At 46.5% G+C, this 288,358-nt stretch overlaps 2 protein-coding genes and 1 long non-coding RNA gene across 4 annotated transcripts; 2 read left to right on the forward strand and 1 right to left on the reverse strand.

The window, feature by feature from the left end:
* Positions 1 to 39,528: 39,528 nt before the first annotated feature.
* On the forward strand, positions 39,529 to 111,576 carry LOC121836654. Its single transcript, XM_042291613.1, has 2 exons — positions 39,529 to 39,696; positions 110,785 to 111,576. The coding sequence occupies exons 1-2, from the start codon at positions 39,529 to 39,531 to the stop codon at positions 111,574 to 111,576; spliced, it is 960 nt and encodes a 319-aa protein (XP_042147547.1).
* Positions 103,911 to 215,128, forward strand: LOC8023923 (diacylglycerol O-acyltransferase 1). 2 transcript variants are annotated; one of them, XM_042292111.1, is made up of 12 exons: positions 103,911 to 103,940; positions 107,145 to 107,230; positions 132,718 to 132,820; positions 138,771 to 138,908; positions 150,544 to 150,630; positions 160,603 to 160,706; positions 163,733 to 163,813; positions 163,863 to 163,955; positions 179,732 to 179,844; positions 196,416 to 196,569; positions 205,707 to 205,769; positions 214,785 to 215,128. In XM_042292111.1, exons 4-12 carry the CDS (start codon positions 138,788 to 138,790, stop codon positions 214,947 to 214,949), a joined length of 981 nt encoding a protein of 326 aa, XP_042148045.1. In that variant the 5' UTR covers positions 103,911 to 103,940; positions 107,145 to 107,230; positions 132,718 to 132,820; positions 138,771 to 138,787; the 3' UTR covers positions 214,950 to 215,128. The 2 variants fall into 2 exon arrangements, with proteins under 2 accessions (XP_042148045.1, XP_042148046.1); XM_042292112.1 differs by lacking the exon at positions 163,733 to 163,813.
* Positions 215,129 to 285,556: 70,428 nt separating this feature from the next.
* Positions 285,557 to 286,484, reverse strand: LOC115318493. The gene is made up of 3 exons (XR_003918266.3): positions 286,340 to 286,484; positions 285,745 to 285,847; positions 285,557 to 285,637 (listed from the first exon to the last, which is right to left on the reverse strand). It is a non-coding gene; the product is annotated as an uncharacterized LOC115318493 (long non-coding RNA).
* Positions 286,485 to 288,358: the final 1,874 nt, after the last annotated feature.

Here is a 288,358-nt window from a genome sequence, read left to right on the forward strand (position 1 = left end):
CCAGTCGGACTTCAAATGCCTTTCCCGTTCCCAGTTCACACGGGGCAACAATTTTGACAAGTTGGGGTGTGTTGACCTTTGCTAATAAAGAAAACTAAAAACACTTACATTTTTAGATTTATACAAATAGGGAAATTTTTAATTACTGGGTATGTTTATATATTAATAAAAATAATAGAAAAATTTTAATTAACTAAATAATTATTTTGAGTTAAAAAATATAATTAGTGACAAAATGTGTTCACCTATATGAATATTTAGTGCATTATTAAAATATATTAAAACATTTATTTAAATACCTACAGTATTTTTTTTCTTTTAATAAATAAATTTATCTTTTAGCCAATCAGAGCTAGCCGGCCGCCGTGGCACGCGGGTGCGTATTAGTGGTACGCACTGTCGACAGATGGCGCTGCCTATGCTGACGCCGGAGTCGGACGGACGCGGCCGAGCCCAAGTTGGCGTCGTTCTGTGTCAAAACTACAGCTGCACTTCTTTGGACTTAAAGGGCAACTCCGCTCAATTCCAAAAAAATTAGGCTTACATGTGATTCAAATTCACAAGGCACTACTAAACAACTCTACGTCTTCGGATTCGAGAAATGTGGAATATTATTTGTGTAATCCTAATTTAAACATCAGCTGATACCGAAACCGAAACTTCGGTTGTGTCAGGCAACATTGGTCTCGGGTCGTCAGAGTCATGGCCACGTCACGTCGACCACGTGGTCTTGTGACGTTCGGGAGGGAGCGAGAAACAGGACACGCGACTCGGGCAGGTTGCTTCGCGTGGCGTGGACGGTGATGGCCCGGAGGAGAGGGGGAAGGGGAGAAGGCGAAAGAGGAGGAGGGGAGCGGAGAAACAGACCGATAAGTGCACAGGGCAGCGCAAACTAGCGCATCCGTGTTACGGTGATCACGTGAACGCCCGGTCAGCCAACACCGGGAGGAGAAACTCATGACGTCATTGTTCAATTTTGCTCTGAGAAGTAAAAACAAGCAAAACGGGAGAATGACGTAGTCATGCTTCTGACGTAGTGGCTCAGTGTCGGCTGCTCCAACTCCGTGGCATTGACTGCGCTGACGATTGCGCCTCGCGCCGCACGGTAGAGTTAGCAGATTTCGGCGACTTGGCTCGCTTGAAGGTTTGCTGGCCAGTTTATTAGATATATAGACGGAATTAGATCGTAATATTTGACACAGGGTCTTCCTATATGATACTGAAGAGGGCTGCATAGTTTTCTAAATATCAAAAATGAAGCGGAGTTGCCCTTTAACTGTACACACCACGGTGGCGGCGGAAAACTTTTAGGATGGAAAGATGCAGTTCAGCGATCGGAGGGCACTCAGGAAAGACCGGACGCACATAGGCCGGACGGAAGAGAAAACGCCGCGGAGAGCACAAAGGCGAAAATGGTGGGAAGTCTACCTCGAAAATGTTCAACTGTTGTGACAGAGATTGCGAGGTGGAAGCGCTACTGCATCCTATCAAGACTTCACCTGCGCAACGCAGGATCATGGGTGAGCACCTTTCTTCATGCGATGGGGAGAGAAGCTGAGGACGCCTCCACTAACGGACGCCAGTGGCCGATCTTCCTTCATCTCATGAATATACCGCCTCTGAAAAAGCGATTCAACCGTCGCAAGCAACTGGCTAAACCCGGAGCGTTTACGTCACCGAACCTATTGTTTAGTTTCATTCTCCAAGTTTTTGACAATAAAGCCTTGTCAACCTTCCATTTTGTGCCGTGTTTCATTGTTGCTGGAGTTGGTACCAGCGGTAACTGGGACCAACTCCAACTGGGACCAGTTGGACAACTCCAACTGGGACCAGTTGCAACTGGGAATTGTTCCATAAACCAGTTGCAACTGGGACCAATTGGTCCCAGTTGAAAATTTTCGCCTGGGTGGATATTCCAACCGACTAGTTTTAAGCAATACCCTTTCAGTGGTTCACGCATAATACCATGCTCGAACGGATCAAGCTTCTGCTCGGACAGCATCACCAGTTTTCTTCAGTGTAAACGGTTATAAGAATTGAAAGATCGCAGCCAGCTGCTTTGTAGACAGCTGGATGCGGTAATTTACGCCGTGTGTAACTAACTCTCTTTACGGCAGCCGAATTGCTTCAAGTCATCGCAACTATAAACCACAGCTTGCAGCGTTCAACGTTTGTAGATAAACGTTGGTAGTGACTGCACTCCAGCATTACCACCCACCACTCCAAACAGAAAAGCCCTAGTTTCGGTTTGAGGTCGGTACTCTTCCTGCAACATAGATGGCGGCAGCATCAGTCTTTTGCACTCGGTGCATTGGGCGAGTTCGTTTGAGTCCAGTTTTTCGTGCAACACTCTGTGAGTGCGATGCATTCTGGGAGAGAACTCGAACGGTGCCAGTGCGTGTGAAACGAACTCCCTATAAGTGTCCTAGGGTAGGACAAAAAACCTGAGAGTTGTATCAGTCGCACTTTTGGGACCTTGAGGAAAAGGGCTCTCGAAAGTGGTCGAGCGTCTTGCCTTGTTTCTGAGTGAAGATGTCCGCCGCAATGCCTGACACACTGCATTCCGTGCTGCTTAGGGAAATGGGACAGCTCTGACCTGGTAAAAGTGCAAAGCGCTTCATTGTTACAGCCGGAGTTTGTTTCTGTTAGAATCGCCGCTATAAAAATTTTAATTCGGATAAAGATCGAATAAAATCAAAGTGTATGAATATAATAAATAAATATATTTCGGCCGCAAATATCGCCAAACGGTTGTACAGAAAAATAGCGAGACACTGTAATTACATGTAATTAAATTATAATTGTTTTACAGCGAAGCTGTTGTGCGCTAGGATCTGTAAAAAAAAAGCCTTTGCAGATGTTGACAGAAAACTCCCCATTGGTCGTGGCAAGTATAAATAAATAAAAAGGGGCAATCAAGCGTGAGTCGGCCTTCCTTGGCATTATTAGATAGGTCCTGATCCCCTGTTATCTCCAGGCGTCGTCCTAGAGGTTGTCCTTGAGATCGTTTTAGGCGTCATTCTTGAGGTCGTCCTTGAGGCTGTCCTAGAAGTCAGAGAGGTCGTCCTGGACGTCCTAAAAGTCGTCCTAGACATCGTCCTCTAGGCGATATCCCCGAAGTAGTCCTAGAAGTAGTCCTTGAGGTCGGCTTCTAGGCGTCGTCCTCAAGGTCGTCCTATACGTCGTCCTTTAGGTATCGTCCTAGACGTAAAAATAACAGCTTGCTGATCCTCCATCTTCACATAAAGACGTCGGTGGATAAGAGGGTGGAGATTTTTAGATATATAACCAGCGAAAACATAAAAAAAATCCCCCAGAAAAAAAATGTGGATCGAAATGGAAATTTAAACGCAAGTATGCCATGCCTACAGTTTCTTGATGTCCAAAACGCGTGTAGCAGGGGTCGGTCGTACCACAGCTCAGTGTTCAGCTAAATGTCAGGTGAGGTCAGCGATTCTAATTTTGTGAAAGGCGAGCTATGTAAGAGTTGCACCTCATACTTCCACGTCTGCAAGGTGTAAGCAAGCGCATTTATTCTGAAGCCAATCATACATAAGCTAGGTTGCGCGATTCTCGCACCGCAATACCACCAGCGTTGAAAGATGCCATATTATATATTACTACTGTAATATTACCAACAACGTGTCTAGGTATTGTAAAAAAAATAATGAGATGTTTACAAATCTGTAATGTGAAATTGGAGTGCAACTCTTGAAGAGGAGAGGAGGGTATGCCCCTCCACTTACATGCTCTCCCCTCATCCCAGAAAAATTAATATATAAAAACATCAGTTTGGTGCAAGTTGCTTCGTAATTTATAATATGAACCCGCCTTTTAAGATAATTAATCTCAATCACCAACATAAAGAAAAAAAATCTTGTGTAGATTTAGCGAAGAAATTTTTCCGCTAAATTTAGCGGGGAAATTTTTCCGCTAGATTTAAAATTTTTCTGCTAGATTTAGCGGGGAAATTTTTCCGCTAAATTTAGCGGGGAAATTTTTCCGCTAGATTTAGCGGGAAATTTTTTCGCTAGATTTAGCGGGGAAATTTTTCTGCTAGATTTAAAATTTTTCCGCTAGATTTAGCAGGAAAATTTTTCCGCTAAATTTATCAGGGAAATTTTTTGTGCTAGATTTAGCGGGGAAATTTTTCTGCTAGATTTAGCGGGGAAACTTTTCCGCAAGATTTAGTGGGGAAATGTTTCCGCTACATTTAGCGGGGAAATTTTTCCGCTGAATTTAGCGAAGAAATTTACCCATAATGCACCGCGCGGTTACGCCGACGGCGATGCCGCTCAAGCCGGAAACGGGCGCCTAAGAGCTGCGCTCTAAATGTAACCATGTTAGAGTTACAGTTACAAAATTGAAAGTAACTTGTTACAGTTACTTCGCTAAAGTAACATCGTTACTTTGTAATTTCTTTACCAAAATATTATAACATTTTCAAAACGAACCTTCCTTAATACGCTTATACATAAGCTTTTCTAGAGTGCAGCTCTTAGGGTCCCGTTTCCGGCTTGAGCGGCGTCGACGCCGACGGCGTAACCGCGAGGTCACGTGACCCCCTAGGTCACGTGACCTCGCGGTTACGTCTGGAGGGACGTGACCCCCTAGGTCACGTGACCCCCCTGACGTCACACAACCCCCCAGGTCACGTGACCACACCCTGAGGTCACGTGACCCCACCCCGAGGTCACGTGACCTCAGGGGGGCTTGTGACCTCGGGGTGGGGTCACGTGAACCCCCTGACGTCACATGACGGGCGCCTAAGAGCGCAGCTCTTAAGCGCCTGTTTCCGGCTTGAACGGCGCCGCCGTCGCCGTTAACGTAACCGCGAGCCCCCCCCCCCCCCCCCCCTCCCCCCTTAAAAGGACCTCGGGTTCCTTTTGGAGGACCTCGGGAGGACCTCGGGTTCCTTCGGGAGGACCTTGGGTTCCTTCGGGAGGACCCCGGGTTCCTTCAGGAGGACCTGGGTACCTTCGGTGACCTCGGGGAGGGGGGTGACGTGACCACCCCTCCCCGAGGTCGCGTGACCCCCCCCTCAGTACCCTTCCCTCCCCGTCCTCAAGAGCTGCACTCTAATCCGGCGTTACAGGGAATTGTAAACGGCTTTCATTTTTTTAATAAAACATCGTGTTCACGGTAGTGAATATGAATATTTTAAGAACCTAAGATTTTCTTAACAACCGATATTAACAGGTTTGGTTCTTCCTATTTCAATTGTTGCCATGAATAGCTCCTTGAACAAGACCTTAATTTAAGACAGTATCCGAGTAAATCCATTTTATGATAAAGATTTTATAGTTCTTTTTGTGGCTAAATTATAGGCGACTTTAGTTTTTTCGGAATTGTAACATAGCAGATAACTGCTGATGATCCATGAAGAACTTTAAGATAAGCGCTACCACCATAAGGTATACACAAAAAACAACAGCGCGCGTCTAGACCTCGGGTGTACCCAATCATGGGGCAAGTTTACAATCGCTCAATTTTAATTTTGGATTTCTTTGGGGAGGGGAAATGGGACCGAAGCAATACAAATCGTGCAAATGTGAAGTCTATAATAAAATAAGTAATACCTCGCAATCAGCGTTGTAGGTGTTTTCTTACGCCACACGAATCCACTCGTCGGTCGAATCGGGTTCTACTGCGTGCTCTTTGATGAAACACGAAGTTTCTCTTGAAAACTTGGAGAGCAATGTTGTGGCAACATTCCTCCGTCAAACCCAACGACAGCGGTGCAAAATAAGCAATGATCTAGGTACAAACGACGTGCATAGAATTCTAAACTGCCGTTGCGATACCTTTTTCCGCCAGTTCCTAACCAGATTACGCACGCTTGTTCTCCTCCATCTCACCACCCGAAATAAAAGAAACCACCCAGAAAGCCCACGACGTGAATATCTATAAATCAACTGATGCCAAGTGTCCCTGGTCCCGGCTAAGGGCGCGGTCTTTCAATTTCAAGAAAACACACCAACAAGCAGAACGACAGAAACGTTTCGAGCGAATACTCTTTCCAGGTGACGGAACCCAAGAAAGAACAACTGGGTGACGGGAGGCAAAACCGGAAATTGGTTTGCATGAAAAAAAAAAAAAAAAGTAAGGGAGAGAAAATGGTCCTAAAGTCGAGACCCCGCGAGAGCTCATCTGGGAGTTGAAAACGTATGCTTGGCGACAAAAAGACGAGGTTCGGAAAATCTGTGGTGCCGTAAGCCTGCTATCACCAAAAACTGTCCTCTGCAGAAAGCACTCGCTCCCTCCACCGGACGAAGAAAAAAACGCTTCATAGATGCCGCGCTTTGTTACATCTGCGTGCGCTGTGGGCAGTGTACCATACACGGCGGGTACGGACACAAACGTCCCCATCTTCCCAGTTGGCGGAACCAGCTTGGACGAGCAGGGTCGCTAAAAATTTAGTTTATTTTTATTTAATTTTTCCCCTCGTACTCCGGACGGTTTCTGCAGCAGGTTTTGCTGTGCCCTTCCCTTACCAGGACTTGAGACTCTTACGAGGAGCGAGACGAGTTGGTGATCGTGTTTGCAATATTTTTGCACACAAATCTGAAAAGTACCTGTGAAAACGTTAAGCTTTACAGTTACTTACGAAAAATAGTAGCCCTGTTACAGCAACGAGTTATTTTCACTAAGCAGTAACGAGTTTTACAAATTACTAAAAAGTAACTAGTTACCGGTAACGCGTTACTAGTAACTACAGGTTTTCCCACTTATTTTAATCCAAGCGACGGCCAATTTAATTCAAGTGCCACCAAATTTAATTCAAGCGCTACATAATTTAATCCTTCCGCTACCCAATTTAATCCCGGGGTCAGTCTACTTAATCCGCAATATATATACAGGGTGTTTTTTTTTTTTATTCTTACACATTTGTTTAAAAAAAAAAACATGAAAGCTACACTAATGCGGTTTGTGCAGGTGGGTTATACGGCCAGGCGGACATTATGTGGGTGGCTAATCTTTGCGATAAGTCGGCTAATTAATTAAAGTTTGTTAATTAACTTTTTAATTACTGAAAATAAACATATGGTTTCAATTAGAAACTTGCTGAGCATCATCGAAAACCCCTAAATCAACTATTTTTAGAAGGATATAACGCGGGGCAGCATTTTACGGCGTTTTGTAAAAACGCCCTATTTGGACGCGTTTCTAGATTTCGGTTTCTTATCGGAGCGCAACTACGCGCCCGCAGTCCTGCTCCCTGGTGGTCGCGGCGTGAAGCCACCTCCTCGCCTCCCTCGTAGAATGGAGGGAAGTACGGCGCACGTGTGTTGCGCGTCTCAGCCACCGGGGAGCAGGACCGCGGGCGCGGTGATGCGCTCCGATAAGAAACCGAAGTCTAGAAACGCGTCCAAATGGGGCGTTTTTAGAAAACGCCGTAAAATGCTTTCCCGGCGTTATATCCTTCCAAAGAGGGTTGCTTTAGCGGTTTTCGATGATGCCCTACAAGTTTCTAATTGAAACCATATGTCTATTTCCACTAATTAAAAAGTTAATTACCGAATTTTAATTAGTTAGCCGACTTATCCCAAAGATTAGCCACCCATATAATGTCCGCCTGGCCGTATAACCTACCTGCACAAACCGCATTAGTGTAGCTTTCACGGTTTTTTTAAACGAATGTGTAATAAAAAAAACACCCTGTATATATATATATATATATATATACAAGGTGTTTTTTAAGCTTAACAGATTTGTTTAAAAAAAGCCGTGAAAGTTAATATTATGCCGCTTGTGGAGGTGAGTTATACGGCCAGGGGGACATATTATAGAGGGAAAATTGTAACGATCAGTCGTCTAATTATTGAAATTTGTTAATTAACTTTTTAATGAATAAAAATAGACATATGATTCCAATTAGAAACTTGCTCAGCGTCATCGAAAACTACTAAACCAGTCATTTTCAGAAAAACTTTCGGCGCGTGAGAAGCGTACTATTGTACTAAGGTTACCACTCGTGGAGCAGGTACAAGGCTGGAGCTAGATAAGAGACGGAAAAATCGCGCGGGTGCCTTATCACAACCGCTAGCTTTGTACCTGCTCCACGAGTGGTAACTTCAGCCCACTACTCTCCACGAGTGGTGTGTTTGCTCACACATTTAGTAACATAATGATTGTTTATACAATTAGATTTTGGGGGGACAACTGATCATTTGATCCCTATTGGGATTACTTGGAGTTAGCAGTACCACTATTGACGAGGCTTAGTTGATATGTTGATTACTCTTTTTGTAATATTGAGTTATTGTGGCGCGCTCGAATTTATTTTAGCTGAATGGGCGTTTTGTTTAACCTTTCTTATTACTCGACTTAACATTGCTACAGTTCAGATGATACAAGTACAATTGCAAATTATGATTACTCTTTTGATTACTTCGTGTTATTATTGTTTCAATTGATCTGTAATGAACTCAGTTGACATTATTATTCCTCTTTTGATTACTTCGGGTTACTTTTGACCCATTGGCCGTAAATTCGAATTAAATGTCATTGTGATGACTCTTCATTACTTTTAGCTGATCTTCAACGAATTGAATTTTTATGTGATGATTTTGACATTATGATTACTCTTTTGATTACTTTGAGTTACTCTCAATTTAATTGACTTTAATTCGGCCTAAGTGACATTTGGCAACTCTTGTTTACTTTGTGTAATTATAGTGCCAATTTATCGGTTATGAGCTCAATCATACATTAATATTAGTCTTGATTACTTCGGATTACTTTCAATCCAAAGGACTTTAATTCGGCCTCATCGATATTGCGATGACTGTTTTGATTTTTTTGGCTAATATTGAACAGAAGTATTTATTATTAGCTCAATTGACATCACAATTACTTGTGTGATTATTTTGAGTTACTATTGACCGAATGGACTTTAATTCTGCCTAATTTACATTTTGGCTACCCTTTTGATTACTTCGTGTTATACTTCCAACTAATCTGTAATGAACTCGGCTGACATTATTGTTAATCTTTGAATTACTTCGAGTTACTTTTAACCCAGTATTCAGCCGAAATGACATTGGGATGACTCGTTTGATTACTATGAACTTATCTTCAGAGAAACTTATTTCTTATGAGCCTAATGTATATTATGATTACTCTTCTGATTAATTTCAGTTACCTTGACCCAATGAATTTATCCCGTTTCACAATTTGGTATTTCTTGATTACTTTGAGGTCACATTCAACCAATTGGTTTTTTAAAAGCTCGATTCATATTTTTATTAATCTTTTGTCTCAATTAGTCCTAATTCGGCTTAATTGACATTGGGATGAGACTTGATTATTTCCTGCTAATTTTCAACCAATTGATTTATTGCGGGCATAATTGACAAGATGATTATTTTTTATTTACTATTAACCCAATGGCTTTAAATCCGCCCAATTAACATATTGGTGACAATTTTAAGTATTGCGCCACCAATTTATCCATTATGAGCTCAATTTTCATTGCAATTACTCTTGATTATTTTGAGTTACTATTGACCCAACGAACACTAATTCGGCTTAATTGACAGTTTGATGATTCTTGATTACTTTGAGCTAATATCGAACCAATTGCGTTCTTATGAGCTAGATTTGCATTATGATTACCCTTTAAAATGGTTTGAGCTGCTATTGTCCTAGTATTTTGATTACTCTGGGTACAACCAATTCAATAATTATTAGCTATATTGATGATTCGATTACTTTTTCGATTACTTCTAGTTCCTTTTGACTTACTTTATACTCCACTTCATTTACCCCGGACACCAGAGGACAGCGTCGGACCGGAAGTCCTTCCAGTGAGCCCTTCTCCTCGTCCGACGGCTCCCTTTGGTGTCCGCGATACTTCCGAGGTAAACGATCTTTGATTCCGACATTAATAGAAAAAAATGTAGAGCCCTTTCAGAGGACGACGTCTAGGACGACCTCAAGAACGACCTCGCCGACGACGCCTATGACGATTTCAAAAACGACGTCTAGGATGACCTTAAGGACAACCTTGAGTACGACGTTTAGGACTGGTGATTGATTTGATTGATTTGAGCTTTATGGCGCGAGAGCTACCAGGACCAAAATGCGCCAAGTGCATAAACTATTGCTGAAACAAGAATTGAAGAAACAGAGCTATAGTAGCTGATGATCTAATAAGACTATGAACATGAGTCGTGTATCCCATAAACATGAGTTCTGTGTATAAAAATTACTATGTCTATGAATTTTAAGATTACATACTGACCATAATCTACAACATTTTAAAATATCTACAATGGGAGTGATATATTGTATGAATAAAAGTTACAACCGGTGTATGTAGCCAGTTACTTCAAAAAATTCTAAAACGCGTCGAAAAGGGACTAGAGGTTGATCGCCAAGAAGGAAGGCAGGGTGAAACGGGAGATGATATCCAAAAAGTTCTGGAAAACATGCCCGTCGCTGTTCATGTAGGTGCCTGCAATTCCACAAGATGTGTAATACAGTCACTACTTTGCCGCAGTGCTCACACAGTGGAGCATCTTCACCACAAAGCAAATGCAGATGTGTCAAGCGCGAGTGGCCAATCCTCAATCGGGACATCAAAACTTCATGGGAACGATTCTTGTGATGGGAACTCTCCCACACCTCCAAACAAGGTACGATAACGTGTAGTTTATCGTCAATTTCCCTATCCCATTCTGACTGCCATACCTTAGTAATTGCTCTTCTGAAAGCTGGCTGAAAATCTTCATATGGCAGTTTAAGGCATATTTTAATCTTATCCTTGATAGAGGCGGCCAGATTATCTGCCGCTTCATTACCGATAATTCCTACATGGCTCGGTACCCAGCAGAGTTTAATATCAAGTTCAAGTAGGAGAGCACGGTGCAGCTTTACACGCGCTTGTTGTTAAGCCAGTTCTTTGTGTCGGTAAAGAGCAAAGTGAGAGCAGGGCACTCTGAGAGTCAACAAACAAAATAGCTTTCATCACATAATTCTCTAAGATGTGTTCAAGGGCCATCATTATACCATAAAGCTCAGCAGTAAAAATACTTGCAATGCTATCGATACGTCTTGCTTTCTTGTACTGTGGTGAAAATACTGCAGTACCTACGTAGGATGGGGTTTTGGCACCATCATTATAAAATTGTATGTAATCTTGATATTTCTTCAACAATGCTAAAAACTCCTGCTGAATCACGAGAGGTTCGACTGATTTCTTATAAAATTTGGCCAGTGACCAGTTGCATGAATCTTTTACTGCACTCCAGGGAGGAATGCTCTCGGCCCTTGTAATCATGCTATTCTCAGGGATTGTAAGCTGCAGGGAGGTCGAAATACTTTGAAGCCGAAAGCTTAATGGTCGCACAATGCTTGGCTTGCTTTGAAAAAGTAGTAAGAGAGAAGAAGTCTGTACACAGCTAAAGGCGCGATGTGCACGGTCAGATTTAACTTTGTATCCGTAACAAAGGCTAAGATATTGTCTCCTTTTTCCTAAATAAATTTGATAAGCATCTGCATACAAACTCATTACAGGCGATGTCCGAAAAGCTCCTGTAGCAAGTCGAAGACCAAGTTGACGGACAGGATCTAGCATTTTTAAAACAGATGCCCGTGCTGATCCATACACAATTGCACCGTAGTCCAGACGGGAACGAACCAGGGCATTGTATAATCGGATGAGACATCGCCTGCCAGACCCCCAAGACATGTGGGAAAGTACTTTGAAGATATTAGACGCTTGCAGGCACTTCTTCTTTAGTTCCTTGATATGGGCCAAAAACGTAAGTTTTTTGTCAAAAACAACTCCTAAAAATCTGTGCTCTTGCTTTACAGGTACAGATATACTATTGAGTTGTAAACTGGGCTCAAGTGAGAGGCCACGCCGCAGTGAAAAGGGCACGCATACTGTCTTTTCAGGAGAAAATCTAAACCCATTTTCATCGGCCCATTTACTCATTTTATTTATAGAGACTTGCAGTTGGCGCTCGCAACTCGAGAGGTTGCAGGAAAAAAAGGAAATCTGCACATAGTCTACATATAACGAATAGGAGACAGATGGTGGTATCGCTGCAGCCAGGCTGTTTATCTTCACTGCAAACAGAGTAACGCTCAATACACCACCTTGGGGGACCCCATTTTCTTCAAGAAAAAACATCAGAGAGTTTGGAGCCAAACCTAACCTGAAACGTTCGGTTAGTAAGAAAATCTTGTGTGCAAAGCAGCATTCGGCCACGGATGCCATACATGTGCAAGTCCTTGAGAATTCCATAACGCCAAGTAGCGTCGTAAGCCTTCTCTAGGTCGAAGAATACCGACACACAGTGCTGTCGATGTACAAAAGCTTCACGTATGGAAGTTTCCAGGCGAACAAGATGATCTAAGGTTGAGCGACCCATTCTAAATCCACAAGCTAAAATTTTTCTAAAATTTTATCTAAAATTTTTCCAGCCTCCAAAAAGGGCACTAGTCGCCTATTTATCAGCCTCTCGTATGTTTTCCCGAGACAACTGGTCAGCGCAATGGGACGATAACTCGTAGGCCGTGAAGAATCTTTACCGGGTTTCAGCGAGGGAATTATATGCGCACGTTTCCAGCACTGAGGAAAAACAAAAGCTTCCCACAAATGGTTAAAAAAAAGTCAACAGATGTCCTAGGGATTCACGGGACAAGTGCCGCAACATTTCATATTTAATTCTGTCAGGTCCAGGTGCAGATTCCTTTTTTGTTGCAAGGACCACCTCAAGTTCACACAATGTGAAAGGCTGGTTATATTTTTGAGCATCTGATCCAGACATACCAATTGGCTGCTTTTCCGCTATAGCCCTGAATTTCTGAAATTTGGCAGTGCAACTGGATGAACTAGAAATAATTTGCGAGGCAATTTGCCTGGCCCTTTAATGTTGGCACAGCTGAGGGTAAAAGAGGCATCCTAAAAGAAAGATAATTGCCCCGAATTTTTCTCACTCGGTCCCACACCTCTTTTGAAGTAACAAAACTGTTTACTTTGGAAACATACTTCATCCACGAACTCCTCTTGGCTTGCCTCCTTGCCCAACGAGCTTTTGCTTTACTTTTTTTAATTTGATCTTGTTCCTAGTACTTGGTAAGCGATAAAAAGTTCCCCAGGCCTTGTTCTGAGACCTACATGTTGCAGTACACTCCTTGGTCCACCAAGGTTTGCACCGCTTCGGAAGATTCCCTGATGTTTGTGGAATAGAAATAGATGCTGCGTTTATGATTCGGTCAGTAATGTACAAGGTTGCATTCTCAGGCGACATAGATAAAAAATCGGTAGACTCAAGTACCGCTTCCAACGCAAAAAGGGCCCAGTCCGCCTCATCCAACTTCCACCTGGGGATGCTGGTTCGAAGAGAAGGGAGTGATGCCATACTTCCTAAAATCACAGGAAAATGGTCACTTCCAAAGGGATTGTTTAAAACGTTCCATGAAAAGCATGGAAGTAAGGATGGTGATGAAAGAGACAAATCTATGGAGGTGAAAGCATTATGAGATGCACTAAAAAAGTTGGATCACTTCCATTTAAAAGGGAAAGGTCAGATGATAACAAAAATCGTTCAATGACCCCACCACGGGAGTCCTGGCGGGCACTGCCCCACATGGGGTGGTGCGCATTAAAATCTCCTAAAATTAAAAAAAATGTTGGGAAAGCTGGCTAACGAGTCCTTGAAGGTCCTGTAGATGCAGTGAAATATTTGGTGGTAGGTAGATTGAAACCAATGTAATAAGGTGGTCAAGAAGAACACGGACTGCCACTACCTCCAGCGAGGTCGTGAGGGGAACTGGAGCACGGGCTAGACCGCTCTGGACAACAACAGCCACTCCACCAGACGAGTTGCTAGATGATGCGCGGTCCTTTCTGAAAACTTGATGGCGGCGTAAAACTTTGGCATGCGTGTCCCTAAGATGAGTCTCCTGCAGGCATATGGCCACAGTTCGAAGCTCATCGAGAAAAAAAAAATTATGTCATCAACATTAGAAAAAAGGCCGCGACAATTCCACTGCATGATACTATACTTTGCCATCTAGAGAGGAAAAATGTTTATATACGAAAAGCGATTTAAAAAAGAGATTTTAAGGCTTAAAATCTATCTTAACACGTGGCGTGCTCTGTGTTTAGGAGGGTCTTTCTGCCTCCAAGTGGGCTCACTGGCGTCAGAAAGAAAGGACTCTGATCCTGAAAGGGGAGCATCCTCCTCGGACCTGGGCCCACTTTCGTCCATGGGCTCGTCTGTTGCCGCCGACAGCTGACCCTTGAAGGTCGACTGCTTCGGCAGCTGCCCGGGCTTCCTCTGGGGAGCAGAGGTGCGAGGGGGTAGCCCTAGCTCGGCCCTTAGGGGTCGAAGTGGGAGGCGGAGCGGGGGGGGGGGGGTCAGCCCCTGCCCTGAGGTGGATGCTGAGGAGGCAGCATCCACCTTACGATTTGGAAGCGTTGCCACTGGTAACGCTCCCGAGGACGAAGGAGACCTCGACGGGAGGCGCAGATCGTCCGTAGACGTCTGCGTTCCAGTCAAAACCATTGGCCGTACCGGTCCCCTGCGTACGGCCTCGGCATAAAAACCTTTGGAAACAAAGGCGAAGCGCTTCTTTGCATCAGCGTATGAAATATTTTAGGTAACCTTCCAAGGTGAGGATTTCTTTTTCTTGTTTCCATAATGGGCAAGATCGGGAGTACGCTGGGTGCTTACCGCTACAGTTAGCACAGTGGGGCTCATTCTCGCACACATCAGCCACGTGCTCCTTGCTAGAACACTTGGCACAAGTGTCACTTCCTCGGCAGTTCCGTGACCCATGGCCAAACCACTGGCACTTAAAACACCGCTGAGGGTTTGACACATAGGGGCGGACGCGGCACTGGAGATATCCTGCCTTCACAACTTCAGGAAGTGTGGTTGACTCAAATGTTAGGATGATGTGTTTGGTATTGCGTTCAACACCATCGCGGCGAAGGGTAATACGCCGAGCAGCAATTACTCCCTGTGTAGAAAGGCCCTCAACTACTTCGGTTTCTGTACTCTCGAGCAGGTCGTCTTCTGAGATCACCCCTTGAATTGTATTAAGTGTTCTGTGAGGTGTGACAGTGACTTTGTAATCAGTCACGCAGTTTAGTGCTAATAGTGAATCACTTTGTTGCTTACTGTGTATCTCCACTAGGAGATCACCAGATGCCATCTTTTTTGCATTGTAGTTCTTCCCAATCACTCCTTCGAGAACTTTCGAGATGAGGAAAGGGTACAACATGCCAAGCGGTTTTTCATCTACACTCTGTAGATGAAAAACCTCTTGGCATGTTGTACCCGTGGTGTTCAAAGTTCCCTAAGTTGGGGAACTTTGAAAATGTATAAGTTGGTTTTTCTATGCGTAGTGCTTCGGTGCGGACCCTTTCCGGGGCCCGATCAAAAGGTTTTTTGCTTGAGAGCCCATATAAATGGGAGAAAGATTCAGTGCCCGGGTGCACCGCCCATTACGGAGCCCAACAAGGGGGTACGTAATGTGCCATAGCAAGATGGGCTTGGCTGACACAATTACTCTACCAGTGCTGCCCGGGCACTATACCCTAGTGCGGTTGCAGGGACAGGGCCTGTTTCCACTCAAGGTTGGCCCTTGCCGCCTAAGGAGGTGAAAAAGGAAGGAAGGGAGTGTAGAAGAAAAGAGAAAGAGGTGGGAGGAAAAGTGAAAGAAGGAAGAAGAGGGTAAAAGAGGAGTCTGACTGAATCATCCTGGTCGGGCCAAGCCAGGATACCCGTCTACAAGAAGCAGGGGCCGAAGCGGTGTGTTGCCTCGCCCGGGGGGCCCCGAAGGGTCCAGACATACCCCGGGCTGAACTCAACCACCAGGGTTTCCTTTTCCCCGGACACTGGTACGCCACGCACAGTCAGCCGTGGGTGGGCGTACCCACATAGCTCGGGGTTCGTAGTGACGCCACTCACCAAGCACCTAGCACACAAGGTGCAGGCGCCCCTTGCGGGGCTCGGGGTCCGTGGAGACGCCACTCTCCAAACACCTGCTTTCACAGGTGCCCCCTGCGGGGACGACGTTTAGGCCAACCTCAGGGACGACGTCCAGGACGACTTCAAGAACTACCTCAAGGACGACGCCTAGGACGACGTCAAGGACAATTTTAAGGACGACATGAAGGACGACGCCTAGGACAACTTCAGGGAAGACGTCTAGGACGACCTCAAGGACAACGTGTAGGACGACCTCAAGAACGGCCTCGGTAGTGATGCAAAACTATCGATAAATCGACTATCGATACTATCGATAGTTTTTCCAAAACTATCGATAGTGTCTCAGAACTATCGATAGTCGACTATCGATAGTACTATCGATAGTTTTTCGATAGTTTTTCGATAGTCGACTATCGATAGTACTATCGATAGTTTTTCGATAGTCGACTATCGATAGTACTATCGATAGTTTTTCGATAGTAGACTATCGATAATACTATCGATAGTTTTTCGATAGTCGACTATCGATAGTTTTTACTATACTGTCGGCTAACGATACTATCGATAGTGCTATCGATAGTCTTGCACCACTATAGTCCGTTACAACTCAAGAAGGTAGGGCGAAGGTAAGACGGGCCGGGGAGGAGGAAGCAGACGGAACGCTAAAGAGAGAAGGAGGTTTCCCCATCTCTTCTCCAGCGTTCCGTCTGCTTCGTCCTCCCCGGCCCGCCTTACCCTCGCCCTACCGCTCGCCTCCCCCTTCTCCTCTCCTCGCCCAAACTCCCGTCTTCGTCATCACTGAAAGCTGAACGAAAGTTGGGATGGTAGGTGCCTGGCCTAATTGGTGTCCCATTTGAAAAAAAATAATGATAATAAATAAAGCGATAAAAAGAGAAGAGGGAGCGACGCAAACTACTAGTGTCGCAAAACTATCGATAGTAAATCGTCGACAGTACCATCAATAGGTTTACGATAGTCGACTATCGATAGTCTTCTGATATTTGATGAACGATAGTTTTCCGATAGTCGACTATCGATAGTTTTTCGATAGTCGACTATCGATAGTACTATCGATAGTTTTCCGATAGTACTATCGATAGTTTTCCGATAGTACTATCGATAGTTTTTCGATAGTCGACTATCGATAGTACTATCGATAGTTTTTCGATAGTCGACTATCGATAGTACTATCGATAGTTTTTCGATAGTCGACTATCGATAGTACTATCGATAGTTTTTTTCACTATCGATAGTCAGATTTCTGGCGACTATCGATACTGTCGATAGTACTATCGATAGTTTTGCACCACTACCTCGAAGACGACGCCTAGGAGGACGTATAGGACAACCTCTAGGGCGACCTCACGGTCGACGTCTAGGACGACCTCAATAATGACCTTGAGGACAACGCCTAAGACGACCTCAGGGACGACGTCTAGGACGACTTCTAAAACAACCTTGACAACACCTAGAGGACGCCGTCCTCTAGGTGTCGTCCTCGAGGTTGATTTAGAAGTTGCCCTTGAGGTCGTCTCAGACGTCGTCCTTGAGGTCGTCCTAGACGTCGTTCTTGAGGTTGTCCGAAAGATTGTCCTTGAGGTCGTCCTAGACGCATCCTTGAGGTCGTCCTAGACGCATCCTTGAGGTCGTCTTACACGTCGTCCTCAAGGTCGTCTTCCCGGTCGTCCTTGAGGTCGTCCTAGACGTCGTTCTTGAGGTTGTCCGAAAGATTGTCCTTGAGGTCGTCCTAGACGCATCCTTGAGGTCGTCCTAGACGCATCCTTGAGGTCGTCTTACACGTCGTCCTCAAGGTCGTCTTCCCGGTCGTCCTTGAGGTCGTCCTAGACGTCGTTCTTGAGGTTGTCCGAAAGATTGTCCTTGAGGTCGTCCTAGACGCATCCTTGAGGTCGTCCTAGACGCATCCTTGAGGTCGTCTTACACGTCGTCCTCAAGGTCGTCTTCCCGGTCGTCCTTGAGGTCGTCCTAGACGTCGTGCTTGAGGTTGTCTGAAAGATTGTCCTTGAGGTCGTCCTAGACGCATCCTTGAGGTCGTCCTAGACGCATCCTTGAGGTCGTCTTACACGTCGTCCTCAAGGTCGTCTTCCCGGTCGTTCTTGAGGTCGTCCTAGACGTCATTCTTGAGGTTGTCCGAAAGATTGTCCTTGAGGTCGTCCTAGACGCATCCTTGAGGTCGTCCTAGACGCATCCTTGAGGTCGTCTTACACGTCGTCCTCAAGGTCGTCTTCCCGGTCGTCCTTGAGGTTGTCCTAGACGTCGTTCTTGAGGTTGTCCGAAAGATTGTCCTTGAGGTCGTCATAAACGCATCCTTGAGGTCGTCCTAGACGCATCCTTGAGGTCGTCCTAGACGCATCCTTGAGGTCGTCTTACACGTCGTCCTCAAGGTCGTCTTCCCGGTCGTCCTTGAGGTCGTCCTAGACGTCGTTCTTGAGGTTGTCCGATTGTCCTTGAGGTCGTCCTAGACGCATCCTTGAGGTCGTCCTAGACGCATCCTTGAGGTCGTCTTACACGTCGTCCTCAAGGTCGTCTTCCCGGTCGTCCTTGAGGTCGTCCTAGACGTCGTTCTTGAGGTTGTCCGAAAGATTGTCCTTGAGGTCGTCCTAAACGCATCCTTGAGGTCGTCCTAGACGCATCCTTGAGGTCGTCCTAGACGCATCCTTGAGGTCGTCTTACACGTCGTCCTCAAGGTCGTCTTCCCGGTCGTCCTTGAGGTCGTCCTAGACGTCGTTCTTGAGGTTGTCCGAAAGATTGTCCTTGAGGTCGTCCTAGACGCATCCTTGAGGTCGTCTTACACGTCGTCCTCAAGGTCATCTTCCCGGTCGTCCTTGAGGTCGTCCTAGACGTCGTTCTTGAGGTTGTCCGAAAGATTGTCCTTGAGGTCGTCCTAGACGCATCCTTGAGGTCGTCTTACACGTCGTCCTCAAGGTCGTCTTCCCGGTCGTCCTTGAGGTCGTCCTAGACGTCGTTCTTGAGGTTGTCCGATTGTCCTTGAGGTCGTCCTAGACGCATCCTTGAGGTCGTCCTAGACGCATCCTTGAGGTCGTCTTACACGTCCTCCTCAAGGTCGTCTTCCCGGTCGTCCTTGAGGTCGTCCTAGACGTCGTTCTTGAGGTTGTCCGAAAGATTGTCCTTGAGGTCGTCCTAGACGCATCCTTGAGGTCGTCTTACACGTCGTCCTCAAGGTCGTCTTCCCGGTCGTCCTTGAGGTCGTCCTAGACGTCGTTCTTGAGGTTGTCCGAAAGATTGTCCTTGAGGTCGTCCTAGACGCATCCTTGAGGTCGTCCTAGACGCATCCTTGAGGTCGTCCTAGACGCATCCTTGAGGTCGTCTTACACGTCGTCCTCAAGGTCGTCTTCCCGGTCGTCCTTGAGGTCGTCCCAGCCATTGTCCACGAGGTCGTCCTAGACGTCGTCCCTGAGGTCGTCTTTGAATTCGTCCTCTAGACGTCGTCCTTGAGGTCTTCCTAGAAGTCGTCCTTGAGGTCGTCCTAGACGTCGTCCTTCAAGCATCCTTGATGTCGTCCCAGAAGACAATAAGTGCATATACATATTGTGGATTAAATTGACTGACCTCGGGATTAAATTGGGTAGGGCAAGGAATAAATAATGTAGCACTTGGATTAAATTGGGTGGCACTTGGATTAAATTTTCCGTCGCTTGGAGTAAAATAAGCGGGAAAACCTGTAGTTACTGCCCAAGACTGCTAAACAGAGAGATACACGCCCAGGTAACAATTTATGTTGTGGAGACAGTCGGCGCAACAAAGCCGCGCAACATGAATACAGTTTTCTTGCAATTGCGCAACAATGTTGTAGCAGCAGCCATACCACTGCAGAAGTGTCCGCTCCTAAAGCCCTGCGGCAACTGTGTCCCTCAAACGTTGACTGGTTCATGCTCGCAACAGTTACCGAAGCATTGCTTTTATATAGTAAAATGTGTGCTGTCCTGACGTTGCTAAATATTCCCGAGAAGACCAGCGCAGCTGTAGGCGAAACGTTATCACGCAACACAATCTCCGCCAGCATATCCCACAACCTCACGTTTGCATTTGCGAGAGTGCAGAACTGTTATTTTGCTACTATATTCGACTAATATCGCGGTAGCGTCGGGCCCTTTGATTCCTAAATGTGGCAACGTAACTTTTTTAGCTTTCGGCAAACATAGCTTACACACAGTCATCGCAACGTCCATTTTTAGGCATCAAACTGTTCCCTTGGCAGATTCAGAAACAGTTTGGGTTTAGGCTGCTTGAATGCAGTCGCCAAACATTGCTTTCCAAAAGTGTTCGAACCGTACGACACAACAGTTTTGCGCTAGGTTAGGATAGCTCATAGAAAAATTCGTAAGGGTGCAGGCGAGCTGGTGAATATTAACCATGTTGAAATAACCTGAGACTGGGGTAGAGAAGAAACATCAAATCGTAGAAGGGACAAAAAATAGACAGGACGACGTCTCAAAATCAGCTGATTTTGAGACGTCGTCCTGTCTATTTTCTGTCCCTTCTACGATTTGATGCTTCTTCTCTACCCCAGTCTCAGGTTATTTCAACATGGTTAGGATAGCTGTTTCGTGGGGCTCTACTACACTTCATCCCAAGTCACTTCATCCCGGGACAGTTCATCCCAGACACATCATACCAAAGTTATTTCATCCCAGGATGTTTCACCCCGAGACAGTTCATCCTATGGACAATCACTACATTTGATGACAGAATAGTCCATACGGTTCAGCCGATTGAAGGGTTACTCACTTCATCCCAGGTAATTTCATTCCAGGACTGTTTATCCCGGAAACGTCTTGGGATGAAACAACGCCTTTGTTATAAAGTGTCTGGGATGAAGTGTCCTGGGATGAAGTATCTTGGGATGAACCGAGTGGACCCCGCTTCGTGGAATCGCTGCGGAAACGCTGGACACCATTATTTGTTAACTGTTGCTTAAACCTATCCGGCAGAAGTTGCGCGCCACAACGGGGCTGCAGCTTTACATCAGTTATGGCCAACTGTTGCCGCATGCATCTTCTCACCATTTGAACTTCATGACGAGGCAGCGCTCCTCGCAACAGAGCTTCCCTATGATCGGGGCAACAATATCTTGTTCTTGTTGCTAGAGCCTGTCGCACCACAGCTGCGTGGCATAGTTTTGCGGGTGTTCCTTACTTGTCTCGCAACAATTAGAAAACAGCTGTGCAGCACTTTGGCCACCATTGCGGGCACCTCTACGCGGAAGAGTAGTACAGCTCAGTAGTTCAACTGTTGGAACACTTTCTACGCAGCAGTTATCCACATGCACGGCTGAGTTTACAGAACTGTTTTTCAGGTTGTTGCCTATATGTTGCGGTGCGTTCCGGAATAGATCGCTCGCAAAAGCCCCTAGAAGACCCCGCGCTGCCTCGCCTCGCTCTTTTCTTTTGCTACTACGTGACAAAAGAGAGCAAGCAATCTCCGTCCGTCCGTCGTTTCCGACAGCGTGTTCCATAATGACTCTCAGCGCCGGCTGAGGGTGCTGTGAACTTTTACCAGGGGTCTTTTTGATGTGCAATTATACATATCTTTTTAGCAGTGAATGATCAGACAAAAAATTATTAGTACTTATTGTTTTATCTTAACTATATGCTGCATAATGACTTCTCCGCTTCGATCCGCATCCATGTTGACCGCCCAACAATCAAAAACCCGCAACACAAATCTCGAATAACCCATGAAGACCAATATAGAATTCAACGCTTTGCAAAAGACTAACACAGTTTATTGCTTTAATAAGAAAGTTTTATTTTGACGTAGCAGTAAAAAGATAACAACCCCTTCAAAAGTAGCACTAACTTGGTTTGGGAATATTTACGCAGCGTGATGGCTTGCCAGCCTGGGTTCTGCATGAATTCACGCTAACACGACAAAAAAATTGCTAAGAATCTCACCACCTGCAAGAAGACAATTACCGCTACATCGGCAACACCTCTCCTTCCTTCTGCTTACCACAAAACATAGACTATTTATATTAAAAAAAAGAAATTGTAAAACATTTTATCCCGCGAGAAATTGCTGAAGAACCTCACAACCGCCACAAGTCCCACCACCCATAAACCGACGACGTCTTTCGTGGAGCGACACAAGAACAGCATTTCATTTAATTTTATGACATTTATTATACTCTTAAAGTGCCGGTATGGCTTTACATAAAAGGGGGGGGGGGGCAAGTAAAACATAACCAATTCAAACACAAACATAAAACAAATGTTAACAAAAAGTGATAATACTGCTCCTTCATGCTTTATCCTGGAACTCTTCCGGCCCCGCCCCTCCCCTCGTTCGCACTGCCTTGAGTATCCTCCTGCAAGAGCAAACAACACGAGTCCTCCCGCTTCGATAGACCAAAACAGATTGTCGCGCCGCATTGGCTCCCATGAAGAGGCCCATATGAAGGTCGCAAATATCCTATGGAAACGCTGAAGGTGTCCTCGGGCACAGTGAATAACCTGAAGCACGTGCCGCAGTTTGGCGACTAGGAAAATGTTACATGCACGGCCAAACACCGAAAGATGATTAGGCTTCAGCATGTCCGCTCGGCGTTTAAGTTTTGTGACACTTTATGTCCAGTAGCGTGAGCTATTTCGAACACATTCTAGAGGCGCGCCAAGGTAAGTAGTTGGCACGCCAGACCACGCCATTCCTGCATAATCCGATGGCGTTGTACCCCAAGTCCCATACAAAAGTTCACAGCACTTGGAGGTATTAACCAGCGCTCCAGCTGCCTTACTATGGGTCTGGGTTAATTGTAATGCAGCGTCGATACTTTGCTTATCAACACAGAACAAATCTACATCATCGGCTTAAGCCAAACCTTTCACTTTATGAGATAATAGTTTTTAACCTTTTACGTCTGTACTTTTCAGTATACTTAGACACAGAGGCTCGAAATATAATGCAAACAGAAGGGGAGATTGGGAACATCCTTGTTTTACAGATGAATGAAGGTGAATTGGTGTGGAAAGAGCCCCGTTTACTATTAATCGAGCTATTGCTTCGGAATAACATAGTTTTATACCGTTAAGGAGGACCTTTCCTACGTTTATGTGTTCTAAAAGAGCAAACAAAAAGAAATGGCTAACGCGGTCGAAAGCTTGCACTAGGTCAATTTGAAGCATGGCCACTTGATCTTGTAAACTGTCGCAGCAATGAAGAACAGATCGCGCTACGTGAATGTTTGTCTGGATTGTGCGGTCTTTAATCCCGCATGTTTGATGAGCTCCAACCACTCTTTAAATGGCACATTGTAAGCGTTTAGTAAGAAGTTTAGCAAATATTTTGTAATCGACATTGCAGAGCGCTATTGGGCGACACCCTTCAACAGTCCTCAACTTGTCAGAGTCGGAGCTTTTTGGTATTAACACGGTGTGACTCTGATAAAACGATGGAGGTAACCTGCCATATTGAAGTGAAGCTGTTAACAGTTCAAGGAAAAATGGACATATCATGTCTATGCATGTCTTATAAAATTCTGCTGAAAGGCCATATGGTACAGGTGTCTTCGAGCTAGAAAGGGACCCCACGGCCTGGCATATCTCTTTGAGAAAAAACGGTCTAGTAAATAGTTCGGAGTCCTCGTCACTCAAGCTAGGCAGCAGTGAAACGAGAGGCATATAGACCATTCCATTTAGCGCTCTCTGGGCGGCATAATTTTGTTCGACAGCAGCGCCCTCTCCATACATCCGGGAAATTCAGCGGGCTCGGTGGGGTAAAACGAGAGAGAGGGCACGCGCCCGACTCCGCTAGCAGACGACAAAACGGGAGGTTGCCATTCTCCATCTTTCGGCTGTATCGGCGGGCTGTACAGAACATCGAACTCTCGCTCGTGGCTGCCGTTGTGAAGTGGTTCGCGTTCTTAGAATAGTTATGGCTACTCCAAAATCAGCCTAGAGCTCTCTGTTGTTCTACTTCGGTAAATGATCAACTGACATATCTTTTTTCCGTTACTTAAATAGCGGTTGAGCCAGCCGGCAGTATTACCCTCAACTACGACGTATATTCGGCAGGAGAGCATGTTTTTATTTTGATATTTCAGACATCCACTCATGGTCGCTAAAGGCCTACACCAGTACGAACTTTGTATAGTAAAAATGGTACAGCCACCGGATGTACTTTTCGCCGGAGAGACCGGCCAGTCTGACATAGTTTTCTTTATTTTTTTTTTGTTATTTGCACGCAGATAACAGCGTAATTGGACTCTGTTAGTCTTTTTTTTATCTAGCATAGTAATACACGATAACTGGCATACCAAAATCTGCGCATCTCCGCTTGAAATTCCCAAAATGACGCGTTTTTAAACAGAGTTTGTACGCTAGCCGGATGCTAGGTACTGCCCACTGGGCGGAGCAGACGACATCCGGGCGAGAGGGGGAGGGCATTTCTTTTCTCTTTTTACCCTCTCTGCTATGACCCTAATGGAACGGTCTATACTCTTCGTTTGATGAGGGGGAGACCTGACCAAATAAATTTTGATAGTGTTGTGTGAATGTGGTCATAATGACGTCGGTATTTCTTGAGTAAGCGCCATTACATAGCAACTCCGGAATTTCTTTTGCTAAGGCGTGTCTGCGGTCGTCATCTGAAGTCTTTTTATACTTCGTTTCAGCTTCGGTCCGAGCGCGCGCAGTTGATTGAATTTTTTCGTGATATGTTGCTCTCATTAGATAAAAATCTCCAAACAGACTGCTTGCTTTTTAGATTTCCAGAAAGCTTTTTGACAAAGCAACCCATTCTTTTCTTATGCACAACGTGTCATTTTTGAGGTTATTTGGATATCTTATTGAGTGGCTGAAAGATGATTCAACTTATCGTACCCACTATGTAGTTGTTAATGGTGTTAAACCCCCTATGCAGCGGTTACGTCAGGAGTTCCCCAGGGGTGCGTACTTGGATCTCTTCTTTTTAATGTATACGTTAATGACGTTTCTCAAAATTTAACAGCTAGCAAGCACGTAGCCGGGGTGGGGGGTGCATGGGGCCCGCATATGCGACACCTCCCTGATATGTACAAAAAATTGGGACAACACAACACGTCTCAAAAACTTTGGAGGCAGTGTTGTGTTGTCCAAATTTTGTCCCAACAACGGTTTCTCAAAACTTTGTGAAAGTGCTGTGTTGTCCCAATTTTTTGTCACTAGTCTCGTGGTTTTTTCACCATGCTCTCTTAGCTGCAGTACACCCTTTTGGAAGGGTGCACTACTGCCATCACACACCAAGTAAATGGTGTAATGCAGAATCATACCTCTTTTGAAGGGTGTACTGCTGTCATTACACCCTTATAAAATGCTGTAGAGCAGGATGGGTCAGTTGTGACCCATGCCATTTACACCAGTGTTGGACAAAATCCCCGATAAAAGTATTTAAGTTAAGTTAATAAATACCTGCTAGATAAAGTATTTAAAATACTACTCAAGTTACTTTCACTGTAAAGTATCTTGAGTAGGACACAAATACTTAGAAATGTAATTCAATTACTTTTGAAGAAACTTCCGCATTGCGTAATTCAAATCGACGTCAGTGACAACGACAATTATACAGTTGCGCAAATCTGGTTTACCAGAATGGTTTATTAGCACCCAACAACACAAAACGGCAAAAGAAAAAACATCGTAGGGCTATATAATGCAGTCATACTATAACGAACAGAATATTGTCACAACTGACAAAAGATGAGGCGGCAAATAACGGAAGAAACTAAACGTTTAATGGGGCGAACTTCTGCCCAAAACAAAAAAGAGAAAGGCTAGCGTCGCAGGCGTCGATGTTGGCGAAACAACAGGATCGAGAGCTGGGACGAGTCTGACACCTAACCAAAATAAGAAAAAATTGGCTTGCTTTTGTATGTTTACACAGCCTTGATGATGGTACGCCTCAACGGGTGACTGGTCGCTTAGCTGTAGATGAGAAATGTAGCCAGTGCAGTACAACCGCTAACCTGGGGGTTTTAACGTGCATCACGCAGTAGTGACTACACGAACGCGTGCCGGTGCGAAACTCATCCAGACCGAAAGGGGCGGGGGCGGTGGGGATCGAACCAAAGGGGGTTCCCAGCGCAAGCTTTTAACCGCCGCGCGGAGCATCTATTTTCCCTATATACGAACTTGGGATACGAATATGAGTGAATGGTTAACAAAGAGAACCCATATAAAAGCCATCGGCGGTGGTCGAACCTTCTTCAAGCTGGTTGCATTCAGAAAGGCACACAGCGTTGGGGGGCGCTTTGTTGGGATTTTGATAGGTCATCCAGCTTTTAGTTCGATTCCTGCCCTGTTCTCCGCTATCAATGTTCGCTTACGGACAGTGTTCGCGAGAGTAATAAGTGCCGGACTGACGACAAAAAGAAAATAAACAAAAAGAAGCCTAGGCGTTTTGCCGTAGGGGGTCAAATATACAACAAGCAAAACAACAATGTTATTTTTTTTTCCTGTCCACTTTTCATTTCTTGTATTTGTTATTTTCTTGGCACTCAAGTGTCAAGAAAAGCATTGTTGTCGTAGGTCGTTTCCCGGTCTGCGTCGCGCCTCAGTGTGGCATTCAATCCTAACTTCCGTAAAACCACCCCTTTTGTTTGAGGATTTTTGAGGAAAACTGTAGGAAACAAAAAGCGCCTTTGGGAAGGCGAGGGGGAAAACCTTCATTGTACGAGTTTTGGACTGAAATATCAGTCACAATCGGCAAAAAAGCGATGTTTTTCTTACGAGCTCCACCAAAGGGGTTCCCCAGCCAAAGTCACCTTAGCTAATCGGAGCTAGCAACAGGATTTGGTTGCTCGAAAGAATGTTCACGTTTGCTCGTGCCACGCCCACGCCACTTCACACCGAAAAACTCGGAAAATGGCGGAATGTCGAAATTGTATTTGAGATAATGAGTGCAAGATACTCAGAAATGTATTTAAAATAGAGTATTAAATACTCTCGATCAAAAGTATTTGCAAGATACCAAGATACTTCAAAAGGTATTGGAAATACAGTATCTTGAGTAGAGTATTTCAGATAGGCTAGAGGGTGATTCCACGTCAGTTCGTGCAATGATGGTCTGGGTCATATTTTTGATATTTTTGTAAAAAATATGCATGAAAGCCATGTTCTTGGGAGCAACATTGAGCTATATATGAACGCCGTAACATTTATATTTTTTCGCCGAGATACAAAATCAGAGGAGCTCAAGGCACGGAAATTGAGAAGTTTTCACGATGCTACTTTGCACAGGCGTCATTTTTTCATTGAAGCTTCCACGTCACCATAGCTTTTTTAATGCGTTTTATAAAAGATATACTGCCACGCGCGCGTGGCCTAACGGTTATCGTGCCTGCCTCCCACGTAGAAAGCCAGGGTTCGATTCCTGGCCGCGGAGGCGCATTTTTGTTGACTCCGTAAAGTAATGCTCTGGTAAATTCGAGAACCATGTTGGGCTTGTTCGAGGTCAGAATGTTCTACACGCCGAACCTTCTACGGCGATTATTCCAGAAGCCCACACGTGTACATAGGGCTCCGCGTGGCGAACCGGACTCAGTTTCGCCCCAGCGTTCGACTCTGCTGCTACGCCAGCTTCGACGCCCGCGAAGCTCTGTTATTATCTTTTGTACCCTTCCTGTTTATTTATTCTTTTTTGGTCACCACTCGTGACATTTTGGTGGAGGTGCGGGGTAGACCATTCTATGCCCGTTAATCGTACCCCTTCAAGAACATCCAGGCCAAGCGACGTGCTCAGCCTCGGAAGGCTACCTTTCGCCGAAGACGCCGAAGTCCGAAGAAGTCGTCGTATCAAAGGTCAGTCACCTGAGTTGGGCCTGCTGCCGGACAAGCCGAGGCTCAAAAAGACGACGATGGCCAATCAGTCTCAGACCCCGACCGCTCCTGCCGTCACCTACCTGCCCGTCACACCCCGGACTCCGACGCCTTTCCACGGGGACGCCCACGAGGACATCGAGGACTGGCTGCAACATTACGAACGTGTGGCCCGTCATAACGGGTGGACACCTGAACAGTGCTTGCAGAACATTTACTTCTCGCTGGAAGGTACTGCAAGGTACTGGCTGGAGAACCACGAGGCTCCTTTAACTTCGTGGGAGGTGTGCAAGCAAGAGCTAAAGAAGACGTTTACCAGCCAACACCGACGCGAGAGGGCCGACGACATCCTCCGAACAAGGACCCAAGGCCCAAATGAAAGCATCACCAGCTTCGTCGAGGATGTTTTTCGCCTGAGCGCCCACGCCGATCCTCAGGCTACAGAAGAGAAGAAGCTGCGACTCCTGATGAGGGGTGTGAAAAGCGAGATATTCGTAGGTCTCATTCGGAATCCTCCGACAACTGTCGACGGGTTCGTCACAGAGGCGACGAATATGGAGCGTGCCCTACTAGCACGCGTCAGACACTACGAGCGACACCCTGGCGTGACTACTCTGGCGACATCCGGATACGACCTTGGTACCCACCTCCCAGGCATCCGTGACATCATCCGTGAAGTCGTCCGGGAAGAAATCCGCAAGATGCTCCCCGCTACGGATCGCCCGTCCTCCCTGTCGCTCGCCGAGGTCGTGCAAGAGGAAGTTCACCGGGCCTTCCAACCTGAGGTTCCGATCAACACGACGACGCCAGAGGAACCGGCTTTGAGTTACGCCGCCATGGCCAGACGGCCGCCGCAAGCTAACCACCAGGCCACGGCGCCACCCCGACGAGACCCTCCGATGCCGCAGTCCCGAAGCCAGGAAGATCAGGCGCACGTTCACCCAGAGTAACCTGCGCCGAGGAAGACAGACGTCTGGAGGACGTCCGACCGACGCCCGATGTGTTACCACTGCGGGGAAGCTGACCATGTGTACCGCCGATGCCCATACCGACGACTCGGGCTGCGCAGATTCCACCCAAACGACCCGCGCCCCCAGTATCCGGTATGGTGAACGCGGGAGATCGACGAGTACTTGCGACGACCCCACTCCCCCGAGCCTGCGTCCCGCCGAGAGTTCCGGTCGCCTTCGCCACGACGTCCAGCTTCGCCGATGCACCGATCTCGACGTGAAAGCATTTCGCCTCTCGCTCCACGTCGGGGAAACTAGGCGCGGCAACCCCTGGAGGTGGAGTTGCCGAAGGCGACCGACGCCAAGATCCTCTACGAACGTCGGAGGGCCCCCACTCGAACGCTACCATAGACCGAAACGACGCCGCTGCAGCGGTGTCCAATAACCTAAACGTCGTCATCGACGGCCACGACGCATCAGCACTCGTGGACACCGGAGCAGACTACTCAGTCGTGAGTGGGAGACTCTCCCGCCGCCTTCGAAAAGTCACCACGCCGTGGGATGGACTACAAATACGAACCGCCGGGGGGCACCTCATCACACCAGTTGGGAGATGCACTGCTCGCGTCGAGATCCACGGTGAGACGTGCCCTGTGAAGTTCGCCTTTCTGCAAGACTGTTCGAGGGACGTTATCCTCGGAATGGAATTTCACAGCGAGTATGGCGCCGTCATCGACCTCGGGGCAAACCAGCTGATGCTGCGAAAGCCTGTTTTACCACCGGTGGAGACCAACACGACGTCAACCGCGATCCGAGTTATCGCCGACCATGTAAACTTACCACCGCGGTCGAGTGTTTTCGTCACCGTCATAACCGACGCAGCCATCCACGGCGAAGCTCTTCTGGAAGGCAGCGTCCAACTGCTCCTTGAGAAAGGAATTGGCGTCGCACGAGGCGTAATGGATCTCCAAGAAGGACGTACAACTGTTCTTGTGACAAACTTTCGAGAGGAGCCGCAGCACCTAACGAAGGCCACATCGAGGAGCTTCAGGCGCCAGCCGTGGTCACCGCAATCTCCGAAGAAACCTCGTCGTCACAGCAGAACAGCACGCCGCCGCCGCCGATCGACATCGACCCCGAGCTCCCAGCTCCTAAGCGCCGGCAACTGGTTGATCTCCTCGCCGAATACAGTGACTATTTTTCCATGTCGTCGAAAGTTCGCCAAATACCAATGGCGAAACATCGCATTATTACCGACGACGACGCGTTCCCTGACCACCAGTCGCCGTATCGAGTCTCCTTAAAGAAAAGGAAGGTGATTCAGGATCAAGTCAAAAAAATGCTCGACGACGACATCATTCAACCCTTAAGAAGTCCATGGGCGTCCCCAGTCGTTCCTGTAAAGAACAAGGACGGAACCCTGCGGTTCTGCGTGGACTATCGTCGACTGAATGCTGTGACGAAGAAGGACGTCTCTCGGCTCCCCCGCATCGACGATACTTTAGACCGACTGCGCCACTCCCGATATTTTTCGTCGATGGACCTGAAGGGTGGCTACTGGCAGATCGAAGTCGATGAACGGGACCGAGAGAAGACAGCTTTCGTCACGCCGGATGGGCTGTACGAGTTCAAGGTGATGCCCTTCTGACTGTGCACGGCGCCAGCCACTTTCCAGCGTGTCATGGACACCGTACTGGCAGGGCTGAAGTGACAGAGCTGTCTCGTCTACCTCGAGGACGTCGTGGTATTTTCACGAGATTTCGACGAGCACCTGAAACGACTTCGAGCCGTGCTTCAAGCCATCAAGACCGCCGACCTGTCACTCAAGCCAACAAAGTGTCGATTCGCCTATGGTGAACTTAAGTTCCTTGGCCACGTCGTGAGCAACGGAGGTGTTCTCCCTGACCCCGAGAAGACCCGCGCCGTAGCTGCATTTACGCCGCCGTCTGACAAGAAGGCCTTGAGAAGATTCCTCGGACTTTGTGCCTACTACAGACGATTTGTTCGGGACTTCGCCAAGCTGTCCGCACCGCTGACGCACCTCACGAAGGACGCCGTAAAGTTCGAATGGACAGACGAACACCACCGGTCATTCGATGAGCTGAAACGAAGACTCCAGACGCCCCCGATTCTTGGCCATTTCGGTCAGTTTGCCGATACAGAGATCCACACGGACGCCAGTAACACCGGACTTGGCGCGGTGCTAGTTCAAAGGCAGGACGGGGCAGAGCGAGTCATCGCATACGCGAGTCGGACGCTCTCTAAGGCGGAGAGGAACTACTCTACAACTGAAAAGGAGTGCCTTGCTGTCGTCTGGGCAATAACAAAATTCCGCCCATATCTGTATGGAAGTCTTTTTCGCGTGGTCACGGACCACCACTCGCTCTGCTGGCTCGCGAATCTGAAAGACCCCTCCGGACGCCTCGCCCGGTGGAGCCTACGACTGCAGGAGTTCGACATGACCGTTGAGTACAAGTCCGGCCGGAAGCACACTGACGCCGACTGCCTGTCAAGAGCTCCTGTCGAGGCCGGTCCTGCCTGTATCGAAGACGACGACAATGAGTGTTTCCTTGGCGCTTTGGACGTCAGTGACATGGCAGCACTCCAACGAGACGACCCTGAACTGCGAGCGCTCATCGAGCACTTAGAGGGACAACCGAGTTCGGTTCCCCGTGCTTACTCAAGAATCCTGCATACATTCTCCATGCGGCAAGAAGTGCTGTACAAGGAGAACTTCGTCAACAACAACACAGCATGGCTGTTGGTTGTTCCTGACAGCATTCGAGACGAAATATTCTAAGGATGCCATGACGACCCAAAGGCTGGACACCTTGGCTACAGCAGGACGCTCGCCAGGATTCGAGAAAAGTACCACTGGCCGAGGCTACCGAAGACCGTTCACCTATACATTCGATCGTGCCACGAGTGTCAGCGACGCAAGAGGCCGCCGACGAAGCCGTCAGGACTTCTGCATCCGATTGCTTTCCCGTCTATGCCGTTTTAGCAGATCGGAATGGATTTAGTTGGCCCTTTCCCGCCGTCAACGTCGGGAAACCGCTGGATTATCGTCACCACCGATTATCTCACACGGTACGCCGAGACGAAAGCCCTGCCAGCAGGCAGGGCTGTTGAAGTCGCCAAGTTTTTCATCGAGTTCATTGTCCTCCGGCACGGCGCCAGCGTTGCCGAATCGTGGGAAATTTCCCATATCGTGGGAAAAAGCATGACAGCTAGAGAAAAAGGGAAACCAGAATTTAAACACATGTAAAACGTGGGAAATATGTTTGAATAAACAAACTAATCCGAAATTTCGTAATTTTCCTATTTACATCGAACAAGAGAAAGGGAGTGGCCCTAGCTACTCAGACAGCTTGCTGTTTTGAAGAGCCAATCTAATTCATCACGACTTACGTCACGTGAATGCTTCAAGCCTGCCGGTACAGTACTGCCGCTTCGCGCGTTTTCCGCGCCACTAGCTACGCACACACGTCCTCTGTCAGTGCGATACATCGTGGATTGCACAGTGGGTCTGGTCCCTTTCACATCACGAAAACGAGCAGGCGATTTCAGTTTAGTTTAGTTAATGAGTTTCTCGCCTTCATTCAATTCCCCAGGTTCATTCAACCAAAGTATTGGGCGAAATAGAAGGGGAGGGGAGACCAGCTTGCCGAATGTCAACATCTATATTTCGTAATTTATGCGATGCAAACTTCTACAAAACAAAAACATAGCGAGGCGTTGCTGCATTTAAATATACTTGGCGTCATGCGTATCTTAAAACGACTTCTGTCACCAAAATGGTGTTGTGGGAATAAAAGGGAATTTTCGCCGCTCGGCGAGGGAAAAACCGAAGCGGCAGTGCGGCAACACTGCACGGCGCCCCTGAGGTCCTCATCACAGACCGTGGATCTTCGTTCATGGCCCAGAGCCGTGTATTGAGAGAGTTTGGTCAATGGCAGGCGCGGGCAGAGTCAGGGCGTGCGGCAGAGTCGGAAAGAGTGTTTGGCATGCTCTCTTGACCAACCAGACACCGAAAAGAATCCCCTAGCGGTGGTAGCGAGAAACAGTTCTGAGCCGATCGATCACCGAAGGTCTATGTTCGTATATGGTTTTAATAAGTGGGTAAGAGTGAAGTGTAGTAACTCTTTGTGGTTAAAAATAGGGTGCACGTGTTGTTTCATCATGATCACGCAGAAAGATGTAAGAAACGAATGCGCCGCTCAACTCTGTTTTGCGCGGACAGAGTGTGACCGCTCTGACGGCAGATTCCCGGCGCTCGGCGTTCGGCGTAAGGATTATGTCGATCTTTCCGCTAGTCGCACTCTTCCACCATCATTTTAGATGAGTGTGATTGAAACATCACGTGTACCATATTTTCAGCCATCAAGAGTTACTCCAATGCAGTTATCAGGTTTGTTTCTCGCGACCACCGCCAGGGTATTATTTCCGGCTTCTGGTTGGTCACATTCGAATTTCTGAAGACGCCCTGGAACACGCCCAGCCCGCTTTCCGCCAATGGCGCCGCTTCATTTGTCTACTATACTTCCCAACGAATGGCCAAACTCTCTACATATACGGCTCTGTCATGGCCCAGCTGACGCAAGAGTTCCTTCGTCTCAGTGGCACCGGCCATTGTCGAACCACTGCGTAGAACAAAACTATCGCCGACATGTCTCTATGTACGTCGACGTAGAGCACAAGACGTGGGACGAGGTGTTTCCCTACGTCACGTTCGCCTACAATACGGCGGTGCAAGAGACCACTGGATTCACACCTTTCTAGCTGGTACATGGTCGGAAGGTAACGACCATGCTGGACGCGATGCTGCCCCACGAACCAGCTGACGATGGGAGCGACGACGCCCAGGTGGTGGCTCAACGAGCTGAAGAAGTTCGCCAGCTCGCCCGACTTCAGATTCAAGGTCAACAACGTGTCGACGCCACCCGGTACAACCTTCGTCGTCGGGACGACCACTTCCGGCCCGGAGACAAGGTGTGGGTGTGGACACCGATCCGCCGCCGTGGTCTTAGCGAGAAACTCCTGAAGCGCTACTTCGGACCCTACAAAGTGCTTCGTCGACTCGGGGATCTGCACTACGAGGTGATGCCTGACGGAGCAAGAACATCATCACGCCGCCCATCACGACCTGAAGTCGCCCACGTCGTTCGTCTAAAGCCGTACTACGCTCGACAGGACTGTGGACCTTATGTATACCAAGAGACTCCTTAGTTTGCCGTTTCTTTTTATGTGCTTTTCGTTTTGCGTTGCATCGGAGCGATGCACTTTTTAAAGGGGGGAGTAATGCCGCGCGCGCATGTGGCCAAGCAGGCAGCGCGCGCGTGGCCTAACGGTTATCGTGCCTGCCTCCACGTACAAAGCCAGGGTTCGATTCCTGGCCGCGGAGGCGCATTTTTGTTGACTCTGTAAAGGAACGTTCTAGTAAATTCGAGAACCATGTTGCTTGTTCGAGGTCAGAATGTTCTACACGCCGAACCTTCTACGCCGATTATTCCAGAAGCCCACACGTGTACATAAGGGGCACCGCGTGGCGAACCGGACTCAGTTTCGCCCCAGCGTTCGACTCTGCTGCTACGCCGACTTCGACGCCCGCGACGCTCTGTTATTATCTTTTGTACCTTTTTATTTTTTGGCACAAGTTCGCACATTAAACGTTTATTTCTTTCCGTTTATTTATTGTTTTTTAGTCACCACCCGTGACAATACAACGCAAACACAAAAAATTAGAAATATCAATAAAATATTTTTATGCAAATAAAATGATCAAACATGGCATAAAAACGCGTTTGAGAGACATATTCACAATTTTTTTTTTTTTTTGCAAAACACCAACTTTCATAATATTTCACAAAACATATCAACATGCGCGTCTTTAGATATTCTTCACGAAGATATAGATATAATATGCCCATCCTTAATTGTCTTCTTGTTATTAACGCGGAAATGCAGCTGATTTCTCAAAATGTGCCAAGATTAGGAGACGATACTTAAGAAACTCCATCTTTTATTTTCTTTAAACTCCCCTTGGCACTTTGCAGTGACTTGAAGTAACTTGTGGTGGCAAAACATTGAGTAACGTATGACCTCCAAACGGGAAAAGCTACTACAAACCTTCACTCGGAGCGAGCCAACGTCTTCGTCATAATGGCTTTGCCGCACAGCACCAAACATTTTGAGCGTTAGGTATGGCATATATTTTATATTTTCCGAATATTTTTTTTTTCATAAGGGGTGAGTATCACTTACGCGAAACGGGACTTTGAGCTGGAAACCCATTAATTAGCTTACAATTCACAAAAACGAAACGGCCCCACTCTGCAAATTCGCTAACTATGCATTCTCAGTTGCGCAAGCGGCCATGTATACATCCGGCCTCTCGGCATATGATTACTTCCATAGATTAGATGCCTGGATTCCTCTCACAGGTTTTACGGTGGTCCTCTCTGCTTGCTTCACCGCACGAAACTCTCGAACCTGTTCCGCAGACAAGTGGAACGCGCAGACATTTGTTTCTTTTTCACGTAGCACTTCCACAAAGTCCTTAGCGGTGACAATCGTTGAGTTGAGCGAAGATCTCAAGTTGGTGAGCGTTGCGTGGTGTTTGAGAACACCATCTACTCCATCACAAGCGCTTTTTCCGTGTTCAGAGACTGAAAAGATCCATCTTGCCGAAGAGTACGACTTCCGAGACAGTTTGTGCAATTGGAAGCGATCCTTGAAATACGCCGCCGCTCCGTCTGATACAAAAATTATTTCAGAAAAGACTGAGCAATGTTCATCACCATTATCTTCTATAACCTCTATGTCTAGAAGAGCGTGAGCTGTGTCATGTGTCATGTCATCGCTGACAACGGCAAAGCTTTACGTGCCTTGCGTGGACGTAACCACACGTGTGAAGAGAGACACTCAAGATTTTTTGCAATAAAAACTCTGCACTTCGGTTGGGAAGATTACTGCCGAAATTTCCGAAAAATCGAAGTGGAACATCACTGCCTTGGTTGGTAAGTCGGTTCTTGTGCCCCGTATCAGGCTTCGTCGAAGGTCACGGTTGTAAGAATGCCTCATATACTTTTCGCTCCATGACTCCAATTCTGGCAAAAAGGCGGAAGCGTCCATAACCTTTGCGACGAGTTGGCCGGCGTCCCATAAAGCGAAACAGATCTCTTCGTCTTCGTCGAGATGGAGCGACTGCAGCGAGATGATGTGCATTTTTGGGCACTTTTCGCAACGGCGCAGGAAGCAATCGTTCTGTGGAGCGCTGCAGAGGTAGATGCGCTTGAGGTCGTTTCAAGTAAATGTCTTCTTTGAGGCATTTGTTATTGCCGTTAAAAGCAACTGAAAATAGACGCAAGGTATGCATACGCACACCTCGTGCTCGGGACTTTTTTTTTTTTTACCCATTTTGGTCGTAGACAGTAAAATTTGGAGATGCCTAGTTCTTGATGGGGATGGTCCTTCCTAAACAGCTGGTAAACTTCTTTAATAGAGTGGGCCATAACCCTTTACGACTTTCGTCTAGGTATCGTTGATTATGGCTTTGACGATGTCCCTTTCGTAGGGGCTTTGAACAGAGCATGTGAGCTCGTCGCGTGTGTAGCACTCAAGTGCAACCCTTACATCTTAGGCATTCGCCTTTTTCGCCATGTAGGGATCAGGGGTTGCCCATACACCACTTTTACGCTTCCGTTTTTTTGTTTTATCAATCATGTTGGCAGTCACTTCCGGCACCAGAGGCAATATTTCTTTCTTCGAGATGCTTGGTGACAGAAGCGTGTGCAATCGCTTGTGTTTTTGGTGGGAAGTGCATGCCTTCAGAGTTCGCGGAACGAGTCAAACCACTCTGTGCAGTGCTCACAAGCGTCTTCGCCGCTTTTCACGTCTTAAAGGCTCGGCAGCTTTCTTCTAATCGAAGAACTCACTTAAACTTTTTTTTTTCTTCAAATACGCTTCCCGGCATTTTTCTTTAATGGTTTTACATGGTTTCAATAAGGTTACCGACGGACTAGCAGCAGACAAGTCTTGACTCACTGCAGCCGGAATTTCACCAGAGTCCCGGAAAAGAGAGTTTGATGTACTCACGTTGTGAGGAGAAGCAATCTCAGTCTTGAGGTATTTGTTGCAATGCTTGCATAAAAGGTCACATTCGTTCACTGTTCGTGAAGCCAGTAGCTTTTCCAACCTAACTTAGTTGAGTGCGGTCGGGAAAGCTGGATGTATACATGGCCGCTTGCGCAACTGTGAGTTTTAGGCTTATGTATGCATAGCTAGCGAATTCGCATAGTGGGGCCGTTTTGTTTTTGTGACTTGTAAGCAAATTAATGGTATTCCAGCTCAAAGACCTTCTCCTTCTGAAAAAGAAAAAAAGAATTTGAAAAATATAAAATACATGCCATAACTAACGCTCAAAATGATTGGTGCTGTGCGGCAAAGTCGCTATGACGAAGACGTCGGCTCGCTCCGAGTGAAGGTTTGCCGTAGCTTTTCTCGTTCGGAGGTCATATGTTACTCAATGTTTTGCCATCACAAGTTAGTTCAAGTCAGTGCAAAGTGCCAAGGGAAGTTTAAAAAAAATAAAAGAAGGAGTTTTTTTAAGTATCGACGCCCAATCTTGCCACATTTAAAAAAAATCAGCTGCATTTCCGCGTTAATAACAAAAAAACAATTAAGCGTGGGCATATAATTTTTACATATTCGTAAAAAATATTTAAAGACGCAACTTCTGATATTTTTTTGTGAACTATTATATTAAATGTTTTTTTTGTTTTTGTTTTTTTTTGCAAAAAAAAAAATTGTGAATATGTCTCTAAAACGCGTTTTTATGCCATGTTTGATTTTTTGTTTGCATAAAAATATTTTATTGATATTTTTCATTTTTTTGTGTATGTGTTGTATATCTTGTGTAAAATGCTTTAAAAAAGGTATGGTGACGTCAAAGCTTCAACGAGGAAATTACAACTGTGCAAAGTAGCACCTTGAAATCTTCTCAATTTCCACGCCTCGAGCTTCTCTATTTTTTATCTATAGCAAAAAAATTGTTACGGCGTTCATATATAGCTGAATGTTCCTCCCAAGAACATGGCTTTCGTATATATTTTTAACAAACAGATCTGAATTATGACCCGGACCATCATTGCATGAATTGACGTGGAATTACCCACAAGTCTGATTTACACCATTAAGGGTGTGAAAGTGTTTAGTGTGCACACTGACGTTTGACTACGACCGACTGAGACAAGGCCGGTTCTTAAGGCTCCTGTGAAGGCTTACGCCCGGCTCCGCAGAAGCGTATCCGGTCGTAAGAGGCTTTGAAACCGGTCTTGTCTCAGTCGGTCGCAGTCAAACGTCAGTGTGGGGAACGGGCCTTTATTCTTTTTATTTTTCTTATGCTATTTTTTTTTATTCAAATGATGATTCAGGAATATATTTATTTATTTACTTATTTACGCTCCGGCCCTCGAGACAGCGGCAGATCCCCGATTCGGCCCCTTCGCCAAAACGTTTGCAGACCTCTGGTATAGAATATACTACTAATACTCACTAATTAGTTGCATTTTGTTGTAGCTTATGACGTCACAAAAAAGAACGCACGGGTTGAGGTGCGTTCGGTTGCGTAGCATAACAAATATCACTGGTAAGCTTTACCTTTTAATAGAGTTGGGGGAAACAAAGGTCATAAGCTTCCAATTTCAGCTCGGGGACACTGCATCGTATATTCGTGTTTGCATCAAACTGAACTATCAGTGTTTTCTTTCTCTCTCGGGTTCCAACCGAACCGTACATCCATCATAACACGTGCCGTTATGATAGCTTTATGGACAAGTCAGGCCATCGCATGGTTTCGGCGACATCCGCTACGTGACGTCCGCCATGTGACGACACCCTGTGATTATGGATTGCCGAGGCAGGAACACTTAGTTCTTTCCGCCAAGACACGACGCTGTTCGAAAAGCTCCACGATCTCAGAATATTTGGGAGCAGATTGCGGGTAATCGCTGTTCACCACTTCATCTTACGTTGCCACGCAGAACAGGTGACAGTATTTTCGATGGCGTGCTTCCGGTTCGCACCGGAATGTGGGAGTCTAAATTTCGTTCCAACGGTTCGTTGAAGCTTTCTCGTCGATTCTTCGAGAGGCCTCGGTGGAAGCTTGGTTCGGTATTTCCTTAACGCGGCAGCCCCCGTTTCCGCGTAACCGATGGACAGATTACGTGAAGCCTCGTGCACGTCAACGAGGGCGAGAGTGAAGCCGCCTAAATTACTTACCGTTTTTTCGAAAGTCGATTAAGTCGGCCACCGATGTCGACCTTGGCGTCGCGGATTCTCGTCGCCATAAGTGACCATTTCTCTCGAGTGGTCTTTTTCCTCATGCAAATGCTCAGGCGAGATTTCGCTTGTTGTTGCACCTGCGCGAAAGAAGCAGGCATTACGGCAGTGCAGCCGGAACGCGCAGAAACCGAGAAAAGTAACCGCCGCTGGCACAGCCTTCTTGACTCTGGCGTTCTTCGGGGAAGGTGATACCAAATGAGGCTGGCATAACGAGTTCGTTCTCGTACAAAGTTATCTAAAGATACGTTTTCGAGGCTCGTTATCTCGGCCTTGTAAGGCGGAGAACTTGCGCGTTGCGAAGTCCGTTGAAGTTTCGGCGGTTCGGACCGAAAGGGGCATCTGTACAAGGTCCAGTCACCGCTTTTTTGACTAAATACGAGTCTGGTCATCGCGTCGCGCACGAGCGAGTTGTTCCGAAGCCGAAGAAACGCCACACCAACTCGAGCCGACATGGTGTGCGACCAGAACCCCGTGGCGAAATGTGCCGCCGAAAGTGATCGCGGTGAGAAGAAGTCATCTCCACTGCACGTGATACACAAGCCACGTGAGTCGTTGCTCAGCAGTCCGGAGCCGACGACCAACTACAAGGGCTTCGTCAGCTTCTGCGTCGTCATTCTGGTGAGTGGAGCAATAGCTCGACACGCGACCAAGTCCGGTCGATGGGACGTCGGCTCAAAGAGGCGTGACTTCAGAGAATCAACCAGAGTTAGTTTCCCATTCGAGCCCTTTTTGTACACACGTCGGCTTCTGGAACAATCGGCGTAGAAGGCTCGGTGCGTAAAACATTCTATCCTCGAATCAGCAACACGGTTCTCGAATTTAGCAGAACATCACATTACAGAGTCAACAAAAATGTGTACCCGCGGCCAGGCATCGAACCTTGGCTTTTTGCGTGGAAGACAAGCGCGATAACCGTTAGGTCACAAAAGCGCTGCCTACTTGGTCAGCTGCGCGTGCGGCTTTAGTGAGCAAATATTTTGCCTTCGTCGTCACAGTGCCTTTCGTTTTATCACACTTCCTAAAATTTAAATTTTTTTGGTTATTTCTTTTGGAGGAAGGGGGGGGGGGGGGTTAGAATTTCGAAACCATCTTCCCGGGTTTCTTCCTTGAATACCAGCTGAACGTAGAGGAAAAGCGAAGGAGAGGAGAAAACAAAGAACCACAACCACACTGTTGGACTATCAATAGTCCAGTAGTGTGGTTCTTACCTTTCTGCTCTCCTTTGCTTTTTCCTGTACGTTCAGCTGGTATTCAAGGAAGCATGTCAAACCAACCGGCTCAGCTCCAGATCGTCACATCTTCGTGGGTGCGGCCCTGGCCTAGTGGTCTCTAGCTGTCTGTCTTAGAATTATGTAGTAGCTAGGGTGCCTCAATGTCCTTCTGTTTATGGTGATGCCACCCTTTGTAGTACCCGATGCCGACAGCACGCGCTCACAAGTAAAATACAAAGAAATCGACGGAAACAAAATGTCGCCATAGAGCAGTCAGCGCCACAAACGCGTGCAGGGACACGCTCTTTCACGCGCTTCTGAGCAAACAAGAAAAATAAACGTGTGAGACAAAATGGCCAGATGTCTCCACCCTAAGCAAAGCGCACATGAAGGCGCCCTAGTAGCAGCTACAGTATTTCACGTGCAACCAGATTCACGTCATAGAGAGGTAAGTAGGACGTCCATGGGATTGACAATCCCTAGCACAGACACCAGAGTCCTAGAAAGAAATGAGAAAAGTTCCCGTCTTAGGAGCTCTATACAATGTCGATACGTGCTGCTATAGACGTCCTAGGTATAGTTGATGACTGTCACGGTTCGCTCAATACGGTTCGGAAGCGGAATGAAGAGAAGGACAAGCGGCAGAGAAATTGCTACATTCTATTTACAAAGTTCAAACACAATCAAATGGCCTGGCATGAGGTTAATTACAACAAAGATAAATACAAATATACGTATAACTATGCAGTTTCACGACGGACAAAGGGGCGCCCCTCAGTCCCTCACATCGAATACCCCTGAGAGTTTGCTGCGTGGACGAACCTCGAAGAGGTGCAGCTCACCATAGTCAACTCGAATTCTGGGCTTGTGAAGTAAAAAAGTTGACATTGCAGCTTGGGCGTGCCAAGAGTCAGGCAAGTCCTATGCCATAGCCATAGACCTCTTTGCGGAACAGCTCCTCTGACCAAACGTCACATTTCGCTGGCTATTCTCTTTTTCTTCTATCCTCCTGCTCTCTCTTCTGCGGTCAACTTCTTTCTTTTTTTCATCATGGCATGGAGCCGCAGAACCACGACAACGACAAACAGAGAGTGACTACACAGTTTATAAATCGTCTGTAGAAATTCGCGAGTGCCCATACAATCGGCATAGAGGTCGTAGAACGACCTCTATGCCGATTTTTGTGAGGGCGCCATGCTCATTTGACGCTCCTGTCAATCTTTAGGAGGGCACTGGTCCGAAATATGGATGGAACTCAAAGTTTAGCTTCCAGTCTTTAAGCCATGTCAAAAATCGAGCAAAAACGGGGATTTCGGAGACCTCAGTTGTAGCAAATGGCTAGATCAAGTGACGTAGCTCCATTAATAAAGCTTGGACTTGGGTTTGGGCTAGCTGGTTGAACGTAGCTAAATATGCTGCGCTGCGAAGTTTTACAGAACAAACGCGTGACCAGAAGATGAAAGGAAAACAATGAGTTACATTGAGATGCGGAGAAACACAGCGCACATGAACAGGCGCAGACTAACAACTGTTTATTTTGATCATGATGTAAAATACCCGAGACTGTTGTCAAAGCTGGGAAACTTAGTCGAAGAAAAAAGACAGGCGAAAAGAACGTCTCAAACTCAGCGACTGCGTTTATTTCCTTAAGGCCTTACGTACCCACAACCTAATCACCGACCACCGACGTCACAAAGTCCCAACTTTTGTTATAAAATCCTACCCACACTGGTCTTCACCTGAACCGTAAACGGTTACCTCATTCCCAAGCTCAAAACTTGGGTCCTTGAACGAAACAATCACACCGACCCACTTCCTCTTCATCCAGAGTCTGAAAGTGCTGTGCTTTAACAGCCCTAAAATTACAATTTTAGAAAGTGTGATAAAACGAAAGGCACCGTGACGACGAAGGCAAAATATTTGCTCACTATGGCCGCGCGCGCAGCTGACCAAGTAGGCAGCGCTTTTGTGATCTAATGGTTATCGTGCTTAAGACAAGCACTATAACCATTAGATCACAAAGGCATCGAACCTCGCAAAAAGCCAAGGTTCGATGCCTGGCCGTGGGTAGACATTTCTGTTGACTCTGTAATGTAATGTTCTGCTGAATTCGAGAACCGTGTTGCTGACTCGAGGATAAAATGCTTTACGCGCCAAACCTTCTACGACGATTGTTCCAGAAGCCCACGAGTGTACAAAAGGGGCTCCGCGTGGCAAGCCGCAGTCAGTCTCGCCGCAGCGCTCGATCCTGCTGTCACGCCTGGTTCGATTCCCGCGACGCTTTGTTGTTTTCTTCTATTTCTTTTTGTTTTCGGCTCAAGTTCACCCCATTAAACATTTATTTATTTCTGTTTTTTATTGTTCTTTTGGTCACCATCCGTGACACTATTATGATTCCAGGCAATACATAAAACTTACGGAAATAGTGATTGGTTCATCACTTTCTTTTATGTTTATAAAAAATCTTGTTCTTTACAGAAGTACAGAGCTGCGGCACGGGCACGCTTGTTTGACCCGCATGCAGTCTCGAGAAAGCTGTTTTGAATGCGTGCACATATCATCACTGTAGGCAGAGCACCGGCGTAATAGTCGCGACGCAAGAGCCGAATGCGCCCCCATCTGACCGACCACGTTCTTTCTGCTGAAATGTGAGTGTGGGACACTCGAGCACCGTTAGCTTGCTGAAATGGAAGCCGCTGCTTTGTCGTCGCAAATCCTTTGCCCTTCGAACGCCTGCCCTTTGCCCTTCGAGCGCACGGCGTACCCCACGCAGCGCCTTTCAACAACCATTCGCGCAACATCACAACCTTCCGTGGCGGTGTGCTCTTGCGGTTCATTATCGCGGGGATTCATGCTCGCGGAGGTTCATAAAATACTCGCTTTCAAGGACTATAGACCTTTTCTTTAAAGGCGCCGCCATCTTGAGAATTGCGGCGCCAACGACGCCGTTAGCGGCTTAGAAAAAGAGATACCGGCTAGTTTTGGCAGCACAGCTATCTGGGTAGGCAATGGTGTGGGTATGGGGGGAACTTGGCTAGACTTGGCTATGGTGGGCTGCAACAACTTGGTTGGAGCTTGTCCGGTTAAATCCAGCTGGTTACTCACAGGCCATCACCTTGCCGCCTCGAGAGAACGAGGACGAAGACGGTGAGGTGTTTTGATTGAGTTTCCACAGCGAAGTATATATGAGCAATTTAATGTAGTCTATATATATGCAGGTAAGCTCTCGACATTTGATAGCTCCATCTTGAGTGGTGGCATGTAGACGTTTTCATACCTTTCACATACCATGGGGCTTGCAGTGATAACCTAATTGGACCACCTGCACCTTGAATTAAAATCTGTCCTCTTGCAGTAGACGAAGTGGTCGTGAGCTTAAACGTGACGTTCAGTCTGATATGAATCTCTCGCGATTCAATCTCGCAATCGACTGATTTCATAGATAAGGATTCTTGGGGAAAATGCGAAACTTGATAACATTGCAGCCACACTCGCGCTGCAACTTCTTGGACTCATGGCACACTTTCTGCTATTGTTCTTATGTTTTTGAAATTATTTATCCATCCGACGACCACGCAGTGGAAGCCAGACAGCCATAGATTTTCGGAAATTGCAGCACGGTAAAAGGGAGCACTCGGAACTAACTGATGCACGACGTCCGGTTTTAAGCCTTTTCGCCCATACCCTTGGCGGTTGCATACCCTGTGTCAGCGGGCAATCTAAAAATGCACCAGGTCGAGGGTACGTCAGTTACTGGCTGGTTTGAGGTTATGCGGAAAAGGTCTAGAAACTGCCGGCGCTCGCAGACTGTCAACAGGCGCCAGAAAGGTGGAATGCTCCGACGGCGGTGCGGCGAGCACTGAAACGCCTTCGCAGGCGTCCACGAGGCAAAATATTCTCAACGACAAAGCAGCGTCCTGCAACACCAGCAAGCTAGCGGTGGTCGAGAGTCCCACGTTCCCATTTCAGAAGAGTGAACGCAGTCGGCCAGATCGAGCCGCAGTCAGCTCTCGTGTCGCGATTGCTACGCCGTAGTAGGGTCTGTTGTTCAGTTAAGGACGGTCATGGTGGTGTCACGCCCATTTTTTTTTCAATATTATTTTTATGTGAGGTAGCAAAACCTGTCCACATAGCGTGACAGATCTTACTTTTGCAAGATCTTCCTTGTTTTCGTAAAAAAAATCACAATCCAGAGAAGGTTGAAAAAAGGATTTTCCCAACTGCGCGATGACGCAACTTTGAAGGCCGGAGAAATAAAGAATAAAGCTTTTGACACCGTCAAAGGTTTTTAAGTTCAATAGACGCATATTTTTATGCCAGAATTAATTAAAATTAACTTATATGCGCATATATTTCAAGCGAAATAAAATGCCAAACTTAGCTTCTGGAGCAAACCTTACATAATGAGGCATTTTCTGGCGAATTTTTAAGTCGCTTTAAATTTTTATTCTAAAGCTGAAACTCTTTGTGTCAAGTTTTCATGCTTTGTGAACTTCTAACAAATTAATTAGCGTTGTAATGTTGAAACTGTTTTCTGCATTGCGCCCGGAAATTTCGTCAAAACCGAAAAAAGATTAAATTTGGCCATTTTTGTGTGGCAATTAAAAAAAAATAGTCATTCTCGATTTTCTTTATATTTTACCCAATAGGCCCTTGATGACCGGTGATTACTAATCTGCAAATATATGTTGCGTTGTTTTGTTTAAAAAAAATGTGTAACCAGGTCGTGATCGCATCAATTACCGCTGGGGCGTTTCCTGTCTTAACGATTAGTGGTACACGAGCGACGCATGCCACAGTATCCATACTTGGTCATATTAATGCCCAGGTGCCATGTAGCACTCTAAAAATAACACGTGAACTTGGTTTCATCGATGATGTGGCTGATATTGCCAATGAATACTGAACTTTACGGCGCGTCCGATACTTATTAGGGTGTTACACTTGGCTCGCTAGATATGCATTGCGCTACCATTCAAAGGTAGTACTTTAATATTAGTACCTGGCCGACAAAATAATTTATTCCTATTTCTTGGCACCGCCCAAAAGTTTGCTGACAAAAAATTTCTCTAGTCATCGCTTGGAACGAGCGACATTGCGCAGGCTTCTGTCCCGACCGATGGCGGGCGTGGCTACGGTGGAACGACAACAGGTTATGTCCCGAGAAACAATGGCGAATGAGTGGAAATCAAGGTTGAGTTGGAGAGGATTTAAGTAGCGTAAGCGGTTCAGCGTCGAAAGCAACAACCAAGGTTGCGCTCGGGCACTACTAAGTTGCTCCAACAGAATCTCTTGCTACGCCTTATCCGCGATCAGAAGAACTATGATCTGTGACTGGGTCGAGGGGGGCAATAGAGTTATCGACCTGGGGAAATATTTTGATGAAATTCCAAGAGGGTCATGGCGTGCCAAAACCTTCAGATGTTTATTGGCAATTAGAACGCTCTTGGTGAGAATCAGGCATCGCCGCCACCGAATGCCGTAAGTTGCCACACACGCAAAGGATCGTGGCTCACTATGTTCAGAAAAGAAAGAAATTTGCTGACCAGACGACCGGCCTACACCGCGGTGAGGTCTTGCCAATAAAGGGGATGTAACACAAGTTTTGAAACAATGTGAGTTTAATTAAAACGATGATTTAAAGAAAAACAGAAATAATATAACGAGGTTCACAAGTACCGAAAGACATGACGCCAACTATTTCTCTTCTATTGATACGCATTCAAGATATTGGCAAATCAGCGTAGACAAAAAGATAATAAAAAAAAAGTTCTCGTTGCTCCGGACGGTCTTTATGAATTCCGGGTAATATTTTTTTGGGGGGTTATGTAACGCCCCTGCTACATTTGAGAGGATGATGAACTCTTTGTTACGAGGGTTGCGATGAACAACTTGTTTATGCTATTTAAACGATGTTATAATCTTTTCACCCACTTTTGATCAACACTTGTCTCACCTCGCAGTTGTGTTGGAAATTTTTCGTGTCGCAGGACTTCAACTGAATTCCAAAAAAGTGCGTATTGGGGAACACCCAAATTAAGATCCTCGGTCACGTAGTCAGCCGTCATGGCATATCCCCTAATCCAGAAAACCTAGTCGCAGCCTCCCAGTTTCCGGCTCCAACCAATCAAAAGTCTTTGCGTTTTTTACTCGGGACGTGATCCTACTTCCGACGCTTCATTCGTGGATTCGCTGAAATACCAGCCCCTTTGCACCACCTCCTCAAAAAGGATGTTCCTTTCTACTTTTTCTCAACTCACGAACGTGCCTTTTATACTTTCAAGACTGCTTTTAAAACAAAACCTGGTTTGGCTCACTTTAATTCTTAACTTGAAGTGGAAATGCACACCGATGTCAGTGGCGACGGTTTTGAGGCTGCCCCGATACAGAAACACACAGGCAAAGACATGTTGTGCTTTGTCTCAACCTGAACTAAATTACGCATTCAAAGAAAATGAATGCCTTGCTATATATTCGGACAATAGGTAAATTTAGACCGTACATCTTTGGACGTTCATTTAAGGTTATTCCGGATCACCACGCATCATGCTGGTTATCGAGCCTTAAAGATCCTTCGGGAAGGCTAGGACGCCGGGGTCTTGAACGTCAGGATTACAAAGTATCCATATTTTATATGTCTGGCAAAAAAACAAGACGCCTGATTGTCTCTCTCGAAGTCCCGTGTATACCATCAAGACCTATCTGTCCGCCGTAAGCATGCCCGTCTGTCATTATTTCACAAAATCTATCAGCATGCGTCGCTTCACGATTTTTTTTTACACACTCCATTGTCGTTTCACGCCGCGATCGTTCATTTAAATTAGCGCGGATCACAAGCCACTCATCTAGTTATACACGATCGGTCATACCACGAACCATAATCGACTGGAACAACCTACTGGCTGACATTGCAACTGAACTAGATATGCCTAACTTCAAAGAACTCGTGCGCAGTTATACTAATACTTAACATTCTCTTTATTCCTTGTTTTTATATTGCCTTTGTATGCTTTTTTGGTTTTCTGTGTGTACTGTAATATACTTGCTTCCCCTTCCCTTTATGTCAAACCTTTCTACAGAGGGCCTTTAGGTATAGTTGGAATAAATAAATAAATAAATAAATATCCCAATCTCCCAATTTTTTCCCCGTGAATGTAATTTCTTTTACATCAACCAACGGAGCAGACCAACGAAAAGACAAGCCCTTTAATGTCTCCAAAAGCATTACAAGACACGTGAAAAAAGGCGCCTCGCCACTACCTTCACATTACAAAACGGGATATTATATCGTCGTAACTATGACCCGCACGATCCGGCCCTTCTGCTTGCCGTCCCTAAACACCTCCACACCAATTTATTGCGTTCCTTGCATGACGATTCTACATCGGGGTACATTAAATTGTTAAAAACATACATGCGTATCCGAAACAATGTTTACTGGCAGAGTATGTACCGCGATATTTTCAAATGTGTCACATCATGTCTTCAGTGTCAACGCCGAAAACGACCCACAACCGCTCCGCAGGACTCTTGCGTCCGCTTGAATCTCCTCATTACCCATTTGACCATGTGGGAAATGATCTCCTTGGTCCCCTTCCTGTCACCCACTCAGGCAACCTATAGATCGTTGTCGTGAGGGACCACTTATCCCGCTATGTCGAGACTTCACCCCTGTCTACCGTCAGCGCCCACGAGGTCGCCGCCTTCTTTTAAACTGGGTATTTTTGACGCCACGGACCTCCTCGAAAAATAATATGCGACAGAGGCACAGCGTTTCTCTCCCAAGTGATTCAACACCTCCTATTACTTTGTGGCACTGTACGTAGCCCGACCACAGCCTACAATCCCAGTCAAACGGCATGGTAGAGCGCTTTAATCGAACCATAGTAAACATGATACCTATCAGTGTACGTTTAGTCGGATCGTCCGCATTGGGACACCGTCCTTCCCTTTGTCACTTATGCATACAACACTGCCATCCAAGACACATCTACACTCCAGGTTTTTATTCTTCACCGTCAATCGCCAACAACACTTTTTGACACCCTACTTCATTATAACCATCACAATGATCACCTGGAGGACACCGTAGCACACCTCGCCTGCCGTGCCGAAGAGGCTCGACAACTCGCCCGCTTACGAACAATTTCTTTACAAAAACAGGTCTCAACATTCTTTTTAATATTTTGAGATTCCTTATTGACTTTCCGCGATCCTACGGAATTCCTTTATAAACGCACTTTGTTTTGATTATTGTCAAAAAACTTTCAAAAGAAAAAATATAAATGTTTATTGTAGAATTATTTATAAAAAAAATTAAAAAGAAGTTCTAAAGACGTTTTTCCGTAGGTTATTTTCAAAAAAAAAATTCAAAAGGAAAAACAGTAGATTTTGTTTTGTAGACTTATTTATAAAAAAATTAAAAGAAGTTGTAACGACGTTTTTTTTCTAGGTTATTTTCTAAAAAAAAATAAAAATAAAACTTATTGACATTTTTCTTTATATTATTTTATAAAAAGAGAAATGTTTTATTATTTTATTTGGTCCGCGGTCGTGTGCGGGGTCCGACATGACGGATGTTTTTTTTTTTTTTTTTTTACTTTTTATTGAAAATGTGTTGACTTCTTGTTCACTCTGATTACTTGCTTTCGACTGACTTCCTGTTGACATGGTCAACAGAAAGTTTGTTGAGTTTGTGTTGAAACTTTTTTTATGATTTTTTTCTGCCTGAGTCAAAAGAAAAGACACTATTTCTTAGAAATTTCAAAACAATATATTTAATAAATTGAGTGTTTTTTTAACGTTAATTTGCCGTTCCGTCAAAAGGAATTCAACAAAATTTATGTAAGAAGGAATTAAAAAAGTGTATGTAAGAAGGAATTCTAAAAAGTTTAAGTGGCCAATTTTAACTAGGAGTTAAATAAGTTGTCAAAACAAAGTCTAAAGAACATAAAAAAGTTTAAAAAGAAATTCAATACGATTCCAGAAAATTTTCAACAAAAATTCAAAAGAACTTAACTAGAGATTTTTGTAAGGAAAGGGCCTCACAACAGTGCCAATGCCAGCGGTACAACGAAACGCATCGAACTGTGTCCTACTCCGTTGGTGATCTTCTGTGACTGTGGACGCCACGACGGCAGCGGGCAAAGGCCACTTTCTCCATCGCCATCGTTAAATCGGCCCACACCGCATCACCGCCAAATTATCGGACCTCACCTATCAAGTGCAGCTACTACACCCTCCAGCTCACCGACACTCAACTTTAACCGACATCGTCCATGTAACAAGCTCCACCAACGCCCATCCACTCCATCTGACGGAGCTACGTGACTTTTCCAATTCACCATTCACCCATGCGGTCGAGACGAGCGTAAAACAGCCGGGGGGGGGGGGGGGGGGGGGGGAAACGAGAAGAGAGAAGAGCTCGACGGCCCGTGGCCCCATGGCCGCAGTGCGTTCTGGCTCGCGCTCTGTCTGGCGGTCAGATTAAAACCCAACGTTGAAAACCACCCCGTTGGCTTCTCTCCTTAGTGCAAGGATATCAACGCCACAATATTTCAGTTTCGATTCGTTATCCCTTTCGACCGCAGCCGACATACGAAGCAATGGAGCTGTTCAAGCAACTCGAAAATTGCATCATCACGGCGACCATCGTCCTTGTACGTTTGCCATCAGCTACCTGGCGCGAATAGTGCCACAACTGTTTAATTGATTGACGCGGCACCCAAGCTTCTGTTCGGACCGGAACTTGGTCAGCAGTGTCTGAGACATGCCTGACGCTTATTACAATCGTCAAATAAAATTTCGAAACTGACTTCATCGTTCCTTTTAACTGATGGCTGTATTTCTCGTACTAAGTGTAAGATTTTGAGGAGCGGTTCAAAATTAGCCATCGAAGAGCGCGGTTCGTCTCGGGGTATCCATCGCGTCCACGACGATTTTGCGACATTCCTTCTCACATGGGCTAAAACTAAACGACCGAAGGGAGGGCATCGCCGTAAAGAAAGCTCGGGCTGATCTTGGCGGGCGAGGCTTACGCGGTTGTCCAAGCGGGGGCACAGAGCACAAAGAACACGACAGAACAATTCTCACATCGTGACTATTTTGCAACCCGACTTGTCTCAGTAGCGAACACGAAACGAATGAAAAAAAGCCATTGGCACCGCTTTCATTGGTCGATCGCTGAATTCTCGCATAGTATCGCAGGAACTACCGGCTACAAAAGCGGACACCGGCGCAGATCTGCGCCGCAATCCCGGGTCACTTCGAGAGGTCAGCGTCCCTCAGCGAAAACAACGTTGAAAGCAGCAAGCGCCATCTTGAAAAAAAAAGTTTATCAAGCTTTGACGACAGTCCTGACGTCAGGAAAGTCACAGAATGAGTGCAAGTGATTGGCTGGCGCATTTTAATTCAAGGTGTCCAACTGTGCGTTGGCTTTCCTTACCAAACTTTCGGTTTTACGTTTTGGCCTAGGTAATCTGTACTAGTGAGCGTACTTCTCATATAGACATTCTATCGAAGCAGACATTCGCCAGGTGGATTCATGGCCAGCTTTTTGAGACACGCTGTTTTAGTTCCCGATTCTCACGAAACGTGGCGTGTCAACCTTGAGCAAGATAGAGTGCCTTCATACACACGCGCGCTTTTGCTTGAGTGGTGACATCTCAACCATTTTTCCGTCCAATCGTTTTTTTTTATGCATTTAGAAGCGCGCGCAATCTGGTGTCACACAGCTCGAGCGCGTAGCTTTGGCTAATGCATAGACGCCATTTTACCGCCCAAGTCACGCACCGAGTGCGCGAGAGCGTCACGCGCTGGCACATTCAGGGCAACAATGGATGTCTTCACCCTCAGACAGACAGCCATGTAGGCACCCTATACTCTGTTTCATACTTAGCGTGCAACGCTGAGAAAGCTACTGGCGCGAGCGCGTGGCTTCATCTATGGTTGTTTTTGCGCGAGAAGGCGTGTAAATAATCAACGAGATCAAGCCCCATGCTCGTGCCAGTAGCTTTGACAGCGTTGCAAACTAAGCATGAAACAGAGTATAGAGCATAAAACAGAGTATAGAGCAAGATAAACGGAGAATTCGAAGCGCGCGACCGCTCTCTGAACCTCCTCTTCTGAGCGTGCTTTTCTCCGGCCTCCCACCCTTTTTTCACCGTTTGCGTCTGGCCGAATACTTTACCAGAGGGAATACATTCCACTCCGATCATATGCATTAGACAAAACGCCTACAGTCTTTTTTTTTTTTTTTTGGAAAATAAGCTATTATTATTATCAGTCGAAGACATTTCACGACTACGCGCTATCGGCGGTCGGTGCGCCAGTGCAAGCCAGTGTCTCGAGGTGTGAAACAACGTCAAATGTGTTGCGTGGTGTTTTTGTTTGATACTTTTTCGAAACGATGCACACGATGTACCCCGAGTTTCAGCAAACATTAGTTTACTTTAGGTTTCTAAATTTGGCTTTTAGAAACAAAAAAAATTCCCCAATTATGTATTTTGTCGTTTTGCGTTCAAGAGACAATCTGTTATTTTCTGTATTGCGTATGTTATTTCAATAATTTGCGCCACTATAGTATGGTGTAGTTTTGAAATTTGTATCCTCTAAACGAGGAAACACTATTGTTCTTTCTTGTAAGGCGCTACCGGCTGTTGGTCAGCAAAGCATTTTGTCTTTAGTCCTTAGTTTTTAGTCTTTATTTATTGGGCTCTGGAGAGCCGCGGCACCGCGGAAAGGCAGCAACCCGTAGCATGGAGGCCCGCGGTGCCGCGTCTAGTGAACCTGATAATGTGATGAGTATGTACATGCATGATGACGACGACATGGATCTTGTAATTGGGGAGAATGGCAGACCGATTCGCAGAAGTCCAGACTTCGTGGAGGTGGGTTGGGCGGGTCAGCAGCGAGCCATGGAGATCTGGCACGCCGTTCGACCGGTGCATGAAGGAGCTCCATGAACATGATGGCGCTGCTGCTCACTGGGGTCCACTGGGGTCCAAGCATCAGGCTCCAAGGAGGTAGCCCAGTCAAAGTATAAGCTGCCGCTTCCGAGGAACCAGGGCTCAGATTAAGGCGCCGCCGTCGCTAGGTGCGTCGTCCTCTCAACTTCGTCGTCGTTGTGTTCTTTATTTATACGTGCATATATGTATAAATAAAATAAGATAGGATAAAAAGACACACAATGGAACGGCCAGCGGCGCGCCGTTCTAGTTATATTTTCAATTATTTCTAGGTATACACGCCTGAAAGACTTTTGTTCAGTTTGTGCCTGTAACCGAGCTAAAAGTTTACGTACACAGGCAAATTTAAAGCAAAATATATACAATGCAAGTGTTTCTGAACCTACATAACAATTGCTTATATTTGAAATCCACGGCACAAATTGTGATTGTAAACATCTCATTATTATATAGTCATATTATAACCACCACATTCTCAGTCAATATGCCGTCACAAACGCATCGTACAAATCTTTTTTTTTTTCGGTAAGCCTAATTAAATTTAGCTTGGCCCCAAGCTTTTTGGTGCACGGCGGAGTGCTAACTTCACAGGGGTAAAAAGCGGGCCGAATTCGAAAGTCTCGAGGAATAAAAAGTATTAATTAAAAAAACGAAATTTTAACTGCGGTATGTGCTATGAGTCGGCACTATTATATTCCTCGGAAACTTTAGGATCCTTCATTTCAGGGAGAAGAAATTTAAAATTTTGTCAAAGTGGCTCTTAGGACCCATTGTAACAATATTATATCGGGCCCAGGAATAAAAGGTAAACAATCCTGAGGTTTAAGTAGGTACTAAATAAGAGTGCATTAGTGCCCTCTATAGATATCCCGGGGAACATAAGGATTTATGCAGCAGTTTGGCTGAAATTATAATTTTACTGCGTTTTGCTGAGAATAGCCAAGAGAGGGCGCAAAGAGACCGTGTCCAGGAATGCTGAGGATGTGGCTATCGCTTCATTCAGTGTAAAATATGCTTTCTTGCGTTTTCCCACAAAATATTGGTGTTTCTGAGGTTCTATTTTACATCATGTTGAAGCAAATAAATTACCTCTGTAGAATTTGGTTTCTGTGCTTCTTAAATCGTACCGTAGCGACTGCTGCGTTCTGACTTAAAGTGAAACGAGTATACAGTGTAGGTTACGTTTTTATTTCATAGTAGTTATGCTTGCACTTTAGTTATACAAGGTGTTTCACAAGACGCGGGTCAGATCGCTCTCGCGAGAAGTACGCATCGCACAGAAAAAGAATTGATGCCATATTGATGTCTGTCCAATGGTTTATTTTGTTAAATGAATAACTAACTTTTTACTATCTCATCTAAAACGTGCGGTTTCAATTATAAACGTTCTATGCATCATCAAAAAAAACTTCAATTAGCTCAATCTAAAAAAAAATATGTAAGGCACTCGCAAAATCCTACGGCGTTTTGAAAAGAAAATAAAAACGCTCAAATTGGAAGCGTTTTGAAGTTTCGGTTTCCTTTTAAAACGCATATCCGAGCCTGCAGTCCTGATACCCAGTGGCCTAGGCGCGCAACGATCGAATGTCCGCCGCCAAGCACTCCTCGGGCTCTAGACTCGTCAAACACAAAGTTGGGGCCGACGTTCAAGGAGCGCACCGATTAAACTTTTCCGACGATGAGCTGGCGCTTTTTGCTCCAGCCGGGCGTCCAATGGGCGCGCTCCGCGAACTTTCGACTTCAACTTTGTGTGTGACGAATTTCGGGCCCTCGGACTGACGGAGGTGAATGCAGTTCTCCTTGCAGGGTCATTCAAAGAGTGTTTCATTCCATTGACCCCAGTCACACTGCCTTCCCTCCTATTGGAGGCGACGTGGGGGTTGCGCTTCTCGGCCACGGTGGAGCAGGACCGCTGGCGCGCTCTTTCATCGGGAAGCCAAACTTGAAAACGGTTTTAAGCGTTGTCTGCGAAGCGCCGTAAATTGCCGGGCACTCCCTTTAAGCGAAAACACGTCGGCGACACGTAAGCTACCAAAACGTTTACGTGACCACTCAGGCGAATTAAAGGCAATGAAGTTAACAAGGTTGACAAAGCGAATTAAGAGGAATCAAAGTTAATTAACATAAATTAAAGCGAATTAAGAATAATTACAGAGAAGTAAGAGTAGTAAATGGGAATTTGGAAGGACTATGAAGTGAATTGAAGAATCAAAGTCAATTAAGCGGAATTAAAGTGAAGTAAGATTAATCAAAGCTAATTAAGAAGGCCGACGAAACTAATTAAGATTTATTAGAGTGGATTAAGAAGAATTCTACAGATTTAAAAGGAATTAAAGCGAGTTAAGTGGATTACTAAGCGAATTAAGATGATAACTCAGCACATTGAGTAGGACGACTCAGCACATTAAAAATAATGACTCAGCACATTAAGAGGAATCACCTGGCGAGTAAATCATGTCTGTCATGAATGCATCGGCGCTTGAGCTTTCGCCCTCAAGTCGACATAACATAAGAAACTATGCAAATTGTTTTTAAGTGCCCGCATATCGTGGTTTTTATGAGGCCCAGAATGTTTCTAATTGAAACTATACCTCTTATCGTTCAAAAATATAATTAATCAAGAGTCATTAAGAGCCTGGTTACACCAAACATTATTAATTTTCTTAGAAAGTACCTTCATCAAAGACCTATACTGCAACCTTATTTCTGCGCAATGCGTACTTTCAACAGGAGTGACTTGCTGAACGTTTCGTGAAACGCCCTGCATTAATGTTTATTGAAACAAGAGTGAGTTTTAGAGCACCGTCGACACTCTTGCATGCGCACAACGCAAATATTTCGAAGAACGCTGCATTGTGTGTCACGATAACTTCCAGCACACGGAAATATAAACGGTGCGTAAGCGCAATCAAACTACCACTGCGCAGCAGCGAGCGGCAACGAAGCGTAATTCACGTACGCGCGCCCCGATAATGGTATAACGTACTTAGGTCGCGTACGTACGCTCTCCTGTGGCGCATACACAGTGGCAAGCACGGTCGTTTCTTTCGTACGTAAAACGTTTCGGGTTTTTCCCACGTTATTTTGAAACTCACTAACAGGAAACTAACACACTTGTTTCGAACCACATCCATTGAGTGCGTTCAGTCGTCTTAGCTGGGATCTCACAGCGAAACGGCGGACTCGAGTTTTGAACGAATTAGTACCTTGTATAGAAGTAGTTCCACAGATATGTGTGACTCTGCTGAATTGTGTCCACGTGCAATGAACATTCTTACTTGAGTATGAGGTGTGAACGGTCCAAACAAGATTTTATGTAATCGGAATACGACGGTATTTATACGAGAGACGGCTTCTAAGGACATACTATTAAGATAGCATGCGGGTCGTTGTAAAGTCTTAACACATGCAGATTTAATATATCTTGACGTTTAGTTTCATATCTGTTACTGAAAAAAAAAATGCAGGAACATATACGAGGTGTTGGGACCGAGCGGTGTCCGTCTGGTTCGTTTGCTGGGCAGGCGTGCTTCCGAAGCGACGATGACGCCAGGCTCGCTGAGTCAGATGACCTTAACCCGCGAGTGGCGCTCGACGAAAACAAACGGCCAGGTGCAGACATTGCAGAAAATGGTCAGGGGGGGGGGGGGGGGCGCACTCATAACGGCGTTTAACCCTGCCGCGGGCCATACGCAACAGAGGACACAAATGTGTCGTCTTGTCCCTCTCTGTGTTTATTGCTTTAGTAACGTAAAGTTCAACCAACGTGTTTACCCTCTAAACTGAATTTAGTTGCATGCAGCACGTATTGCACCATACAGAGATAGGGTTAAGATCGAATGGGAATATTTTTATGTCGTTATGGCAAGTTATTTCCCGGAAAATTAGTCATCAGCGAACATAACTGTGGTAAACAAACAAATGACTTCCAGAAGAAACACAAAAAGGTGGATCATTAATGTAGACAAGGAAATGGAGATGCCTAAGCACAGAGCGACGTAGCCCTACGAAGTGGACGCTGCGTTGTTGATATGCTGTCAGCTGCAACGAATTATGAACGGTTAACAAGAAAACATTGAAGCCATTTATGAGCTCTGGGATCAAGATTGAGTTCATGTAATTTATGAAGTAATAGTTGCTACATACCTTGTCCAAAGCGTATGAAAGAATCTAGAGTCGCTTATTGACGATTGGTCAGGAACGACGTTTAATTTTCCTGCGACAGATACGTGTGGTGTTTTGCAGGAATCTGCTTTTTGGAAGTCCTGTGAAAATGTAGAGTACAGATTAGATCCAAAAACTGTGACAAGGTTAGAAAACAGATTATGCTTTATGGCTTTTTGAGGCATTCTAGTGAGCGAGGTCAATAGCTAATCAAGTGGACAATGCTTGCTACGTGATTTATGGAGCGGAATCATATGTGCGATATTCCACTCAGCAGGCAGAAGACCAATAACGAGCAACTAGTAAAATGTGTTCGATAGCAGAACGGGATGATAAAAGCTTTTATTTAACGAATAACTTAAGGTGAAATAAATTTCAGCTAGGGGTGAAAGAAGGTGTAAGGGATCAAACTATGATTTCTAGGCCACCTGGATCAATAACCGCGCAAAACATAGCTGGGTGTAGAGGTCATTCAGATATCTGTAGTTACGAAGACACTGCTTTTAAGTATTTTTTTAAAAGCGATTGCACATTGGTGAGTGAAGGTAAAACTACCAGATCTAATAACGAGGGTGATATTTTCATCATATTTTGGGTTTACAACGCGCCTGAATTTTGTCAGTCGTTAGCAGGAACGGCAAAGTGTTTTGAAGGTATTAGACTGACTTTTCTTAGAGCCGTTACGTATTCATTGAATGCAAGCTGATAAGCAATTTGCTTGGCTTTATTAGGGACACTTGGTTATCCACTCTATTAACAGTATCCCCAAACCATGGGGATGTCACTTCAGTGTCTAAGCAAAAGAAAGTAGTGTGCAATTTGTGCTAGGCCACCAAATGCAGATCTGTACTTCTTTATTTATTTCGCAGGTTCATCACGTAGGGAGCAGCGATAACAAACCTTTCGCCCCCTAAGGTTTAGCGGCTCAAGATAATTACATAATGACACAAAAATCTACAAAACATAACACAACTCTACAAAGCAAATCAAAGCAAAAGAAAAGAGCAAATAGCAGCATATTCATTTGGTAGCAGGCACTCTAAATAATCGGCAGTAAATATTAGTCGTCTTACAACTAAAACAGAACAATACATCAAAAACAATAAATTATATATAGAGCTGCAACGATATTCGGTTGGAATGTTTTTCACTTTACACGAGCTTACTGGTACTAGTGGAACCCAAGTGCACTTGCACGCAATGCCACTGACCAGTAAACTCCTTTGTCGCGGTGTTATTTAAGGGACAAAAGCGAGCGTCTTTCAATTTCTCCTTCGCAAACATTTATGACGTAGCGGTGGAGGGGGGGGGGGGGGGGGGGCGCAGCACTGGCGCACCCAAAATGTTCGCCTAGGGGGGGAAGGGGTTGTGAAATTTTGACAACCGATCGGTGGGCGGGCCGGGAGGGGTGGGCGGGAATTTTGCCCTTTTTTTATGTCCGTTTTTTTTTTTTTCGTTCGCACGCGCCATTGCGACATTTTATTTCCACTGCGCGAATTCATTTTAATCGCATCGACACGATTGCATTCTTCGGTACGTGCATTTATTTATCAAGAACTGTTGTTTTCCATTCATAGAGTGCAGTAACCTTTTTTGAATTTTTCCACCATCGCACCCGCGTATAATCAGGCCCGGCACTGAATGGGGCAGCCTAGTCTTTAAATCGTAGACCGTTGGGGACGAGTCGTTTTGGAGAAAATGTATTTTCCCATATTTAGACATACCCACCCAGCTCTGCACAAATTAGTATTGCTCTGTCTGATTTCCAAATAATGAAAAAAATAAAGTCTTAATTTTCTATGAACATTTGAAGGTAAACGTTCGGCAGCCCTCTGCCTGGTTAGGAACAGACATGAAGCGAAAGATAGGAACTCTAGCCAAAACTTAAATTTTTTGGTTAGAATCTTTATTTTTCGCTTTATGTCTATGAAAATTTAGTAGAAATGCACATACTTCAAGTGTTTGTTTTTCTTTTTCTCTTCACACTTCCTTCACAAGTGAGCGTTAGCGTGACTGAGGATGTCTCGTCTGCAAAACTTTGTTGTTCAACGTTGCACCAGTGGAACGAGGTTACCTGTCATGCAAATAAGGCCCGACCTGTGTGCAAGCCATCCGAACAGCGGCAACGCATAGGGACCAGTCACGGGACAACGGGGGGAAAAAACGTGGCCGAAAGATTCTCATTAGATTACATGATTACCTGACACGAAATATAATCGAACGTTTACCCAAAAGAAACCATTAATTTTCATTTTCTCTTTGTGTAACGTGATTATTGCGGCCCATCGTTTGATTTAGTGTGCCAATTTTTACAAACACAACACAGTGGTTCTCAGCACTAGTCTGAGTAAATACACGTAAATATAAGAAATAATAAATTCAAATTCAAATTCTTTATTGATCCCTGAATCAGAGCAAGGAGGCAGAAAAAAAAGCAACTGACACGCTGTTTGACTAGCCTCTGCCCCCATAGCAGCCCAGGGAGGAACAAACATAAACGTAAAGACACTAGCGTTTGACAAAAGACAACATCATCTATATTGCTAAAAAGAAGCATGTAAACAAAAGGGAGAGAAAAAAGAAACGAAAAGTATGTCAAAAATAGCAACACGCGCAAAACGCATACAATCGTGTTGCACTAAGCTTTTTTTTACATGGGAGTAATTATTAGACAAAAAAGTGAACATATTTGTTTGGCCGACGTATTGAAAATATCTATACCGAGTTCATAAAAACGATTCAGAAGATGGGGGAAGTCACATTTTAGCATTGATTCCCATAGTTTGTTCTTGAATGTGGCAGTATCCATATCTCAGCATTACGAGTTGGATAATTTGCTTGTCTAAGTTCAAGTTGGCAAATTGATAGATACATATTTTCGTTCTGTCTAAATGACCTTTTGTAGGAAAGTGCAAGTTTATAAACGTAGTGATTTGGAATTTGTACTATATTAAATTTATGAAATAATGGCTTGGTATGACTATTGTATGCTGCATGACATAAACTTCGAATTGCTTTTATTTAAGATTATGTATTGTTTTAAGATTTGTAGCAGTCGTGTTACCCCACACTAAAAAGCAATAGCTGTAGTATGTGTAAAAAAGGGACTTTTATATAAGTAGCATAACAGAGAGGGGAATCATATTGTGGTATTTACATATAACCCCAACAACTTTCGATAGCTTATTACTTATCTGTTGCACAGTTTAGCCCCAACACAGGTATTCATTAAATATTATTCCTAGTACTTTTACATTTTCTACTATATCGATTTCATTTCCACCAATTAAAGGGATAGTCATGTTGGTACATTTTGCATTACGTGATCTGAATAGAACAGTTTTATTTACATTTATTTTTAAGGAATTTATTATTGTCCAAGCATTTAGCTTATCAAGATATTGATTTGCCTTTTCTATAACTTGGTCAGCGTCGTTCCCTGAGAAAAAGAGAAAGGTGTCATCTGCATATATGATGTAACTAACGGTATCATCAATATTTACTATATCATTGATATATAACTCAAAAAGAAGTGGCCCCAGTATACTGCCTTGAGGCACGCCTGCTGTTAATTTCCTGAGATCAGATCTATTTTTACTGAGTTCTACACACGAATAGCGGTTTTCAAAGTAACTTTTAATCATCTCGAGAGCGACACCGCGAACACCTAGCATGTATAACTTTTGAATTAACGTTACGTGTTTGAGGCGATCGAATGCTTTCGAAAAATCTATAAACACTCCAAGTGTAAACAGTTTGTTTTCAATATTATTTAAAATTAATTATTTTTGCTCTAAAGGCCCGTTCACACTCTTGCGACTGCTTGCGACCTCTTAAACCTGGGTTCCTTAAAACTTCTTAAACCAGAGAACACACTGGCGCCATCTATTGGGAAGCAGTGTAAACTCGGCGGTCCGGCATATTTTTTTTTTATTTCTCGCGCAATATCCTTTCTTTTTTGGCTCGAAAAGCTTTTGTCAATGTTATAAACGAGCCTTTCTATGGGTATTACGCACATTTGACCTCGGAAATCCCGCAAAACCTTCGCTTTTGTGAAATGCAGTTCTAGGGTCACCACATAGATGGCGCCACAATGTCAGTGTGTTCCCTCATTCTAGAAACATTTAAGAAGCTGTAAAGGCCCGTTCACACTCTTGCTACCGAGTACGACTGAAGGCCCGTTCACACTCTTGCGACCGAGTACGACTGAGAGAGACGAGATCTCTTACAACTTCTTAAATGTTTCTAGAATGAGGGAACACACTGACATTGTGGCGCCATCTATGCGGTGACCCTAGAACTGCATTTCACAAAAGCGAAGGTTTTGCGGGATTTCCGAGGTCAAATGTGCGTAATACCCATAGAAAGGCTCGTTTATAACATTGACAAAAGCTTTTTGAGCCAAAAAAGAAAGGATATTGCGCGAGAAATAAAAAAAAAAATATGCCGGACCGCCGAGTTTACACTGCTTCCCAATAGATGGCGCCAGTGTGTTCTCTGGTTTAAGAAGTTTTAAGGAAGCCAGGTTTAAGAGGTCGCAAGCAGTCGCAAGAGTGTGAACGGGCCTTGAGAGAGACGAGATCTCTTACAACTTCTTAAATGTTTCTAGAATGAGGGAACACACTGACATTGTGGCGCCATCTATGCGGTGACCCTAGAACTGCATTTCACAAAAGCGAAGGTTTTGCGGGATTTCCGAGGTCAAATGTGCGTAATACCCATAGAAAGGCTCGTTTATAACATTGACAAAAGTTTTTCGAGCCAAAAAAGAAAAGATATTGCGCGAGAAATAAAAAAAAATATGCCGGACCGCCGAGTTTACACTGCTTCCCAATAGATGGCGCCAGTGTGTTTTCTGGTTTAAGAAGTTTTAAGGAACTCAGGTTTAAGAGGTCGCAAGCAGTCGCAAGAGTGTGAACGGGCCTTAACAGTGCGAGTTCAGTAGAACGACCTTTTCTAAACCCATACTTACAGGGTGTCAGGATTGAAAATTTTTCACAAAAACAGTATAATCGATAATGTAAATTTTTTTCTACATCTTTCGAAACTATCGGTAATACGGAAATAGGCCTATAATTTCCTAAATTATTTTTATCCCCAGCTTTATGTAAAACTGAAACTTTTGCCACCTGAATTTTCTTAGGAAAAACCCCTGTTTGCAACGCTAGATTAAAAATATGTGTCAAACACGGAACAATACATGCTTAATAGGTTTAATTTGAAGTTGATAAAAATCACTGCTCCTGCTATTTTTTAAGTCTTGAAAAACTGAGTATAATTCATCTTCATCAGTTGGATGAAGAAACAAACTGTCATGTACGCTGAGCATGCATTTGGAAGCATGCTTACTGTGTGTACTATGAAGGAGTTTGACAAAGTATTCATTAAATTTTTCTGGTAAAGCAACACCACTTAAGTCAATACCATCAATTTTAAATGTTGTTATCTTATCTAGATGCAATCCATTTTTCATTAAATTATTCCACTTCTTCCAGACCACATCTGACCGCATATCCCCATTGAACAAATTGTTGAAATATGTGTGTTTAGCTTGCCTTCGGGCTGTAATTACCACGTTCCGTTTTTTTCTGAAGGCAGACAAAATTGCAACATCTTTGCAAAGTACAAATTTATGATAAAAAACATTTTTCTTTTTAATAATTTTTAATACTTCAGACGTAACCCAAGGTTTACGGGATTTATGGTGAACTTTAAGCAATTGATATGGAAAGCAACGATCATTAATATACTAAATTAAAAAATAGTTAAGGGCTTAATCAGCCGAAACACTAGACAGAACCACTCTCAGTCCTCAGAGTTCAGTTGTTCAAAATTTTCAAGGTTTTTGCGCTTACGTTTCTGAAATAGACATCTTGTGAACTAATTTCCTTCCTTTTAAAGGCTATGCCAGCAAGCATATAAATTGGCAGATGGTCACTAATGGTTTCTCCCACTACTCCCGAGATTACATCGGACTCGCACACATTTGTTAAGAACAGATCGAGCAATGATTCGTAATTAGGTGTAATACGAGCAGGCTGTACAATAACATTAAGCAAACCGTGCGACTGAAATAAAGAAAGGAACTCTAGTTGACGTGAAGAAGACGTAAGCATATCTGTGTTGAAATCACCACCACAAAAAACCATTAACTCATTTTCACAAATAAACCTCAAAAATACATCAATAAATTCAAGAAAATCAGTAATATTTCCACTTGGCGGTCGATAAAAAACACAACATACAGATTTATGGTGTTTTAACGTCAGCATATCGTAGTCATTTGTGATAATCATAAAATCATCAATCACGACACACTCAAAACTTTTTTTAAATACATGCATACACCACCACCTTGTTTAACATTACGACATAAATTGAAATGTTCATAATTTTCTAGCGCGTCAACTTCATTCCTTGACCTGTACCATGTTTCGGTCAACATAATTACATCGTACATAAAATCAAAACTCCCCAAAAATATGCCTAGTTCCTCGATTTTATTTCTTACCGATTGTACATGAAGGTGAAACAGACTAAACGGTACATTATGTCGGTGTTTAAAAATAAGCCCAACTTCCGCGACGACAAATATGGCTTGTCATTCATGTTTAGAAAAAAAATATTAGAGTAACCAACTGAAAGAGCAACGAAATTAGTCTAGTTTTGACAAGTCATCCTTCGTTGCTATTATATAGGACCGAGCACCATCCTTCTCTCTTACAAAGACCTTTTCATTCTTATATCAGACAAACTGATACCCCTCCGCCTTTGCCCGTTCTTTTGTTTCCCAGAGAAGCGATTTTTCCTACAACGTCAGGTTTTCCGAAATAAAAATCTTGCTTCGAGCACGTTTCAAGCTTGACCGTTTATATAGCCACAGGTCTCGCGTTGCCTGGCTAGGAAAGCGAACAATGATTCCGGGTGTTTTATCTGGACGTGAAGCAAGTCTGTGCGTTACGACAACCTGATCTGTGGTGAAGTCGGGAACATCAAGTTGCCTTGCCAGCTCATTTAGTTTGGCCATGAGGTCTTGATTTTCACTTGTGGGGATCCCGTGTATTTCTAAGTTTTGTTTGCGGTTCCTCCGTTCCAGGTCGTGAACTTTCTGCTTTAGTTGACCAATGTCTGCTCCGGACCCTGATTTCTCTAAGTTTGTAACCATTTTCTTCAAGTTTTTAATTTCCTCGTGATGCTCACCAGCACGTTTTAACAGATCGCCGTAATTCTCCGACATATGGTGAAGGAAGTGTTCCATACCATCCACCGTCGCCTTTAAGTTTAGGAGCGTGTCCAGCTTTGCATTCATAGCCATTAACATGTTTGCTGCATTCATTTCGGTGTTTTGTGTTCGGTTTTTGGCCAACCGCAATTGCAGCTGCAGACACCGATGATTTAGCTGTCTGGACGTGCGAGGTCAGAGGACCCTCACGTACAGACTGAGACACTAGCGAAGAAGTAGACGAACGTCGAGCGTGCAATTTGCAAGTGTTGCATACCCAGTGATCGAGACTCTCCTGTGGCATTGACTTAAGAAAAGTTTTTGTAACTCCAGAGCACTTCCCAGTGTGATAACACTGCTCACACTCTGAGCATTTAATGGAGGAACTTTCAGATGCCACCGGTTTCTGGCATGAAATGCAGTCACTCATTTTGAAAAGATGCTAGAAGAGGAAGCAACACAAAGCAACACGATAGCAGACCAGCGGAATGCAAGCAGTCAAACACGCGGTGAAGATCCAGCGAAAACAGTGCTTACCTACAAAATCAGAAGCAGCGTGTCAGATTAAGTTGCTGAGGTAAAGCATTCCGCCGCTCTGCGATGAACCGCTCCGCCTCCAGCGCTTTTGTAGAGCACTGTACTGGACGCTCGATGCCGCTGCCAGTCCTTTGGTCGACTGATCACAAGACTATCAATCACTCATACGTAGTAGTAGTAGTGAGCGCGTGCGGCGACGACAGGATGGCACGGCAGCGATGCACTGGCCGAAAACGTCCCAGCCGAAAACCCGTACAGCACGGCTTGCTCCGAAGTACCGACGATGTCTCCAAAGTCAGAAGCAGCGTGTCAGATTAAGCTGCCGAGGTAAAGCATTCCGCCGGTCTAGGTTCTGGCAATCCAATCAAGTAAAATATGCAAATCATATTCGCTTAAATAGTCTCAAGGAAGTCATAAAACGATCTTTGCTCTCCTTGTTAGTCAACACGTGGAGTAATGGTGAAGTCCCAAAAAGCGAAAAAAGAAGAAAAAAAAAATAAAAGGATGCTCGTTGCGACTAAACTCATTGCGACTTTTCCTTGGCTCGTGCGGTCACGTTTTCTTAAAAACTTGAGACATAGAAACTATGACATAACTTGAACAAGAAAGAAAAACCAAGCAAGAAAGACATCCAAAAATAGGGGCCATTTCTAAAAACCGCTAAAAGTTAAAATATATCAATCGCGAACTTAACGTTGATAATTTCAACTTTCAGGTAATTTTATTAGCTAGATGTAGTGTTGGGTAAAGTACACCTAAAAGGTACTTCGAGTAAAGTACAAAGCAAAGTAGGCGTGGTGTACTTCAAGTAAAGTAGTAAGTACACTGGGTGCAATGCACTTGAAGTAAAGTACAATAAATACAATGTACTTTAAAAATAAAGTACAAGTATTTTAACACAATCATTCATGATGCCCTCTAATTTTCCTATACAGCGATTTTTTAACTGGTATGCATTGCCTAGGGGATTATCAGGGCTGCACGGCCTATTTTCAAAAACAGCGGCGAATATTTGATAAGGTGGCCACAGAGTACTTATTTTCAGGAATTGAGCCAAGTTCCTGAAAATCACTGTATAGTGATTTTCTTGCACTGGATTGTTGCACCCAAGGGGGTTGCATTTACTAGGAGAGAGCATGACGTCAGCCCTGTAGCTTCCTCAAGCAATCCTCTCATAGTGGAGTGCCCTCACCTTAATTTTAAAAAAAGCAGCGAGTGTGCAAGCGAGCTGGTGATAATTATTCATAATGTCACATCTGAGATTGGGGTGCGAAAAAATTAAGGAGCTTTCAAGTCGAAGGAAGAGACGAAAGAGAATATTTCAAAACATGTTCCCAACGTTCTCCCCTGTTGTCTTTTCCTTCGACTCGAAAGTTTAATTTTTCCGCACCGGTGCTACATTATGATTAATTTTGTTCGCTTTAAATTTTAAACCTCCTCGCTCGCACTGACCGACCAAGAAGTAGCGAGAGTTCAGAAAGCTACGGGAAAGCCGCCCCCAGGACAAACGGAGCGATACGTCGCCTACTCACGTTTCTGGTAAAAGTAAAATATCCCTCTCAGTAGCTCTTTGGAGTTAACAAAGTGTAATTTCGTAATACTAATTTAACGAAACCAAATTTGGGCATGTACTTTGCAGTCTGGAATTGTACTTTTTCCGGAAAGTACCAGAAAAAAATACTTTTAAGTAAATTACAAGTACACTCTCAGAGAATGTACTTCAAGTAACGTACAAGTTTCCTAAACCTACTTGAAGCAGTACTTTAAGTATTTCCCAACACTGGTTAGATGCAGCATACAATTTTGGACGTTATGTATATTAAAAAAAAATGAGCGACAAAGATTCGAGAAAAAAAATCTAGTCACACTTACTGACTTTCCAGCGTAGATCCCCAAGTCATTTGGGTGAGTCGCTGCAGAAACTGGAAGATGCTGGGCAGAGACGGATCGGTCACAGGAATCCGATGAGGATGATGGCGTCTGTTGGATGATCGACTTCTCGATGCTGGGAGTCATACATTCCAATGGTGATGCATCCGTTAGCTCCAAATCGCGATTTTTTATAAGGGAAGTAGTAGGTTAGCACAGAATTGGGCCGGCGCTTCAATGAGGCGGCCTTGGTGATGTAAGTCGTCGCGGACTCTTGAGTTGTTAGTTGTTAGACTTAGATTATAATGCAATTGAATGCAAAGGTGCAAGCGAGCTGGACAAGAATGACTAAAATATTCCCTGGAGACATGGGCGTACCAACCGGGGGGGCAAGGGGGGCGCTGGCCCCCCAGTTCTCAGAGTGGGGGGGCAAGGCATGTCTTTTGCCCGCCCCCTGAAACAGGCACCACTGGGCAGGGCAAACACTGGCCGGCGGCGCCCAAGGAATACCAAGGGCACTGCCCCCGGACCCGCGGGGGCATATTTTTAACACGCAGGCGATACAAGCCCTAGCAACGGCGCTCACGCCGGTTTGGCTGGTTCGTGGAGATAGGCGCTGCCGCCGTCAATCTAGGCATCAATGCGAGTTTCCGAAGCGGTAGCGTAACTTAATTGTAAGAGATCTGCCTCATACGTAGGGAGACTTGGGTTCTATCCACGGTGTATGCTTCTTTTTTTTTTTTTTCTCGTACATTTTGTTTTGTCGAGACATTTGGCGATATTTACGACATTTCTTTTTTACGATTAACACTAAAAAAAAACGTTGTCGACGAAACCGTCGCTGAACTAAATCGTATGGGACTCTATTTACGGATGTGCATGGCGGACGGCGGGGCTTGGGTTGCCGGCTGTAAAGCGGCGTGTACGGGGTTTGAGGGGGGGGGGGGGGGGGGGGGGGCTAAGTGGGTTAATAGTTTTGTCTGTTTTTACATACATACATACAGGCGAGTGGAGGAAGTGTCACGAGAATGTTGCTCTCAGGGGCGCTTCGAGCGGGCATGTGCCTAATTGGAAAGCACGGGATTCACTGATTCCCATGGGAGGCTGCCGGATGTGGTCTCGAGTCGTAAACCGTACCAACATATCGGTTTTGCGTTCGTTGTGTGAGCGGGCCGGGTTCGCGGGAGCGCCCATCTTCATGGCACTTTCTTGTGATGTCCTTCGAGGAGAGCGTGGGGTCTTTTGTGATTTTATTTTGGTTTTCCGTTTAAGAGGGCGTGTTGTTGTTCTGCTCGTATGCTTTTATGACCGACCGTCTACGAGAAAGAAAATAGCGTGGGGATCTGGGACCTCTTTGGTTTTTGAGTACGGAAAGTGCCGGGCGGCAACGTCTGGTCGCGCTCAACACTGTCAATGTACTATGTTAAATAAATCTATCTAAGTTAAAGTTTAATACCATGCACCCGACTTCACTTCGCAACGCGTTCGTCATCAGCCCCCTTGTTGCAAGTGGCCGAACATCGTCTACATCAACGACCTTCATAACTGTGACACTCCCGCATCTTCGGTATTACAACCGGCCGGAGACTGCTTGGCGCCATGGCCATTCCGTTCATGGCAACTACTTCGCACCTTCGTAGTGTCGCTAGTGCTGCAGTCCGCCGTCTCGACGGCACCCAGCCGAGGCCCCTCGGGAACGTCACAGTAGGTTGGAAGAGGAGGCGCCGGGGACCAGCTATCTCCGAAATCCCAATCCTTCAAACCCCTCACAAAGAAGGCCCGCCGTAGAAAGGACATGACCCCCACGAGGCGCGCGTAAGTCGCGAAGGCCACACTCGCGAAGCGTGCTGAACTGAATTTATCACCTTCAAGAACATTTCTTGCAAAAATACACAGTAAATGTATAACACGATCTTAGATGGTTCGAAATGTGATGGCGCGCACGCAGTCCATGCAGTCAATTCATATGGAATCCTTCTGAAAAACTTTTTTGGAAACAAATCTGAAAGTTTGTGTGTAACGCATATCTCAGCTTTTTTTATATATATATACAACATTAAGACTACTTGCACTACAGAAAAATGAGAAAGCGTTAAGATAACCTGAAGTGTCGAGGATTTTTCTCTAACAGTTGGGGACAGAACGCGATTCAAGAACGACACAACGGTTAACTACTGGATCCCAACGTCCCGCTTCGTCTTTTGGGGGAGTTTATTTCTTCAAATAAGAAACATGTCTGAACATAGAATTAATAATGATTTTATATCTCCTACAGTCGATAGAGAAATTCAAAGAAAATAAACTATACGAATGTACAGACAACGACACCGGCGGTTTTTTCATTTTGCTCAAACAGCGTGTCGAAGGACGGAAAATTTTAACACCTACGTTGGGGCCTGAGATGAGCCCGTTTTACCAGAAAATCAATTGCGAAAATAGAGTAATTTGTCAATGTACTTACGATAAGAAGATCCGTAACCGACTCCTTTGTACTAACTCTGTCACGCCGTGTACATCATCGTTCATGCAACGGGGGGGGGGTTCTGATTGACCGCTACAGAAATCTGGGGGGGGGGGGGGGGGGTTAGGACCCTCAACCGCTCCCCCCCCCCCCCCCCCCCCCCCGCCCCACCACGCTCCCGTGCGTGCGTAACTGCGGGAGACTGTACACACCGCGATACTGTCGGCGTGAATACGATCATCGGCGGTTTGTGCATTTTGCTTGCATAGTGATCGAGGGGCGCAAATGGTAACACCTAGGTTGGTGCAACAGATGAGCAGTTTTCACCACATAGATAAACATAGATAAATTTGGTAATAGTGTGTCATTTGTCAGTGTAAGATTGTATATTACGGAAATTACTTGCTCGTGCCGTGCGCGGCACCAGTGCAACGGCGAGGGGGACAAGGGGGAGAGGAGGAAGGGAGCAGCCGATTAATCTATTTACCCTTAAAGGTCCTTGTTGCGAACATCACATTAAAATAATCGTCAAAATGCGCACAAAAAAATTCTCACGGAGCTCTTGGGGGGCAGGGGGGGGGGGGGGGGGGGGAGGTTATGACGCCCCAAACCCCTCCCCGTGAATGTGCCACTGGGCCGCAGTACCCCTCGGGGACGATATTTGAATGCGGCTCATAGATTGGACCCAAGCATGGCATGAGCACTCAATTTAGGGTCATGATAATCAATAGCTTGACAAGCATAAAGGTAGGGATCCGTGTCCAATCGCTGCAATGACAACAATAGCGGAACCATAACTATGTTTAGAACTCAGCGCATGGCTGTGATCAACATTGGTGGCAATCAGTTGGCTCTAGATCACGTGACCGCTTGTTCTGGCTGCGAGTTGAAGGGGTAAACACTGCTCGTTTTTTTTGTTTTTTTTAATTTTCATTGTGACTTTTTTACGTGTGATGCAAACGAACGCGTGTTTCATAGGTCATTAACGTCAGGGATTCGCTCTAAGCGGTATTTGCGCAAAATACAAAAAAAATATTTCGGCCCTGTAAAGGGGTACGGAAACGAAATTTTAGATCTTATTTCTTTGTTTATACATTAACTACGTTGTTTCAGCACCTTAGAAACGCCAGTATTTTGCTTTTAAATGCAATAAAACAAATCTTTAAAATAACGATTTCTCAATACCACCTGGTAGCTGGTAGACCTATGTAGTACACCGTACCTACATCGTCACGAGGGCATACTGTAGGCGGAGAGAGGGGGGAGGGGTACATGATATTGCCGCGCGCGCAGCTGGCCAAGCAGGCAGCGCGCGCGTGGCCTAACAGGTATCGCGCTTGCTTCCCACGCTGAAAGCCAGGGTTCGATTCCTGGCCGCGGAGGCGCATTTTTGTTGACACTGTAATGTAAGGTTCTGGTGAATTCGAGAACCGTCTTGCTGTTTCGAGGTTAGAATGTTCCACGCGCCGAACCTTCTACGCCGAACGATCCAGAAACCAACGAGGGTACATAAGGGATTCCGCAAGGCGAGCGGAGTCAGTCTCGCCCCAGCGTTCGACTCTGCTGCCACGCCGACTTCGACGCCCGCGACGCTCTATTATTATCTTTTGTACTCCTTTATTTTTGGCACAAGTTCGCCACATTAAACGTTTATTTCTTCCTGTTTATTTGTTATTTTTGGTCACCACCCGTGACAATATAAAAAACGCTTGTTTTGTCACTCAAACATTTTACATGAAAATAGGTGAAGTAAAATTATATTATGCCAATACCACGACACAAACCTGCAGTGCACAAGAAATCGCTGACCACTAATATTAAAGGGTGTATAATAACAAAGAGAAAAACATAACATTGCAAGTTTCACTGACCGCGTGTTGCGGCAGATAATCCCAGTTACTAATTGGTTTTGGAGAAGAAATTATTCTTAAACATTTCTGTTCTGCACCTAATATTTTAGTTTAGTGGATGATCTACTCTTGATGAGATGTGATCAGGAGTATAAAAATAGTCCTCATTCGCAATACCCGTTTGTTCTAAAAAATATTTCTGAAAAGTTATATTCGAAGAAATTTCCTCCGTAAATCAAGGAATTTCCAATCTAGTAGTTGCTTTAAATTCGTAATGCTTGAGCAGAATTCGTAATTATTTCTCGCAAAACGAGCGGCTCTGTTTTATCTTGCGTTCTAGCTTTGATATTTGGTTTGAACACATTTGGGTCTCCCACCGGGCACGCATACTCGAAAATTGGCCTGACATTGATCGTGTATAACAATTCCTTATTGTTTGAAGAGCGTCTTTGAGATTTTGTTTGATGAAGTTCAAAACGCGGATGGCCTTAATTGTTATTGCATATATGTTTTTAGTCAAGGAGAGATCGCTCCTAAAATGAACACCCATACATTTGACATCAGCCACCTCCTTTAGAGTAACACCTTTCAGCTCATTTTTGAATAAATATGGTCGCCCCTTTTCTTGTGAGTCCAGCATAAATAAATTTATTAATATTTTGAAACGTTTCTCATTTGCCACACCATCTCATTACTTTTTCGAGGCCTAACTGAAGAAAAATATAATCATTTTAGTTTTTCCCACGTCTATAAAGAACACAATCATCGGCGGAAGGTGTATACTACATGTCAGGCTTTCTGTTATGTTATTGATGTGTATTAAAAAAAATAGTGGCCCCAGTACGAACCCTAGGGGACATACGAAATGACAGCAGCATGCGGAGACTTTTGAGCACTAATAACTACACATTGTGTTTGATTTGTTAAGTCATCTTTTATGCATGCAAGAAGGTGTTTAGATAGGCCCAGGAGCGACGGTTTGTGCATGAGGAGTGAATCTGGTACCTTATGAAACGCGTTTTGAATATCTAAAAGCAAGCAATTAAACTGAACGTTTTACCTAGTTAGTGTGAGTGGTCACGTAAAACTTCGATCAGCTGGTGCGCGACAAACCAGACCGAAAACCGTGCTGGAACTGGTAAAAGTAACGATTGGACTTAAGATGACTAACCACGATTGTATATATTATGTGTTTAAGTAGTATTTAACAAATGTAAGTTAAGGATATAGGCTTATATTTAGAAATCAGGCTCTTCAAGCCAGCTTTATCAATGGGCAAAATGTTTGCCGTTTTCTATTTCATGGCAGCCTAACTGAAAAGTGCGGGCTGTTAAAAGGAATAACTAGGAAGAGTAATCACTAAATGACACATTTTTAGGACATTGTTTGGCATGCCATCAAGCCCCGTCTAAAGTCCATCCGCTCTCAAAAACATCGGAATGATGTCGATTTACTTTACGTGAAGCAGTTAGGTTTTGTATAACTAAATGCCCCGAAGTGTCGTCAATAAAATTCACATACAAACCTAACATAAAAACTATGCTGACGGGTGATTCCAATCTCCCGTCAAAAAAAGTGAAAGCCGTTTACAACTCCCTGTAACGCCGAATTGGAGCGCAGCTCTTGAGGAGGAGGAGTGAAGGGTACTGAGGGGAGGGTATACCCCTCCTGCTTCTCCTCCTCCTCCCCTCATTTTTTAATATGCTCCGGGGGGGGGGTCACGTGACCTCGGGGGGGGGGGGGGGGATCACGTGACCTCGGGGAGGCGTGACCTGGGGGTCACGTGACCTTGGGGTGACCTTGCGGGGTCACGTGACCTTGGGAGGTCACGTGGGGGTCCCCTTAGGGTCACGTGACCTTGGGATGACCTTGGTTACGCCGACAGCGACGGCGACGGCGACGCCAACGGCGACGCCGCTGAAGCCGGAAACGGGCGCCTAAGAGCTGCGCTCTAAAAACTTTTCGATATTACAGCCTGGCTCAACTGAGGTAAAAAATTGCAACTTACTACTCGAATTGATGCTCAATTTTAATATGACTCAGCTTGTTACTGAAGGTACTCATATTTTTCAAAATAGCAATAACACTGATCTCATTTTTGTTGGAGACTTTCTAGAGGACACTGACGTCAGCGTTCACTGTGAAATGTCTGATTACATGATTGTTTTCCTTAAGACTAATTTTTGCCCAGTAAAAAAGTGTCAAGATAGTAAACGAATCTAACTTTGTTGCTGCAGATGATGCAGCTATTATAGATATACTCTTGATTTGAACTTCACTGACTTTAAGACGGAGGGTTACATTTCAACATTATGGAATGGTTTCAAACATATTACAGCAAACTGCTTTCACAAATGTGTACCAAACAGTAAAAAAGAAACATCAAAACGCCTGGATAACAAGAGATATAATACATCTTCAAAAGACGTTATCTAGAAAACGGTGAGCAAATTCTAAAAATTCTGATCTCTATCTTCTCTCACAGTGACGCGCAAACAAAAAATAAAGACAGCTCGAGATTATTTTTTTTTGAACAACTTTAATAAACTTAATGGCAGAAGCGCCCCAAAGGTTTGGGGGGTACCTGTCGGGCAACGGGAAATCTATTAAACAACTTCATGTTAATGGGAATGTAATTACTTACTTCTACCGAATTCTAATGAGTTGAACAGCACTTTTCACTGTGTTTTAAGTCCGCGATACCCTTCTGAAAAAAACAAAACTATTGAACTACCTATCTTTTCAATAACGCAAGCTATAGACTTGAATATCCGCGGTATACGTCATCTACTTTTAAACCTTGATGTGAAAACATCCTGTGGTTCTGATGGTATACCGGATGCTTTTCTGAAATGTTATGCAGAAATAATTTCACAATATTTATGTCATGTTCAAAACTTCTGTAGATCAGGAATGCCTTCCACCCGACTGGTGTCGTGGAAAAGTTGTACCTGTGGAAACTGCTTGCTGAAAATTACAGACCACTATCATTAATTAGAACCTGCTGTAAGTTGCTACAAAATGTCCTCACCAGTCACATGAGCTTTTTTTTGGATACCCATAGCATATTAGTCAACTTTCAACGTAGATTTAAAACTCAACTACTTTTAGTAGTGCTCGATTTCGGTCATGCGATTAAAAACAAAGAACAAATTGATGCAATATTTTAGACCTATCCGAGGCCTTCGACAGGGTACCGCACTAATAAAATTGCGGCGGGTTGAAATTGGTCTTCTTCTTCTGAAGGCGAAGAACCGATCGCTGCTAATTTAAAAAAAAAAATAGAGTGCAATTTGTTGAAATCATCGGATGTCAATCGGTACATCCTGATGTGCTGTCTGGCGTACCACAACGATCGGTCTTAGGACCACTCTTATTTTTAATTTATGTTAACGACATAGCCGGCAATATTGACACACGTGTGACTGTGAAAATCTTTGCCGTTGACTGCGTTGTTATAAAACTGTCAGAAACACTTTGGATCAAGTATCGCTTCATGAAACCTTTTGCGAAATTGCCGAATGGTGTGAGAGGTGGCAAACGGTTATCAATTCCTCTAAGACATCCGCTCTCACAGTAACACGCAAGAAATCTTCTCTTAGCCTTGCATACCCAGTAAAAGACAAATGCATGCAAACTGTAGACGAGGTAAAGTTTCTGGGCCTAAATCTTAATTCAAAAATAAATTGGGAAACCCATATAGATAACATAACTGCAAAGGCTCACAAAGAGTTGTGTTACCAAAGACAGAAGCTGGGACCAAGGGACTCGTCGGTTTAACTTTCGGCGTATAAAAGTTTAATTCGGCCAGTGCTAGAATATGCGTCCATTGGGCGGGACAAATATATTGAAAAAGTTGAGAGAATTCAGCGCCGCAGAGCACGATTTATTTCTTCTCTTTTTGGGCGCCTATCATCAGTGTCGAACATGATACGTAAATCCGAACTTGAGTCGCTAGAGCCTAAGCGGAATACTGCTAGGCTTTTTTTTAAATAAAGTTTACAATAATAAGTCCGGCCTAGACAAAATCTTATGCGGAGGGCAAGTTCGTCTGCTCCTTGCGCAGGGGGTAGCGGTGACGTCAGAACGCCGAGCCCTGATTGGCTGATCGAGCCCCCCTATCTGAGCGTCGTCTGCTTCTTTGCAACGTCGTCTGCTCGCAACGTCGTCTGCGTCTGTCTTACGTTTCCTGCGACTTTCGGAAGTGCAGAGGCCAGATTCACGAAACGATCTTACGCCAAAAATGTGCGTAAGACAAGACTTAAGAAAAAATTCGTATTCACGAAACGAAATTTTCGTAAGTTTTGCGCAGGTTACGGCGAAATCCTGCGACAGCTCCGAAGCTGTCTTACGCACTTCTTACGATCAAGTCAGCATGGCCGACAGCGTCGCGGTCGCGACGACCCACGGACGTTTATTTTTCTACGTAAGCTTCTCACGCGTCCTGACTTCAAGCAGCAAAAAAAAAGTAAAAATTACTTGAAACAGAGCACGACGAACAAGAACGCTGAATCCACAGACACCGGGGAAAAGCTCCAACGGCGACGATTCCACCGAACGCGACCAAACGAGCTGGGCAGTTAGGCCTAGCAGGCACTCCGCGACTCGGCGACCGTCTGCCCACGACCGGCTGACGTGCTGAATGGAATATGCCCGCGCGACCCTTGTGAACCCTTCCCGTGTTATACTTTGATCGCTGACCTCAATTTTAGATTAAGAGGTCAATTTCTTCCTCTTGTTATCTCTTTGTTTCCCGAGGCAAGGGTGACTCTCGCCGGTGAAAAAGCGGCGAATCTCCGACAGACGCAGGAAAGGTAAAGCAGCCATCGCTTTGACTAGCAGACGTAAAGCAGACGACGTTAACTGCGCCAACCCGCCGGCGCCGTTAAAGAGTGAGGGGCCTCGCCGCACACGAATGGAGGTAAAAAGTATTTGGGAGGGAACTTGCGGACACTAAGCAAACAAACCTCGGCGCCCCGGGACACCTCGCCAGTGAGTCCTTTGACTTCCCTCCTTGATGCGCGTCTGCTAGTTGTTAGACGAAAACAAACTACCGCTCGAGTTATTTCGTCTGCCCTCCCTTAAAGGCGAAGTCGAGTTCGCTCCGAAAGTCGTAGGAAAGGTAAGACAGACGCAGACGATGTTGCGAGCAGACGACGTTGCAAAGGAGCAGACGACGCTCAATAGGGGGTCGCGATCAGCCAATCAGGACTCGGCGTTCTGACGTCACCGCTACTTCCTTTCTCATGCGCAGAAGACGAAAATGAGCCCACTTGCGAGGCGTATACCTTTCGCCAGCTCCCCAACGCTCTGGAAGGTTGAATCACAGACAAAATGTCAGACCATATGCTCCTAAATATAACACGTTTAAGTACTCCCTTTTTTGTGCGTACGATTAATGACTGGAATTCACTGTCCTCCGAGGGTGTGCATGCCCCGAATATTGAATTTTCTGACTGTTCTGTTCGAACCTTTATGTAACCGATTGTGTGCATGCCCCAAATAATGACTGTTCTCTGTGAAACCTTAAGTACACCTCAACTGTCTTGATGGTGAAAACAACATTTACAGTATTTCGTAAATCAAAAACATAAAATAAAAATAAAACGTTTGAGGAAACCATCGAAAATGGGGCAATTCATGTATACGAGGTTTGACGAAAAACTGTGCATATTTAAATATATTTCCTGAGAGTCAGGTAATCGGCATACATAGTAAGTTTGATCCGGCCACAAACACCGAATTTTAGAACACGGACAGACATTCCACATTAAGGTCTAGAGTTCCACCTCTATTTTTTTACTCCGAATAAAAAATTTCACCCTCGTAAAAGGATCTTCTCTGCCTGCACGCTGAGTAGTAAGTAATAATATTTTTCAAATCTAACATTTTTCTCGCGCCTTAAATTACAATCCTCTGTGATTCAGTTTCACATTAAACCTATCTCCTATGTTAAATATCCAAGACGTGCAAAAACAATTTTAAAATAAGGATGATGCAATTAATGGAAGGGTGCAAGCAAGCTGGACAATAATAATGATAATAATCCCTGGAGAAGGGGAACACGGGGGACTAGGACAAACAAAAATCGCCAAACACAACTAGGTGACTGGTGCGCGACTGAAAATATCTGTCTGGTCCTAGCATCGAACCAGCGACCTCTTCATTTTCAGTGGTGCGCCCTACCAATTGAGCTAACCAAGAGTTAGACGTCAGTTGGTAGAGCGCTCCACTGGTAATTAATTGAGAGGTCCCTCGATTAACACCAAGACCAGGCATATTTTTTCAGTGGGGCACCAGTCACCTAGCTGTGTTTGGAGATTTTTGTTTGTCCTTTGTCACCGTGTTTCCCTTCTCCAGGGATTATTATCATTATTATTGTCCAGCTAGCTCGAACCTTCACATTATTTGCAGCATCACCATAAGCTTAAAATGCAGGCCGTTCATCCTTGTTGGTGTTAGGTTGGTGGCAGCTGTTAAAATTTGTTTGATCTACTGACGTCTAACTCCTGACTGGACCAGTTGGGAAGGCGCTGCACTGGGAATGAAGAAGTCACTGGTTTGATACCAGGCAGCAGCGGATTTTTTTCAGTCACTCACCACTCACCTAATTGTGTTTCACGATTTCCGTTCGTCCTTCGTCATCTTTGTTTCTTTTCTCCGGGGAATATTATCGTAATCTTAACCTCAGTGGTAAGTCTCATTTTGGAAATTTCACAGGCAGTGCAAGCTGGGCATGCCCACGCGTTACCCCGTGATGTGCTACGTCTGCTCCCCGTGTAGCCGGAGTGGAACTTATGTGTACATTCTACGGGAGCCCAAGTTGGCCGTGCCCCCGCGGTACCCCCGTGGAGCCCACCTCTGCGCTGACTCTGCCCCCGCAGAGCCGGAGTGGGACCCACGGGGACATTGCAATGGCAGCCAAAGTTGGGCATGCCTACGCAGTGGCCCTGTAGAAGCCACCTTTTTGCTAGCTCTTCTGCCGTTTTCCTTAACGTCCTTAAGTAACGCTATACGAGGTAGCGGCAAGACCTCCTCCCCCACTCCTGTCGTCTGCTAGAGCGCGGTCCGCATTGTTCTTCCTGACTCGCCCACCATGGCTGTGTTTGAAATCTTCCGAGTTACACCGGCGGGTCATGTCACGTGACAATTCAGATAAAACAGCGCTGGACGTGGGTAGGCTTTCGAACGCCAAGGTACAAAACCCTTACTCGAGAGCAAGGTCAAATCAAATCATCCATGTTCTTCCTAACCGGAAACGGAACGCGGGCACGGACCAATAGGAGAGCACGTCGGTACATCAATCGCTGTCGCTACTTAGCAAAGCGTTAATCAAAGGACTTTAGTATTTGAAAATCCAGCCCGCCGCTTGCCCTCTCGCGGAAAAACGAAGAACAAAAGGAGCATGAGACAGCGGCGTAGACGGTGGCAGGGAGTGTCAGCCTTGGTGCTGCCGTTACCGCATGCTTCTGGTCGGCCTGTTCGTACATGGTGCATCTTTAACGAAAAAACGATCGTGTTAAAATAGAAATTGTTCTGTGCCACTTCGCAAGATCTAAAGAGATGCTGAAGCGGTATTGAATTCGAATAAAAACTCTCGGTTCTTTTTACTCCGACTTCAAGCATCACGAATGTCACAAAAACTAGGCATTTCCTGCCCGTATGACCTGAACAGACGCCTTTGACGTTGCGTTGAAACCACGCCCCACCGCGGCTGCGGGAGAGGGAAGTGAAAGGAGACTGCAAAAACACCACGTCACGAAATGCTTTTCACGTGTGCTCCTCGGCTCGCAGAGCCAGCTTCGTGAGTCGTGAATACTGAGCTATTTGGTGATTCATACTTGGGAAAGGTGCCAGTTGAATGTAGGAACATACACGAAAAGAGGAAGAGAAAAAAAAAAGGACAGGCGCACTGCTAGACTAGCAACCATTTACTGAAGATCTTCCACACTCATTAGTTTCATATCTCTGAAGTAATAGGTGTGGAAGAAGACGAGGTTTACTTTCTTTCTGTAAATGGCTGCTAGTCCAGCAGTTCTGTACATCTTTCAACAGAAGAGGCAGGCACCTCCTCATCGAAACCGGGGAGTTTAAGCGAAGCAGAAACGGAACAAGGCAAGAATCGCTGGTTGGTCGTTGTGCGAAAGATGGAATTAGAATCGCGCCTGTAGTCATTTCACGACGACACGGCTTGACCAACCAACGACGTTCGGCTGCGACAAGTGGCTGCATGTTTTCAGTTTTTCTGTATTTTTTAATTTTTTTTTTACGTTTAGTGTTGTTTTGCGGGCAAATGATGGGAATATTTAGATTCTCAAGAAAAAACTACGCCAGAAAAAAGCATTGACCATTTTTTTTTACCATTTCAGCTTTCCATTAAACATCGACATGCAAATTTTTTTTAACGAGCTCGTGCATCCCCGTCACCTGTGATGTGCTCCTGCACTAACCGTCTCGCATCTGCAGCCGAATGAATTAATTTTAGCCACTGACCAGCGTCAGAGATCATGCGCACGGGAAATTTCGGAGAATCTATCCGCGTCTCTTCCGTCATCTTGACACGGCGAATAGTCGAGGTGGGACCGACGGGGGCATTGCACAGGCAGCCCAAGTTGGGCATGCCCGCGCGGTGCACCCGTGGAGCACAGCTATTCGCTCCCGCTGCCCCCGCTTTTTACACAGTTCTGGAGGAATGCCAGGACTGACCCCCCAAAAAAATAATTGAAAAGAAATAGTGTATAGCATATCGGTGGCAAAGCCACCATGTAATACTAGGATCTGATTAAGACACGTGTGTATGAATTTGGCGAGACCAATATTTCACGGCAAAAATGTTATATGGACCGATTTCCCCGAAAGAAGTGCGCAGGCGCGCTCATTCCGCTAGTAGTGCCGCCGTCATGATTATGTAGTCATCGCTTTCCGGCTTCTGGGCTGCATGGGGCTGCGGTACGTGTATACAGTATGGTACAACGTCGTTTAGGACGCCCCGGTGTCGGCTTGGATTCTCTCGTAATGTGTGTACGTCATAAGATGGTGTTGCTTGTGATGCCTTGGTTTGTCAGCAAGCGCACAAATGCAGTTGTAGTCGTCTTTTCGCTTTAGAATCGATTCGTCCTCTGCTGCGACATTCGAAACGTTCAGGCGGTGGTCCCACTGCGGCAGCAGGAAAACCAATGGCGCCACTACTCGAGCGCTCCTGCTGCTCGGACGTCTCAATAAACCTGAAAACAAGTTAACATATAGTTCAATGGCAAAGAACGCAGACATTCGAGGGACCATCGGCTTGGTGTAGCACCGCAGAACACTCTAAAAAAAAAGGGTATCACCTTACACCCTTTTGTCCCATATAATACACCCCAAAACTTCATTTCGACGTACAGCGCCCTATAGTCGAACAGACGGCCCCAAATTTTACGAGGGGCTTGATAACGGTGCGATATAACTTGTTAAATTGCTAAAGTACGTATCAAAGTCCAAAGAAAAAAAACACGGAGCTTTTGCAGTACGGCCAAGAAAACTCAGATAATCTTTTTTTTTTTGTATTCAATAATACGTACATCAGCTATCTTAATAAGTTGTGCCACACGGCTATCAAGCCCCTCGTAAACTTTGGGGCCGCCTGTTCGATTATGGGGCGCTGTACGGTCGAATGGAAATTTTGGGTTGTATTATATGGGACAAGGGGTGTAATAATACACCTTTTTTTTCTGAGAGTGAACAGCATCGGGTGTGTCGGTGGGAAACGAAGCAAGGTAGTGCACAGGCTTATGCATAACCTTCACTCTCAATGAAGCAAGAAAACCTGAATAGGCATTCACTGAGAGCGATATTTTTCTAAAAGTCGTTTCATTCTGGCAGACAGCCCGTGCGACATGTTACAGATGAACTGCGGGGAAAGGCATGCACACAAACAAGAAACGATGTGCAGAAAGCAGACATGTACAAATTACTCAAAAAAGGTAGTTAAGTTAAGTTACTGAGTATTGACGCCAAACGTAATTGAGTAGAGTAGAAATTACGCATTTGTAATAGTAATTGAGTAAACTACTAATTACTGTAAAAAAGTAGTGAGTTACTTTGAAGTTACTTTTGAAGTTACTTCTTATATTTTTTGTAGTAGCAAAATGAACAGCAGTCTTAATCTGTGAAAGCCCCTGCGAGCCTAAAATATATGCAGCCATTTTATGGCTCGTGTTTTCACCAAAATAGTTTATTCCATCGCAGAAGCAATTGAGTTTAAAAGTCTTATCGGAGAGTTTTCCCCTTTTCCTCCTAAAGACGTTCCCAGCCAAGCTAAAAAGACGTTCCACCGACGCGCGGGGGTGAACGGCAGCGTTGAATTTCAGAAACAAGCTGTGCAGGGTCGGGAAACCGAGTGTCAGCATCTTCGGTGTTCATGACGAAATATGCGAGGTTTGCCTCGGCTAAAAAATCTTTTATAAAAAAAAAAAAAAAAAGTCTTTTTTTTTTTTTTTTAGGCAAGTTGAGATGGTTATGTCTGGCCCCTCTTTATTCTCACGACGTTCAAAGAGTACGTTCAGCGAGTGCACCTGGCCTTCAAGGGTTCAAGTCTCGCGCCACGACGATGAGATCATCCGGACGACTGCGCGTTTCAGTGAGAGGTGCTAGTGCTACGCTACTGAAGAAAAAAAATTGTTTTGGTTTAACAAAAGATTAAACAAAGTATACTTCGCCACTGACGCCGGGTCCAACAAAACGATCTCCCAAGGGTGACTCGCAATCCTCTCCGGCGACTACGGTATCGGAAGGACGCGAAGGATTACGTGAACAAGCATCGCCGGTCGTACAGTTACAGCTGGAAGCGGGAACGTGCTCCCATGAACGGATTATCCGTGTCTTCGTTTGTGCGCGGGGGAGTCCGGCTTTGCAAGGGAGTATGCGCTGACGATGAGGCGACCATGGGAACAGGCGCCCAGCTGCGAGGTCATTCCAGTGGCGCCAACCCGTGGAATCCCCAAACCGCTTGAGTCAGAATTCACAAAAGGCAGACAACATGAAAACAACAACAAACCTCGGAGTGTCGCCGTCTTTCACGGTTGCAGCTGGTGTGCCCGCGGCCTGCGTGCATTACCGGATTAGGTCAATACCCGACCAAGGCTTGTTAAGCATCTCTTGCTGCGTTCGTGCGCGCCGGTGTTATGTTTTGGCTGCTCGTCGTCACCTTGGCCTAAGGACACTTGTGATGCAGTTTCTACGGCTGCCGAGTATACACCAACTCATGTTTACAAACAAACCGGAGTGCCCCTAGCGGACGCCACCGGCGCCGCGCATGCGCGATGGATGGTGGGCAAGAAGCCCGCCGTCGCCCATAAACAAACCATTGAATTGCGTTGTTGTCGGCGTCAGTGGGAGTCCCCGTGCTCTTTTTCGCGTTGGAATTGTTAATGCTACGTCCTCCTAACAATGTCTGACTACTTGAGCGGCTTCAGCAAAACTAACGAGGCAAAACTTTGCGTGAATAATGTGACCTGCGGCGATTCATTTCACGTGGACGCCGCAGAATGTAGCCTGACTCCTACGATGAGATTCTGCTCGCTGTTTTCAGACGCGACGTTGCTCGGACTGCAAAAGCGTGGACCGTAGCTGAGATGGTGGACGTCGATACTGAAAACCGCAAGTAGAATCGGGCATTACAAGTCGGTGATGGCCACCGGTAACAATAATGATAAACATCTTCTAGTATCTGTTTACACTTAGCCTACTTACCCCAACCAACCTTCAAAAGTGTGTTGAGGCATGCACTTAGTTCGTATCGCAATTACCGGGTCAACGTTTGGTTTACGGGCCGCTGTCGTTTGAGCGAGCTGACGACAAAAAGCAGCCAAGTTTGAACGAGCAGACGACAGCTCGAACGCATGCGTAATGGGGTACGGGCAAGAGGCACCGCGTCCCGCGTCAACAAACCACTCAAATGTCACGTTGTCGGCGTCTGTGTGAGTCTGCATACTTTTTTTCGCGTTGGAATTGTCGATTCTACGTCCTCATCGCAATGTCTTACCACTTTAATCGCCTAAGCGAAATTATTAAGGCTCGTTACGCCGCTTAACTTTCCGTAAATAATTTGACGTGTAGTGATTCATTCGCGTGAACGCCGCAGAAGGGACGCCAAAACCATGATGAAATTCTTTCAGCTATTTTCGGTAGCGACGTCGCTCGTGTTGCAAAAGTGTAGAAGGTAGCGGCGATGATCGACGTCGATACTGAAAATCGGAAGCGGGAACAGACCAAGCGTAACAAGTCGGTGGTGGCCACCGGTACCAATGATCAACATCTTGTATCTACTGTTTACACCGTGCCTACTTAAGTCTTTTGAGGCCTGCAATTACTTCTTATTGCAATCACCGGGTCAAAGTTTGGTCTACGGGCCGCTTTTGTTTGAACGAGCAGACGACGAAAAGCAGACGTTTGAAAGAGCAGACGAACGTTCAAACGAGCAGGCGGCCGTGTGAAGTTGAAGACGCACTGAACCCGTGGGTGGTTCGGACAACTTGGCGGTTTTCTCTCGTTTATGTTGGAGCAAAGCAAATACATCTGGCGACCACAAAGTGTTGCCCGCGCACGCAATCGTAGTTCGACAGCGTCTGGTTTGCCCTTTTCACGGCTACTATCCACGTTCTCGGACGAACGGAGGGGGCAAAAACACATAAAAACTGATCTTCAAACCTTTCCAGACTCTCTTGGTAAAACCCCGTCGCAGCATTTTGACGAGAAGGCAGGTTTTTTGTCCCGTTTCTTGCAAACGAACACAGAAATGCATGTTTGGCACGGCGACTTCTGCCCACCGCCCCAGACCGGAAGTGCGCTCGACGCGCCACCACCGCGGCGTGACGTAGGAGAGTTGAGTTCGTGTATAATAAGTTCGTTAGAACGAAATGTGAGGGGGCCCTTTGCTCGGAAATATCACTTCATCTGCCGGCGTCTTATTTATTTCTGCGCTCAAAATTTTGTGGTAGCAAAATTAGCACTAGATTTCGAAAGTAGTTAGTAATTTGAGTAGAAGTTATCTGAAAAATGTAGTTGAGTTAAACTACTAATTACCTATATAAAGTTGTAATTGAAAGTTACCAAGTTACTCGGAAAAGTAGATAAACTACAGTAGTTTGAGTAGAGTAGTTGAACTACGTCCAAGTCTGGCAGAAAGACAATGCCTGATGTGCCGTAAAAACTGGCATCTGTGAAAAAGCAACCGCCATGCCAGATGCCTAAACACGTTTTGTAGAGAGACGTTTGAGTCTACAATTTCTATACAATTTTATTTCGCTTGCGCAAGATCCGAACGCTAACAGTTGCCCGACTGTGGAAGCCGTTTTTTTTTTTTTTTTTCTAAGGCCATGACGGATCAGTAACGCCAACCAAAATCAAGTTGTGCAGAAATAGATCATCACAGGGTGGTTGAAGTTCTTTTCCTGCCGTTTGGGCGGTAAGTGTTGCACTTCTAAATTGCATTATGTGGTGTTTACGGGTTTCGTATTAAAAATAAAAATAAATAAAACTACTTTCGAGGACGTACGTTTCATTCCAAGCAGTGCATGTCGGAAATCACAAATTTGTAGTGATTGTTTTGATTTTTTTCAGCACAATTGTGCTTGAAACATGTTTCAATACCAGTTACCACCAGAATACATCGAGCAAGAAGTGTATTGAGAATGGCCGCCGTAAAGCAGCACAGATATCCCGATTGAGATAATCCGTTACGGAGCGAGTGCTCAGGGCAATTCCAACGTACGGAACACCTCGGAATGCTCTACAATGCCTCGTGTCCTGTAATCTTGCACTCTCTAGATAACGTGCAACGAGGTGGATGTAAATTATGATGGAAACTGCTAAATAAATCAAAAAGACGCTTTTTTTTCTGCCGCTCTGTCCGGTTCTATTTACCTTCCTTAGCTCCACTCTTGTCGGAGGCTGCTTTCTTTTCTCAAGATAAAATTCGATGCCTTTGTGTTTGGTACTACAACCGTAGCACCCAGGCCCACAACAGCTGAAACCGCCCATTGAAAATCGTGAGTAACACCCGATTAAAAGTCTCGTGCTGACCCGAAAACGTCTAAGCGCCGACCATACAACGCGCATTGACGCGGCCGGAAAACTGGAGAGAACTACAGGCACCTGGTGGGGCCGGGGGGGGGGGGGCTGGGGCGGGGCGGGCCGGGGGGGACCGCTGCTGCGGAGGCATGGCAAACTTTTGGTGAGATCGATCCATTCGCTCCTGTCCTCTGGCGTCATTCCTAATGGATTAAAATGCATTAAAATAAAGGAAGGTAACATTTAAGTTCCTCGATGGGATACGTATGTAACAAAATTAATTTTCCACAATTAAAACAAAAAATGTTAGCGCCATAATTACGCTGTAAGAGGCACTATAGGTGGAGGTAGCCCCGCTCTTGGATCCGCCCATCAACGAAAGGTGCTTAGTTGTCTAAGCAAAGCTTCCAAGCTCTCATTTGCTGGGGAGATAACTGACGTGTGGAATGTTCGTTCTAATATGTTTTTCGACGTGCCTCGATAGTCCCTTGATTGACATATATTTATGTCGGAAAAACAATAGAGTAGAGTAGATTGTTGGGCTAGTTGGTTTTGGAATTTGGGATACATTTTAGCGCTCAAAAAACAGGGACAAAGAGGCGAGAAACAGACAGCACAGTGCGCTACTAACAACTGATTTTATTACATGAAACGAGACTTTTATACCATCCGACTTTCTGATTTCGCTCCACCACTAGCCAACCCGATGCCAGGCCGCGTCAATGAGGAACGCACGCTCCTTGTTCAGAAGATCAATTGAAGCAAGCTGACGAAATAGTCATTACTGCTCGTAAAATTATGATAAAAGCGCCACCTCCGTTTTTGATGTTTATGGTTGCCGGCGTTTGCGAAGGGCGGTCGCCTAAACCGCGTAGTTCATTGAGCTCCTCTATTTTAATTAGTGAAAGTCGTTTTTAAAAGAATATATTCTTATCATACTCGCTCTCGTAGCGCTTGTCATACGCCTGCTGGACGAGTGCTAACTTTGCGCGCTACTGGACTGCCCACGCGCTTTAAGATTTTTATAAAATACACCGGTGTAGTGACTTTTATTGGCGCTCAGCAAGTTTTCATTAGAATCATATGGTTATTCATATTAAATAAAATGGTAATTGACACATTTCAGTTAATTATTCGACTTATCGCGACGATCAGCCCTCTATATTATGTTCCCCTGGCCGTATAACTCACCTGCACAGACCGCATTAACGTATCTTTCACGGCTTTGTTTTTTTTTAAAAGATCGGTGTGAATTAAATTTCACAGCCTGTTTGTTGAAAAATAGGATCGCAAATATTATAGTTTTAAAAAGAAAATGGAAACGAGAAGGCTTCGTAATCTTGTGAAGGTCATCCATCACCACTGGTGACCAAAACAAGGTGCATTCACATGCCACAGTGCTCCTCTTCACAATACACAAGTTCTGCACTCTCACTTTCTTTTCTAGTATAACTGTAGATCATCTTGTTCTAAAAATAGACAATCGCTTATAAAAATTAAGAAAATTAATAACGTCCATCAAACACTTTCTACGCCATCGTATCTGAATTATCAGCTAAACCTGCTGCCTTTGAATTTTGAAGCATGTTCGCATCGAATCAATACCGGAACACTTTTCACTTTTTCCGCGGCCTTGGAGACCGATCCTCCCCGTGGCACTCTGTTCCGCTTCCTTCGCTGCCCGTCGGGGCTTGGTCGGTGGCCGCAGTGCATCTTCCGTCCTCCCCCGCAGCAGTCCGCCCGCGCACAAAATGGGCGCAGAACCCGCAAGGGGTCACCAAGACCGTGTTCGCAATGGCCCCCCTGAGGCTCTCCGGGCAGTACGACTGGAGGAGGAAGACGGCGACGCCAAGCAGGCGGAAACGGCAGTGACCTTCCCACTAAACGACGCGTTCGGCGAAATCGGCACACGAACAGGAATAAAAAAAACCTCGCGCGACCGTAGGCAAATCATCTTTCTCGTTTTCTTACCTCGACGCGAGCGGGTGAAAGACCATTACTACCTTTATTTATTTATTTATTGATTTGCTTTGGAGACGTCTGCCACGCAGACGTCTCCATGCAGACGTCTGTCATGCAGACGCCAAGCAGGCGGAGACGCGCGGAGACGTCTGCCATGCAGAAGCCATATTCGTGCCATAAGTGGACGTCCTGGATATGACGTCATTCCGCATTTCTAGGGTAGATTTTTATCCGTCCCTTTTCTTCGAACCATACTTCTGTAGCATAAAACTAACACTGTGAACTCAACGATCACGGTAAAACCAATAAAGAACAAGCAAAGTCAACTTGCGTTCGCGCATATTGGGCGATAAAGTAGACTAGTACTCGAATCTGGTGGAATCTGAAACCGTCTTGTTTGGTTATAATTTTCGTCCAGCAACTCTCTACGTCAAGAACTTAAAAAAAAAATCGGAATCGTCTTGGATCGACCGGAAACATCAAAGCCCTTTACTGGGTCCGGCCCGGTTTGATGGAGGGTGCCTCGTATCGAGCCCAAATTGAAGTCGTAGCCGCCTCATGGACAGTGGACAAGACCGCATCTGACTTTATTCCGACATTTTCGTGCGGGCAAGCGCTCTATGTATAATCTATATGTCAAATTTCAAAAATATAAAGAAATCCCGCCCTTTGACTTAAGCATTTTCCCAAGACCATCATATACAGGGTGTTCATGGATTTACTTCAATATAATTGTTCTATAATAGGGGTTCGAGTCACACCGAGGCCGTTATGATCAGTACGCTAATGAACTAAAATCGGTTAATTAACATTTTACTTTTGAGTTTTATGGGTCATGTTGCAATTTCGGTATTAACTGAATCGGACCAAATCTTAAAAAAACAAAATGTTGTGTGTTTTTTTTTAATGAGTCAGTTTGCGTTTTCTTTGCCCGATTTGAAAATCGTGTGCTGAAAGAGCACCACAAGTCGTACTCAATGGCGCTTAGAAGAGTATTCGCTTCAATCATGACGTCACTATCCCGGCAGCCCGGCCTCGGTGAATGCCCCGACGACACACCGCCGAGTAGGAACGACTGGACTACATACGAATGCGCCACTCCTCCAAGCTTAATTGCAGGCAGGGTCTCTGACGCTCTTTCTGCACGCGATTTCTAAATCAAACGAAAAAGCGAGAAAACTACTAAAGAAAACGTTTTAAACCATTACCTGTCTGTATATTTTTTGGATTGATATGGCCTTTTATAGTAGCTGCCACGTAAATACGATAATTGCAATATGACCCATCAAATCAACAATTAATTGTTAATTAGCAGATTTAGTTAATTAGCCAACTTCCCATGGCAATTATTCTCTCATATCATCTCCGTGAAGCCTGTTAAGTGAATGGCGAAGACAATATCCTTTCTTCTAATATGTTTAAATTAAAATCACACACCTTGTATAGTTGTACATCTGCAAATTTGTTTTGAATATCCTACAGCAAGCTGAAGTGCCACCGGAAGATTTACTAAATATAAATTATTTGATTAAGTGTGACGCATAACTCACGATTCTGTGAAGGTATGCTTTAACCTAAATCTACAGCTGCATCGCAGCAAAACAAGCTATGCAAAATCTCGAAGTCTACTTCGCAGGTATCACTTATCTGCAGTCCACCGCGAAAAGCGCACTGATTCGCAATCGAAGAACCTTTACGGGCACCTCTGTTGGATATTTCCCACTGAGGCAGTAATGGGAAGCGTTGGGCACCCCCATAACAGGAACATGAGGCCTTCAAGGCGCCTGGCACCGTCAAGTGTTACAAGTGCAGTCGAAGGTGCTTTATAATGATAAGTTCCTTGTCTGTAAACTGAAGGCTATATTGAACCGAAAATCTAGGTTGCCATCGTGTGTCCTATTAACAACTCTACTATGGCATGCAATGTTTCGTGAATTCTGCAATTTTGAAAACGAATGCCAAGAAAGATATTGAACCAATGAATTCTGAGCTCTCATATTCCCCCTTTTCACCCGCGCATTGCCGCTATGTTGAGTTTTTAGAATATATTAAGATGCTTTTAGTCTAAAACTGAACTGATCAGAGACATTACCTACGTATTTTCTTATTCCCACCATAGCTACAATTGCTTTGAAAGTACAAAGCAATAATTTGGAACCAAATCGCACAGAACGGGAGGCTGTATCTTTTCGAGACTTATTAAATAAATAAAATTATTGTATAACATATAAAGCAACAAACATAGCATCACCGCACGAAGCATGTCTGGGTAAATGCAATTCTGTAAAAAATTTCTGACATATTCTAAAAAAAATTTGCGCTAACAACCCGTAAATATGACCTCATTAGAATTACAAATTTATTGATACCTCAGGTTCTATTAAAGCTATCTTAAAACTAATTGCATATTTGAAATCACCACTGAGAAATAGATCAGTATTCTAAAATCAACACAATAAATGAAAACTACAAAAACATTCAAATTCAAATTCAAATTCTTTATTGATCCCTGAAACAGAGAACCTCGTCCCCCCTTAAGGTAACGGTTGCCCTTATATTTATGAAATCGCTTTCGTGCGATTTAGGTTTCGATATTTCGGTTACTGGTTAAGCGTTTCTCAAATCTGTACATTTTTGCTTTAAAAATAAAATCTAAACAATAACAGGCAAAATTTCCGAGACCATAAAGAACGAGTGACGGCACGGCTCAGAAGTCTTAAACACAGCTAATATTTATTGACAAAACTATAATTATGTAGGCTTCGGGTACCTTCGCAGGCAGAAAAAAATGGAAAGAGACAGTAAACACAAAGGGCACGCAAAAGCAAAAATACCCTTTCTACAAGTGCACCTGTGCGAAACAGTGTAACTTTAACGAAAGCAACCAAAAACTGAAGAACAAAAGAATGTTAAATAAAAGAGAGGCGTGGGAAAGAATGGTTAAACGTTCGAGAAGGATGTTTGTCTTACTCTAAAACGTCTTTACATTCAAGAGTTTGCACTAATTGAAGCTAAGTATTTGTTTTCCATTAAATAGTATAACTACACCCCTTATCAAACAATGCCGCACAATGTAACGTACAGCCACAACTGCCAGTTTGCTTGACCTTGTATTAACCTCCTCACCCGATCTTGTTTCTGAAATTTCTCATCTTCCTGAGCTCAGCGATCATTGTACGTTACACATCACTTTGAATTTACCTGTAGTTACTCCCTCGAAAGGAACCAAATTCATTCGAGATTATAAGAAAGCGGACTTTGACGCCATTAACAATGAACTCGGTCTCTTTGTGGAAATCGATTCTTTTTCACAACGATCAGTTCAAGAAAATTGGAACCTTTTTAAAAATGTTGTTAAATCACTCACGGATACATACATTCCGCTTCGATCAATAACGTCCCACACTAATTCTCCTTGGTTTAATGTCCAACTCAAGCGGCTTTCCAATAAGAAAAAACGTTTGTTTAGGGCCGCTAAGTCCTCTAACAAACAGGATTGCTGGTCAGCCTATCACGACGCTCTTGTGGAGTACAAAACTGCTATTCAAAGCGCCAAACATTTTTTCTTTAATATCACCTTGCCGACATTACTAGACACTAGTCCTAAACAATTTTGGAACACTGTTAACAGTAAAGACAAGTCATCTATTTCCCTTTTTGTTGACGGTTGTGCGATCCCCAGTGATGTTTGTGCAGAGATCCTGAACAATGTTTTTGCTTAGTCATTTTCAAGTTTTGTTAATCCGCCATCTTGCTTACTACAGGAATATAATTTTATACCTATGAGCCCCATCGTAATTGACCCCACTGGTATTGTTAAACTAATAGAAAATTTAAAACTGTCTTCTTCAGCTAGTCCTGATAATATTAACTCAAAGTTCTTGAAAAACTCAATTATGTATTCATCTATTATATTTTCTAAACTATTTTCTCAGTCGCTTGAACTTTGGATTTTACCTGACGACTGGAAGGTAGCCAGGGTGATTCTATTGCACAAAGGAGGTGATAAGCATTCCCCCCTTAACTATCGTCCAATCTCGCTTACCAGCATACCATGTAAATTACTAGAGCATATAATATACTCCCAACCGGTTAATTTCCTGGAATTAAATTCTTTTTTTAGCAAGGGCGAACATGGTTTCCGCAAATTTCATTCCTGTGAGACGCAGCTTTTGTCATTTACTAACGATCTTCATTCTATCCTTGATTGTGGGTCCCAAGTTGACTGTGTTTTCCTAGCTTTTAGCAAGGCTTTTGATAAAGTTCCTCACCAGTTGCTTCTATTAAAACTTAACAAATTAAGTATTGATCCTAACGTAGTTTCCTGGGTAGCCTGTTTTCTAACTAACCGATATCAGTTTGTTACTGCTAATGAGAACACGTCTCCCCTCACTTCGGTCACATCTGGTGTTCCTCAAGGATCCGTATTAGGCCCTCTACTGTTTCTCATTTACATCAATGACCTACCTAATTGCGTCTCATCATTAATTAATCTTTTCGCTGACGACTGTGTAATATATACTAAATCTACTAACGACTCTGATGTTTTAAAGCTCCAGACAGATACCAATGCTGTTTACCACTGGTGTGAACTTTGGAATATGGAACTTAACATTACTAAATGTAAAGTCATGAGAATATCACGTACTAGTCCTAATGTGCCCTTCTACCATATCAACAACGTCCCTTTGGCACCTGTTTCTTCTTATAAATATTTGGGCGTTCACATTACTTGTAACCTGTCATGGAAACTGCATGTTGAATATGTCATCAATAACGCTAACCGCATGCTAGGTTACCTGAAAAGAAACTTTGCTCTCGCACCGTCAGCCTTAAAATTAACACTGTATAAATCTCTCGTTCGCTCCAAATTAGAGTAATCTTCTTCTATCTGGGACCCCAGTCAGTCTAATCTAATTAATGTTCTGGAAGCGGTCAAAAACCGTTCTGCTTGTTTTATTCTAGGTAACTATCACCGCACTGCCAATGTTAGCTCCATGAAAATCACCTTGTCTCTGCCACCTCTCTCTCCGACGAAAAGTTGCTCGTTTGTGTCTTTTTCACAAGATCTATCATGCTAACCCGTACTTAAAGCAACGTCTTTTCATCCCACCGTTCTACATTTCACCTCGCATCGATCATCACCTCAAAGTTGGAATTTGTAAATGTAATACCAGCGCATTTCTACTATCATTCGTCCCTAAAACTTCTTTGGAATGGAATCACCTTCTGACTTCCGTAATTTATATTATTGATACCCCGATGCTTAAAAATGCTATAAACACTCTTTACTGTCCTGAGCCGCCATGATATGTTATGCACTCTGCCCTTTTGTTTCTTTTTGTGTGTTATTTTGTTACTCCCACTCCCCTATTTAATGCCGAATGGCCTTGAGGGTATTTAAATAAATAAATAGATAAATAAATGAGTCGGCGAGGTGACATGTAACAGTTACCAAAATTCAAAAATGGGTCTACGCTGTTTCATTTTGTTAGCTCTCCGTCAAACTGACATTGCATTGGGATTGAAGCTCTCCGTTAAGGCAATTCATGTGCGAGGCAGGTATCTGAATGTACCTTTTTCATATAAAGACGACACCAAGTGGCTAAAACTCCTACTTCGGTTGGGGGATGGAATGGGAGCTTCGATACCATTTCTGCCTTCTCTGCGGCTGAACCGAGTCGCAGAAGAGGCAGGAGAGGTGGTGCAACCATTCATCCGGACGCCAACTGAAGTAAGAGGTTCCGCCGCTGCGAGAGGAAGGCCGGCGCATGTGCAGAACCCTTCTTGAAAAAGGTCCATTGCTTACGATCGAAACCTTGAAGCTGTCGATGCCGATATGTATTACTTCGACTTCAGAGGTCTCTGACCACAGCCGAGCTAGCAGCGAGCTCAGGGTGTATGCGGTGCCCGCATTAACTTGGCAAAAGCCTAAAGCTATGGAGCATGGCCTTATGCAAGCCAGTATGAGTATGCAAGCGAGGCAGGCACCCCAGTCGATTTGCTTCTAGCGAAGTCATGTCCCTCGCTACGCGCGCTCATTGGCGCCAAACGGAGTTGAGTGTAGCTTGCCCCGGCGCCGGCTCCGAAAGACACCACCTCCAGTCAGTGTCCGGCATGCACTTGCGCTCTCACCAGGTTAATTTGGAAAGAATGGCATCACCAAATGACTCCTGACAAGTAGATGAAAGAAACTGACCGAACGTTGTTCGTTTCCTTTACTTATACTGGTTTGAGTCTGTGCACTTATCCTTTCAAGCTATCCCAGCCACACCAGCAAGTCCCATTCACAGGTTACTCTCTCGAAGAACGTTCCATAACTAGTACTAGTGCGATTTTCTTCAAGCAATAAAAAAAAACCAAGTCACTGTCCCTACCACTAACGAGAATTTTTTTTATAAACTTATTTTTGATAAACTTGATTGCGTTTCATTTTATTATGATGGTGTTAATTTTCGTTAGTTTTGTTTGTTTGCCTGATTCAGTTGATACTGAATGCCTGACTAACATTGTTGCGGGGTCCAACAAACCTACAACAAGGTCAGTTTAAATCTCGATCCTTCATACTTCACGTCGAGAACGTTGGAAGTTAAGAGGACAAAGTTACCCTGACATCAGTGGATGTCAGGGTAACTTTGTCCAAGTTACAAGTTCGTTCCTTACCAAGACTGTTACATCCCGTCGGTAACAGGAGATCACTAGTTAAATCGGTTTAATCAATTCGGAGCCCGGCGTTCGTCTGCCTGCGCACCCCGAGCCTCGAGCGCTCAATGGCCACGCTCCTCGCGTGGCCACGAGCTGATAAACGCCAGTCTGTGTGTCAGTACATAAAGACTCTGTTATACTTCGACGTTGAGCGCAGTGAACGTAGCGTAGCGCAGAACGCGGGCCTTTGATTGGCCGGCGAGCACGACCTCGATATCTTCGACCAATCAGTGTCGGTGTCGGCTGCGCTACGCCGCGTTTGCTACGCTCGACGTCACAGTATAACAGAGCCGTAACACCTCCTCCAACTAGTTGTGGTACCCGTAGCGTTGCGGAGGTCGTCGGGTTCTGGTGGCCCGGGGTGTACCCGAAGCGGGATTTGTGTCAACCGTCGAAGACGCTGACACTGGTTCCTGAGGCGAAGTCGTTGGCTTGTCGACGGCTCCCGGATGTGATCTGGTTGGCTGGGCCTGACTGTCAGAGCTGTGTGATGTTGGGTGCGTGTGACCCGAACTGTCCATCTCGATGTCCCAGACAGGAGGCCACGTGTCCGCTTTTTCTCACACCCCGGTGTTTGTCCACCGCTTTCGTATATGGTTGCGATGACGGCGCACCAATCCTTGATCAATGCGGACCATCCATGAGCGTAGGCCCATTCGACGTTCTACAACTCTAGTAATTCAACCTTGACTGCTTGGACACTTCTTCGTCAAAACTGCCTGTCCCACTCTCGGTTCATCTGGGTTCGTGGAACCGGCCGTTATTTCAGGTTCTTCAGAGGGGGTAGAGGAATCGACCGCTCTCAGAGGTTTTTCAAACACAACACATTTTAGTCGCTCCAGAGTTGATGGAAGCTCCATTTTATACATCAGCCAAGTTGGGGTTTCGCCCGTGGCGACTGGAATGGTGCTATGTTGTTTAAACAAAAACCTTGCCAGCGCACACCTTAGTTCTTCCTTTCGTCTCTTGGCGAGAGCAATTTTTAGCTCCTGTACCATGCGTTCCGCCTGTCCATTAGTGGCAGGATGGTACGGTGCACTTGTCACCGCCAGGATGCCGTTGTTCTGGTAAAACGTTATAATTTCCTCGGACACCAGCGCTGCGCTATTGTCCGACACAACTTTCCTTGGCAGGCCGAATGTCGCAAAAATGGCCCTAAGTTCCCTAATGACTTCGATCGAGGTCATATTGCAGACTACCCACACTTCAAGCCATTTGGTAAAAGCGTCCACCACAACCAGGGAGACCTGACCCTTGACCGGACCTGCAAAGTCCACGTGAAGGGTGTCCCATGGCTCTGATGACCTAGTCCAGACAGGAAAAGGTTCTTTGGGCGATCACTTTCGGTGCATCTGACAGGTGCTGTATTCTGCAACTACTGTCTCGATATATGTGCCTATGCCGGGCCACCAAACGTAGCTCCGAGCGCATGCTTTTATTGCCGAAATCTCGCGTTGTCCAGAGTGCACCAGAGCCATCGTGTCTTTTCTTAGTAATGTTGGAATTACGATTCGTGCTCTCCAACTTACACATCCCCTGTGGTTCGACAGCTCTGCCTCTTTGTTTCTGTACGCCGAGTACTCCGGTGTTTGTAACCGGTCAAGGGTACCCTCTAAAATGGCTCGGTATACATTCGCAAGGACGCTGTCCGTTGCGGTCTCTCTCGCCACTTGTTGGGAGGACAATGGTAGACGGGGCAAAGCTTCAAACATCAGGATATCTCCTGGAACCTCCGGCTCATTTTCAATGGTTGACAGCGAAAACCGGCTAAGGGCGCGTCCGCATTTTGATGGCGTTTTTTTGGTGGGTACCTTAGCTCGTAGTCATAAGCTGCCAGTCTGACAGGCACTGGGTCATCCTCGGTGACAGGACTTGTGGAACAGGCTTCTCAGCTCCGAGGATGCCTAGCAGAGGCTGGTGGTCTGTGTAGATGATCACACTCCGTCCTGCGACGTACTGATGGAAATTGTTTACCCCAAACACAATGGCCAGGCCTTCTCGGTCAAGCTGAGAATAGTTTCGCTCGGAGGTTCCTAGCGTCCTGGACGCGAAGGCAATCGGAGCCTCTCGGCCGTCTGAGTCCAACTGTGCCAGCACAACACCCACACCATATGGTGAAGCATCGCATGACAACAGTAATAGTTTCCTTTCATCATAGTGTGTCAGCACAAAGTACTGCACTACTAATTGCTTCTATTTCTGAAAGCCATCGGTGCCTGTCCTTCCATCGCCATTCTACCTTCTCTAATGCTGTCAGCACTAGGTCTAGTCGATAGGCATATGTTCCTTCGCGTTTGCCCCGCTGATGATAACGTCGTCGAGGTATGCAGGGACTCCAGGTATGCCTGCTAATGTCATGTCCATGACTTTTTGGAAGATTGCCGGCGCTGCCGCCACTCCAAAGGGAAGTCTTTTTACTCGGAACAACCCCTTGATGGTGTTCATTTTTTTGCATTCCGGCCGTGGTGTCTGTCACTCGCAGCTGTTGGTACGCCTGAGCGAGGTCCAACGTTGAAAAGACTGTGCCACCCCGGAGGTTACAGGGCGCTTCCGTGGAGGTGTGCAGGGGGTAAGCAGCCGGTTCAGCTGCGATTTTCATTGTACTCCGATAGTCCCCGCAGAGTCTCCCTGAGCCATCAGCCTTTCTGACCACAACTACTGGTGTCGCCCATGTTGAATGTTGGACAGGTTCAAGAATTCCTTGCTTCTGCAGAGCCATTAACTGACACTCTACGACAGGGCGCAAAGCAAAAGGTATGGTGCGTGCCTTGAGGAATCTAGGGGCAGTTGGTTCTTTGAGCTCCAGCTGGATTGGTGGACAGCTGTACTCCGTGATATCGAACTTGAATACCGCCTCGTATGCTTGAAGCACCTTTCGGACCACTAGGCTCGGCGAACGATGGTGTAACCCGCCGACTTGTATCTTCAGCGCTGGGAACCCATTCCTTCCCATCAAATTGCACCCAGTTCCACTTGCTGATTGCAATCTTGCAGTTAAGTACAAATCTGGCAAACAGCAGACAGCAGATGCAGACAGCCTTTTCAGATTCCATCTCTCGAATGACCACCGTCCTCCTAGAATTTCCTGTTAGATTTACACTTCTGCATTTCTATACACTATTGACATTCGTAAAGCGCAACAAACAGACGATAAGCTAGGTAGAATAATTTTTTTGCAAGACTGTGTGATCTCCACGGCGGCATTCTCTACGAACGGAACCACGATGTCCACGGTCGTACATGGCTCCTGGTCATCCCCCGCCAACTGCATATAGAACTCAAACGAGTCAATCACAACGATCCAACCACCGGACACCTTAGATTCTCAAAGACGTACTTTCGAGTTCGAAGTCGCTACATTTGGACAGGTATGACCGGCACTATCAATCGCTATAATCAATCTTTTCATCGTTGCCACACCAAGAAAAGCCATACAACCTTGCCCTCTAATCTACTTCGGCAAATTCCTCAACCTCGTCATCGCTTTCAACGTATCGGCATTGATTTTCTAAGCCCGTTTTCTCTGTCCACAGTGAGTAACAAGTGGATAATAGACCCTTTCCGGAATTCAGTCTGGCCACTTTGATCACTATCATCATCACCTGGACGTTCAACAGGTTCGAGGTGGTGAGGGGTCTATGGAAGATGGCCATCGTTCCGGGACTCACGTACGCAAATGGCGTACTCGTCCTCTCATCGCAAACAAGGGCCTTCCTGGAGAGAAGACAGAGGGATGCGGGAAGAATGGCCTTGGCAGTTTCAAGAACAGCACCCAACGAGGGTGTCCAGGGGGACTTGGGCTGGTCGTCCTTCGAGGCCAGAGAAGCCAGCTCCAAGGCACTGTACGAGAGGAGAGTGCACAGACTCCCGGATGGGAATTGGGCCCACCGCACCCTGCGCTACATGATATACCAGGGAAGAGGCACCAAATGGATGCACCGCCTCCGAAGGCTGCGGGACCGCTATGGTTTCGAACCGATCTGTCTGGAGTCAGCGGGCGAGAGCCGGGAGGGCCCAGCGGCAATCAGAAAGGGCATCCGAGCAGTGGAGACGGAGAGATGGAGAGCGGGAGCGGCGGCGAAGCCGTCCCTCGCGATGTACTACGCGGAGAAGGAGGCCATAGGGAAAGAGCCCTGGTACGACAACTCGACAGGCAGTGGACTCCTCGCAGAGGCCCGCATGGGCACATTACGGACCCGGGTGTGGAGGGCCAGGTTCACGGAGGGACAGGAGAGGACGTGCACACTCTGCGGGCAGACCGACGAGACGATGGAGCACCTAGTGCTGCAGGGCCGGCACATTGTACCGGTCCCAAGTACAAAGGTGCTACCTGTAGCACTCGGTTTCCGAATCGGTGCAGAACAAGGAGAGGAAGAACAAAAGAACGTTCGATCGGCGGTAGACGTGACGAAGAGGCGGCTGGAGGTCTAGTGGAGGGAGACGCCTCGGCGGAGGGAGTGCAACCGATCAGCGGAACATCAAGCGGAAGCGGAAGTCGCGGGAGGCGCGACAGGCTAGATCCAGTATCCGTTACTGTTGATCACCCGATACAAAGGGAAGAGCCGCAGACTCCAATCCAATCCAATCCATTCTGAAAACGGCATATGTGCTATACTAATGGCGGCCTTCTGTTTACTGATGAAGGAAGAAGTTGAAGATGCTCCTAAGCAGATGATTCGAGGCCTACACATTCTCGATGTTAGCGCGGCGTGAAGCAGGAATTGGACGTAAGAGCTGCGTAAGCGTTCGTTCCTAACTCGGTCCCAGTCAGTCTGTTAGTAGCACTCACTCGGCCTCAAAGCCCCTTCGTGTATAGAACTCTATCAAGGCGTCTACGTGGGTTGGCGCTTCGTTCCGACTGGCTGCATTTGTTTCGCCATTGACGCTAAAAGAGATTGAAAATAATTGTAGTGAAGTGCACATTCTCGTTTACCGTTGACATTTAAGTGATGGTGCCCCATTAAATACTGCAGACCACAGGTTCATTGCCGCCATTAGTATAGTAAAAGATTAACCGCCATTTGAGTCACAAGATGGCACTGAATTCCGGAAAGGGTCTAATACCTTACCAGTTATGGCGAACCCAAGTGTGTTCCTGCTGCCACTGTCGAAGAAGTTGCCAACTTCCTACGCACGCCACGCCACGGAGAATCTCAATATATAATCAGTGACCGGGGCACCACCTTCGTTTCGCAACTTCTTCGAGAAACCTTGCGACTGGCTTCAACTATTCACACCGTCACGACCACGTACCACCCGCAAACAAACGGCCTCACCTCATGCCTCAACACGCCTTAACAGAAATTCTGTAAAGGGACCGTGCAATTACCTTTTTACTTTTGACAAATATATATATATATATTTTTTTTTTAAGATTAAACATTCAATGTTCACTCAACGCCGAACATGCATTCGTTTCCGTTTCGGTTTATTAACTTCTGCACGTGGAATTATTGAAATATTGAGTTTTGCTTCTTTTCCAACTCACCGCAAAACAAACCGCGGCGTAATTTTGACGGTCGTGACGTGCTATGGCACCGGGCAGTAGGAGAATAGGAGCGTTAGCGGCGAGCTGGCGGTGTGCCGGTAGGTTTTACCACAGGGTTTTACTGCGCTGATGCCACCGACATATATTTTTAATCAGCGCCTCTCATCAGCACCATAACCATGGACAAATCGCAGCTGAGCGAACTTGAATTAGATATTTTGCGCTTCAGCGACAGAATAGGACTGGCCCCATACGCTGGTACGAAGCGCAGCAGGTCGTCAGCACGACAACCGCTTCTCCGCCGCCGTCAGCCATTTCTGCGGTATCACTAAAAAGGGGACGCGCTGTCACTCACTGGCGTAGCAGAAAATGCAGAGAGTTTTCTACGGGTTCAAGCTTTATTAACTTTTATTTTTTTCAGGACAGGCTCGCACGGCAGAGTGGATGAAAAAAGAAAAGAAAAATATGCACTACGCCGTCTTAGACGATCACGACTATAAAACATGACTTTACTGATAGTACAAATCTTGCCACACACCTTTTCTGAGATTGCAAAAGGCAATGTAATCTTAGCAGAGATATGGCAACGTACAAAATATTATTTCGTGATCAAATAGGCGTTGCGATCGTTCAAGGAATGCCACCACTAATCACTTTTCTCGGGTGATGAAAACGTGTCGAAATTCGCATTCTTCATACGCGCCTTTAAATACAGTACGCACCAGTAATATATTGAACTTCAGCACAGGCATGGAATGCGCAAAATATGAAATCCGGGCGATGTTCGAGGATACAAATGCCAAGAAAGCACCACTGTAGTCGATGTAAACAAAGACGACGGCACGAACATTTCTGCTGTCTAGAGGGTGCCGCCACAACATGACCGCACGAGTAGATGGATCTTCCCTTCTAAGACGTGCTGGGTTATTATCGCGACACGCGACGAGAATTCAGTCAAAGATAGCGCTCTAGGCCGGAACGATGATCTTCCACCACGCCGACCACGTCAACGATCACCACCCACGCCATCTGTTTCAGCAGAGAGCGACAGCGCAGGTGCAGTCTTATCCTTCGCTTGCTTCGTTTACCACACGATAGATGGCGCATAGCTCCGAGCATTATTAGAGTGCCTTCATACACACGCGCTTTTGCTTGAGTGGTGACATCTCAGCCATTTTTCCGCCCTATCGTTTTTTTATGCATTTTGAAGTGCGCGCAATCCGGTGTCACTCAGCTCGAGCGCGTACCTTTGGCTAATGCATAGACGCCATTTTACCGCCCAAGCCACGCACCGAGTGCTCGAGAGCGTAACGCGCTGGCACATTCAGGGCAACAATGGATGTCTTCACCCTGAGACAGACAGACATGTAGGCACCCTAAGCATTATAAAATTCGGCAATTTCGTCACATCGCTAATTATTCAACAAAATGTGGATCAGAATATTCTTGAACAGAACTTTTAAGAAACATTCGCCCGCAATTTATTGTTTATGATCACGGTGCTGGTGAGGTATGTCCCTTATCCAATAGGCGACGTGGATTTGTCTGATAAGCCTTGGCACCGCGGATGCATTGCATTGAAAACGCAGAGAGCTTTTGAAGGAAAGAAGGTATAAAAGAGTCCGCTTTTCTTTTCAAAGTTCTATAACAACAAAAAAATTGCCTCTATTTTTTTCACACCTCTTACGACGTGCGGTGAATGAAATTCGATTTCAAAATCGTTTCATTCTCCCTTTATATACGTGTGGTGGATGAAATCCGATTTCAAAATCGTTTCATTGTCCCTTTATATGCATGTTTTTTAAAACAAACCACCTGGGACATCGCCGTACCGTACATCACATATGCAAATAATACGGCTCGACAATCAACCACCGGCTACCCACCGCACTACTTTCTGTATGCCCCAGGATCTCTCATGCTACTTGACACAGTCCTCCCCTACGTTCTCCCCTATCACGCCGATATTGTATCCCACGCCAAAGACACCGTCAACTCGCTCGCATCCACACGTCTCAGTCGCTGCAACAACAGACATTGCGCCACCATGAATTTCAATGACCAGTGGATTACAGAATTGGTGACGAGGTACTCCTAGGGTCACGTTCTAGTACCGTAAGAAAATGTGAAAAAATTCCAACGGGAGCTCATCGACTCCTTCCGCGTCATCCGTCAACTGCCCGCCTCCAAGTACGAAGTTGTTCTCGTTTCCCAACCACGAGATCGTCGTACCTGCGCGTCAGACATCGTGCATGTCGCCAGATTGCGGCCCTATTACCGCCTGGACGCCTAACCACCGCAACCACCCTTCGTCCCCAGCCGCCAAATGAATGGCTCCCAAGCCACTGCAGCATTAGAGGGAATGACGTCGTTGATATTCTGGCGCTGCAGGCTCACAAAAACCCCAAGTGCCCGCTCTCAACCGTTCCCCACTTCTCAGACGCCAAGCTCCTTGTGAGAAGAGACATCGCTCTACAGCACCCGGATCCGGTAGTGGTGGCGGGTGCCTTTCCAACTCTTATACCGCGCGGCTTCGACCGCCAAACTGTTGCAGTATTTTACAGATTACGGACTGGAAGCGTTTTCACCCCGGCGTGGAAAAGTCGCGTCACACTCAATGTTCACCCTATATGCCAGACCTGCAAGGAAACGACCGCCGCCGAACATCTCCTCCTGCCCTGCACTGATCATGAAAAGGAGTGCACCAACCTCATTGATGCCTTTTCCCGCCTAGGGCTACCTAGTTCAAACTTGGAGGAACTCCTGCGTCCAAGAGCGTCACGCGCTACTACAGACAAGGCACTCAATTGAGTGTAGTCAGGTTCCTGAGGAGCGCGGAACTCCTCAAGATCCTCTAAGACCTCCAAGAGACCTGGGTTGCTTGCGGCTCCTGGAGCTCGTGGAGATCTTACATCCAGAGGTTTTCAGGAGTTCCAGGAATCACGATTCTGTACCAAAAACCGTGAAAAAGTTAACACTCTGAAGAGATTCCCTTCCCCCTTCCCCGCTCCTACTCCTCTGTCTCTTTTTAGAGCGCAGCTCTTAGGCGCCCGTTTCCGGCTTGAGCGGCGTCGTCATCGCCGTCGGCGTAAACGCGCGGTTCATTATGGGTAAATTTTTCCGAAGGGACCTGAGGTCCTCCCGAAGGAACCCGAGGTCGTCCCGAAGGAACCCGAGGTCCTTCGGGAGAACCTCGGGTCCCTTCGGGAGGACCTCGGGAGGACCTCGGGTTTTTTTTGGTAAGACCTCGAAAGGACCTCGGGTTCCTTCGGGAGGACCTCGGGGGGACCTCGGGTTCCTTCGGGAGGACCTCGGGTTCCTTCGGGAGTTGCATAAAACAGGTTGCATGCAACCTGTTGCATGCAGCTGGCGTGCAACCTGGGTTGCCTGCAACCTGTTGCATGCAACTGGAATGCAACGAGTTGTATGCAACCTGTTGCATGCAATCCAGGTTGCAGGCAACCTGGTGACGTCATTGGCATCGGCATTCGCATCGTCATCGTCACTGATGACGTCATTGGCATCCGCATCGTCATCGTCATCATAACTGATGACGTCATCTGTGACGTCGCTGATGACGTCATCGGATCGTCATCGTCAAGGTCACGTGACCGCCCGAGGTCACATGACCCCCCCCCCTTCAATACCCTTCCCTCCTCCTCCTCAAGAGCTGCGCTCTAATTCGGCGTTACAGGGAGTTGTAAACGGCTTTCATTTTTTTTCTCCTATTTCCCTTTCCCATCGACAGTGACATGTGGGCCCAAAGCGCAACGAACAACAACTTCGATTTTCTAATAAACATCGCTTCAACAACAACCGCCAAATGAGCGTCATCTCCGCCGACAGGGAGGGTATTGTTAGGAAGAGAGGAGGACGAAGCGCACGCTTGGTGAAGAAAACGCGCGGAAGGTCGTGACGTTTTGAGCTCGCCTTCCAGAACGGTCGTGCTGTCTGTCACCTTATCTATCTTCACTTTAAATCACATCAACATTGAATCATCGTAATACTAACACACTTATATTATACACATGCATGCATACATCGATACATGCAAGCATACACGCATCCATACATGCATGCATGCATGCATACATACATACAAACGAACATGCATGCATCCATGCATGCATACATAGATACATACATGCATCTATGCATACATGCCTGCATGCTTACATATATACACATACAGATACACACATACATATAGATACACATATACATACATACATGCATATATACATACACCGCTACACACACATACATACATTCAATCATTCATTCATTCATTCATTCGTTCGTTCGTTCAAGCACAATAGAATTCGGGGCACGATGGTTGTCAGTACCGCTCTCCAGTACCAATTACGGCAATTAAATGTTCAGATCCACACTACCGCGTCTTTTAAGTTGTTGTAGTTAGTGAATTGAGCATACACATTTTGAGTGGGAATCGAAACGAGGTGCGTTCTGTTTTTGTTGCGGGCTTTCTTAAGTATTTCTCTTCGTTTTTAGAGCATGAAGTGATTGTACAATTTAGCTCCTTTTTTCCTGGCTATCTTTAATATTATTATTGTTTGTGTGTAATTATGTTAATAATGCTATATATATTATGTGTGTATGTATGTGTGCGTGCTTGTGCTTTTTCCCTCTGCTGCTGTATGGGGTTGAGGCCTGTCAAGCAACACTGAGTTGTTCTTTTCTCGGCCTCCCCTCTCCGAGTGGAAAGAAAATAAATATTTTGAATTTCAAGGTTATTAGATGACTAACCATGATCATCAAACCTCTTGGTGGTCCCATGCCAAATTAAAAAAATTATTAGTCCACTTATTTGGTATCCTCATACTCAGGATGGTATCCATCGTACACGTCGCTCATCTTCGTTGAAGGCTGATCTCGACTACTGAGTGTGAGAAACGTGGACCACGCCCGAGTGTGCGAGTTTGAAGATGTTAAAGGGGCACTAAACCACTTTTGGCGATAGTCCCCTTATGGTCATAAATCAATCTATGGGCATTAAGCATCCTAAAAAGATCAAGCGTTTCATTCGTGCGCGGCCGATTTCTCCCTTAAAATCGGTTTCAAAGATCAATTACTTCGGAACTAGCGCTGACACCAGATGGCTCCAATGAACGAAATGAGGGGCTTCTCTGCTTCTCGTCGCATGGCACAATCTGGTGTCAGCGACAGATAAATGTGATGTTTTTTCTGGTTTTTTATTAATGCTTAAAACCCATAGATTGAGTTATGACCATAAATAAACTATCCCAGAAAGTAGTTTAGTCCCCCCTTTCAGGAACGAATCTTTATCCTTTTCAATAATCGCATTTTTCCTTACAGGTGCTGTCCCACAGCATATCCGTCCTCGATAACATCCTCAGGTAATTCCCGTACACCGCGTTGGCCGCAAAAAGCAGCCGAAGGCCGTTGCCATAGCAGCTCTGCTTCGTCACTTGGAAGTCAACAGGAGCGATGCAAGGTGGCGAGATCGGGCCCGGTTAGAAAATGGCGATTGTGATAGTAGTATTTTGTTAGCTTGGTATAGCAATAAGCATCTAAACATGAAACATGAGGCAGGCGTTACCAGCATGAACGAGGCCCGACATTTGGAGTTGGTTTGTGAACGAAGCAAATATTTTAGTCTAAAACTTATAGGAGACATTTATCAGAATGAACTCGTGATAAGTAGGGATATGTTTTACTGGAACCGTTTTAGATATCAGGAAGAACGGACCACCCGAACAAACTCCGACCGTATTTATGCCACGCGAATTTGTTGTTCTTTTACCGACAACTATTGAAGAGTGGAATAGGCTGCCTAAAAGTGTATTCTTGACATGTTTTTAAAATAGTGTATAAATAGTTCTTCGGCTTGTGTTTCATGGATAGTACTTTGAGTTTCCCAGCTTTTTTTTATTTTTGCCTCTTATATTCCAGTTGTGCTGATGCACTTCTGTTCAATCCAGTGTCTTTAATGCCTTCTGTGCAGTTTTTTTTTTATTCTATAGTCGTTGGCAGGTTAAAAATTTATGGCGAGAGAAAGGAAGGCTGGGGAGGAGGAAGCACGTGGAATGGTGAAGGGAGGAGGGTGTTTTCTTCTCTCCAGCAATCCATCTGCTTCCTAATCCCCAGCCTTTCTTTCCCTCACCCTCTACTCTTAACTTGTCACCGACATCGCACCTTTGTAAGTAGAATCCCGGCTTAACCTCGAACCGCGCGTGAGGTGAGGCGGACCTACTCTCCAGCAAGGACGTTCGCTGCTTGTCGTGCAATGTTGTCAAGCGCCTTACAGTAAGAGCAGAAAGAAATTAAATATATATGTATATTTATAAAACGTACAGGTGTTGCCTGCGACCGGGAAAGGGCACATACAATTAAAGAAAATACCCAAACCAGAAACAAATAGAAAATTTTAAAACTTATTAAAGTCTCAAAACGCTCATCAGAATGTGCCAGAAGCAGCATGGCCATTGGATCAACGATGGCTGCGCTCGCGGCAGCTCTGGGTTCCACGACGCGCTGAAGAGAGGCAGCGATCGTTATGAAGTCAGCACCAACCCTTAAAGAGGCGATGCGACAAGTTTTGTATTTTGCACAAATACCGCTTAGAACGGATCCCTGACGTTAATGACCTATGAAACACGCGTTCGTTTTTCACGCCACGCAATAGAAGTCTTAGAAAAAACTTAAAGAACAACGATCAGCGTTCAACCCCTCAATTCGCAGCCAGAACAAGCGGCCACGTGATCTGGAGCCGATTATATGCCGCCAGTGTTGATCATAGCCACGCGCTGGGGTTGGCAAAGCGCAGGACACGCGCTGAGTTCCAGACATTGTTATGTCTCGGGTATTGTCGTGGTTGAAGCGATTGGACACGGGCCACTACCCGGATTCTTCTCGAGCTGGTAATTAAAACGAGCCTAAATCGAGTGCCCACGCAATGCTCGGGTCCAATCTATGAACCGCATTCAAATATCGTCATTGGGGTGTACTGCGATCCCCACGTTACGTCACCAAGTTTAGCAAATGAGAGATTGAATGAAAATGATCGCTTTTCTCCTTGAAATTACAGCGCAACAAAGGAGTTTCTTGGCCAGTGGCGTTGCGTGCGAGTATCCTTGAGCCCCACTAGTGCCAGTAAGCTCGTGTAAAGTGAAAAACATTCCAATCGAATATAATGCACCGCTCCTTTAAACATGCCCCGTATACAATATTGGATGCTACGATTCTGTGTGGATACCTTCTGCGTTCCGGAAGCGTCGCTAACGCTGGCCGTCGGCAATATACCAGACGCCGGCGTCTTATCATCGCGCACCCCAATGACGTACCCCTTGAGCACCACAGCATGGCGGAAACGTTACGTGGCGCGAGCGTCGCTCAAAATTTTAGCGCACAGGAGCCATTCCTGCAAACATGTAAAGTCGTTTTTTACTTCACAGCAACAACGGACAGTTTATTCTTCGACGTTTCGGCCGGAGTCCGACCGAAACGTCGAAGAATAAACCGTCCGTCGTTGCCGTCTTCACCTAGGGTTTTTTTTTCTTCTCAGTTATATACACACACATATATATATATATATATAGAGAGAGAGAGAGAGAGAGATATTCCTGTTAAATTTTATGGATTTTTGCAATACAAGCTAGCTCTGCTAAAATGTCTCGCTGCAATGCAGGCTTCCTAGTAAAATATATAAAAATATGAGCACGACGAAAGAATGTGAGTAATTGCCTATTTGTTAAACGCTCAAATCACCTTCAAACGTCAGAGGTCAGCATTAGGGACACCATCAGTTTGAAGCATGTTTCATTTTTCGCGGACGCACAAGGATGGGAAAGGTCGGAGAATGGCATCATAAATCTTTAAACTTCCCGTAGAATAAGCGAATTAAACGGATGTAAACACGGGTCCGGGAGCAGTGCTGCATCATTCTTGTATCCTCTTGTTCTTTTTTGTCCTTCCTTCACGAGACCGGGTTATATTTACCTTAGCTACTCTGGTATGAAAAAGATACCGGCAAACTACGCCTTCGCGTGAAATTGTACGACCTGCAATGAGCCGCGACCTAAAACGAGAGGTCCTGTTGTCTGTTTACAAACAACAACGCGTGTTCCCACACCAAGTGTAAGAATTGTGCATGTGCCAGCTTTGCTTGACATGAAGCGTCTGAGCCATCTCAGTCCGCTGCAGCATGCAGAATGTCAGACTCGCGTATTGGTCAACATTTTCTGCTTGATATAAAAAGTTAAGCACACACAAACGACCCACAAAGACAGAACAACGCGAAAAGTAAACGAAAGCAAACATTAACGAACTGTAAACAAGATCCACGAACGGCAGCCGTGTGTTTCTTTCGTCCGTCGCCTCTGCTTCGCGGTCATAGGTCTTTGAATTGTGATGTCCCCGAGAGAACGCACGCTTCGTTGGGCGCACAGAAAACGGTTCAATTTCTCACGTATGTTTCAAAGACATCTGCGCAATATCCGCACGTCCCGCGAACATCTACAGGAGGATGAGCCCGACGCTCCCCATTCATGACGCAAACTTTGTACCTCAGCGTTTTTCGCACGCATTCTTTTATTCTATAGATACGGGATCCTGGTGGATCCGATCAGATGGGTGCGCTACATTCAACAGGATCCGGCTGTTTGGCCTCCCCTATACATCCTGATGGGTAAGTCTGTTTCGTACTTTGTGAAAAAATACGGTGGAAAACAGAAATGACGCGATTTACCTAGACTTGCGCGACGTTCACCTGGAGGCGAAGGTTTGGTTAGAGTCGTGCAGAGTCTGAAGACGCCGTCGAGGGCGCACACCGAAAAAGATCGCTGCTTGGCCCGCAGTTCGTAGTTTTTAGCCGTGGTATTTTATTATTCTGCCCAATTTCCTGTCTAAGCAGTCTTTACACCTTGGTTTACCATATCTGAGTACCACCCGGAAGCCAATATTTTAATGTACAAGTGGAATAACCAAGTTTTATACATTTATCGCGTGGTTATTATCGTCAGATGTTTCGCTGTGATGTGTCCTATCATATTGTCACGTGTTGTGACCAAAAGAACTATAAATAATCAGGAATAAATAAACGTTTAATGTGGCAAACTTGTGCCCAAAACAAAAAAGATGATAGACGATAACAACAGAGCGTTGCGAGCGTTAAAGTCGAACGCTGGGCCGAGACTGACTCCGGCTCGCCACGCGGAGCCCCTTTTGTACACGCGGGGCTTTTGGAGCAATGGGCCTAGAAGATTCGGCACGTAGAACATTCTGACCTACAACAAGCCAACACGGTTCTCGAATTTACCTGGGCCCGTATGCTCGAAGCGCTAACCGCGGCTAAAGTTAGCCGCAGTACCTAGGAGAGGGATTTTGAGATCACGTGACTGGCTCGGTAGGGATGTGGGGAAACATGGCGGTGCCCCAGTGAGTGAGCGCCGCACGCTTTGGAACTAATACGTCGTTTTAGCTGCAATATCGGGCGCGTTAGTCAGCAACGAATAATTCTGGAGGCTTTCGCTTTGCATTACCTCACTTAAACCGCAAAGCATGGGCAATGACATCGCCGCATTTTTTAGATAGTGTTTCGATTGTGGACATTCCTAAGCCTAAATGAACGCGATAATGGTCGGCATGGCAACGTCTTTGGAAAGCGGATTGTTGATAGCACACAAAAGCAGACAGCGTCCCCAGACCTTTTCTAAATTATCCAAGCATCGCGAGGAGAACGCTGGAAGTGTAATTCTACGGTCCACGTGCGCTGGCCTTCCTCTTATAAAAGATTTGAAGTAAATAATCATAATAAGGCTTTAACGAACGCGCGTGCAAGGCAAAATTTGTTTTATACCTTTTCCTTTAGAACGGTTACTACTGCAGACGCCAGCACGTGCGACGCGTGCAACTACAGTCGTAGCATGCACCTCGGTGCTTGGATAATTTAGAAAAAAGGTCTGTTGGGACGCCGTCTGCTTCTGTTTGCTATCAACAATCCGCTTTCCAAAGACGTTGCTATGCCATCAATTATCGCGTTCATTTAGGCTTAGGAGTGCCCAGAATCGAAACACTATCTAAAAAATGCGGCGATGTCATTGCCCATGCTTTGCGGTTTAAGTGAGGTAAGGCAAAGCGAAAGCCTCCGAAAGCAATATCGGGCCTAACGCGCCCGATATTGCAACCACAACGACATATTAGTTCCAAAGCGAGCGGCGCTCACTCACTGGGGCACCGCCATGCTTCCCCACATCCCTACCGAGCCAGTCACGTGATCTGAAAATCCCTCTCCTAGGTACTGCGGCTAACTTTAGCCGCGGTTAGTGGTTCGAGCAAACGGGCCCAGAACATCACATTGCAGAGTCAACAAAAATCCGTACCCGCGGCCGGGCATCGAACTCTGGCTTTTTGCGTGGAAGGCAAGCGCGATAAGCCACGAGCGCGCTTTTTTTTTTTTTTTTTTTCTTTATTCAGCCCGTATTTACAAGCATGTATTAAAAAGCAACTCGCCCGGCACTTTCGGGCAGTTTCACAATTAAAATTCTTTAATTTTCACAAGGCTTTTAAAATATTTGCCCGTTCAAACAAGGACTGGTTGTACTCATACACACTCTTAATTTAAACAATCAACTCAATGAAAAACAGGTGCGCCGATTTTGGGGGCTGCTCAGCATGTCTGACGGACATACGGGACTTCCCCAGATTGAAAAGTGAAATAACCACAATCATGTCGTATGGAACACAACCCTGCGACTCGATAGTAAGGAAGCGTATTGAATACGACGTTATACACAAATCCTTTTTTTTTTAGTTTTTTTCAACACATCCCAATGGAAGATGGCTCCAGCCGTACAGAAAAGAGTGTTCAATCGTTTCAGGTTCTTTACCAAGAGGGCAATTTACACCACCGGGAACTATGATACCTCTTTCTCTAAGCCAGAGTTTCACTGGCAGAGTACCAGTGTGCAAGCAAAAAAAGGAAGACTTTGTTGTTGGAGGTATTGCCATTTTCCTCACTCGGGTCAAGACATCCCGGCCTGGCGCGTTTCCATACGTCACATGATACACTGGTAGTGGAAATACGTTATCAATCAAATCACGGTGCACTTTTCTTCAACTAGCCGAAGCCAGATATAATCAAGAAAGAGCCTGGCACTCACAAATCTAAAAGCTTCAACAACCTCTATTACAAACCCAACCATCCTTGCAAGGGGCCGATGGACTAGCTCACAAGAAAGGTTGGAATATGGCTCGTGAGCCTTTATAAAACATTACCTGCAATAGCGGATGTTTTGGATCTCGTAGATACAAGAAGCATGAAACCACTTGTCGGATCAACAAGTGTAGCAGCCTAGTCCATCTTCGAAGGACTTAAAAACAGATTATCCCGTCGCATGGGTTCACTTGCACAATTCTATATGAACAGAGCAAAAACTCTATGCATCTTTTGGATGCTACTTCGAACGCAGTGCAGCACCCGTAGAATATACCACACCCCAGCATTCTAGAACATTACTCAAACTGTTTTTGTTCCTACAAAAAACGGCAATATCGTCAGCATACGCTAAAACTTTCACTTCCATGCTGCTCATTTTAAACCCCCTTACATGTTCGCTTTTTATGACACTTAAACAAAAAGGCTCAAGGTAGAGACTAAACAACAAGGGTGACAGAGGTCATCCCTGTCGCACGGAGGACCATACATTTATCTTTTCAGACAATTAATTATTTATAACGAGCCGCGAGGTACACCCCTCGTACGCCATTCTAACTTCTCGCAGATAATTTTCTCTACATTAGCTTTAGCCAAAATCTCCCACAGTACTCCATGGCTTACTTTGTCAAACACCTTTTCCAGGTCAATTTGTATCATCGCCACCTGACTACTTCCATCATTTGAGCTTTCAAGAATGTTTCGTGCTATATAAATGTTGGCCTGAATTGTCCTACCTTCGATTCCACATGTCTGGTGGTCCCCCTACTAAATCGCACACTACATGCTGGATTCGTCGTGATAAAATGCTTGCAAATATCTTATAATCAACGTTACTTAATGCTATCACCTTCTGCCTTTGTGTCATAATCGCGTCGCGCCTGGGCCGAACGGCGGATGGCAGCACAGACGTAACAGTGGCGACGAGCTGAACTCACGCAACGGGCACGACAAGCAAGGACAGCCCAAAAATGGCAACTGCGGCCACGGCGTTTCAAGTTCCCTTTTTCCACGACGCAGAAGATAAGTGGGAAACTTATGTTGTTCGAGTTGAAGCCTACTTTGAAGGAAATGCTAGTATCGAAGACAAGAGGAGGCGCGCACTGTTGGTAGCCGCGCTCGGCTCCAGGCCGATTGGAATACTGTGCGGAATATGCGCGCCTCGAAGGGTCAACGAACTGACGTACAAGGAAGTTGTCGACATCCTGGGTCGACACTACGTGCCCAAGCCTAACGAAATAGCGGAAAGCTACAAGTTTTTCAATCGTCAACAGCGGAAAGGCGAGTCGGTGCAAGACTTTATCGTGAAACTGAGGAAAATCGCTGAAAACTGCAATTTCGAAGACAGCTTGGACCGCATGCTGCGGGACCGCATTGTTTGCGGGGTGCGGAACGAGACAGTCAAACGTCAACTACTGGCAAGGCGAGAACTGACTTTGGCAGAGGCAGAAGATTTGGCGACCGCGGCAGAGGTAGCCACAAAGGAGGTAAAAAACATGGAAAGCCAGGAAGTAAAAAACATGGAAAGCCAGGAGGTGAAAAATGAAGCGGAGCTACACAGAATAGCCGGGAAGTCCCGAAAACAGTCAGTCCTGGAAAGGAGGTACAATACAAGAAAAGAAGAATGCGAGCGATGCGGAAACAGTTCACATGCACGAGACGCGTGTCGGCACAGATTCGCCAGATGTTTCCGATGCGGCAGACAAGGCCATTTCGCGAAGGAATGTGGGGCGCATCATGACGTTGCAACTGCAGGACGACCAAGCTCGACGATTGCAGCTGCGACGGCGTCAGAGGGCGAGGACCTGGACTTGGCATAAGTGTACTACATGGTACAACCTCGAACACGGGCAAGTTTTGAACCGCCGGTCCGAAGGCAGATCTCCTGGGGGGGGGGGGGGGGGGGGGGAGGGAATACGACTGACTATGAACTGCTGAACTGAGGTTCATTATTAGAAACGATTGTTCTGGGCAGACCGAACCTGCTGAACAGTTCTCGGAGTTGATTCACCGTCGCCTCTGCCGTCGTTGATCACATGAAGCAAGCTTCAATCCATTTGGAATGGGAATCGACGACTATTTGCAACATCCTTCCCTCAACTGGTCTTGCATAATCGATGTGCACTCTCGACCAGAACGTCATTAAATTTAGGTATCAATACTGTATGCGATTGTAAGAACGACGGTGGTAGTGCCTTGAGCTCGTAAGCTTCACGTATAACTTCGTAATAAAAGTGGAAAATTTGGGCGCGGAATTGCTGATAAAACTCTGCGCAGAGACCGTCAGGACCAGGCGTTTTGTGGGTGGCGAGGCCTTCGATGGCTCTTTCTATCTCCGTCAACGTGATGGGTTCTTCTATCCACTCTTTCACACGTTGCGATACCTCTGGTGTTATCTGGAGTAGTTCTTTGATCGCTGTCATGTCCATAGGCATATCTTTGCCTCTGAACAGCTGGCTATAGTACGTCACAAATGCCCTTTCAATGCCATCTCTGTCATTTATGACAGCGCCGTTCAGTTCCACGGCAGAAATCTCTTTTGCTAGCACAAACTTTCGTTCATCAGTTAGCGCACGTTTCGTGGGCTGTTCCCCAAGAAGAAACCTCTCGGCCCTTTCCCGCACTACTACTCCACGATACTTTTTATCTTGAAAAGCTTGAAGTTTGGCTTTCACTTGATTTACCTCAGTAGCCGTCCCCCTGGCTTATCACTCCCCGACCTTGAGGAGTTCTAGTCAACGCTGCTGGATCATTTTTTTTTCCTTTGCTGCACTGTAGTTCAAAATAGACGACCATTCTATGTAACTTCCTGTTTAAAAAAAGTCCCGTTCTCCATATAACTTATACTACAATCCTCAGTCACTTTCTTTAGAAGGTTTTTAACGCCATCTGTAAACATTTCGTCTTTTAGCAGCGTTACATTAAATTTGCATAGTTTCCAGTTGAACTTTCGTGTCGCCTTTCCTCTTTCACCGTCAATCACAGCTACGAGGCAGTGATCGCTGACAAGATCGTTTTGACAGAGTGTCCCGTGGTGCATGTGCTAATTTCTGTAGAAACAAATCCTGTCTAACCGAGCATGTGATGATAGCTGAAAGTAAGTAAATCTCAAATCGCTTCGCAAACTTTGCATTTCGGTGACGTCCTCCAGCTTACACTCTTCTAACATGGACTTCAAAAATTGCACGCTTCTGTCGTTTCGTGAAATTGCTGATGACCTGTATTCTGGGTTACACACACAGTTAAAGTCTCCTAGTAACACAATATACCAATCACAATTAAAGTAATGTTCTAAATGGCGAAAGAAAGCTTCCCTCTCGTTAACTGCGTTAGGAGCACAAATGCAAAGCACACGCCACAGTTGATTTTGAACCCTGAAATCACCAAGAACAAGTCTTCCTTGGCCATCTGTCGTGGTTTTTAAATCGGTCAGGCTAAATGTTTTCGCGAGAAACAAAAACACCCTGCCGACACTCCAGTGGCTTGAATGACACATATTTCATACCTCTTCAAAAAAGGTTTTAAGGCATATTGAATCTGTTCACTACCGTCAATTTTAGTTTCCTGAAGAGCTGGAATGCCTATAGTTTCGTCACTGAGTAGTCGTTGGAGGTTGATACTGTTTTGTTTGTTTTTTTCTTTTTTTGTGTGTTGGGGGGGGGGGATTTAATTTCGTGACATTTAAGGTGGCACATCGAATAAGCGCGATAGGTTCGAGCGTGATGTTGTGTTGTCAAACTCACCCAAGATTACCTTTTCACGCTGCCCATCACCCCGAAAAGGCTCTGTGAATGACACACACTACGAGTCTTCACGTTTGCGGTCGTCCCGAAGGTCTCGAGGCTTGGTTACGATTCACGACACGGCTTTTCTTGGATCCCTGCATTTGCCCCGGTAGTTCGCCACCGATCGTGTCATCGGGTGAGGCCTTGTGTATTGTCTGGTCTCGTTGTCGCTTCGCCGTCTGGTTGACGTCGATGTTCATGGGTTCTGCAACTTAAGTCTCACTGTCTAGGGTATCCTTATCTTTCACAATGTTCATCCCGAATTTTGCACGCGCATGCAGTGGTTTGGGGGACAAATGAACCTATTTTCCTTGTTACAGGTCGCCTGTTTTGCTTGCTCTGGCTGACTGGGCTGAGAACTCTCCCCAAAGTTGTCCTGGTTCCCAATAGAGGCGTCACCGCCGCCGTCATTGGCGATTGGAAGCGGAGGCCCGGCACCTCCCGTCGCAGCCTCTGCCTCTACTTCATCCATCAGAAATTCGGTCGACTCTTCGTCTTTCCGCTGTTGAGCGATTTACGCGTAAGTACGGACGCAATCGCTGGTTTCGTGACCGAACTGGCGGCACTCCTTAAATTGGGGAATGTGGCAGTCCCTTCTGATGTGTCCTTTGTGTCTACACCTAAGGCATAGGGGGGCCCTACCAGGTATGAAGACGAGGACCTTGCAGCCGTCGACAACAATCTCATGCGGGACGCCGTCCACAGTGACTCCTTTTTTGAGCGTCATTCCGCACTCCGCGTATTCGTTTCCACGGTCTCAAACCTTTTTTTCGCGGAAGTGGTCTCTGCTGATGTCGGACACTTTAGCTAAGCGCCCGGGTTCTTTACGTACTTGGCAGTTGGGGACGTCGTAGGGAACCCAATGCTGTTTAGCCTTGACTTCCGCGTTGGTAGGATCGAGCACGAGGTAACGCTCCCCTTTGATTTGCAGTTCTTTCGCTTCCACTAAACGCTGCTTTGCGGCGAGTAAGTGCAGACGTAGCATCTAAACGTGATTCATTTGGTGGGCGCCCGCCGACGCCAATTCTTGAAGGACATCCAGTCGCTCCAGCTCGTGTTTGAAGTCTTGAATTCGGTACGGGCGGTTGCGTACGTCGCAGTGCGGGAAAACTGCATTAATTACGATGTATCCGGCAGGCAGGGGAGGCAAAATAATCTTGTAATTAGTTGGATCTCCAGAAACAGATATACCGCAGAACGTATCGGCCGTTGCTACCGCTCCAACGGAGCTCAGCATCCTGCGTTCGTCTCGGGCGAGCGGTGGAAGCAGAAAAGGTCACGAGCGCGTTGCCTCCTTGGTCAGGTGCGCGCGCGGCAGTAATCCCCCTTTTTAAAAAATGCATCGTCCCGATGCAGCACAAAACCAAAGAAACAAATCCACAACAAATGGACAGCAGAATCGCGAGTCACAGTTCACAGTTCACTTTTTGACAAGAGTCCAAAGTTCTATCATTCGTAATACGGCTTGAGCCGGACAACACGTCTCGCGGATGGGCGCGTTCCATCGGGAAGAACTTCGTAGTTCAAATCGCCGAGGCGTCGGATGATCCTGTAGGGTCCGAAATAGCGTTTCCGAAGCTTCTCGCTGAGATTGCGGTGCCGTATCGGTGTCTACACCCATACCCGGTCTCCGGGTTGAAAGTGGACCTCCCGGCGACGAAGGTTATACCGGCGTGCATCAACTCGCTGTTGGCCTTGAGTCTTGATTCTTGCCTGTTGACGAGCTTTCTCCGCGCGTTGAGCGATCAGTTGAGCCTCTTCGTTGCAACCGTCGATTAACACGTGAGGCAGCATGGCGTCGAGCATCGCGGTGACCGTTCGGCCGTGTACCAGTTGAAATGGCGTCATTCCCGTGGTTTCTTGAACTGCTGTGTTGTACGCAAACGCAACGTACGGCAACACCTCGTCAAACGTCTTGTGCTCCACGTCGACGTACATGGATATCATGTCGGCGATCGTCTTGTTGAGTCGCTCCGTTAGCCCGTTGGCCTGTGGATGATAAACGGTGGTTCGTCGATGGCTGGTGTGACTGTATCTAAGAACCTCTTGAGTCAGCTGTGCCATGGAAGATGATCCTCGATCTGTGATCAGAACTTCAGGTGCGCCGTGTCGAAGGAGGATGGACTCGACAAAAACTTGGCGACTTCCACCGCTGTTCCCGATGGCAGGGCTTTCGCACTCGTCGTATCGTGTAAGATAATCGGTCGCGACGATAATCCATGTTGGGTCCAAGTAAATTGATTCCTACCCGCTGGAAGAGCGTAGTCGAGGCAGATATCGGCTGCAGGAGTCCTGCTTGCTTCGTCGGAGGCCCTTACGACACGGTTCTCGAATATACCAGAACATCACATTACAGAGTCAACAAAAACGCGTGCCCACGGCCAAGCATCGAAACTTGGCTTTTTGCAAGGCAAGCGCTATAACCGCTAGATCACGAACGCGCTGCTTCCTTGGTCAGGTGCGCGCGCGGCAATAATGACCACTATTAATTCATGAACGTTGCTTGATTCATCCTCTCGTAAATAGTTGTATCAGTCGGAGCTGGTTGATTCCTCCGTAGTTCTTTGTACGCGTATGACGGTTTAACTCCGCGTGGGATACCTCAAATAGCTCTCCCGAACGAGGGACATCGTTTCTCCTCAAGAATGTGTCAGCCGACGCTATGAACCGCTTTGGCCAATCAAACAGCATCAAAAACGCACAATCATGGCGTTCGGGATCTTTTTTTACGTATTTTATAATAAAATAAACCAATCAAGTGGAGCGAACTCCTTATGTCTTGCGCTTTTAGTATGTGTTTTACGGGTAGCGGACATTTCGTCGAACGCCATTTCATCGAACGCCGTTTCACTGAATAAACTGACATTTCATCGAACGCCGTTTCATCTAATGCCGTTTCATCGAATCGCTCTGGGCCGTTTCATCAAATTCTCTGTTATGGCTCTGTACCGAGTTTTGAAGCATAAGAGTGCTTTATAGATGTTTCACTTAGTATTTGTTAAGACTAAGGAAGTCACTGGTGAATTTGTTTTGAAGGTGGTGTCAAATTACTAAAAAAAAAACAATTGGCATAAAAAGAAATAAAAACAATTGGGTATGCGACTTACTGAAAAGCTTTACTCATGTACATGACTGAAACCACGACACTGCAAATAAAGCTCAGACACTTAAAACACTTTTAAGTGTCTGTGCTTTCTGTTTTTTGTCTCATTTTAATTGTTTCATGTGACATGGAGAGGGGAAATTGTTTCATGGAAGCTTTCTTCTAGAAGCAGGATATGTTCACGATGGAACTCATCTCGTCACTGCAACCAGTAATATAAAAACAGGAACAAAGAAAAGAGAATTAGATGAAGTTGTGTATTAAAATTAAAGTAAATTCCAAAATATTACAAATTGTAAAGTTGTTCGATGAAAAGGCGTTCGATGAAACGGCTTTTATTAAACGGCGTTCGATGAAACGGCATTCGATGAAACGGTGTTCGATGAAACGGCTTCGATGAGACGGCATTCGATGGAACGGCGTTCAATGAAATGTCTGGACCCAGTGTTTACCATAGGACTGCAGTCGGACTTAAAATGCAACGAAGTACCGGGAGTTCCCGAGAAAAAAAGAAAGGGGCGTTTACAACTTCCTGTAACGCCGAATGAGAGCGCAGCTCTTGAGGAGAGGGAGGAGGGCAGGGTACTGAGGGGGTATGCCCCTCCTCCTCATCCATACCCCTCCTCCTCCTCTCCCCCTCCTGTTCTCCTCCCCTCGTCTTCTCCTCCTCCCTCCTCTCCTCCTCCTCATCCCTTCTTCCCTTCTCTTCCTCCCCCTCCTCCTCCTCCTCCCCTCCTCCTCCCCGCGCGTTGCATCATGGGACGTTTCCCATATTGCAACGTCACGTGTCCCACGCGTTGCATTATGGGTCATTTCCCATAAAGCACCGCGCGGTTACGCCGTCGGCGAAGGCGGCACCGACGCCTTCGCCGACGGCGCCGACGCCGACGCCGCTCAATCCGGAAACGGGGGCCTAAGAACTGCGCTCTAAAGGCTGGTTCACACTTTCCCGTTTTCTTACGTTACGTTACGAAAAGTTACCGGGAAATCTGTGCTTCGTATTAGGCGTGGCTACCAATTCAAAGAGATAGCCCGGCACGCGACATTCGAGGCACGAATATTTCGGTGATTTATACGTAACGTAAGAAAACGGTGATGTGTGAAAAGTGGAACCGAACTCAACTCCTTACGGTACCTTCCTAGGTTGTCCTGACCGAAACATTCGTGTCTCGAATGTCGCGTGCCAGGCTATCTCCTTGTATTGGTAGCCACGCCTAATACGAAGCACATATTTCACGGTGACTTTTCGTAACGCAACTTAAGAAAACGGGGCAGTGTGAACGAGCCTTTAAAATCGTTCAGCCTTTCCACTCTCGTGAAGAAGGAAGTCCAGCGGAGCTGTACTCGATACATTGTGTGCATCTTCTTCGTCTTCGTCTGTTTTCCGCGTTGTTTCCTACGATGAATTCCCACCAACTCGTCAAACTATTCATTCTTCTATTATAGCTGGAAAGGTCGCCATTACGAACAACGGCGGAAACCATACTGGTTGTGTGCTTGCCGCCGTCGCTTATAGATGGCGGTAGCTGTCCAGATAGGTTTGTTTCGACATACACGGACACGATCCTGGGGAACCTAGCCCTTAACACCTCCGCTGTAAAAAAGAACCGTGTTTTTCGGCCCCGCTAAATAAACTATGCGTAGCATACAGCTCAGACTTTGTGACAATGTGGCGCTATTGCGGTTGGGATAAAACGCGAACGTTTGAGGACGTGGCGTTTCCTGGATCAAAGAATTATTGAGCAAGAACATATTTTTTATGGGCTGCCGCCCACTTAAACCTAATATTCTCAAACAAAAATGAAAGCCGTTTACAACTCCCTGTAACGCCAAATTAGAGCGCAGCTCTTGAGGAGGAGGGGAAGGTACGGAGAGGGGGCTATGCTCCTTCCCTCCTGCTCGCCTCCCATTTAGGAGAAAATTTTCCGCCAAATTTAGCGGAAAAAATTCCCGCTAAATTTAGCGGAAAAATTTCCCCGCTAAATCTAGCGGAATAATTTCCCCGCTAAATCTAGCGGAAAAATTTCCCCGCTAAATCTAGCGGAAAAATTTCCCCGCTAAATCTAGCGGAATAATTTCCCCGCTAAATCTAGCGGAATAATTTCCCCGCTAAATCTAGCGGAAAAATTTCCCCGCTAAATCTAGCGGAAAAATTTCCCCGCTAAATCTAGCGGAAATATTTCCCCGCTAAATCTAGCGGAAAAATTTCCCCGCTAAATCTAGCGGGAAAATTTCCCCGCTAAATTTAGCGGAATAATTTCCCTGCTAAATCTAGCGGAAAAATTTCTCTTGAGGTCAGGTGACCCCCCGAGGTCAGGTGACCCCCGAAGTCACGTGACACCCCCAGGTCACGTGACCCCCACGTGACCTTGGCGAGGGGGTCACGTGACCCCTCCAAGGTCACGTGACCACACCTCCCCCCCCGATAACACGTGAACCTCAGTACCCTTCCCTCCTCCTCCTCAAGAGCTGCGCTCTAATTCGGCATTACAGGGAGTTGTAAACGGCTTTCATTTTTTTCTTTCGCTTTTCCCAATGTTCCTTCTCTCCTTTGGTCTCTCTAAAAACGCTTTGCAGCTGTATTTTCTGCACACTTGAAAAAGGGAAGTTTCTTCCCGAAACGTCGTGTAATAAAGCCTCTACTGATGTTAAAACATTTTTCTACGTTTACGAATTTTTTGGTGAAGACGTGTTCAATAATGCAGTTGGTGTAAACAGTAAGGCCAAGAAACTTGCCAGGGTCTACGTCGGGCAGTGACGCAGACGACAGGGGTCCAGTAGCGGGGAGTGTTTGGTGTTCGTATTGATAGATGGCTCTACCTGCTTATCGCGACGGCTCGTGACCACCGTGGTTTATTAAAATGAACATAATCTTTATGAAATGTAACTTCGGTTAAAAAATAAATGCGGACAATAAAAGCAAAACTCAAAGGAAAAAAAAAACGCCTCTGCATAACGACGGCGCTTTTGCTGCCAACGGATTTCGTCTGCGCGTCGTCTGCTTTCTTTCGCTGGTCGGCTGCACCTTCGGACGCTACTCCCGACGCCATCTATCAATACGAACGCCAAACACACCCCGCTACTCGACTTGGTCGTCTGCGTCGCCGCCCGCCGTAGACCCTGGCAAGTTTCTCGGCCCTTATTTCTTACAGAAAGAGAACTACGCTTTGCAATTTTACAAGAAAAAACCGACCTTTGAAATATACCTTTGATGAAAAGTATAAATTGCTACGTGCAGGCGTGAATTTGTACGGTCCATTTTAGATCGAGCCTGGTGACATGAATTACCCTATAGATACATTTCTTCTTTCTCATTTATTTAAGGAAGAAGAAATGTAACGTCATGTTCTCGAACTTTCGCGTTCTATCCCAACCTCTAGCGTCAAATTCTCACGAAGTTTGAGCTTCCTGCAATGCATAGATTATTTAGCCGATCTGAAAAACACTATTCTTTTTTCGCTGGAACTCTCATTTCTACGCTGACGCACCGATAACAATTCCTTTGTTTTTCTGAAACTGTTAAGGTTCCCAGTGCTCAAGGTTTCACCTTGCTCGCGATTTAACGTGTAGCCGCTCAGCGGGCTCTGGGGAAACACAGGGGATGCGGAGCGCAAGCTCGTCTGCTTCTTTTGCAGGGGTTGTGGTGACGTCAGAACGATGCCGAGCTCTGATTGGCTCTGCTTGAAGGATATTGGGCAGACCTCAAGGCAGCTTGCTTTGAGGTCTACCCACTGTCCTTCCAATCTGAGCCAATCAGAACTTTTTGTCGTTCTGACGTCACTACAACTCCAGCAAAAGAAGCAGACGACTTTCTCTCCACGACGGTGTCGGCCGCACCGAGTCGCTGGCTGCCCTTCTCCCTGGATGTACCCTACAGATCGGAAGGTCGCGTCAAAGTGGCCTCCAGCCAATTCCTGTTCACGTTCCTCGTTTCGTCATGGCATTGGGCTTTGGGCAGTCCTTTAAAGGAGCTGTGCAACAATTTCAGGGCTTTGCTTAAATAATTGTGGAAGTTGATGCCTGACACTTCTGCAGTGAACTACAGAAAACAGATTTTGCCTGGATACCCTAGTTTTTATTTAAAGAAATGAAAAAGATCCAGGTTTTTGCCGCCTCTCAACTCGTACATCGTCTTCCGGGTCACGTGCGCAGTGACGTCACTTGAGTTGGCGCGGGGTTCCGGAAAAGTTCTCTCTTTAGAGCCATCAGCGAGCAGCGAGAACTCCTCCACTCGCGACCGCGTGACCACGTGCTGGCGGGCGCCTCGCGAAATATACGGTGAAAGGAGGAAAGTCTCATCCGGGTCCGGCCATACCCGTCCTCGCCCGCCCGGCACTGTCCCCCTCGCCCTCCGGCTTCTGGGTGCTATTCGCGGTTTTGTGGACCTAGGATAGATGGCGCCACTAAAACTCCGTATAATAAAAGTTTTGTCGATGATACCAGGATTTTGACGCATTTATATATATGTTGGAACGACAAGATTTATAGAAAACTTACCTTTTATCGAGCAGGTATTAGCACAACTTGCTATCTTTTTTACAACTACCCAAGTGACGTCACGCCGCTTGTTTCTCATGGCCGCCGCTCGTGGCTGCAGGTCGGGGAATAATCGAAGTTTTGCCTCGCTATTACGCGGCGGAATCGCAACATTTCGATGAAAGGAGGTGTGTTTTCTGCCATTTGTGACACAGTGAACAATATCAAAAGCAGAAAATGCCAATTCTTTCAACATTAAAATCGTTGCACAGCCTCCTTTAAACTGCATAGCTAATTTCAGTCAAAAATAGACTGAGCTCTCTCACGCCTGCTATTTAAGTCATGGGGTTGGTTGTTGTTGTTTCTTTTTGTTTGTATGTAACAAATGTTGACAAGTTTCTTATGTTGTAAAGGTAGCCTGATGGTAGGGGTCTAGTCGGGCGACTTCTGTTTCCTTTTGCTTCAAAATCGAGGCAATATTGTAATGTCTAAACTTCGACATAAATAAAAATTCAAGCAAAAACAAAAATTCTTCCGGAACTGTCCCTGTCAACAATAATTTAGAACCAAATGGATGTATTCTCCTACTCATTCAGTGTCGAATTGCAATTTGATTTGATGTTCTGTGTATGACGTCGAATTAAAAAAAATTCATTGAATCGATCAACGTAGAACTTTTGTCACAAATTTAAAGGCAAAAATAATGAGGCGTTTTTTTATAGTAAGGAAAATATATCCTACCGAAACAACAGCCAGATATGTGTACCTTTAGTTTAGATATCATAGCAAACCCTTCTCAGTCGACATTTTATAAGTATGAAAAACGCGTGAAAATTGTATTTGGTTACACCTCAAGAAGGTAGGGCGAGGGAAAGGAAAACCGGGGAGGGAGAAGCAGACAGAACGCTGGAGAAGAAAAGGGGAAACCTCCTCCTCTCTCCAGACTTTCATCTGTTTCCTCCTCCCCGGCTTTCCTTTCCCTCGCCCTACCTTCTTGAGGTGTAGCTTCCTGTAAAATTTCATGTTACTCATGCACAAATGCTACTTTATTTCATTTAGCCACAAACTCAAAAGCGACAGTGTGCTATCAATTTTGATACAGTTGTTTCAGAAACATGCATTCCTCCGCGCGCATTCAAGATGACCGTCGTGGACTCGCAGTTTTACAGAAGTGCGCTCTAATTGATTTCGTTTTTCGTCGGTTCGTTTCTTCCTCAGGTCTGAACGTGAACATTCTCTGCTCCCTGATCGTCGAGAAGCTTCTAGCGCAGGTAGGCACACAGCGCGTTCCTGGAGACGACAAGATGAGACCCGCGCATTGCGTGGATCCTCGAAAGTACCTCTGTACGGCAAACAACGAACGGCATTCTGGGCCGAGCGCCGCTCGCCGTCCTAACACGTTCTAGTGCCCCTTTATCTTGAAAATAACTCGACGTATGGTACCAGCTAGGCAAGAAGGCCGCAGTGCTGAATTTCAACGTCACCCCAAGAAAGCGGGGCCCGGACACGAGTGTTGCTTCAGCGTTCAGCCGAGACTTCAGTAGCACTCGTGTTCCGGCCCCGCCCTTTAGGGTAGCGTTCAAACTTCAGGACGACGGTCTAGGTATCGATATTATATATACGAGGCGTTTTTCAGGCTTTACACATTTTTGTTGAAAAAGCCGTGAAATTTACATCAGTGCAGGTGAGCTATACGACCAGGGGGACACGATTTAGGAGTCTAGTCATCACGGTAAGTGCAATAATTTGCGATTATTGCTTAACTATCTTTTTAGTTAATGAAAAAACACGTACCAGATATAAACTTGCTGAGTGTCGTCGAAAATTACTAAATAAGTAAGCTTTATCAATAATTTAGGGCGCGTGGGAAGCGCGTGGTGCCCTAATTTTACCACTCTGGCAACGTTGCGCGAGGCTAAAAATGCAAAAGCACGCTCTGTTTTTTTTTTTTTGTTGTTGTTTTTTGTTTTGTTTTTCTGCGCGGGGGTGTTTGTTGTTTTTGTTTTCGCACCGCCAGCCTTGCGCTCGTTGCCTGATTGGTAACTTTAGAGCGCCATCGCGCTTCCCACGCCCACCAAATCTTGAGGATCTCTGAAATGCAGAGGCTCGATCTAAAACGGGCCGTAAAATCGGCGCCTACATCTCTATGGCGCGTACACGTAGCTATCTGTACCTTTTGTCAAAGGTGTATTCCACAGGTGGGTTTTACCTCGTTATATTACAATGCGTAACTCCCTTTCTGTAAAAAAAAAGAAAAAAAGTGGCGAATAAACTTGCCAGGGTCAACGGCGGACGGCGACGCAGATGACCAAGTCGAGTGGTGGGGCGCGTTTGGTGCACGTATCGATAGATGGCGTGGGGAGCGGCGTCGGAGGGTGTAACCGCCTAGCGACAGAAAGCACACGATATGCCCACCAAATCCTTCGGCAGCGAGAGCGCTGTAGCTATGCAGATAACGCAAATAATGCGAAGGTGCAAGCGAGCTGGACAAGAATAAGGATAATAATCCCCGGGATGGGCAAAGGATAAACACAAATATCCAACATAGCTATGTGACTGGCGCGTGACTGAAAAAACCCGCCTGGTCCTGGTATCAGAACCAGGGACCTCTCCATTTCCAGTGGAGTGCTCTACCCACTGAGCTAACCAGGGTTTGTAGATCAGTATAGCAAAGGGTTTTTTTAACAGCTGTCACTAGTCAAACATCAGCAAGGGTTAACGGCCTGCATTTATTTTCAAACCTAAGATACATCGCTAAAAGATTATGTTCATTTTAATAGACCACGGTCGACGCGGGCACCATCGAAATTTTTTTTCAAAGCAAGCCGTAACAAGGAGGTAGCGCTATCTTCAATACGTGCGCGAGACGTTCCCCGCCACTCGATTCGGTAATCTGCGTCGCCGTCCGCCATTTGACCCTGACAAGATTGTTGGTCCTATGTTTAACACAAAGGAAGCTACGTCTTGTAATTTTACGAGATAAAATCCACCTGTGAAATACATCTTTGACGAAAAGTTTAACTTGCTACGTACCCAGGTAGCGCCGAGTTCTGGGCCAAAACTTGGCTTTTGTTTGGAAGTTTAGAGCATTGAAAAGCCCGAAGAAGCCAAAGTAGAGCCAAACCTGACCTTCTTTGGCAACAGACCGGGTATTTTGGCCCTAATTCGCCAAACAAGTGCCAAACTTAGGCTTCACTTTTTGATAGTTCGGCTGTCATCTGGCATCTTTGGGCCTAAATCGCCTAACAAATGCCAGACTTAGGCTTACTGCCCGGTAGTTCGGCAGATATTTGGCATTTTTGGGCCAAAATCGCCAAACAAATGCCAAAGTTAGGCTTCACTTTTTGATAGTTCTGCTGTCATTCGGCACCTTCGGGACAAAATCGCCACAGATGTGCCAGAATCAGGCTTGCTACCTTGTAGTTCGGTTGACATCTGGCATTTTTGGGCCCAAGTCGCCAAACAAGTGCCAAAGTTAGGCTTCGCTTCCCGATAGTTCGGCTGTCATCTGGCAGCTACGTGCCAAAGTCGCCAAACAAGTGCCAAAGTTAGGCTTAGCTTCCCGATAGTTCGGCTGTCATCTGGCAGCTACGTGCCAAAGTCGCCAAACAAGTGCCAAAGTTAGGCTTCGCTTCCCGATAGTTCGGCTGTCATCTGGCAGCTACGTGCCAAAGTCGCCAAACAAGTGCCAAAGTTAGGCTTAGCTTCCCGATAGTTCGGCTGTCAACTGGCAGCTACGGGCGAAAGTCTGGCCAAACAAGTGCCAAAGTTAGGCTTAGCTTCCCGATAGTCCCCCAGGTAGCACGCCAGAGGAATTCCCAACTTGGGCAAAGGCCTGGCAAACATAAGAACCCAACTTTGGCGCAGTTAGGTTTTGCACCATGGCAATCATCAGTGCCAAAGTACGGTGCCTAACTATAGCCTTCGTTGGGCGATCCTAGGGCATGCCAAAGTTTGGCTCTTCTCTGGTATGCCAGAGGAGTGCCAAAGTTGGTGCCATACTTGAGCCATAACTGCCAAAGCAACGCCGAATCTGGGTATTTCGGACATGCCAAGTTTGGCCTTTCTCTGGTCCGCCACAGTTCTCCCAAAGTAAGTGCCAGACTTGAACCATAATTGCCAGAGTAACGCCTAATTTGGTTATTTCGGCCACACCAGGTTTGGCTTTTCTCTGGTCCGCCACAGTTGTGCCAAAGTAAATGCCATACTTGAGCCATAACTGCCAAAGCGACGCCTAATTTGGGTATTTCGGATGCCAAGTTTGGCCTTTCTCTGGTCTGCCACAGTTGTGCCAAAGTAAGTGCCAGGCGTGAGCCATAACTGCCAAAGCAACGCCTAATTTGGGTATTTCGGACATGCCAAGTTTGGCTTTTCTCTAGTGCGCCACAGTTTCGCCAAAGTAAGTGCCAGACTTGAGCCATAGCGGCCGCAGTAAATCTTAATTTGGCGATTCGGGGCATGCCGAAGTTTGGCTCTTCTCTGGCTACCCACTGAAGTGCCAAATAAGCGCCGGTAAAAAGGCCGAGAGGCCTGCCCAAGTTTGGAATATCTCTGGTGTGTCATAGGATTGCTCTTTCACGCGCCCTAGAAGAGAATTAAATTAAATAAGCGTTGGAAACACGATGGTTAGATGTCATCACCTCCGTTCCCAAGCAGCACGGCAATACTTTGCAGTATCCTGCCAGTATCGGCCGAAAGTCCGTTCCAATATTGCTCAAATGTCCAGTTTTTCACCACCGTTTGATACCCGGGAGGTATTGCCGTACAGCCGTCTCGCCCCGGCCCAGCGTTCGCACAATATTGTGCGAATACTCTAAAATGCGTCTGCTCCGTATTGGCGGAACGTCGTGCCAGTATGTGTACGTTGCATATCATTTGTTGCATATCGAATCACACATACCGACAAACAAATTTTTTTCGATCGCTCCCAGAAGTTTATAAACAGCTATCATTACACACAGTGTATTCTCGACATATTTGCAAGGGTCACACTTCTCTGTAAAACGAAAAGCAAATGATAAAATAGAATTAACAATGTCCTCATGCCAAGCAAACCTCATCACACAGAAAAACGCGGAGACTGAGAGGAAAGAAGGACTACTATCAGAAGCATGCTTGCAGTGTACTTACTAATAAAAGAGCGATATCATGTAATCCTTGATAGATGCAGAATCCAACTCAGGCACCCCACAAACACACTCGAGAAAGAAGGTTGTGCACATTCAACTGACGTCTCGTCGTGGGCGAATATCAGTTTTTGCCGAAGCGTGTCCAACAAACACATCACAAGAATTCTACGAACTCCGGTGAAAAAAATGGCTGTTACCGAAAACTTGGCGTGGACGTATTCCGGCCGTTTACGACGAAAAAACACGGCCGCGTCTGGAACGCACGAAAGGAACAGAACACTGAAGAGCGCATTTTGAAAACCGGACCTACCTGGCCCACCTTTTTCTATAACTAGGTAAACAGCGAAAACAACAGCCCCAGAGATCCCATCAGCGCGGCAGAGAGAGTCACGTGACAAATTTTAGTCCAAACGTTTTTGTCTTACGCGTCCTACGTAGAGAGGTCACGCGTTTCGCTCCACCCTTTTGATTTGCTTAAAGCGGCTGGCGCGCTCGCTGACAGCCACACGAAGACACAAAAGCAGGTGGGGAGGATTTGCAAAAGGCGTGGTCGAAGGGGAATCAACAACGCAGCTAAGCTCCCTCTGCATTTTCGACGCTTTAAGCGCCGTTCACACTCTTGCGACCGAGTAAGACCGAGACAGACCAGACCGGTTTTTAAGCCTTTTGCGACTTCTTAGGACCGGATGCGCTGCAGCGGAGTTTGTCCTAAGAGATCGCAAGAGGCTTAAAAACCGCTCTGGTCTCTCTCGGTCTTACTTGGTCGCAAGAGTGTGAACGGGCCTTTGGTGTAAAAAAACAAAAAACAAAACAAAGACGACTTAAAAAAGAAAAAAACCTGCAGTACAGCCAAATCTACAGGGCAGAGAGTGTATCCCGACCTGTTCAACAGGAGCGAAATAAGGGACAGGGGAATTCCAGCCCTTCTTCTCGTTCACCCTTTCCCTCCTCTTGAACTGTTGGCATACGCTCTCTCCCCTCTAGCTTTACCTGCACTGCGTGGTTAGCCGAGGTTTGAAATGTCACCTTTGGTTAGGTGGGGGGTAACTGAAAGATTGCGACAGAAAGGAGTGCCTGGGTTGCTGCTCTCAAAAGTTTCAAATTAACGTTTAAAACATCGTCGCTTCCGGGATTTCTAAACATTTAGTAAGTGGAGATAGATAATTGACGATACAGGCAGGACAATCTTTCAACTTCAACAACACCTATATTCGGCTTCAAGCTCAAAGCCCTCCCGCTCCGTGGAGTACGTGAAAAGAAAATCTTGGAGGAAGGTTTTTTGTGTTGTTTTTTTTTGCAATTTTTTATTTAAGAATTTAAGTGAGCCGGGAGATAGAAGCTGGTCCAAACCCCCCTTACCCACCACTTTTGGGTGTTCCAAAGCCATCGACAGTGTGCCTTTTGGCAATTCGGTGGGTAAAAGTGACTGCTGGTTGTCTTTATCTTGGATTCCGTTCTTGCTTAAGGTAAAAGTTTATTTGTAAGAAATTTTCTATGCCGTAGTTTTTTTTTTCTTTTTTTTGAGATTCATACCATCCATTCTCAAGTTTGTTTTATACTTTATTTTATTTTTTATTTTTTTAGGTATGTTGTCTGGTATATGTTTAAGTAATGCCTCCAACGTATTTATGTGAATTTTAGAGTTGAGAAGTTTTTGACGAATATTCGAGTTTATGCTTGAAATTGAAAGTTTCCGAATATATGGCCTTGTTAGATGACACGTAGTAAAGTAATGATCCATACTAGTACATGTTTGTCCACAGGGACAAATAGCGTGGTTGTGTATATTAAATCTAAAAATAAAAAGGAAATCTGCCGTGTGCAATAATAATTTGGGTGGTGCTTCTAGAAGGAGGAAAGCTAATGGGTATTTGATTTGTTGATGGTATCCACCAAAATAATTCTGTTTTGCCATTGTTTTTGCCAAGAGTGATCCCATCTCCTACATGCTAATCCCATTATTGTATGTTTTATAATTTTGTGTTGATTTTGGCTGAGAAAAACAGGCCTGTGGAATAAAGTTTAAGAAACCGCCGAAAGACAAAACCTTTGCCGTTCAATAAGTGCGGTTCAATCATCCGCATATTTTCGATTCTTTCCTCTTTAGAGTCATATAACATGATGGAAATGCCTCGCGCTTATGTGTAACATGTATATATATATATATATATACAGAAATGGCGTCGTCTGCCGGGAGGGGAAAGAGGAAAAGCTGGGGCTCCGCGCGGAGAGGAGGTTCGCGTCACTTTTCCGCGTACAGGAGGAGCGATCAGGATGGCGGGCCAGTGCGGAAAGGCAAGAAATAGAAAGAACACTGTGCGGGGCGGAAAATGGACGAGGAAGACCTTCAGAGCGCGGCAGAGGCTACGAACCGAAGGCCCTAATCGAGAAACGCTCATCACGGCTCTCAGCATCTCTCTCTTTTTGTTTGGCTGCGCTCCTCGCGGTTAATATCATGAAACCCAGAAAGTGGGACGTGACAATGTGCTTTTGACTCGTGTGTACGCACTTGCGTGTCTTTTAGCCTCGGGCTGCGCTCTGGTTTTCGATTACACCGAGTAAAGAAATGCCGCCTACTAGCCTCGAAAGACCACGATGGCGAGAAACTGGGAGAAACAAAAAAAAGAAAAAAAAGAGGTGCGCGCCACAGGGCAAGGAAGGTGAATCAGGGGCCTAGACCCGAGGTCGTATCGCTAATGCATCATAGAGAATCCCACCCGCAGACACGGGCGTCGATGTATGGGCAAACATGCTTGGAAGAGGATTGAAACATGTCCGCCGATAGTTACGTCGTCGTGTTTAACATCGAGCAGGATGTATGGGCGGCTTAGGATCCCCGCGCCATCCGACGCTGAAACTCGACGAGAGAAGGTCGCGATGCGGCAGACGGGTGCATACTGCCGTCGCATGGTGCCGATACCATTGTTTTCCATACCATACAACATAAAACGGCACAACGATAAAAAAAAAATGTATCGCTGTGCCATTCTATGTTGTTGCTAAATGGAAGAAGTCCTGTTCCCGTCCTCGTCCTCGCTGTTTTCTACTTTCAAGGTTTCGTAGTCATACTTAGTTCGGAATACTCGTGCGCAGGCGACTGTCGGCGGCAAGTCATACTTAGTCTATAGACTGAGTCCGCCGGTAAACGTTGGCGGTGGTTTATGCTCAGCCCAGGATACCGTATTTTCCGGACTATATTCCGCACCCGGTGCATAGTCGGCACTTGGTGCTTTTGTCATCACGAAAATCTCCTCATACATAGCACACCTTGACAAATGTCTGCTTTCTTGGCTCACAAACAAGTTTGTATTATACACAAATCACCATTCACATACTATTTCATTCCCAAAATCCGTCACGTCTGGTCATAATGAACGATCTTGAAAAACAAAATTCCTGTACAGTCCGCACGCGTAGATAGTCCGCACAGCCTAAAATCCAAACTTTTAAACCAGTCTAGTCCGCAGACTATAGTCTGGAAAATACGGTACTCCTTCCGCGGGTGGCCGTTGGAGGCAAGTTAACTTAGACCAGCAAATTTCGTCCACAGAAGACCGTCGGCGGCGAGTTATACTTAGTCCAGCGTATATAGTTCAACGGCGATCGTCGGCGGTCAGTCATGCATAGTCCAACGCACATAGTATGCAGGCGACCATTAGTGGCGATTCATACTTAATCCTATGTAATCCACGGATGGCCGTCGGATGCGACTTACACTTATTCCGCAGACGATCGTTTGTGGCGGTTCATACTTAGTACATCACCCTTATTCGGCAGGCGACCGTCGCCCGCGTTATACTTAGTCCAGTAAACTTGGTCCGCAGGCTACCGTCGGTGGCGAGTCTTGTAGTTTGTCCAGCATACTGACGTCGTGACAGTAGGCGGCAAGCCACACTTAGTTTCACATAATTATACTTGACTCATGTCGCAGCCGACGGTACGATCCGATCTATCAAGCAGTGCAAAAAGCGTATAATCCGGCGCTCGTTTTCTTTCCGGGTTTGCTTTCGCAGGCAAAACCATTAGTCAAGAAAAAAAAAACGTAGGATGACGGCGCCTTTATTGGCCATAACTGGTTCAAAGACGCGCCGCGACCGTGGATACTGGACGCGCAGCTGGTTCCCGACGGGGCTTCCCACGTGGAATCACAATAATAATAATAATAATAATAATAATAATAATAATGTCTTTATTTTTTCATCACATGATGACGGGGAGGCCGGGGAAGAAAGCTGTGAAAACAGCTTGACGGGTCCCCGACATGACCGGGTCAGTCATAAAAACGTACCAAGGGATTGCGCAGCGGGCGTACGACGCCGCAACTTCAGACAAAAGTTAATTGTAAAAGCGCAAGGCGCGATAAACCTCTAGTCGCGGTTGCTTCAGTTGCAACGAGAGGCCCCTCACAATCAAATGGCACTAAGAATTCGAGGCTCTACAAGCCAAATAGTCAAAACCACCGGAATACGTTTAAGTAAAACATGCTCGTAACACACTGTACTTCCGAAGAAATTTCAACTTGTCTCGAGGATTCTGATGAACCCAGAAATCACAACAGTGCATCGTGCGTGCGCCACATCCGAAACCACCCAAAGCTTTACGCAACACACTCTAGGAAATCATACCGCCCGCACAATACTTCCCCGATTTATTAGAATGATCGAGGCACACTTTGTACTCGTTCCGGTATTTAATTGAAGTCAACGTTACTAGAACAACTCAGTTCAAAAACTGCCATAGAGTCTGCTTTAAAAAGGTGGCTCGGATCCGTACTCGAGAACCGAACTAAAGGCGATCGCAACGCCCCCATTTCTCTCCCAGCGGCCACTCCGGGAACTGCGCGGCTGCACGTATTGGTTCAGGTCGAGTTGCGCAAGGGCTGGTGGCGCCATTTCACAATGCCTTTTCGCAGTAGATATATAAATCAACTTTTATGTTTTCACTAGTCGCTAAAGGGTGGCGCTGTTATCGAATTTAGTATGGTCTCGTCGGACGCCAGCGGTCCGGGTTTCAAGGGCGAGTTTCCCAACTGAGTGTTTTAGTAACGTTGCTTGAAGTTAAGTGAAGAACTGGGGAAAACTTTCATGAAACTGCTAGGGTGACCACCCGTCCTGCGACTTGCGGGACTGTCCCGCCATGAAGGTTCGTGTCCCGCACCCTACGAGAAATTCTCAAATCTTCAAAATGTCCCGCTTTTCACACTGTCGTAAAATTCTTTCTGCAACTCATGGTGCTGCCGAACAACGGGACACGGAAAAGCGCGGAGGTCACTGGTAATCGTGTGAATCGCAAGAGTACGCCATTTTCTTTCCAAGCATTGCGGGAAGCGACCATCGTTCTTGCAGAAAACCCGACGCGCATGCGCCGTAGTGCCCCTCTCCTTAGTGACCAAATATCGTGAGAGAAAATTGTTCGTTTATTGCCATTATTTTCATATCACTGTTTTAACGCGAAAGGGTTGCTGTGGATTTATCTTTTTAATGAACACAGCCATACAAGGCAAAAAGAAAAAGAACATAATGTTAAAACATTCTGTAGGACCATGTTGATAAAAGTAAGCGTTGACAGGAAACAATAACCCGAAAAAGATTCACTGTTCTTTAATTTCATTTGATGCATTGAGTGCTGCTGGAGTTGATTTTTATGCTTTCAACTTCGACACATTTAATAACATTTTTAGCATAAAAAATATATCACTGGGAGTGAAAATTATTTTAAGTTAATTGCTGCTGTACAATTTGCAGGTATATAAGCAGCACAGCATAATTAATGTGTTAACAGAGCCTCGGTTCGTGGTGTACGTGTTCATATATTTCCTCTACCCCCCACCCCTTGCCCCGCGTGTCCCGTATTTCGCTAGCAGATAGGTGGTCACCCTAGAAACTGCCCTAGAGGGCGGTTCCGCGAGAGTCCTTTTCACTTGAGGTAAGCCACATCCCGCCATGCTGATGAACAGCGTCAGCCGCTTTCGCCATTTGCATGGCACGGAGACGCTTAGTTATTGGCGTCTTTTTTTGCATCGGTGAAATGCACAGGCATGGCGACTGGTTTTGTCGACGACCGAACTCGGTAAGTTCGACCGGAGATTTGGGTCACAGGAAGCCGTGCTTGGTCCACTCTGTTTTATTTCTTTTGAGTCGCCCCGGCGGCCATAATGTCCAACATCTTCACCGCCTACCGACGTGTTAACCGACGGGTTCTCGATTACGTGCGCGCCTTAATTACAAACAAAGACCGGTGTATAAAAAATGGAGTTTTATGCTCCCGATTACTCTGGTTGTTGGTCATGACACCAAAGAACTCGAGCCAGCTGAAAAACACTGCCTGCGCGATTAGAACAAACATAAAGTTCATCAGCATAGCGTCCAGTGAGATTTCAAACCGGAAGTACGTCAGGCGAAACCGGCCCTATAGGTGGTATTGTTTGAGGTGGAGAAAGAGCAACGCCGTCCACATCGGTCTTTGCAGGACAATGCGTGGCAAGGCGTGGGCAGGAGCGCTCTGTGCTTCAACTTATCTCTGACTCTGGCGGCTCCATGCCTGGTGGTCTTCGTCTGGGAGTGCAATCCAGGTGGGTCACAAAATAGGAAGAAAATTGTATAGGCGAAATTGAGCTCTAATAGAACCTAACGCAAACAGTCAAGTGAACTGAAATGGGATATTGCCTGTACCTCCAAACCTCGATCCCCCCCCCCCCCCTTTTTTTCTTCCTCCAAACCCAGGACAATAAACGGCCACAGTTCCCCTTAGCTGAGTTATTTTTTGTTCGATTCGATAAAACGCAACTGAAACATCTACCTCAGAAACTGTTCCGCGTTCTTTTAACGGTCAGGCCCATTTCCAAGATAATGGTTTCCTATAGGTTGTCAAACGTTTTTCTCGTGAGAAACCTTTATTTTTTTCAAATCTCTTTTTTCCTTAAGACACCCCCCTCTCCCGCTGCCCTCCGTGTTATGTTAGAACAGACATTGAAGAGGCAAACATACAAGAAAAATCACTACGAAAGAGAAGTTGATCGTAACGTTTGGTCGATGATTAGTACTTGATAAGATGCAAGATGGGCCTGAAAATGACACTTCCCCGCAGAGAGTACATGCGTTTGCAGCTGTTTAATGAGTGGCGCCACAGTACCCCAACTCATGTGAGTTCACCCCTCCACACCTGCTTGTGGGTGGCATGTCCGTGTCCGGGGAAAAGGGTATCCTGGTGGTTGAGCGGAGCCCGGGGTAGGTTTGGACCCTTGGGGGCCCCTGAGTGAGCCAATACACCACTTCGGCGGCAAAGTCCAACCTTGTGTGGAAACTGATTCTGTTCCTGCAATCATACTTAGGTATTGTACCTTGGGCGGCACTGGTAGTGTACTGTTGTCAGCAGAGCCTTTTTAGATAGGGCACAGTGCCCACCCAACCCCCCCTCCCCCCCCCCCCCCCCTCAATTGAGCTCTGTTGCAGGCGGGGCACGCGGGGCTCCGAATTTTTCCTCAATTTGTTATGGGTCCCAAACTTACACTTTTGATTCGGCCCTGAAAAGTGACCGCACTGAATAATTGCCCACTCTCCTAACGCAAATAGCTTAAATGACCATTTTACGAAAATCTTCGTTGTACACTCGACGATACCACAAACATTATGTCTAAACTTTTTCTGTTAATTGTTGCTAAAGTGCTTCAAGGTATTATATTAACTAAATTTCAAGCAAGAAAGCTATTCTCAGGACACGTTGAAGAGATTGTGAGGAGCCAGGCTAAGGCCTTACTCAACCTCTAAACTATCCAAGATCTCAGGGTGGCCGTGTCCGCCCATTGCACCTTATTACACCACACACGCTGTGATGTCGGAGGATGAGCTGTTAAGCAGATCTAAGGATGAAATCGCGGAGGGTCTATGGTCACAAGGGGTTATAGCGGCAAAACGTATTACAATCTGTTGAGATGGTGAGAGACTGCCCACCAAACATGTTGTATTGACTTTAGAAAAGGACGTATTGTTCATTAAGGCAAGCTACATCAACTGCAAGGAGCGGCCTTATGTCCCAAATCCGCTTCGCCGCTCTCGATGCCAGCAGTGCAATCACAGTTCACGCAATTGCTGCGGTGGTGTGACGTGCTCCAGATGTAGTGGCAGTGACCACAACACAAATGACTGTCAAAACGTATACAAATGTGCTAATTGAAACGACAACTATCCAGCCAACCCCAGATCATGCGAACAATGCACAAAGAAGACGAAACAAAGCATTTTACAACCAAGGTTAACAAGAACCCAACCTAACAAAATGCAAAGCGTCGTCTTTCCGCTTTGTAGTAGGACTATTTTACCGTGGCGGGGTCCAGCAGGGGACCTGCGCGTTCAAGGTATCAGTGGCGACCCAGGTGTCCCTTGGAAACTCTGGGAAACCACGCCAGTGCTCTACGCCCAACTTAAAATTTTATCTTCCCAGGCATTCCCTCTCTGCTGTCAAAGCAGTCGAGGCACCTAGTTATGCAAAAGACTCGGGTGCCACAAAGGCAGAGGATGTGACTCCTTTGCCTATACCTCCCAGGTCGTTCTCTGAAGAGAAGGAGCGAGCCCCATCGCCCCTCCTTTAACCTATTGAAAAAAACTAATTTCTATGAGAATTTTTTGTGTCCAATAAACAGATATTAATCATACAAGATATATAAGAACATATAGAACAATGTAACAACTATATAAAAAATATAAGAACCTATAAAAACCATATAAAAACTTGTGAGAAGTTTCTTATAAGTTTTTTAGATGTTTCTTTTATGTTCTTATATATCTTATACATTTCTTATATAGTTCTTACATGATTCTTATAGGTTCTCATATACCCTGTATGATTCATATGTGTTTATTGGACACAAGAAATTCCTCATACAAATGGCTTTGTCACTAGGGTGAAAGGAGGAGCGACGGGACTCCCCCAGGAAGCATCACTTTTACGTCTAGCTGTTGCAGCGTCCACAGAACCAGACAATAAGGACGAAGTAGTGGTTCGACCTGGCTTGTCAACCACTCGCCATACAGCGCCAGGCCGGGGACTTTGTCCCCGAAACGCTGACCATTCAAAGTCTGTCGACAGTCTTCCACGAAGATTTCGAATACGAAAGTGACAGCAGCTAATAACGAACCTTCAGCCTCAAAGACTGACCTGAACAAAATAAAATGGCAAACTATAAAGCAAAAATAAGGCTGCTTTTTTTTATAAAGGCTTTAGAAATTGAAGCTCCCAATATTTCTACACAGCCACTAAGACGTTCATACTGTGGCTCCCCTTAATGACATAGATAACCAAGTGCATATGTTAGCTTAGCTCTCTATTCGCATGAGCTTCACGCAGTGGAATTGTAGGACTACTTTGTGACTATGATGATGCCTACAACTTGTTGGACGAATGCATTGCGAATGCCCATTACTCTGTGTCTTCAGGAAACTCAACTGAAAGAGAGTCAGTTGAACTTTCTCAAACACTTCCAGCTATTCCACAAAGATAGGCCGCACGCATCCCGTGAGTCTGGTGGTGTTGCTACAATAGTTCAAAGGTCAGCTCCTTGCGTTCAGGTTAGCTTGAACACTAACCTGGAAGCAATTATTGCAAGAATTGTAGCTGATCGTGCAATAACTATCTGTGCTTAATATATTGCTTTCAATTATTAATTCAAATTAAAAGAACTTGAAGCCGTCATTGCACACCTTCCTCAATCATTTCTTACCCTCGGCGACCTAAGTGCTCATTATCCTGTGTGGGGATGTAGTGAACGAGACATTCGGGAAGTAAAAATAGGATTCCTACTAACATGGAATTATGCTTGCTCAATAAAGGAGAACCCACCCACTACAACTTTTACCCGAATACGTTTACGTATATCTTCATCTTGCAAGAGCATATCCAAGTATTTTTTTTTTTTTTATCTTTTCCAATCGTGGGGTATACGGGATCCGTACGGAGGCGGAACGAAACGGACTCGTCACAGGCCCAGTCGCCACAGGCCGACTGCTCAAAGGAGTAACTGGTCCGGTAGACCAGCTCGTCACAAGGCATCTTGTACGAGGAATTCTTGTCATGCCGGAATACTCGTATTAGGACTTGATTTTAATATAAACGTGACGAGTGATTTCGGTTTCGTAATAGGGTTAGTCAGTATCTCGAACAGTGAGATCTACAATTTGAGTTGCGAGCAAAATAATTATAATGACACACATTCCCGGAAACCTTACATCGACTTAAAATAAAGCAGAAAATAAATAGACAGGCTCGTGATCATACATTAATTTATATGCTGAAAAACAACCACACGCGTAGAGCTTTGGCAAATAACTCTCGTCGTATGAGCCCTCGAGCAACAAGCGTCTTTTAAGCTGCTCGCTCGCCCCATTTGACTCTCATAGCACGCAAAACAACGTGGGTGTGTGTGCGTGCGTGTGTGTGTGTGCGCGTGCGTGCGTGTATGTGTGTATATACGTGTAATGAGGGTTCGTGCACGCGCGCGCGTTTGTTTGTGTGTGTGTTTTATAAATGATTATTGTATCAACAGTCTTCAGAACTGGCATGCCACATACTGAGGACGTTAAGCTTGACAATATGACATGATAAAAGGTAAAAGACGGAACTAAATCTGTCTTCATAAAACGTAGCAGATTCTACAACTGTCTCGGATTGATAAATGATATTAACGCGATAGCGTTTATCAGCTCGTGCCGCAGAAAATTCAGCATGAGTGTCGGCGTCGGTGGGCACCAAAAACTTTCCTAATGCAACGGGCGGAGCCGCGTGTGACGTCACACGTGGCTGTGACGTCATGACCCTATCGACCCGGTGAATTTGGCGGAAACATTTTTTGATAAATTTAGTGGAAAAGTTTCCTGCCAAAGTTAGCGGGAACTTTTTCCGCCAAGTTTAGCCCAGAAAATGTTTTCCCCAACTTTACCGGAAACTTTTCCCGCCAAATTTAGCGTATCTATAGGGTCATGACATCACAGCCGTGTGTGACGTCACGCGTTGCGTGACATCGACGTCACACGTGACGCTACCGACTAGGCCAGGCGCACACGCTTGCACGACTTGGGAACGATCTCGGGTTTCTATGAGAAGGCGAACGGGGCCCGAAAACGCTATCGCGTTCCACTCTTACTGGCAAGGGTAAAGCGTCCCCATGTTGTTGCTGTTTTTTTCTTAATATATCTCAGAGTGTGCTGACTGCGGAAACGATTTTTAATACCAAGAAATATCTGGCATCAAGTTAAATTTGATACGGAAGGTTGCTTTATTTTCCTTAGTGGAAAAAAGATACAGCACAAAAACTAGCTGAGGAAGCAAGTGGAAAAACGAGAAGTAAACCAAGGGCAGTATCACTTTCCTGCTTAAAAAAAAATCTGACCGTGTGTGCGTCTTTTTTTTTTTTTTTTTACTGTTGTCGTATTTGTACTTCAGTAGAGTGGTCTGCTGGGTTCTCAAAATAAGTATGGGTGCCACGAACAGGCACAATACTCACGGTATCATGAGAAGTTATTGCTTGCTTTGCACCATTCCTTATCGGAACATGCCTAATAAATGACAGAACTGCATCGTCTACTAGCCGTGTGCGAAATTTCTTTGTACAATGGCACGAATATTCCTGGTACGATACACCAGTGAAGTCCCGTACGTTCAGTGTACCTTAGCTTCAAACTTTTTTTCTGAGCGATGTCTTACCGCATATTTCCAAGTCGGGTCCAAATTTATTTGGTTAGTAAAAACATGGTACGATTAATACCGGGCGTTGTGTTTCTCCTGTGAGAACCAAGGTTGACTATGTTCCCACCAAAACAGATGACTTTGTGACCAGTATTCTGGTGATGAACGGACCCCCGTGCCGATCCCTAGCAGCACACTTCCCCGGCTCATACTTGGGCCAGTTGGCTCTTGCTCGCACAACTCTGGCGCAAACCTGGGCCGAGGATGTGTGCTATTTCGGGAGTATTCCCATGGCGAAATGACTTAGGTCCAGAACGCCGGTGCGACCAGTAGTTATGTGACAAGTTTTCCGGTAACGAGTAGGATTATTACGAGTGGGCTGGTTCTCACGGAGGCGACCACTTCCCAGTTGCCCTATAGCAGTGGTCTCAAACACGCGACCCGCCCGCCGCATGCTGCCCGCGTAGCTCCCTCAGTTCCAGCCTATGCACCCTTCCCCCCTCTCCACCTCTATCTTTCCTCAACTGTATCAATCTTTGAATGCTGCCTCTTTGACTATTTTAAGTGACGAGGTAAGTTTTATGAGGAAATCTTAGCGCGTACATATGACGATGGTGTTTGATGAGCAGGAAGAGTGTGGTTTTGTGCGTGTTTTAGTATCTTCGGTTCCCTTCTCGTTTATTTTATTTGCACATCTTGTAAATAATTATTCCGTTCACAAAACAGCGCCTTGTTCCCGTCGTCTTTTAGCGCTGTTTTACCTGCTCCGTGCTCCTGGAATGTTTCAATCAAAGCGCAAAAACAAAGTGTAAAACTATAAAATTATTAACCTTTGTTTTTTTCAGTGGCCGCCGGGTTGGTGATGTGCCTCGTGACTATGACCTTCCTGAAGCTGGTGTCCTACCACATGGTGAACTTCTGGTGCCGGCAGCAAAAAACTTCACGAAAGAACCACAAGCGATGCATTTCTTTGGAAGGAGAGAGTATGCGGCCCTCTTTACACTATACTAGTGTTAATAAGGAGCATCTTTATTTGCGAAGCAAGGTGCATTGGGTTACTCGCCACGCTAGGCAGAAGGGCAAGGGCCCCCGAAGGCGAGCGTCAGCTAGCCAGCCATCCAGAGCAAATGAATGAAGCTGTAGAAGCACCACAGGCCACAACCACACTGGTTGTAGAAAAGGGGGATCGGTGGCCGAGTGGTCTAGCGCACACCAGCTCGGAGCACGTGGAGCGAAAGTTCGCGCTGCAGAACCCAGAGATCCTGGGTTCGAGCCCCACCCCTGCCCGTTTCGATCTGGATGAGCATCCTACCGGCGTGCGGTCGTGTATCACTACTGCGTGGTGCACGTTAAAGACCCCAGGCTAGCGGCTGTACCGCACTGGCTAAATTTCTCATCTATGCAGCTGGGAGACTCGTCGCCTCTGTGAGGCAGACCAAGTTCTAGGCTGTATAAACACACACACAACCCAATTTTTTTTTTTTTTTTTTTGTAGAAAACGCCAGACTCGCTGTGCTTCTCAACCACAACCAAAGTTCCGCTGCGCCGAGATAGGTGAGCGCGCCAGCTCATGCTAGCGCGTGACCACGGGAGCCCCGAGAATAAAGGCACAGTGTAATAGACAGCCAGATGGCGCCCTCTGCGCACCTGGTACATAAACAGCATGTCGCACGAAATTAAAATAGATTACCACTGGGTAAGCTTGCGTGCACTCGTCAATGCCCCGCTGTCCCGAGGACTCGCTGATCCTTACAGTGGCGACGAGGAAGTGAAAGTGTTGAACTGCTGCCGTCCGACCGTGCGCCTGTTCTGGAATGCCGGTGGTCGGCAAATTAGGGCCGTTTGACGCTGAAACGAACTGGAGCGAGTACCGGGAGCGGGTTGAACAGTATACTTCATCGCCAACGATGTCAAGGATGAGAAAAGACGGGCCGTTTTACTTACGTGTTTTAGGACCGGCCACACAGTCGTTGCTTCGAGATCTGCTGGCTCCTGTCAAACCGTCGGAGACCAGCCTAGAAACCATTTTCGAGGTGCTAGGCGAGCATTTCTCACCGAAGCCGTCGGAAATCGTCGCAAGTTTTAAGTTCAATTCACAGATGCGTCATGCCGGTGAAACAGCGGTGGATTTCTTTGCTTGTCTGAACAAGCTCGCGGACGACTGCGGATTCGCCGCGTTCCGAAATAGAATGCTGCGAGACCGCATCGTCGGACGTATTAACGACGAGATGATACAAAGGCGACTCCTAGAGATTCCAGATTTGACCCTCGACCTTACAAAAAAGACGGTCGTTGCAATGGAAGCAGCGAAGAAAGATTCGCAGATGCTATCGACGTCTATCCAGCCAAACCTCGCGTCAGCTAACGCCGTGTCACGCGATGCAGCTGTGAACCCGAAGCGGAAGACTGGCACCATTTCGTGTTTTCGTTGCGGAGGCGAGCATTACGCCACACAGTGCCGTCATGCAAGTGCCACTTGCCAAAACTGTCGGGGCAAGGGACATCTGGCACGAGTGTGCAAGGGGAATGTCACGATCTTTCTGGAACGTGGACGAAGGGGGCCGAAGCACCCGCCGAGAAGAGACGACACGCAGCCTGGTTGTGAGGGTGGACGATGACTGACCGGAGCAGTGTGTGCTCGACGGCGTTTATTGGGGAGGTGAACAATGTTGCCCGCCGAGCCAGGCGGCCGCAGGCGGGCGGACTGGAGGGGGGCGCCACTAACTTGTCACACTCCTCCCCCCCAGTTTGTTTGTTATTAAACAAAACTAAACACAATGCGCACGGCCGACACCATCTCGGCGTCTGGTCGTGCAAAGTCCCGGCCTGTCGACGATGAAGGTCACCCCGGCGAGTAGCGGTCAGGTGGCCTCCGCTGCCGTGCACTCCGCCTGGGTACAGGTGTCGACGGGCCAGGTGTGGCAACGCCGGGCGCTGCCTGAACCGGTCGCGCTCCACCCGGTGGAGCTGCAGGGACCGGATTTGTGAGTGGCACTGGTGCCACAGGAGTGGCGACGCGTGTCGCCTCCGGGGTGGGTGGTGCTCCGCTGGCCGCGACTGGTGCTGTTGGGCCCCCTGCAGGCTGGTCCTCTGAAGCGACGACCGAGGGTGGAAGCCAGGTCCCGAGGCGAGGCCTGACATGGTCGGCGTGCCGGTGCCAGGTGGTCCCGTCGGGCATGCGGACGAGCAGCGATGAGGCGCTCGCTGGTGAAACCACATGTCCGGCAGACCAGGGTGGGCCAGGACGGAAGTTCCTGGCGTACACCGACGCTCCCGGCTCCGGCAAAGGCCCGGGACGGCACCCTCGGTCAGCAGCCAGCTTCTGCTTCAGCTGCTTCAGGAGCGCCGTAGACCGGAGGTCTGGATGCAAGACGTCCAGGGGGGTCTTGACCATCCGGCCCAGCAGAAGCTCGCAGGGGGCACGGCCAGTGACCTCATGCGGTGTGGTCCGGTACTGGAACAGTACCCGAGCCACCTGCGTTCGGAAATCCCCGGGCTGGCTCCTCTTCAGCTTGTTCTTGAGGGTCTGTACCACCCGCTCTGCTGCACCATTGGAAGCGGGGTGGTACGGCGGAACCAGCATCCGGCGGATCCCATTCCTCTGCAGCCAGTCCAGGTACTCGGCGCTGGCGAAAGCGGGACCATTATCAGACACGATAATGTCCGGCAATCCCTGCGCCGCGAAGACCTGCCGCAGAGCCGCAATGGTCGCGCTTGCCGAGGGACTGGTGACTGGCAGTGCCTCCACCCACTTGGAGAAGGCGTCCACTACCACCAGGAAGTAGTGGCCCTTGAAGGGTCCCGCATAGTCCACATGCAAGCGGGACCACGGCCTCTGTGGGAACGGCCAGGGGGTGATTTCCACGTGGCGCGAGGCTCGCTGGTTCTCCTGGCAGACTTGGCAGCCTTGCACCTGGTGCACGATGTCCTGGTCCAAGCCAGGCCACCAAACGTGCGACCGTGCCACCATTTTGGTCTTTTCTATGCCAGGATGCCCCGCGTGCAGCAGCTGCAGCACCTTGGCCCGCAGACTTTGTGGAATCACCACCCTGGAACCCCACAGGAGGCAGCCTTGCTCCAAGCTCAGCTCGGCGGTCTTGTGGCTGAACGCCTGGTGACGCAGCTCCTCCCCTCGGGAAACCGCCTTGACCACCTGAGACAGGACCGGGTCCCGGCTGGTCGCCTGCGCCACCGCAGTCCTGGTCAGCACCCCCGGGTAGGCCCGCTCCAGCAGGAAAACGTCAGCTGGCTCTGGAACGGCAGCAGGCACCTCCGGCAGGGGCAGGCGGCTCAGGGCGTCAGCAGGTCCCAGGTCCTTCCCAGGGCGGTACACCAGCTTGTACCTGTAGGCTGCCAGCGTCAAGGCCCAGCGTACCACACGAGGCGATGCTTGCACTGGGACTGCCTTGTCAGGTCCCAGCAGCCCCAGCAGCGGCTTGTGGTCAGTGACTGCCTCGAACTGCCGGCCCCACAGGTACTGATGGAAGCGCTGGACCCCGAAGATGAGGGCCAAGCCTTCCTTGTCGAGCTGGCTGTAGCGTTGCTCCGCCGCATGTAGTCGACGAGAAGCAAACGCCACAGGGCGTTCCTGACCATCCTGACCCCGGTGCGACAGGACGGCTCCTACCCCGTACGGCGACGCATCCACGGTGAGGACTACAGGCTTGGCCGGATCGAAGTGCGCCAGCACTGGAGCCTTAACAACGAGCTCCTTGCTGCGCTGGAAGGCCAAGTCCTGCTCCTTCTTCCAGGCCCACTGCTGCCCGTCACGAAGCAGGCGATGCAGCGGCTCCAGATGCGTCGACAGGTTGGGCAGGAACCTCCTGTAGAAGTTGATGAGGCCGAGGTAGCTCTGAAGCTCCTTCTTGCTCTTGGGCTTCGGCGCCTTGAGCACGGCCTCAATCTTGCGAGGTGCCGGGGCCAGGCCAGCCTGGGAGATGATGTGTCCCAGGTACTCCACGCTGGGGGTCAGGAACATGCACTTGTCCAGCCTCAGCTTGAGACCGGCGTCCTGTAGTAGTGTCAGGACTTTGCGCAGGTTCTGCAGGTGGTCCCCGTCGTCGGTACCGGTAACCAGGATGTCGTCCAAGTACACCGCCACGTGCCTCATGCCCCTGAAGAGGTTGTCCATCTCTCTCTGGAAGATGGCTGGGGCTGAGGTCACGCCGAACGGTAGGCGCGTGTACTGGAAGAGTCCCATGGTTGTCGAAATGGTGACATACTTCCGGGCGGCATCCTGGAGCACCAGCTGCTGGTAGGCATCTCGAAGGTCGAGCTTGGAGAACTTCTGTCCCCCGGACAGAGCCGACCAGAGATCTTCTACCCGAGGCAGCGGGTACTTTTCGACGGTAGCGACGGGGTTGATGGTGACCTTGAAGTCCCCGCTGATCCTGACGCGGCCGTCTCGCTTGAGGACTGGAACGATTGGTGCAGCCCACTCGGAAGTCTTGACGGGCACCAGGATACCCTCTCGCTGCAGCCGTTGCAGCTCCTGGGTGACCCCGTCCTTCAGGCCAAACGGCAGCGGACGCGGCTTGAAGAATCGAGGCCGGGTTCCCTCGGGTATGTGGATGCCGACCGTCGTGCCGGCGAAGGTGCCCACCCCCGGCTGGAACAGGGACTGGAAGTCGGTCAGGAGGCTCGGGACGTCTTGCACCACGCGCAGCGCAGCTTCTTGGTACTCCGGCAGCCGAACACCCAGCGAGTGAATCCAGTTTCGGCCCAGCAGCGTCGGCGACGACCCCTTGGTTAAGTAAAGGGGAAGGATTGCCTCCCTGTCGCCAAGGCGAACGCTGACTTGGGCCCGACCCTGGACCTGGGAAAGCTGCCCGGAGTAGCTGCGCAGCATGACGTCTGACGCCTCGATGGACACGCCGGGGAAGGTCCGCTTGAACAGCTTCCCGGGCATGACCGACACGCTGGCCCCTGTGTCCAGCTCCATGGTGATGGGGTGACCGCAGATTTCGACTGACACCAAGTAAGGTGGCACAGACGATGGAGGCTTACTCGTCTGCCACACGTCGAAAATCTGCGGGTCCTCGGCCACAACGTGGACCCTGGCTGAAGACGAACCCGGGCCTGGTGCCGCTCGTCCCCGCCGCGTTTTCTTGCGACGACCACCCTGGCCGCGGGCTTGGCTGGAACCCGGGCTTGAACCAGGCTGCTGCTGCTGCTGCTGCTGGCCGCCGCTCGTCCTCCCCCCTCGGCAGACACGTGCGAGGTGCCCAGTTCTCCCGCACGTGAAGCATTGTGCTTGGACGAACTGGCACTGTGAGGGGGAGTGGGCAGCACCGCAGCGGCTGCAGGCACCGCTCCTTGCCGCCATCTTGTTCACCGCCGCTTCCGTCGACGGTGAGCCGGCCGCACGCGCTATCTCGCTGGCGTCTTTCGCTGCTGCTTCCATCGCCAGCGCTGCCTTCACCGCGTCGTCCAGCGAGGGGTCGGGGAGCTCCAGGAGTCGCGTCTGCATGGCAGGGTTGTTGATGCCGCAGACGAACCGGTCCCGGAGTAGCGAGTCCAACTGGTCGCCGAAGGCGCAGGTGCTCGCTAACCCTCGTTGCGCAGCGACGAACTGCCCGAGGGTCTCCCCGTCCTGGCGGCTCCGGTTGTTGAAGCGGAACCGCTCCATAAGCGTGGACGGCGCCGGGCTGAAGTGCGAGCGCAGCGTGGCGAGCAGCTCACCCAGCGTTTTAACGTGCGGCGTGGCCGGCTTGAGGAGGTCGAGCAGGAGGCTGAAGACGCGGGTCCCGCAGCTGGCCAGGAAGATGTCCCGTTGTTTCGCCTCCGGCGTGTCGTTCGCCCGGAAGAACACGTGGACTTGTTCTTCGTAGACTGGCCAGGCGGACCCATCTCCGTCGAACGGCTCGAGCCTCCCGTAGAGCGGCATGGCGACAGGAGCGGGCGGCGGTGTTGCGACTCTCTCGGCGGCGTGGGCCGAACCGTGCACGTTGGTGGCCTCCAGTGCCACGGTTCCTCGTCGCCAGTGTCACGATCTTTCTGGAACGTGGACGAAGGGGGCCGAAGCACCCGCCGAGAAGAGACGACACGCAGCCTGGTTGTGAGGGTGGACGATGACTGACCGGAGCAGTGTGTGCTCGACGGCGTTTATTGGGGAGGTGAACAATGTTGCCCGCCGAGCCAGGCGGCCGCAGGCGGGCGGACTGTAGGGGGGCGCCACTAACTTGTCACAGGGAAGACAGCGGATGCGACCGCCGGCGGCCCGACGACGTCCGCTAGAATATCGAAATCGGTCCACACACTGGACAAAGGGGACCAGTAACAAGATGTCTCACTGCCAGAAGTCTACGAGATGTGGAAAATGACATCATCTGTAGTCGACGGCCAACCTTTCCGAGTGAAAGTTACGGTGAACGGGACACCATTGTTGATGAAACTTGGCACGGGAGCTAGCGAGTGTGTTGTGTCTGAGGAAACATTTCGAAGCGGATTTCCATCAAGGCAGCTGGACCCGTCGCGCGTCATGCTGAAAGCTATTCAGGTGAACTTTCCCCAGTTAAGGGAAGCCTTACTGCAACGGTGAGACTTGGAAACCGCGAGTGTCAGGACATCCCGTATGTCGTCCCTGGCACCTGCCCGTCTCTGCTAGGACGTGGCTGGATGAAAGGCCTAGGCATCGAGCTTTCCAAGGCGAAGGATGTCAATGTGGCGACTTCTGTTGCGAACTTCGTTGCTGAATACTCCAGTATCTTTGATGAAGGTCTAGGAACTTTCAAGGGGGTCGCCGCATAGATAAATTTTCAGGACAACGCCAAACCAAGGTTTTCCAAGCCTCGTGCGGTTCCATTTGCGATGCTTCACAAAGTCAACGAGGAGTTGAAACGCATGGAACGGGGGGAGTCGTACGTCCAGTGAAGATTTCGGAATGGGCTGCCCCTATTGTACCGGTCCTAAAAAAAAATGGGCAGATTCGCATCTGTGGAGACTTCAAAGTCACTGTGAATCCTGTGACTGTACCTAAAAAGTACCCCATCCCGCGAGTGGAGGACCTGTTTGCTAAGCTGAGTGGAGGTGAGAAATTCAGCAAGTTGGACTTAAAAGGTGCATACCTACAAGTTCAACTCGATGAGAAGTGGTCCAAACTGGTTACCATCAACACACCACGAGGTCTGCACCAGTACACTCGCCTGCCGTTCAGTGTGAACTCTGCACCATCGATCTTTCAACGTGAGATGGAGAACCTATTGCAAGGACTTAAGCATGTCGTTGTATATTTCGACGACACTCTAGTGACAGGGCGAAACGATCAAGACCACCTGGAGAACCTGAGTCAAGTGCTGAGTCGGCTGCAGCAAGCAGTACTGAAGCTGAAGTTGTGCAAGTGAGATTTCTTGGTTCCCCAGGTTAAATACTTGGCTCATATCGCTAGCTCTGCGGGATTCTAACCAAACGCGGAAAAGACTGAGGCAGTACTGAAAGCTCCAAGGCCTACGGATGAAAAAACGCTGCAGAGCTACCTGGGACTGGTCAATTTCTATCGTCGGTTCGTTTGCATCTAGAGGTCTTCTGTCGGCTGAGCGCAACTACAGTGAGCTTGACAAGGAAGCCTTGGCTCTGATTTTTGGCGTGACTAAGTTCCGGCAATACCTGTGGGGCCGTAACTTCGAAGCGGGCACATACCATAAGCCCTTGCTGGGTGCTGCTTGCTGCGGACAAGCCTGTACCTGAGATATGTTCGCCACGTGTGCTGCGCTGGGCACTGATGCTGTCGGCGTATCGCTACAAACTGAAGTACAGGCCTGGGTCAAACATAGCAAATGCGGATGCCTTGAGTAGGTTGCCGCTGCCTGTTCCTGCGTGTTCCATCGAGCGGCCAGCCGAGGTATTCATGCTCAAGGGGGCCTATCCTCGAGTACTACTTGCGTCTGTCGTGGCCAAAGCCTCTTTAAAAAACTTGACTCTGGCGAAGCTTCGAGATTCTTTGTGGTCTGGAGTTAAAACCGTACGCTGCTCGAACAACTCAGCTGTGCGTACAAAAGAACTGTATCCTGTTGCGGTCAAGAGTCGTCATCCCAGGATCCTTACAACCAGAGGTTCTACAACTCCTGCACGAAGGTCATTCAGGGATCGCTAAAATGAAGGCCGTGGCGAGAAGCCATGTATGGTGGACATCATTAGATGAAGACATTGCGGCTACAGTGCGGGGATGCCGTGTCTGTCAAGAAAACCAGCGACTCGCACGACCAGCACCAATGATGCCGTGGCCATTCCCAGAAAAGCCATGGTCTCGTCTTCACATCGATTTTGCTGGACCAATGAAGAACAGGTATCTACTCATCGCGGTCCACGCCAACTCAAAATGGATCGAGGCCGTTCCTGTGTCCACGCCGTCGGCAGAAGCCACGATCCTTTGCCTGCGGATGATGTTTGCCTGTCACGGACTACCAGATCTCGTCGTATCCGATAACGGGCCGGCATTTGTAAGCGGTAGCTTTAAGAACTTCCTTCAACAGAATGGAATAAGGCAAATTCTAACGCCACCGTATCACCCAGCGCCAAATAGAGCCGCTGAGCGAGCGGTTCAAACCATAAAGTTGAAGTTGAAGAAGGCAGCTGATGGAAGTTTCCAGTGTCAGCTGGCCCGAATCCTGCTTAACTACAGAACTATACCTCATGAAACCACAGGGTACACTCCGGCGGAGCTACTGATGGGTCGCAAGTTAGAGACTGCTTTGATTCTACTTCACCCTGACCTGAGGTCAAGCATATCGAGAAAACAGCTCATCCAGAAGATGGCGCTAGACAAGGGTGCTCGACTGATACCGACTGTCCAGCCGGGTGATGCGATTATTTGAGAAATTTTCGACAAGGTCCACCATGGGTACCGGCAACTGTGACCGACACTCCAAGGGACCACATCACAGATGTCGCACTACCAGATGGTCGGTGTTAGAGACGTCATGAAGGACATCTGCGTCCTGACCTAGCCCAAGCTAGGGCATCATCGGAGCCGTGACCAGAGCCGGTGGATCAGGCCGCTCCTCCTGATGAGACTGTGCCCGCTCTCGCTGGGGCTGTACCACTAAATGCTTCTGCCCAAGTGGTGCTTCAAACCGTTGCAGCTGGATATCAGCATGAAGATACTCAGCCTGTTCCTGGCATTCCGCTACCGAGGATTCCTGGTACTCCACTACCGAAATGAAGTAATCGAGCACGAAAGCCTCCTGTGCGCTTTTCACCGTGAAGATCGGTGGGACCTTGGCTAATCTTTGTAAGGGGGGGGGGGGGGGGGAGGGGGAGGGGGAGGAGTGGTGATAGACAGCTAGAGAGCGCCCCCTGCACACGTGGTATATAAAGAGAATGTCGCACGAGATTAAAACAGATTACCACTGGGCAGGCTTGCGTGCACTCGTCAATGCCCCGCTGTCCCGGGAACTCGCTGATCACTACAGATGCATTTTGTTTAAGCTCCAAAGCAGATATCTAATTCTTCTCCTGCGCTTTCGAACATACCGCCGACACATTGCTGACCCTGACGTCCTACCATCATGGACTGGAGTGCAGGCAACTCTACCGAAGACGGAGCCATGACCACTACCATCCAGCTCCGACTTGCAGTCTTCCGGGCGAAAAACCCATAGGCCTTGTTTTTCAGAATGGAAGCACAGTTACCCTTGCGGCGCATAACCACCCATACTTTATGCTCCTATCATATCGTGTCTGCCCTTCCCCCAGGACTGGCCGATGAACTGGATGACATACTCACGTTGCCCCCTCCTGACGACGACTACGACCACCTCAAGCGCACGATCCTCGCCAGGAAGACGGAGTTGGAAACGTCGCGGCTACAGCAGCTCTTGATCACCGAAGAGCTGGGAGACCGCAGACCATCCAAGTTGCTTCACCGCATGCGATAGCTACTGGGTGAGCAAGCTTTTGACGCGAACAATCCCATTCTACGGGAATTGTTCCTTCAAAGCTTGCCTCAAGAGATGCGTATGGCCCTCGCTCCAGCTGCATACATACCTCTTGACCGTCTCACGGAGATGGCCGTCCGCGTCGCGAAATACGCTGCACCTACCCTGTCGAGCGTCACAAACACTTCCCACCAGTGCTCCTCCACCAGACCCTTGAAGACCGCATTGACGCTCTAAAAGCAACCGCCGCGGCCCTGAGCACAAGAAGCGAACCGTGTTAACCAGAATGCGAAGCTCCTCTTGACGTAGCAGCCCATTGCAACAACGAAAAGGCGATACCTGTTGGTACCCCCAGACATTCGGCAGTAAGGCACGCAAGTGCGAACAACCAAGCCAATGGCAGAAAAACGCCCCGTCCCGTCACTAGAGGAGGCAAGTGACCAAGTCCCAAGAAGAAGCCATCTGCTTTTCAGCACAAAACGAACTTCAGGCCGCCGCTTCCTGGTCGACTCTAAATGTCTGTCCTTCCTCGCACGCTAGCGGAAAGGCGACACCCACAGCCGTATCCCACTTGCGGCAAATGGCTCTATCATTCCAACATTCGAAATACGTTCGGCTACTCTAGAACATTATGTTACACCAAACATCTAATAGACCGATCGCCCCAGCTAGTTTGAGCACGCCACCGCTGTCGCCGTGCATCGTGGGAACTCGAGTCCCTCTGCACGCGCGACTACACCGCTAGATGTCTGCACGAGCAGAGCAGGAGACGGCACGAGCTATCTCTTGCACGGGCGCCTAACTCTTGCGATCTACAGTTATGGCAGCGTCACGTATGCGTAGAACCAGGGTGCCTTCATGTGCGCTTTGCTTAGGGTGGAGACATCTGGCCATTTTGTCCCACACTTTTATTTTTATTTTTTGTTTAGAAGCGCGTGAAAAAGCGTGTCCCTGCACGCGTCTGTGGAGCTGACTGTGCTATGGCGACATTTTGTTTTCGTCGATTTCTTTGTATTTTCCCCGTGAGCGCGTGCTGTCGGCATCGGGTACTACAAAGGGTGGCATCACCCTTAACAGAAGGACATTGAGGCACCCTACGTAGAACGCTTAGTGAGATCGGTCTATAGACCGATCTCACCAGCCAGTTTGACTCCGCCACCGCTGTCGCAATGCAACGAGGGAGCTTTAGACTTTCTGCTCGTGCGACAACCTCGCTGGAGCTCCCCGCGAGTGGAGCATGAGGCGGCAAGAGCCGTCTTGTGCACTGCTGCCTGCCTCCTGCGAACTAAAGTTATAGCGGCGTCACGCATGCGCCGAACGCTTGGTGAGATCGGTCTATTGGCAAATGCGACGCATTCCTTGCATGGACATATTTTGAAATTGTTGGCAATGCTAAAGTCACTGGGTGCCGCATTGACTCCAAAGAAGGAACCAGGGCCGCCATACGGATACTACTAGACGGGTCAGAATCTTGAAGGCACCGTTCGAGATTTGGATAACTGCTGCGGACGCTGTGACGGGAACCTATGCCGCGCCACCACTTCACAGCGTCCGCGGCGGTTGCTATGGAAACCACCGCGCGGTGCCAGTTCGCGTCGCTCGTGTGTTTGGTGCTCGAGTTTGCAAGCCTCGAAGACGCTCCGCAGCCTCGAGGAGGTGTTTTTGTACATCAACCATGGTATTGACGTAGCCTTTTGCTGTTTGTCTGCTGCGTTTCTCCACCTTTTTCCTTTTGTTTCCACAGCGACACCGGTGATGCCAGCCAATGGTATCTGCGCCGACGGGCCGCGCCGGAACGCCCTGGTCTATCCGGACAACTTGAGAATTGACAGTAAGAACAAACTTTAACGCACGTCTTGCTTCCCGAAGTACAATAGCGAGCAGGAAACAAATTGTCAGCAACCTTTATCTCCAAAGTCCTACAATGCATGAAAAGCTGTAGTAAGGAGCGATCTTTTAAACTTGTTTAGTTTTATTTTTTTGCTTTGATGTTTTAAATTTGTGTAGAAGATATTAAACCGTCGTTTTAGGGTAGCGAAAAACCTATTCGCAGCATTCGGCGGAAGTTGATATCACGAGGGCGCCACAGTGTTTGGTGCCCCAGGAGACTTTTGGTATCGTATTTATTGGTTCTTAAGCAACGCGCAGTGATCGGGTAAGAAGACTTTTCTTAGGATAAGTATTTGTTATACGTTCGTAAAAATCTTCGCACGTTGAAGAAAATATAAATAACAAAAGAATGGGAAAAAAAGCAAACACAAAAGAGAAAAAACGAAAGCGCGCTGGGCTTCGCCGATAGCGGGCGATAACCAGCTTGTTCGCAAACATCGGTGAATGTGTTTACAAACTATCCGCTACATTTAAATTGGGACTTACTTGGCCTGTAAGTCTCGTGACGTCAGGTCACATGACACATTTTTCCGCTAAAGCTAACTGAAAAATTGAATTGGCGTAAAGGTCACGTGACCTTAAATATATAGCGCTAAATTTAGCGGGGTAACTGAAATTGCCTTTAGGTCTCATGACGTCAGGTAAGGTGACATCAATTTTGCAGCTAATAGCGAGGAAACTGAATCGGTGTATAAAGCACGTGACGTCAATTTCCCCGCTAAATTTAACGGGAAATCATGGTGTAAGGCGCAAAAAACAACGGACACAAGAGAGAAAACAGACGAACAGTCGCCACGCACAACTATATTTGAAAAGTGCAGAAAGGAAAGAATACAAACAGCGTCATTTTCATCTGGTACACGCATGCGCTTAGCCATGTGATATACGCTTCATCTACCAATTTACAAAAACTTATCAGATAATCTAATCTCGGCATTATAGAGCGCAATACACGTGTCACTTACGCATTGAGCACCCCTTTTTCTGATAAAACACGCCTCCAATAACTCGCGCGCGTTTTGGCACTTGCCTCTGCCCAGAATCGCTGTCTCGGAAAGACGTGGCTCTCACCCACATTCGCTGCAGTGTTCAGGCAAAAGAGCCGCATCATATTTTTTTTTTTTTTTTTTTAATTTTGCGCGTGCTTCTTTAGTCCGTCGTTCGCACATCTGCCAGTCTGTCCTACGTAGAACTTAACCACACGTAAGGGGGATTTCCTAAACCAGCCCCGTGACACAGTCACCATATGGCCTGGCATGTTGTTTTTTGAGCCTTGCACCATGATTTCCAACGTTCACCAACTAGCGCAACTACAAGTTCTTTAAATGCACGGACGGACAGAGGGAAACAATCGTCGGATCGGGGGTTTGGTTAAAAAGCATTTCGTTCTTTAAAAAGTCTCTCCGGTACATTTTATTTATTTTTTTTTAATTTTAGGATTACGAGTGTTTTTAGGGAGGAAAGTGTCCCTAAATTGGGCGAGGTGTAACTTTTTTTTTTTTTTTGTGCCTCATGTAGTTTTGTAGATATCTTAACTGATAGTTTTGTTTCGGCGGTCTACTGCGAAACCGAAACTACCGGCTCGTGCATGATGGCGACCCTTGTGGTCAGTTGCATGGCCAGCGTGTGACGGAAAGTTCGTACCGCGGTAATGGAAAACGCACGTCTGTCCTAGTCGCAGGAGCAGTTCAGATCGGTCAGGTAAGATGCTGGGACTGTTTTACTGATGCTTTGCAGGTATAATAAGCATCTGTAGCAAATATTATTACACATTCATAAAGTTTCCGGCCGAAATTGAGATCGCCACGATCTCAGATTTCGCAGCCTCAACTCAGGCTCGGAACCAGCCCCCATTTATCTTCTGAGAAGAAATACAATTTCGTTGGTGTGAAATGCACGTTGCACAAGCGTCGTGGAAGCTAATCGTAAGCTCGCGCTGAGCAGGAATGGTTAGTGCCGCACTCCAGAACGAACTACGGAAATCAGACATTGAACATAGTACCTCGTTTTTTAAATCGCCTGAGTGAGTTGAATGTAAAAGGTTTGAATGAAACCATAAAATATGTACGTTCCATGTTTGTGAGAGAGTGCCCCTGGAATTTGTAAACTTGGCTAAATCGATTACTTTTCCCCTTCCCCCTCCCCCATCTAATGTTGTTTATTTTTGTGCTATAAGTGTGATGGTGAAAAAAACATTTGTATGTACATGCTGTCCTCTTACGCTGCTGTGGGGAGGCAGAGGTTCGTCAAGCAACAACTGACTTGCTTTTTTCCCTGTCTCCCCTCTCCAAACGGAGAGAAATAAAGAGTTTGAGCTTGAAGTAAATTATGGCCTCCAGTGAATTCCACCTTCGGCGCCACGACGCGTTTGAACGAGCAGGAAGTCTATTTTTAGAGAGTTTTAGTAGAACGTGTCAGTCAGTCAGTCAGTCAGAGTTTTGAAAGCAAGGAAATCAAAGGAAGGAGTAGATCGTGTTTTCAGGCTACGCTATTTGTAGCGGGAGCTCGCGCCGTTCCCTCGATACACGCTCTGAAGCGCGCGCCCGTAGCAGTAGCGGGCCTTTGAAAACGGCCTACTAGATCGTACGAGCTCCATTTGCCTAGCGGGAGCTCGCGCCGTCACTTCCAACCATGGATTGAGCACGTGCCTGCTGGGCCCACTTTCCGCAGCGTACGATGTACTAAAACTCTCTTATAATCTTCGTGCGCAATCGCTCAGGGTGACTTATAAACTACTATCTCTAAAACATAACACAACGAGCAGAAATTATCCACTTCGGCGGCTGAAAACGCACCAAAAAGACACGGTGAAACAAGTGACAGTACCTCCTTGAGAACAAACATGTCATCGAGGCACAAGGTTGCTTGACAAACAGCCAACCCGCTCAATGCCCGCTGAGCAGCTGGCGGTAGTATTTTTAATATCGTTTTTAGAGTTAATCGCAGCTTCTAATTAATGTGCTATTCTGGCAGCGCTTGTGTTAAATCTCCGTGAAGCAATATCAGTCATTTATTTTGGTTCGACTTTGGACATGAAACATGAAACATGTACATGCGCCTTTAAAAGGCGCATGTACATTCTTAAAAGACAATGTAAGTGTGCTTTTCTCCGGGGCACGCGGATCTAGCTGACAACAGCAAGTTTCTTCGAGCATTTTTTTTTTTTTTTTTGCAGCAGCAGCAGCAGCATTTTGAAAAAGGATGCACGTACAAGAATACAGTGTATTAGCGGCGAGATGTTTGGGTGGCGCCCTCCTATGGCTACCTCTCGTGACGTCATTACCTTGTGAACAACAAGTTCGATGGTGTTCCTAATTAGCATGCTGGAAGCTGGAAATCATTGCGCTTTTAAACCAATATTGCCAACACCGTCAAAAATGAAGTTCTTCCATTACTCGTATTTCCGTCGATGAGGAATCCTTTGCTGACGTCAAACTCAGCATTCGGTCTATCGTGGGGGGCCGACCACCGCGACGCTTTCGATCGGTCACGTCGCCAATAGCCCTCATACGCGTAAAAACGTTAAAGCCTCGAAGCTCCCTCTCAGAGCCGTATATGTAGAGAGTTTGGCCATTCGTTGGGAAGTATAGGAGACAAATGAAGCGGCGCCATTGGCCGAAAGCGGGCTGGGCGTGTTCCAGGGCGTCTTCAGAAATTCGAATGTGACCAACCAAAAGCCGGAAATAATACCCTGGCGGTGGTCGCGAAAAACAAACCTGATAACTGCATTGGAGTAACTCTCGATGGCTGAAAATATGGTACACGTGATGTTTCAATCACACTCATCTAAAATGATGGTGGAAGAGTGCGACTAGCGGAAAGATCGACATAATCCTTACGCCAAACGCCGAGCGCCGGGAATCTGCCGTCAGAGCGGTCACACACTGTCCGCGCAAAACAGAGTTGAGCGGCGCATTCGTTTCTTACATCTTTCTGCATGATCATGATGAAACAACACGTACACCCTATTTTCAACCACAAAGAGTTACTACACTTCACTCTTACGCACTTATTAAAACCATATACGAACATAGACCTTCGATGATCGATCGGCTCAGAACTGTTTCTCGCTACCACCGCTAGGTGATTCTTTTCGGCTTCTGGTTGGTCAAGAGAGCATGCCAAGCCCTCTTTCCGAGTCTGCCGCACGCCCTGGCTCTGCCCGCGCCTCCCATTGACCAAACTCTCCACATATACGGCTCTGCTCCCTCTTAGCACCGAGACATTTGTGGTCCGAATGCCTCATCGAGCGGCCCATTCACACAGACGTGTTTGCTTACGTTTTCTTAGCTTGGGTTATGAAGCACCGAGACATTTGTGCTTAGAATGCCGCGTGCGAAGCTACTCCTTGAACTGATTTCCACGCTTCATTCGAAGCGGAGATTTCCCGGTGACTATCGACGTAAGCGGACCTAAGCTTCCGAAACAAAACGCAACGTAAGTACACGGTGCTCTGTGAACGGGACGCAAGGCGTTTGTTCGTAAGCTGCACCAAATGGGTTGCCGCAGGCTGCGCATGAAAAGATACGCGCGCTGCCTTTCTTTTTACAGCGGAGCTGTTAAGGGCTAGGTTTCCCAAGATTCTGTCCGGTATCAAACGCATGTCGACACAAAGCTACCTGGACAGCTACCGCCATCTATAAGCGACGGCGGCAAGCACACAACCAGTATGGTTGCCGCCATTGCTCGTAGATGGCGGCAACCTTTCCCGCTATTATAGAAAAATGGATTGTTGAACGCGTTGGTGGGAATTCATCGTAGGAAACAGCGCGAAAAACAGACCACGACGAAGAAGGGTATTCACACGAGGGAGAAATCCCGGGGATTTCTCCCCGGCACGCGCGCATCACGAGACGAAAACGCGAGGCTTTCGCAAATCGCAAAGCCTGACGTTTTCGTCGCGGGATGCGCGTGCAGCGGAGAAATGCCCGGGATTTCTCCCTCGTGTGAATACCCCTTAACGAGCGCAGCGCTCGTCCTCGTCTGTTTCGCACGCGGTTCCTACGCTCTTATCAGTTTCGGTTGGGACTCCGGATTACTCGCGACTGGGTCGGCCACGCGCCCTTTCGGGGAAAGAAGAATGGCTGCGGAAGGAGCGGCGACGTACGCAGCAGCGCGAATAGGTCCGCAACCGCCGCAACACCGCTGTTGCCTGAACTTCCACTGCGTCCAGGGCTTCAGATTCCCTTGCCAAAGAAGAGCACATGGCTCGCCTGGAAAGCCGCCGCCGAGAACAAAACCAGCAATATAAAGGGCGCCGGCAGGCCAAGCGCAAGTGCGAGGCCCGGCGACGACAGCACTCCACGCCGGCTGAACAGTTCCCCGGGTGCGACGGCGAGGTTCCCGAGGGAGTTCGCAGAGAACCCGTTTGGCGTCACGTGCGCCGTGTGCGACCGACTCTGGTTCTCCGGAGACGTATCCACGATCGGCGGAGTGTCGGACAAGAAGAAGCGGGGAACGGGAGCGTGCGCGTTGCGGCAGTGTGTCGAGTACGGCTCCGCTGGTCTTCCTTCTTCACGAGAGTGGAAAGGCTCAACTTTTTTATTTATCGTTTCTACCGTTTTGGTCAGTCTAGCAAACGACAGCCTGCATCAGATGCAAATTGTATCACTCCATTTCAACGTATGTGTTTTTAACTCTTGGAGCATCTATTTGTATTGTCACGACCAGGGATGGGCAGTATTTCAAATACAAGTATTTAAAATTCGTATTTCAAATACTTTGTGTATTTTGCATTTGTATTTAATTACAAATTGGGTAATGTATTTGACGTGTGTATTCAAATACTAAAACGTGGGTATTTCAAATACAATTGTAATTAAATACAATTTTGTGGGCGAAAATACATCCCTCAAATTTATTGTCACTCTCCAGAGCAGGAACAAAACTACGTTCTGCACCGAATGCAGTGTCTCCCAATCAAGCACAAGCGTTTAGTGACTTTGTGATTACGGTGCTAGTCCAGGGCAAGAACAGTGAACAAATCGATTTTCACAGGCAGACTAGCTAAATAGGTGTCTGTGACAACTTGTGATGGTTTCCAGCCTGATTTCCACCCATCTTTTTTGCTTTCCATCCATCTTTTTTGCCTGGAACATTCTAAATGCGCGGGTCGTCCAGATTTTCGTAACTGGTGCGAGTTGCAACAATAAAACATTCTCCAGCTAGTGCTGCGCGTCTTGGTCGTCTCGGTTCTTTGTTGGTCTAAACCAAAATGTAATCGACAAAAAAAAAACTGCTTGAAGCTCGGTACTTTTTCACCTATAACGTCCAAGCTGATTACATTTGTTTGTGATTATATTTCAATTACGTTACTAAAGCCTCCCACACTAACTCCCGAATGTGCGATGCAAAATTAAAATGAGATACCCAGAAACCCGTTGCAGGTGCCCTGAAGTCGCTGACGCAAATTTTGAGGAATGTGTTTGAAAAAGTATTTGGAGGAGACCAAATACATTTGGTTGTACTTGTATCTTGTACTTAAATGCTTTTTTTTTTTTGTAAATGTAATTAGATTTGTAATTAAATACATTTTTGACGAAGTATTTTGTATTTGTATTTCGATGCATATTTGCATGTATTTTGTTCATCCCTGGTCACGACTATATAAGCCCTGCTCACTTATAAGAGTGAGTACTGTCCTGCCATATTCACTTAAAAAAAAAAAAGAATGAAATGAGTTCTGGTCGAAAATGTAAATAAAGGATTGAGAAGTTTGCCGCCGAATTCAGAAACGTCACTCAAACTACACTTAAAGTGAAGGGCCCCTCCACTTCCTCGAGGAAGGCGCGAGGGCCGGCGCTGGCCAATCGCGAGGACGGATCCGCCGTCGCGATTGGCCAGCGCCGGCCCTCGCGCCTTCCTCGAGGAAGTGGAGGGGCCCTTCAGTTTGAGTGTAGTTTGAGTGAGGTTTCTGAATTCGGCGGTTAGTCTCAGTTTAAACTCAATTTGTTTTTTTCTTATGAGTACTTATTGAATGGCCACAGGATATTGGCCACCGCGTTTCAATTAGAGTTTTAGAAATCGCATTTCAATTAAGTTTTTGGCAGTAGTGTTCCAAATTAATTTTTTGCAATTGAGCTCCAACAGGGATGGGCAAAGTACATGTAAATATGTATCGAAATACAAAAACAAAATACTTTGTCAGAAATGTAATTAATTACACATCTAATTACATTTGCAAAAAAGCATTTAAATACAAGATACAAATACAACCAAATGTATTTGGTCTCCTCCAAATACTTTTCCAAATACATTCCTCAAAATTTGCGTCAGCGACTTCAGGGCACCTCCAACGCATTTCTGGGTATCTCATTTTAATTTTGTATCGGACACTCGGGAGTTAGTGTGCGAAGCTCTAGTAACGTAATAAAAATATAATCACAAAAAATGCAATCAACTTGGACGTAATAGGTGAAAAAAGTACAGAGCTTAAAGCAGCTTTTTTTTTTTTTTTGTCAATTACATTTTGGCGTAGACCAACAAAGAACCGAGACGACCAAGACGCGCAGCACAAGCTAGAGAATTTTTTATTGTTGCAACTCGCACCAGTTACGAAAATCTGGACGACCCGCGCAATTAAATGTTACAGGCAAAAATATGGATGGAAATCAGGCTGGAAAGCATCACAAGTTGTCACAGGCACTTATTTAGCCAGTCTGCCTGTGAACGTCGATTTCGTCACAATTCTTGCCCTGGACTAGCACCGTAATCACAAAGTCACTAAACGCTTGTGCTTGATTGAGAGCCACTGCATTCGGTGCAGAACGTAGTTTTGTTCCTGCTCTGGAGAGTGACAATAAATTTGAGGGATGTATTTTCACTCACAAAATTGTATTTAATTACAATTGTATTTGAAATACCCACGTTTTAGTATTTTAATACACACGTCAAATACATTACCCAATTTGTAATTAAATACCAATGCAAAATACACATAGTATTTGAAATAAGTATTTCGAATACTTGCATTTGAAATACTGCCCATCCCTGAGCTCCAATATAAGTTTTTGCGATTGAGTTGCAGTAAGATTTCTGTAACTTTTTGTGCAACAATTTTGTGCAAGTGCGTTAAAACATCCCGGAACTTGTTGGGACTTTTTATCTTAAAATTCCTTAGAGCATGGAAGCACATGAAGGAAACCAACGCAAACATTATAATGTACTCACAACACACTCATCACGCTCCCCTTGACTACTCCGCCGTTTTTTTTCATACCCTACATTTGAAAGGTATTCATTTGGCCGGCGACCACCTCAGTATTTGTTTAAGGTTCCCAGTGTGCTATATCCTCCTCGGAAGTCTCATAAATGATAAACAGTGTTTAGACGTCATTGTACTCGTTCCCTTATTGAGAAAGTTAAAAAAACAAAAAACATTGCTGCGAGCAATAATTGATCGGTGCCGTCACTAAATCCACAAACGCGATTCCCTAGCTGGTTAATTATCGCTTCTCTGCAGAGCACAACTCAGGACACGACGAGGCATGGCAGTTGCTCGTTTTAAAATATTTTATTAATTTTTCTTTTCTTTACGAAGTGACTGGTATAATAGGCTCAATGAGGTCACTATAGTCAGTGACCTTAGAGTTATTATAATGCGCGCTATATGCCCTCCAAGGTGTCAAAAGTTTTGAATTTCTGAGAGACATAACTGTACACATGATTATATGCACCTGTGGGCTCGCTGCGTTCGTCAAGAGCAGAGAGCGCAAACTAGCTGATGTCAACTACTAATTGATAAAACCCGTTTGAATCTCTAACGAGGAGACATTTAGATCTGTCAATAAAACTCAATGCATGGCCACTGACTAAGCTCGAAAAAATAAATGAGAAAACTCTTTTTTACATCTAATGATAAAACTTAAAATAAGGAATATTATGAGCTCGTAACACTGAAACTCATTTTCAAATGTAATATGTAATTTCAGAATTATCGATGTTGAGTTCTTGATATAAAACTTCTTTGCACATCTAATCACTAAAATCCAATGAATAGTTATTGAGTTTATAATGAGCAAATTCAATTGCATTTTTAAGGAGCAAATTCAAATGGCTGCATGGATAATAAGCTCTAAATGAACAAAGTCAATTGCATTCATGATGAGTACATTCGAAATAATATATATTGAGTCCTTAATGATCAAACTCAAATGCAGTCTTAATGAGAAAATTAAACAGAATGTATATTGAGTTCATATCCGGCAAACTCACTTGCATTCTTAATGAGTAAATTGAATAGAATATATATTGAGTTCTTAATGACCAAACTCCATTCCATATCTAATGAGTGAATTCATTTGGATCGATATTGAGACTGATAATCAAACTCATTAGACGTTGAATTTATGTTCTGTTTCAATTGACTCTATAGGAATACAATACAAAATCAATTGAAACTCATTGATCATTTTTTATGGGTTGCTTACTGTGAAAATAATGCCCGCGTCACGATACATTTGTCATTTTTTTTGTTTGGCGCAGTGAGGTGTGACCACGCACCATCCCAGTTGATTACCCCGCTACCAATCGGTGTTCAGTTGTGATGTTCCTGATTTTAAAACTGTTGGTACAAAAACATGCTCGCGTTCCACAAGCTTACGCGTCACTGCGACAGGCTTTCATGTCAATGGTCGGCGCTTTCGGTGTGCACGAATGTTCACTTCCTCCCAAACCTGCAGTTTCTAAAAACGACGTCCTGATTATTTGCCCGTATCAACTGGAAAAGAAAGAAAACATTTGCGCTGCAATGATCTTCATCCGAACTTATCAGACGAAGCCTTCAAACTCGCCCCCGACCAAAGCATTTCGGCTACGAAGGCGCTATTTATCGGGTGTTGGAAAAGCGAGTTGCTCATCCTTATATTGATGTTGGCATTTTGTTCAGTAAACGACCTGATGTGATTTGTCACAGACGTCTACTTCTTCATGGTCGCGCCAACCTTGTGCTACGAGCTCAATTTTCCACGGTCGTCCGCCATCCGCAAAACGTTCCTTTTCCGGAGGTTCCTCGAATCGGTAAGTCGTTGTTGATACCTATTTTTATGCCTTGTTTTAAACTGTTTCGATATGCTATATATGTCACAAAAGGCAAATTTCCCGAATTTTTTTCTTTATTCAACGCAATATTTTTTTTTACGTTATGACACACAATTGGCGATTTGCGGGCTACGTACAACGCGCTCGTACAGCGCTAAAAGCTTCGGAAATTTTGGTTTGAGGGTATCGAATGGAAAAGAGTGTGGCTGAGCTATGCATGGAAGGCTCGTCAGAAGCTTACAAGATTGACGTACCCGTGACAAAATGTACGCTACGTGTCCGGCAGCGCTCATTCGGGCGCCATAGCGAGCCGCCTGGCTTCATTCTCTTCACGGCGGCTATCCAAGCTTTTCTTTCACGGGACACGACTTCACCGACCGAGCTCTAAAACTCTCGCAGAATTTGGCGACGCACTTTGCTGGCGTTACTAGAAACAAGGCGACCGACGAAGTAGTTCGTGCTTCCACAGCGGCCCACTGCAATGCAAGCTTAAAAAAACACTAAAATTAAAACAAAAAGTTTTTAAAGGGTATAAATGAATTACCTTTACAATTCCCCGTAATGCCGAATTAGGGCGCAGCTTTTAAGGAGAAGGAGGGTGTGCCCCTCCTCCACTTACCTATCTCCTCCTCCACCTCCATCCCTCTCCCCACCTCCTCCTTGTCTCCTCCACATCCCCTCCTCCTCCTCTCCTTCTCATCCGCTCCTCCTCCCTTTCCCCTCCCCTTCTCCTCCTTTCTTCCTCGTCCTCTCCTCCTACCTCCTTGAAATTCTATATTATATTTGCTGCTTGTGCATGCATTGACGTTCCTCAACGACGCCGATTGCTTCAACCGCGGCCTGACTAAGGAGCGAAGCAAGATTGGGAAAAGAGAAGGCGAAAGGGGTAATGAGAAGGGTCTTGTCGGCGAGGCCCTCGACTACGCCGATCGCTTCAGCGGCGGCCAGGCTAAGCAGGGAAGGGAAATTAGAGGAAGGCAGAGATAAATGGGAAGGGTCTTTGACTCCAAAGTGACGCGCTTGAAGATTTGGCTCGAGACCCCCTAAATGCCTGTCCAAACTAGGGTGCCTTCATGTGCGCTTTGCTTAGGGTGGTGGCATCTCGCCACTTTGTACCTCACGTTTATTTTTATTTTTTGTTCAGAAGCGCGTGAAACAGCGTGTCCCTGCACGCATTTGGTGCGCTGACTGTGCTTTGGCGACATTTTGTTTCCGTCGATTTCTTTGTATTTTCCCCGTGAGCGCCTGCTATCGGCATCGGGTACTACAAAGGGTGGTATCACCCTAAACAGAAGGACATTGAGGCACCCTAGTCCAAACAAGACACTTCCGAAATTGCGAGGCGATAAAATTCTCACATAGGTCGTGCAACAATCCACTTCCGCCCGTCTACTTTCTTTCTTTTCTTCTTCTTTTTTTTTTTTTTTTGCATGGGGGGAATGGTTTTTTTTGTTTAAGTTCGCTGGTTTCCATGCTCATCACGTGGATCCGGACAGCCACTCACACGCTCTGTCGGCTGTCGGACGATCGCTTAAGACCTCCGCTGCTGCTCAAGTACCGAAGGCAGAAAGGGAAGGACACCAGATCCAGGAGGCAAAAGTTCTTAGAGCGAGCCGTGGCTGGCAGATAGCCAACAGGCACACCATTGGCAGGAGGCGTCCGACGTTACTTCTGACGAGCACCGAAGTCGCCGAAGAGCGGAGGTGGCGAAGAGGAAAGTCGTGGTGTTTGCCAGGCGGTGCCCAAAAACAAATCCGACTGCCGGACTTCAAAGGGCGTGTTAGCGCAGGGTGGAGGGATGGTTCTTCCATCCAAAGGGAGGCTCACGAAATGGCAGCTTTTTTGGCGTCACTGTGACGCGGGCCGGTGGGCATGGGCACACCACAGCTTAGTTCAAATAGTTGCGTTGGTTAGCTCAGAATGACCGGTCGATTTCAAATACGAGACTACGGAAATCAGTTACAAAGCATACACGCCTCAAATAACATGTTTGTTTCGTTCGAAGTGTGGGTATTGGTTTTAGTCAAACATAGCGCAAACACGCGGTTTGGACACTGCACATTTGGTCACTTTTCCGCTTGGCATAGCAGTGTCAAAGGCAGCTGGAGATGCCTTTGTGCGAGGCGTTTCCATGTAAGCATATTATCACGAATGACATTTGATGAGGCGGCGAATGACTGAAGGAAACTGACCGTTTAATGGGGCCAACTTGTGCCCGAAACAAAATAGAGAAAGGCTAGCGTCGCAGGCGTCGATGACGGCGTAGCAGCAGGATCAAGCGCTAGGGCGAGACTGAGTTGTACGGCGCGGTGCAGCTTCTTTTAAGTCTTCCCTGTGAGCCTAGAATATTCTGCCTCGAGCCTTTTCAAAGTATATATTTTTGAGCATGAGTAGGCTAGGTGGTTCTCCAACCTTCTCGAATACTCTGCATTTATAAAGAAAGATAAAAAGACACACTGTCTAAGAAAAAAAAACGCTATAATCTCACACCCCTTGTCAGGTATAATACACCCTAAAACTTCAATTCGACGTACGGCGCACTGACTTTGAACTGACGGTACCAACTTTCACGAGCGGCTTGTTAGCCGAGCTGTACAACTTATTAAAATAGTTAATGTACCCGTGACTCTGCGAAAAATAGAAGTAATCCGGGTTTTATTGGACTTACTGCAAAACCTCAGCGTCTTCTTTTTACAACCTTTGATACGTACTTTAGGCGTTTAATATGTTATATTTCAGCGTTATCAAGTCCCTCGCAAAATTTGGGGCCGTCAGTTCGACGTCGGTGCGCTGTACGTCAAACTGAAGTCTCGGGGTGCATTATATGTGACAAAGGGTGTAAGGCTACACCCTTTGTCTTTAGAGTGCGCAGTGCCGGTTCGGAACCCGATCCACTTCCGTGTGAGCCAAACGCGCTGCCGACTCGGCTACGTAGGCGCGCGGTAAGATGCGGATCTATGATGATATCTAAAGTCTCATTACTGCACTGTCCCGTGACACCGCAGCTGCTTCTTCTGCTGCTGATCCTGGCCTTGGTTGAGCAGCTGATGATGCCGGTCGTGCAGCCCACGGCCGAGCCTGCTGAGGTAAGCGCCGCCATGAATCACGGGGGAACTTCGAGATGGCTCCTTTCAGATGGCTGGCTCGTGTCCGGCGGAACTGAGCGTCTCCGTCGGCCGGGAGGAGCGCAGAATTCCGACGGCCCTGGAACAATTCCTCAAGGCGGCGGTGAGTTTCCTCATGCCTGATTCACATGGTGCTATTCTACTTGCGATTTCGCAGTCGCGACGTCGCTCGTGCGAAAAAAAAAGCGTGGTGGAAGCTGGGGTTCCGGACGTTGCAGCTGTGACATCGAAGGCGAAATCACACTATATGAATGAAGCTTAACTCTCTTTGTCAATCTTAATGGAGGATCGCATAACGAGGGGCAAAACATTTCAGATAGATTGTATACAACAAAGGAACGTAGAACCGTACCCTTACAAATTTTTGTAATGAATTTCATTTGAAAGTTTATGGAGTCTACTTATCGTATCTTTTCGAGTCTCAATAGAAATGCAAATGAGTTTTGTAACGAATCCGTAAGGAGTTTACGAAAACTATTGGCCACCGCGTTTCAATTAAGGTTTTGCCGTGCCACCTCATAAGAATTTCTAATACATTTCATTTGAAAGTCTAGATGCACTGCTTTGAGTCTCTGTTGAAAATAAAATGTTTTTTTCTACCGCACTGTACTTGAAATTTTGACGTTCCATCTCATTAGGTATATTCCGACGAGTCGGAATATACCTAATGCGATGACCCATCAAAACCTGAATTGCAACGTGGTAGAAAAAAACATTTGATTTTCAACAGAGACTGAAAGCAGTGTATTTAGACTTTCAAATGAAATGTATTAGAAATTATACTCCTAGCATGGGTTTCTAGATGGAGGGCTCCAAGAGGGAAGACGGCAATAGTTTGCATGACATGTGGTCCAGATGTAACCGTTGTTTTCAGGAAGGGGAAGTGAGTGCAAGTGTCACTTATATGGTGTGCCTATATACGCATGCAGGGTTCAGAAAATGCCTGCATAAAACCGTGGGAAGGAGTAATGACTGGTATATTAAAAATGCAAAATTCGACTATACGGTACACTGCCTTCGTGTCCATGGGGGACCTTGTACTGCCTTCGTGTCCATGGGAGACCTTGTACTGGTAACTTATAACGAAAAAAGATGCACAGTTACACGTTGATCTGCTTATCTAAACTTCAATGTCCGAGCAAGGTATCCTGTTCACAGCGCAGCACTACCTCAGCGCTGAATCAGTATTACAAGCCGGGACATCAGTCCTTTATGAAAGGAGGCAACTCAGAACACACGATACAAGCCATGGAAGTAGCAGTGACTGGCTGAGTTAGCGCTGAACTGTATGTGTGAACCAGCCTTAAATACAGAAATTCACATTTAAAATTCCAAGATTTTTGCTCACCCAGGCACTTAATTTACACACTACCTAGATAGTTTAATGAGTGGCATTAATAACATTTTCAGGGGCACCATAATGCAAAAGTATATTTTGCCCCCGAGTCTGCGAGAATCAATCGTTCACTGTTTTTGCCGCCGCATTGCACTCTTTTATTTTGGCTTTTGACAAGATCTACCGAAGATAAGCGAGCAGATGTTATCGCTTATGAAGTTTACCAAATTTGAACATAGAGAAGCTAAGACTTATAAGCATCTCGCAGAATTAACATGGCAATTTGGGCCAATTGGTCTATGATCGTAGACAAGCGCCGCAAAAAACACATGGACAATAAGTGGTCGTAAACACTGGCACCAGTGTTTTATGTCTACCCCTTGTCCCTGTGTATTTTTTGTGTGTGTTTGTTTACTACCTTGAAGAAGTATTTTTAATCGCAACGGACAGGAAGCAAATGGTAATAGGGTTCTATGCAGATCATAAAGCCATGCTCCGAATGGGTGTGTGTCAACTGCAGCTTTCACAATCAATGCAATACACAAAGTTGGAATTATTGGGAGGATCCATACATCAGAGGCCGAATTCAAAAAGCAAACTTACGATAAAAAATTGCGTATGACGAAACCCGAGAAGAAATCCGTATTAACAAAACATAATTGTCGCAACTTTTGTGTGACTATCAACGGAATATTACGATATAATTATCCAAAGTGTCTTACAAACTTTTTAGGGCAAACATGGCCGCGTCGCTTGGCTATTTCGCCGCTACCGACAATGAAGTTAGAAGCGTGAGCAAGAGGCATGTGTTTTACGCACTGTTCACATGCATCCCTACTTGAAGCAGCATAAGGGCAACGCTAAACTACACACGGAGGATTCAGCCGACGAGCGTGCCGAGCTGTCCCTCCTGCCGGTTAGAGCTAACGAGGTGCAGGACTGCAATCAATGGCGAGATGCGCCAATGAATCAACGAAAGAAAATGTCACAGAACTCTTCAGTGCACCCAAATGAATCCTTCACCTATGAATGGCGTGAACCTGATTTGGTGATCACTAGTGCCCCCTCGTACTTCAGTTGTGATTTTCGAAGTCGTGGGCAGCTGTGCGACTCTACCACACGAAAAGGCACATTCCTGACTGGATGGGCCTTTTTAATGCGAAAGCATTATATGGCCCATGGAGCGGAAAATCCGGCGTCCAGCGGCGTAAACCGAGTGGTACCAAAGTTAACAGAGGAATAAAAGAAAGAATAAAATGTGCTTCCACGGCTGGGATTTGAACCCGGTGCTGCTGTATGAGAGCCGGGCATGCTTGCTGCTGTACTATCTCAGCCGCTTCGGAACGCGGCATTACTCATCCCTCAAAAAGAAGCTTGTCCCAATACGGCAAACGACGGCGTCGGCGTTGATGTTCCCGAAAGATGGTCATAAAAATATGTCCTCGGTTCGATGACATCACACTTCACGTGACGTACCATGATATGTGACGCCATATGATGTAACGTAAAAAAATTTTTACAGGGTCGCACTATACTCTGTTGCCACTCTAGAACAGCAGAAGCCTCTCCCACAAAGCCCTTCACTCTTTTTAATAAGCAAACACTAGAGAGTAAGAGAGCCGAGGGGACACCGCCAATCATGGCGAGCAAAGGAAGTTGTGGGAGGGGCTTGTGCTATTCTATAGTTGCCACGGACTATAACAAAAGTTTACAGTACCATGAAAACAAAAACACCAAGCATGCAGAGAAATTCGCAGGAAGTTTAGCAGGGACAGAATAGAAAAAACTGCAGCTGCAATATTTACCCTTTAAATTTCGCTCGACAGCACAGCAGAGACGACATGCTGGTCGTCAGCGCCTGGAGGGCCACCCCCTTGTACTGGGAGCACATGTAATCTGAAACAAACAACAAACAAAAAATTAAATGCATGGACAATCCGCACATGCTGTTATTTCGCTTCATTGCCCGCTTCAGAGAAAGCAAGCATGCACACCGTCGTCCAACTATGTAAACTGCTAGCCGAAACTTCCTGCCGCCAGGATTAATATCTTGCTTGCGCTATAAAAAAAACAATTACACACTACCCAGCTGGCACGCTGAAAGTTCAGACATTGAAGAAACTAAGTCATAAAACTTCAATGGAAGAGCTACACCTTGTGGACGCTACACAAAAGTATGTTCAGTGTAAACTTTGGTGCACTGCAAAGCTGCTTTACCTTAGCCAGTTTGAAACATCTGCAGTCTCACTCATTTCCAGATATTATGTCTAAAATTTTATGTGACAAATTAACTGGGTAAAAATTTTTAATCGACACCCGGCCCAAATATTTAGGAAGTATACTAATGGGTTAATTTCTAACTTACAAAAAATATTTTCGGCATCCTGAAGGCGTCGCTTCAGGGTCCAGTTTTCATATTGGATCCACCTCACCCTCACAGCTGCAGCCACACTGAAATCTTTGCCAAGTTTCTGGCAGGGTAATTAAAAGTGCAGTTTCTCTCGAACACCGCTGTCACAAATTTCGTCTTTTTTGTCATTTTGTTCTGTTCAAGGGTGGTTTGGGGGGAGGGAGGGAGGGGGGGGGGGGTGGTTCAATTGCAATCCTTGCACATGTTTACCTGAGCGCCAAAGGCATGAGCTCGGATGAGACTATACTCCCTTTCATACTTCGGGTGCAACGCTGTCAAAGCTACTGGCGCGAGCGTGGGGCTTGATCTCGTAGGTCATCTGCACACCTTCTCGCGCAAACAAAGCCGTAGACGAAGCCACGCACTCGCGCCAGTAGCTTTGACAGCGTTGCGCGCTAAGTATGAAACGGAGTATAATGCCGGTCGAGCTTCAAGCCAATGGGAAGAGGAAGACGAGAAGAAGAAAGTGGGACTTGGAACGTTTCGGGTTGACCAACCCCGAACCTGTGACAGCCGCATAGGTCATTCAACACACGTCCCACATCACTCAAACACTGTGTCGAACTGCATTTTGAAGTCAGTCCCACTTCCAACGGTGTATGAACAGGGACGTTCATTTCGTGGCATGCCTTGAAATGAATCGAAGTGACGCAAGCTGGGAACACACTGCTGCTGCTTCATTTGGGAATAACTGCGGCCCTTGGCTTGATCACATTACAGTTGCGAAATAAAAGACAGAAAAAAAAAGAGGCGAAAAGGAACAACTGCTTTATCAAAAATTCTAACCGACAAAGGTAAACCCAGATCAATTCTTCAAAGTCAGGGGAGCGAAGTTTGTCCTAACAGATACAATCCAGTCGACTTCCATAACTTCAAAACAAAAGATGGCTATCCACTTCAACCCTTTTGACAGCAAAGGAATATTGGCTCTGCATGAACCGAATTCCAAGGAAGTCTAACTTCTGAAATGTAATGAAGTATGATCAATGTAATCAATTTATAGTTGAATGACATCAGTACACTGATAGACCAATAAAACATTTTCTAAAGCAACGGACTGAAAGTAGAGGAATTCAATATGTGCTCTGCTGACATAAGCTACACTTTCTCGGACCATACAGAAAATGTGTGGCAACTTTTCATTATGCTACGCACAGATCCAAACATAACGACAGATAAAGCAAACCCAACTAGTTAAAAAAAAAATCTAATTTAACGAACAAACGTGTGCCGAGAAAATAGGGAGTTTAAAAATACCGGGCGCTACTTTACCGCGCGTAACGCACAGCGAAATAGCGAGGACTGCGGCGAAGAGTTTTAGAAAAGTGTTTCTCTGCCGGGGACCCCCCAAAACGCAAGCATCTCGCGCTTAAAACGCCGCCAAGATGTCGCGACAGCTTTTATTTGGAAGTTAGAACGTTATATCATGAAAATTAAAGAAGTTTTTTTGTCAAGAGTAACATTTTTATACTTGTTTTATACTCAATGCCGCATGTTCTTGTTTTTGTCACTGCCAAGTTGCTCTGTTGTACTTACGAAGCCCTGACGATCCACTACCCAGGCATGTTTAGATGTCTGCCTCGATTGTAAGTACACGCGCCTCGATAGCTTTGAGCTGTGAATCCAGCGATCCGTGGAGTTTTCAATTCGCTTCGACCATACCGACCGCGGTCGCCGAGTGCGACTCACGTAGTTCCCGAGTGGGCGACGGCGTCGAAGACGCGATCAACGGAGATGTCGTGGGCGCCGCCTTTTGCGGTACCCACGCTATTTTCGAGAAATAACGGGCCCCAAAGCTTGAATTCGAATGCTCGTTTTGGGTCTGCGCATGCACAGCAGCCACGACGTTATTCTAAAACTCCCTAACGTTCACTTCTCGTTCAACGCGTACAATGCAAACAAAGAAGAATGCTTACCAACTGCGTAGAGTTGCTCGTTCTGTCACGTCGTCGGTTTTGCGCGCTCTTCTTGAACATAATCATCACAAGAGGAAACTTCACAGATACTTGATTAAATTAGCACATTTCCATGTCTCAAGGCATTTCCATCCCGCGACAGCGACACACATGTACCCAACGGACAACAAACCCAACGGTCGCAAAACCAGGCCGGCGCAGCCCTAGCCTTGGCTATTGTGACGCGCTCCGGGCGCCCAAGCGAGCGAAGAGGCGAGAAAAGAGCGACCGATGAGCGAAAAAAAAAAGAGAGAAGTAGGATGACGTCACAGCGACGTCAGATATGTTGATCACCCACTTCGGCAACTAGGACGGGTACAGCCGAGGGACCATGAAATGACTTTTTTACTTTTTCCAGATGACTTTTACATTAAACCGTCAATGTTCACTGAATGCCGAACAGGCATCCGTTTTCGTCTCGGTTTATTAACTTCTACACAAAAAAATAATGAAATATCGACTTTTTCTTGACCGCAAAACAAGCCGTGACGTACGCTGTTTCCGGAACCGGAAGTTCTCTCGGCAGTAGGAGATGGGAGCGTTAGCGGCGACGAGTTGGGGTGCGCCGGTAGGTTTTACTGCGCCAATGTCACCGACGTATTTTCTGAATCGGCGCCTCTCATCGCCGCATCGCAGCTGAGCGAAATTCAATGAGATACGTTGCGCTACAGCGACAGCATGGGACTAGTCCCATACGCCGGTATGCCTGTGGGTAAGTGCAGCGAGTCTTCCGGTGAAGACTTCAGAAGTCAACCCAACTGTCATTGTTGGTAAAAGGCGGCCCGTGTCAGTCGTTTGCAAAGCGACGTAGATGGAAACAAATTGCCGCGGCGTTTTTCGCGGTCTCGGAGATGCAGGAGCGAGCCGACATTAAAAAAGATACGTTTGAACTAGGAGTGTCAGCAAGAGCCACGTAAATACCTGTTCACACTCGGAGCGGACGCGCGCGTTTGATGGAAGTGCTGTATTCGCGCTGTTGCTAAGCGCTTCGGGACCGATCTTTTACGATTGCAACTCGATACTGACGCGACACTCGGCAAAGAAAGGTTGGACCGGTATTGCACGTATACCTCCCACGAACTGTTACAGCTCGACAGTGACGTGCAGTCTGTCAGAATAAAAATGGCATACCAATAACAAAGTGTACATACCGTGTTACGAAGGTAATCCATACAGCGTTTATTTCAGCTCTATATCACACAAAACAAGAAGAGGGAATCGACGAGGGTCCCTTTTCGACGAGTGTTCGTCAACACTGCCTCGGAAAACAAGGGGAAGAGATTGACCTCACCTCTTAACCTAAAATTGAGGTCAGTGATCAAACTATGATACGGGAAGGGTCCACAAGGGTAGCGCGGGCATATTCCATTCAGCACGCCAGCCGGTCGTAGGCAGACAGACGGTCTTGCGACGAAGCAACGCTGCGCCGAGTCGGAGTGCCTGCTAGGCCTATATTCTGAGAGCTTCGTCGGAGCCAACGTCGGAGCGGGATTCGCGGCTGTTGTCGCTCTTCTCGGGTGTTTGTGGATCCAACGTTCTTGTTCGTCGTGGTCTGTTTTAAGTACATTTTTTTCTTGCTGCTTGAAGTCGGCACGCGCGAGATGAACACTTAGAAAAATAAACGTTCAGTCAGTCAGTTTTGAGAGGAAGGAAACCAAAGGAAATAACCGTTCTCAAGTCGGCCCTGCCCTACTGCGCACGCGCAGTAGTTGCTTCGTTTACCACACGATAGATGGCGCTTGGCTCTCAGCATTATCTGTGGTACAGAGGGAGATAAACTAGGTCTTAAATTTAGTCAAGAAAAATCGGCAGTGATGATTTTTAATGATAAAGATGGTGGCGAGCATAGGATACAAGAGGTCATGTTGGAGGTAGTGGATAAGTACAGGTATCTTGGGGTATGGATAAATAATGGTGTTGAGTATCTAACGGAGCATGAAAAACATGTAGCGATGAAAGGTAGCAGGAATGCAGCCGTCATGAAACATAGGGCTCTGTGGAATTACAGTAGGTAGGAAGTGGTGAGGGGGATTTGGAAAGGGGTCATGGTTCCCGGCCTGACCTTCGGCAATGCGGTCCTGTGCATGAGGCCAGATATTCAAGCAAAGTTAGAAATTAAACAGCGGGGCGTAGGTAGGCTTGCTTTGGGAGCTCATGGAAATACGCCGAATCAGGGGGTACAAGGCGACATGGGATGGACGTCATTCGAGGGCAGGGAAGCTAGCAGCAAGATAGAATTTGAGGAGCGTTTGAGGGAAATGGAGGAAGAGCAGTGGGCTAGGAAAGTTTTCAGTTATTTGTACATGAGGAATGTAGATACCAAATGGAGAAAGCGAACTAGAAAATTATCAAGCAAATATTTGGGCGGCAGTGGGGGCGCCAACCAGGAATTACGGGTTAAGAAAAGGATAAAAGAAACAGAGAAGGGTCTGTGGGAAACGGGTATGCAGACAAAACCAGCACTGGAGACGTACAGAATGTTCAAACAGGAAATTTGCAAAGAAAATATCTACGATAATTCTAGGGGAAGCTCTTTGTTGTTTGAGGCCAGGACAGGAGTATTGCGGACTAAGACGTACCGGGTTAAGTACCAGGAGATGGACACTTTATGTAGTGTGTGTGGGGAGCAGGAGGAAACGGATGAACACTTAATACTTTTCTGTAAAGGGCTTCACCCAACAGTTAACAGTGACCGGGCGGATTTAATCAAAGCATTGGGTTTTAAAGACAGTGAAGGAAAAATAGACTTTACACGGGTAGAAATAACCAAGCGGAGGTTATCAGACTGGTGGCTAAAATCGAGGCAGGGGTGAGATTTAATCTTGGAATTCAAAACATATAATTAGATTTATAATGTTGGCTAGGTGGCGCAAGCCACCGCCCGATTCACAGGGTTTAGCCAGATCCATCCATCCATCCATCCATCAAATTTGGCAATTTTCGCCACTCATCTCTAATTATGCTACAAAATGTGGATCTGAATATTATTTAACAAAACTTTTAGGAAACATTCGCCGGCTATTTATTGTTTACGATCGCGGTGCTGGTGAGGTAGGCTCTTACCCAATAGGCGACGTGGATTCGGCTGACGTGCTCCGCTTCTGCGGATGCATCGTAGTGAAAAGGCAGAGCTTTCGAAGGAAAGAAGTGGCAAAAGAGTCCAGTTTTCTTTTAAAAGTTCTATAGCAAATAATTTTTTTTGGCTCCCTAGTTTTGTGTTTTTGTGTTTCTTTTCACACCTTTTACGACGTGCGGTGGATGAAATTCGATTTTAAAATCATTTCATGGTCCCTTTAACATTCATGTTCCCTCGGGGCGTTCTTTCTGCGCTCAAGCGTAGGGTTCTTGTTTCCGCCGCCTCAAAACATGGCGTTACAATCGCCGCCTCTACTGCTGCCGGGCCGACCCTACTTGCCCCTAGATGGCGCAAGTTGTCCTGTCGCGTCCTATGCGGCCGGTTCGCTGCCACTCGCCCTTTGGTTTGCTTGCCTGATTTCATTTCTCCTCGATTTCATTCTCGTCTTCTGGGGCTTTTGTTTTATATCTTTTTTCATAAACCACTGTAGCGCAACTTCAGAGAAGCTGCTCCTCAAGTGGGTAGGAGGCAAGGAGCACACATTTACTTTTTATACAATCTTTATTATTTACACAGATCTCATACATAAAATGGCAGATATATACAGATAATAAAATTTACGGAACAATAGAACAGATGGCACGAGAAGCACGTAAGAGCACAATGAAAGAAATATACATTTATAAAAGATATCGCACCACCACAGTTTTGATCAGCAGAACCTTCTATGTTTTGTAGACAAAAAAATATGAGTTTTTTGTTACTCAGCTGATAGATGACTTGTTTTACGGTTTTCGTGCTTTCCTGTCAGCTGCAGGCCTTTTCAAATGAGGTTTTGGCAGATCTCGTCTTTTAAAAGGCGTATATTTACCAAGGTTCATAGCAGAACATCTGGAGGAAATTCTAGCAGATTGCTGGACAGAGAAGGTGTCCGACTGTTCTGTCAAAGCACTAAGATTCTTCATCACATTATCGTTGTATACCAGTGTGAGAATGCACGCCAGAAAGCACTCAAGCTTGCCCACAAAAGTAAGGCAAGGGTCTGTGGGCAAAAAGAGAACACTAAAAGTGCCTGTGTCGTCCTGTGTGCTTAGCACGTGGTACGGTTTGATCTGCCTGCGAATTTCAGGTGCAACGTCGCTCATACGTACAAAAAAACGAAAACAAACGAATGTTAAGTGCTGTGTTCACGGGGTTTCTGCCGCACGAGACTGAAAATCGCAACCAGGATCGCGCAACATGAAATGAGCTTGAAATGAAAGCGACGAAAAACGAAACTTTACGTCTCGCTTCCGAACTCCTTTGTGAATACAGGGTGATTCAAAGAGACGCCAGGCTCTTTAAATCGACCGCAAAATTTGGTTTCTTAACCTATCGCGCTACGACTTTGTGCAGCGTTGCCCACAGATGGTGCATTTTTTTTTTTGTGTGTGTGAAATTTGCAAAGAGCGAACTTACCTTAGGAAAAAGTAAAGAAAAAAATAGGCTTAGCTCCTATGTAAACGTAGCGACGCCACCGGTCTTCAAACAAGACGGCACCGTTTCGCACGGGAGACAAGAGATGGCGCAAGCGGTCGCGACGCCAACTGCCGCCAACGAACGAGCATACGACACCGAGAGTCGGCGTCTTTAGCAGACAAGGAACTGCAGTTTCTTTGTTGTTACCGCGCCTGTTTTTGTTTCTGCGACTGTCGTCGCCTGCGGAATGCGCGCCACTTTTGAACCGAAAAGATTGTCTGCTAAAGACGCCGGCTCTCGGCGCCGTATGCTCGTTCGTTGGCGTAATCGTTGGCGGCGTTCGTTGCGCCATCTCTTGTCTCCCGTGCGAAAGGGCGCCGTGTTGTTTGAAGACCGGTGGCGTCGCTGCGTTTCTATAGGAGCTAAGCATTTTTCTTTTTTTACTTTTGCCTCAGGTAAGTTCGCTCTTTGCAAATTTTACAAAAAAAAAAAAATGCACCATCCATGGGCAACGCTGCACAAAGTCGTAGCGCTATAGGTTAAGAAACCGAATTTTGCGGTTGATTTAAAGAGCCTGGCGTCTCCTTGAATCACCCTGTAGAAAGAACGACAACACTTTCGACTTGCTGGAGTTCCCGCACCATTTCGCAGGGTAGTAGCGCCAAGGTATCCTCTTCCAAGAGCACCAGAACTTTAGAAGTCAAATTAGCGCGGACCGAGCGAACACCACGCTTTCCGCAGACAACTCGGAGCAGACGATCACGCTCATCGGATGTCGGCGACCGTTGCACCGGTGGCACCGGTTGCGCCGTTGCCATGGCCACCGGCCCAGCGGCAATGTTGATCGTAACGCCATATTTTGAGGCGGTGGAAACAAGAAGCCTACGCTTGAGCGCAGAAAGTGCGCCCCAAAGTAACACAGATGTTAACGGCTGTACCCGTCCTAGTGGCCGGAGTGGGTGATCAACATATTTGACGTCATCGTGACGTCATCCTGACTCTTGGCGGCCTCTACCGAGGCTTCCTTGAACGCCGCTGGCTGCGTGAGCCTGGCAAAACTGGCAAAACCATGCCGGAAAAAGAAAAAACAAAGAACTGGTGTCGCTACCGATGGGGCGTCGAAGACGCCATCCTTTTATTACGAAACCGAAACCAATAAAAGTTACAATACCGAAACCGAAACTGACCAAATCGCGATAGAGGGGCGCCGTAAATATGTCTTTAGAAACTTAGGAGTAAAAGAGGGTGAATACAGTTATTATTATAAGCACAGGAAATAAATGTGTAAATCAGGACATGCACCGACGCGCTATTTGTTTCGGGTGCAATGCAGTAGGGAGTAGATTTATTTTTATTTTTTTGTGGAGTTTACTTTTAATTTACGCTCAGCTTACATTATTTTATTAGTAAATTATTTTGCCGCACCATGCTCCTAAGTCTTATTTAGAGTATGGCCCCAAAATGCCTTCTGAAAAGCAAGCATTGCAATAGGGTATTTTCCTCTAAATTGTGACTGTATCTGAGTATTTGATTCTAGCATTAATTTCGAGCTACGAAACTCTTTGAACGTTCATAACCCCATTGATGTACAACGATGATGTGTTATGTAACCTGGGCTGAAATCATTTTTGCCATCCGAAAGTATTGAAAAATAAGCGTAACACTTTCGCACAATTAACTTGAATAATGTACTTTTATGCATGCTGGAATTCTAGCAACATATTCTTTGGACGTGGAACAGATATTTTCATCATACAGCCCAGGCTACATAACACTTACATCAAATGGGCCGGTGTATTTCTGACAGGGACTATTTTTACCTCAATGGGATGTCTGACAAATATATCAGCTTCGTCCAGACACAACTTTCCAAAAGCACAGAAACATGGTCCCATTGATCCGATTCTCAATTGTTGCGTCCAATATGCATTTACATCGTTCTGACAGACATACGTCTAATTGGTTCCTATTGCTCAAATATACATGCACAATTGGCCTAGACATTCCTCTTTCGCCAACAAAACATTTCGTTTGACAGGTAAAAATTTCTAATGGTCCGACTCCGATAAAGTCCCTATGGAAGCAGTCCAACCTCCCATAGGACCAAAAGATATACCTATTGGCATTCCTATTCCTCTTTTATTTTCATGTGTATTCAATTAAAACAAAATGACAGCTCAGAGTTAATTAATCAGCTTAGAGTGTATTTCGTCTTATTCTTACTGGTTTTTAGAGCGCAGCTCTTAGGGGCCCGTTCCCGGCTTGAGCGGTGCCGGCGTCGGCGTCGCCGTCGGCGTAACCAAGGTCACCCCAAGGTCACGCGGCCCCCCAAGGTCACATGACCCCCAGAGGTCACGTGACCCCTCCCCCAGGGTCACGTGACCCCCAAGGTCACGTGACACCCAAAGCCACGTGACCCCCGAGGTCACGTGACCCCCCCCCCCCCCGAAGTCACGCGACACCCCCCCCAAAGTCACGTGACCACCCCCCGGGTCACGTGACCCCCCCGCCGAGGTCACGTGACCACCCTGATGACGTCACCGACATCCGCATCGTCATCATCGCTGATGATGTCATCGGAGTCCGCATCGTCATCGTCACTGATGACGTCATCAGTGACGTCACTGATGACATCATCGGCATCGTTACGTGACCCTCCAAGGTCACGTGACTCCCCCCCTGGACACTTCACCCCCCCCCAGTACCCTTCCCTCCTCCTCCTCAAGAGCTGCGCTCTAATTCGGTGTTACAGGGAGTTGTAAACGGCTTTCACTTTTTTTTATTCTGTGTAAATTTGTGATTATGTTTCTGTGAGATTGTGTGAGAGTTGGTCTAAAGTTTTGCCCGGTATTAGGTCAACAGTTGCTACTTATAAATGTTTTGAAAAATGTTCTTAGCAGCACTCTGTATTTTTAATATTAAACAGCAGTGCTTCCCAAACTGTGAGGCGCGAACCCCAGGAGTGTCATGACTGATCTAGCGGAGTTTCGCAAAACAACTGCTGGCTTGTTTCTTTCTTCTTTTTTTTTTTTCAATGTTTTTAAATTTGTGAAAATTACCTGTATTACCTGAGAAACTAAATTTCAGAGTCAATTTCGATATGTTACTGCTTATGCACTGAGATGGTAAGACTTGCGGTCTAGCCAAATGCGAATGGAGGAGGGGGCGGGGTCGTGGCAGAATATATTTTATAATTTAGTGGATTGCGCGCGTAGGGAAGTTTGGGAGCAGATTCTGTATATTGAGTCATTATGTCTATCGCTGTGTCATTTTGATCATAGAGTTATTATAACGTACGCTAGAGGTTCAACTGGCGCTAGTGTCTATGCGACTTCCGTGACGCAAATTGAAGCAGACAGCAACCAGTCTACTTTTGCGGTGCTCCTGTGCATTCCTATGGGAAAACGCGCATGCATTTTTCCTCTTCGCCGGAAAATAACACGGAACACTTTGGTTATTGGGGTCGTACCGAATAGTATGTACCTTGATTAACACTGTGAAAGTGTAATTGCTTTAGTTTGCGCATTTTTCTTCATCAGTGAACGATGTTTAACTTCGCTACATTTCAGTTCTAAACGTGCTTTCCGCAGCTGGTGTGTAAAAACAAGCGACTATTCAAAGCAAAATTACAATCGAAACAAATATAGAGTGGGTTCAAGACTCGCCAGCATTCCGGTGACGATTGTATATTGATAATATACCAGTCCTGTCACTATATGAAAATGATCCCGTCGTGCATGAGCGGATAAAAACCTTCAAAACGTGGATAATAAAGTTCGTGGGCTATGAAAGGTGTCTCTTCGTATTGTTTTCTCTGTCGGGCAGCTTTTATCGCGCACTTATTCTCAAAGATATCGAGCGCGCGGGTGATATTTTGAACGTACAAGCAGCTTCGCTCAGGAAGCGGTACTTATTTAAAATCGGAATAGATTACGTGGCCTTCAATTTATTTTGATTGTACATGCACTGCGAGTTACTGATCTAGTGTTACTGCGCAGTTCTTGCCGCCGCTCTTGATTTTCCAGAGGTCCTCCGTTCGTTTGGCATGTATATCCCCCATGCAGGAAATTGCCGACGCCGCGTTCGCGCTAACAGTGTCCGACAGTGCACATAAATACACGTACGAAGCCGTTTTAGCACCGTTTTTAATGCGATGAATTCGAAAGAAAAACGCCGTAACTGACCAATTCTTTCGTCGGCCTGACTGAGAAATGTTCCAAACTACCTAGTACGTACGAATTATTCGGGATATTTGCTCTTATGATCGGGCGCAGAGAGAAAATGCACTCACTTTTTCCCACAGAAATGCATTACCGGAAGTCAATTTTCGACTGGTTGCTGTCTGCTTCAATTTGCGTCAGCACACTAGCGCCACTTGAACCTCTAGCGTACATTATAATAACTCTATGATTTTGATCGCCCGAGACAGTGTGGTAGTTGAGAATGGGAATAATTGAATATGTTTTGATTTCATAGAAGGGTTAATAAATGGTTAATAAATATGAGAAGTTATTGGATCGCAATTTTGAACATGACTTTATTTGAGGAGGATGTCTTCTGAATAGCAGGTAATCTGCATTCATGATTGTCTTCACCTTTGCCTTTATCGAATTCCTCCGCTGTGGATCAGCTGATGTCTCTTGGGTGCCTTATGGTAGAACTCACTTGAGTGCCTTTGGATAAACTCAAAAGAAGGGATATTGCATACCTAATGATAATACTCGTTTCCATGAGTAATCAGTACATTTATAAACTCAAAAGGAATTGATATTGACTGGGTAACAATAAAACTCGTTGGAATTTGTAATGAGTAAAGTCAAAAGAATGGATATTGTGTTCTTAGTGATAACACTCATTCCAATATTTAATGAGTAAACTCAAAAGAATTGATATTGATTGGGTAACGATAAACCTCACTTGAATTTGTAATGAGTAAATTCAAAAGAATAGATATTGAGTGGGTAATGATAACACTCATTTGAATGTGTAATGACTAAATTCAAAATAATAAATATTAGTTTTGTAATGATAAAACTCATTTAACGTTGAGTTTCATTTGACTATAAAAACACATTAGAAGCTCAATTCAAACTTATTGTTCATTTTTGTAAGGGTAATTTCCAGTTCCGGTCTCTTACGTTTTTCACAATTAGCTAGTGTAACGCAATAGAACTTATCGTTTAGTTTTTAGGGCCTTTCAAGAGCTTATGTTAATCAAACAGCTTGAAATCCGAGAGGTTTCCGGCACAAATGGCAGAAACATTCACCTTATAGACAGCATTAAAGAGTGTTATATTGTTTGTTCTTTATGCGTCCTCCTTTCGGGGTTCACAAATCTTGAAATCCGATGTCTGACTTCCATAACCTCGCCTGTCCTCTTGCTCTTACCGTTCCTTGTTCGTAAGTCTCGAACCACCGAAAACAGCCAAGGATCGGCAGGGCAGCCTTTGTCCACGTTTATCGCTGTTGTAGCATTTAGTACGGAATTAGGGTTGGTGGTAAAGGTTTATTTTCAAGTGCTGCACAGAGTAATTCACCCAGTTACTAGTTGAAAAAGTGAACATGAAAGTTCGGTTTAATCTGTTTAAAGAACGTGTACGCGTCCACTGACAAGCCAACATCATTTTCTGTTGTTGGCGTCCAGGTGATTAACATCTTCATCTGGCTTGTGATCTTCTACTGGTTCTTTCATTCAACGCTCAACATGACGGCTGAGGTGCTCAGGTTTGCCGACAGGGAGTTCTACAGGGACTGGTGGTGAGTGAACTTTTCCAGATATAGAATGATATTCAGAGATATTAAGATATTGTTAGGATTGCTTTTGGCAAAATGTGCTCAAGCACAGGCTCCCAAGTGGAAGCTCCACAAGACGAACCCATTTGGGATTTGGGGAAGATCACTATTGATAACGTTGCGAATTCCAGTAGAGACCCCCACGAAGCTGAGAAGTTGGGTGCTTATTGCTCCCACATTGGGAGCCCATTTTGAGCTGCTGGGGTCGTGGCTAATAATCTGTGTTTTTATTTTATCGTTTCATTGGGCAACGTTGCGCCTAATCTTAAAGTACGCAATAAAAATAGTACTTAAGGAGGGCTGCCCATTATCTCCCCTGCTCTTTGTGATATACATTACTGAAATGGAGAAAAAGATTAGAGCAATGCAATTTAGAATTAGATCTGACTTACATGCAGACGACATGGTACTTGTAGCAGAGTGTCGAGAGACAAAGCAGAGACTAATTAGAATTTGCAGCGGGGAAGGGGACACTTTAGGGCTAAACTTCAGTAGGAACAAGTCTGGAATACTAGTTCATAACGACGCGAAGGGAGAAACTCTGGAGATGCAAGACGCTGTGATAGAACATATACGTAAGCACAAATATCTGGGTGCATGGTTAAATGAGGGAAGAAAATATCTGAAACATTAAGATATTGTAATAAAGAAGGGGAAAAGAAATTCAGCTATTATCAAACACAAAGCACTTCGGAACTTTAATAAATACGAAGTTGTGAGGGGGGTATGGAAAGGAGCAATAATACCAGGGTTGACTTTCGGTAATGCAGCCTTGTGTATCAAATCTGAAGTACATTCAAGCTTAGAGGTAAGGCAAAGAGTGTAGGCAGGTTAGCTTTTGGGGACATGGTAACACACCAAATGAAGAAGTACAGGGAATATGGGTTGGGCATCCCTTGAGAGCAGAGAGGCAACAAGTAAAGCTTGACCAAAGGCTAACTGATATGAAGCAGATGAGGTGGGCAGCTAGGGTATATAAGTAAAAATGCATGAAAAGCTTGAACAAAAATTGAACGAAACGAACTCGAAAGCTCGGAAATAAATTTCTACAGGCGGGCAGTGAAACGAATTCAGTAGAAAACAGAGTTAAGGAAGCATGGAGAGAGAGAGAAATCTGGAAAGAAAGTATGCAGAAGAAATCATCTTTAACTATGTATAGGTTATAAAAACAGAAATAAAGAAAAATAAATTCAAAATCGCTACAGCAATATACTTGACCTTACTCTGGTCACTTCTTTGGTCGATGTCAGACTTGCAGAGCAACCGCTATTACGAGTGGATGATTATCATCAGCCATTTATTGTATCATTTTCCTTCCCAGTGGACAAGCGAATTTTTTCATTGACAGTGGTGGCTACCAAAAGATTATTGGGTTATGGCGATATTTATACAGCGTGTAGTTGGTCAGCCATTAAAGTTGCGACGAGTCACACGCTGTAGATGAGCAATTTAGCCAGTGCAGTACAACCGCTAGCCTGGGGTCTTTAACGTGCACCACGCAGTCGTGATACACGACCGCACGCCGGTACGATGCTCATCCAGATCGAAACGGGCAGGGGCGGGGCTCGAGCCCAGGATCCCTGGGTTCTGCAGCGCGAGCTTTCGCTCCACGCGCGTCGAGCTGGGTGTGCGCTTTAGCCCACTCGGCCACCGGTCTCCTCCCCCCCCCCCCCCCCCCCCCCCCCTTGGTGGCTACCTATTCCTTGTATCAGCATCTTCGGGACTATGACTGGAGTGGTGTTCTAAAGGATCGATGCGCCGAGTCATCTACGGATAAACTTTCCGGTATCATTAAGGAAAGCATAGAATTGTTTATACCAAAGAAGGTATCCCGCAAATCTAACTATCCCCATGGTTCACAAAGCAACTTAGGCATTGGTTAAACACGAACTACACGATCATCGCCTTTATCGGAAAACTGGATTATCAGATTGGTATAAAAATATAGTTAGTGTCAAGCATTGGCGAAAATAATGCTTGAGCAAGATAAGCGAGAGCGCGATAACATTACGGAGATATCGTTGAGCACACGGCCGCAGTGCCTATGGAAATATGTCACGGAGAGCACGGAAGATAATGTTGCTACTATCACACTGCAAGATGGCGAATATTTTTATTCGGATCCGGTAGATATAACAAATCGTTTTTCGAAGCACTTTAGCTCTTGTTTCAATACTAACGATTGCCCATTGCCCTGCTCGAATACAAACTGCACAAATTCATTGTTTCTCGCTCCACTAAATGAAAGTAAAGTATTGAAGGCCACTAGAAAATCGAAACCGAAGTTGTCTGGAGGAGCGGATGGAATTCCTAATTTTATAGTGAAAGGTTGTACTCAACTACTTTGTGCAGTGCTTCTTCACACATCTTTAATTTCTCAATTGAGTCTGGAATTTTTTCTGCCGCTTGGAAACGATCTGTTGTGGTTCCGTTGCATAAATCGAGCAACCGTTCGACGGTTGATAATTATCCGCCTGTAGTATATCAGAGTTCAGTATATCAAAAGTTTTCAAAATTGTTTTGTATACTGGCCTTTATACGTATTTTTGTCAGAAGATTATTCCAGAACAGTACGGTTTTATGAAAGGCCGATCTCCGGAGACCAAGCTGTGCTCCTTCTTGAATCATGTCGTACCATTTGTACGTAGCCAAAGCCACGCAGATGTCGTGTACTTTGATATGAAGCATTCGGTAAAATAAATCATAAGCTACTTCTGAGAAAGCTCTGCATCTACGGTCTGTGTTCTAAGTACTGTCGGCTTTTTGAAAGATTTATCTCACCAGGTATATTTTGTGCGAGTGCCGAGCTGCTTACCAGCTCCTTTTTTATCTTCTTCGGGCATTCCACAAGGCTACAATATTGGTCCTTTGTTGTTTTTAATTTTCGTGAATGATATATCTTCCGCCATTAAGCATGCGCAATTACTGTTATTTGCTGACGACATTAAGTTGTTTAGTGTGGTTAATACGGTAAAGGACTGGGAGCGTCTACAGCGTGATGTAAATTCAATTTCGGCGTGGTGTTCTCTGAATGGCCTTGTTTTGAATGAGATGAAGACAGAAATTATGTAATTTTCGAGAAAGCGCGATATTGTGAACTCTTCTTGCACGTTAGACGACAACGCTATCGCTTGTATTTCTGTGAATCGAGATCTGGGAGTGTGTGTGAATCCTGTATTTAATTTTATCCACCCTGTCATTGCTATAACGAATGCATCATCTAAAGTCTTGGGAGCCATTACACGTGTAACATAAATTTTTCGAATTCACTTTGCTTTTTACATTTGTTTTGCTCACTCGTGCGTTATCGTATTGAATACGCCTCGGCAGTGTGGAATTGTATTGGAGTTACAAATTAATGTATCATCAGGCGTGTTCAAAGAAAATTCATTCGTGTACTTTATGATCGCTACTTTTATTTAGATTGCTACAAATAGTGCGCGAATATGCAGACTGATGCAACTGGATACATTGCGTAACAGAAGAATGAGACATGATTTGAAGTTTCTGCACAAGGTCGCGAATGGAATATTTGGTTCATCTGTACTACTTTGTTGCATTTACCCACGCGCTCCTCAATTTTCTTGCAGATCGCATTCAATGTTTTACCCTTCTGATTTTCATAAAGCAGAACGGATGACTCTGCTATAATTAGCACATAACGACTATGAATAGATTGCTGCGAAATAGTAGCCTTGATATTTTTCATGACGCGGATAGATTTAGAAGTTCTGTTAATTAAACTGTGTTGTTCTAAAGTTTCTTTACCTATTCATATTTTTGATCTGCTGTTACATACTAATCTGGAAAGTGCACCACTGAAAAGGCGTCAGGCTGTTCGTGGGCCACTCAATATAAATGAATGAATAAGAAAAAACTCGTTGACTCAAACGACTGAGTCGTAAAACTACGCGAGTGAGACGGCGGACGTCGCATGGTGTCAGAAGTGGGACTCAGTTGTTTGAGTCTTAGGCAAGATCAAAGTGTGCATTACAGAGGAAGATTAAAGTCTACATATCTGAAGATTTTACGCGAGGTTACTTTTGGAGCGCAACTCTAAAGGCTCTGTTATACTCCGACGTTGAGCACAGCGAAGGTAGCGAAGCGCAGAAAGTAGGCCTTTGATTGGCCGGCAAGAAGGAACTTGATAGCTGTAACCAATAGAAAGCTCTGTACGCTGCGCTACGCCGCGTTTGCTACGCTCGACGTCGGAATGTAACAGACGCTTTAGGCGCCCGTTTCCGGTTTAGGCGCCCGTCGGCGTAATCGCGAGTTGCATTATGAAACGTTTCCCATAATGACGTCATACGTGACGTCACGAGGGTCACAATGGTCACGTGTGACGTCACGAGGGTCACAATGGTCACGTGTGACGTCACTCGTAACCGCGCGTTTCATTATGGGACGTCTCCCATAATAACGTCACACGTGACGTCACGTGTGACGTCACGAAGGTCACTCGTGAAGGTTGCGACAAAGGTCAAGACCTTCGCAGGTCACGACTCCGAGGCCTTCACGAGTGATGTCACGAGGGGGAGGGAGGAGGAGGAGGGGAGGGGGAGCAGGAAGAGGGGATGAGGGCGCGGAGGAGGAGGGGTATACCCTCCTCCTCCTCCCTCTAATTCCGCAGTACAGGGAGTTGTAAACGTATTTCTTTTTTTTTTTTTCTTTAGTTAAAGTCACCCATTCACGATGGACCGCAGCGGACCTTAGATGCCATCCCAGCTAGAGAAGCTGAATATGCTCCGCTTGCGTAGCAGAGTATTGCAATGGTGCTCCGGGGGCAGCCATGTTGGATCCAAGGCAGCACTGCGAGAAGCGATCGTCGCTTCTTCAGGAGATCCGGAGGCGCGGATGGCGTGGCTGTCAGGCGGCGTGCTTACTGCGGCGTGCGGATAACCCCAGGCAGCACACAGTATTGCGCCAATATTGGCCTCGGATCGGAGAAATCGGGGCAATATCGTTTTGATGCTGCCGATATTGGCGCGGGCCAGTATTACTGCGATGTGGCCGATGTTGGCGGAACATCACTTGGGTCGGCCAACGCCACGCTGATATACAGTATCCAGCGCCGTTTTGCGGTAATTTGTTGGGTCTGAACCGGCTATATCGGACGTTATTAGGCATCCTTGACCGTTTCTAAAACGATACTGAATCGGTGAATCGCGCCGGCCAATTGCGGCAGCCGCCGCTGTTGCCACGGGCCGCACCGAGGGCGCGCCGGGCAATCAGCAGCTGAAACTGGGTCTTTACGTACAAACAAACGGAGAAAACTCTTTTTGTAGTAACCTTTATCGCAGATTCGTACAAAACGGGAAAGGGGGGGGGGGGGGGGGGGGGCGCGTGATGTTTTCTAGTTTACAAGGTTTGCGGCACAATCAATATTGTTTTTATACAACCATGCCTCAGCGGTGATTTCAGATAGCGCGTCCTGACTTAGGCGCATCCTAACTATAGACAGTAATTCGCGGCGCGTCCGCTCGGGAGCCGGTGCTGGCACCCCTTCCACTGTATCTGTTTCGGAGCCAAAATGGCAGATTAAAGCCAAAATAGAAGTCATGTGCAGTTCCTCGAGTGGCCGGCGCGGGAGAAATGGCGGCGTTGCGATCGCTATTAGCTCGGTTCTCGAGTACGGATCGGTGCCACTTTTTCAGAGCACCGCTCTATGGCACTTTCCCAACTGATCGGTTCTAGGAACGTTGGCTTGGACCAATTAACTCCTCTGACGAAGCAGCGGCCGCGGCCATGTAACCGATATTCGCCCGTTTCTGCCCAGAACTCGAATGATATCGTCGATTTTTGCCCATTTTTAGAACAATCGTTAACAGATATTGGCCCAATACTGAACCGTGGTTAAAAAAATGAACTGGGCCTATATTGTGCGTAATATTCTCCCGACGCTGGCCCAGTGTCGGCGTGCTGCCTGGGGTACGCCGCGCGTGCACCGTCGTCTCGTCACTCGTTTTCGTTTCCTGATTTTCTCTATGTTATCGGTAGAAATAATCGTAGCCGACGAAAGCGTCCTCCCTTTGAAACCCGTACGCGTTGTTGTCTGCTCCGAGGTGCCCGGATGTGCCGGTCGCGTATCACTCCGCGAGCGCCGCAGACGCCATCAACGCGATCGTCCTCCGTGTAGTTTGCTTCCCAGACTGAAAACAAGTTTCAAAACATCGCTCACGTTATAAAACAACGCGATTATGCTTTACCCAGTGGCTACACATAATGTTCATTGACCAAGAAACTTTCAAGTTAGTACGATTTTAGTAGGTGATGTATTTTTTAGGGCTGGGCGTCGATTAAAAAGTGAAAGCCGTTTACAGCTCCCTGTAACGCCGAATTAGAGCGCAGCTCTTCAGGAGGAGGAGGGAAGGGTACTGAGGTGAGGAGGGGGGTCACGTGACCTGGGGGAGGGGGGGTCACGTGACCCCCCCTCCCCGAGGTCACTGAGGTACTCGAGGTCCTCCCGAAGGAACCCGAGGTCCTTCGGGAGGACCTCGGAATCCTTTGGGAAAGTTTACCCATAATGCACTGCACGGTTACGCCAACGGCGACGGCGACTCTGCTCAAGCCGGAAACTGGGGCCTAAGAGCTGCGCTCTAAAATTTTAACCCGATTAATCGCCACCCTTTAATCGATTAATCCGTTGCGTTGATTTGTATAAATAATATATTTTAAAAAATGCAAAAACTTGTCTTGCTTTTGAAGACTTATTTTACCCTCTAGTACACGGCGCAAAGGACATTTACAATTGGGGATACAGAGAGTTCAACGATTCAAAGGCATATATTTTTCCTCCAGCTACGAAGACAAAGAAGTTTGTCCACATTCTATGGCAGGAGCGAGTTTTTTTGTTTGATCACAATCATGATGCTGAGCTGAAGAGACGCTCACACGGTGTTGAGGGGGCTGGGACGCACATCGCCCTCTTAACGATTGGGAACTAGCTCGGGAAAAACGGACTCGAGCCCTACGCTCGCCACCACAGCAACGGGTCCAGGTCATCGTCTGTTACTTCTGGCAGCGAACATCTTGGCAGGAGCTTGTGGCTTTTTCACCCTCCTCCGAGATGGAGTATTTTTTCCTTCTTTTGTGTGTTGTGGCGATTAGAGCCACTCTATATGGCAGCGCAGCTGCCAGAGTAGCGACACGACGCAAAATTATCTAGATGCACGACGTCAGAAGCGCTGATAGTGATCTCCATTTTGGGCCTGGGAGGTTGCCATGGCAACCGTGCTTCTAGCGACGCCGGGCGCCAACCTTTATCTAGTTCATATCTCCATTCGTTAATTGAAAAGTGGTAAAAGACCTAAAAGACGCTTTGCATGGCGGTACGGCACGGGCCTCTGGAGGAACGGTGCCTGATTCTTCTGTGAAATGAGACGATTTGCAGCGTGCGCGGACAAGGCGAGTAGTTTTCCGCGCCGCCGGGATGGCGGTCGCTTCGTGGGACCAGTGTTGGACAAAATAGCCGATAAAAGTATTTAAGTTAAGTTACTAAATACCTGCGTCATAAAGTATTTAAAATACTACTCAAGTTACTTTCACTGTAAAGTATCTTGAGCAGAGTACAGATACTTAGAAATGTATTTCAGTTACTTTTGAAGATACTTCCGCATTGCTTAATTTGTATCGACGTCATTGACGACAGCTATTGAGCTACGCAAATCTGGGTTACCAGAATGGTTTATTAACACGCAACAACAGAAAACGAGAAAAAAAGTATCGTAGGGCTATTTTATGCAGTCCGACTATAAAGAGCAAAATATTGTCACGAATGATAAATGATGAGGCGGCGAATAACTGAAGAAGCTAAACGTTTAATGGGGCCAACTTGTTCCTAAAACAAAAGAGAGAAAGGCTAGCGTCGCAGGCGTCGATGTGGGCGAAACAACAGGATCGACCGCTGGGGCGAGACTGACTCCGGACCGCCACTCGGAGCACCTTTTGTACCCGCGTAGCTTTCTGGAACATTCGGCGTAAAAAGTTCGGCGCGTAGAACTTTCGTAACTCAATCAGACGACAAAATTCTCGAACTTACCACAGTGTCAAGTTGAAGGAATAAATAAGAGAGAAGTCCGCTTTCTGGTATCGAACCCGGCGCCTCCGCGCGAGAGCCAAGCGCGATAATCATTCGGGCACCCGCTCGCTGGGCGACGCGCGGTGCAGTATCACTGATAGATGTTACAAAACATTTCTGAGACAACAAGAAAGAGGTAAGAGTCAAAGTACAGGCTAGCTGGTGGAAGTCAACCATTTCGTCGTTTACCCTGAGACTGGGGTTTTTTTTTTGAAGAGCAGAAGTAACAGAAAAAACAGACAGGTCCCAAACTCAGCTATACGTTTATTTCAACAACTTCCTCTTATATAGTTCGTTTTCGTCGTCAACAACCAATCACATACGACTTGTCCTTTGCACCGTGACTTTACAGGTTCCACTCTATCACAAAAGAAGCGGACACTCCCAACGTTTCCAAGTGAAAAGGTTCTAGCAGAAGATATGCCTCACAAAGCTTCAAGCAACTCTTTTGTGTCCTCACAATAAACAGGACAACAGCCCACAACAACATCCCACTCAAAACTGGTCACCTCCAAAATTGTAGAAAACAGACGTGTGGTTTTAAGTATGTAGGCCAGACCTCTCGGTGTTTAAACGATCGTTTAACAGAACACAAAAGGAATGTTAAATATAATGCAGCGAATTCGGAGTTGGCTAAGCATCTGGAGGAGTGTAGAAACTGCACAACGGATTGGTCTGGAACGGATCTAGTTGTTAAGGAAAGGAACGATGTTAAAAGGGTGGTAAGAGAAACAATTAGGATTAGATCGTTGGGAAATTGCATTAGTCAACCTTCCATGCAAATAGGGAACCGCTGCAAGCAATTTTTACAATTTTAAGTGCTTTTTTTTCTGTTAGTCATCCTGAAGGGCTTTTTTGGTGTGTATTGTTTGTGGTGTGTACTGGTGTGTATTGTCTGTTTTCTACAATTTTGGAGGTGACCAGTTTTGAGTGGGATGTTGTTGTGGGCTGTTCTCCTGTTTATTGTGAGGACACAAAAGAGTTGCTTGAAGCTTTGTGAGGCATATCTTCTGCTAGAACCTTTTCACTTGGAAACGTTGGGAGTGTCCGCTTCTTTTGTGATAGAGTGGAACCTGTAAAGTCACGGTGCAAAGGACAAGTCGTATGTGATTGGTTGTTGACGACGAAAACGAACTATATAAGAGGAAGCTGTTGAAATAAACGTATAGCTGAGTTTGAGACCTGTCTGTTTTTTCTGTTACTTCTGCTCTTCAAAAAAAAACCCAGTCTCAGGGTAAACGACAAAATGGAAGAAAGAGGTCGCGTTAGCTATCGGGGAGGAGATCAGAACGTGGCGCCCCAAGCGGTTAACTTTAGAACTAGATGAGGACAACAAATACAATGGCTCTTTTGTTACCATTCCGGCCTGCATGAACGATGCAGCATGCACGGTCCTCAGCTAAGCACAAAAGCCGAAGTGGGTCAAGCTCGCATCCTCTGAAGGCTGTTTCGGGACAGATCCGGCACTTAACGTCATGGACATTCCCACAAGGCCTGTGGGAACGTCCATGACGTTAAACATTGAGGTGTGGGGACAGCAAACGGGATAGAGCGCCTCGCCGATAGTGACATGGCTGAATATCACATCCGGCGGCGCACGCATCGTTGAACAACAATCCATATTCCCTATACGGGGAGTTCAGTATAAACGAACTTCAGATACGGATATGAGTGAATGGATAACAAAGAGAACCCACATAATAGCCACGGCACGTCACCCTGCTCGCAGTTCGTTTCCTGTCCTGTTCTCTGGTTATCAATGTTCGCTTACAGAGAGTGTTCGCGAGCGCAATAAGCGCCAGACTGACAACACAAAGAAGAAAAAAAACCTTGACGTTTTACCCCAGCGGGGTCAAATGGACAAAAAGCAAAACAAGAATGTCTACTTTTTTGTGTGTGTTCACTTTTCCGGATGGCATCTTTACTTCCGTAAAACCACACCTTTGGTTTGAGAATTTTTGGGGGGAAACAAAAGGCGCCGTTGGGAAGGCCGAGTGGAGAACCTTCATTGTACAAACTTTCGGCTGAAATATGAGTCACAGTCGGCAAGAAAGCGATATTTTCAGGAGCTCAATCTAAGTCACCGTAGCTAATCGGAGCTAACAACAGGATTCGGTTGCTCGAAAGAATGCTCACGTTTCCTCGTGCCACGCCCACCCCACTTCATACCGAAAAACTTGGAAAATGGCGGAATGTCAAAATGTATTTAAGATAATGAGTACAAGATACTCGGAATTGTAATTAAGATAGAGTATTAAATACTCTTTATTAAAGGTATTTGCAAGATACCAAGATACTCCAAAAAGTATTTAAGATATAGTATCTTGAGTAGAGTATTTGAGATAGGCACAAGTCTGCGTGGGACGAACGTACCGTTCTTGTACTTTCGGACTTCGCTCCTATGAAACAAAATTCGATTATGCCGGCCATGACAGGACGATTGCCTTGGGACATGACTGCTGCTCGACCGCCCCATAGTAAGAGAATGTATGCTTAGCACCATACTTCTTCAAGACCCAATCATTCATTCAAGATGAGATTATCTCACCGACTGGCGAGGAGCGACGTGGACGACGGTATCACCCTCATTTTCGGCGATGAACAGTCGACGGGGTTAAATTAAGAAGGACAGCACGGTGGTCTACAGAGGATTGTTAACGTCATCAAAAGAGACGGACGCCGGGTATGAGGTGTTCTTGCCGACAGGTCAAGTGATCGTCCGGAAGTTTACCGGCATGCAAAATGTCAATATTTTTATCTGGTGTAGCACACATACCCGTGCTAAAGGGGCCATGAAATGATTCTTTAACTTCTTCTTCCTTAGCTTTAATCCTCAACTCAAAAGAGAACAGTGGAATCACGCGGTCGTGACATGCAAGGACACCGGTGCGATGACCCCAAGCTTCCACCGTGATTTTTAAGCACACCATAGAACTTGTCATTCGCAAGTGCACTCATGTGCACTCATTGGCCACAAACGCGAATTCAAATATTCATCGACGAATTGATTGTTGACGAGTAAATACGTCCGAGCGACGCAGTTTTCGTGTCAAATGCGTGAGTTGGGGTCGGTTGACGTCATTTTGGCTTTTGTAGGCATTACAAAGAGGATATTTAGAACCATACACACATGATGATAGCATCATAGCACAAGGACATTAATGAGTGCAAAACGGGCCCAGCTGCAGAAAATAAATATTACACTCGTAAAAAATATTTTTCTGTAACTTGTTAATTACAAAGACGAACACACCTCTGAGCTTAAAAATTTAATAGTATGTGTTGATGCATTCTTATAGAGCAGGTCATTTCATATACGTCATTTGAGCAAACGCCAGCTTGTCACTTGAAAAAAAAACAATCCAAAAAACACTGCGATCAAATGCAAGCTATTGCAACGAATGGACGTTTATCAAAGTCTTCAGAACTGTCGATTCGTAAAATCGTCGATTAGTACAAAAGGTTAAAGGTCGCAGGCGCTTTCTCACTTAAAGTTGCCGTGATTACTCGGTGACCCAGGGCTGAAACAACTTCCCCTAGGCCCTACACACGACGTATACCTTTCGTTTCGATTCTCAGAAATTCCAACATTCAAAGGAAGCTAGAAAATGCGAAAATGTTATCCTAAAAGCTATATCGTAAGATCGTTGAGTAGTACAGAACGTAAAGATCGCAAGGGCTCCTTCACTAACTGCTCATTCACACTGGAAGCGGATCCGTGTTCGCAAAGCGGTTGCGAACGCGGTTGTATAAAGATCCAGTGCAATTGCACGCGCACTCGAGACTGGGACAAAAAGGGACGGACAAACACAAAGTGTTTGTCCGTCCCTTTTTGTCCCAGACATCGAGTGCGCGTGCAATTGCACTGGATCTTTATACAACCGCGTTCGCAACCGCTTTGCGAACGCGGATCCGCTTCCAGTGTGAATGAGCGGTAAAAGTTTGAGATTACGCGGTTACCTGGGGCTGAAACAACTCCCCCAAGGTTCAACATGCGACGCATACAATTTGCATTGATTCTCAGACATTCCACCGTTCAAACAAGGCTAGGAGTATACGAAAATTGCATGCAAAATGTCTTATCGATCCTCGAACACATCCAGGAATCCGAGCACCCTACGGCGATATGGCTGATGCTGTCGCAAAGGTGCTAAAATCCAGAGCGATCTTGCACAGAAAAGGTATAAAGTCACATTCTTTCGGATCTTCACGTTATACCTGCGTCAGAGAGCACGAACAATACCGAAATCGTCGGCAAGCAGCGGCACATTACGACTACCGCGCACCGAACAAACTCGTATCCACCAGCTCTGGGCGCTGCCATCTTACCGGTGACATCACGGCTCTTTTGAAGTCACATGACGAGTATTCGCTCGGTTGCTAAGGAAACCAAGCCAGCTCAGCTCGTTGCTATGGTACCGCGTTTGACCAATCACGATGAGAGGCGGCACAGGGAAAAGCGTGGCGCTACTCTGGCAGCTACGCTGCCATATATACTTTGTTTCACCTTGTGTTGTACCGCAGGAAAGGCTACAAGCGCGAGCTCCTTGCTCTATGGCACACCTCGGCGGCACAAGCTCTCGTGCATGAAGGGCAGCTGCCAACGCTATGAGCTCGCGCTTCTAGCCTTCGCTGCGGTACAACATAAGGTGAAACGGAGTATAGACGCTTTACACACGCGCCAAATTGCAGCCACCATTGCTGACCTTCTCTTGACTTACCGAGATGCCGAGCAACTGAAACGGTAGTTGACGATCCTCTACAAATGCCGATGCTTTAGAAAAGGACACAGTTGAATCTAATATGGCAATAACCTGGCCTGCTATGGTAATGATGAAGTGAAATAAACGGAATAAAAGGAAACAAAAACTGAAGGTCAGTTATGGCGGCGTCCATGCACAGCTGCTGCAAAGCGTCTATAGAGTGGCTCTAGTCGCGATGAATCGTAGAGTTATTACAATAAGCGCTAGAGGTTCAGTGGCGCTAGTGTGCTGTTTCATTTTTAGTTGAATTTTGAAGCAGACAGCAAGCAGTCTAAATTTGACTTCCAATATAGCATTGCTATGGGAAAACGCGAATGCGTTTTCTCTTCGCGCTCAATTATAAGAGCAAATATTGCTCAGTGTTGCGACAGAATAAAAAGTTTGGAACGTTTTACAGTCGGATGTACGAAAATATGCTTCAGCTAGAGCCTTTTTCTTTAGAATTCAGGCGTCGAACACTTGGCTATTATAGCCCAATACAGATGTAAAATACGTGTTGACGTTGCAGACTACTATTATAGAGCACGTATTTAGTCATACAATCAATGCTATAAAGAACACAGAGTAAATCGGCTTGAGGAAACACCAAAAGGACGCTAGTATATGCAAAATCAAGCAATCATAAAAGACGACCAGAACGAATCATGGAGTTATGGAACGAGGAAAACTTACTGGATTAGTAAAAAATTTTGCATGAATAATCGAAAATAAAGCAGTAACCGAGTGCTGTTGTTCTGAAGTAAATACGATTGTTGTACTTTTTGCTTGAATTCATAGCTTTTATTGACCTATAACGCTGTACAACTTAGACCTGGGCCTCAATTTCTGCTAACTTAAAAATAGCTCAGTAATAAAAGAAAACATGAAATAAATTAATTGCACTTTTATAACGTGAACAAAACTACATAAAACTGCATTACGAGTAAAGTAACTACGCTGATTTCTATTAATCCCTGGCGAAGAAAAAAAGAGCACGTACGTTTTCCCATAGGAATGCACAGGAAGGCTGGAAATGTAGACTGCATGCTGTCTGCTTCAATTTGCAACCGGAAGTCCAGTAGACACTAGCGCCAGCTGAGCCTCTAGCGTTTATTTTAATAACTCTATGCGATAAGTGTCCGACAACATATATTTCAGCTGGGAAAGCCCATGGCACACGTGTTCCCCGGCGATCTTTGTCGATGCAAGCGAGGCTCTTGAACCGAGCGTCGAGGCCCGTCGCCATCTCGTAATGCTGCAGCGGCGTACTTGGGTGCTTTGCTCGTAGGTGATACTGGAGCGAACTTACGCTTCCACTACACGAAAACGTCTTTTTGCAGATGAGGCAGTGGACTTCTTTCAAGGTAAATACTTCACCGCTGGAGTTTACTTTAAACCCACACATTCCGGCGAGGTTCTTTCATGCTCGTGAACTCGTCTATGTTTACAGGCCGTATACTGGAACAAGTAACAATGGCGTTGTCAGCTTCCCAGCTTGTTTGTCTTCTTCGTTGTCTTGAATGGGCAGGATGTGTTATAGATCCTCAACACGTGACGTTTCGCGGTCGCGCGGGGATCAGTTGCGGCCCCGGCTTGTTTGTCTGGCCTCGGCAGAACCCTATGTATATCCTCTAACGCGTGACGCTTCGCGAGCGCGAGAATTGAACCTTGCCCATAGCACCTGGCTGGGAACGGAAAACCGCTCGGGACAGAACGACCGGATGCACGCCACGCAGCGTTTTCCTTGGATGTGGGGGCATCAGTGTCCCCTAGTTCGGGCAGGTCGTCCAGGATAGAGCCGTGGGTGCGTCCAATTGACAAACCGATTAACTTGTGAAAAAAACATTCGCGATTAAAGCCTTAATCGATTAATCGGAAGGCTAATCGATCAATTACCCAGCACTGGTATTTTTCGCAAACGCAAAGCGAGAAACATGCTCCGCCCGAAACTGGGCGCATGCTAGGTCGCTTTCCAGGTTGGATCCAGTTCGGTGCACGTGCTTCTCAGGCAATACGGACTTGGCGGCGCAAGGAAAAGAAACGTGATACTCTCACTCTGCAAACCGAGGTTCTAGAGTAACTCTAATCCCAGCGAAATGAGTACGCCCCCGCTCATTTCTGCTTCTCTCACGAAGTTCACGTCAAACTCGCACGGCATTAGAATGGCTCGAAGCGTCTGCTGCTGGCAATCGTAAGGTGAAACGGAGTGTATTTCTGTCTCCACGGTCTTAATCCGTCCCAGAAAGTCGGCTTGCTATGAACGAGCGAAATTAGCAGCTCGTTTTGTGCGTGCGGGACGACTCCATGGCGTCCGTTGCCTTCGCTTTACGACGACGACGCGCGTGACGCATCCGCTTCCCCGGTCCTCTTCTCCCGATCGGGCCTATTGTCACGTGACAGCGTGCCCTTCGCGCCATCCGTGCTGCCATTGGCTGCGGCCCTCCGGCAGTCGGAGGGCGGTGCGACGAATACTCCAGCAAGTTGGACGCATGCCGGAGCCGGACAAAGTCCGACGCTCCGGTGCGACGAAAACTCTCGCCTCCGACCGTCGTTCCGACAGTTGGCACGTCGGATCGAAGTTTTGACGTGCAGGCGTCTCGCGCTTAACAACGCAGTTATTTATCGACTTTTGCCGGCGCGCCGCCACCCGAGAAGCGTCCGGCGCTTGCCTTACGCCAGTTTTTTTACCAGTAGCGGACTGCCACTCGCGTGGTGATTTGCACTGAGCCACCTCGCATTGGAAATTGTAAGAGACGATTTAACGTGCCGGCAACCTGGTAAAACGCTTTAGATCGCCAGATTGTCCAGAAGACTTAGTTATAGTTGGGGACCCGATGTTCTCGGGCCTATCTCGGTATTTTTTTACAGCGGAGCTGTTAAGGGCTAGCATTCCCAGTATCATGTCCGCGAGCAGCGGTCGACACTGAACTCTGGACCGCAACCGCCACCGCCATCTATGAACGACGGCGGAAACCAGACAACCGGCTTGCCGGTTCTCTGGTTGCCGCCGTCGCTTATATAGATTGCGGTAACCTTTCCAGCCTTTCCACGGTGGGTTGCCGACTTCCGGCCGGCCATTAGTTCATTCCCACCAGAGTGAAAAGGCTGAAAGTTTCTTCACGTGTGGTTAAAACTATTGCCGATGAGGAGCAGCTTCGTCTCTGTCCTTCCGTAGAAGATAAAACCCTCCTTAGAAGGCGAAACTGTTGTGTGCCTGATTGTTCCTTGCAGGCTGCGCCTTGCTAGAGCGGCCACGTCGAACGCTCTTTATAAGGGCAAGTTCCGCCTTTTCCTGCACGCGACCACCATTTTTCCTTCTGCTTCCTGATCGTCCCCAAAAACAGACGCACACTTGACGAAACGAGTGACGTTGCGTCTTCTTAAAGTTACCTCACGTAGTTTCACAAATGTTAATGCCCAAAATCGGCTTAAACAGCTCAAAAAGGGCTGTATAAAGTCGGAGGTAAGATGGCGGCTCCGTTAATAAGTGACAGAATTGTCCCCACACTGGGGGGGCCGCCAGCCTAGTAACATTGAGGCACTCTGCTCACCAATGGCAATAGCTAGAGTCAGCCCTAAAGAGGCCGACTAGGCATCGAAACGTCGGGTCACCAATTAGGGCTTGGTTGGACGTCCATAATGAGCATTCGTCTTCAGTCGTGTACGTCCCCCACTTCTCACGGTCACTGGTTTACAGGGCTGTTCGGATTATGCAGGAACGCCGAGACAGTGCAGTACTTCTGGCAGAACTGGAACGTGCCGGTGTACCATTGGTGCTTGCGCCACCTGTACAGGCCCCTCCTCGGCACGGGCATGTCCAGGTTCAACGCCAGCTGCTTCGTCTTTCTCGTATCCGCCTTCTTTCACGAGGTGAGCTACTATTCGTACAGGTGTTGATCAGTCGGGTCGTAACCGCTCACCCCGTAATCCTTCAAGACACACTTAAAGGGCCCATGAAACGATTTTTGGGTTGGGATAAATCATTTTAGATTGGGATTTTACTAATAGCACATCGTTCAGTGGACCAAAAGAAAAAAGGTAGAAAGTCAAAAGCCTGACTTTCAGTGCGAAAATTTGAAAACAGAGCGGACTATTTCGTACCTCCTCCCCTTCGCAACCTCTCTGCCTTTTCACTGTGATACATCCGCGGTCCCAAAAGCGCGTTATCGGGTCCAAACTGACGTCACACGCAACCGGACCTCACTTATTCCCTTCACCCCTAAGCTGACATTGTGGTGGAAGCTACGCGCTTGCCGGACCAATCAGCCGCCTCCCTTTCATCACCTGACTTCATTCTCTGCAGCCACATTTGCCACGCTCACGTGGCAAGTGTGGCTGGCCCAACGAGCACGTAGCTTCAACAGCACTGTCAGCTTCGGAATGAACGGGGTGGGGAAAGCAACTTTTGTCTGAATTTTGAGCGACGGGCTAATCTTCTAGGGGGAGAATGGATGTGTCCGGGATTACACAAACAAGAGTGCGAGCAAGAGGGGACTCCCCCTTTTCGTCTTCTTTAACCGTTTGGTGGAACGCGCGATTTATGAGTTGAGGAGGAAAGCGAAACAGGAAAAAGTTGGAAAAGCGTTTCATGACCCCTTTAAGTCCTAAAAAATGTTTCTAAGTAATTGGATAGGACAAGGATGTAACAAAGCATACTCCCCCCACCCCCCTCCTCAAAACGCATACGCTCCATGGCCGGTGAGCTTTTCTCCGCATCCGCCGGTTTTGCACTGAGCTTTTCTCCGGTGAGCTTATCTCCGCTGAGCTTTTCTCTTCTCCGGTAAGCTTTTCTCAGGTGAGCTGTTCTCCGGGATTCTACCTTTATGTGCGCGTTTAGCCATAAGCACAATGAAGAAGCGAGGTCACTAAAGGGTGACTGACTTCGCTTCTTCGGTCACTGTTCGGGTTCAGAAACTTCGGTTCACGAAGTTTCTTGGGCGCGGCACAATGGCTCTCCGGCATATCTTGAGTCAAGCAAACTTGATCTTATCAGCTCTACTTAGTTTCGGTGACCTAAACTTTGGTCCGAAATCGCTGCTTTTCTGCCTGTTATGGCTTATCTGTCGATACCTTTGTATGAGATGGGGTACCAGTTCTCCTAAAAATGGTGCTATGTCCATCGCGTCCACACTTTATCCACACCCGTGTTTTGCACAAATAGCAAAAAAAAAAAGGTGAGGCGAGCTTTTGTCCGGGTTTGCGAAAAAACGGGTGAGTTTTTGTCCGGTGAGCTTCTGTCCGGTGAGCTTTGGTCCGGTGAGTTTAATTCCCCTTAAACGTCGAGCCAAATGAAATGACAGACCTAATTTTAAGGGGTCATGAAACGATATCGGGTTGGAATGATGAATGATCATGACTTTGCAGAGGCGTACAGGTTCTGTCTGGCCAAACTATACTCGAACAGACCACCATTGAATCGGAAGCTTCTTTGTTGCGGTGAAATTGCGAAGATAAAAGGGGACTGTTTCTTTCAGTCTTGCGCACGCAGAGCTTAATGACGTAATTGTGGAATCGAAATCACCCGTCGGACGACAGTCGAGCGTGGATCATGGATTGGACACGAGAACCGCGTGAGCATTAGACTTCGCCTCGTCACAATCAATGCCTCGGCGGACACTCGGGTGGTGGCTCGTGTCCAACGACTGCGGTGATGAGAAAAGCCGAACTCTAACAATGCCTGGAGCACAGCACGCGTTGTCTAGTTTGCCAACCCCAGCGGGCGGTTATGCTTATGATTAACGTTGGCAGCGTATGATAGGCACCAGGTCATGCGGCCGTTCATTCTCGCTCCCAGTTAATTAAGGGGATGAACGATGCCCGTATTTCTTGCATTTTTTTGGCGACTACCTTTGCATAAAAATAAAAACTAAGGCGAGTTTATTCGGTTATTAACGTTATGGAGGGATTGTAAGTAGTATTTAGCGAAATTATAAAAATCGTTTCATAACCTGTTTAAGGGGATGACGAAATGCGATTGCTACCGAAATATTACATCAGAGTGAACCCGCGTTCCACTCAAAAACCGATAATAAAAATGCTACCTTCAACGTCAGAGCGAACCTTCGGCAGGTTCTTTTTATTTTTATTTAGCGTATTGGGGCTAGCCGTGAAGCCAAACCTGGTTTGCAGACGTTACGAAAATATAAGCACATTTAAGTATTAAAATTATTATCAATAAAGACACATATTTTCATTATTTAAAGCATCCGTCGCTAGGCAGTTCCATCGATCGACACGTTCAGCAAAAAATGTACTTCAAATGAGTCCGTATTAAAGCGGTAAGACACAATGAATTTGCCATGTTCCGTTCTATTGGGTTATTGAAGTTCCCATGTGTAACATATTTCTGAAAATCAGTAAGTAATCATCATGTAGCAGTTTAAAAAAGAAGTTAATTCGAGTCAACATCATCATGCTACTTATAAGCAGTACGTTGGCATCTGACTTCAGTGGGGAGAGAGTCTCTGCATTGTTAGCAATCGAAAATAAATCGCACAGCAGCAGCTTTAGTTTGTATGCTTTCTGTTTCGTAAATCTTCGATTGCTTGAGCGGTTCCCAAACTGGGCTTGCATATTTAGTCGTTGGTAATATCAGTGAGTTCTCTGCTGTTAATTTGAGCTTTGAACCGGCAAATTCTAGCTTCCGTCTAGGTGTTCAAATATTTTATGCGCTTTATGGGAAACAGTTTTTGTGTGTGCATTTCAGTTAAGATTCGATAAAAAAGTGAAAGCCGTTTACAAATCCCTGTAACGCCGAATTGGAGCGCAGCTCTTCAGGAGGAGGAGGGAAGGGTACTGAGGGGGGTCACGTCACCTGCGGGTAGTCACGTGACCCCGGGGGGGTAACTTGGTCTCGGAGGAGGGGGGTCACGTGACCTCGGTGGGGGGGTCACGTCACCTGGGGGGGGTCACGTGACCTCGGGGGGATCACGTGACCTCGGAAGGTGGGGTCACGTGATCTCGGGGGGGGGGGGGTCACGTGACCTCAAGGGGGGGTCGGGGGTCACGTGACCCCCCCCCCCGGTTACGCCGACGGCGACGCCAGGCTGGAAACGGGCCCCTAAGAGCTGCGCTCTAAAAAAAAACTCCTAGGTATCTGTGCTCCTAAACACGTTTTGAAGCCGTCGCAACAACACTATAGGTGCTAGTACTTCTTTCGTGTTATGTTCATGTCTGCAGTCTTGTTTCGGTCTATTTCCATTTACCATTCGTCATACCAGCTAGTCAATTTCATTTAATTGCTCATTTAATTGCTTCTGCTCATCTAATGTCAGTATTTCTGAGTATAAAAATTTATTATTGGCCAAACATTTAGTTTTTATACCCGCTTGAAGTCCTCGGCTCATGTCACTGATATAAAGGATGAATAGCAGCAGACAAAAAAACAGACCTCTGAAGCACTTCTTATATAATGGATAACTTTCCTGACATTGCACTCTTCAATGGCACAAACTGCTCCCTACCAACAAGATAAGGTACAAGCCAGGTAAATATTCGGTCATTGTTAAGAATATACTTTAGTTTATGAAGTGGCAATTTGGATAAGAGACACGATCAAATGTCTTGGCCGAATTCAAGGACTCTACTTCTATTTGTCCGCTCTTGTCGACGAATGAACTTAGGTCCTGGGTAACTTCTATTATTTGTGTGGCTGTTGAGCGACCTCAACTAAAGCCATATTGATCATCTCCTAGAAGGTTTTTATCGTCAATAGAAGGTATGATGTGTTCGGCGATGACGGGTTAAAGGATTCTGCAACTGGTACCTGTGAGTGAGGTTAGACTATGGTTTTGTAAATTTGTTCTTTCTCTCCGCTTTGGTATCGGAACTATGGTTTCTGACTTCCATTCACGTACGAGACTGCCACAAGATAGTGATTTTTTATATATAGCGGCAAAGTAAAGAGAACACCTTTCTGCACATTTTTTTTCTAAGAATATGTTTAGGACTGCATCAGCGCCAGGTGACTTTTTGACGTCTTATCAATACCTGGAATCGCTGATGTGTGTATTTGAGAATTCTGAATTACCTCGCTATCTTTTTGACACGAAGCGGAACAAACCGATCGATAGCAGTCTGTGATAGTGTTTTAAAAGCAATCCACGTTTGATCTACCGTTGTGGTTCGCAATAGAATGTACTCTTCGAAGTCTGTAAAATGTAAATCTTAATATTAATGAACAAAACACTGGGCCATGGAATCATGCTCGTATCGCAATTTCTTAAGCTGCGCCTTTCCACTACGGTTACAGCCGTCTTGGCCCTCTCGGCAGAGAATCTGCCTTCTCACTTACAGCTTGTTGTTTTAACAGCCTGCCATTAGAAAGTGATCATGAGCGATCGTGGTGACCCGATTGTATGGAAAGCTACATTCAAACTCCGTGGAATGTAAATGACGGGCACGTAAGCTTCATCACTCTATTAAATTTGACCAAGATAGGATCTGTTATAACCGCTAAAATCTGTTATGATGGAGGAACAAATTAAATAACCGTTGTTCTCTGTGCCACTCCGAAAGCTTCAAATGTTCACGTCATAATTAGCTTAGGTTCTGGTTTATACAGACGATATAGACTCACTCGAAAATGGTCGTTCCTGATAGGGCAGCGAGAATAACGCTGCACAGCACGTGACGTACAAAAGCGCCATTAGTGGATTTTCTGACAAACAAAACGACCCAGTCGAAGAACTGGTAATATATCTTGTACAGCGAAAATTTCCAATTTTCATCGCCAATCATCAGTGCGATCATAACGGCATGCAGCTCTTTTTGTGCACGAGATATAAAACGTCTCTTAATTCGGTTTAGGATAGCACCAAATAATGTTGTCCTGCAGATATCAGAAACATAAACATCGGAAAGTAGATATGCTGAATGCTTTGCTCAGGACTTAAACACTAATATTAATGCGTTAGCATTAGAACGCTTGTTTTAACAAAAACCCGGCGGAATTTTTTTTTTTTTAGCGATGGGGGGAAAGAGAGAAGGAGGGGGAGAGGGTGACGCGTGCGACGCTCCCATTGGTCCGATGCGCCGGCGTCAGCACGCGTCAACTTCTCCCTCTTTCCCCGGCGCAGACAAACTGACAGACACCACCAGATTTTCGTCAAAACGACCCCTTTCGTTATCGCCGAAATCACGCGCACAGCTGGCGCGGCGCCAGAGGCGGGGGGGGGGGGGGGGGGGGGGGAGGGGGGAAACACCGCGCAACACCTTCTAGATAACAAAGCCGTAGTGCTGAATGAGATGGCATTATCTGAGAAGGTCGATGCTGGACACAGATTGGGAATGAGTGCTCGTCAGCGCGGATGTGTTATCTAGGAGGTGTTCCGCCACGGCGCGGAGGTACGCGAGCGTGCTCAGTTGTCGCTCTGGTTTTCCGTAGTAGCGGTGCGTGGGCTGTGATGTATGTGTGTGTAGTTAGAACGATGGATGCGCCTCCCTCCATGACTGATATAAATGAGGTTCCTTCCACGAGTGGTATGGATCTGGTTCTTTCCACGAGTGTTATGGATGACCTATCCAAGGGCATCGACGTACTCTGACAAGCAGAGTATAAAAAAGGGATAAAACAAATTACAGGAACATCCAATGATGGATTCTTAAGAAATGCGTTAGCATGACCCATGGGAAACGTCACACACCTCCCCCCCCCCCCCCCCCCCCCTTTGGGAAATGCTAACACTGACCCGTGACCAGGCCAAAAAGAGGCAGCAAAAAATGGAGGAAGCGAAAGAGAAAGCCAAAAGACAAAGCCAAAACAGAAGAGTGGAGCGGTCAGCGTTAGCGATTCCCAACGGGGGACGTGTGTGGCGTCTGCCAAAGATCTTGCTAATGAATTCGCTAAAAATCCACCAATGGATCTTTCTGTATTTTTTTTTATTATTATTATTATTCATAGCGACGAGCTTGCTTTTCGGCCAGTAACTTTATAAATATGCATTAATGTTTGATACCAACTTTGAATAGCTAAAAGGTAGCGGAGCGAAACAGTTGTAGCCTCTTCCCTGACTTATGAAAACCGCTCCTGCGACTGGACCAGTCGTTGGACTCGCTGCGTCGCGGTACGAGAGTTACGCCAGTCATGTAGCTTATCACCAAGGTTGTCGTTCTTTGAGCCGGCAATTTTGATTTCATCGTAGAATCCGAAACAAAACTGAGACGACAAGCTCTCTACAAACCCACACAAGGCACCGAAAAAGGACACCTCGTAATCGATCCCGTAAGTGGGGCGTCACCGCGCAAAACAAATCGTTGCTAGGGGCGCTGTTATGGACGAATACATGGGACTGGACTCCGCTCCGAAAGAATGATCGGTCAAAAGTCAGACGTGAAATATAAACGTTTAAAATCATAAAAAAAACACATAGATTTCACACTTACCACGACAGAAGTTTGCCGAGAATAGGCTGCTTCTGATATATTTGCGACGCGCACTTCTGGTCCTGGAAACGTCTCGAAATGCATTTTGGAGACGACGAACGCATGGCGAACGCACGCGGAATCACTGTAGTATGCCGTCTGCAACGGATTGAATTGTTTGCACAATGATACGATTTTGATTTTGAATTTATCTGTAACATGGTAAGCCTAAGACAACTAATCAGGTTTACAAAAATGAAAGCCGTTTACAATTCCCTGTAAGGCCGGTTAGAGCCCAGCTCTTGAGGAGGAGGATGGAAGCGTACTGAGGGATAGGTGTCTCCTTGAGGTCACGTGACCTTAAGGGGTCACGTGACCTTAGAGGGGTCACGTCGCCTCAGGTGGTCACGCGACCACGGGACCTCAGGGGGTCACGTGACCTCGGGGTTGGGGACGTGACCTGGGGGTCACGTGACCTGGGGGTCACGTGGCCCCAGAAGCTTACGTGACCTCAGGGTGTCATGTGATCTCGGGGGCGGGAGGGGTCACGTGACCTGGGGCGTCACGTGACCTTGGGGGGTCACGTGACCTCGCGGTTACGCCAAGGGCGACGGCGACGGCGACGCCGCTCAAGCCGGAAACGGGCCCCTAAGAGCTGTGCTCTAAAACGAATTGTATTTGCGTGGGGTACGGGATACTGTCTGACGAAAATCACCACACGCATAGAGATCTGCTAAAAATACAGCGAGAAAAGCATCTCTTGAGAACATTATATCAAAGCTGCGTCGGGCCCTCTTTCCAAATCCGCAGTTAACATGAATTGTAATAAAAGAGAAATTATTTTGACTCTAGCATAAGCGGTTCGAGACCCCAAACTTCGTTTTTCAGCCTCGCAATACGGGTGTGTTTCGTACCTGCCTTGTAATCATAGAAATGAGAAAAAATCCTACTGATACTTTAGTTTTAAGTAAGTCCCCAAGCGTGCATGTCTCGAAGGAGACGCTTCTGCGTGCCTCTAGAGGATTCAAGTATGCTCTTACCCCGAGCGTAAAAGATAAAAGCACCAAAGCGAGCTTGCCTAGTCAGCATCGCTGTCATCATCTGGTGGGCTAGTTGGTTGATCGTTATGTGGCATGAACAGCGCAAAAACGACAAGGATAGACAAGGAAGGATAGACTAACAACTGACTAACAAACGTCAATTGTTAGTCAGCGCTCTATCATGTCTCTCTTTTATATCTTTCCTTGTAGTATTTGCGCCTTTAATTCCATATATTGCCTAGTCAGCCTCGCCCTAGCTCACTAACGAGCATTTTAGACTTAAGAAATTGGGAACAGCGCGCAAAGAAGACGAGGACAACAAGAGTACAGTACAGGACGAGCGCTGACTATCAACTGAAGTTTTATTAAAAACGGCTCAAACAAGAAAACACCACAAAGCCAATCAACGGCGTAACAACCAATGGCGTGTCGATCACGACACGCGACAAGACATTGGTTGTGAACCAACTCGCCTGCATCGCCACCTTAATTCAGAGCATTCTAGATCGAATGCTCTAAATGCCGAGTGTTGCAGATAAGAAGCCGAATAGCACTGAGCCATACAGTGCAAAAGAAAGCCACGCCAACCGGTTTTCCTGACACTGTTGAAGCTATGAGTGACGCAGCGCTATTCGATTCGAACCACTATTCGCACACCCCCATCAGCCCCTTTCACCCAGCAAGACGTTTCTTGCGGCTGTGGTGAACTGCACGAGCGCGGCGTGCTTGAAGGCAGGGCCGGCTTTTGGGCGACATAGGCGGTCGCCCAGGGCGCCATCAATAGGGGGGCGCCGCACCGCCCCCTTTTGAAATTATTTTAGCTTGTTTATTTCTTTGAACAGAGCGCCCTTCGTTTTTGGAATGCAGTTATCGTCTGACGAAACGCTCGTGTTGAACCATTACTCACATGTTTACTAACAACGTGATATCATACCTAGTGGATGGGGGCGTATAAAAAAAAAGGGGGGGGGGGGGGGGCACTGCCGGGGTTCGTCCAGGGCGCTTGATGGGCCGGGCCTGTATGCCTGCGTCATTGTCATGCCTTCGGTTTGTAAAGCTAAAGTCGCTTCGCGCGAAGCCTATCACGGTGTTCTCTCTCGATCTGTACGTAACAGTGGCATACGATTCTTTATCGCGGTAGTAAACGTAATTTCTCTCTTGGACAACCGTGCCACGGTGCAATGTTGGAGTTTCGCGGCACTGTGGGGTAGCGTACAGGTTCAGTCCGTCCTCGCTGGCTTGTGCTCGTTCCGTTCCTCGTGTGGATGCGCTTAGAGACAGACAAACAGCGGACATGTCGTCACGTTATCAAACTGTCCACGAATCAGTCCGTTTTGTGAATCGTTCATTAAGAATGAATTAAGTATAGCGGTGCCAAGATTCTTACATTCTAACACGCGGTCCCCTCTAGCAACTCCTGCGTACAATCTTCGAAATATTTACATACAAATGTGCAATCTTCGGTGAAACTTTGTCATTTTTTCACTGCCGCTACATAGCCGCACATTGTTGACAGCAATAACATTTTTGTGTCTTGCACTGTGTGACGAGTGTCATGGCCTGCACAAGAGCGTCCGTAAGATGTGCCTTTCTTGCTCTTTGCAGTTCGTGCTCAGCGTCCCCCTCCGGATGTTCCGCGCATGGGCTTTCACCGGCATGCTTCTGCAGGTGAGTGGCTTTGATCGCTGGGATGAATCGTGTTGAACTAGTGGGACCAAGCGGACAACAGGCCTGGATCGGATGTTCGCCAACAAGTCATTCGCCTTTGTGTGCACTGTCATTTTAATTCCGCGTGACGCCAAGGACGAAACATTACATAATTAAAATGCGGTATTGCGTATCCTGCTAGGCGTTAGGTGCTATACCTTGTTCCCTCTAGGGTGCCATCATGTGCGTTTTGCCTAGGGTGATGACATCTGCTCATTTTAATAGAAACATTTTTTTTTTTTTTTTTACACAGGTTGTTTTTATGGGCTGGGGTTTATGCGAAGACCGTTAGGCTCAAGTGCGACAAAAGGTGTTACACACAGTCTAAGGAAACCCAAAGCAGGCCTCAGAATATATAGTTGACGTAGTTGGTCATACTTAATAACAGGCAATTCTAACTAGGAATAATTATCGGAATATTAGGAATAATTTCTAACAACTAGGAGTAATTTACAAGTGCTGAACCTCGGCATTGGCGACAGACGACAGTGGACGAGTTAATCCATCCTGCTACGTCATTGCAGGTTGGTTTACGGTACTTATTTCACGTCAACATTTCGAGCTTTGTCGCTGCTGCTGCCTGTGGTGTTTACTGTTTGGTGAACGTTTGTTTCTGGTAATAGCCAACGGATTGCGTTTGAAATTTCAAGAGGAAATCCTTGATGCCGAACAATATATTTCGTGTAATGAGTGCGAGTGTTCGTACCACTGCGGGGTTTGCGCTGGTGTGTACGAAGGCACACTAAAAACAAAAGGCGGGGCATACCGTAAGGCATGGAGATGCCCCGCTTGCCAAACCTCTAACTTGAAAGGCGTTGCGGTCAGGAAACAAAACCCGGGTGGAGACTTTTCAGTATAAATGAGTTTGGCTGGCATGAACAGAAAGCTAGATGCGCTATTAAATGTGAAAGAAAATGTTGGGCGCGTTGAGGCATCTGTCAGCACAATGTCTGCTCAATACGATGAAATTCTGTAAGCTGTCAACAAACAAATTAAAGAGATGAAATAGGTAAAAAGTAGAGTTGCAGAAATCGAGAAAAATATATAATGAGGAGGAGGTGAAGGGACTCAAGACAGATCTTCATGACATGGAATGGCGAAGCCGTAAGCTCGATTTGGAGCTCTATAGTATCACAAAATGTAATCACACTAACCTGATAAGCAAGGTAAATGAAGCGGCGCGAACTCTAGAAGTGCACGAGCTGGCTGGAAACGATATCAGCGCGGTTCACCCATTGCCATCAAAACTGGACAAAATCCCAGGCGTCATTGTCAGGTTTGCGTCCCAGACAACTAGGGATGCAGGGCCCTACCGAAAGAACAAGCTAAGGGCAACCGGAATGAGGATGTATATTTGCCCGGAATGAGAGTGTACATTTACCAGAACATGACTAAACAAAACCGGGAGCTCCTAACGAAAACAAAAGAATGAGTGAAAGCGAATGGTTTGAAATACACTTGGCACAGAAACAGAAAGATCTTTGCCAAGTGCAAGGATGGTGACGATGCCGTTGTGATAAGAGTGAAGACGATCTGCATGTGATTAGTTCGTAGTTTCAGCGTCAAGCTTGTTTACGCATTGTGTGTTTTTTTTTTTTTTTTTAGTTGACAATGAAATTTTTATACTTGTTTCCTGTCGGCTTCGCAAAAAATCTTGAAGGTGGTTTTGAGACTTGACTGAAACTTTGTCACTGGAATGTACGGTCGGCGAAGAATAGTACAATGGAACTCGAATGTCTTTTTAGCCAAACTTCGGTTAGATTGAACATGATTATGTTCACTCAAATATGGTATTTCGACGAGGCTGATGCCGATATAATCGTCATTCGTGTCCAGGTCGCTTGCACCTTTGCAATAATTGCATTATAATTAGAAACTGATGCGTTTAATTTGCCGTCCAATAAAAGTTACTGTTTAAACCGGTCTTCAAGTCGCGGTGGTGGTGACCGCGCATCGGTCTAAGAAGACATTAACAACCAACTATAAAATTTCTGCGTTACAACTGGAGACCACGAAGTGCAATCTCTGTTAGCAGATAATATGCTTATTTGTGTCGCTTATCGACCGCCGGATGGCAATATTGTGAATATTTTACGTTTTATTCCAGAGGCTCTTGGCATTCGGTAGTGACACTAATTGCAGTGTGATAATCGGTGGGGATTTTAATATCAATGTGCTAGTTGATAGCACGCCTAAGAATGAGTTTGAACTATTACTCCCAACGTACGGACATCTTAATACGATAACCAAACCAACACGAATGACAGTTCACACAGGAACTCTAATCGAACTTTCCATTGCAGATCTTGATAATACACGTCTAAAGGGAGGAATATTTAGCTCCCTTGATCAACTCCCAATATTTATTTGCATAAAAAGGCTCCACCCAAAACGATGCATTCGGTCATCAAGACGCTTTCAAAATGTAAGGCCTCATAATCTTGTTATGTTTCGCAACGATATGGAAAGCGCGAGCTGGAATGATGTTCTGGCAGATACTGATCCCAGTATAGAATATAATACTTTTTAATAGGTTTCGGACGATCTATGCGAAAGATTTTCCTTATAAGATATTTAAATTGTCACGTACAACTCGAATGCCGTTGATTACCCCAAGCCTTCTATCCCAAATTATAAATAATCAGCTATTTCATACATTCAACAAAACTAGAAATCAAGATAAATTTAAAAAGTTCAAGTCGTATAGAAACCAGCTGTCAAAAAAATAGCGAAGCGCTATGGAGCGTTATGACCTTAACAGTTTTAACTCGACAATTGAAAATGTTCAGGTCACCAGGAAAAAAGTCAATACGATTTTACAGGGTAGTCGAAACAATGAACACTTAGAGAATGTGTAAGTATATGTCGAAGAAATAAAAATACCGCTTTAGCTGGTATGTCTAATTAGAAGTTTGTAAATTTAGTTAATTTAAATTACGATGATGAGGCGTGTGGGTATATTAAAAAAGGGATTCATAATGGAGGTATATGCACACAAAAAAATAACGAGTACAGGAAGAGTAGCACACAGGACAGGGCGTGCTAGACTTCTTGTCCTTGTTTCGAAGCGTATAGTGCCATTATGAATGAGAACCAACTAGCCCAACTCGTAGTTTTAATAAAAAGAGAACTGCAAATTCAATATTTCTGGATTCGATTGACGATTCCTAGGTTTTTAAGGCATTTGTGAATTTGCATACTACTCGTAGCAGAGACATAGATGATATACAGATTAGACCTCTGAAATGCGTTTTCGACCTAATTATGCCTTATTTGACTTATATATTTAATCTATTCGTATCTGAAAGTGTATTCCCTAAGCGTATGCAGGTATCAAACGTTTCTGTACCGGATAAGAAAGGTGATAAGAATTATATTAATAATCATACACAAGTTTCCACACTGCATGTTTTTTTTCAAAGGGGCTATAAAGCCTTATTCACCACGACTCTCAATTTTTCTTTTGAATAAGCATCAGCTGATTACAAAATCTCAGTTTGGATCTGAAAAGCATCGTTCCACTGACAATGCCTTACTTGAAGAAAGGGAATTTATTTTGCGTAATCTAGAAAACTAGTTTTGTGGGTTATACGGTATATTGACTTTACTAAAGCCTTGGATTATTTGAACCACAAGCTTTTACTATAAAAACTTGAATGTTGCGAAGTACGCGGGCAACCTCTGCTTTCATTGCAATCATATCCAGGAAATCGTAAAAAATGTGTGTTCTGTAATCATTTTTCACCCAGTAGAAAACCCATAGTCTCTGGAGTACCAGAAGGAAGTATCTTAGGCTCTTTTCTTTTTAACGGATCAGTAAATGACATTGTGAATATCGATCAAACAACTAAATGGATAATAGATGCTGATGATACTACACTTTTGTGTGCTCCGGACGATCCTGAGCAGCTCGTGCTAAAAGTCAACTTATTATTAGGCCAGATATCGCTATGGGCAGAAAAGAATGATTTAAAAATAAATAAAAGTAAAACTAAAGCCGTGCTATTTCGATCTAACCATAAAATTTTCACCTTATAACAACACCATTACTTTGAACTCGGTAAATCTGGAATTAACTGATAATTTCAAAACACTTAGGGTAGTAATTTCTCAGAATATGTCCTGGGATAACCATATCGAGTATTTAAATATAAAATTGTCAAGAACTGTAGGATTGATATGTCGACATCGGTATATGCCGTTATTTTCACAAATCGTTATTTTATTTCTATTCAGTTATCGCTCGTTTAGAACTGCAACATATCTTAAGATAGCTCACCTGCTTCAAAAAAGAATGTTGTGAGTACCTGACCTTTCGCACACGCAAAACCTGTTCAAAACATAATATACTCAGTATCCCCATTTTTTATGACTATATGTTATCCACAAAAAATAGAACAAATTTCTCTATGACACTTCGTCCCTGGCAGAATTGTCTTGTTTACAACGACACACCGTACCATACCAAATTTGTAATCCTGATTACTGACAAGTGCCGACGTGTCGGCTAAACAGAGGAAAATAAATGTTAGCATACAGCAGCAGGACGCTCGCAAGGATTCGGGAAAAGTGCTACTGGCCGGGGCTACCGAAGACCGTTCATCTCTACACTCGATCTGGCCACGAATGTCAGCGATGCAAGAAATCACCGACGAAACCGTCAGGACTTGCGCGTCCGATTGCTTCGCCGTCCACACCGTTCCTGCAGATGGCAATGGATTTACTAGCCATTTTCCGCCATCAACGTCGGGAAACCGCTGCATAATCGTTGCCACAGACTATCCCACGCGGTACGTTTAAACAAAAGCCCTTCCTTCAGGAACTTCTGTGGAAGTCACCAAGTTTTTCATAGAGTCCATCGTCCTCAGCCATGGCGCTCCCGAAGTTCTGATTACACATCACGGGTCATTCTTCATGGCCCTGCTGATGCCAGAGATTCTCCGTCTCAGCCACATGAACCACCGGCGAATCACAGCGTATCCTTCTCAGGCTAATGGGCTGACTGAACGCCTAAACAAGACCCTTGCCGATATGGCATCAATGTACGTCGACGTGGAACACAAGACGTGGGACCAGGCCCTACCGTGTGTCACATTCGCTTACAACACAGCGGTCCAGAAGACCACTGGTGTTACACCATTCCAGCTGCTGCATGGTCGCAAGGTGATCACGGTGCTTGACGCCATGCTACCTCACGAGCCAGCAGGCGACGGAAGCGACGATGCCCAAGTGGTTGCGCAACGAGCAAAAGTCCGCCAGCTCTCCCGAGTCCGGATCCAATACTAGCAACGACTGTGGCCGCTACGACCTTCGTCGTCTGGACGTTCCCTTCCTGCCCGGGGACCGGGTGTGGTTGTGGACACCGAGACGACGTCGTGGCTCAGCGAGAACGTTTTAAAGGCTACTTTGGACCATACAAAGTCCTTCGACGCCTGTGAGATCTCAACTACGAAGTGGTGCCTGATGGAAAGCATGCATCATCACGACCCGATGTGGTTCACGTCGTTCGACTCAAGGGATTCTACGCTCTATAGGACTGTGGACCTTATGTGTTCCAAACGAATTTTTTTGCTTGCCCTTCTTATTATTTGCATTGTTTTCTTTTGTTTTCTTTTGTGTTACATCAGGGCAATGCACTTTTTTTTTTAAATATCATACGTCTGCTTGTAAACTTCGGGACAAGGGAGCCAACGACGAGAACAATAAAAGAGAGAATACAATGACGTCTCAAATTTTAGTCATCGTTGTGTCGTCCTCTTTTTTTCTTCCTCTTAATTTGTTGTATACACTTCCACACTGACGGAGCTAAGCCTCCAACATTCGTTGGCAGTACCGTGTATTCTAATAATTTACAAGAATGAAACGTTTAGATTCTTGCTCCAGTATTTTTACAGCTGAAGTGTATGCAATCTCAGTGGCTATAGATAACATACTTTTGGCTAAAATAAAGCGGGAAATTTTATTTGTACACTCAAAGTGCTATTATCGCAATGTGATATTTAAAAGTAACTGAGAATATGATTGTGTGACAACTGAGAAATAAACTTAATAATTCTGTACACGAAGGCATTAATATAATAAAAATCTTAAAGCGCAAAACGACGAGGAAGGAAAAAAAGAGTAATATGTACAACCAGGAATGGGCAAAATACATGCAAATATGTATCGAAATACAAATACAAAATACTTTGTCAGAAATGTAATTAATTACAAATCTAATTACATTTGCAAAAAAGCATTTAAATACAAGATACAAATACAACCAAAGTTATTTGGTGTCCTCCAAATACTTTTCCAAATACATTCCTCAAAATTTGCGTCAGCGACTTCAGGGCACCTCCAACGCATTTCTGGGTATCTCATTTTAATTTTGCATCGCACACTCGGGAGTTAGTGTGCGAAGCTCTAGTAACGTAATAGAAATATAATCACAAAAAATGCAATCAACTTGGACGTAATAGGTGAAAAAAGTACAGAGCTTAAAGCAGCTTTTTTTTTTGTCAATTACATTTTGGTGTAGACCAACAAAGAACCGAGACGACCAAGACGCGCAGCACTAGCTAGAGAATTTTTTATTGTTGCAACTCGCACTAGTTACGAAAATCTGGACGACCCGCGCATTTAAATGTTCCAGGCGAAAATATGGATGGAAATCAGGCTCGAAAGCATCACAAGTTGTCACAGGCGCTTATTTAGCCAGTCTGCCTGTGAATGTCGATTTCGTCACAATTCTTGCCCTGGACTAGCACCGTAATCACAAAGTCACTAAACGCTTGTGCTTGATTGAGAGCCACTGCATTCGGTGCAGAACGTAGTTTTGTTCCTGCTCTGGAGAGTGACAATAAATTTGAGGGATGTATTTTCGCCCACAAAATTGTATTTAATTACAATTGTATTTGAAATACCCACGTTTTAGTATTTTAATACACACGTCAAATACATTACCCAATTTGTAATTAAATACAAATGCAAAATACACAAAGTATTTGAAATACTGCCCATCCCTGTGTACAACCAACTAGCCCGCCAGATGATTTTAATGCATTAATATAGAAGTTTGTTTGGTTACCAACGTTATGGGAATAATAGGTAATGAGAAAGCAGACAGACATGCTTTATCTTCGGTAGATCTTCCCCCCTATGACGCCTATTTGCCGCACCAAGATATCAAATCTGTAATAAAGTCATTACTCGTCAATTTTTTACAGTCAGAGTGAAATATTTATTTGTTTATTTATTTATTTATTTACAAAAAAAACCTGCTGCGCCAAAGCACCGGCATTATAGCCAGATGCAGCCCATATATAAAAAAAAAACTCGCAATAAAAAGCAATACAAAAGGACACTTGAATATTCAGCGGGGACTGCAGTAAAAAAATATATAAAGGTTGGCCATAAATAACAACATTAAAAATCAAGACCAATTCACGGATAAGTGGTCCGACGTCGTCATCAATAAAAACAGACTCGGGTAACAAATTCCATTCAGTAATTGTGAGTGGAAAAAAAAAGCATCTTTCTTATAAACTGTCCGACACCAAATGTCCCTTATCTTTCGTGAAAACATAATTATGTAATTTTTTTTAGTTGCTTTTGTCAATGTCTGTCAGCTCATTAAAAATCGCGAACAAGAACCTTAATCGAAAATATTTGCGTCTTAAAAATTAAGGTTCTTAGACAAGTAAACGCTTAGTCTTCATTACGCTGTTTCTGTTATATTTTCCTGTTACAAATCTCGCGCCACGATTTTGAAGTGTAATGCGATAATAAGTTTAATGAAGTTTAATGCGATAATAAGTTTAATGAAGTTTTATGCGATAATAAACATCATAATAAAAAGCAGGTCCTTGAGCTCTGGGAGAGATCCTCACTCAAGAATCGAATCCATGAAGATTATTGTGCCGTCTTCGCATCGGTCAGGCTTATATCACTCACAAACAAGTACCTTGTTTATGGGGAGCACACACAAGTTTGTAAGCACTGCACCCCGCTACACGTTTTATAGGTTTGTCCAGGTTTCGATAACGAATGTCGTGCTTATTTTTCCGATTTGCTTCGTTTCCAAATCCCATTCCATCCTTCTATTTTACAGGGAGAATATTCTCTCATTGCATTTAAGTTTAACCGTGTCGTATCTTTTATTACTAGCACGGGCTTTATACGTGGTCCTACATACAGTTATAATTATTGTTTTTTGTACATTACCATAGCAGCATTTCTTTTTAATTAGCTTGTGTGTGTGCTTGTCTGTGCGTGTTCGCGTGTGTAGGTGGACGTGCATGCTTGTGGGCTTGCGCGCGCGCGTGTCTGTGCGCGCGTTTGTATCTTACGTGTGCGTATTGTACGTGGGTGTTGTGCGTTTTTGCTTGCGTGCTGCGTGTGCCCGTGTCTGTGTATGTACGCGTGCGTCCATGTGTGTGTACATGCGTACGTGTGTGCATGTCCGTGTGCGTGGGCGCGGGTGTGAGTGTGTGCTCGGGTGTGTGTGCCTGTGTGTGTGTTTACGCGCGTGCGTGCGCGCGTGTGTGGTTGTACATCTGTATTTGTGTGTGTGTGTTCCCTCTTGTACTTGTGTCCGCGCGCGCGTGTGTGCGCGTGTGGGCATGTGTGCTGCGTGCCTGTGCTTGCGCCTTTGCGTGTGTGTGTGTGTGTCTGCGCGTGTGGGTGTCGTGTTTGTGAGTGTGTAAGTGTGTTTGAACACGTATGTGTATGCGAGCAGTTGCAAAGGAACAGCTGAGTCATCATCACACTGCACGTGGAGGTTGCGAGCCAATCGGCAACTTGTAAGTTACGGGCGTACCAACTATTGTAGCTCGCGTAAGGGGTTCACCACCTCCTAAGTTGGACGTACCGCAAGACCTTGTACAGAGGGAGTTTCGCGGCTGCACAATAACACTCCCGAGACACGTGAGGTGCACGTTGGGACGCTGCCTTAGAAGGCTGCACCGTGACCGGGAGCAACCTCTCTTGTTCCAGATTCCATGGACCTTCCTGATCGACAAGTGTCTGTGCAACTGGTTCCCGAGACTCGCGGGCATGGCCGTGTGGACGGCTTTCATCGGCACCCTGGCCCTGAGCAACATCCCCTACTACCGGGAGTACTACCTCGTCTTGGCGGGCACGATCGCGCAGTCGCCCTAAGCGTGTCCTGTGGCTCCAGCTTGGGCCTCCCAAGAAACGGAACTGTGCAAGCTGCGTGTGGGGGCCCCGTGGGGGCCCACTTCGTTCTTTTCTACTTCCTCTTTTGACTCGCAGCACCATCGCCATTCGCCATGCACAAACGCTGGTGTGGTCGCGAGCGCGCGTGATTAAAGACATTCCATCCGAGACATCGGAGTCGCTTGACATCTTTTCTACAAACTGGTGACCCGGACGTGATTTACTCCGATCATCCAGGTGAATGTTCTCCGCGACCTGGGACACTACAACGATGCGGCTTCGGACGAGGGGGCGGAGGTCAGTAGCGTCTTCTTCAGGCTCGGCCTCCGCACCTGCGGCCTACATAACCTCCTCTCCCATCGCGTCTGCCGCCGGCACGTCGGGATGCATCCACTTCGGTCGTCCCTGCAGGCTCGGCAGGCTGGCCTGCGGCTCTATCTTCGCCGCTGCCGTCACTGCTCTGCCACCGGCTACGGTGCGTCGTTGTCCGTCAAGAGCAGTGCGGCTGTTGAGTCGTAGAGCATCAGCGTCGCTCGTCAGCTCAACACCGCGGCTCTGAGGAATGTACTATCGGGGAAAAATTAAATGCGAACAGAGGAGCGCGTGGCTCGCGGTACAGGCTGCGCCGCCTGGAGGTGAGCCTAAGGGCGAGGGTACGTGGCCTACTCCGACGTGTTCACGCCCCTCCTTCTGCGCTCCCCAAGCTTCAGCAGTGCGCCTCTTAGTGCGCTGAAAGCTATCACCGCTCTCTTTGCTGGCTCAGCGCGTGTGGTGCAAAGAAGCTCGCCGCACTCGCCGAGCAGGCAAAGATAGCGGTGGCAGCTTTCAGCGCGCTGAGAGGCGCACTGCTGAAGCTGGAGGAGCGCCAATCGAGGAGCGTGAACACATCGGAGTAGGCCACGCACCCTCGCCCCTAGGCTCACTTCCAGGCGGCGCAGCCTGTACCGCGAGCCACGCACTCCTCTGTTCGCATTTCATTTTTCCCCGATAGTACCTGCAGCGACCCCTCAGGTGGTCGCATCATTCTGCGAGTCTGAGGTTTACATCGAGTCACCGGCGAGTCCCCGCTGTTTCCGCTGGAGGCAACTACGGCAGCATAGCAGGCAGTCGATTCCCTTTGCCTGCAGCCTGCCAGCCCACTTTCATCTCAGCGGTTATCGGACGCTGCCTCAGCCCTATAGACCCATCAGAGAAAAAAGCGGCACCTGTCGTACGCAACAGCAACTAGTGGCAGCCGCCATGCTGCAGGATAGTGCGCGCCGCTGCATACGCTGCGTTGGCCGTAGACGCTAGTCAATTCCTGCCCACGATGCCAACGTACTGCTGCGTACCCCTCCGTAAGCAGAGTGAATATCTGGACAAGTCTGGCATTAAGGTACATGTTCGTAAATGTACTCGTTATCGGTTGCAGAGGTCGGCATTTTAGGTCGCCCTCACTCACCCTCACCCTCACAGCCACACTCACCTAAGCCCCTCACTCACCCTCACCCTCACAGCTACACTCACCTTCAGCCCCTCACTCACCCTCACCCTCACAGTCACACTCAACTTTAGCCCTTCACTCACCCTCACCGAACCTCACGACCCTCACGCACTCACCGCCCTCACGGCCCTCACGCCCCTCACCGCCCTCACGGCCCTCACGCCCCTCACTCACTCATGGCCCTCACGGCCCTCACGCCCCTCACGCCACTCACCGGCCTCACGGCCCTCACGGCCCTCACGGCCCTCACCGCCCTAACGGCCCTCACCGCCCTCACGGCCCTCACCGCCCTCACGGCCCTCACCGCCCTCACGGCCCTCGCGCACTCATAGCCCTCACGCCACTCATTGCCCTCACCGCCCTCACCGCCCTCACGGCCCTCACCGCCCTCACGGCACTCATGCCACTCACCGCCCTCACGCCACTCACCGCCCTCACGCCACTCACCGTCCTCACGCCACTCACCGCCCTTGCGGCCCTCACACCCCTCACGCCCCTCACGCACTGATGGCCCTCACGCCACTCAGGCCAGCTTCAGATGGGGCAATTTCGCCCAGAAACTTTACGTCGCAACACCAGCAACACGGGCCGCCCGCGATCACACGCAGCAACCAAATGCTGCAATTTGCCATCGTCAACATAAAATTTTATTTTTCTTGCACTATTTAGACACAATTACGCGTTATAAACGTGTTTTTATGCATTTAAATCTCGTTAAGAATACTAATGCACCTTTCTGAAACAGTTTATTTCCAGAAAAACGATCGATTTCAAACCAGAAACAAGTCTTTCGGTGTCATCATCACCGGCACGAGGTATCACGTGAAAATTTTGCGTCCCTGATTGGATGCACCCGCTTCAAACGTATTCGAATCGCTCCGAGTTGCTTGCTTATTTCGAGCCGGACCCGATCTCAGCAATTCGTGTCGATCTAGGGAAAGCTAGAGAACAACCCGTCATTAACACCAAAATTGCTGAGAAAGATGCTCGATCTGAAGAGGGCCTCATGCATTCACCGCCCTCACGCACTCATGGCCCTCACACACCTCATGCACTCACCGCCCTCACGGCCCTCACGCCTCTCATGCCACTCACTGCCCTCACGCACTCATGGCCCTCACACCACTCACGCGCTCATGGCCCTCACGCCGCTCACCGCCCTCACGCCCCTCACGCACTCATGGCCCTCATACCCCTTACCACCCTCACCGCCCTCAGGGCCCTCATGGCCCTGACGGCCCTCACGCCCCTCACCGCCCTCACGGCCCTCACGGCCCTCACCGCCCTCACGGCCCTCACCGCCCTCACAGCCCTCACGGCCCTCACCGCCCTCAGCCCTCACGGCCCTCACGGCCCTCACGGCCCTCACTCACCCTCACACTCATGAATTTTCCTGGTTCAGAAACTCACTCACCCTCACCTCACCTGTGAAGATGAGGGTGAGTGAGGGTGAGTGAGGGCCCTCATGAGTGAGGTTTGCCGAGGTATGATCGGTTGACGGCGGCGTAGACGCGCACACGTTTCCCTGCTGAAGTGCAAAAACGGAACACGAACCGTTCCCACGCTACGCTCCTTGGGTGTTTGAGTCAGGTGTTTTGAATCTCACTTTGTTGCGTTTGGAGGTAGAGTTTTCAAGTTTCAGCTGATTTGAAGAAATCAAAGCATCAAATACAAATATAATGTTGCTCGCGGTATCGCTTGTGGACGTGACAGCTTCGCGAGCGCCTAGCTTCAGGTATTCACGAGCTCGCGGTGCTTCAAACTTTCGCGTGTAAATTATATGTTAGGTACGCATGAAGACATACCACCTGACGCTTTAACCTGCCTGTAGCGCAGACATCTGTGCAGCGCGCGCTTTATGCAAAGCAACATGAACGCGCTTACAATTTCTGCTTTACTGCAAAATTTGCTGCTCTACATTTCGACTGTAAAATCCCTTTCAAGAAAAAGGGACTCGACGTATGAAGTAGGAACTTGCGTCGAATACGTCCTTTACTGGTTGAATTTGCGCATTGAAATTTTAAGTCTTAATTCCAAGTAGAGAACAAAACAAAAATGCCCCAAAAAAGTCAGTTTTTTTTTTTCGTTGGTTTTGTACTTAAAGTAGAGGTTTAGATTTTTATTGAGTAAATGAGACAAGTAGAGTATGTACTTGAGGCAAGTTCCAACTTGATACTCAGTTGCTGATTTCCGACGGGCCATTAATTGTAGCTTCGTAGCTCTAATTTTGCGACACTCAAAAATAAGTGGCTCAATATCTCAAGTTGAAACTTACCTCAAATACATATTTTACTAGTCCCACTGACACAATAAAATTTCAAGTGTCTATTTCAATACTTAAAAAATTTAAACTAAAAAAACTCACCCATTTTAAAGCATAGGTTATTTTTTGTATTTGAAATCTGGACTTAAAATTTTAATCCGTAAATCCGACCAGTAAAATATGTATTCGAGGTAAGCCTCTACTTGATATGTCGAGTCCCTGGTTTTTGTAGGCGATTTCAGTGTCGAAACTTTATATTGAAGTACCCTGTACAGCAACTTGAGGTTTTATTTGTTTTTCGTAATATTTATTGTACACGGTCTTTGTCATACATGAAACCCGTGATGGCTGTGTACTAACGATGGCCTCGTGTGTCTACATATTTGAACACGAAGAAGCAATCTGCAGTGTAGAAATTTGGGAGGGCCGGGGCGAGCGGCAGCGGATTTCTGGAAGTCGTCGGCACAAGCGACGGCACAAGCGACGAAAGTCGGCTACGAGCGACGAAAATGTTTCACTGTCGCTTGTCGCGTCGCTTGGTTTGGGATTTCTAGAAAACGACGCTCATCGCCTTGGTCGCCCGCTCGTCGCTTTTATGCGATGTGCTTCCCGAGCGACAGCGAAGCGAGTCCCCTGCGTCTGTTTCGTCGCACATCCGGAGAGTACCGGCGGCCTCTAACTACAGCCCGTAAATTATAACCGGTTCCTATAATTTTCTGATGCATACTAACACATGTCTGAGGTCGTAACTACAAAGATCTTAGTAATTACCTTTTTCTCGCGTAGTTGGCCGTTATGGATGCGGCGACCACGAAGCCCTCAACGAGGAAGTTGCAACTTCTGTCGAATTGTCGTTCAGAGTCCGATCGGCTCTTGAAGAAGCGATATACGCCTCCTCATCTTTAACGGCTGGGAGCTGGGAAAGGTCGTTTATCCAAACCGTGATCGGGAAAACGCTACCTGCAGCCATACAAAGGCGAAGGGATCGACGAAACAAGAACACTACAGTCAAAACTACTATGCCGGCCGCAACGGAGTCCTTCCCAATGGCGCCGGCCACCCAATGTTGTTGGACTCGTTCAGCGGATTTTCGCTGTTGCCAGATGTTTTGAAAGGGGCCTATTACCACGCTCAGTTCAACTTCGCCGGCTTCTCAGTCCGACACCTGCAGCCAGTTCCCGACCGCAGGCAACGTGGGGACCCCGTGGGGGCTTACTTCGTTCTTTTTTACTTCTCGCAACACCATCGCCATTCGCCATGCACAAACGCTGGTGCGGTCGCAAGCGCGCGTGATTAAAGACATTCCATCCGAGACATCGTAGTCGCTTGACGTCTTTTCTACACTGCGCCTGCGACGCGAACCATAAGACTTTCAAATATTTGTATTTATTGTACATATTAAAACATAAGGAAACTGTGCGTTTTCTCTGGTCAGAATTCCTTAAGGAAAAAAGCGCAGCCCATTGGGAAAGAACTCGAGGCCAGCAGGGTCCAGCCAATGCAGGCATATGTGCCATGCGCGAGAACGCTACAGTCACCCCGACCGAGTCCTTTTCCAAACAGGGGTACATTTATGGGTCAGGCTTAAACGGGCCATGAAACGGTTTTTCTACTTTTGCTAAATACTAGGCACTCCATAACGTTAATAACTGACTGAAACTTGCCTTAGTTTTTTTTCTTTATACAATGGCAGTCACCACAAAAAAAAAATAGAGAAATATGAGCATCGTTCATCCCCTCAACTCGGAGACAGAACAAGCGGCCACGTGAAAAGGTAGTGAGCTCAGCGAGCGCACGCGGCTGCTGTACATCGTTTCGACGGCACGAGAAGGCGCCACTAAAGCATGGGCTGTAGTAGCGCATGCATCGTATAGCATTTGCTGCGCTACTGGCGCTGTCGTCGTTGTCGATTCGGCATTGCACTTGAATCGACGTAAGCGCCTAAAAACAAAGAGGGGGGGGGGGGGGGGGGGGGGGCCAAACTGTCAAGCCAAACCTGCTCGCCGAAGGCCCTCGGAACGCTCGGATCCTCCAGCTGGAGATGTAAAATTTCAGAAACTTTTAAAAGCCAAAAAAGACGATAAAAAAAAAACCTTGTTTTACGAATATTTCGGAAACATTCGAAACATTTTTTCAACCAGCTATAATTCAGTAATGACCCGAAATAAAGCGACAGAGGTCAGCAATCGCAATATTTTTCCGCCAACTGCACAGCGGACTATTATATTATCTCAACTTTTTTAACGTTTACAACAACTTTTGTCAATTTAGCTGAGCGGCGACTACTCCTCTGACAAGGACCGATCGCACTTACACAGTTCTTCGCTTCTGCCGTTAGTGCCGTTCGCACTCTCGACGGGCAGCCGGAGGAGCCATATCACTTTAGCTTTCCCAGCCCCTTAGTGAAAGTCATGAACATTGTATTCAGCTGTGGACACTTGCCGTGAACAGTGGATCTGTCAAAACTTTGTGCTGTTTGCCGTGGAGAGGCCAGCCAGGGTAGCTACATCGCTTTGGCTTCCCCAGCGCCGTTTCTGAAACCTCGCGCGCATCGTTCTCGGGTATGGACTTTCGCCGTGGATCCGAGGCCTCGTTCCAACGTTTGGGGGAACTTTGATGCGCTAAACAGTGGTAAGGGGCCAGTGGTGTGCAGATTTTGCTCCGCCAAATAAGAATTTCCCAACGCAACCCGCTTGCGGCAGCAAATTGCAGGGTGTCCGAAGTGCCATATGGACATCAGGTCTGTAGCATCGGACGACCCAACGGGATCTGAGTCTGGGGCGTGTGGGTCCGGGAGCCCATCTGTGGAAGTTCTACGATCAGAGCGTGCACCTGTGGGAAATGAAAGCCCAAGCTCTCAAAATGAGGCCGACAGGTATGTCATGCAGCGAACTTCTATAGAAGCGTTTGTTGACAGAATGACGCAAGAGTGTCAAAGCAAGCTTGATGAGGCGCTGGCTGGGGCGATATATGCCGGTGGAACGCCTTTATCAGTTTCAGAAAATAGATAGTGGCGAGAAGCGCTCAAGCTCCTCAAGCCCACATTCGTGCCGCCTTCCAGGCATTCTTTAGGTGGAAGACTCTTGGAAGCCGAGTATATGCCCGAGTGGTAACGCAGGTGGAAGAGAAAGTCAAAGCCGCCTCTTCTGCGTCACTGTACTCACAAGCAGCCAGACCAATGTACGGGGCGAGAGCATCTTGAACTTGCTGGTGGCTACACCAAAGCCTGTAGCGCCGTGGGGACGGAAGATCACAGGCACGCAGAAAACTACATCGCGGGAGAGATTTTGAAGGTTGTGCAGAAAATTGAAATCGACAAGCTTTACGCTCTTTTTGCCGACAATGCAAGAAACATAAAGGCCGCGTGGACAATCGTCAGTCTGCGCTATCCTAGCATCACTACTCTTGGATGCTGTGCTCATGGACTAAGCTTGTTGGCGGACATGCTCAAACCGGCGACATTGCAAGAAGTTTGCAAGAGGTTCAAGGCTGCAATCAAGTGTGTCAGAAACTCTCCAGTGGTAGCGGCTCACTTCGCCAAGAGGCAGGAAGAGTGCTATGCTGGAAACCAGACCCCATTAAAACCACCAGCTGAAACTCGCTGGGCGGGCATTGTGATGTCGCTGGAAGGCCTACTGAAGAACACAGAAGCTTTACAGGAAACTGATTTCTGCGGAGCTTCAAGTGAGCAGGGAGATAAGAACAACGATATTAGATGAAAAACACTTTCGGCGAGGTGTACAAAGCGCCTTTTACATGTTGCAGCCATTTTGCCCGTGCTATTTTCGAGGCCGAGTCAGGCACTGCTGGTACCTCAGACATCCATGAGATCCTGTTCAAAGTAACAAGACAAGTCCAAGAGGCCCTTCAAAACTCTGCCTTGACAACGAGCGAAAAGGAAAGAGTAGCAGAACTTCTGCGTAAGCGACGAAACTTTACTTGCCGTTCAGCTCATGTGGCACCAAATTTGCTCGACCCGAAGTTCAAAGGGCGGTGCTTCAGTGAAGAAGAGGTATGTCACGCAATGGACTACATCACAGAGACGGCAGAAAGGATGTGTCTCGATGCGAGAAAAGTGTTGTAAAATCTCGCCGGATACAGGGTCCTTTCAGGTGCTTTGTCAAGGAAGGCATTGGAGGACTCGGCGAAGCATATTCCACCATCCACGCGGTGGCAAGGTCTGTGTGCCTCTGAGCCCCTGACACCAATTGCTTGTCGCCTTCAAGTTCCACCTTCCTCCGCTGCGTGCAAACGAAACTGGTTCAGCGGCGTCCATACCAAAAGTAGGAACCGACTCAAAGGACACAGGGTGCGGAAGTTGGTGTTTGTTCTCTCCAATCCCAAGCTCAGGAGCCCTGATCTGAAATGAGACGACGGAAATGACTCAAGCATGGAGTCAGAGAGTAGCCCTGACTAACACACTGCTTTGGAACATTCGTCTTAATTTACAGAAGATATTTAGTCAGTGCGTGCATATCTACCTCGTCTAATGTTGGTTTTAAGCTTGGTCCTTTACTCTTTAATGCACAACTGGTTGTACCCTTAGAAGAGAAAAGGGTCATGTCAAAATACATCAATGTTGTTAAACTTCATTGCCCTTTGAATATGACTATTAAACGTCGTAATAAAACGTGGCACTACTCTTATGATAGTACATACAGCAATTCCTTTCTTCAATGGTTGACATGCGACTATATTTCGTCAGTCTGCTGTTATGTTAGTTAAGGTCATGTTCATGCTGGTGCGGTAGTGGAGGCTCGGCTGTGAGTAAAGAGTCTCATAAATTTATTTATTGACCGAGAAACACGCCATAGATGGCTTAGAACACGGCTTCATCACATGCGTATCCGCACTACACGAACAAACCTAGGACGGCACTGTAATTTCTCCTCTGGATAAAGCGTTCACCAAAGTCTTAAATATTTATAGCCAGGCTCAACAGTAAAGCAACGGTCATTCGGGATGGTTGGTGCATAGCTTTTAGACGATGCAAACGGTGCAACGACTTAGCGAGGCGGCGGACAATCCGAGGTGCATGTGTTTCTTCACTTGCCCCGTCGTCGCGCTGTTTTGTTTTCTTGGGGGCTGTCTATGTATAATGTTTAGTATAGCGTGATTAAGTTTCCGCCCGCTCTTCCGACAAAAGTCAACTCAGAGGTGCGTGATGATTATTTCCCTTTTGATGGGGTCAGTGATATCAATTTTAGCGTTCGTTGCAGAAATAAGCTCTATAGGTTTGTTAATATTTGAGAAACTGGAGTTTCGGTTTTTGTTTTTTTCCGAATACTATGTCGGGGGGAAAAAAATAGAAGAACATTTTTTTTTTCAAAACTTCCGGTGTTTTTCCAAGCCCTCGCATCACTACATCCAGCCCATGGTACCGCAGCGCCGCTGCGTACATCCCGGACCTTTCCACGGAAAGGGGGGGGGGGGGGGGGGGGGGGGGGGGTTCGGTGGCCGAGTGGGCTAGCGCAGAGCCTTTTATACTGGGAGAGTTCGGCGGGTGGGAGGGGCTTACGGCCGGCTAGGTCTAGCGGACTCAGCGGGCGCCGCTTCCGCCATGATGTGCCTCCCGGCGAGTGGGTCCCCATTGACAGGCGATGTATACGCGTGTAGGTTTTGCCGTTTGCGCTTTTGTTGGCGTAAGGAGAAAGTCGAAAAATCAAGCATTTTGTTACGTTAATCATACGTTAATCATAAACTTACCTCGCACAATTGAGAACTCGGCTTCCAGTCAGCCCTTCTTTTCCCAGATCTTGTGCCTTGCGCGGTTTTCTTTTCCTTGCGGGAACCGGTACATCCTGAACCCCTTTTTCGCGTTGTTCGAGCACCCAACAGCACTGCAGCCCCCCCATTTCTTTTTCATCTAACGTCTGGCAGAGCGCAGAACGATCATTTTCATCGTCGTCTCTCGCTCCATGGACTCTAGCGAGCCGACTGCCGGCTCGAGTCAGTAGGGCAAACGGGTTTTATCAGCCGCCACCAGCCTTACACCAAACAAGAGTGAAGCTTGCAATTTAAGGTTATAATTATAATGCAATTAAATGCAAAGGTGCAATCAAGCTAGACGGCAAGGCACATCATGGCGGATGCGCACAGTTGCCAGACTGCTTGATCAGTGCTGCCAGACTGGCGGCTGGATCAAAGAACCGCCGAACTCTCCCAGTATAAAAGGCTCTGGGCTAGCGCACACCAGCTCCGAGCGCGTGGAGCGAAAGCTCGCGCTGCAGAACCCAGTGATCCTGGGCTCAATCCGCACCCCTGCCCGTTTCGATCTGGATGATCATCGCACCAGTGTGCGGTCGTGTATCACTACTGCGTGGTGCACGTTAAAGACCTAGGCTAGCGGTTGTACTGCACTGGACAAATTGCTCATACACAGCGAGTGAATCGTCGCAACTTTGAAATGGCTGACCAACTACGCACTGTATAAATATACACACAACCCCAATTATTTTACCTTTCCACGCTCGCCGCTTCACAGCAGTGCATGGCGCGCGTCGGTGCTTGGTCTCACTACCCCTCCTCTAGTTCACTATAGCCTGGTGCCTATCCTATGCTGCAAACGTTAATTATAACCGCCCGCTGGGGTTGGCGAACCAGAAAACGCGCGCTCAGCTCCAGGCATTGTCAGAGCTCGGCCCTTCTCATCACCGCAGTGGTTGGACACGAGCCATAACCGGAGTGTCCGAGGCATTGATTGTTACGAGCCGAAGTCGAATGCTCACGCCGTTCTCGTGTCCAATCCATGAGCCGCGCTCAACTGTCGCAATCCTCGCAATTTTACCGCAACAAATAACCTTCTAAATCAGTGGCCGTCTGTGCGAGTATACTTGGGCCAGACTAGGAGTACGCCTCTGCAGCAACTTCCACAGCCAAGTTGGAGAGAGAGATCATGTAAGGGGTGCGTATACTTGCCTGCGGACCAGATCACTGCATTAGTGTCACGTCAGTGCATCTGACCAACAGGGAATTACAATTTCTTAATTGTGAGAGCCCTTAGTATACCGTACGCTCGAGCTGTAAACGTCTAATTAGTGTCCTGAACGCGGTGTGCATGTGGTGCGTATGTGGACTGCACGCGGCGCATGATCTTAATGTTTTCTCGTGCCGCTGTCAAAATTTTAATGTTTTTTTTTTTTTTTTTTTTTTTTTATTTAGGTCAAGTGTTTTGCAATATCCTTTGAGTGCGCTGTTTCTTTCTTTATTAGCATTTATCTCTTTTAAAAGGGAAAGAAGAGCTTGTGCTTGCTCGGGCCACTGTGCGCGTGTGGAAGTTATAGTGAACCTTTGGTTGCTAGTCAGCGTATGTCCTGTGTCCTTCTTCTACTTTGTGTCCTGTCCCTTTTACCCCCCATTCACACTGGAAGCGGATCCGCGTTCGCGAAGCGGTTGCGAACGCGGTTGTATAAAGATCCAGTGCAATTGCACGCGCATTTGATGTCATCAAATGCGCGTGCAATTGTACTGAATCCTTATACCACCGCGTTCGCAACCGCTTTGCGAACGCGGATCCGCTTCCAGTGTGAATGAGCCCTTACGCTGTTTCTCATTATGTCGTGCACCCAACCAGCCCAGCAAGGTATCCTGATACAGTACCTAGTGCCACCTAGCCTAGCTACTTGCAATTACTCTGCTTGACCCTGCCCTCTGGTGGCAAGCAATTTAACCTTCTTTCACGCTACGCGGTAAACAACAGCTTCGACTTTGTTCTTTTGAGAGCGGCTTTTGGTTTCGCGGACTGGTTTGCCATTTTCCGTGATGTGCGGTTAGCGAAAGAATTGTGACTCGGGGAACAGCAAAGGTAAGACGTGAAGTGCGCGAAGTAACTAGGTATCGGTTGTCTCCGTTTATCATCGCAATTCTGACGACGAGAAGACTGAGTAACTGCTTTCGAAACGCAAGTTTCTGTACCTGCGGCGGGGAACCTGGCTTCGGAAATAAATGCAGTTCGCGGAAAGCTCATGTTACGCTTTTATTTGCTGCTCCTTTTGTTCCGTACAAGAGACGTAGCGTCCTCATTAAGCCTTACTGAGCTCGATTTGCTCGATTCAGGGCCGCCATATTGAGATGCAGGTGACGGAGGACTGCTCCCCTGCTTTAGGGACGGAGGTTTCTCCCTTTCTTAAAGGGCAACTCCGCTTCTTTTCCAGTAGTGCAAAACTATACAGTTCTCTTTGTTATCATCTACAAAACCCCCATGGCAAATATTACGACGGAATTCCGCCTAGAAGTTCATTAAAATCGCTGTCAAAGTTTGACAAGCACGAATCCGCCGGTTTTGGATGAGACGTGCGGGCCAGACAACACTGCCCGGCTGCATTTCCGCTTCCTCCAAATTCCTTCTCCCGGCACGTCCGCGACGTCATCAAACATGTACAGCTTCTTTTTTTTTTTTTCCAATTTTGTTTTCTTTCCCGGGGAGAGCACGGGTGGCGCCAGCGCCGTGAAAGACGTGAGTGACGCGCTCGGCCGGCCCGGCGCTCGACTATTGATACTACTGATAAGCCGATCGCCTCGTTGAGCGCGGCTTGTGTTACATCGCATACTTTTGAACACCAAGTAAAAGGAGGAGAGGGAAGCTGCTTTTGTAAGAATTTTGAGTGACAGGTTAATCTTCTATAATCTTCTGGGAGGAGAATAGCGACGCCTGTGCTAATCCAGGAGGCACAAAGGAGGATCCTGATAAGAGGGGAGCTCCTTCTTCCCCTTGTATATCACGTGGGTGTACATGCTTAGTGATGCCGAATATACAATGTTGTCCGGCTTTGCCACCGTTTCGGTTTCGGTTTGTGATCATGGCTAGAGTAAAATTATACAAAAAATCTTTTATTTTTCGTGAAACAAAAGATCGGGGATTGTTTTTGAGTGCTTCAAAAAGCAAAATCGGCCACTATCTCAAAATTTTTGAAATTAAGCGGAGTTGCCCTTTAAGGAACATAGGTTACAAGACCATTCCTCCCTTTAGGGAGGAGTATCCGTACCCTTTGTTCTCAGAGTGTAGATCGCATTATCTACCACCTGCTGATGCGAGTGTTAGTTAACGGCTGCCGGAGATACAAATGGATTATTTTGTAGACTACATTTGAGTAAATTGGACACGTGGGCTAGTTAACACACGTTGAACTTGTAAGCGCCTAAAAAACGAGGAAGGCAAGACAGGATCAAGCGCTTGATCCTGACTCGTCTTCCTCGTAGCCTCGTTTTTTAGGCGCTTTACAAGTTATACATTTGCGTGTATTGGGAAAGGCTACCAATCTAGGTCGTTTTGACAACGGGCCGATGGTGATGGACCGACGACTCAAAACAAGAATCCCGGAAACTGCAAAGCTCGCCTGGTGTTCGCGAGCTGCCGTCGTTAGTACTTATCAAAAGTCAGAGCGACGATAAAACTCTGAGTAAGCGCGGAGGCATGCAGGTTCACGCCTCATCAGAGAATATGGGCTTCGAAGGCTTTCCCGCTTGGTGAAGCAAAATAAGCGTCTACCTGTGGCTCAACTGACAGCAAGATACGATGCAGATCAAGGTACAAGTGGTTCTGAGCACACAGTTCAACGGAGTGTGTTGGATATTGCATTCCGCAGCAAATGACCCTTGCAACTGTTCTGCGTGCCAAAGGTAAAACAACAAGGTATTATTTATGTGATCATAATGCTTTGGCTGATCAGTGTATACTGCTAGAACCCTATGTATGCTCCTATATTTTTGTTACTGAATTTGTTTTGGATAAATCTATTGCTATGCAGTACCCTCGGGTCAACCCCATTCGGGAAGGCCGCCATGTTCGGTGGCGCTTAGGCTTCCTCGTTTACCTTCGGCGTCTTGAGCACGCGGCTCCGGGTCGTCTACGGCATCGCTCGCTTCGTCAGAGTCTTGGACACTGATCGTAGCCGCAATGGGAGGGATTGTTGTCAAGGTATGCTGGAAGCTGGTCATTTTGACTTTGACCTGATGGCGACCAGCTCCAGCGACGACAACGAAATCATCGCAAACGAACTTGCCGTCGTTTGCTACGATCTAAAACATTAGAGTAAAACGGTCCGTTGGCAAAAACTAGGTAACATACAATTGCAGAAAATTCATAAAGATGAGGGGAGAGAGACAAATGTGCAAACAACCGCTGAACAACTGTTCTTATGACAAACCTCTTCAACTAGTCTAATTTTTTTTTCTGCTTTATTTCTTTCCAAATCATTACCTATGTGCCTCCTTTTCGTATTTCTCATTATTAAAAGGGCTCTAGCTGTTCAGAAATATTTTTTCTCTGTTGTATTTCGAAACTGACACTGAATTAACGCAGTTTTTTCTCCTCTATGGCCAGCAGTGTTGCGGAGTTGCCACTCCGGAGTTGGAATGATTCCGGAATCATTCCGCATTTTCACGACCCCGGAATGGAATGGGAATGGAATGGCGGCAACGTTGAGGGGAATGGAATGGGAATGAAATTTGATGCCTTTTGCCCGGCATGGAATGGGAATGGAATGGGCACGGTTCTTCTTTTTCTTTTTAATGTTTACGGTCAGCTAAACCGAGCCAGTCAGTGAGTCAGTTGCTCAGAAATAAAATGAGCGGGAAACTGCTAGCCCGCGAGGAGCCCTAACAGACTTATACGCCAAAAAAATGCAATACAAAAACAAAGCGTCAAAGCAAAGTGCAAAGGGGGAAAGGGGGGTAACCTGGCGCCTTTCACGGACGCGCAGGCGTCGGGCTTCGATGGCGTTACACGAGAGCGAAACAAGAAACCAAGCACCAAGCAAAAGAAAAGGGAGCGGCAAAGAAAGAAACCGCCATGCACAACTCCTCATCGTACTTTTTGTCATGCTTTTTTTTTTTGTTGTTGTTGCGACGGTTTGTATAATAGAATGCACGCGCGCGCACAGACTGAGATCTGGGAGCGGAAGCGACTCATAACTCGCAGAGCTCTGATAACTCATTGACTCGGGCGCCGTCGAAAGATGATCAGGTATTGATTTCCTATAGCTCGAGGCGCGTTGTTTAGCAGGCAGCCAACCCTGCTGCATTCCACGTTCATTCGTGCGCACTTCTTTGAAGTGCGAAATGTGGGTTTGCTTTGGCATTACAACAAAGCGAGATTCACTTCCCTCTTCTCCTCTTGCGCTTTGCTCCGGGGCTTGTTTTTTTGTACTGCCTTTGTAGTGTATGTCCGCTTATCACTTGGTCTTTTTTTCAATGTTTGTTTTCTGTGTTATATGTTTTAGTGGGTTGGGGTTACAAGCAAGCTAGCGGATTCCCGCTCATTTCCTTTGACTCTAGTCTCTGCATACTTCGTTTCAGCTTGCGATGGACCGCTGCGGACGCTACGAGTCACCCTAGGCAATCCAGCACCGTGAGAGGGACTGCAGGGTCACCCGACACTCAGAAGGCACTGGATTGGTTTCGATGGCTCTCGTTCTGTCTGTTGAGGTCCATCGTGAGGTGAAGTAGACTATCGTCACCGCTCTTGGTGTGACCGAACTGACTAGACCTGCAGAAAGACCGTCCCGCGCCAGACGAGGCGCGACCGTTGCTGTGAGGGCAACTGAGAAGGACAGCAGGGTGCCAGCTGGCACTGAGGTTTTGGCTTCCGCGCGTCTCTGCTGTCCGGTCTGCATTCATGCTCCTTGTCCTGGACCCTATTTGAGGCGGTGAGAGGTCAGTTGGACGGTGTTGATCAGGAAACACGGGGAATGTCAATTCGAACGGTGTGGTATTACCCCGTTAATTGTATCTTGATGTGAAGAGCTTTGTCAACGCTGACTTCCTGACCCGTCGCCACTACGCGAACAACCGACACCGAGGTAGACGAATGAATCGGTTGGTACCGTCTGCTGCCTGAACCCGCCACTCGATCAGCGCGAAGAGGAACATCACAATTTGGACGAGAAGACAAGATAAATACAGATCGAGTCATGGCATCGTAGAAGAGATTTTTCTACATTAGTCGCGAAGAAAATAAACAAGCTGCACGCTGAAAGTTGTGCAACGAAACTATACACAATGCAGTCGGCGTATATCATCGAACTTAAATTTATTCACTATCTGAAGAGGAAACACGAGAATAAGTTTGCGAAGGATGCAAAAGGGCAGGCAAACCAGCCAAAAATTGAATCGAATATGGTAAGAAATATCGAGATTTGTAAAGCAAGCGTGAACTTGCGCGTTTTAAAACAGGTTTCGTGACATGGTCTATACGGTCCCTTGTGCTGCGCAGTAGCGGTTGCATTTTGTCAGAGGATGTGTTTTGCCGCTGTGCATGGGGGTCGTGCATGGAGTCGCTCCCGGCAGTGTACTAGCCGTGTTGCTGTATTTGAAGAATACAGTAATATAGCTTATTCCTGCGCCACGCACAAACTGGATATTTTTTATGGTCTTATCAAACAAACACGCTGGCCGCGTATGTCTAAAAAGTCAAATGCAAAAAAAGTAAAAAAAGAAAATAAAGTGAGTGGATTTAAGTTTTGCTGTTTGTTGCGAGCCACGTGGTCGCGAGACCGATGTCTTAAACAAGCATTGACATATCAAGGGGCATTCTTGATGTGTGCAGTACATTGTAAATAAACACTTTCTGCCACCAGCGGTCCGCTTAGTAAAACTCAGTGCTTTTTTTAAGGAATGTAGCTTTTTTTTTGCAATTGTCTCTGCATTTGATAATGTCAGATTTATGCTGGTTATGTCACCCACAAAATGTAGCTGCCAAGTGCCAATTTTTACGTTTAGGAATTAAAGGAATGGAATGGAACGATTCAGCCATTCCAGGAGTGGGAATTGGCTCAGTGTCTCCATTCCTAGGAATTAAAAGGAATTGAATTATGGAAAACTCTAATTCCCCGGAATGGAATTGGAATGGAATGGGGGTGCCCATTCCGCAACACTGACGGCCAGGGCCTCCAACATCGTCCTTGCGAGCTTGTTTCTGTGGCGTCCTAAGATGCTCACTTGATTGAGCTCGACCTTTATTTGCATGTTCCAGCGTCCTTTATTGATGCACCGCCCCGTTTGTCCTATGTAGCAACGCCTACGTGTTAAGGGAATGTTATGGATCACGTCCTTATCGCACGGGGCGAATTTCCTCCTATAATTTGTGCTCATACATTTTTCATGTTGACCCGTGCCTAGTTCAACTTACGACATATCGAATATGCTTTATACGGCGTCGAGCACACCACTTGTACGTCTTGTCGGCTCGCAATTTTTTATTTTTTTTTTTCTAATTTGTAGGTGACTTTATGAATCTATGGAAACACCGCAAAAAATGTTCGTGTCTTTTTCTTTCTTTTTTTTTGTGTTGCAACATTTGTCTATTTAAAGTTGTGGCATAGTCATTCACAGACGGAGGCCAGTGCGCATTTTGGGAAGCCAGCTTCTTGAGGTCTGGTTAGTGATTACTTGTGTCTCGAAGCTTCGTGTGATTTGGCGTACACGTGATTTTTAGGCTGGATGACAGGGCTGTGATGGCAACTCCCTGCGTACCATTTTTGGAATGTTCAGATTTTAAGAGGAGGAAATCTTTACCTAATCGGGCTTGGTATCTCCAACAAAACATGCCTTTCTTTGAATTCTAAAATCAAATCAAGAAATTTGATGGTTCTCTTGGTGGGAAGCTCATACGTGGAGGTGAGCCCCACGCAACTTTGTTGGAAACTTCGCGGGATGGTTTTGAGGCACCCTCCAGCTTGTCTGTCAACCTCCGTAGTACAGAGATTTTGGAGATCGTCCACATACCTGAATATTGCTGCAATTCTCGAGTCTTTTATGCTTTTTTGTATGGCTAGTCCACACGCACTGAAAAAACCTGGCTGAAAAATGAAGCCACGGGTGAGTCAAATCAAAAATCGCTTTTCTGCACGTAGAAATAACCTTGACCGTCGCTGACACAAAATTTCACAACACATTCTTGCCACGTGATTCTCACAGATACAATTGACCGAAAGGGTTCTCTCAAATACATTTGACCGAAAACACCCTCTGCGTGATTTTGTTCAGAAAAAAAAAAACAGACATGCGGTCGATCTTTGCTGTTTGTTCTTGGTGTATATACAGCTTTGGTGATTGTTCTCTAACAATATTAGAATGGCTTTTTGCTTCTTTGGTTTCTTTTTCTTCAAATGGAATAAAATTCTTGTTCATGCCTTGATGAGCTTTTCCTTCGTATGCTCCTTATTCGAGTACGACAAACCCTTTTCCTTGTCTGATACGGTCAGCTTGAGGTTAATTTTTTTTTTTCAATTCTTGTATGGTAGAGCCTGAACTCAAACTTGGATGGGTTGGATGTTTTAGGTTGGCAAATACTTGAATACCCTCGTCGATAATTTGATGTCCTTTTTCTTTTATGGATTTGGCGGCTATTTTTCTTACTGAAGCGACCTTGTTGACAGCTCCAAGTTTTGGTGCCATGGCATATTTTGGTGCTTGTTCCAATACTCGTTAGGCTATCGCTGATAATTCTTGTCACCCATGAGATAGAACCGAGACACTTTGGGAATCACCTTGGCTTGGCGATGTAAACAGATTATGACGCCATATTGGGAAAAAGCAGCTTATCAAAATTTTCTCCGTTGAGTTTTTTTTTTTTTTTTTTGTCTATTTCAGGTGATTTAAAAAGATGCTGTAAGTGGGGCATTTGACTTGTAGAATGTCGGTGAGAAGACGAACTTAGCGGCGTCATTTCTTAGACCGAAGAATCTTCAAAACTCGCTGGGCGTGTTCTTGGGATGGTTTCACTACCCCGAAGAAAGCCTGTTGGAGGCCCGGGCCATAGAAGAGAAAAAAGTAAATTGCGTTAATTCCCCATCAGTTTCGCTATACAACAGAAGGAAGATATTCCTGCAAGGCTATAGCCCTTTTGATAACCAGAAATACGAGGAGTCATATAGGTACTAATGCAGAAGGAAATGAAGCACAAGAAAAAACATAGTTGAAGAAAAATAAGTTTATCATTAAAACAAGTCCAGCAATTGTTTGCGCACTTCTCTATCTCCTCTGTATGAATGCTCCTATAAGTGTAAGTGCAGCTGGTTCTTCCGAAAGTATACCCAACTAGCTGAGCTAATCCCCATCGTAAGTTATCACTCTATTTACCTGAGCCCATCTTTTTTTTTAACCTTCTTGACCCGCTGGCTTTACGCCTACTGAGAGCGACGATCATCTGCCAATCAAGACTGCCTGCTCGGAGCCAACAAAAGAAGATTATTCTGGACGATGTGCAGCCTTTCTTCCGGGCAGTCAAGAAATTACAAGGACACCTCCAGCAAGTTTCGAAGATCCTTTGGTCTGAGAAATGGTGCCAGATTTCTCTCCTCACCAACATTCTACGAGCCAAATGCCCCACTTACACCATCTTTTCAAATCACCTGAAAATTACAAAAAAAACTCAACGGAAAACCTTTGGATAAGCTTATTTCTCCCAATATAACGTAATCATCTGTATTCATATCACCAAGTCAGGATGATTCACAAAACGTCTCCGCTCCATCTCATGGGTGGCATGAAATTATCAGCGAAGCCCAAACAATTTTTGGAACAAGACCAAAATATGCCATTGCACCAAAACTTGAAGCTGTCGACAACGCCCCCTATTGAAAATTCCATCAAGATACGTAATTTGGGACACTGACTGCCAGTCAGCAGCCTTGATGGAACGTGATGGACCATCAGACGTCATCTGATGGTCCATCAGATGACGTCTGACCGCCACTGCCAAGGGATTTTCATCAACAAGGGCAGCATTTATATAAGAGTAAAGCTATACGCACTCATAAATATCGCCAAATGCCTCGATAAAACAAAATGTTCGAAAAAAAATTTAAAAAAGCAGGACCACCACGGATCGACCCCGCGACCACTTGCGTACAAATCGGACACCTTAACCCCTATGCTACGCCATTGCTTAGAAAACTCGATTTCACCATTCGTTTTATACGAGATGCTTCGGTTGCAAATGCAGTTAAGACTTCAGCATGTTATGCAAAGCACTCGTACATCAATCGCCGTACTTCAATTCTACTCACCTGCCATGTAGAGTACTTTCGCGTCGTAGAACGATCCTTTTGTTCGCGCGTCTCCGGCCCAGTAGACCTGGTACACTTTGTCGTCTTCAACTACACCGCTAAAGTCCCTTACATCAATCAATCAATCAATTTTATTTACATCATCATCAAATAGTGATGTGGGCTGCAGAGGCAAAAAGTCAAAACAGTTTTGACTTGACAAAGCCTCTGCAGCCTTACAATTGGCATACGGTAATAAACAACAGCAACCAGGGGAAAACAAGCAGACAGCGACATGGGGAAAAAAATAAAACACTTATATACTCTATTTGCTGCTAGAGGAAGGAGTTGACCTCTTACACAAAGAACGAAAGGAACGACAGCATCTAGTGACTGGATGTATACAGGAAACAAAAATATATAAACCGGATGCATTTACAGCTCACAAAGACAATTTATTTTTTATTTGTGAAAACAAAGATCTAGAATTTAATTTAGATGTAGCTTTTCAATGTTTAACAAATTTTGTTTTTCAACTTTATTTAAGAGAAGTGGAAGATTATAGCTTAACACTTGAAACCCGTAGTTCGTGCGATTAAATGGAATTTTCCAGCGCTCCCTTTCCCTAACGTCATAAGGTTTAGAAATGGGAGTTAAATTTGAAATACAAGTAAAAAATGGTTTATTACATCGGATGGTAAATCTATATCGTGTGAGGAGAGTAAATTCATAAGAATCAAGAATGGATCTTAGATGCAGCTCTTTAAACAGAGGACGAGTGTGTGTGTCAAAAGACACATTTCGAATAATGCGGACAGCCTTTTTTTGAAGAATATGTAATTTATTTAGGTTGGACTGGCTTGTAGTGCTCCACACCAAGCCACAGTAATTTAAGAGAGGTTCAAAAAGAGCTTTATATATGAGCAATTTTAAACGACAAGGCAGTATATTTTTAAACTGGTACAATTTTCCCAGCACTTTTGAAAGTTTTTTAGCTATATTGGAAGACTTACCGCTCGCTCTCGTTCAGGTGCTCATCCAAGCATGGCTGTCTGTCTGGTTCTCCTGCCTGCCTGCACCAGCTACAGTTACCGGACTGACTAACGACCCTCAACGGCTTGGCTGGATGATCGACAACAGAACAGCCCTGCCATTTTTTCAACTTGAAACCATCGGAACGCCTTTCCCGCCAATCACGGAACTCAGCGCAGACCTTGGCCGGCAACACTGCTCTACTACAACAAGCCCGCGACTACTTAAACAACAAGCTCCGGACCGGCACTTCGGGCACGTCACCGCTCTAGGAATGGAAGGCTTACCGCTCGCTCTCGTTCAGGTTGGTGTAATTCACCTTGATTGTTACAAAAACGATGACCTCTTGTTAATATCGGTGTTGTGCCCGACCCACTGGTATCTGTTCATCATTGATAGCATTACTTACGCCGGTGGCTGTTGTAACCAATTACTTCTCTTATTATCCGGTGATGTAGAGACTAACCCTGGAATGACTAAGGCTCAGGACGCCCAATTAGAATTTGTCCTGGCCATTGTACGAAACCTTAAAGAAGGGCAAAATGAAGTTTTAAGCGAACTAAAAAAACTGAGAGAAGATCAGTCTCGTACTGAATCAGCCGTGACTGCCCTGACTAAAAGAGTAGCGAATGTGGAAGCATGCGTGTCTAGTTTGGACGAGATACGCAAAGATGCAGAAAGCACAAAAATATCTTTAAAAAGCATGACAGAACAAATTCATACTTTGGAATCACGGTGTGAGGACGCGGAGAATAGAATGCGACGTTCCAATCTTGTGTTCTATGGTCACGCTGACAAACAAAATGAAACGTGGGCCCAATCAGAAAAACTGGTTCTTGACATGTGCTCTCGCAACCTGGGTCTTTCGCTACAATCTAGTTTCGTAGAAAGAGCGCACAGGCTAGGTCGCTTTAACGATAATAAAACACACCCTATCATTGTCAAGCTTTCATCCACCAAGCATAAAGATAGTATCTTGAGCGCGTGTTACAAATTAAAAAATACCGGTTTTGCCGTCAGCGAGGATTTTTCACCAGCCGTACGCGAGGCACGGCGAAAACTGATTGAGTTTGCGAAACAACGAGGAAAGCAGTACAAGCTGCGCTCGAACAGATTAGTCATTGATAACAAAACATTTTGCTTCGACTCTGCAAAAAACAGTACACATGAAGAAAAAAAGCCATAGGAGATGTGTACACGCCGCCGCCCCCAGTCTTCCCGAGTACGCAGAAACACCAAGTCATGTTCGGTCGTTTTTACAAATATAAGAAGTGTTTTAACAAACCGCGACGACCTATCATCACTAATTAAATCATGCACTGCCGACCTCGTCATTCTGACAGAAACGTGGCTGAAACCCGAAATTGCTGACTCAGAAGTGTTCCCCTCCAATATGAATTATACCTTACACAGATGCGACAGACTAACAAAGAGGGGTGGCGGTGTCCTAATCACTATCCGCAATCATATTAGTGCGTCACAAGTTAACGTTCCAGGTAACCTCGAGATGGTATGGCTTCAACTTCACTCTCAGTGTTCCGATATCTTGATTGGTGTATGTTACATTGTTACAGAGCACCCGATCATCACGCTAGTTTCATTAGCGAACTTCATGACTCCCTCTCGTCCATCTTTAATACCCTTAAACCAGATGCGTCGGTCATCCTCTTTGGCGACTTCGACTTTCCGAATATTGATTGGAACTCCCTTTCATCAGATCATCAGTTTGATAATGAGTTCATCGACCTAGCTCTTACGTTTAACCTCTCCCAAATGATAACTAAACCAACAAGAGTTAGCCATCACTCTAGCAACATTCTTGACCTGTGCCTTACTACTGACCCCTCACATGTGAATAACATCACTCATCTTCCCGCTATTAGTGACCACAATGTTATACACTTAAACCTGCAGTTTGACGTCGTCATCAGATCATGCCATTATAAATTTATTAAAGACTACAATAAAGCTGACTATGATGCAATTAATAGAAATCTTCAAGAGTTTTATGATACTTTTCATATCAACTTTTATGAAAGAACAGTTGAGGAAAACTGGAATCTCTTTAAAAACAAGGTAACAACTCTGACTGACACGTACGTTCCAAACATCAGAATTAAAACAAACAATGCAAAGCCTTGGTACAACAAGAAAATCTCCAAATTAAGTGCTCGGAAGAAACGACATTTCAAGCAAGCTAAAGAAAGGGACAATACTATTGCATGGGATAATTACAACGCGTCTGCTAAGGAATATAAAAGAGAAGTGAAAAATGCAAAGAACAAATTTTTTAACTTCGACCTTCTTAACATTTTGAAGAATAAGCCTAATAAGTTCTGGGAGGTCATTCATCCTAAAGAGCATAAATCCATCCACCTGACAAATATGAATGGAACTCCCGCGTCTGATAGCGAAAGCGCCTCACTAATAAATACCTACTTTAGCTCAGTATTTACACTAGAAAACAATGACAATATTCCTCTCCTAAATCACCTTTCTCATTCTGCTATGCCTTCAATCGAAATAACATATTTGGGTATAGTGAAAGCGATAGAAAATCTCAAAAATTCTGCCAGCTCCGGTGATGACCAAATAAATTCTAAATTGCTGAAAAACACAAAACATATCTCATCCCAATTTTTAACCCTTATTTTTCAACAGTCACTTGATGTCGGCAAGCTTCCGTCTGATTGGAAAATTGGTAGAGTCATCCCTATTTTTAAAAGTGGGGATCGTAATGTTGTATCGAACTATCGCCCAATATCTCTCACCAGCATCTCATGTAAATTACTAGAGCACGTCATTTTCTCGTCTACCATGAAATATCTGGAAAATTACAATCTGCTTTTTAAAAATCAGCATGGTTTTCGTAAGACATATTCGTGTGATACCCAGCTAATACATTTCATTCATGAGCTTCACAGTAAACTTGACAACAGATTACAGACCGATGTCATTTTCATAGACTTTTCTAAAGCATTCGATAAAATTCCCCACCAACGTCTGCTACAAAAACTAACCCAACTGCGTATTCATAATTCAGTAATCACTTGGATCAAAAATTTCCTATCCGATCGTACACAATATACTGTTGTAAACGAGTCCCGTTCACCTCTTTCTCGTGTAACGTCCGGCGTACCCCAAGGTAGTGTTCTTGGCCCCTTGCTGTTTTTAATATACGTTAACGACCTTCCTGCTAACCTAACATCTGAATTTCGCCTCTTTGCTGACGATTGTGCTCTATACAGACCGATAAGTAATAATAATGATCACCTACTCTTACAGGCTGACTTACTAATAATAAAAGAATGGTGTCAAACATGGCAAATGACAGTTAATGTAAATAAAACGAAACTAGTGTCTTTCACCAGATCACAGTCCCCATCACTCTTTTCATATCAACTCAACGACACAATAATTGACCCCTGTACATCTTATAAATACCTCGGCGTTCATTTAACCTGTGATCTATCTCGGGCAACTCACATTAATTTTATTTTATCTAAGGCTAATTCATCATTAGGATATTTTCGGCGCAACCTCAAACTGGCCTCACCTGAAATTAAAACATTATCATATATAACACTTGTTAGATCTCGTCCAGAGTATGCGTCTTCTGTATGGTCCCTATGGCAACATTACCTAGTTATGAAATTAGAGGCCATTCAAAACCGAGCTTTAAGGTTCATTTTCTCAGACTACTCTCGTTTCACTAGCGTAACAGGCCTAAGAAGCAAAGCTAACCTTCACACACTTTCATTTAGGCGCATTCTTTCTCGACTAGCCCTGTTTCATAAATTATACTATAACAATGCCTCTATTAGAGCATCTCTCTTCCTTCCACCCCACAGCATATCTCTCCGCCATGATAACTCCCGCAAAGTTCGCCCGATTTTTAGTTCAACTGTATCATTTTATAATTCCCATCTGCCCATGACAATCAAGGACTGGAATAAATTACCCGATAGTGTTGTAGCCGAGACTAACTCTGATAGATTTGCCGAAGAACTGATCAATTACCTGGAACTTACAAACATGTCTATCTGCTAATTGTTTTCTTCCTTTTTATGTTCACAGTGCATACCGTTAAAATATTAATAATATTGTGTAATGTTGATAACTACTTGTATTTTGTTGTTCTTTGATTCATCTGTATTGCTGACTTCCTCTCTGTGAGTGTTAATTTATTTTAAGCTATGATTATTAGTGTGTTATTGACCCCCCTTGTATAATGCCCTAACGGGCCCTCAAGGAATAATAAATGAATGAATGAATGAATATGATCATTCCAAGACAGGTGGCTGTTAAAATAAACTGCAAGCGCTTTCACATTTTGAACGAGTTCAATTTGAGAGAGGCCAAGAACAATTTTAAAATTTGAACTAACATTTCTATTTTTAGGTCTGAAAATGACCGCCTTGCTTTTGCTCATATTAATTTCTAACGAGTTTACTACACTCCATTCATATAGTTTCTGTAGTGTGGTGTTAGTTTCATACACCAGTTCCTGTATTTCAGTGCCTGAAAAAAATAAGCTAGTATCATCAGCATAAATGATGAAAGAGGGGGTTTTACTGATGTTAATTCAATATCATTTATATACAAGTTAAATAAAAGAGGACCCAAGATGCTACCTTGTGGTACTCCTGATCTGATAGGTTGAACGGTAGAATTTTGACCATTTATTAACCCACATTGCCACCGAAAATTAAGATATGATTTTATAATATCGAGTGTTACACCACGGACTCCATAACATTCGAGTTTTTTTATGAGAGTAATATGATCGATACGATCAAACGCTTTAGAATAATCTATAAAAATACCCAAAATTATTTTTTTTTCTTCGAAAGACTTCAAAATTAGCTCCTTCTGTTGTAATAATGCCAATTCCGTTGATCGGCCTTTGCGAAAACCGAACTGAGAGTCTGTAATTATTGCAAATTTTTTGCAGAAACTGGTTAATCTATTATGAATGATTTTTTCAAGGCATTTAGAAAACACAGGTAATATTGATATAGGTCTATAATTTGAGAATTCGTTTTTGTTTCCACCTTTAAACAAAACAATAACTTTTGCAATCTGCATTTTTGTAGGAAATACACCACTATACAATCAGGCATTCACAATATGTGTTAAAACTGGTGCCAAGACATCTAATACATACTTAATTGGTTTGATCTGGAAATCATCTATATCAGAGGAGTTACTGTTTTTAAATGATAACATTGTGGAAAATACTTCTTGTTCGTCTGTTGGAAAGAAAAAGGCATTGTGTTGATTTCTAGGTTTCATAAAGGCCATTGATAACGGACTATGTATGCTACTTACAAGATTTATTAGATACGTATTAAAAGCTTCTGCGAGAGCTTTTCCTTGTAATGTTACACCTTCTTTAGTTATTTCTTGTACAGCTGACTCAAAGGGGCTATGTTTTAACACTTGGTTTAGCTGTTTCCATACAAGATCTGTTCTCTTCATACATGTCTCATTAAATAAATTATGAAAATATGTTTGTTTAGACTGGCAAAGAACCTTATTCACTGTACTTCTGCATTTTTTTAAAAGAGCAAGATCTTCTGGAGTTCTTGTTTTAAGAAACGTACTATACAGTTTATTTTTTTATTAATCAATTTTAGGCATTTTCTAGTTACCCATGGCTTGCGGTTCTTTTTAGCTTGTTTTAATTGCCTATAAGGAAAAGAGTTTTCATATATCTTTTTAAAAATAGCTAAAAATTCATTATACGCTTCATCAGCAGATGTAGCGGAAAAAAACTGGGTCCCACTTTGTATTTGAAATAGTTTTACGAAATTTTTCTAAAGTGGCAGAATTTATGCTTCGGGTCCTAATAGTCCTTCTGTTTTCATTCTCACTCTCAATTTTCTGGTACGCTATATTATTTATCAACATGAATATGGGTAGATGATCGCTTAAACTATATTCCAGAACGCCAGCACTAACCGAGCTTACTTCTTGATTAGTCACAAAAACATCAAGCAATGTGGACGATGAGGATGTGACACGAGTGGGAGAATTTATAAAATTACAAAAGTTATTTGATGTAAGTAAAATAATAAAGTCGTCTTTGACACGCGATTCTTCGAGTAAGTTTATATCTAGGTCTCCACCAAGAAAAAGTTTACATCTCTTCTCATTTGCAAAACAAAAAGTTCTTCTAAAAAGTTAAAAAAGATTGAAACATTTCCACCTGGTGGACGATAAAAAACCAAGTAAACGCAGTCTTTTCTTCTAACACAGAGAATATCATAGTCGCGAGTCATGATGGTGTAATCCGGAAGAACCTCAACGTCAGAAAAATTACTTTGTAACGAGACACCTCCACCTCGTCCGTAATCTCGATTCAAATAAAAATGATTATATCCAGGTAGTAGAAAAAAATCACAGTCATCAATATACCTTGTTTCCGTTAGCATAATAATATTAAATGAAGTTTGAAAAGAATCAAAAAGCAACATTAGGCTGTCTCCTTTATTCCTAGCAGATTGCACGTTTAGATGAAAAAACTTATCTTAGTTTTGCGACCCTCACTCAAAAAAAGATTCAACTGATCAAACGTTACAGCACCAAGATCTTCTGTTATGACAAGGCATACACAAAGAAAAAAAATAGAAAAACAGCGATGTTTAACAAATCAGCCTTAAGTCATCCTCATGTGATACTGAAATAACAGGAGTGTCAACAGATTTTTTCGCCAGTATCTTGCCGTTTCGGACCCACACAAACCGCCAAAGATGTTCACGTTTCTTAGACACCGTCATTTCGAGCGTTTTTTCAAATACGGGCACAAGTGCTCGTTCACAAATACTGGAGCATCCGACGGCAGATCTAGGTCGCGACACGAAATTCGCTTTTTCTTAGCCTTATCAAGGACACTGTCTCGCTTATTTCGGTGCCTGAAACGGACAATGATGTTGCTTTTGTCGCTATCTTTAGTCGGCACCCAGTGACATGCTTCGACGTCTGCTTTGGTTATCGGTTCACCGATGACATCTCCGAGTTTCATTATCAACTGTTCTGCATTTACGGTTTCGTCTTTTAGAATACCTTTAACCTCGATGTTGTTGTTTCGCGGGTACTGCTCGCAGTTCACTAGCCTATTTTCAGCTTCTTTAAATGCCTTGTTCAGCACAACCATTTCCGCTCTCATTTCGGTGTTTTCCTTTTTCAGGACAGAGTTTTCGGTCACAAGTGCAGTCATTTTCACTTTGAAAGTCTCAAATTCCTTATTTATAAAGTTCATGCTGTCCTTTATACCAGTTATTTCTTTTAAACCGTTACGTAATTCCCGTAACTCTGTCCTGAGATCTCTTTCAAAAGTGTCCCTGAAACCCTTCAGCTCCTGTCTAATGTCTTCTTTAAGGTCACTTAACAACTTGGCTATATCTTTCGTCATATCGAAGAGCAGTAATCAGAGAAAACAAAGAACTAACAGGAAAAAAAGACACGAGAAAGCAGGAAACACTTGGCAGCCGCGACGACAAAGCAACAGCAACACAATTTCAAGTCATCAAGGGAGGTTAAAACCAACCTGCAAATTTACGAGGATTCAGTACGTTGTTCCGTTGCCGCCGCCGCCGCCGGCAAGAGAGATTCCGATGAAGCGTGTTGTCTTTTAAAAACGAGTTTGCGCACGGCCCTGGCAGCAGATGACCAATCCAGAGCAGGCAGGAACTGACGCGTGGACAGGACGTATTCCACTGAAGAAATGGCAGCTCCCGCCGTCAGGGTCGATCCTTGTACTTAGATAAAGCGACGAGTCTTTTTCGCTGCCTCAGCCTGCAAATTTACGAGGATTCAGTACGTTGTTCCGTTGCCGCCGCCGCCGCCAAGAAAGATTCCGATGAAGCGTGTTGTCTTTTAAAGGCGAGTTTGCGCACGGCCCTGGCAGCAGATGACCAATCCAGAGCAGGCAGGAACTGACGCGTGGACAGGACGTATTCCACTGGAGAAATGGCAGCTCCCGCCGTCAGGGTCGATCCTTGTACTTAGATAAAGCGACGAGTCTTTTTCGCTGCCTCAGCCTGCAAATTTACGAGGATTCAGTACGTTGCTCCGTTGCCGCCGCCGCCGCCAAGAGAGTCGGAACTCACAACAGGCTGGGTCTTGTCGAGTAGAAATTCTACTAAAACATAAAACACTGTAGAGCCCGGGCAGGATCGACAGGTTGGAGCAAGCGGGCAAACAAAACGAGTCGAGAACGATCGTTCATGAATGCTCGGCGAAGCCTCCATGGGCGAAGCGAAGTTGGCGAAGTGGCGTTTTCGGCGTTTCGGCGGGCTTCTGATCAAGGTTGTCGGTCGGCTGCGTGTCATATCTCTAACATCAGCGGTTTTATGGGCTCACGTGCCGAAATCGTTTTCTTGTGCATAGATTATTTTTCGTATTCATAGATTTGACGAAATAGTGGTATCCGAACGAACTTTACGTCCTTTGACCGTACGTCTGTCTGCACGTCAAAGCTTTTTGACGTACAGTCAGAGCCAATCGATGTACAATCAGAATCGCCGCCAAGACATCTTGATGGAATTTCGCGGCGGCCGACTGCCACCAGGAAACCATCAGAAAGCCGACAATTGGAGTCTTACTGGAGTTTGACTGTCGGTCAGAGTAACTTGTTGGCCAATCAGACATGTTTGACGTACAGTCAGGCACAGTTAGCGGTCCACTAGAAAACATTGACTGCCAAACAGGGTTACATTGATAGATTTTTCCTTCAGGTCACTTTAGTAAGAAACATAGAAGCCAATGCCACACAATAAAGACCCTCAAATTATTAACCAGGGTATTCAGGTATCTGAAAACCTAAAACATCAGGCCCATCCCAGTATGAGTTTTGGCTCTACCATACAAGAATTTGAAAAATATGAACCTTAAGCTGACCGTGTCAGACAAAGAAAGAGGGTTTGTGGTTCTTGAATCTGGAACTCATCAAGCCATGAACAAGACGTTCATCCCTGTTGAAGGAAAAAGAACTAAAGAAGCAAAAAAGCCATTCTGACTTTGTTAGAGGACAATCACCTAAGCAGTATATGCACCAAGATCAAAGGAGCCAAGAGCGACAAATTTTCTGTTTTCTTCTCAAGAAAAGCACACAAAGAGGGTTTTTCATTTCGGGCAATTGTATCTGAGAAAGGCACCTGGCACGCGTGTGTATCGAACTTTTTTGTCAATCAATTTTCTCGAGCCCAGATACAAGACCCTTTCCGGATACCTGATTCGAAAAACCTGGTAGCCTATATTAAAGAAAAAGGAGCTCGTCGTTCCAGGTTTCTCTATGGATGTCCAAGATATGTATTACTCAATCCCGTACACACGCCTCTTAAAAGTTCTCCAATCCACCATTGAAGACCAAGGCCTAGTGTCGTTTCAAAATGCGGCGGGCATGCCATTGGATACCTTCTTGAAACTTCTAGGCTTCTGCTTGTGAGCGACTGTGGTGTCCCATCAAAGTCACTACTAAGTGCAGAAAATCAGTGTTTGTACTGATTCACAAGTGGTTCCATTTTTAAGCGAGTTATTTCTCAGTGCATGTGGACTAGCCATTCAAGAAAGCATAAAATACTCGAGAATTGGAGCAACATTCAGGTATCTGCTCTATTTCGTAATGTTTTGTACTACGGAGGTTGACAGACAAGCTGTAGGGTGCCTCAAAACCATCCTACGAAGTTTGCAACAAAGTTGCATGGGGCTCACCTCCACGTGTGAGCTTCCCACCAAGAAAACCATCAAAATGCTTGATTTGGCTTTAGAATTCAAAGAAAGGCATGTTTGTTGAAGGTAGCGAGCCCGATCAGGTAAAGGTTTCCTACCCTTTAAATCTGAACATTCCAAAAATGTTAAGCAGATAGTTGCCGTCACAGTCGTGTCATCCAGCCTAAACAAAATCATGTGCACATCAAATCACACCACGCTTCGAGACAAAAGTAATCAGACTTCAAGAAGCTGACTACCCGAAAATATGTACTGGCCTTCGTATGTTAAAGATTGTGCCATAACGTCAAAAAGACAAATCTCGACCAAGACCCCCGCAACACAAAAAAGACACGAATACCTTTTGCGGTGGTCCCATGTATTCATGGGATCACTTACAAATTAAGAAAGATTGCGAGTCGACAAGACGTGCAAGCGATGTGCTCGGCGCCGAATAAAGCATAATCTATATGTCGCAAGCCGAACTAGGCACGAGTCAACATGAAAAATCTATGCGGCACAAATCATAGGACAAAATACGCCCCGTGCAATACGGAAGTAATCTACAACATTCCTCTAACATGTGGCCGTTGCTACATCGAAAAAACGGGACGGCGCATCAACGAAAGACCACGGGACAATTCCAATAATTTCAAAAGCTTGAAAACAACAGGACACCTAGCCACCCACTGTCGTCAATGCACATGCAAGGCCGAGCTCAATCAAGGCACCATCTTAGGACCCCACAAACAAATGGGAGATGTTGTAGGCCCTGGCCATACAGGAGAAAAAAAGGAACTTGCGTTAGTTACCCTTCAGTTTCACACACGACTGGGCATTGGGAGGCCCAGAGTTCAAATCCTGGCAGGCTCGCCAATTGTCATGTTCCTCCGAGGGGACGAGGGCATGTCGAAAGACGAAGCGACACATAAGTAGACGAACAAAAATTAATTTACTCACAAGCACAAAAGAAAGCAGAACAGAAAACAAAATTATAAGCAGAAGCGAAAGGAAAAAAAATAGAGTGGTTAAATATAGCTACAGTCAATACAGTCAATCTCGGTCGCGAGCTCAGAACACTCACAGTCTCGAGCGTTCACTATACAACATAAATAAAATAATCTTGCAAGGACACAGCCCTTTTAATAATTAGAAATACGAGAAGGAGGCATATAGGTAATGATGCAGAAACAAAAGAAGCAGAAGAAAAATAAAAACAAAAGTACTTGAAGAAGTTTATTATTAAAACATCTGGTAGCCCAGCGCGTGTTTGCGCATTTCTCTATCTTTTCTCATCTTTGTGAATATTCCTGCAATTGCATGTTCAGCTGGTTCTTCCCAATGTATGACTATGATGGGGTAGTGAGCTCAGCGCGCCCACTTGCTGAGGCGGTTCATGGCTAAATCGAGAGATGGCGCTTCGGTCGACTCCTCCTTACAGCCCCTTCATGTTTCAGGAGTACCGCAAGATGCGTCGATGCACGAGGCACGTGCAACCCTTGGGAAGGTCATGGCAGCACAGCGCAGCACTGAGCTAGATTTCAGACGCCATGTTCTTCCCAGAAGTGGCGCGCGGAGCGTGTCTCGCGTAGGGTGCCTCAATGTGCGTCTGTCATGGGGTGAAGACACCCATTGTTGTATTGAAAACTGCCTGCGCGTGCCGAATGGGCCTTAAAATGGCGCCAAAGCACCGGGCAGGGCTAAGCGCTCGCTCCGAACGAGATCGAAGCGCGATGCCGCCACCCTTAAGCCTAGTTCACATGCAGCGGTTTTGGCCCTAGAGCGGCGCGATTTCTGCCGTCGCGGCGCTCTGGCCAGCACCAGCAATTCTGCGGCACGAGCGCCGCGACGGCAGAAATCGCGCCGCTCTAGGGCCAAAATCGCTGCATGTGAAACACGCTTAAGCCAGACGTGGCGAAAGTGTATGAAGGCCCCTAGCCGCTCCTTTTGCGCTTTTTGAGGATTATCCCTACAAGAAAAGCCGACACAAGAAAAGCCCCTGCCGTCACGTGCCTTTTGGGAGAGGGTGAAAAGAGGAGGGACGCTGAAAGCCCGAGCGGTATGCTGGGGTCGTTCCAGCAGCCGCCCTCTGGCATCGCACGGCTGCTGGAACCATTCCCGTGTCTGCACAAGGATTGGCTTGCGCAATAAAGAGTTCAGGTCGTCGATAATACATTTCTTTCCGAAACATATAAATCAAGTGGCTTTCCTAATCTCTTCATTACTGTTCAAAGCATATTTCTCCTCTCATAGGTTGGTCATCCCATTTCGCACTATTTTGCGCATTTATTCGTCCTTACCTCTGCTTCATGTTTGTTTTTGTAACTTGATAAAGACCTTTAAATATTGGCGCGGGCTTGCGCGATCAACGCTGTACCGAATTTATATAATATTGGAAAGATTGGCGTCAGAAGGGTGGAAGAAGCAAACCGAAATTCTGGCTTCTAATGAAGACTGCGCAGTCGTAAGATAGGTCTTTGCTTCACCCGCCTCCGCAGCGCCCCATCGTTTGCACTATCACAAATTCTCAGTGACCTAGCTGTATACCACATTTTACTCATAGTTACTATAGATGCGGCCCCACAGGCCTTCCCGTTATGAGCGAGTCGACCTTTTAATAACCGGCGGCTCTCCTGAGTGAGCACAAATATTATCACCTTCCCACAACAACCACCACTTACTCTCCCCCGTCCGCCCCCCCCCCCCCCCCCCTTTCCCGGGTTGGGGACATATTAGGCCACTCCAGGGGGCAGCCTGCACACAGGGCTTTTTGGCTACTCATTCTCAACAGATTCGAACGTGGAAGTAAACACATCGCATGAACGTCGCCCAGTTTATTTGCAACCTAAATAATGCGGCTCTACTGTTGGGACCCAATCAATTTCACCATAAATCAATCTTTGTTATGATTTGACGTGATGCGACAGAAGTGATCGATTCAAAGCGAGAAATAGGTCATCGTATTTATTTCGCGGAAATACTCGCTCCTGTGACGCTCTAGTGGGTAAGGTTTAAAGCACCCGAGGCAGTACGTAACACTTTACAACTGTAGTTGACGATGAAATATTTGTGGCAAGGGCGTAATATCGTTTACACCATATTGTAGCACCCTAAACAAAAGCATACCTAAACACAACAAAATGTCGCAATCGCAAAAAAAAAAAAAAAGAATCAGTTTGCGAAAACCATTATTTTTCTCCCTCTTTCTCTTTTTTTTTTTTTTTTTTTTTTTTTTTTTTTTCCGCGCCACTACAAAAAATAGCGCCCGAGCAACTAATTTTCACCAAAACTTCACTTCCTGGAGAAAGGACTCCAGTGTACGTGGTAGTGAATCTGTCAGAGAGTTTGTAGGAATAATAGGCGACCACTGAATCTAGCCTTCTGCATAAATCATGCCCGGGATATTTCCATTTCCCTTCCACGAGATTAGAAGGCAAGACGCTCGGGGAATTTACGTGCACTAACATGCTCCTTGTATGAGAGACTACCAGATTTATAGTGCATGTCAATTTAGATGTAAATAGTTTAATCACTTTTGTGAAAAATTATTACGTATTTTTGTCTTATTTCTGTGAGAAAATAAAAACAGCGTTTAGAAACCAAGCACTGTGCGTTTTGAGGAGCGCCGATAGGATATAAAAAATTTGGGACAACCTGAGCAATACGAGGCGCCTTGCGTCACTCAGCTTGTCCTGGTTTCCTGTTTTTTTGTGGTTTTTTTTTTTATTTTTTTTTATTTTTTCAAAAGGGTATAAACAATTATAAACCGACTGACCCGACTTACCCCATTAGAGCAGTTCATTTTCATTACGACAGGCTCTCTTCAAGCGTCTTGCATAGTTCAGCTTGTACTGCTCCGTTTTAATTTTCGGTTTCTTTCCAAAAGTGAGCTCTAAGCCACTGGACCAACCTACCACATTCATAATTTGCGGAAGCGGCGAAATGGAAATGCGAAAAATGGAAGATTCGCCCGCGCTAGTTGAGGCCGATAGAAAAGCGGACCGGATAAAAAAGGGCCGAAATCTTTTCCAAGAAGCACACAATCTTCTCTACAATTCTGTCTAACAATTTGGTATGAAGGTATAATTGGACGCCGGCATTATTCGTTTAGGAATCACGCGAAACTTTGTATCGTATCATTATTCGTTTACGTACACTCCCATTCGATGATTATCATGTTTTTGACTCCGTGCACGGGGTGGTTTTCAGCGGTGGGTTTTTATTCTGACTGCCCGCCAGAGCGCGAGCCAGAACGCACTACGGCCGCGGGCCGTCGCCCTCTTCTCCGTATCAACATACAATCAAAGACCCGGGCGGAGCCGTCAATCGTGCTGGTGTCGGGAACCAGTAAGTCACGGTTTGGTTTGAACGGCGCGCGACACGGGTCTCCGCATACGGTAGCTGACGTCACGGCGGCTCCCCAGGCAACCAATCGGCGGCTGTCGTCAAGCCGGGTCGTCGCCCGGGCAGTCCGGGCAGCCCGGGTATGGTGCCTGTAGCCCGGGCGCGCGACGCGCTCCGTCTAGAGCGGCACCGGCGGCACCGCGGCACTCGCTTTGTTTCCTGATGGCGTCGTCTCGGCAGGATCCCGGCTACGAAGCTCGAATTGCCTCACTTATGAACCTTTGTGTAGTGAGGTGCGTCACAAATGCAAGAACTATCAACTGGCGTCGGCTGACTACTTTCGCGGCTGCGTGTGAGCAGTACCTACGGAGCGTGAAGAAAAAGAAGAAGCGAAAGGCCGACCGCGAGCTCCTGAAGCTTCGAAAAATGCTCGACGAGTATGCCACCATCGTGAGACTACAGCGTACTAGAATACTTGGGTAGTGTTGGGACCGAAGGGGCTCGCCTGAAGCGCGTGGTATTGATCGCGACAGGTGTCGCGTCCGGCGCCTTATCCGGAAGGTGTGCGCATGCGCGGCTGCACGCGCGAAAATATGAATCTTTGGTGCCGCTTTGGTGGAGTGCACATAGGATTTCTGATTCAGCTACGACCTGCCAGCGGTCGTACCGCGGCATCAATTACGCTGCGGCACGATCGTTAGCAACATGACGCTTCAATGTATTGGACGGTACAAGCTACATTACCCTTCCTTTACATAAAAACAATTGCGACTTTATAGAAGCGGTTTCGGTTTGTCGGATGGTGAGCATTTTAAATGAAATGCCCATTTCCTTGGTCGCAAATGCCGAACATTAGATATTTGAAAGGGATATTGTTGTGTGTTGGCAACCGAGGACATCCAGGGATGCCGGTGAACTGGTGCACGCGCGCAGGCACGAGACGCTCGACTGCTCTGGCCCCAACCCGGTCGGTTGTGCCCGCTGTATGCTGTAATGTATATATTATGTAAAGATTAAATACACAACATTGGCGACGAAGTGGAGTCAACCTGCGGCGGAAGACCTTCTAGAGCGCCGTTCACGGCGCCATGGCAGAAGCAAAGGCATCAGCGGCGCCGGCATTCGGCGGCATCGAAGAGTTCGCACCGAGCACCGGTGCAACATGGCCACTGTACCACGAAAGACTTGAGTTCTACTTTATCGCAAATGAGATCAAGTCAGCCGAGAAGAAGCGTGCAATCCTGTGCACGGTCTGCGGGGCGGCAACGTACGCCATCATTCGTTCACTCTGCTCACCGGCTTTACCTTCCGAGACGAGCTACGACGACATCGTCTCGCGACTGGCGGCCCACTTCAACCCGAGGCCGTCCGCCATTGTTCAGCGTTTCCAGTTCGGGAAGCGCGACCAGCGTCAAGGAGAAAATATCGCCGACTACATCGCCGAGCTTCGTCGGCTGTCGGAGCACTGCGCTTTCGGGCCAACGTTGGACGACATGCTCCGAGACAGGTTAGTGTGCGGCCTCCGGGAAGAGTCCCTTCAGCGACGGCTTCTCTCCGAGCCGGAACTAACCTTCGCGGTGGCCAATGAGAAGGCGATAGCAGCAGAGTACGCCCACCACCAGACAGAAAAGATCAGGGGGGCGTCCGCAGAGAGCAGCGATGTGTGTCGTGTTGGTAAGCAAATGGCTGCGAGAGCTAAGCCTAATGCCGAGGCAGCAAGAGAAAGGACTGCGTCGAAGTCACAGCAAGACGCTGGTAAGTGTTTTCGCTGTGGAGGGTCACACGCACCAGACGAGTGTCGTTTTCGACACGCACAGTGCCACTTTTGCAAGCAGTGGGGCCATATCGTGAAAGTTTGTCGACGAAAAGCGAAACAGTCCTCACCGACGCCTAGGCCTACAGGTGGCAGCCGCCAAACGGCCGGCGGCGCGACAGTGAAACAGCGGATGTTTTCGGCATCTTCCAAATGACTGCCGAGGAACCTGCTATCCGCGTGGTCGTAGAAGTGAACGGGAATCCTCTCGAGATGGAAGTCGACTCAGGAGCGGTGTGCTCCGTGATCAACGAGAGAACTATGCGTCAGCTGCGGTTGTCCAAGCACAAGCTGCGACCGTGTGAACTACGTCTTCGCACGTACAACCAGCAGGAATTGAAGGTGCTAGGCTCCGTGATGGTCCAAGTCACCTATAAAGGGCGTCAAAAACGACTGCGTCTCGTCGTGATCAAGGGAGCAGGCGTAGGCTTGCTTGGCCGAGACTGGTTCAAGGCTCTTGGGATTGAGCTGAGAGTCAATCAGCTGGAAGAAGCAACGAACAATCAGAGCCCGTCCAGCGCAGCAGTGCTGAGTCGTCACGCCGACGTTTTCCAACCAGGTCTAGGCAAGAGCAAGGGACCACCAGTTCGAGTCGAAGTGGAACCGACTGCCCAGCCCAAGTTTTTCAAACCGCGTCCAGTTCCCTTTGCCTTACTACCAAAAGTGGATGAAGCCTTGGACAAGCTCATCAGGCAAGGCATTTTGGAACCGATCCGACATTCCAGTTGGGCGACTCCAATAGTACCTGTGGTAAAAAAGGATGGCACAGTGCGAATCTGTGGCGACTACAAGAGTACGGTAAACCCTGTGGTCCGTTGGGAAAGCTACCCCCTACCCACACCTGAGGAACTTTTCGCGAAGCTGGCAGGCTGTGCAAGGTTTTCCAAGCTTGATTTAGACCAAGCGTACCTGCAGCTGACAGTTGACAGTGAGACAGCTGACCTTCTCACCATCACCACACACCGTGGACTTTTCCGTGTCACGCGCCTACAGTTCGGAGTAGCTGTTGCAGTCGCTATTTTTCAGAGGTACATGGAAGAGCTGCTGCAAGGGCTGGAAGGGGTGCAAGTTTTTCTCGATGACATCCTGGTAGGCGGTAAAGATGAAGCCGAGCACAACACCCGTCTGCAAGCTGTGCTTCAAAGAATTCAAGACGACGGTGTCCGGCTAAAAAGGGACAAGTGCGTTTTTGGAGTGGATGAAGTTGTATTCCTAGGATACAAGGTCAGCAAGGCAGGAATACAGCCGACAGACGACAAGGTCAAGGCTATCCATGGGGCACCCGAGCCAAAATGCAAGAAGGAGTTGCAAGCGTTCCTAGGGGCACTCAACTTCTACAACAGGTTCCTACGGGGAGCGGTACACACTTTGGAGCCCTTGTACAGGCTGCTCGACAACGGCCATAAGTGGAGATGGACTACGCAGGAAGCAGAGGCTTTTCTGCGGGCCAAGCAGCTACTGCAGTCTTCGGACGTCCTTGCCCATTACAGTGTCCACCAGCCACTAGTCATGGCATGTGATGCCTCTCCGTACGGACTTGGGGTGGTACTCAGCCACGTTGATAGCGAAGGCCGGGAGGTACCGGTAGCCTATGGCTCTCGAACTATGACAGCTGCCGAAAGGAACTACGCACAGACAGACCGGGAAGCTCTGGCGATAGGTTTTGGAATACGAAAGTTCCCCAAGTTCATCTACGGTCGGCATTTTCGGATCGTGACCGATCACAAACCTCTACTGGGACTCTTGCATCACGCAAAACCGATGCCTCAAGTGCTGTCGCCGAGGATGTTGCGATGGTCGTTAATGTTGTCGGCTTACGACTACGAGCTGGAGTACAGGCCTGCTCATCAGCTCAGGAACGCGGATGCACTGAGTCGACTGCCTCTAACTGTGGAAGACAGCTCAACTGACGAGAAACTTTTTGAAGTCCGGATGCTGGAGACTGCGCCGGAGATTCCGTGGGATGCCCAGAAGATTGCCCGATGCACCCGGAACGACCCAACCTTGTCCAGAGTTCGACATTGGACGGGGGTTGGATGGCCTCAAGGCAGGCTGCCGGACGAGTTCAAGCCATTTGTTCGACGGCAGCACGAGTTGTCGGAGTATCGGGGATGCCTGCTGTGGGGATGCAGAGTCATCATTCCAGAGCAAGCGAGAGACCAGGTTTTGGAGCTGCTGCATACCACGCATCCCGGGATCGTCCGCATGAAGGCGCTTGCCAGAAGCACAGTTTGGTGGCCGGGTATCGACCAAGATATCGAAAGGAAGGTCCGAACCTGCCTGCCCTGCCAGGAGACAAGGCCGCAACCTGCACGTGCAAGACTGCATCCGTGGGAATTTGCCAGAAACCCATGGTCCCGAATCCACATCGATTTTGCAGGACCCTTCCAAGGAAAGGTTTTTCTTCTGGTGGTGGATGCGCATTCGAAATGGCTGGAAGTCATCCAGATAGCATCCATGTCGTCAGCAGCAGTGTGTCAAAGGCTGCGAGTGCTGTTCGCAACACACGGTGTTCCCGACACTATAGTCTCGGACAATGGAACAGCGTTCGTCTCACAAGAATTTGAAGAATTTTTGCAGAGAAACCAGATCCGGCACGTTAAGGTGGCGCCATATCATCCATCGTCAAATGGCCAAGTGGAGCGCATGGTCCAAGAAACTAAACAAGTCCTCAGGCGCATGGAAGGAGGCGACATGGCCACCAAGTTGGCCCGATTTCTTTTGAGTCAGCATATTTTCCCGCACTCAACGACCGGAAAGAGTCCGGCGGAATTGTTGATGGGTCGGAGACTCCATACTGCACTGGACCGGCTTCACCCAGACCTACAAGCAGAGATGGTGGACAAGCAAGAGGAACAAGCTCTGCAGGGAAGACAAGGTGTACGCGAATTCGAGCCGCGAGAACCAGTCTTCATCCGCAATTATTTAGCAGGCCCCAAGTGGCTACCCGGTATCATCACTGAGATCACCGGTCCGGTGTCTTACAAGGTTCGCACCATCGACGGTCGTTTCTGGAAGCGGCACGTGAACCAAATCCGGAGACGGGAGTGGAGCACATACCTGGACGAGGAGGAGCCTACGACAGAGCTGTCACCTCAGCAGCTCTCCTTACCAAGCGAGCCATCGCTTAGGAATGAATCGGTGGAAGAGTGCCCACCATCTACGAGTCAAGCGGACTTCCCTGAGGAGTCAACCCCAGTGGCAACACCTCCAGCTTCCCCACTACGTTCACCTGCTTCACCCCATGAACCGAGGCACCAAACAATGTTGCCAACTTCAGCGCCTGCGCAAGAACAGTCAAATCGTCCCCAGCGACAACGGCGACGTCCCGACTACCTAAAGGACTATGTGACCTAGGGGGGAGGGATGTTGTGTGTTGGCAACCGAGGACATCCAGGGATGCCGGTGAACTGGTGCACGCGCGCAGGCACGAGACGTTCGACTGCTCTGGCCCCAACCCGGTCGGTTGTGCCCGCTGTATGCTGTAATGTATATATTATGTAAAGATTAAATACACAACAGATATCTAAAACTCGGAAGCAGCTTTTTTTTTTTTTTTCCTATCTTATTTTATAACGGAACAAAACGGCACATACTAAAGTTCGAGATTGTTTTAGTATGTTTTTAATACCCCAGATTAACTTCTCTGTCTTCTTTTCTGCCCGTCTTCTTTTTCTTGACCTTAATCAGCTCGCTTCACTTGTCACTCATTCTTGTGTCCATTTATGCGACGAACCACCCAAGCGACGGTCGCAAAGGGGTGAGAATCTTCTATTTCTTCGTGGCTGCCACGACCATCCGAGAATCACCCGACGTTCACTTGTAAGAAATGGCTTATAAGCCGTGACAATTTTTATCACGCGTCTTAACATTTAACTTAAGTCCAAAAACTGAGACAATGTGGGCTGAACAAGTAATGCTTTATAAGATTCAAAGAAAACAAGAAACTATTTCACATCATTTTGAGCAGAAAACATGAGCACACGTAGATCAGGCAAGGAAAAAGTTGTAATAGTTTACAGCACGGCATTGAAATAATGGCTACAATGTGCAGCGCATACATGGTTACAATATGCAGCGGATTATCCTCTTGAGGGAAACCCATCTGGAACCCACTCGCTCATAACAATACATTTAACCGACAGCTGCTTTCTGGCAACCAGGTAAGTCTCGCCTGAGCTGGGAGCATTCGAAGGGAAAGACCCATGGTTCCACAGGGGGCGTATCTGGTTCACTCAGACATTCAGGGTGTTTTTGTTTTATTCTTTTGTGAGCGAGCTACTAGCGCCACCTACCACGGCCCGCTCTTTTAACCCTTACCGTCAAGCCTGGCCGAACAAGTGTTCCGGCCTGCTCTCTGTTTTGGCACGGCCAAGCCATGTGGCGCGTCAGCGCCTCGTACCTTTTCTTAATTATTGCCAGTTAATAAACCTTTATTCGATTGTTTGGCCCCGCCCTCGCCTCAACGCCTCGCCTGGCCAACGCCCGGCCGTAGTCCTCACAATTGGCGCAGTCGACGTCGCTACCTGCCCGCCTGGAACCTCAAGCCTGCCTCCGCCATTACCGCATCGAAACCGCCATGCCGCTCATCTCATGGGAGCAAGCGACGCCAGAGGACTTGGAGACGTTTACAAGTACGTTTTTACGCTCCGAGGCCGAACGCCGAGGCTTGGACGCCTCTGGAACCAAGTCCGAGTTAATTGATCGAATCATCCTGGACATCCGCGTCCGCGAAAGTCCGAAGGAACCCGAAGTTGTTCTATCTGCCGACGACATTGGCACCTTACAAGTTGCGCAGCAAGCTACATCTCCTCCGTCACAAGTCCCCAGCGATCTTGTTGCGACCTTGGCAACCTGCCTTGAGCAGAACACTAGGATTTTGGCTCGAATGCAAGAATCCTTCGCCCTGAGACCGACCCAATTGACAACGCTACCCGACTTGTCGCAAACCCTCCCAGTGTTTGACGACTCAAAACAGCTGTCCTCACGTCGCTGGATTGAGGAATTGGAGCGAGCCCAAAAGCTCGCATCCTGGAACGACGACGCCCTGCGCGCTATCGCCCAAGGTAAACTGCGCGGAACCCCCAAAAACTGGCACCTCGCATGCGGCGACGCTTTCCCTACGTGGCCGTCATGGCGTGCAGCATTTCTGAGACAGTTCAACGACGACCTAACGCTCATCGAATGGCAAGTGAAGCTGAGCGAGTGTCTACAGTCAAAGAACCAGACTCTGCATGCGTATACATTCGCCAAACTGCAAATCCTTGCTCGAAGTCCCGTCCAACTGACAGACAAGCAACGAATTGAATACCTTCTACAAGGACTTCGTGACGATCACCTCGTCTCCGCCATCGCCGCCCAGAGACCCGCAACGGTCGACGAGTTTATTGCAATCGCTACCGACCTGGACAACGCTGCATTGCACATCAAGCGAGCTCGACCAGACAAGATATCTGGATTCCAGACAGACCAAAGCCCCCGCGCACCTTCGACACCGTCAACCTCAGAGAAGAGTGCACCGCTGCAACCCCGTCCCAACTATACATCAAGACAGCAGCGCTCCAGATCCCTCTCTGCAGAAGAGCAGAATGCTCGATACGATGCCATATCACAGAAGTATGGTGTCGCAGCCTTTCGTCCTGGGCAGAATTTGGAAGAAGCCGTGTGTTTCCACTGTCGCCAAAAGGGACATCTCGCGTCCAAATGCCCATCCAAGTCATCTGCTGCGACAACCACTTTGCCCAAAGCGCCAGCACTTCATAGCAGCCCTGCTGAGACGCTTGATGGTTCGCAAGTGCAGTGTGCTCTTGTGACTGCCACCATCGCAGGTATTGGCCAAGTTGATGCGTTCCCAGATAGTGGATCCAAGGTGACACTAGTGTCCCGTGAGCTCGTCAGCTCGTTGCCCCTTCTACCTTGGACTCGAGCACCCCTTGTTGTAGTTGGAGGAACGTCAGTTATCCCAGCTGGTGCCATCTGTCTGAAAATTTCCGTTGGCCCAGTCACTGGAGTTGTCGAAGCCGCAGCCCTTGACCACAACGCCCTCCCAGTGATCTTGGGTGAAGACTGGTTTTTCTCCAGCCAAGCACAGTTAATCTTCCAGCCACCCAGCCCCACCGAAATTTACCATGCCCCAACTGGAACCAGCATTCAGTGCCATGAACGGTTGCTTCCTCGGATGGCAAATGCTGTAATGCTGCAAGCTTCTGCTTTCCGTCACTGTGTCCATGGACACCACAGCCCAGCGGGGCTACAGCAGCTTCCTTTACCAGGCCCAGACCAGCCTTTGTGGGCCGCGTTGACAGCCGAGCCACAGCCTAAGCACACAGTGCCCCCAACAGTGGACGTCTGCATTGACCCAGCCCTGCCTGCAGCGCAAGTAGGGAGCCATCTGTTAGACCCACAGAAGACTAAGCTCTCAACCTTGTTGTCCAAACATGCAGATGTGTTCGCCCACGGGGAAGACGATGTTGGCTTGTACGAGGGCGTGGAACATGCGATAGATCTGCTTCCAGATGCAGCTCCCTATAGCCGGTCTCCGTACCGCTATGCTGCTGAAGACCGTCGTTTCCTCGAAGAACAGACAAAATCGCTCCTTCGCCAGGGCATCATCCTCCCAGCAACGGGCCCATGGGCCTTCCCAGTGGTGGTTGTCACCAGAGGTACAAAGAAACGTCTCTGTGTCAACTATGTGCCCCTCAACAAGATGACTATCAGTGTCATCCAACCTCTCCCCCACGCTGACGATATCATGGACGATATCGCAGGCTCTTCGTACTTCGCTTGTCTTGACCTGAAGTTTGCATACTGGCAGGTTCGTGTCCGCTCGGAAGATCGTGAGAAGACGGCCTTTGTGACTCATCATGGAACATTCATGTGGACCCGTATGCCTTTTGGACTTAAGAATGCGCCATCGACGTTTCAACGTGCCATGCACTCCATCTTGTCCGATTTGAAGCCACATTGCTCACAGTGTGGCGTGCGAGTCTACCTGGACGACGTCCTGATCTTCGCTCCCACTTTTGACGAGTTCCTGAAACTCCTTGACGACGTCCTTCGCCTCCTTCGCACCAGTGGATTCAAAGTGTCGCTGGAAAAGTGCAGGTTTGCCCTGCAAGCCATCAAGTTTCTTGGTTTTATCCTGAGCAAGAATGGAAAGCACCCAGACCCAGCCAAAGTTGATGCGATTCTGCGCATCCCCCGCCCTACGAACAGCAAAGCTGTTTTGTCCTGGCTCCAGACGGCCAACTTCTACCGTCGCTTTGTCAAGTATTTCTCAAAAATTGCAGCACCACTCCAAAGTATCATTCGATCTCAAGAGTTCACATGGACTGATGCTTGTGATGACGCCTTTGAGAAGATCCGCAAGGCACTGACAGAAGCACCTCTTCTTGGTCACTTCGATCCAGACGCCCCAACCACTGTGACAACAGATGCATCAGGAACAGCAGTTGGTGCTGTGCTTTCCCAGAAACAGCAAGGCAAGGAAACTGTCATTGAGTACGCAAGTCGAGCACTCACTGCCGACGAAAAGAAGTTGCACAGCAACGTTTGGGAGTGTATCGGCGTGCACTGGGCAGTCACCATCAAGTTTCGCCACTATTTACTTGGGAAGAAATTCTCTCTACTTACTGACAACTGGACTGTTGCATGCCTCACCACAAACATTCGACCCTCTCGCCGTTTCACCACCATGTTGATGGATCTCACCGAGTTTGAATTTACAGTAAAGCATCACCCTGGTCGGCAAAACGTGGTTGCTGACATGCTCTCCCGGCTGTCCGCAGCAGTTCTCAATCAGCCACAGACATTGGCATCGATGCAAGCAGAAGACCCACAGTGCCAAGCTCTGCGTCGTAGCCTTTCGTCTTCAGAGCAGCGGCACACACACCTTGTGGTCATTGATGATGTCCTCTACTATACCGACGAGGCCACAGGAGTACGAACCATCGTTGTTCCTGCCAAGATGCGTCAGGCAGTACTAGAACTGGTTCACGACGGTGCAGGCCACATGGACATCGCTCGAACACTGGCCAAAGCACGAGAACGGTACTGGTGGCCAGACCTCTCTGCCGCAGTAGCCCGTTATGTGACAGCCTGCCAGATCTGCCAGAGCAGCAATCGCCCTGTGTCTAAAGGAGTGGGCAAAATGGGACTGATGCCCATTTCGGATGTTCCATTCGCGATGATCGCTATCGACCACGTCTCGATGCCAGCAACGCCCACCAAAAAGTACTTACTAAACGTGATTGACTTTGGAACCTGTTTTATTGTTCCAGCAGCTGTGTCTTCGACCTCAACCAAGGACGTTCTGACGCACTTGCAGTCCGTGTTCCTCAAGTTTGGATGTCCCGATGACTGCCTCTGCGACCATGGTTCAGCCTTTGAATCCCACCAGTTCACACAGTTCATGAATTTACATGGTGTGAGGATTCACTACTCGGTTGCATACCGAGCAGCCAGTAATGGCCTCGTTGAAAGAAGTAATGGGACTTTAGTTGCAGTGCTTCGTAAGCTGTGCACAAAGGACCCGTCATCTTGGGACAAGAAGCTCGAAGAAGCTGCGTTTGCTGTCAACTGCACCTATAGTGCAAGCACTCGTTTTTCCCCGTTTGAACTACTTTTTGGGTATGTTCCAAAGCTCCCTCGCCAATGTCATCGTCCCATTGAAGCCAAAACTCTTCAAGATCGCCTCCTGACGCTGTCGGAGTACCGCAGTACCGCTGCCAGCAACACCGAAGAGGCTCAAGAAAAACGCAAGGCAGCCTACGACCAAGCCCACAGACATCATTCCTTTCGCGTCGGTCAGTTTGTATGGGTTCGACGCCAGGAGCCCATTACTGACGGCACAACGAAGCTAGCCCCTAAGTTCAAAGGAGTCTACCAGATCATTGACCAGAAGACCCCGGTGACATTCGTGGTGTCCCATATCACAGGACAAGGGCCCCACAATCGGATCCGTGAACGGTTGGTCCATGTCTCCCAACTGAAGCCGTACATCCCACCATATGTCGAACCCTACCTCATGAACGACCAGACCGCCTCCGTCCCTGAAGCTGCCAGTTCTCCAGATGCCCTTGGGAGCGTCTTGCCTGCCTGTCCAACAGCCAGTGCTGACCCCGAGCTTCCATCCCCTGGACTTGGCCCTTCTAGACCTCAACGAGCAAGACGACCACCCGACTACCTGGCGGACTATTACTTATCAGAGTGAAGATTTTTGTGCTGTGCAGACCAAAGGGACTTGGTCTTGTTAAAGAGGGGCCGGATGTGAGCGAGCTACTAGCGCCACCTACCACGGCCCGCTCTTTTAACCCTTACCGTCAAGCCTGGCCGAACAAGTGTTCCGGCCTGCTCTCTGTTTTGGCACGGCCAAGCCATGTGGCGCGTCAGCGCCTCGTACCTTTTCTTAATTATTGCCAGTTAATAAACCTTTATTCGATTGTTTGGCCCCGCCCTCGCCTCAACGCCTCGCCTGGCCAACGCCCGGCCGTAGTCCTCACACTTTACAGAACTTTACATATTTTACAAAAAAAAGGATGTGGCAGATATGTGGATGGCGTCTTTCGTTATTTCTGTAGGGCTCGGTGGACAATGAATGGGTGAATAACCGTTGCAATGTTTAATAATGAACCAAGATCAGTTAGTTAACTTGTTTATTAACGGCTTAATTGGCCATGGTGCAATTGCAGTTTTAAAAGGAGTCATTATTAAAGGCAAACACAATTTCGACAATTCGCGAAAAGGCAACGAGGTTCGCAAAATTAATCGTAAAAGTTTGCCTTTCTTCGCTTGATTCAGAAACCGCGTTATGAAAATGATACGTAGAATAGTAACTTAGTCGTCTTGATGTGTGGCGCCGGCGAGTCCACCGAAGAAACGCTGTCGAGTTAGTGACGAGGGGACAGAAACAACTGCGTCATTCTTCTACGCATCAATATCAGCACAACCTCATTCGCGCTTTCAGAGCGCAGTTTTTTTAATTAAGTGAAGAAAGGCAAAATTTTAGCGATGAATATCTCAGGACAGAACGAGCGGGTTGGTAGAGATAATTAAGCTTGACGAAGAAACGAAAATGGACGGACAAACACAGCAAAAACGAACGCCTCGTTACTTTCGCTCAAAGCTCGTTGTTTGTTCGCGAACTTTTTAAATTATAGTCGGTTGCAAGCTAAGAAAAAACCGGAAATGCCTCTCAGAAGAAAATGTAATCCTACGCCGAGAAACGCTAGCCAATTGTTTTCATGACGTCACGATTCTGTGGACCGATCGCGATCCTTTTGAAAAAAAAAAAGCTCAACATGGCTGCTGGCCTTAGCAACGCGATGCTATAGTTTCTCGTGACAATTATTTTGCTTTTTTGCACCGTGTTTTACGTGCCCGAGGTTACGCCACGAAATCTTGATGGTATCGGCTTGCGTTTGCAGCAGTTTTTGCGCGACAACGTGAAAATCCAGCGACGCTATCGCCAACGAAAATTTCGAAGCGGGCGCGAGCCATAGCACTGCTGAGAGGTATGTTAGACGGTATGTTAGACAGTATCTTGGACTGAAAATGAATTGGGAAGACGGTACATTGGACATGAATTTCTTTTTTTCTTTACTAAACAGCTATTTCGTTGACAAAAACGTATTCTAACTTATCTAAATGTTCTGAATGAATTAAATAAATATTGTAGTAGTTTAAGACAGGTTTCCTGGAGGAAGAAAAAGCAACGTTGCTAGCGAACTACTTTCTCGACGGCGGAGGCACTTCAGATGGGCGCAATGCGCTTGTGGGTGGAGCTAAAAGATTGTTCTTAGGTTGCATCCGACTATAGGTTGACCTTTAATGATGGCTCCCTTTAAAGCTGCAATTGCAACATGGCCCATCAAACATTTCATTAACCCTTTGCCTACCGCAAAAATTAAAAAAAAAAAAAAAAAAAGATTTGAAAATACCGATTTTTTTACGTGCCCTATACTCTGTTTCACCTTGTGTTGTACCGCAGGAAAGGCTACAAGCGCGAGCTCCTTGCTCTAGGGCACATCTCGGCGGCACGAGCTCCCGTGTACCAAGGGCAGCTGCCAACGCTATGAGCTCGCGCTCCTAGCTTTCGCTACATGCACCGCTCAAAGAGAAAAAAGAAAAAAAGGCGGGCTGCGCGAGCCGGATAACTCGACTACAGCGCCGCCACGAACTGTCAATACACGCGCCCTCACGAGCTCCCGTTGCCGAGCCGCTCCGGTCCCAACACTACCCAAGTATTCTAGTACACTGTAGTGAGACTACAGTCCTACAGTGTTGTGAGACAGATGTTCGAAGACCCCGACGGCCGGGAATTCTTTGAGTGCTTCTGAATGTCACGAGCAAGGTAGGGTGTGCTGCCTTTTATTTTGGATTATTTTCATGTTATATATCGAGTGGCGTTCCACATGGGCTCGCGCGTCGCTCGCAGGAATAGGCAACCTGCAATGCAGTTTGGCGCTACACGTTGCGCCATCTAGCGGCTGCAAAATAAAGAAACTGGGTAGGCCAGGCCTGTGCGAGTCGCGGGTGCAGGGGTCCATATCAGAAGAGCGAATGACATTTTAGCGAACGGCGACATTTCAGCGAATGGTCGTTTTAGCGAATAACGGGGGCGCGCGTTAACCCTTCCGTCGCGCTGCGCTTTACGCCGCTTCGCGGCGACAGTCTGCGGCAACTCATTACAAAAATATGAACTCACTGGGCCCACCCGAAAACGCCGCTTCGCGGCGTCCGACTATTCGCTAAAGTGTCGTTCGATGAAACGTGGGCGTTCGCTAAAACGTCATTCGATCAAGTGAGTGCTTCCCCGGGTGCAGCGGGCGGGCGCATCCATAAACCACGTGTGAACGTTGCATTCCGAATCGGCGTGAGCTTTTTTTGGAACCGTTTTTCGTAAAAGTAAGTCCCAACTTCACGCCTCTACGACCTCACCGAGTTCCTGTAACATCTCGCCTACCCTCCCCCCCCCCCCCCCCCCCCCCCTTAGAGTTCCCCAAAAAAATAAACGCTGCTACTGCTGCGTGAAACACGGCCACAGTCGCGAAGGTGACTCAAGCGTCAAACTTCACCGCTTCCCTTCCAGATCTTGAGAAGCGACACGGCGATAGAAGTGTATTACTGCAGTGCGACGCATCAAGTAAGTGAATTTTACGGAAACTCTTTGGGGGGAGGGGGGGGGGGGGATGTGAACGAAAATATATGTGCAGGCTCGGAAAGTGGTCGGACAAACTCGTTTTGCAGTCTACTCGGCAAAATAACATATTACAAGTTATATTACAAGTCGCTTTGACAGCCACATAGGCAAATACGATAGGAACAATCGGGCCGATTGTTGCTTCGCTGTGACGTCGAGAATCGGCATTCCTAATGCCGCTCGGCATGCGTGGTCGCAACCAAAACCTTTCAAACCTGCGAGAGTGGATTTTCGTAGCACAAAGTTTTGTTTGTTTCAGCAACCAAATTTAATGCTGAGTCTAGTAACAAATGTGACGGCGTGAAGAAAGCAGGCTGCTAATGTTTTTGTTTGGAAAAAGCTCGTGCGAAGCGTAAATATCCTTCCTCGTACACTTCGTTGCCTGTCGCCTTTTTACACCAGGCTTTGCGATGTGCGTACGGTTATGTAGCATGCTGAGTTCCAAATTTTATTCTAGTTTGTGTGGCCGTCTGGAGGAGAGGGCGGCCGAGCAAGGCGCGAGCGGGGCCAGCCGGCGAGGAAAGAGGAAGAGCGTGCTGCACGAGTCTGGGACCGGGCAGGAACGATAGAGCTGTTCTGGCTGGTCTGGCCCATGGCCTTTCCCAGGAGCATTCCACCAGCGAAGTTCGGGTCAGGACTGGCGGAAGCGGCGAGCCCTGGCTATACCGGCCTGGGCTAGGACGATCCCGTAGTGGTTCCGCAGCGAGACTGACTGTGATAGCCCGGAACAGCTAGCCTACGCAGTACTGGCGGGGGAAGGACGATCCGCAGGCCTGGACACGGGCTCCGACTGTGAGTTCTGACCGACGGGCGACAACTAGGGTCGGCGGGTCCGGGCTGCCGGCTCTCGAAGACGGGCAACCGGGATGTACAATAAACCTATTCGCTGCCTTCTCGTTCTATTATGTCACTTCCTGGGAGACGAGCGAAGCACAGACCGATCGGGCGGCCACAAGTAGTGAAGACAACTCAAACTGGTGTCCAGATGACGACTCTAGAATATTCTCTAAACACTTGGTCCTATCAAGGCTCCCGATGGTCTTGAAAAACCGCATGAAAAAACCAGGGACGCACGCAGGTGCACACGTGGACTGCTGAAATCGGGGTCGCCGCCGCTCGCAACGGCCCGGCGGGCAGATAGGCCGCCCCAGTAACAGAGGCGCCGCCGCTTGTGGCGCTGAATGCAGTACTATCGTGGCGCCACCTGGAGCGCGCGCTCCCGCAGTGAAAGCACGTTTATATCATTTTTAGCGCTGCAGGATCACGAAAGCAGCTTTCGTAACAGTCACATGCTTTTCAAATTTTACTGCGTCTGTGCTATAAAAAGATAGCAATGGCATGCACATGTGCAGCTCGTACGACACACTCTCTTGGTCCACAAAATCTGGTCACGGTGTTGTGCTCCTTTGAGTGCATGTATGAGGGAAGCCCGTTGTGCTTCCTTGTCCTCTGTGCTAGCTAGGATGTGTGCTTACAAGCTTTCTGCACGAAAGCTCGCGCTGCAGAACTCAGGGATCTTGAGGTTCAATCCCCACCCCTGCCCGTTTCGATCTGGATGAGCATCGTACCAGCAGACCTTCGTGTTGCACTACTGCGTGACGGGTGTTAAAGACCCTAGGCTAGCAGTCGTACAGTACTGCCTAAAAACTGGTCTACAGCGCGTACCAGTGTCGTTGACCTTTTTAACATTTTAAGTGTCAGATGTAGCTCGCACGCACAATGGTTGCAGCTAGGCACGTAGCCAGGATTTTGTTTCGGGGGGAGGAGATTTTGTCGGTCGCAGAGTGCCCGAGGCTGGTAAAACATTGTGTATAAAAAAAAAAAGAAAATGAACAAATGAGTTGCTTCATTACAATTGTAGTGACCAAGCATGCCCTCAAAGCTGGAAGCTTAGCACATTTGCTTAATAATAACATCCCACTGCCTTTCCGGTCTCTTTGCAGCCAGCAAGCCAACCACTGCCTGCCTCTACAAACGGCCTTTCTAAAGTAGTAAAGTGGTTAGTTGGGCGAGTTGGTAATGATTGAACATGGTTAAAATTGCGCACAAATAGAAAAGAACAGAGAAGAGGGAAGAGAGAAGAGACAAGCGCAAACTCACAACTCGATGTATTCAAGGAAGAAAAAAGAACAGCCCTCGGGTATCAGCTCGAGCCGAGGCCACACTCGCACGGGAGCACCCGAGCACGCGGAGGACACACACCATCAGCCACACTCAAACGACTGTAGAAAGGCTATTTCCTTGTCGGTTAAAAAGGCGATGCAACGATTTTTGTATTTTGCGCAAATACCGCTTAGAACGGATCCCTGACGTTAATGACCTGTGAAATACCCGCTAGTTTATCACCACACGCAATAGGAGTCGCAGAAAAAAATGGAATTGATAAGGATCGATAACTGGGCGAGTTGGTGAGAGTTCATGTTGAAAAACAGCGCGATTGGGACGAGGTCACACAGGGATGAAGAGAACACAAGACAAAGCGCTGACTAGCAACTGGTTTGTTATTACACCATAAGGAAGGATGACAATGAAATGATAAACATGGAATCAAATGTTCGCGCGCTTGCTTGGCGCCTCGTGGAATAAGCCCCTTTCTTCTTTTTTCTTTTTCATCCGATTGTTGACTTATGTTCTTCTTCTTTCCTCCGGAGCTTGGGTTACCCTGAATCCAAAAACCTCATTTCGCTGGGAGTCATAGTCACCGAAGGTTGGCTCACACACGAACTGTTGCTCTTCATGATGTTGTAGGCTTCTACCATCTCTCGACTTGTTTGGTCGTGGTGTTGAAATAATATGGTGGTGTTTTCGAACTGTGGTACGCAACCGCAATCTCTGCGATGCACCGCTAGATGTGAATTAGCGGTGCGTTTCAAGGAGCTGTGGTGCTCTCTTAGTCGGATGTTTAAGCACCGGCCAGTTTGCCCGATATAACAGCGCCCACAGGAGAAGGGAATGCGGTAAACCACGCCTTTGACGCACGACACGAACTTTATCCCATGGTTTACCTTACATGTGTTATTTTCCGATCTTGCTATCCCCTCCCTGCGTGCACGTACAGCGGAACATAATCTACTTAGTTTGTTTTTGGCTGAAAAAACAACGTCCACCTCGTATCTGGGCGCGACTTTTTTAAGTCCGTGTGAAATGCGGTGAAGATAAGGAATGACCGAAACTTTCTTTTTTTCTTTTTTTCTTTTTTAACTGGTTCCTCCAGCATAAAATTGGAACTATGCTTTACGAGTTTTATTAAACTATCGCATGCTGATGAAATAATTGAGTCTGGGTATCCCGAATCCCTTGTTGAAGCCTCCGGTTGCGAAAAAAAAAAAAAAAAAACACTACATTACGTTCTTAAAGTATTCCATGAGCTTGGCCAAGGCCTTAGGTTTACTTATGAGACCCCAAAACAGAGTCGAATTCAGTTTTTAGATCTCCTCGTTGAATTCACAATAGAACACATTTGCTGGTTGTATCATCCTAGAACATCAAAGAGTTTGCTAAACTACCAATCAGCGCATTCGAAGCTCGTAAAAAGAGGAATAGTGTATTCCTGTTTGAAATCCGCTTTAACAAAATCATGTGTTCACACAATGGGCGTTAGCTTCACTTCCCAGATTCAAAGGATTAGGGATTCGGGATACCCAGACTCAATTATTTCATCAGCATGCGATAGTTTAATAAAACTCGTAAAGCATAGTTCCAATTTTATGCTGGAGGAACCAGTTAAAAAAGAAAAAAATAAAGTTTCGGTCATTCCTTATCTTCACCGCATTTCACACGGACTTAAAAAAGTCGCGCCCAGATACGAGGTGGACGTTGTTTTTTCAGCCAAAAACAAACTAAGTAGATTATGTTCCGCTGTACGTGCACGCAGGGAGGGGATAGCAAGATCGGAAAATAACACATGTAAGGTAAACCATGGGATAAAGTTCGTGTCGTGCGTCAAAGGCGTGGTTTACCGCATTCCCTTCTCCTGTGGGCGCTGTTATATCGGGCAAACTGGCCGGTGCTTAAACATCCGACTAAGAGAGCACCACAGCTCCTTGAAAGGCACCGCTAATTCACATCTAGCGGTGCATCGCAGAGATTGCGGTTGCGTACCACAGTTCGAAAACACCACCATATTATTTCAACACCACGACCAAACAAGTCGAGAGATGGTAGAAGCCTACAACATCATGAAGAGCAACAGTTCGTGTGTGAGCCAACCTTCGGTGACTATGACTCCCAGCGAAATGAGGTTTTTGGATTCAGGGTAACCCAAGCTCCGGAGGAAAGAAGAAGAACATAAGTCAACAATCGGATGAAAAAGAAAAAAGAAGAAAGGGGCTTATTCCACGAGGCGCCAAGCAAGCGCGCGAACATTTGATTCCATGTTTATCATTTCATTGTCATCCTTCCTTATGGTGTAATAACAAACCAGTTGCTAGTCAGCGCTTTGTCTTGTGTTCTCTTCATCCCTGTGTGACCTCGTCCCAATCGCGCTGTTTTTCAACATGAAAAAAATGGAGAAAAACGAGCAGAGCTCACCCCCTCAACTCGCAGCAAGAACAAGCGGCCACGTGATCTGAAGCCGATTATATGCCGCCAATGTTGATCATAGCCATGTGCTGGGGTTGGCAAGGCACAGGACACGTGCTGAGTTCAAGACATTGTTATGGTTCGGCTGTTGTCGTCATTGCAGCGATAGGACACAGGACACTACCCGAATGCTTCTCGAGCTATCGATTATCACGAGCCCAAATCGAGTGTCCACGCCATGCTCGGGTCCAATCTATAAGCGGTATTCAAATATCGTCACTGGGCGGTACTGCTACCGCCCAGCTACGTCATCAGGCTTTGCGAAGGAGAGATTGAATGAAACCACTCGGTTTTGTCCTCAAAATTACAGCGCAACAAAGGAGTTTCTTGGTCAGTGGCGTTGCGTGCGAGTATCCTTGAGTCCCATTAGTGCCAGTAAGCTCGTGTAAAGTGAAAAAAAACATTCCAATTGAATATCGTTGCACCGCCCCTTTAAAACCACCGAAGGATGGCTGACACAACGCTCGCCTAAGCGGAGTATACTAAAAGCTTCAAAAATTTCGCGAGTGTGTTTTTCGGTGAATCTGCCAATTATCGAGGTCTTTTGTAAAGAAGGTGTACACTTGCACGCTTGACAATGCAAAGGTAGGTGACCCCCCCACTGTTGAATTTAGAGAAAGATTGTGTTCCCTTAACCGGTCATTAATACACCGTCCCGTCTGTCCTACGTAGGATCTGCCACAGGAAAGGGGAATGCTATAAACCACTCTGGTTGAACAGGGCACGTAAGGGCGGACGTGTTTTGTGCGGCACCTGTGTTTTGTAATATTTTCTATTTTTGCTCGAACTTTAGAACAAATTTGACCCATTTTTTTGGGTGCTGACATCACTAAGGGGACTCCGTACCTCTTGGCTACCTGTTTGAGATTGTGAGATATTCTGTGTATATACGGAACCACCACCACTCTTTTTTTTTTTCCCATTTCTTCCTTGAATACATCGAGTTGTGAGTTTGCGCTTGTCTCTTCTCTCTTCCCTCTTCTCTTCTTTTCTATTTGTGCGCAATTTTAACCATGTTCGGCCTTTCTAAATGCTGCTGATATTTGCATTGAAGATGCCGTTTCATCGGGTTGCAACCACCTCCCGTGTCTCCGAAACCGTGTCAATAAATTATTAAAAGCAGTATCGAGTTCTTTCACTTGTCCCGGTCCTTGTGGTCGCTACGAAACCTGTCGTAGAACCAGGGGTACCGCTCAACTATAGCTAACTAGTCCATAGGCTTTCTCGGGTACGTCAAACGCAGCGGCACTCTTCTTTGCAGCCTGAGCTGCTTTCCTCACGTCGGAGACGGGCGGGAAGTTCATCGCCGGAGCTTTTCTCGCAAGCTAGCACGGAGCGACTGAGGCATTCGCACGCGGAACAAATTGGAAAACCCTGGGAGGCCGCAGCGCCATTTGAATCCCCTGGTATCTGGTGGCTGTACTAAAATCAACATGGCGGCACAGCGAAACCAAAACCGAAACTGCACGGCAGCGCCATTGTTTTTGGATGGATGGGGGGTAGCTTGCGCCACCTAGAGTTAAAAATATATATATTGTAGCTTTTTTTTTTTTTTTTGTCCGGTTTGCACGTTGTTTTGCTAGGCTTCTGCTGCTTTGCGGCTGGTTTTCGCATTGCAGTGCTGGTTAATGTGCGTTGAAACGCACACAAGCCAGCACTGAAAAGCGAGACCAGCAGCAAAGCAGCAGAAACCTAGCAAAGCAACGAAAGTGACACATACACAAAAAATATGCAATGCTTGTCCTTTTGCGTTAATTTTTATTCAACAGACAGTAGAAAATACAGACGAAATTTCTCACTATTTTGCAGACAAGAACCAAAGAAATGAACAACAAAACAGGATGAAACGTTAAGGTTACGTGCGACGAAGGTGATGATATGCGTCCTTGCAAAAACACATCGCTAAATTTACATAAAATCTCTAGGTTCGTGATCCTTTTCGAGCTTCTTGGCGTATACTCACAAGCCTTACGCCGTCCAGCCACTGGCGTGGAGCCTAGAAAAAAAAAGTTGAATTGCTTGATTGGCCATTACGTGCCTGATATGGTCATATGAAAACAGCGAGCTTTTTCTGCGCCTCCTTTCAAAAAACGGTACTTGGAGTTCAACACTGCGACACTAAAAACTTGTGTCTCCTCTATTTTCCTTCTCCTTGACTTAAATGCCTCCACGCGAAATTGATAATCATTTCGAATTTGATTATGTAAGTAAGCATATAAGTAAAGACCGATGACGGTGCCGTGCAACTGAAGGAAACTAAGCAATGAGGTCAAGAAAAACAGCTCAGCTCTATGGTATTGAGTCTCCATCGAGAACCTGCATTCGTTTTTAACATTCTCGCTTAAATTTAGGAGTGCGTCACTGCTGAACGAAACGGGAAACCAGAGCGGATCGCTCCATCGCTCATCCTCAGCTAACCGAAAAAGATTTAGGCTCATTTTCACTCCTCGCGAACAGACGCGTGAATCGCTGAAAACAATGCCTAATAAACAGCTCACAGCAAAAAGTTTCCCGTCTTTTAAAGTGAGCATATGTGCTCGATCTTGATATGACACAGACGTCTCCAATAATTTGACAATGACATATTTCTCGCGGCGAGTGAAGAGCAATCCTGAACAATGATAGGATTTGGTTTTGTGATTAGAAACCATCGTAGCTATTGCCAAAATCGAATAATTAATACTCACTACCACTGCGAAAATTAGGTTTTGTTGCAAACATCTAATCAGGGAGTTAAGCATGAGAAGACCAAAAGAGCGTACCGCACGTCCATTGGAGCTCGAAACCATTGATGTCCCGACTTTCGGCAGTCATTGTTTTCCCCACTTGGCACATCAGGTGGTGTGGTGATGACGAAAATCCATGCTTGACCACATTACAAAAACAACGAGTTCCCACGAAAAAGAAAAGAAAGCCGCGCGCGCACAAACGCGGCACGAATCTCGCGCCGCGACGCACTCCCAGAAGCGAAACAGCTCGCCGGCTCGCCAGGCTTGCATCCCTCGCGCGTTCTAACGGTCCACCGACTTCCCGGCGCCAGCGGCCAGCGCATCTCGAGGCGCGGGTTCGGAGAGAGAGAAAGCGCGCCCAGACGCGTTGAAAGAGTGAAAGAGAAAGGTACGATAACAAGCTTCAAAGCCATTCACACCTTCAAAACAACTTCACCTTTATTTCGCATCATTAGATATATGAACCAATTTTATTTAAAATGAAATAACAAGTGCCAACAGCCGCTGGGAGCGCGGCAATCGGAAGCAGTTCGCCGGACCGGACAAACGTCATAAGTATACGCGGCCGGACGGAAGTAGCCGAGAGCTTCACCCCACTGGCCAGGGGGGTAAAGGTGGGTGAGGAGGAGTGGCAAATCCCGTGCGCCGACACCCGGGGTCCCGAGTGAACGATCGCAAAAGAGAGCGACAGAACACGAGAGAAAGAAAGCAACGTTGCCATGGTAAACGTGAAGAGTGAAAACTCTCAGCAATATAAACAGTGATAATTTAACGTTGTAAACTAAATTCTGAGCTATTCTAACGCTTATAAAAAGCAATAAACTCATTACGCTGCATTAACTTCCCTTCTGTCGAAATCTCGGAAATTTGGTGGCTGCGCAGTTTCGTATTCCTCAACCGCGCCCAGCTGCGCCCCACCGGCGAAGCCAGGTATATGGTTTAGTTTAGCGTTAACGCGAGGCCGTACATCTGCGCGCTTTTCAAAAAGAAAGCTTCGAAAAGAACGTGAATATCTTTCCACCGGTAAGTTCGTGAATTGTTGAAGTTCACGAAACTGCTCTGATGATGTAACCGTGTTTGGGACCCCGAGGGTCTGCCTGCATGATCCGCCGCTTGCGGCAGCCAGAATGTATGGGAAAATGGCGGACCTTTTCCTCTAGAGTTAGTATGTATGATCTCTATGCCACTGGCGGAACAACGTGAACGCCGGTGGCAAGGAGGGCGGAGGAGGGAAGCGCGCCGCGCTGATTGGCCGCGGAGAAAATACGGAAACCTACGTCACGACCCGGGCAGGAGAAAGTTGAAAAAATTTCAACTCTTCAATCCGGGTGCCGGAAGCCGTATTTACGTCACCGCCCGTACGGAGGGAGCGCTGACGTCACTACGGGTTCCGGCGCCCGGGTTTGCAGTCCGGGTCTGTTTGAACCGGGCTTAAGATGCAGCAACCAAAGGAGTCCCCGGTCGTCAAGATAGCAGAGTGGGAGAGGGGGAAATCGGAAGGGTGGCGAGAAGGATTTTCCTTCTCGTTGGAAAAAAATTTCGTAGGTCGGTCTTTAAGCTGAAATTAAGTATCAACCGGTGTCCGCGCCAAGTCCAGGGCGCCGCCATGTTTATCTACGCTCGCACCACCACGCGGAAAGAACTGGCAGGCAGGAGGGGGGGGGGAAAAGGGGGGGCTGCGTTGGCGGCGTTGCTTTGGGGAGCTGGATGCGGCAGGTTGTCCGAATGCACCGACACATCGTGAAAGATGTCTTCACCAGAAGCCTCCGCGGCCCGTTCTTGAACAGGTAAAATGTCATGAACATTCGAGAGCCCATCTCGATCAAGAAAACAAGGGAAAACCTTTTTTTCTTAGATGTTCTCGGTGTCTGCGGACCCTTGGCATCCGCGTTTCAGTCCGGGTTCATTACGTAGTAAATATTTCGCTACAGCTCTCTTGTAGCTTTCAAATGCTTGATTGTTGGCTTCCTGTATACGACATTACGTTCGTGGCACGTTTGAGACCGATTTTCGCGATCTACTTGCCTTTCTGCGGCAGCGCGGCTCTGCCGAACCGAAATAAGTGGGAGGCGTTCACTTGATCGAACGACGTTTTAGCGAATGAAAACGAGACCACGACGTTTCATCGAATGACTAGCGAATAGCGGCGTTCATATTAGCGAATGGGTCTAGTTACATAGAAAGCTCGGATTAGCATTCTTTTGTAATGTGCCGCCTTGTCTGCCGCCGCGAAGCGGCGCAAACGAGGGCTCCGAGTATCTTAGCACGCGTCCCAGTGATACACGCGCGACAAAGCGCCCCTACAACGTGCCGCCGCAAACGAACAGCAGTGAGCAGTTACATCGACAGCTTGGATTAGCTTTTTTTTGTAATGAACCACCTTGTCTGCTGCCGTGAAGCGGCGTAAACGGGTGGTCCGCATATGTCAACACGCGAACCAGTGACACACGCGACGAAACGTTTTCTACAGGCTACAGACAGCCTATTCGCTAAAACGTCATTCGCAAAAAACCTCCATTCGCTCAAATGATTCCTATTCGCTAAAGTGTCATTCGCTAAAACGTCATTAGCTCATGTAATATGAACCAGAAATAAGTAGATCATCGTATCATGGACGTGAAGCGAAACTGGGTATGTAGTACCGCAGCCACCTGTACAGTGGTTTTTCCTCGCACATACTATGACCAATTAGAGTTTAGGAACATTTTGATATTAAGTTAGTTTCGGTTTCTAAATTTGGCAAGCCAACTATGCGGTGTTGGTCCTCACCTTTTCCTTGATTTCCGGGCTTAAATTACTAGCATGTTCCAGTACGTGCAATTGCCTCGCAAGCTAAGGGCGTCACACATGAGTATGCGCTTCTAGGTACAGTCGACCGTAATTCGCATGCTGGCTATGACACATATGTATCAGAACCAGCTAGCTGCCCTCTCGTTTCACTCCGCATATTTAGATTTGTGTTTAGTTTTGTGCTTGTCCGTCCTTTCTCGTGTTTCTTCCTCAAGTTTAAAATGACGTTTTTTGTTGTTGTTGTTTTTTTGTTTTGTTTTAGCGTTTTTGGATCTCCAAAACCCCTCCACCATCCCGGAAAGTGGCTGGGTCGACAACATGAAGCTCTGGCCAGCTCTGCAGGAGCATCATATTACCTATTATTTTCTTATAACGAAAGTTTGCGACTTGAAAGAGGTTCAGGCTCTGAGAAGCCTGGAATCTTATAATTATGTCGTCAGTGGTAAGGTGGACCAGTTGCCGATACATCAATACTCTGAACACGCTTGCATCATAAAAGGTGATGTAACTCCATCACAGTTGGAGAACAATGCACCCCATAAGCCATGGGTGTGCATTGGTACTGACTGTCGTGTGCTGACAGGCGCCTGCTCTTGCATTGTCGGCACAACTCGTGTGTGTAGCCACGTGGGTAAGTTGAGGGATAGTTGACCGTTCCTCAAAAGTCTAGTATTTTTTCACAGTTCTGAAATGTGCCATCTTTTGTTGCGACATACAAAATTGGACATTCTCAGGTACATGACATATGCTTAAGTTTATACCTTAGCGGAAACTTCAAGGCATCCCACCACATTTTTTGTTTCGACGTCATCTTATGATGTCTCTGGACAGCTGTTTCACATCTATAGGGTCCGAAAAATAAACCATCCTTTTTGGAACGTATAAAAAGCTACGCATCGCCGAACGCTGAAGTTCCGCCGGAATGTAACCGTAGCGGTCCGACCAAGATGCCAAAGTTTCAGAACGTAGTGCCATCGAATTAAAAAGTTACGAGTAGTTATCGAAATTCTTCGATGGGAAAATGGCGGCGGACGGTGGCTCACAGAGCTGACGGATGCATGGAGTTGAATGGGAGACGCTACCGGTACGCGACCTCCTTTTCTCATTGAAATTTTCTGAAAATTGCTCATAACTTTTGAATTTGTTGACTCTACGTTCTAAAACTTCGGCATCTTGCTCGGGCTGCTAGGGTTACACTCTGGCGGAGTTTCAGCGTTCGGCGATGCATACTTTTTTTTTTATGCGGGCTAAAAAGGAGGGTTTACTTTTCTCGCTTGGATCCTGTATTTTGTACCGCCTTACGAAGAGCATTTGCCAGATACGTTGTTTCTTGAGTGGTCTGTTCTCATTTTTGTTTTGTATGTTGCAGTTTGGCTTGTCTATTGTATGATGCATGTAAATTTAGCCCTGTGCTCATTCTATACAAAATTGCAAGCAGGGTGCCCCACCACCACCATGCTTCTGGTGTAAACAAGTGCATACAATTGCGAGCCTGCCAAAGCTGGCTCCATTGACATGTTGAAGGCACTGGTATTCATGTGCCACCATGGTTGCAATTATGTATACAGTGTTCCACACAGAGAAACAGTCACGCGAATGCATAGCTGCATGTTAAATGAATAGCATTTCAGGGTTTTGTAAGTAGATTTGTAACCAATAGGAGGAGGAGTGCAGGTGGAAAGCTGGTACCCCCTCCGGAGGCACCTTGATTTGCTGCAGCGGATAGAGCTTGTCTCTATCCGCTGCAACACGCGGTTGTCGCCTCAGACGCCAAAGACTACGAACATTATATGTAAACTTCATTTTCCATTTGCAGGGGCGCTTCCTTGGAAGGTAGAGTTTGCCGTTCATAGGGGCCTGACTGGAACCTCGTGCATAGATGGAAGTGCACTCTGGAACTCTGGTACAAAGCGCAATGGGGTTCCGGGTCAGATTGGGGACATGAATTTCAAGCTGGAGAAAGAAATGGGAGAGCCAGTACCACCCCGTGAAAAGGTTCGTTTTGGGAAGTTTCAGACCCGCGAACGTATGTCCAGCTTATGGAGGACTCTGTTGTGTCACCACTCCTGACAGTGCAGGGAAGTCTGCTCCAAGCAACAATAGTTGCGGATGTGAGCAGGCTGAAGTCGGACATCAGTGGGATGGAAGAGGATTCATGGCTGCCACCAGGGTGTTGAGCCACTTTCGTGCAGTTCGTGTTTTCCTTTTACGAAGAGTGGGTTTTGCTTGAGGAATCTGCAAGGGCTGCACTTGCAGAGATTACTTTAGATCAGGAAGGCGAACTGTGGAAGAGTAGCCGAAAAGTTCGGCTGACGGCATCTATCTTGTCGAAGGTTCCAAAAATGGCTAAAACCGCTCCTGACAACTTGGTTAACGGTTGCTTGCACTCTCAGTTCGGGGGTAACCAGGCCCCTGAGCATGGTAGAATATATGAGCCAGTAGCTAGGGCAGCGTTTTGTTAAGAAACTGGGCGAGAGGTGACCCTATGTGGCACCACTGTGAGTGCCACGCACCCCTTCCTTTCGGCGAGCCCGTATGGCCTGGTAGGACATGACAGCATCCTGGAAATTAAATGCCCCCGGACTGACAACTGCAAAGTTTACATTAGCGAAGCAAATCACTATGATGTTAAAGTCGTAAAAAGTGGGGATAAGGAGCACTACTTTCTTGCCAAAAATGGAAAGAATGGCTACTATTTTCAGGTGCAGTTCACCATGTTCTGCACTGAAAGAACTCGCTGTTTTTTCTATGTGTGGTCGAGGCTAAAGACCGTCCGTTTGAAGTTGATTATGACCCAGAATTTGTCATTGCTTACATCACACGGTTCTCAGATTTTTTATTTTTAGCACTACCTGCCAAGACTGGTGGACGCCGTACATGATCGTACTGTCATTCTTTCAGATGAATATCGCACGTTAGCCAACATGAATTAAGATTTCTCACTAGAGATTAGGAAACAAAGTTGGGCAGCTTAAAGTGTGTGAAACTCTTGTCGCAGCACGGTTCAAGGCACCATTTTTGTTTGCTTTATGGATCAGGTGACCTATAAATGGCTGTAACCCTTTTTGCACCAACAGATATAGTTGCATGGCTGTACGCCAGAACTTTTCTGGCCTTATATTAAGCCGCATGAAGAAATATCTGCAGTTGTTTCGAGAAAAATAAAAGATCCAGAGTTGTGTGATCATATAGACATCATTTTTCAATCAGACAGATAAGGATGCTGGTTCTCTGCAATTCTTTGCAGGAAACCCTGTATATTTTATTGTGTCAACTAGAGGCAGAAAATGTGTGCACGAAAAACAAGTGAACATGGGCAGAAAAACAGGGTGAAGCCGCAGCTAACAATTCACCACTTTGTGTCACAAACCCTTTCAACTAGGCTGCCTTCATGTGTGCTTCACCTAGGGCAATGTCAACTGCTTGCTCCCCCTTCCAGACCCTCGCCCACCACTATTTTCTTGCTCCGTTGGTTTTGTCTTGCACCTGGAAGTGGCTTTTGTGCCCATCGGTCCCCGCCTCCAAGGGGGAGAGTGCTGATCTTCCCCCCCTCCCCCATGGCTTCCACAATGCTATGCTGAACTTGAAAAATAAGGTACTTGTTTTTACGGTAGGGTTATTTGCAAATATAGACGAGTCATCGCTATCTGGTTGTGGCCATGTGAAGCAAAGAAACGCAGAACTCGCACCCATCGGGATGTGCGGCAAAAGCTGGCATGTCTTAGGGATTAAAACACGAAACAGAGGAGTAATTGTAAAACAGCATGTGGTTGGAGTTGCATCTAAGCCCCACGGATGATTGCGGAGTAACAGAATGACTGCTGGTTTGTCGGCAACTTCTATCACAAAAAATGGCATCACCTTAGCAAACCACACATGAAGCTCCCCATACTCAACATGCAAGCGACGCTTTCTTTTAATCATCGTCCTGCTGTCTCTTTCCCTTTTGCGGCTCTAGAGCTGCAATCAACGCCCTTTTCAGGTTACACAATCCAGCACAGCCCAAGATGATCTTGTTCATGATCTTCTTGTTGTGGATTGGATTGCTTGAAAATTCGGTAGGTCTTAACCCTTCCGATGGCTCTCTCGACGTGGATTCGTAGCCTGGAAATTCTCCTAGATTCCGTCGCTTCCTTTTCAGTTATCTGTTTTCGTCCTCTTGTGAAAGCCGGTATGTTTAGCTTCACCCCCTTCTCTCTCATCTCCGCACCCAGGCTGACCCCCCTGTCTGCCATCACCTGATCATCGTCGGAGAGGTACCCGGCAAAAAAAGAGTCCTCCGCTATGAATTTGTCAGATGCTCGCCCTCCGTACGCATACGACACAAACATGACAAATCCATTGGGTGCAACAGCAATTAAGAACTTGACTGTGTTGCGTCCCTTATAGTAACTAAATGACTGCCCTCTGGCGTACAGCCTTTTTGGCATTTGCAGAGGTACCTCACTGCAATCAATGATAACCGTGGTGTTCCTATATCCACCTTCAATGAATTGCATAGGCATGGTTGCCAGAATCACCTCCTTTGGTAGCAACACTATCACTTTGGATAGGATGCCTGCCAGTACGCTCATCACCTTCCGGAACACCTTTCCGACTTGGCCAACCGAGATTTCGAATCGCCGCGCAAGGTCCCCATAAAGTAGTGACAGACGCAGGCGCACCAATGTCATTGGGGCTTGATCCCCAATGCTCATGGTGCCAGACCTGTGCACCGCACTAACACTAATGACGAGTTTTGAAAAAGCGTCAAGGCTAAGGCCTGTGTAAGAGGAACAGTCCGCTTCCGACAGCGTTTCAATGAACGGCAAAGACACTGTTTGAGCCTCAGCTGACTTGGTTGTTAATTGTTTCTGCTTTTGTCGCATAGCAGTGCTCTGATGAGACGTAGCTGAAATTATCTTCCCACTGCGTAGCGCAGTCGCCCATTTAAGGTATTGCTTGCACACTGCACACCCGATATGTACGAGGAGCTGCACCTGGACGTGCACCTTCTCGCTCAGGAGTGTTTTCTGGCGTCGAGCTAGGACATATGTGAGACAATTCAGTTAACGGAGGCCCAAGTGCAGGTGCAGGCAAGATTTCTGACAAAAGAGACCCGCTGTCTGAGTCGAAGTCGTCGGGTGTCGACAAAGAGTTAGCGGTACACGGCGTGGTGTCTTCATCACTTGTAGTGTCAACTGTTGAAACTTAAAGGCCTGCTGGGCGTGCCTGCGGGTATCTTTGAAGTTGTCACCTGCCAGGTGTCACCTAAAATGTAAATTTTATTGATGTCATTCGACATGAAAAACCATGAAACTTCTTAAACTAAACCTGGACGCCAGGGGATGCCCAACGCTTCCTAGTATCCTTTGTCCTTAATTCATTACTCTTACTTAAAGACCCAGTCTCCAATGCAGGCCCTTTCCCCTCGATGCCCCTGGGAACAAAATCGGGGCGTGTGTCCGATAAAATCGGACACACGTCCGATAAAATCGGTTCGTTGTTTAACGAGGGGCCCCTGAAGCGATGCAGGCAGGCCTTCTGGATAACTTCTGGAGCACTATCTATACCTGCCTGCGATATGGTGGCCTTGCAGCGGTACCTGCCATGCCTACCCACTTTTTCTTTTGAATATTATGCTTGCCAAGGGTGCAAAACTCTGAAGCTATGAAGGAAATGTCAAGTTTTCTAGATGTAATCTACTGCCTTTCATATGCTGTTTCGTGTTGCGCTCTTAGTCTGTGTATAAAAATGGCGGGTCAGCTGTATGGCAGCAGTCCAGCAAGGTGCAAGCGTGGAATGGAGCAGAGACAATATCCCGGAGCATCGGTGAGAACAGAATACTGACTGCCCCAAGGAACTCTTGTGGCATATCTCACCGAATGCTGGTTTTCTACTACAGCCCAGGGAATTGAAGAGACGGCTTTGGTATTGGGGAGAATTGTACCATGGTCTATGACGAATCGAAGCAGCACAGTTTTAGGGAGCTGCCAACTGAACCTCCTTTGGAGTGATTGTTGAAGGGGCTTATTTATACAGTCAGGTTGTTGTGCACCAGATCTATGGAAACGGCTTGCGACTCAACTGGGTCGGTGGCCGTATCTCTAATTCCGGCACCGCCCAAAAGGGCCGACGTGACAATCAACAAGAGAGATGCTGTGACGCCTGGTCATGACAAAGGGTTTGTAAGTGGCCTTTGACAACATTGGACTGATAGAGATGAGCGATCCATAACCATAACTACAATTTTATTTCGAACAAGGTTTAGGTTATGTTATGATTGCAGCTCTGCAAGAGAACAGCTGTTGGGAATACCGAATTGGCACAACATACAGGCATAGAGACTGTGGGATGCCAGATATGGCAGAAAAACCGGAAGATCAGGAGAATGCCAACCATTTTTTGTGTCCTTCAGGCTTTATTTCTTACTTCTGCCTCTCCCCCCCCCCCCCCCCCCCCTTTTCACGCACTCCGCGGTCTGGGTTTCTTAGTGAGGTTGTGTAGCATCGCCACAAACTTACCAGCACACCAGCACTGCTTAATCCCTTGACCAGAGGAAATAAAGCAAAGCACTAGCGATTACTAATTTTATTTACCTTTCTCTGGTACCCAAGCTTCAGCATTGGCGTTGGATTTAAGGTCGTTGGCTTGCCATCGAGGAAGTGTACAGAGCACACCTGGGGGACAAAAATTTATATAGGATATTACGATGCGTCATGAGAGACCACAAATATATTTGCTAGCTACGAGGTCACAAGGTCAACAACAAACAACAGTATTCCTCAAAACTGGCCTGTGAACCACATCTGGCTCTTCGTGGATAGAAGTGCAGCTCTTGTGATTCCAGAACAATCAAAATGAACTACTGTTGAATGTTGATGGCATCGAAGTTTTCTACATGCAATCACTGCCTTTCAAATTCTGGTTTGTATTGGGTCGGTGGGTATGGGAAAACATAACATTGATCAAAACAGTCACATTAAAATGACTTCTAGATTTTGTAATTCACTTCCTTCCAGCATGTAGAGCAAATTCAAGTGCCTTCAGCTCTTGGATTTGCTACACCTCTGTAGAAAACTCAATTGCTGGGCTGCTGGTGCTTGTATGGATCCAACTAAAAATATACCAAAGCTAGTCATCCTAAAAAAGCACAATAAACAAAAACAAAACTACCAACTAGCCCAGGCTTCAGCCCTTTTACTAAAGTTATCCAGTGTGTCTTATTTGCCTAATGGGGTTTGATGAAGTGATCAACGCGGTTAGTGAAACCAGGACAGTTTTGAAGCGTCGGGCCCCTTCATTTTGTTTGAAGTTTCTTTCCTTTCTAAACTGTACAACAATGCACATATTTCTACAGGACAAAGTTATGGTTTGCACGCAAGTAGAGATGATTGATGGTACATATTTAACGTTCAACCTGAGCTCCCACTCGCTTTCCTGCAGTACCTGCTGTTCGTTCGTTCACAATCGACGAAACCGAAACGAAGGTACCATTCGTAGCTAGCGTACGTACACGACGTAAACGACCTGCCGACTGATCACGGAGAAGTGACCACCTCTGTTGTATCCATCATGCAGGCCAATCGTACGCATAGAAAAAAATTGTTGCTACACTGTCACTCACTCTGGAGTTCTTGCTCGGAGTGAAGTTTTTTCTTCTGGGTGCGGCTGTCCATTCTTGCCGAGAAGCTGCATGGGACGGAAACTTGAGGAAGCCGTAGACATCGCATCCGCACTCGCTTCTTAGGCAATTGTGTGACGGACAGTGGGTGTCCAAAAGAACCCTGCTTTTCCTCCGGTTGTTCGTACAACCAACAACGGCACAGTGCCGTCCGGACGAATTGCTCTGATACATTACACGGCGGTAAACAAGACCGACGCTGGCAACGTGCTAGTACTGGGAAAGGTCGCGGTCTATCGCCCCCCCCCCCCCCCCCACACACACACACACAACACACACACATGCTGCGAACGTCTGGGTTCTAGACTAATAATTGCCAGTTCTAAAGGATGGTACTTATTTGAAGTGGAAGCTGGAATTCTACGAGGTACTAGGAGACACTTACTATCGGGCAACGAAGCAGGGTGCCTGTAGGGACGGAGTCTAGGAAAGCTACTGATTAATATTGTGACAGGCGATAAGTTATGATAACAGACGAGACTTCGACTCTTGTTCAGAAGTTCGCGGTGATATTTTATTAGCCCTCGTTAAAGCACACCAAGGATCTTAGGCAGTGAAATTCACATCACGCAGGCTCGTGCGTCGTAGTCAAATGAGCGCAGTCGACGACGAGGTGTAATAAGCTACTCAGCTCCACAAGGAAAATGCGCGTGAGAAGGAGTTTTGAGGCAGTCCAAAACACCGATCCAGCAGACGCACGTGCGTACGTTTCCTCCGGACTCCATGAACCCGACGGCGCAAGATCAAAGCGATCAAAGAGCGCCGCCGCCATCGCAACCCGGTTTTTTCTGCACTTTGCGCGACAACGGCACTGCAACGGAGGGCACTCGCCTCGGTGTTAACGATCCGCGAAATAGATTAATTTTCCACTCTTAAAGCCATTCCAAATGATAAATGAAAATACCTAGGCGTTGTAGAACATCTGACGACACAACGGTGCCGAGCGCCTGCTCGGCATCGTCGTTGCTCGTGAAGGCCTGCTTATTTGTAGTTGAGACGATGATTCCACATCTTTCGTGCCACTCGTGGTGGTTGCAATAACATCGAAGGGCAGGGGAATCTTCTCACGAGGACGCTGAAGACACGCAACACCGGAGCCACCAAAGCAATCGTACAAACAGTCGCCATGTTTGCTTTTTCTTCGTCACTCGCGGCGCGGTCAACTCGTCGCGAGATGTTTTCTGGCTCGGCTAGATGGAAACCAACAGCGGCAAAGTGGCGTATGGACAAACGGCTCTCACATTACGGGTACTATACTCACATACCACGGTAAAAACAGGACCGATGCCGGCGAAACGGCAGCCGGCTCACCAGCGAAGGAGCCCGCGGCGGGAAGCAGCGCCGCAGGCCGACGCAGCCCCTCCTCGCCGTGAGCGTCTGGGTTCGAGATTATTGTTCGCTTTTGCTCCTTGCAATTGAGGCTAAAAAGAGCACTTCCGGAGCTGTGCATGGACGCCGCCATAACTGACCTTCAGTTTTTGTTTCCTCTTATTTCGTTTATTTCACTTCATCTTTACCATAGCAGGCCAGGGTATTGCCCCATTAGATTCAACTGTGTCCTTTTCTAAAGCATCGGCCTTTGTAGAAGATCGTCAACTACCGTTTCAGTTGCTCGGCATCTCGGTAAGACAAGAGAAGGTCAACAATGGCGGCTGTAATTTGGCGCGTGTGTAAAGCGTCTATAGCCCACTCGGCCACCGATCCCCCTAATGAGTAGACAGGACAGAGCGCTACTTTCAACTGACGTCTTATGAGAGGATAGAGAAAGATAAAAATAAAATTGAGACTAAAATCATAGAAAGAGGAGAAGAAAGAATATGCTAGATAAGGAAAGGAAGAAGACAATATCAGAACGTTCTAGAAAAAAGGACAAGAATAAAGGAAAAGAAACATATTTAAAAAAACGCGCCTTAACTCATCGGGTTTTATTAATTTTAGAAGGTAAAAGTAATGAAACCCGACGAGTTAAGACACTTTAATTTAGTAATAATCCGGAAATACAATCGGTCCTTTCTACACACTACCAGCACCAATAGTAAAGCAAGGTAATGCAGGGAAATCATTTTAGATCAAAGAAACACAACTGCATTTAGAAAACAGATTTTCGATACAGTCCTTCTTAACAACAGAAACTTAAAACCATAAAGATCTCCGAGTTCTAACCAGAGAAGTCTGACACCTTGAATATTTTCTATCCAAGCTCCTAAACAAGCTGCGTTCTTGACTCTGGAGTTAAGAATCCGTACCTCACGCAAGGCAGCCTCCATTTCCTTCCACAATTCCCAGTGTGGCGATAAGTCTGTGACTCCACGCTTGTAAGACTTTGGATCATTTCGTCTAGATGAGTTAAGTGAGTCAAAAAGGTAGTCTAGCTTTTCTATAAAACCAGCGGTATGGGTAGCAGATGACTGCAGAGAGTTAAGTGAAGCATGTGTTAGCATACCTCCACTTACTGAGGCTCAAAGTCTGCGCAGCAAGGCTGACGCGCATTGGAGAGAAAGGCGGAAGCTCTAAATGGATGTTCTTGAACTTCGGCGCCATCCTTGGCGTCATAGTTTTGTCCTTCTCGTAGAATGCCTTGATATGGTCCCACTTGTAGACCATATCGCCATGCAGAAAAATCAAACTTTTTGAGGTTTTTCCGCGTCGCCTTTAGGAGCTGGGGAGAGTCATGAAAAAAAAAGACTGTTACCTTCGTCTTCAAAAAAAAAAAAAGGATTCTCAGCTCTCACTCCTAATAGCTTGCGCATGGAGATGTTATTTTGTCCTCGATCACATACTACAACCTTCGGGATGAAGCCAGTCTGGCGTATTCGCTTAAGGGCGTTTAGGACAATCTTTTTTAAAGCTGTTCCTGGCATTGCATTGTGTGTGAGAAAGTACCCTATGACCTTCTTATGCCCTCGTTTGATGTTTTTAATAATTGCTGCAAGGGCTTCATTTGCGTGAACAATCTTGCCAGCGCCATCTAGGAAGCCCTCAAAGTAGTTGCTATGTGCATCGTAAGAAATATGCTCCTTTAGCTCAATTTCGTCGATAACAACAAAGACGAGACTTTCTGAAACTGGCAAGCCATCTGCCCTTTTTGATTTTCAAGGTCTTCAGGATACTCTCATTTATACCTGGACGCACCTCAAAAGTGGCCAGCCACCTCCTGAAGGAAGACACACTCGGCAAGCAAAATGTCTTCCGCAAGAATACATATGACCGTACTGAACAACAGTGCAATGCTAGCGCAAAGTTCTTGCTGTACTCTGTGTAGCGACGGCCTTTTGGTCTCTCTTGATGCAGTTTTAGCTAATTGACAAGAAAATCCCGAGACGGCGATCTCCGCGCAAACTCATCTAACATTCTGTTTTGTAAGGAAGCCTCCCCCAAAGAATCAACCTCAGTCTTTAGCCGGCTGACAAGCCTTCTCTGTGCATATGCCAGCTTTTGGGATCTTGGCCTTCAGGTGGGCAATCTGCTGAAGGTAATATTTCTGCGACCATTTTGGCTCTCTTGCATTTTCAAGCCGATGTCCAGCCCCTCTTGCCATGGCATCGTTGTACGTGATTGACGACAGCACGTCTTTGTCAGGCTCGGCAGGTCGTGTTGGAGCGTTCAGGCTTGACAGGGGTGCTGCAAGTTGAGTGCATCTTGCATCAGATAACATGAACGAACGTACACAAAGGGTCAAACTAACTGCTAATTTGGTAGAATATATGTAAATGGTCTTGGAAAGCCTACTCACCCTGTGGCTGTGCTGCACAACAGAGTGATGTGACTTCGTTGAACATGATTGGTGGCAGCATGTGCACGTCAGGCTCGGCAGGTCATGTTGGAACGGTCAGGCTCGACAGGGGTGCTGCAAGTTGGGTGCACCTTGTATCGGATATTATGAACGAGCGTATACAAAGGGTCAAACCAACTGTCAATTTGGTAGAATATGTGTAAATGGTCTTGGAAAGTCTACTCAACGTGTGACTGTGCGGTACAACAAAGAAACGTGCCTTCGTTGAACATGGTTGGTGGCAGCATGTCCACGTCAGGCTCGGCAGATCGTGTTAAGGTGGTCAGGCTCGACAGGGTTGCTGCAAGTTGAGTGCATCTTGTATCAAATAATCTGAATGAGCGTACACAAAAGGTCAAACTGTCAAGTCTGGTAAACGAGATTATAATCAGCTTAAAACATTCTTACTTTTGGGGCCACATTTGACATTCCCAGGATTATCGCCTTAAATAGTGTCTAACCGTTCAGATTGGGACGGCAGGCTTCTGGTGGCACGCTTCCTTTTTTTAGTCTGCAAGATCAAATTTGCTATTGTACAAAATTGAGGCTTCGGGAGACTTTGGTACAGAAAACGCAGACATAACACATGCGCCAGCAAGCCTCTTGCTTGAACGGTGGCAATCAGTTCATCGAACGACGTTTCATCGACAGCTCAAAATAGCTGCTTTTTCTGATGAGCCGCCTGTCTACCACCGAAAAAAAAAAAAAAAGCGGCGTGGACGGATAGTGGGCATAGATAAACGCGGATCCCAGTAATGCACGCGCGTTGAAACTTCCTCAAGCGTGCTGTCGATGAAACGAGTTTTCCATGAAGCGTGCTGTCGATGAGGGAGTGTCGACTAGGCGATACGGAGCCTTCTTGAACGAGTTCGTGGAGCGCGAGTACGTCGAATTTTGACAATCTTAAAATCCAGTTAACGGCATTAACTTTATTTAAACTCACGACTCGGATATTAAGACTGAAGGACTAGAGTGGCGATAATACCTGAATGCATGTACTTACCCCTGACTTCTCAAGTTTGGGTTGCAGTCGGTCTCTTGAAAGTGATCGGAACACACGCGCTTTTTATGCAAAGACTCCGGTCCTTGTTTCTCGAAAGCGGCGTCAATATGTCCGGACCTGCAGCGAACTGCGCATTCCCAGCAGCTAGAATGAAATACTCAATTATATTCTTGATCAAAATAAGGTCAGAATGAAGAACAAGAGATAATAAAGGCTGTATACTTACGTACATGTCTGGGTCCCGAGGAAAACGATAGAAGGAAGCGTCTTTCCCCTGTCCTTTGTGGTTCTTGCAGCCGCGAAAGGAACACACGGACCCAACCATTAATCCACGTCTGCATACCTGTAGTCTCAACGTATCTTCCATGAACAGCGTTTCAGTTGGCTTTACGATTCCGATAGGCTTCCTCCTGGGTTCACGGAGTTCGAGCAGTTGTTCACCGCCTATCGGAATCGTGAAATCTGCGCGCTCTAAGGAGAAATCCCTCCTGCCTAAAGCCCCTCTATCCTGGGAAAAGTGGCGCCATTCTTTGAACTAGCCACCGCGCACACTATTGGCCAGTCGTCACGTGACATCTGGCTTTCGTTGGTCGGTCTTTAAAGACCGACCAACGGAACCATTTTCCGCAAGGTAGGAAAATGCCCCTCGCGCCCTCCTCTTTTCACCCTCTCCCAAAAATCACGTGACGGCAGAGGCTTCTTTTGTGTCGGCTTTTTCTGTAGGGATAATCCTCAAAAAGCGCGAAACGAGCGGTTAGCTGCGAGCGCCACAACGACCTTGAGACGTCCAGGTGTCTTCCCTCGTTGACGCGGGCACGCGCAATCCGCAGGATTGAGGAAGCCAGCGCGACCGAACTCTTTTTCCCATGAGCTCCAGGTCCGAGGCCGCTCGGTCGGTGGAGATCGAGGGGTCGTGGTATGCTGGGTTCGTTCCAGCAGCCGCTTTCTGGCATCGCGCGGCTGCTGGAACCATTCTCGCGTCTGCACACGGATTGGCTTGCGCAATAAAGGGTTCAGGTCGTCGATAATACATTTATTTCCGAAACTTATAAATCAAGTGGCTTTCCCTAATCTCTTCATTACTGTTTGAAACACATCTCCTCTCATAGGTAATTGTTCATCCCATTTTGGACTCTTTTGCGTATTTATTCCTCCTTACGTCTGCTTGATGACTGTTTTATAACTTGATAAAGACCTTTAAATATTGGCGCGGGCTTGCGCGATCAACGCTGTCCCGGATTTATTCAAAATTGGAACGATTGGCGTCAGGAGGGGTTGAAGAAGCAAACCGTAATTTTTGCTTCTAATGAGGACGGCACAATGGTAAGATAGGTCTTTGCTTCACCTGTATCCACAACGCCCCATCGTTTGCACGATCATAATTTCTCAGTGACATAGGTGTATACCACCTTTTACTCATGGTTACTATAGATGGGGCCCCACAGGCTTTCCCGTTATCAGCGAGTCGACTTTTTAACGACCGGCGACTCTCCTGAGTGAGAATAAATATTATCACCTTCAATCAACATCCACCCCTTTCTCCCCCCCCTTTCCCGAGTTGGGGAAATATCAGGCAACTCCGGGAAGCAGCCTGCAGACTGCGCTTTTCGGCTACTCATTCTCAACACATTCGAACGTGGAAGTAAACATATCACATCAACGACGCCCTGTTTATTTGCAACCTAAATAATGTGGCTCTTCTGTTGGGACCCAATCAATTTCATCATCAATCATTATTTGTTACAACTTCATGGTGAACGTGTGTTCGTAGTGATGCCACAAAGTGGTCGATTCAAAGGGAGAGATAGGTCCTCGTATTTATTTTGCGGAAATACTCGCTCCTGTGACGCTCTAGTGCGTAAGGTCAAAGCACCCGAGGCAGTGCGTAGTACTTTACAAACTGTAATTGGCGATGAAACATTTGTGGGAAGCGCGTAAAATTGTTTACACCACGAAGACATACCTAAACACTACAAAATATCGCAATTGCAAAAAAATACAGAAAAAAATCAGCTTGCG

Source organism: Ixodes scapularis, unplaced genomic scaffold, assembly GCF_016920785.2.
Source record: "Ixodes scapularis isolate PalLabHiFi unplaced genomic scaffold, ASM1692078v2 PGA_scaffold2__306_contigs__length_199485367, whole genome shotgun sequence".
Taxonomy (NCBI): domain Eukaryota; kingdom Metazoa; phylum Arthropoda; class Arachnida; order Ixodida; family Ixodidae; genus Ixodes; species Ixodes scapularis.

Bases quoted from the DNA above. Each gene is read 5' to 3' on its own strand.
- LOC121836654 (XM_042291613.1), top strand. From the start codon at position 39,529: ATGGTGTGCGACCAGAACCCCGTGGCGAAATGTGCCGCCGAAAGTGAT. The intron at 39,697-110,784 runs GTGAGTGGAGCA...GCAGAAGATAAG, and splicing joins GCTTCTGCGTCGTCATTCTG to TGGGAAACTTATGTTGTTCG.
- LOC8023923 (XM_042292111.1), top strand. From the start codon at position 138,788: ATGTGCCTCGTGACTATGACCTTCCTGAAGCTGGTGTCCTACCACATG. The intron at 163,956-179,731 runs GTGAGTTTCCTC...GTTGGCGTCCAG, and splicing joins AACAATTCCTCAAGGCGGCG to GTGATTAACATCTTCATCTG. The intron at 196,570-205,706 runs GTGAGCTACTAT...TGCTCTTTGCAG, and splicing joins TATCCGCCTTCTTTCACGAG to TTCGTGCTCAGCGTCCCCCT.